Source organism: Gymnodraco acuticeps, unplaced genomic scaffold (assembly GCF_902827175.1).
Source record: "Gymnodraco acuticeps unplaced genomic scaffold, fGymAcu1.1, whole genome shotgun sequence".
Taxonomy (NCBI): Eukaryota; Metazoa; Chordata; class Actinopteri; order Perciformes; family Bathydraconidae; genus Gymnodraco; species Gymnodraco acuticeps.
The window spans coordinates 169,039-378,966 of NW_022990999.1; the positions used below are offsets into that span (position 1 = coordinate 169,039).

Genomic DNA, 209,928 nt, shown 5'->3' on the forward strand with positions numbered 1-209,928 from the left:
GGGGAAGGGGGTAGCAATAAAGATAACACCATTAAACAGTTACACAACATAACAGAAATAATATCGATAGCAGCGTCCCTAGCAACCACCTTGGTAACAATGAAAACGTCGCGATTTCCTGAAGTAATCTTCGTAATAACTAGCAAACTAAAGATCATGTACATCCACTGCACACATAATCTGAAATAACAACTCATATTTCTCGCATCAAATGACATCAAAACGCATTTTAATGGCCAAACTAACTTTAAAATAGGAATTTTCCACCGAGAATAAAACGAAGTTCGGCCATGTTTTCTTTTTCTGCAGGGAGAAATTTGAAGATCACGTGACGTCAAACAGAGCACATGGTGTAGTCCAAACGATAGCTGGGGTTTCTGGGTAGTGTAGTATCTTCTGCCATCCTTTACTCCGAAAAAATATTTGTTTCTCCGAATCGAAGGGGAAAAATACAAAAGCATTGCACACAATTTAAACCAATCAATGTTGTGTAATTAACAAGGATAATCTGGTGTTTTTTAGTCGATGAGTAGTGCAGATATCACTGTAAAATCAATCGACAGTAAGGGGAATACTTACTTCCGGGTGTACAATTCTCCGTTATCCAATGGGAATGGACGCTCACATTGCCTTTAAGGGCAGCCGACACAAACGAATGCCGTGCTTCCATGAGCGTCAAAATCCCGCCGCAGATGGGAATACATTGCAATCAGTTGAAAGCTATTTGCGTCCCTTTATGAAGCTGAAGGAGCCTAGGAGCGTCACAACTGGACGCCACGGACACTGACCAAACGTCGTTATTGGACGCTTAGGGAGTGAGAGTGTGTTGCCCACCAGGGAAGCATGGAGAGACGCAAGGAAACCACGAGAAGCAGGGGTTGCGTTCCGATAATCCAAAAATAAGCTCCTAAATTCTAACCCTATCTCCTATTCCTTGACCTCTGAGTGAAACGTCACGGGGTTAAGGGATAGTGGATAGGAGAATTCAAAAGGACTTAGGAGAAGAGACTGCGGTACTTTAGAGAATCCGAATGCACTTTCACTATCCGACGTGTTTATGATGCGCCAGCGGACGTCATTGTGTGCGTCTGCTGGTGTGGGGAAACTATGGAAACTACAGTTTTCTATACAGTGGACTACAACATGGATGTATAATAAGAACGAGGGACTACTGTAAACTCATCTAGAGACTCTGCACCGTGCTCTGGTGCTGTTGCTTTATGCTTTATGAACGGGGACAACAGAGAAACATATTCTTCATGACCAAAGTTGGAATTGAAATAAAAAAGGAAAGTGATCCCAAATGATCCCAATACATATGATTGTACTATGAAAATATCTTAAAATCAATACAAATGTATTTATTATAAACGTTAGTCCTTAACATCTATCAGTGTGTATATCACCATTCAAACATCTTTTAAAAGTTGAACAAACCCCACACAGCTCAGTAAAGACTGTGAGATGTTGACTTTATTTGATCATTTCAGTAAAAACTAACGTTCATATTTCTCTTTTTGATTATAATACTGACGAACGTTCAACACAAAGCACTTTGGCAACTTACCACATACGTTTTAAAATGCTTAATAAGCACCGTAACTTTCATGATATAATTTCTCCGTCATCATCGGTTGTTTTCGTGAACGGCCGACTGTTGAGTGACGGCAAATGCTGCGACTGCAATGCATTGTGGGGCAGCATTTTCTCCTCTCCTTTCGTCAAGGGAGGTCCAGTGGTTCCTAAGCTAAAGGAGGTTATAAAAGAAGTTTGAAACCTCCTTTCCTTTCATTTAGAGAATTGGAACGGCACTTATCATGGCTGCCACTGACGGACTTCCGGGTCATTTCACTTGGTTAGGAAGGTTCCTAAGCTAAATGGACTATTGGAACGCAACCAGGGAAATTAGTTTTAAGAGCAATGGGACGTCCTTTCCTCCGGAGCGTCACGTGAAGCGACGTCCGTTTGTGATGACGCTGCACAGCTGATCGTCTGACAGCAGCTCTGTTCCCGTTATTTCCACACACACCCCCGCCTCTGTTAGTACACATTTACTGACACAAACATTTGTATCATCTGTTGTAGACCCAAATAAATAAAATAAAATAAGAACTAATTCTCAAAAAAGATAAACGCCTTTCTTAAAATGTATACAATAACAATAGTTTGATTAATATTGATTAAAGTGCACAATAGAAATAAAATAATTGAAAGAAGAAAAAGAGATAGGCCTATGTTATCTATCAAAACCCAGTTAGATTAACATTCATTGGATTGCACACTTTGTTTGTTTGTGTGGATATGTAGCACATTAACATTTTAATAGCACTTAATGACTGACTGAATGGAAATGACAGTAAATGAAAATGTAAAACGAAAAAAGCGATCATGAAAATGTTTCCAAAAAATGAATAAAATGATTTTTGACCACTTTGTTGTTCAGATATATCACATATTTGTAACTAAATGATACATGAATTGAAACAAAACACGGTATAAACTGAGGAGTGACTCTCGTGAGGTTCATGTATTTTCTTCACTCTGCTCTCATGTCAAGAAGCATCAGATCAGTGCATGCACTGCCTCGTCCAATCAGTGAGCGATACACAGTAAGGGGCTGGGCGAGTGTCTGAGGATTTCATCGGAGGATGGTCTGGTGGTTCCTCGATTATCGCTCCTCCATTATCGCTCCTCGCTCCTCGATCCTCGGTCCTCCGGCAAAAATAAGGCCATTGGGACGCTACTCAAGATGGCGCAGACAAATCGACTTCCGGTGAGACCGAGACCGAGGAGCGAGGAAATGAAAAATAAGAGAAGTGAGAAGGGCCCTATGTTGAGAAACACCCAGGGAACCGGTAGTGGTAAAATGCTAACTCACTTCCGGGTTTTAGGACTCGTCACTGCACCACTCTATGCAACAGCGTCCCCCTGTGGAGGAAACGACATCATGTAAGCCGAGTCTTGCCAGAAGTTCTCATGTGGCGTTTGCGTTCTTTTTGTCCTGTGTACCCGGAGTTGGGTCATACAGATGATTACTTCCTTGTGATGGTACTGATAACAATTGCTTCCACCTAATGATAAATGCATCAGGGAAATACGCTCTTAACTACCAGCAATTTCTTTTGGAGTTGTTGGTGATGTATCTCAACAGAACACTACTCAACGTAATATTTTGTCAATATAATTTTTTTTTTACATTGCATGTTTTCGGCTGCAGCTTGAATTTAGTTTTTACAGAGATACATCATTTTAAACCATAGAGGGCTATATCTAAATGTGTTTAATATATTTATATTTGAGTTTATATTTTAATGGCTTTGGCTTGGCTTTTTATTTTATTTTTGGAATACAGGATTGTAAACCTTATACTAGGCTTATATTAAAAATGTGCAGTTTAATACACATTTTCCGGGTTTTGTTTGAACGCCACACGAAAGGAGCAGTTTGTTTTCGTCACATGACAGGAAGTAAGTGTTGGACGTTCATCGGTACATGGGAAGTGTGTCTATATACGACACAACTCTGAAGTCTGGAAATACAACAAACACCACTTGTTTTCGAGGTTAAATGTGTTTCCAGAGAAAACGGGTCGGTGTTGTCTCTGAGTCAGATTAACGCAGCTGCTGGTTTCTGGCTGCTATTTGTCCACCGGGGCGAGCTAGTTTTAGCAAAGTGGCTAGCTAAGTAGATAACAACCTTGCCCTGTCCGTCAACAAGCAGCAGTTTAGCTCTGTATGCTCCTGACAGCTTTTAAACAAACCCGTTGTTATTTTCCCTGTAGCTTAATGTAGTGTCACTGCCTGCAGCCCATGGTGTGCAGTTCACGAAGTTTAACGACAGACTGGAGTCCTGTTCTCAGTGCTTTTGAAGAGCCATGAGCACCTACTGACAGCGGGGTTAGGCTGACATGGACTGAAGCTGGGCGGATGAACACCTGTCGTCTCTGGCGGTAAGAAGTCACTCTGTCTGGTTACTACGTTAACGCTAGTTAAAGTGACGTCCTGTTAAGATTTTGTACTACATTCAATTGAACATTTAAAGTAACTGTTAAACTGCAAACGTGTGATAAGGCATTCTTTGGTGACCATGCTGTTAACTGATATACCCTGTAACTGCTTTCCCTCTATGAAGTCACTGCAGGCACATGAGCTCTGTCATTGACAGTGTTGGGCAAGTTACTTCCAACATGTAATATATTACATATGATTTATTGCTCTCTTTTGAAAGTAATAAGTTACATTACAATATTACTGTCTCTGAAATGTAATGAGTTACACTACTTTAGTTACTTTTTTAGTTACTTTCACCAAAATAACCGCAAAAGAATGGCTAGGTGTTTTAAATGCTGAAATGTAGTTTAGTGCAGCTCATTCTACATCCAGTGAAGGGCGATGTGGTATAGCATAACAACTGTGTAGGCCCTTAAGGCTACTAACAATGTATACACTTATTTAAAGCAGACAAAGGATCAACGTCTGGTCAATTATGGTAGAGATACTGTAAATATTTATAAGGCCTATATTAAATACAATTAGAGCTAGAGCTCACTATAATGAAATCTATAACATTATGAAATGACAAGGTGTGCAATATATTTTTCTTTTTGTTACTTTCTTTTATTTAATTCAAGTTCCAAGCACAAGAAGTTTGAATGTATTGAGTGGACAAAGAAGAAGCTTTATCCAAAATACGAAAAGGATTAGGCCTCAAGGAATAGCTAACGGCTCAGCCATTTTCAGTCCAACACTATTAACATGTAAGCCAAACATTGCTTAAGATTGCTACTAAATGCAACGTAGGCCAAAAATAGGAGCCCTGCTATTTGCCAAACAACGCCTAGAACATAGGCTACCAAACAAAGTCTGGTCAAATCTAAATACAAAAAAAGGGCCTCGTAGGAAATACTTCACAAAGCAAATGAAGCTCCACTATATTTAACACACACATTGGAATATTGAAAAAAATAAAATAAACAGGAAACCTGTTACTGCCAGGGTAGAATACAGCCAATTAAGGCTCGTAAAATACATTTAAGTATGAAAGCCCTTAAAGCCTTGACCTATAGCCTACTTATTGTTCTATGGTGGGGGGCTGGCCTATTCCACTACCGCCTTGACTGAAATGACGGTTGAAGCGCATCAGGAGAAGGCGTTGAAAGCGTCCATCACCGAGACGGTTGCGTTTTGGGGTGAGCACAAGATTTCCAAGACTGAGTGAAAAGTCTTTCTACTGGTGCACTGGATGGCGTTGGGGCATTACAGCGGAGTGTGATTTTTTTAATTCTTGGAAACTGGTGCAGACTTTCCATCGTAGGGGCAGAATTGAAATAAGACATTACCTCTGTTTCCACAGACATGGGCGCATCAGCTGTGGTAACGGGCTGTAAGTCAAAGGCAAAACAAATCCTCCTCGCTGGAGGCAACAGCAGCAGGTTGAGGGACATCGGGCATGAGGGCTGCAGGCTCTTGTGTTGTTAGGGAACGACACTCTGACATGAGGAGTATCTTGATATGGTCTCTTCTGGCTTCTTCTTTTACCCAACGCAGCTTAAACTTGGGCAGTGAGACAGCGGCAAGCAGCGCTTCCTTGGAGTCAATTATTGCGGCAAATCGGGTTTTGATTGCTCCCACAATAACTTCAGGCAGCCCAGTGGTCATTGCTGATAGGCCAGTTTTCATTGCTAAGATTTTTCCCATGAGAACTTCTAGTGTTGGTTGAAGCGTTCCATAAAAACAAGTGTCCTCACCCTGTAAGATGTCCAGTGCAACTGTGAAAGGCTTCATAATGGAACAGTATTCCTTGAGAAACTGGTATTCCCTGTCGTTCATACATTTCATTTGAAATTGTGTGCAGATATTATTGATGTCAGTGAGGGGCATTTCTGTGATCCGAGAATAGGCGTCAAAGTATGAGTTCCACCTTGTTACTGTGGGGACAATCAACTTTCTACCACTGACCTCTTCCAGGAACTCTGATGCGACTGGCCTTCGTCCACAACGCTGAACATTTGGCTGTAGCACTACGATACACAGCCCTAGATTCTACGTTAGATGACAGCCATTTATCAACCTCATTGTTGGCAATTACATTAAGTGTATGGGCTGCGCATCTATGATGGGGAGGCAGTACACATAGCCCGTCCCGGGCATTATCATCTTTGGCGGCGGCAAGCACACTGTGAAGGTCTGCAAAGTCTGCCTCACCATCGCCATCCACCTCATCCTCCTCCTCCTCCTCATCGGACTCCACTTGCCGCTGCTGATGCTCCTTGAACGCCTTCACAAAGTTACTCCCGTTGTCCGTCACACATGCAGTCACTTTATCGTTGGTAAGTCCATATTGAGAGAAAATGTCCTCCAGCTCTGTTGCTATTGCGTCGTACGTGTGTCGACCCCTAAATCTTCTACAAGCGATCGCAGCCTTCTTTCGTTTCAAGGTATCTGCTTCGATCCAATGCACAGTCACCCCCAAGAAACTTTTGTTGTTAGCACTCCATATGTCTGCCGTTGTTGACACATAATCCTGGGCATCGATAGTTTTCCTCAGCTCCTTTTCCATGATAGCATATTCTTTATCCAACTCTTTGGCAAATGTCTTTCTTTCCGGCAACACTTGCTGAAAATTAAGAAGATAGAGATATTAAAGTCATGCTAGATAATAAACTAATGCTCCATTTATAACTGGGCTAAATAATATTTGGATACCGGTAACATTACTGTCATGATAGGTGCTTATGTATAGGCAATACATCTGTTTACCACCAGGCAGCAGTATCACATTTAAGCTAACCATGTACAAAGCGAGTGGAATAAGATACACACACACACACACACACACACACACACACAAAATATAACAACATTACAATTACGTCGCTGGTCGCTAACATGGTAGTACAGCCTCGGCATGGCCCGGTAACCACTGTATTAAAAAGTCTCTATTGCAACGTTAGCTTACCTTGTCATTGGTGGTGTTGACAGGGATTTTGCTGACAAGCTTTCTAAATGCCGGCGACTCCACAGTTGACAGAGATTGCATGTCTTCCACAACATACTCTGCCACCAGTCTCTTAACTTGTCGGGGTTCCAGAATCATAGAAGACCGAGAGAATGTTAACTTGTGTTGCTTCGGCGTGCCCGCACTCACGTCTTCTGTATGTTTTCTTTTCTCCGAGCCGGCAGATCTCTCGACTAACTTAGTGTTAGCGTGGCACCGGTCCAGGTGTTTCTTTAAGTTGCTAGTGCTATTTCTTGATGTAGACAATTCCTTTGCTGCCGACGAACATAGATTGCACTTGACTATTATGTTTTTATCTTTTTCTCTAATGAACTGATAATAATGTGAGAACACCCATCGCTCAAAAGTTCCTCCCGCCATCTTAACCCAATAGTAAACAATGCATCAGGTTTATTAATCTACCCGCACATTTTTTCTCCGGTGTCGGAATGTCTTGCGATATTTGTGAATTCTTAAAAAACAAAACACCATTTAATTTCGGGTTAAAATGTGTTGTAACTGCGTTACTGAGCATTGTAACGGGTAATATATTACCCAAATGTCATTAGTAATGCGTTACATTACTTCGTTACAGCAAAAAGTAATATATTACTGTAACTCCGTTACTTTTGTACCGCGTTACACCCAACACTGGTCATTGATGATACGACGTCAGAAAGCTTGAGTGTGGTGTACTTCCATTTCTTTCACTTTAATTAGCTAGTTAATATAATACAAAAATAAATTCCCGTTGGAGAGTACGTTGTCGCTTTAAATGTCTCTAAAAGGCGTCCCAGAAAATGGCGTGGCCTTGTTGAGCGTTCGGACCTCCCGTCCCTGCTGAGCCCTCAGAGGGTCAGCTTCACAGGAGGAGGGAACAGAGGCAAGCAGGAGGTTTATGGAGCACATGCCTTATGCCTTGTATGATGACATGTATCAAAGTTCAATCATTCTTGTAGTCACACTTGAGTAATTCTATATTTAAAAGTCTGGATTTTAGACATGACTTTGCTGCAGATGCTTGCTCACCCATATAGGAGAAGATTGCCTAATGGAGATACCGTTTTCACTCATGACATTATGAAGCCATCGTATTTCTATATATCAATAAGACATGTTTCCTATGTTTGTTAGACATTGAACTTCAGAGAAGCCTGCAGGATGTTGGAAGGCCTGGTGGCCTGGGTGCTGAACACATACCTGGGGAAATATGTCAGCAACCTGAACACAGACCAGCTCTCCATCGCCCTTCTCAAAGGTAATTACACATGCATTACTTCAGGTTCTAACAGATTATTTTACAAACCATGCTACATTGTTCTATACCAGGATGAACATGAGCATGTTACATTCTGGGCCGATTATCATTGGATAAGCACAAATGTAATCATACAACTCTGTGGACCAGCCTGTAACAAAGACCTCTATCACGAGAAACATAATCATTATTAAATACCTACTGATGATACTGTAAGTGTACGGACTGACCACCAGAGTCAAAACTCTAATTAGTATAATCACCAGTGGATACACAAATCTAATCCTCTGACCCCATCCTGGCGTACCACAGACAGACAGACAGTGTATTTTTCTCTGATGGTTGTCCTCTTAATATGTGACCCCGCCCACCCCAAGCTCAACAAGCAGCTGGTTACTGTGCTGAGTCCAGCTGCAAAAAAGTAAAACAACATCTAGCCATGATAGAATTGAAGCAACACGATGAAGTCATCTGCAAATCAGATGACATTGGTCGATAGCAGTAGCCCATGTTCATCCTTTGTGTCATCTCAATTTAATGATGGCAACTGAGTCTATGCCCTTGTAAGGAACTGTGTTACATTTGTTAAAGTGTGATCCTTTATATTGGAAAATCCCTTGGTCACTGTGTAAATCCCAGTTGGTATTTGAGTGTGTGTGACGGTGTTGCTCCTCAGGGGCCGTGGAGCTGGAGAACCTCCCTCTGAGGAAAGATGCCCTCCGAGAGTTTGACCTTCCATTTGAAGTAAAAGCAGGTGAGCCACACAACGTTTAAACACAACTATCAAAACAATATCCAAAGTGGAATAGGGGAGTGCTCTGAAAGACAAAAGCTTATCCACACATCAACTGTGCATGTGCTTCGATAAATGTGTTTATGTAAGGTAATGATTCTCAGTGCTGAACAACAACTTTACTCAACTGAAAATAACATGGCATGGCATCAGTTTTCAATATGGCTGGTAAATAGCCATCACCCAAAGATCAGTATTTAGTTTAGACCCACTTTTCAGTCAGCCGCAGACATCGCTGGTTTAGCTGGGTCATGTTGATGAAGTTTAACGGCAGCAAGCTTAACGTTCAGGACACATTTACTGGGTCTCATATTGCGCCAGAAATAATAGTGGCCAACATTTGGTGAATAAATGTTTACTTTTAATGGACAAAATCTCAACAATATGTGTACATCAAATGATATTGTCAGATGAATCCTACGGATGGCTAATGTATGAAAAGACGAGTCAACCTGCCTGTACTGAAGAGATGAAGACTTCTTGTATGTGCACTGCAAGTATCTCATAGAGCCTGTCAGTGCCTTCTGTCCATCATAGTAAGCTGAGTCAGGATTCTGATGTCTGCTAACGTGTGCTCTGATGTAATGACGGTGAATGCCTGCTTCTCTTCTCAAATGAGAGGAGTTCAAGGGTATTTTGGGTGGCGCGTCGCAAAGGAAGTCAGGGAGTTAAGGAGCTGAGGTTCAACTTGTAAAACTCACACTCATGCCAGGACGTGTACGTACAGAATAACACATAATGTATGATGCTCAAAATCAAAGACATTCTCTAGTGAGGCGTAAGGGTTCAATGCCTTTTAGAAAAAAAAGAAGAAACCTAAACACTTCCAGCTTCTAGTGAAGGCTGTCTGTTCAACATTGAACGACTGGAGCCTGAGGGCAGCCCAGGCTCAGTGCTCCTCATCAACAGAACACTGATCGTTCAGGTCCTCTGGGGCACTCATATGCTTTTAGACATAAACAAAGTATATAATATAACACAACATCTTTTTGGCACTTCTTCAACTTCAACTAATGACAAAGAGCATAGTTTAACATACTCCACTTGAGCTGTTTAAATGTCAGTCTAACTCTAACAGCACGTGGTTAGAGATGATCCAAAACGTCTGCAGCAGCTTCACAAACACTCATACACCTATACTCGTATGCAGGATGTTTCCTCCAGTGGGATCCATGCATCATGTTGTCTTTCCCCAGGCTTCATTGGAAAGATTACTCTGCAGATCCCTTTCTACCGGCCTCACAGTGACCCATGGGTGATCTCCATGTCCCAGCTCAACCTCATCATTGGCCCCATTCAGCTGCAGGAATACGACGGAGAGAAGGAGAGAGAGGAGGAGAGGGAGCGCAAAACACGCCTCCTCAAAGCCCTGGAGGACAAATTCAAAGTAGGTGGATCTACGTTATACATCATTAAAGGTGCTCTTGTTTTTCTCCCCTAAGTGAAGGTATACAAAAAAAACTTCTAAGGTGTGACCCTACAATAGATTCACTTGTGCAACGTATAACTTTTTTGCGCTGTATGTACGTGTCACTTTACACCAACACATTTTTACCAAAATACCTTTAAAGATGGCGGCAGCGTGAAAAGCTGGGTAGCTCTTCAACCCCACAAGAAGGAAAAGAAGAAGGATATGGTGTTTTAAATATCTCTGTTTGCGCTCACAACTAAACTTTAACAGGGGATGAATTTGCGATCGGGTGTAACGGCGGAAAAAACAACTTTACCAAGCAAGAAACGGACAAACAAACAATTTGCGTCACCCGTCCCCTCCTTATCACCTTTTCCCTGGTTCACAATGTATTAAAATGTAGTATTGGTGAGCGATTAAGATCTGACCATGCCATCGTAACACTGCAAGTTATTACAGCAGAATATCCCAAAGGGCGGGGTGTTGGAAGTTCAACCTATCACTTTGAAATGATACAGATTTTATTGAAAAAACTAAAGAACTAATCAAAGATTTTTTTCAAATGAATAATAATTCATGGGACCCTCACAACGTCTGGGAAGCCTTTAAGTGTGTTTTTAGAGGACACGCTGTTAAGATGGGGTCATGGAAACTAAAACAATATTTGATAAAGGAGGAGAGACTCATAGGAGGTGAATGAATTGACTAAAACGTTGGATGAAAAGCAATTGTTACGTATAGAAACAACTTATTTGATCAAAAATAAACAACTAGAACTGGAACATGTATACTCTGAGCGTGTAAATGGTATCATTTATAGATCCCGTGCCACATGGATGGGAAAAGTGTAAGGCTCACTTTTTAAGAATCAACCAAAGAAATTCTGCCAAAAAACCATGAGCTTGTATACGCCAAATGGTACTTTACTCACATCTCCACAGGAAATATTAGCTGGAGAGGTGGATTATTTTAAAGCTTATATGCTCTGGCTCCAGAGTCTCCTGTAGGATCCAATATTGAGTTATTTGTTCAAAAGAATGATGATCAGATACTGTCAGTAGATCAGAAACTAAGTTGTGAGGCAAACATTTTAGAAGAAGAGTTACTGGATGCTATGAATTCCTTGGCTCCTGGTAAATCACCAGGGATTGACGGTATACCTGTTGAGGTTTATAAAACCTTCTACACAGGAATGAGAGAACCTCTATTGGCATCCTTTAACTACTCCTTTACACAAGGAATATGATCAGATACACGGAAAGAGGGCATCATCACATTGTTGCTGAAGCAAGACCCAGAGGGGCATTACAAGAGTCCTGTTTATATGAAGCTTTGGAGACCAATGACACTACTTTGCTGCGATAAGCGCTGTATTATGACAATAGGAACATTTAAGAGGCACATATTTCAAGCTTTAAAAGCTTTGAACAACGAATGTTTACGTTTAAGCCTGACAAGATGAAAAGGCAATACATATATAATACACTTGAAAATGGTGGACTAAACTTAAAAAATGTTGCAGCAATGAATTCATCCTTCAAAGCATCTTGGATTCATAAGATTTACCATGATAGTCTTTGGAGAACAAGTCAGAACTTATTTTTCGGGGCATTTATATTTTGACTGTAAACTGTTTCCCTTTTCCAATTGAAAACCTCACCACTGTGAATGGTTATTCAAAGGAATACTAGTAGAAAGCTCACCATTTGTTAGAGATGCATTGAAGGCTTGGTTGAGTTTCCAGTATTACCCCAGACACACCAGAAGAAATCCAAAATCAATTCATATGGTTGAACTCAGAAGTTTGAATAGATGGGAAACCACTATTATGGGAAAGTCTCCTGAGAAAAGGAATTATTTGTATGAATGATTAACTAGATAGCTCAGGTAATTTAATTTCATATCAGTGTTTTCGCTGGATGGTCAGATATGTGATTTCCTTCACTTTAACCAGCTGCTTTCAGCTACTCCAACTAACTGGAAACGTACATTAAAAAAAGATGGAAACCGACAACAGGTCTGTACACCTCATACAAGAAGTCAGAAATGGCTATCAAAAATGAAAATAAATAAAATAATGTATAATCACTGTTTACAGAGCACTGCTTTTCCTCACGCGGTCTGTTCTTTCTGGGAAGAAGAATGTAACATTCTGACAACCATCTTTTAGAACCATATACAAAACAACAATTGATTCCTATTCAAGAATCTTCCAACTGAAGATCTTTTACAAGATTACCGCTACAAGAAAACAACTCAACACTTTTAATATCGAACCGTCACCACTTTGTAGATTCTGTGAGGAGGAAGAGGAAGACCAGATGCATTTATTTGTTTATTGTCCATACGTTGCAAGACTGTGGACTGAGATTCAAAATTGGCTTAAGACACTTTATATTGATTTTGCATTTACTCCCTTTGGTGTTTTGTTTGAGCTTTTGGATGAGGACAATACACAGTTGATGAATACTAAATACTTATTTTTAAAACTCAATCAAGGAAACATCTGAATTTAAGGTGTGTGAAAAGTAGATTAAAAACACAATTTATTTTGGAAAGGATGATTGCCACAAAGAATCAAAGGGTGGCTCAACACACCATGACATGGGAAACAACCAGCTCTAGTGAAGAGTGGGATACAAAGGAACAATAAATATAAGTATGCTTGCCATGTTGTGGTATGTGCGTTTGATGATATTGGACTGTCAACCTCTTTTTCTTTTAATGAAATGTGGAAATGACCTACTGACTGTATTTAGTTTTTTTGTCTGAGATAGGAATGTCTCCTATTTTTGTTATCGTTATATCCATGTTTTGTGTCTCTAGCCTGTACAATAAAAAAACAAAACATAACCAAAGTAGTGGACCTAAATTATTATTTCTAAAGTTTAAAAAATCTGAGACAAAGAAAGCACTGGTATCAGATTCCTCTCACTTCTGAAGTGTTAAACAGAGTGCCTTATCTACAGTGAATGGGACGAGGACATGTAATAATGTAGTGTGTTTGCTGCCTCCTTGTATTGTGTCATGCATCTGCTCAGAAACAGGTTTTATTATCTTAACACACACATACAAGGGATTAGTCTTGGTGTTTTTGGTGCATACATTCATCAAAATAAAACGATTTTAAGAAAACTATAATAACATTAAAATATAGCAACATTTACACTGAATATGGATGAAATATAGGTATAACCGTACAAATAATATATAATAAAATAAAATATGTGCAGAATTCTGAGGGTTGTGCAGGAATGACAATCCTGATGTCTACTCACCTCTTTACATGTTGACTTGTAACCCCCTGCAGAGTGAGTGTGAGCAGAGAGGAGAGTCGTACTGGTACTCTGCCACCGCCTCAGCGGTCACCAGGATTGTGGAAAACATTGAGGTAAGCCATTCAACATTACTGTGTGTATCAGAAACAATACGTATCATCTCTGCATGAGCTCAAACCACACCCCAGTCCAGTGCATGACGGTGGTACACTGAATAGTTGTTTGTCAATGGAGTGTTCCAAATGATACACTAAAGAAACTTTGGAATATATGGGGGAGGGGGGGGGGGTCAAAATATGTGGATTTTAGCCCCTATCAGAGGTGGGAGAAGTACTCAGATCTTGTACTTGTAAAAGTAGAAGTACCAGAGTGTAGGAATACTCTGTTACAAGTAAAAGTCCTGCATTCAAATGATTACTCAAGTAAAAGTATTGGCATGTAAATATACCTAAAGTACCAAAAGTAAAAGTACCCCCTATGACGATTGGCCCATCATATGTTGTCATTATAATCTTTGATGTATTAATGTGTTTATCAAGCTTGTAAAGGTGGAACATATTATAATTATTGTATTTACTGCAGGGTAGCTTGTGAATTTACTGTATTTAAGTGTTATTATATTGTTTATCATTAATCTATATCTGAAAATGTACGTAAGGTAAAATATTTACCTCTGAATTGTAGTAGGGTAGAAGTACAACGTAACCTAAAATACTCAAGTAAAGTACAAGTACCTCAAAATTGTACTTAAGTTCAGTACTTGAGTAAATGTACCCCATCACTAACATGGGGAGGGAGGACACTTTTAGGATTGTTACAGTAAGTGCACCCCGGTTCAGGGCTCATTAGGGCAACTTCCAATTGTTTTAAGACTTGTCCTTTAAGCTTGGTGTACCTAAAATACTTACTGCAACTAAAAGAAGTAAGAAGAATACCTGAATACATCATACAATACTTCCACATGTCCATGCTGCCTTCCTGACCTGCAGTGGGTCAAAGTAATCAGGTAGTTGTTACACACTGACCTTTCATTTCTCACTTCTCTTCGTAGCTGAACATCCAAGATGTGCATCTCAGATTTGAGGATGACTTCTCCAACCCAGAGAAACCCTTTGCCTTTGGGGTTTGCATCAACAACGTTTCTGCCCAGAACCCCTCCAAAGAGACGGTGAGTGTTTCCCGGGAGGCCCTCTCTTACGCATACCAAGCTGCTAATTGTGCACAATGTCAGGTAAAGAGAGTTATAAAATCCAGGAGTACATTTTTACTGAAAAATGATCCACAACATTTAAATCTAACCAAATATTGTGCTTCATATTTGTTTGGGTTCTTTCTTTCAGAAACAACATATTTTCCTTCCACATGTTGCCGCATCCACCATTTAAAGATTCAAGTTAGCCCCGCACACACCTAGGAGTCATTAATAAATACAACACGATAAGCCCTGCTCTGTCATTTAGACAATGCACTATATGCCCAGAATGTATTTTATTCTACAACCAGATGTCAGACTGCATTATCATCAGGCTTTTATTGGATGAGATCAAATAAATAAAGGTGCTAGAATTAGTCATAATTTATGTGTAACCAACATCTTAAAAAGGTCAAATATTGCATTCACTAAAGAAGTTTTTCTTGTAGTGATAACTTGGTATCTTCTATTGATGAATTACATGTGTCGTACATATTTTTGTAGTTGATCCTGGTCTACCACATGTGAGCTTTACTGGGGGTTTATTTTCTTTCCAGGTCCAGAAGCAGCTCCGGCAGAAGCAGCTGGAGATACAAGACTTCAGCGTGTACTGGGACACAGAGAGTGAAATGCTGGGGAAGCTGCCCGCAAACCAGATCCAGGTCAGACCCTGGGAACACAGTATCACAGTTCTTTATACAAGGTTCATCCTTACTCATACCTGACCAATCTGAAGTGCACACCGCATAAACACACACAACTCACACACAGCAATAAATGATAGTAATTTACTTTCTTCTTACATTTTGAATCACATAGTCAAATCTGCTTGTTGGAACCCTTGCGCTGTCAGACATCAGAATCAGAATACCTTTATCCGTCCCACAGATTTACAACATGTGTCACCTGCCTGTCACACCACCTCTGTAGGGAGCGGGTTAAGGAGGTGAAGTTTCAGATGTCTGATTGTTTGTGACGGTTTAGGATGCGATGACCCGGTGTATGCAGAGCCGCACGCATCAGTACATCTTTGAACCTGTGTGTGCCTCCGTGCTGCTCAGAAGAAACACTTCCAAGGAGCCTCTGAGGGCCCGACACACGCCACGCATCGAGGGCCTAGTTCAGCTGGAGCCCATGTCCTTGCGCCTGTCACAGGTCTGTGTGAACACCTGACACACTCTCTTATCAACAACATAAGATTACTTTATAGGTATCATTACAGGGCTCTGTTAAATAAGCCATTCGTGTGTGTGTGTGTGTGGTGTGTGTGTGTGTGTGTGTGTGTGTGTGTGTGTGGTGTGTGTGTGTGTGTGTGTGTGTGTGTGTGGTGTGTGTGTGTGTGTGTGTGTGTGGTGTGTGTGGTGTGTGTGTGGTGTGTGTGTGTGTGTTTGTGTGTGTGGTGTGTGTGTTGTGTGTGTGTGTGTGTGTGTGTTGTGTGTGTGTGTTTGTGTGTTTGTGTGTTGTGGTGTGTTTTGTGTGGTGTGTGTGTGTGTGTGGTGTGTGTGTTGTGTTGTGTGTTGTGTGTGTGTGTGTGTGTGTGTGGTGTGTGTGTGTTTGTTGTGTGTGTGTGTGTGTGTGAGTGTGTGGTGTTGTGTGTGTGTTGTGTGTGTGTGTGAATGTGTGTGTGTGTGTGTGCTGTGTGTGTGTTGTGTGTGTGTGTGTGTGTGTGTGTGGTGTGTGTGTGTGTGTGTGGTGTGTGTGTGTTGTGTGTGTGTGTGTGTGTGTGTGTGTGTGTACCGGTCCCAATACCAGCAGATCATTGTCATTCTCTTAAGGAGACTGGAACCGTCGGGAGACAGAGATGCTTACCAAAGTGGAGACCAAGGTGCCCATTTCGGAGAAAGTACGTTCCCAACAATGTTTCTAAATAGGAGCAAACAGTTCAGCAAACAGTTCACTTTGTTCACTTTACATTTGAAACTGTGTGTATGCGGCGTGCACCCCCGTTCGATCCTTTGACCTGGTTTCTCCTGCAGTTGCCGGCAGTGGTGGATGTTTGCCATCCAGGCCAACCTGAGTGAGATACGGGAGCAGCGGCGCAGGGGCAGCTGGGACTTCGCTCTGCGGCGGGCCCGAGACGCTCAGACCTACACAAGCCTGTACTTCAGGAGGCTCAAAGAAGTCCCACTGAGTCCTCCAGAGGAGGTACAACACCTACACATGAACCTGCTGTATCAAAAAACGATGATGTTAATTTATTGCTCATGAATTACGCTTTGATGGCAAATCATCGAACTAATGATGCTGGTGTAAATGCTGAGTGTTTAAAGTGATCAACTCATGTGTAAAATCAATGCTTTGCAATAATGAATTGATATGTAAGAGTACATCATTTTAACTACTCAGTTTTCATGCTCAATCACGCTTCATTCCACATGGTAAAGGCTAGTAATCAAAGAATAGAAGAAGTTAAAAGCTGTGTACTTTGCTTAAAGGTGGGGCATGTCATTTATTTCAGATACACTTTTTGTTATATTCCATGGAATGCTCTTAACATCCCGATAGCAATGGATATATTAAGTGCTTTGACAACAAATCCATAAAAAAAATTTCACCTGTGGAAGACGTGGCGCTGTAAAAAGCACGACCAATCATCTGAGCCGGCCCGGCTAACTGGATGGCCTACCTGCCTGTCAGCCTTCCATCTGGGCACAAACTTATCTCGTGCCCTCATTGGTCATGTGTGCGTTCGTGTGTGTTGGAGGAGGGGCTCTGTGAGGAAGGGGCAGATTTTTTCCGGCGGTGTATTTTCAAATTCTAGCGCAGTCGAGCTGGTCAACTGAAATATCATAAAAAACTATAAAAGTAAAATAAACTATAGTATGTTGTCCGGTGCCTTGCTCAAGGGCACCACGGCTGGGCAGGATGTGAACTGGGACCTCTCCAAGTAGCAGTCCACACTCCATACTTTAAGTCTGTTCCGGGACTTGAACCGGCAACCCTGCAGCTCACGGTCCAAGCCCCTACTGACTGAGACACTGCCGGACTACTGAGCCACTGCTAGAAGATAGCATTGTTTTTAAAGATACAGCACAGACTTAAAAAAGTGTGAAAAGTGAATAATAATTCATATTTAGTTTCAAATCCTTTGCTTGCATAACTGCATCAAGCCTGCGACCCTTTGACATCACCAAACCTTTGCTTTCTTCTTTGTGATGCTCTTCCAGGCTTTCACCGAGTCTCTTTCAGTTGCTGTTTGCTTCGGGGGTTTCTCCCTTCAGTCTCTCGTTAGCAGGTCACATGCACGCTCAACAGGGTTTCAGTCTGGAGATTGACTTGGCCAGACCTTCCACTGCTTTCCCTGATAAACTCCTGGGTGGTTTTGGCAGTGTGTTTTGGTCGTTGTCTGGCTGCACGATGAAGGATCCCCCGATCAGTTTGGTTGCATCTCTCTTTAAATGTGCAGACAAAATGTCTCCGTAGACTTCTGAGTTCATTTAGCTGCTACCATCATGTGTTGCATCATCAATGAAGATCAATGAGCCCGTCCAGAAGAAGCCATGCAAGCCCAAGCCATGACATCACCTCCACCATGTTTCACAGATGAGCTTGTGTGTTGGAATCATGAGCAGATCCGTCCGAGCCGTTGGGTCGCCGGTTCAAGTCCCCGAACAGACCTAAATATGGAGTGTGGCCTGGTACTTGGAGAGGTCCCAGTTCACCTCCTGGGCCCTGCCGTGGTGCCCTTGAGCAAGGCACCGGAAGCATTTTCTCCCATAGGCAGCTCTCTGGTCTTCATGTTGGTTACACCGTTTGAACTATAAAGGCAGTCTGCTCAGGCAAAAGCTCAAACTGAGAGCAGACATGCAGTGCTATTTATTGTTTGAATAATCAAAGTAACAGGACACTCCTCAGTCACATGGTCCTATACTTTTGCTCACTTAGAAAATGGGTGGGTTTAAACAAAAGGTGCTATCTTCTCACTTGTTTAACAGATCTAGATGTAAATACTTGGAATTAAAAGCTGAAATACTGACCATTTGTCTCATATTCATCTTTTGATGTCAAACCCAATTGTTTTATTGTTTTCAGTGTATAGCACAAATAAAGGAATTAGCCTGGCTGTTCTAATAGTTTTGGAGGGGAGTCTATAAATAGGCACACATTCAAATATGTTTTAGTTTTTTTTCACATCCTGTGATGCACAACCAATCAAGTATTTTAAAATGATTATGTCATTTGGAACAAATGATTTGTTCATATGCACTGTTTGTGTTCATCTGAAGAGCGAGCTGCAGCGAGTGGAAGAGGAGCAGACACTAGAGGAGCTGCAGAGTCTCCGAGAAATAGTTCATGACTGGTTTCGAAAGCAGGAAGAAATCGCAGAGGTAGGTTTAGATCATTCTTATACTTATTTATTACTGTATAACAAACACAACAAATTCAAACCCTTTTAAGGGGCTTTTTTTCTAGTAAGACAAATCCCCTTCTGGCTAGTTTATACTGAACTCCCAGAGGACAAGCTCGTGCTCAGAGGGAGGCAGGGTCGGCTCTCTCTGTGTGCTGCTATATTACACACACCTTAACATTGTTGTGAGAAGATTCTGAATCGATAGTTTTTTTATAAATAAATACACAATGTTAGGTTGTAAACAAATGGTTGACTTCCTATAACAGGCACACAGTATAGAATAGTATTTTCTCTGATTCTTTTATGAAGATACAATTACATTTTTGAATAAGGAACATATATCCTAAACTGTATTATTTATAGTTTTTACAAAGAAAATCCAAATCGTGGAAGCCAAGTGAGCAATGAGTCTCTGGACACACACAGCAATCAACCAACAGTCTCTCTCTGATGCCCTAAATATGGTGATGTTCTAGTTTCAGCCTGCTGTATTCTCTTCCAGAATGTGCGCGAGCCCAGCAGTGACCCCACGCTCTGTGAACCCCCCACATCCATCCCCAAGAGTGGGAGCTCAGGAATGATCCAGTACCTGCAGTCATGGTTCCCGGGCTGGGGAGGCTGGTATGGAGAGTACCAGGACCCAGAGAGGCCTGAGGACCTCCAGCCCAGTCCGTCCTCCTGGGACATTCTGGGTGAGACTCCCCCTGTCTGACCAGCTGACTGACAGCATGTAGCGCCTTCTTCAGTCTGTCCATAAGATCTGGAGGAAGTTCAACCACAGGGTTGATTTGACTAGCTTTGTATCTCCAGTTCCATTAGGTTTAGACTTGTGTATGAAGAGTCAGTGTTTGTGTTTTCTATCTTTAGTGGTTCTGTCCGCTGACCCTGATCATATAATAATTCTCCAGCAGAGACAGAAGACCTGTTCAACCCGTTGGAGGACTCTCACACTCTGAACACGTTCACAAGGAGAGATCACCTGTTTGCACGGCTGGAGTTCTTACTGGAGAAAGGCGGAGTCACGCTCTTCCACCAGGACAGGAGGGGGGGCTCTCTGACCGAAAGTGGGGTCATCCAGTTGGAATTTTCAGGTACAGCGGCAGAGTTTAGACACATTTCACTTAAGAGACAATAAAGCTAAAGATTTCTACGGATCAACAATGAAAATCTAGACTTGTATATACTGTGGCAAGAACAATTATGGGAACCCTTTTGAATAACCTGCTTTTATGTATAAATGTGTCCCAAAACATGGTCAGCGGCCTCATTTATAAACGGTGCGTACGCTCAAAAGATGGCGTACGCCAGTTTCTAAGCAATCTTTGCGATTTATAAAATACCAACTTGACGGGAAAACGTGCGGTCCTCCACGCAAACTCTAACCCATGCGTACGCACTAAGCACAACAACGGGAGAGACGAGAAACTGCGACACCGTTGGCAGAAGGAAGAATGGAGAGAAATGTGTGGAAATAATACCATAAACAAAATGTTACCTCTCATTTATCATATATGAAGAATTCATTTTCAAACATTGATTAAAGCCAATCTTAAAATGATGAAACAAACGCCTGTTTGAGACTCCTCAGTGCACACAAAAACATAACTTGGAGAAATAAATAAATACGGATATGTTATTTAAAACCACCTCGAATATGTTGTGTTAATGTTATGAAATGTTTTCTCATAAATGATGCGGGAAGCAGGAGGACAGCATTACGTCTAAACTGAGGCCGTTTTGCATTTCTATAGGTTGTAGATATGAGCATGGTTTTATATACTATCACGTTTAATCATGTTTTATGCCGTTTGCTAAGACTTGATAAGTCGCTCGTAAAACACAGGAGGTATGGAAGCTAAGAACACCATATATTTGGCAGCTGATATAACACAACACATTAGTTTTATTTCATTTAAGTGGTGGATAGAGTTGGATAGAGTTGGTTGAGACACACAGGCTGCAGTAGAGACGCTGCGCACAGCTGATCGACAGCCGGAACACAAACCACCAAATAAAAAAATAAACATGAATTGACTCCACTTACAGTCTCTCATCAAGGGGGGGTCTCCTGTCCCCGGCACAAACACACTGCCTGAGGAAGGCTATGTGTATTGTTTTTGTCATTAACTTTTTTCGGACCACTTATTTATTTATTTTGGTGACGATCCGACCTCCATGCTGCTACTCTGGTTCAAACGGCATCCACCAAACAATGTGATTTGTCTCCACCTCCCCAAAAGAACCAGAATCTGACACGGTGTGAGATGTCTTTTTTAGCTGTTCTGTCGTCATTTCCTGCGATCTTCTTCATGCAGTCAGTCAGAATGAATATTAATACGGGGCGTTTCTTTGACTATTTATAGGCAATATGGGCGTTACGTGAAGCCCGCAAAAGCTGCACCGCATTTCGAGTTGATTGTGAAGGGAAACCGGCGTAGGACGTGCCGTACGCAGTGTTTTATAAATCGGAATATTTGTGTGCGTATTTACTTGCTTGTCCTACGTACGCCACCTTCCCACGTGAATCCTACGCAAAGCTTTATAAATGAGGCCTCTGGTATTCACTTCAATTACAATAATCAACAAACACAATCTGTTTTAACTGATAGCACACAAATTATTATTTTGTTCTTATCCATATTGAAATCATTGTTCAAACATTCACAGTGTAGGATGGAAAAAATATGTGAACCCCAAGACTTTTACAAAAACTAACTGAGTTAGGAGTAATCCAACCTCAATTTAATAATTGAAACGAGATTAGAAGTGTTGTTCAAGCTATTTTGACTTACTTGGGATGACCAATTCATAATTGGTCATTAAGTATCAGCTCCCCTCTTTGAGAGATTAGCATGTGTCCAAAGAGTTCAAAGTGTTTATGTCTTCTAGCGGTTTCAATAGATTCAGATTCCTGTTTACCGCTGCCTTGATTTAACCAACTCTCCACAGGGGTGAAGGTGATCCTGGAGTCCCTCCCTCGCTCTGAGTCTTCCCTGCTGTCTGTGAAGCTGGGGGGGCTTTTCCTGAGAGACCTGACTACTCAGGGCACCATCTTCCCCGTCCTGGTGTCTCCCAAAACGGTAAGCAGCGATGGACACGGATGGGCAGAGAGTTTATAATGTAAAGAAACGTTTGGAAATGTGAATTTCTAGCTTCTCATTTTATGATAAAACTGTTATTTTCTACAATATGTTGTGTGAGGTTCTGATGTTCAAACGTGTCACTCGTTGTAGGACAAAGTTGTTGTTGCCCTTAACCAGCCATCGGGCCAGTCCAGCAGTACCTCTGGTAAGCATTTTCTTTAAAAAGATTATATTTAATCTCATGTTATCAATTCCTAATGACAGATCATACTTTCTCTGAGCTTGTGACATTGGGACAACTTATGATACCTTTAGGGTTGGTTTATCAAAGCTATGTTTAATGTGAACCATACATTATTTAACAGTTTTCTTTCTAAATTCTAGGTAGTTTACTCAACATTCTTTATTTAGGTGCAGGTGATACTTGATTTTTTATCTATGGGTATATTTCATTCTGCTGTTAGGCTTCCGTAAGACGGGGGGAGTAACCCTCTCTGGTAGTGGCAGTGTGGCGTACTCCCAGCAGCTGTTTGTCTTTCAAAAGGATCCAATGTTGGTTTTGTTTGTGTGCCCTCAGGATGCAATGCAGAGTGCTCATCATCACCAGTGTTTGAAATGATTTATGAGCGAAACCCTGTAAGGTGTCAGTTTGAGCGGAGACTGGAAGTGAACACCAGTCCACTGAACATCATCTACAACCCGCAAGCAATCAAAAAAGTGACAGAGTTCTTCTATAAAGGAAGAGTTCATACCTCAGGTAAGTACTGGAACGTGTTGCCCTTTTATGGAGAACATGCATTTTCTTAAGAACATATTTACCAAGACTGGTGCACTTTACATATTTTAGACATAAACTCATGTAGTTTTATAGAAAATACAATTACAAACAAGCATCTTCAACATTTCCATAAACATCTATAGACGTTTTAGATTTTTAACATGCAAATATTCTTTTTATACCCTTCTACTAATCTGTGTCAGAGGTCAAACAACACATTTAAAGAAGGGAAAAGTCAGGGACTGATGAAAATGTAATTAATTATGTCGAATTCAACATGCAATTCTAACAATCAATCAATGTCAGCTGTTGAGCTGAATCAGGCTTGTTACCAGCTCATGAAGTTCTTGATTAGATGATGGTCCAAAAACAGCTGTGTTTTAATATCTTCTGATGTTGGCAGACGAAGCAGGATACCTCATTTATAATCCACACTGGAAATCACTCGGTACAATCAAATGTTACTCTTAGAATACAAACTGTAGATTGATTAAATAGCAAGGGCAGTTATAACCGACTTTATGCTCTTTTAAAGCAAACGGCACATACCAAGATAAGCATTCATTTAAAGCATGTCAAAGATGTTTTAATAGAATATCATCATTACCAAGTACTGTACATCAACTTCTTCACAACCAGAATATTCTTACATTTAAAAATCTCTCTTTGATTCTCAGGTTTTGGCTATCAGTCGGAGTTGGAGCTGAGAGTGGCAGAAGCTGCCAGGAGGCAGTACAACAAGCTGAAAATGCAGACCAAAGCGGAGATTCGACAGACCATTGATCAGCTGCTTGTGGGAGAGTTTATTGTAAGAGTTTCACTGAAGGATGAATTTAAATAATTGGAGGTTGAATAATTTCTAAAAGCCACAGTTTTGCTTTGTAGGAAAATGGCAAGCGTTGGACCATGAAACTGGACATCTGTGCACCCCAGGTGATTTTCCCTGATGACTTCCAGTCAGAGGACCCGATGCTAGTTGTTGTTGATTTAGGCAGGATTCTCCTCACAAACTCTCAAGGTAAAACAAAGCAACCATTTAAGCAAATAGAAAATGAAAATGATATACCTCATTATCTTTATTCTTCTGCCTTAAGAGGTTTCTAACTCAGCTCATACCTTTCGTAATGTTTTTTTTTTAAGATGACACAAAGGCCAGCTTAAAAACGACTCAACCTGAAACGGAAGAAATGAGTGAAGATGAATACCAGACCCCCCTTGCTACCCCACCAGAGTCTCCACCATCTGAACTAGACATGTCTTTGAAAGAACAGCTCAAAAGCCCTGAACTCCCCAGCTTCATATCCCCTGAAGGTACACAGGCCTACAGGAGAAAGCTTTATGAAAAGTACTCCTTGTCCTTTAAGGACCTGCAGATAATGGTTGGTCGCTTCAAGGACAACTGGAAACATCTTCAAGAGAGTGAGGTGGGGCCTACTCACGTGGTGGAGAAGTTTAATGTGCTGCTCCAGCTTGAGCAGAGACTGCGCTATACCTCGGACCCCCAGCTCCCTGGGGCTGTGTTGTCAGGAACTCTACCAGACCTAAAGGTCCATATCAACCTTGAGAAGATGACCGCCCTTAGGAGTTGTCTGGCTAGGCTAAGCAGTGAAGAAGACAAAAGCCAAGAGAAGGGCCCAAATATACATTCCCCTGATCCCCTTACCCTCCGCCATGACAAAATCTTTCAGAGGCAGGACAGCTCCTGGAAGCTTCAAGGGTCAGCCAAGAACCTGACCCAGAGTGTGATGACTTTAGAGCAGCACACACGGGAAGTACTGGTGGAATCCCGTCTACTTTTAGCGGAATTCAACATCAACTACATGCAGCTTGGTGTAGAAAGCGATGGCCGCTACATATCTGTTCTCAAGGTATTTGGCACAAATGCTAAATTTGTCAAGCGGCCTTATGATGCTGAAGTCTCCCTAACTGTCCATGGTCTTCTGCTGGTAGACACCTTACAGACCTATGGCTCAGACTTCGACCTCCTTGTGGCTTCACATAAAAATCTCAGTTTTGACATACCCTCGGGCAGTCTCCGGGAGAGCCAGCCTTCGTCCCCATTGTTGTCTGAAGGCAGGTCTCCCGGGCATCAGTGCCATCATACTGAGTTACCCTCTGGTATGCCTACTGATAGAATCTCCCCCTTCAGTTCCTTTCTCAAAGACCAGGAGGCCCTAATAAAGCTTGAGTACCAGTTTGTGAGCTCAGACTGCCCCTCCATGAACCTGGACAGCTCCCTCCAGGTGACAAGCATGCAGGTCAATAACTTGGACATCATTCTCAACCCTGAGACCATGGTGGAGCTACTCAAGTTCCTCCAGAAGTCTTTTCCTAAGGAAGAAAGCTCCTGGACATCGTCAGCACAGCAACACACAACACAGCCTTGCAGTGAGGAAGAGGAAGGGACATATCAGGCAACATATGACCAGAACAAAGAGCTGACTGTGGAGATCCATCGTCTTAACCTGCTTCTACTCCGGACTGTGTCCACTGGCACTGCCCAGTTTGCTGAGAAGAAAGGGTTGAAGATTGCCACTGCCAGCATCACAGGCACCAAGGTCAATGTGTCCATGGGCAGTCGTTTGGACATTAATGGGTCACTCGGGTCCATGCAGTTGGTGGACCTGACCCAGGAAGGAGGCAGAAGCCAGTTTGTTGTTAGCATTGGTAGTGCTGATAGCTCCTGCAATGTTGGCGGATTAACATTCCTTGCTGACATAGAAGGTTCTTCCTCAGAAGCTTTACATTTCCGCCTAATGGAGAAATCACAAGGGGAGTGTTCCTTGGAACTTCAAATGGCCTCCTTGCACTATAACCACTCAGCCAAGTTCCTAAAGGAGTTGAGTCTGTCTGCCAATGAGGTTGAAGACAATTTCCGCTCCATGCTGAAAAGCGCTGCCACCAAAGTTTCAACAGTTCTAGCCACCAAGACGGCAGAGTACAGCGGTATGGTTTCGCTCTTTGAGACTCCCTCACGGAGAACTCGAACTCAGAGTCAGAGCTGGGCTTATCCATATGAGGAGGAGGAGGATCCTCCCATGGAGGAACCTGAATCCACCTTAGACACATTCTTGGTGAAGCTGACTCTTAATATTAGCATTGAATCACCAGTTGTTTCCATTCCCCGTAAACCTGGACACCCTGAGCTGTTGGTTGGTCATCTGGGAAGCATAACAATTCAGAATTGTGTTACCGGGCAAGACTCTGAAAGTGAGAAGCTACAGGTGTTGGTGAAGGATATCCGACTGTATTCAGTCAACATGAGTCATTTGGTATTGAAGAGGACACACAGAGCTGGCAGCATGTCACCATCCCACAACGGAAGTATGAATCATGATGAGCCACAATTCACACGCCATGACTTCTTTGAATCCCTCAACCGTGGAAAAGGTAAACATTTGACCCATTTCATTCATACGTGTGTTCCGAATGCTATTCTATGTGCTTGGAGATGCAAATAATATAAGCATATATTTTAGATGCAGCTTTTTACACAAGACCACATGTTTGTTTTCTTTACCAGCTTTCCATATATTGAAAGACACCACTATACAGTTCACCGTGGAGAAGGTTCCAGTTGAAGAAGACACCCAGTTCACCTTCCTCACTGCAGAGGAGCCCTGTAAGAGCACAGGGCTTCTCCGAATCGAGGGCAAATTTGTCAACTCTGTTCAGGTATACATCATATTAAAACTGTCCCCAGTTCAAATACTAGCAGAATTTAAATGATGGTCAACTTCAACTATGAAGTACCAGTTCCCTTTTGAAAATAAGAGAGGGGACTTTACCTTTATGCTTGAGTGCAGAGCTGTTAAATAACATGTTTGAAATAGGGTTACTAACTGGTATTCATTTGACCAATGCTTCACTTTCTGGTTATAGGTGTTCCTGTGCAAGCCTGTGTATGAACAAGTACTGCAGACATTGGACAATTTGTCCTTGATTGAGGAGCAACGTGTCACACCCAGCCAACCGCCCACACCACCTCCACCAACGCCTTCTTCCACCAGACCGCACCGGTTTCCTGACCCCCAGGGAGGGCTGTTTGCAAGGGACCCTCCCTATATGAGCTTTTCCCACTCGTCACTTTCCTCTCCTTTGCCTCTCCAGTCTCACAAACCCGCTAATCACTCCTCCTTTACTCAGTTCAAAGTCACCTTACATGTGGCAGAACTGCAGGTGCAGCTCAGTGCTGACCTGACCCAGGGATCCCAGGGCTTGGTCAGCCTGCGCTTCCGAGATCTGGAGGGAGACTTCACCAAAGACCATCCTCATCTACTAACAGTCCAGCTAGCTCTGCGCTCGCTGCTAATGGAGGACCTCCTGGAGCAGAACCCTGAGTCTAAATACAAACATTTGATGGTGTCTCATGGAGCACCCAAGCCCTCCACCTTCAGCCCAAAGGAGTACCTTTCCCAAAGCTGTCCATCAGCATCCAATGCGCTGTACCCAGACATGCCCCGCTCACTGCCTGCACACATGGAGGAGGCCCAGAACGTCTTTCAGCTCTACCAGAGGCATCCCAGCACCCCGTCAGCTGCCCCTCGCAAATCCAAGAGAGACATAGACTGTCCCAACACTCCACCTCCCTCCCCTACCCGTCATACACCATCCCCTCAGCCCCCTCCAGATTTTGATGACTCCCTAGTTCATATCAATGTGCTGCTGGTCGACCAGAACCACCCAGAGTTCAAAACACGCTACGGCAGAGTGGGACGAAGCGTTGATGTGGACTTTAACTGCCTGGACGTTCTGATCACACTGCAGACCTGGGTGGTTATCCTTGACTTCTTTGGTATTGGCTCCACTGCCAATAATCATGCAGTGAAGGTGCCCCCTATGTCCCCCCCCCAAGAGCCAGGACAGCCTCTGTATGAGCCCGACATCGTTGAGGAGGAGACATCCGAGGCTGTCAACACTAAAGTGGACCTTAAGGTAGGTCACTGGACCTGGGGCTGCCCAACCGATGCCTGTCATGTTAGTAGGCTGCATTCTGTTACACAATATATTTAAAAGGTCATTTAAAACATTTGTTTCCCACAGAGAATAGGATGAAAATGTATCTGTCAGTTCCTTGATTCAGCCACCACAGAGGTTTTGGCACTGAAATGTCTCATCAGTTATTGGCTGGATCCTACATACAGACATTTATGGTGTCCAGAAGATGATGGCAACTGCGTTTGTTGATATGCTGTCTTTCTCTTTAGCACCACAGTAAAGTGACATTGTTAGGTCACATTTCAAAAAGAAGTTTGAATATCTTTGTGAAATATAGAACACATTCTCTAGGTGGATATAAAGATGATGACTATATAATCAACAGGTCAGCTCTTAAAATGATTATAAACCAACTCGCAGTATATGACAGTGACTTTAAAATGAAATGTACACACTTTGCAGTTCTTTGTGAAGAATATGTATTTTACAGCTCAGGATTTTGAAATGATATTCCTGATATGTGTAACGGTCCACTGCTGCTACGCTTGACTTTAATAGTGAAAACATGGTATAGCGTGTAATGCAGCTTTGAATGACTGCACCTGCTTTCTTTAACAGGACATGTTCCCATTCTATTTATGAGCTGTTTATTGGATGTACAACTTCTAACTCTTTCTAGTCTCACTTCCAGCCTTTCTTGTTGTGAATTGAAGAGTCAGTTCTGAAGTGAATGCTTTATTAATAAACCTTTTTATGTTTCCATTCTCAGGTTCATTCTTTGTCTCTTGTACTAAACAAGAAAACCAATGAGCTTGCCAGAGCGAGTGTGTCCAAACTGTCTGCTCATCTAGAAATGATGGGTGCGTATGAAATACCATAGATTCACCTTGCCTAGTAAAAGACAACACAACAAAATGGTGTTATAGATCAACTTGTGAGGACAATGTGAAGTTTAATGATGTCATGATGTCTTATCGTTAAGATGGCGACCTGGCATTACAAGGCAGTTTAGGAAGTTTGTCCCTGAGTGACCTTACACCACATGGTGATCTCTACCGAGAGCGCTTCACCACCCGAGGAGGGGAGGCCCTTATTTTCAACATCCATAAGTATGTATTGCTAACCTTTGAGCATAGAATAAGTCTGTATGATACGAAGGGATTTAAAGAATCAGTCTGCTTTTACTCAGCATCGTATTCCCGTCCCTTCAGGTACGGCCAGCCTGATCCTTACCTGGAGCGGGAATGTGACATCAAGGTGTCCCTGCAGATGGCCTCCGTGCAGTACGTCCACACCCAGCGCTTTCAGGCCGAGGTGGTGGCCTTCATCCAACATTTCACCCAGCTACAGGATGTTCTCGGCAGGCAGAGGGCTGCTATGGAGGGCCAGGCTGTGAGTACTTTGTGAAGCACTTTGCTTTAGTTACTGCTCATTTCAGCTTAGCTGAACATTTTACAAACAAGCAACTCCAAGAAATCAAAGTTAATGCAAATTACATTGGTTGGGTATTATTATCTGTCTTTGACAAACATAAGTCTACATTGAATATCAGCTATCCATCATAAGTGTGCATGCATGATGTCCTCTTTTATTTGTATAACTGGTTTGTTTGTGTACATGGAAAACAAACAATATACTATAGGGCGACCAGATGGCATTGTACAGGGCAGGAGCAGCCCAGAGGAATAGGCTGTAACTCAATATATAGAGACACCCATTTGTTTCAATCTTCACAAGAATCACTCAAGTCATTCTGGAGTGGAATCCGAAACAATATTTAACTATATTCTTCATCACTCTGCCGATCATGCATCACTGTGGACATCCACTGAATGGAATGTTCTATTATTTGTTTTCTCTTTTTTAGAGCAAAACTGTCTCAAATATAAATACAACCTTTGGTGTTAATCTTGTTAAAACAGATGATTCTTGACTTCTCAACGGTTGTGTCTGTAATAGTAATGATATCAGAATAAAGTTTTCCCCTGCTTGCTGCTTAACTTATTGTCCATTTATTTTCCTACTCTTTCCTTTACTCTGTTTGATTTCTCTCACCTGGCCCCTTCCTCTCTCCCTCTTCCTGTCCCCTACAGGTGCGCGAACATCCTCAGCGGGCTTCCAGGGTTCTGCTGGATATTGAGGCTGGTGCCCCAGTTATTCTCATCCCAGAGAGCTCATGCTCGCCGAGGGTCATTGTGGCCAACCTCGGCCAGCTGAGGGTGCAGAACAGCTTCCTGCCAGCGGGGGCTCATGGGACTTTCTCCCTCAGAGACAAGGTAGAGAAACTCACCATGGTCCATGCCTTTTTCCCCTCTCTGGTGAGTCACGCTGCCCGTGCATCCACCCCTGCAGCCCCGGCTGACCTTTCTCTCCCTTGCTTTTCTAATGGAACTGTATTCATTTATGCATTGAATGGTATTACCCACAATTTAACATGCAGGGTTACCAATTTATTTTTCGTACCACATACCAGACCCCCTGAAAAGCTCAATGCCCTGCACAGAGAACCTTTTGCCATCTTATCATTTAGTAATGACGTAACTATCTGAATCTGGTCTGCAATGCTCAATGAATACAGCATAGCCTGACTCTTTGCTGTAATGTATGGTCCCATAACTAAACCTTGTCATTGTCTCTAATTGTCTTTGATTGAATTTAACAATTGATGTGTTCATATTTTTCCAAAAAGAGTCCAATATGTTGGCTATCATGTTAGTTTGCATAAAAGGACACTATAAAAGCACATAGCATATAGCACACCAATGGCACGGTTACGAGGAGCCTCCTTTTCAACAGAGGCAGTTCAAGGTTAAGTTCTCCATGTTTCCAATGCAGAATAATTGGCACCCGAGCCCAGCTGGCACAGAGAACTGAGAGCTGCATAGTTTGAAGACTGCTCTCCGTGAAAATTAACCGGACATGCGTGTGACATACTATTTACTATACACCATACTTTCAATGACTACCTGCTGCCATTATACATTTTGAACGGGTGTCAGGTGTAAGTTGTCATATCAGACCATCATAAGATAGATCACAGTGAAAAATATTATAAGCAGCCTACTTACTAATTCAAAGTTTTAAAGGTGAGTAAAAACTATACCATACATATGCTTGATGCTTTTTCAGCAATTTGGAGTTCTATAATGTGAATCGCATTGTTTTCCATTAAACTTCTCAAAGACAATACAATAATAATGTTGGCACACCTCCAACTTAGTGATGTAAACACTGACCCGAAGACCTCGCTGCTACCAGGCTCTAGCCGGTGGAAAAGGAAACTACCCCAACACTAGCTCCAGCACAGCATACTGTGTTATTGGTGGGAGGACACTAAACAAATGTTGTATTGGTCTTTCATGGTCTTTCCATCTTGTGTTTTTTGTGAAGAATGTTATACTGCATGCAAGCTCATACAAGGATCCATTCCATTACAAGGTACCTTGCATGCTTTTGGTTTGGGGTGAAAGGGGTTTTCCAAATAACTTAGTTTGTACCACTTACCAGACACTATCCCAGTACCAAACTTCAGACAGCTGACAGCATATGTTGATAATGACTTTTGGATCAGATTAAACAGTTTACACTGCACACTTCAACTTTGTGGGAGTATTTGGTTTAGAAATATAGTCTTTATTTCTTCTCCTCTGGTGAATCAGTTGCTAATGGTCTGGTGCTGCTTTGGTTGTCAGGGAGTATGGTCCAGCTCTGGTTTGCTGTTTTGATTTTTTGGACATTTTGAGTGCCGCATGAATTGTTTAAAATAATACACCAACTTCCCAAAGGATTTGTTCTTATGAAAGCTTAACATGTGTCTTAAATATTGATGTATTTTTATTAAAAACTCTTGCTTTACTGATATGAAAGTAGGTTGAAAATATATACAGTGGAAGTTTCTGAGCAGTGCACCCTATTAATGCGGTCATAAAACACAAAGTGAGAAAAGAGAGCTCTGCCTGGCTCCCATGGCGCAGCAGCTGTATCAGGATGCTACGCTACAGGAACCTCCAGCATATGCCATGCTGTCTTCACAATACATGGGTGTGAAGTTAACCATTTTTAACAATATAATAATGTGAATGGCAGGCAGCGACTACAAACATATCAAAATCCTAGTACACCACATCCTTCTCTCCTTTTGGACATCCTTGACTCTGCTCGCACAGAGGAGGCAAATCATTTAATGACAATTTAATAGATGTCAGTGAAATATGATGTATTGAACTGCGGCATCAGCTGCCATAGTTTTTAATGCCGCTCTGTCAGAAGAGCATAACAGTGTTTTGTATTTACTTTCAATTCAATTCATTAAACACAAGTAATATTCAGTTGAAATGTCTTCAAAGAATGCAGTTAGAACAGCGCTGCACAAGCGCTCCAGCAACTGAAGCGCAGTTTTATTGTGCAGTTGATCTACTACAGTTTATGAAAAGAAAATGAATAGCTAATGTCCTGACATGGGCTGAAATTCCAGATGTGTCAACATCCCCTGGCAATTACTTTCAGAAGTTGGTGTATTGCTTTGATACTTGCTTTTAAAATGACAATGTCTCATGTTTTTGACTTTGCCCTCATTGAGAATGTCGCAGTGTTTGACTCTCTGGACCATAATGTTAAACATGCAAAATAATAGTTCAAGTAATTCCTTTGTAGAGGTCGTCTCATTTTTAGGTTATAAACAGTGGAAAAGACTAACTGACTTCTGTGTTGAGTTGTATCTTCTGGCTTACAATATATTGGCACAGTGTCCAGTGTTTCCCCTAGGATGGAGTCATAGCAGCGGTGCTAAGGCACGTGGGCCCAGCATAATGTGAGCGCGGAGCGCGTGGAATTTTTTAGTGCGTGCGAAGTGCGCCCCGTCAATTTGTTTCTATGAGTCTGCCAGCACAAGAAAGGCTCTTGAGGCCTAGCACCAGGGCCGGTTCTAGACAATTTGCTGCCCTAGGTGAGATTTTATATGTAAAGAATAAATGAAAAATCTCTACTAAAGACAAATACACTACAAAAACAGAAACTTATTGACATAGGTAATAGACGTCAAAATGGCTTCAAATGTATTCAGTATTGTATGAACATGTTTTAATTGGGGGGTGGACATCACCTCCTCTAAGGGGGTCCGGACCCCCTTAGAGGAGGTGATGTCCACCCCCCAATTAAAACAATTAAAACAAACCAGATTGAAGCATACCCCCGGGGGTATGCTTCAATCTGGTGCGCTTTGAGCGCCCAATTAATAGAGACCTAGAGATCTAGGGGGTACAACTCTAAACACCCATATGAAAAATCGGTTTACATTTTAATAATCAAATAAGTATGTGAACATAACCAATAACCTACCATAGCCAATAACAAATAAATGTAATTTATTTTATTTTTGTTGTTCATTTATATCTTATTTTACCATTTATTTATGCATATTTTTGTATCTCAATACATATATTTTTGGTTTACTATCCTATAGTATACATTGGAATGATTTCAAACCTGTTTTTATTTATCCTAATAATTATAAAGGAGTGCCTTGGAAATATGTGTTTACATAATTTGTAAACACATATTTGTTTGAGACCCACTGAGATAACTTAGACTAAAATGAACTCAGAGAGTCCCTAACCTCACCTGAGCTGTTTATATCTCTCTCTCTCTCTCTCTCTCTCTCTCTCTCTCTCCTCTCTGATACTCTCTCTCTCTCTCTTCTCTCTCTCTCTCTCTCTCTCTCTCTCTTCTCTCTCTCTCCCCTCTCATACTCTCTCTCTCTCTTCTCCTCTCTCTCTCTCTCTCTCTCTCAATTAAATTCAAAGGGGCTTTATTGGCATGAAAGTTAAATTAAACAATGTAGCCAAAGCATCACAATACAACATTTTTAACAACATTAACATACATTTCAAATGTTTACATATTATTGATATATATATATACAGTGATACAATTACGTGTGTGTGTGTGGTGTGTGTGTGTGGTGTGTGTGTGCGGTGTGTGTGTGTGTGGTGTGTGTGTGTGTGTGTGTGTGGTGTGTGTGTCCGTGTGTGTCCGTGTGTGTCCGTGTGTGTGTGTGCGTCCGTCCGTCCGTCCTAGGAGTACTCTCAGTCTTGAGAGGTCATCAACCTCCTTGAAACCTGGGATTACAGAGTTCAACTTGTTCCAGTAAACGCTCCTTACTTCGTTGAATGTTTGGCACTTCAGGAGGAAGTGCATCTCTGTCTCTGTCTCACCTGTCGTACAGTGACCACATATTCTTTTGAGTCTTCCTGTTTCGATTGCCAGTTTGTGGTCACTGAGCCTGTACTTGGTTAGGATCTGTCTCTGCTTTCTGTCTCTGACAGTAGAGAGATATTCTGCCAGCTCTCTGTTTAGAGCCAGGTAACATTCTAATCTACTTTGGCTTTTAGTTTCTTCTTCCCAATGTTGTAAATAGTTGTGTTTGCATTGTGTTATAATGCGTTTGACTGTGATTGGTGTTTGGAGAGCAGTGTTGCTGAGAGACTGGTCAGAGTGGCTCTGAGAGGGGGCAGCTAGCCTCAGCTCCAGCTGACATAGGGGACTCTTCTCTGGGGTTAGCTCTTGGCTTTGGAGGGCTTTGGAGTGGAGGGTGTCTCGGGGGCTGGATCTAAGGTGGTTAAAGAATGTTAGTGCTCTCTTTTGAGTGTTAATGATCAGTGGGTCTCTGCCTAATTCTGATCTACATGCATTTGTTGGTGTTTTTCTCTGAACACGTCAAATGTATCTGCAGAATTCTGCATGTAAAGACTCTGTTGGATATTTGTCCCAGCGGGTATAGCTCTGGTGACTGAGTGGACCCCATACTTCACTACCGTACAGCGCAATGGGCTGGATCACACTATCAAAGATTTTGAGCTAGATTTTAATTGGAATTTGGACATTATAAAATGTTCTCTTAATTGCATTTAGAGCTCTTCTGGCTTTTTCTTTGAGTGCATTCACTGCCATGTTGAAACTTCCCGATGCTGTTATGGTTAAACCGAGGTAGGTATAACTCATACTATGTTCGATGATATGATTGTTTATGGTAAAATGGTATTTGTTCTTCGGACATCTGGGGTGTTTTTGGAAAACCATGACATTAGTTTTGTTCATATTGACTGCCAGGGCCCAGTTCTTACAGTACTGGTCTACTATGTCCAGCTGTTGTTGTAGTCCTTGTTCAGTAGGAGACAGCAGAACAAGGTCATCGGCATAAAGCAGACACTTCACCTCTCTATCTAGGAGGGAGAGGCCAGGAGCAGCACAGTGATCCAACTGAACAGCAAGTTCATTTATATATATATTAAATAAAGTGGGACTTAAATTGCAACCCTGACGAACGCCTCTTCTCTGGGTGAAGAATTCAGTTTGTTTGTCTCCAATTTTAACAGCACACTTATTCCCTAAATACATTGATTTAACCAGATCGTACATTTTGCCCCATATACCACAATGTAGAAGTCTATAATAGAGCCCTTCGTGCCAAATAGAGTCCAAAGCTTTTTTGAAATCAATGAAACAAGTGTATATCTTACCATGTTGTGTTTGGTGTACATGTTTGTTAACTAAAGTGTGAAGGGTATACACATGGTCGGTGGTGCGGTGTTTTGGAAGGAAGCCAATTCGATTTTTACTCAAGATGGATTGTTGGTTAAGGAAATCTTGTATTCTTTTATTTAGAATGCTACAGAATAATGTTCCCAGACAGCTGCTGACACAGATGCCACGGTAGTTCTTAGGGTCTGATTGTCTCCACTCTTATGAATGGGGGAAATGAGCCCTTTGCACCAGATGAAAACATCCTGACTGCAATACGATACTGAACAGCTTTAACACTGTCCCCTGCATCTCTGGGGTGCTGCATCTGAGCATTTCCTTTTTAATGTTGTCTGGGCCACAAGCTTTCCTTGGCCGGAGAGATTGTGTCTGTGTGGTCAACTCTTCCCAAGTCATTGGGAAATCAAGGGGCTTTTGGTTGTCTTTAATAGTTTCTTCTAATGTTTGGAGTTTCTCTTTTGTAATACATTGATTTGAATTCATTAGATTTATTGGTATGTCTTTGTACAAACTTTCTAAATGTTCTCTCCAGATGTCATCGTTTTGGATGGGTAATGCTTGTGGTTGTTTTGTGTTGAAGTTGTTCCACAGATCCCAGAATTGATTTTGATCAATGGCTTTCTCAATATCCTCAAGTTTCATGTGGGTATCATTTAGTTTTTTGTTCCTTATTGTACATTTATATTTGTTTAAAACGTCATTGTATCTAATGCGTAAGGCTGGGTAGTTTGGTTGCCGATGTTTTTCCTTTGCTATTTTTCTCAGGTCTTTTCTGATGGTCTTGCATTCCTGGTCAAACCATTTGTCAGCGTTTTGCCTTTTAACAGGCTTCTGCTTTTGTTTGATTAGGTCAGCTTTAATAGCTGCCTTGTGAAATATCATATTGATATAATCAATGGCCATGTTTACACCATCTTTGGTAGGAACATATTGATTTTGGTCAAATAGTGACATGTCATTCATCAGATCAGGTGAGTTCAAGGCCATGGTGAATTTGTCTCCACTGTCTGGGGCCCACCTGTAAGTAGGATGTAATGCAGCTTACTGGGTTCCCTTGTTGTGTCACTCATTGGACCTGAGAGTTTAAAGAACACATTGATTTGGTTGTGGTCTGAAAAGGGGGATTGCTGTCTGACAGTGAATGCACTGATAGTGGAGGGGTCCATGTCAGTGATTGCATAGTCTACTACACTAGACCCTAGAGCTGAGGAGTATGTGAATCTCCCTAAAGAGTCCCCTCTGAACCTCCCGTTCACTATGTACAGGCCTAAGGCCCGACAGAGATGCACTATCTCTTTGCCATTCTGATTGATTTCAGAGTCGAGGCTGTTCCGATGGCTGACGGTTGGTGTGGTAAACAGGGGGGGTTCACCAAATACATGGTGGCTGCCCTGTGGGTCTATGACATCAGGTTCAATTCCTGTTCGTCCGTTCAGATCTCCAGTTAGAAGCACATTTCCCTGGGCCTGAAAATAGGCTATTTCTGAGTGGAGAGTTTCAAAAATGTCTTCTTGAAAATAAGGAGAATCTACTGGGGGTATATAAATAGCACACACGTATAGATTCCTGTTAGTTATGCCCAGGGTTTGATCTAACCTTAGCCAAATGTGTGATTTACCTTGTTTTACTACTGAGATCTGACGGCAAAGATCTCCTTTATACCACACCAAGATCCCCCCTGATGTTCTGCCCTTGCGTATGTTTTTTGATTTTACAGAGGGCAGCATGACTTCATTATAACCTGGAGGACAGTGAGTGAGCAGATCACCATGTTTCTGTTCATATAGTTGGATCAACATCTTGATAGATTCTAAGAACTCTGGATTCTCACTCTTGACCTCAAAGGTTGAGGAGTGGAGGCCCTGAATATTCCAACAGCTTATATGAAAAGAACGCATCTTTTTTTCAAAAACAATCAAAATGAATCTGTATAGTGAGACAAATATATGAAGAAAAAAAAAATATTATATATTACAATATTACTATTGTACTGATTACTACGATAACATATACATGTAATGTCTTAGCTGGACAGAAGTCGGGTGCACAGGGTGTGCAGCATCATCCTGATGTCTCCCAGTTCAGAGGTAGCAGGGGGAGGGAGGGTGCAGCAGGCTGGGCTACAACTGCAGCATAGCTCCGCTGCTGTAGGCGGGGAGGGAGACGAGGAGCAGCTGGTGCTGCATATCTCTGCTGCTGATGTTGTGCAGGGGGTGAGCTGGGTGAAAGTAGCCTCCTCTGGGTGTGTTGGGGGCGTGAGGAGTGGGAGGTCCAGGCTGAGCTGTTGTGTCTCCTCACAGCAGGGGTGGTGATCCTGGGGTGGTGATGGGGAGGAAGCGGTCTGGGAGGGTCTATAGGGCCTCTAGAGGAGGGGGTGGGAGGACTGCGTCCCAGGGCTGCATCTTTGAGGATCTTTACAAATATCCCCACCCTCTCTCTGTGTAGGTGGAGTCCATCATAGAGGTCCCAGGGGCCAATGGTTGAGTGGAGGGCCAGGTGGACATTTGGTAAGGTGGCACATCCTTTTCTGATCTCCATATTAATGTCATGGATGACATGAGGAGGGGTGTCTGTCCTAGGCAGCAGGGTGGAGACCACAATGCGGGTGTCGGGGAATTCCTTACTGGCCTGCTCCGCCATTTTCCTCACTGCCTCAGCAGTGTCCCTACGGAGGGTGTGCAGGTCATTTGTTCCCGTGTGGATCACCAGGTACTGAGGGCTCCTGAGGGTCTCCTTTTTCAACAGCTTCATGGCCTGGCCTGTGGTGCTGCAGTGTTTAGACAGCACCTTTTCATCAGGAACAAGCTTTCTTGGTTCCAGGAACTTCCCGTTTGAGTCAGCCAGCAGGACCACTTGTGGGTCTTGTTCTTCAGGCTGAGTAGAGGGAGGCTGGGATGGGCAGAGCTGGCTGTGGGCAGCTGGCTGTGTGGGTGTATCAGGAGGGGCCAGGGTGTTGTTAGGCTGGGTGCTGAGCAGAGAGGGTGGGCCAGGGACACTGGCAGGGAGAGTCTGTGTCTCTCTACTCGTCATTGTGAGGACTGATGAGAGTTTCTCTGTCAGGTGCTGGACCTGCCTGGTGAAGCTCTTCTCTCTACACTCAGCATCCTCCCTCACCTTGGCTAACTGAACACAGGAGCACACTGTTCTCCTGTTTGAGTGCCTCTACACTTCCTCTGAGGTCAGATGCCAAGGCCTCGTTGTCGCTCTTGAGCTGCTGGAGGTCCTCTTTAAGCTGCTGCAGAGTGTTGTCTGGGGGACCAGACTGCCTGGCCTGGGTCCGCTCTTTGAATTCTGCAAAGTCCAGCTCCAGCAGGGCCATACTCTCCTTCAGCCGATTGTTGGAGCTGGCCGGTGTGGGAGGGGCAGAGATAGACAAGGTGTTGGGGTTCTCTATTGGGCTCTCATCACCTTCGACATCAGAGGGGACATCAGAGGGGACATCAGAGGGGACATCAGAGGGGACATCAGAGGGGACATCAGAGCGGACATTGATCCTCTTTGTGTCCACCTCAGCTTTCAGCAGGGGGAATGCCTCTTGGAAGGACTCCAGGTTGGCTTCATTCCCTTGGACCATGACCTTTCCTTTAGTGTAGTATGTGATGGTGAGCAGAGGGTCATCTTTGTCAAGGTGTTCATCTTTACAGATTTTTAATCTGCCTCCTGAGCCGATGCCCTCTCTGGATACGTATGCATACTTCCTGCACAGAGTATCTTTCCAGATGTAGATGGAGTCAGTGAAGAATATGAGGTTGTTCTTCTTCCTTCCTTCTTTTTGTTGGGCATAGTCAGTGAACCTCTGGGTTTGCACACAGTGTCTTCTCCTTGTGTTTGTCCTTCGCATTTACACTCTTGCATTTAGCAGGATATTCAATCTCTCTTCCCTCTGCTCTGAGAGCTGAGAAGTTCTTTTTTGCCTGCTGGACAGTTTCCATGGCGACCACTTGTTTTGTTCCAAAGAGAGCCTAGGCTAATTAATTAGCTTTTCTAGCTTACGAATACTTTTCTTTTCCTTTCTTCTTATCTTCATGAAATAATTCACAGTTTATAATGTTCCGCTACCTTCTTTGGTGCAGCTCCTTCCAACAGTGGCAGGTAACAGCTGGCAGCCCACAGCTAAACGGTTGACAGTTGTCAGTTGGTAGTTGAAAGCTAGTTAGTAGTTTCAACTAAAAAATACATCAAAAAATTGCGTTTCTTCCTCTGTTTTCTGTCGATCAATGTCGGTAACTCTTCTTTGGAGTTAATTCTGAAGAATAATTGCAGATTTTCCAACAAAATGTCTCACTTTTTAGGTACAATTTCGATTTTTTTTTGTTCAGGAGCTCATTTCTGATGCAGCTACTCAAAACAAACTCTCTCTCTCTCTCTCCCTCTCCTTACATACACACACCCTCCCGAGCTTGAATGAAACACAGAGACCAATCGAGGGCTTTGATTTATGATCGGTATGGAAGTGGCCATGTCGGCAGGCCACATCACGTAGACCAGGGCTTCTCAAACTCCGGACCACGGTCCGGATCCGGACCGAACTGCAAATCAATCCGGACCGAACCCTGTGTCCCATTATAAAAAATGTAAATTAAAGTGGACCTATCATGCTATTTTGGAAAAATATATTGTAGGGCCATACCTATGCAAAGCATGTCTGTGAAGTTTTTTGCTTAAAATACAAAACAGATCACCCATTGTAGCCATGCCTCATACTGCTCATACCCCTCTTTTGCAGCCCTGTTAGAGAAACGCGGATGTTAGGTCCTTAGCTTTAAAAAAAAAAAAAAGAGGAGGCGGAGCTAATGCCTGATCAGAATTCTACCGGAGATAAAGTTAAATTCTGCTGTGATAAAACGCCATCCTGTTCTAAACCACATCAAAGATTATTTCTGAAACAGTATGGAGCTCAAATGCTTTTTCTCTTGCGGGTTTATCACAAGGTGAGTTCCTTTTTTTATTTCCTGCTTTTTAAACACATGTCCTCTACAGTACAGGTTAGCTCTGAGTGTTAGCGAGGCTTGCTAATGTGAACAAAGACGAGATTACGTCCAAAACACGTAAGGCATTGTTTCTGATAGCAACTTTTTGTGGGTCCGCCGCCGATTTGACGTCAGATCGGCAGCAAATCTGTATCCGCTCGTTATACCCCTGTTTTTAAAATATTTGGGTACGGAGGAAAAGAGAGTTTTTTTTACTTTACTGGCATTGATCCGGACCATTGACCTTGTATAAAATTCACAAGTAGACCTTTAACAAAAAAGTTTGAGTACCCCTGATGTAGACAGACAGTCACCCTGTGTGAGGCAAACCCACATTTGCGCAGCGTTGCGTTCACAATACATAGGCTAAGTTAAAAGAAATCGGCAGGCCACTTAACAGGCCAGGCCATCGGGAAACCTCCCGGTCCTCCCGATGGCCTGCCTATTACATACAGTGGCAATGTCTCAAGATTTAGCAAAATACACCTGAACATACAGTAACACAAATACTACAAATCCACATAACAAACAATCAAAAATCAAAAAGGGTAGGCACTTATTATTATTGATTAAAAAAAAAACATTTTTTTTTTTTTGGTACCTGGCTGGCGCCCCTAGCAGCGGCGCACATATTTCAGCAGCGGCGCAGCGCCGCCACTATTTGTATATAGGGGAAACACTGGTGTCTGTACGTTTTTGTTGTTTTGTTTGAAGGGGAATGCAGTGATTTCTTGACATGATGAACAATGACAGATACACAGATCCGTCACTGTGTTAATACCTTTCAAATGTTTTCAGGTAAAGAGCCATTTGTAATGTCTTTCCAATAATAAAACCAACGTAGAAACCAAAACATTAGTATCTATTTAAAACATGGTAAATGACTGTATTTTATGTTAATTTGTTTTTCTTAGCACCTTTTAAAACAGGATCAGCTGCTTTTGAGTGTACATAATGATCATGATGCTTGGTTTTAAAGTGAAATGTTTGTCATTTCTGTTCTATTCTCTTGAAACAGGAGCGAGTGAGAGCGGCGGGGAGGAATAGTGAGCCGGAAAAGCCCAGGACCCCCCCTTCCAGCTCCAAAGGGTTTACCCTAGGCAGGCCACAGGTCCCAGACACATGGGGGCGGGATGAACCTCACATTTTAGGTTAGCATTGCTGCATATTTATAGCAAAGCATACAGTGAATGTAAAAGCACCTAATGTAAGAAGTGGAACTGAGAGCCTCTGAAAGTCTCTGAAGTATCTGCTGTGTTTCCCCCGTTAGAAGAGCATGTGTGCCTGCTGGACTGCATCGCCCTGGACCTGCAGGAGGTAGATATCTTCGCCGCAGAGCGTCTGCCCTGTGGTAAACCTCCCGAATCCTCAGACCTCATCTTTCCTTCCTACTCTGTCCGTCGCACTGGCGAGAACCTGCTGAAGAACTGCTGCCGACTGGAGCTGAAAGTAGAGCGCAACCTGGACAAGTATGTCCTGCTTATTGTCTTATTGGTGGCAAAAGTTATATATCTTTTACAATGAAATAATTTTGAGGGCTCTGGTTCTGGAAAATAGTCTCGATTATCTGTCCGTTTTATTATTTTTTGACATGGTGTTATCACTGTTTAAAGAAATCCTACCAACAGTATTTTTCACACACCAATTCTAATCTAGAGTTTGAGATTAGCAAAATATAAGGATTTGAATGTAAATAATTGTTTATCATCTCCTCTCCTTTTTTATTAGAAATAATCAGTGAGTGGGAATTTAGGTTTGTGTGCTTGGCTGAAAGAAGAAGACGCTGCACTCTATAACGTTACAAGTAGCGACAGCTCAAATGTAGCATCTTGCACCTGTTATTCCAAAGGTCAAAACAACCTGCGGTTCACTAATCTGTCACGTCTTGCACTATTTTGAATAGTTTCCTTATTCTTTATGCAGCACACATAGACCAATAAGCCTAAGATGGCCTAAGAGTCCTATAACAACTGCGAGACACAAGCCTGTGTTGAGTGGCATTTTTTGTCTCTGGTCTGGAGTCACCCTTACTTCGATTAACTTGAGCGTTTTGCACAGGGCCCGGAGATGGTTTATGTTTCTGTTTTTCTATGAGACATAGCTTTTCTCTGTAAGAAAGCATTAGGTTTGAGTGTACCCAGAGCCTGTATAGGAGGCTTGTTATGTAAACTCCTGCTTGTGTTCCCTTATGTGGTCAGGGAGTTGAGCCATGCAGTTCCTGACATGTCTATCCACGGCTGCCTGTCGTCAGTACACTGCTCTCTGGACCTAGAGCACTACCAGCTGATCCGAGGCCTGCTGGAGAACAACCTGGGAGAGCCTTTCGAGGATTTCCTGCGGCCCTACAACTTACAGGACCCCAGCAGCTATGTGAGAGTGCAGGCAACCACACACACAGCTGACTGCAGTCTGTATAACATGTCCACATCTCTGATGCAAACACTGCCAATCTGAAAACATTGTACAACGGAGCTGATCCAGATTTGCTGAGAACTTGACGTCATTACTAAAATGTGGGCTGGCTTTACATTGAACTCCTGGTAACGTCCCGCAACTTAGAGGGACTTAGAATAAAGTTGTTATATATATATATATATAATACATATAATCACGGCAGCATGTAGCTGAGTTTCTGCTGGTAGACAGCCTTCTCTTCACAGAGCTCACTCCTTGCATGCGGACGATCCAAAGGTGCGTTGCCAGCAGCAGCTCGGTTACATTTAAAGGGCCAGACCCAGAATCAGCACTTTAGTGACAGGGCTGAAATAGACGGGTATGAGGCATGCTACAATGGGTGATCTGTTTGGTATTTTGAGCAGAACACTTCAGAGACATGTTTTGTATAGATATGGCCCTATAATATATTGTTCAAATTTAGCATAAAATGTGAGCTTTAAGGATGGTTTTAACATTCAATTTCTTGACTGATTTGAGTCCTCTAAATGTCGTTGTTGTGGAGCTGACTGTATCTCTCTTTAGACGGTGTTAAGTGGAGATGTCTATACCAGCATGTCTTTCTTGGTTGACATGATGGATGTCAGTTTGGAGCTCTTGGACAGCCCAACACACACAGAAGATGAACGCTCATTAGCAAGGTGGGCCTTTTCCTCTTCTTACAGCCCTGTATCAATTTAGATTTGCATCGTTTCAAGTTAATAAATGGGTATACTTGTGATGTACATTGGAATGAATCTGAGGTCCCATAAAGCCGCTGACTTTCCTCACGTAAATTCACATGCTAGCTTAGCATAGACATTTCTATTTGATACAGATTATGCAAGAATGACTTCAGCCCAACACCATTATAAATTCACGAGGTCATATTGACAGTACCATGGCCCACAGTGTTGGGACGATCTCTGTCTGTGACCAAACATTTCAAAAGTATTTGAAACTCCTACTCGGACTGAGGCTAATGCTAGCTGCTGGTCTTTAGCAAACACAGATACAATTTGAAGATTATCATCTCTCACAGCTTTAAGCTAGAACATCTCAACCCAGTAGACTGAATTTCTGCATCATAGTTGAACGTTTTTAAAAAGGTTTAAAGAGATGCCATCTTAATATTATCTTTGTTTCTCTCTTACAAAGGTTTGACTTCATGAAATCGAAGCTACTCTTTGAGAGTTTCTCCAATGGATCCAAGTCTGTTAACCTGGTGTCTCACTCACTGCTGGCATATGACACTCGCTGTAAAGGGCCCAACAAAAGCCCAGGGCGGGCCGCAGGGGGACGGCACAATGTGTTTGACTGCATCCTGCAGCCCTCCAAAACCGGCACCAATCGGGCCACACTGCAGCTGGAGCTGCATTACAGGTAGGGCTGTGTCAAACTTTTTGAGCTTCGAAGCTTATAGAAATATCAAAAGTATTAAGCCAAATGTGTCTAATGGCGCTTTTCCACTGCAGGACCTAGCACGGCTTAGCACAGCTTAGTTTGGCCTTGGTAGGCCAGGCTCACTTTAAGTTGCGTTTCCATTACAGTTTAGTAACTGGGGTAGTTACTATAGTAACACAGTGAGGCGGGGCGATCGGCTGTTCGGCGGGCGGAGCGACGCTGCGTAAAACTGCCGTGAACCACAAAACCAAAACATCAGCCGTTAGCTGTTAGCACTCAGAGCTCACAGCTCCTCATATCTGTTCAGAAACTAGACAAAAGTTAAACATGTACAAACCACAGACTGTCTGTGTCATGGCGAGTCGCTGGTTTATTTATGTCTGTAGGCCATTGTTGTGAGTGTGGACGGAGCATATACAACGTTAGCTTAGCCTGATCGATCCGATCTCCATTCAGAAAAACACGCATTTTAAAAGATTTTTCGCCTGCAGTCTTGTTTGCAGACCGGTATCAGTATGTTGTTACTTCATACATCAAACGTGTATTACAATTAAATCACGGTAAAATACGTTCATTTTGTTGTAGTTGTAGCCCCCATTGCCAGTGATTCTCTCTGACCATTCAGCAGTCGAGAGTGTTTACCCAACCCAGTCTCACATTGTAATACGTGACACGTGTCACTTGTAATAACTACGTTGGTCCACAACTTGGGACATAGTATTTCTACAAAAACACCTCTGAAATTGTAGGATCCCTACGTCTACGTACCTACGACTATAATCTCAGGGAATAGTAAGGGAGGTGTGTGCTTTATGGTGAACAATAACTGGTGCACAGATGTGGGGATTATTTCTTCGGACTGTTCTCCTCATTTAGAACACCTCATGATCGGATGCCAGCCTTTCCATTTGCCGAGGGAATTTACATCGGTTGTGCTTACAGCAGTGTATGTTCCGCCGAGGCGGCTTTCAGTGTCAAACACATCAGCTGCCCGCGCAGCGGAAATACAGTGGACCATGTTTATTCCCCTTTCTGACATGGATATAAAGCTCAGAATCAAATCAGACTACATCTCACTCCTGCTGCTGCCTGCTTACAGGCAGAAACTGAAACGGGACAGGCCGGTGACATGGAGTATACAGCGCTGGAGTCAGAATCAGCTCTGCAGCACTGCTTGAAACTACGGAGTTGTGTGTGTTTGAGGATGACAACATCAACACACACACGGACGTGGACATCTTCAACAGGTGCAGTCTGTAGTCCCCACATGTTTCAAACACTCCACCATCGTTCCAGTCCCTAAAAAAGTCTAAAACCACCAGCCTCAACGAATACCGCCCAGTGGCACTCACCTCCATCATCATGAAGTGCTTTGAGCGGTTAGTCAAATCATTCATCACCTCCTCCCTGACTCTCTGGACCCCCTGCAGTTTGCCTACAGAGCAAACCGGTCCACAGACGAAGCCATAGCCCTCACCATCCACACTGCCCTCTCACACCTGGAGCAGAGGAACACATATGTATGAATGCTGTTCATTGATTACAGTTCAGCATTCAACACCATTGTGCCCTCCAAGCTGGTCATCAAGCTCAGAGACCTCGGGCTCAACAGTGCCCTCAGTGATTAGATCCTGACCATCCTGACGGGCAGACCCCAGGCAGTGCATCCTCAACACCGGAGCCCCTCAAGGCTGCGTGCTCAGCCCTCTCCTCTACTCCCTGTTCACACACGACTGCGTGGCCACACACAGCTCCAACACCATCGTGAAGTTTGCTGACGACGCAACCGCCATCGGCCTGATCACCGACGGCGACGAGACGGCGTACAGAGAGGAGGTCGAGACCCTGACATCTTGGTGCAAGGATAACAACCTCCATCTCAACGTCAGCAAAACCAAGGAGCTGATTGTGGATTACAGGAAGCAGCAGAGAGAGGGCCAGGCCCTCATCACCATCAATGGGACTGCGGTGGAGAGAATCAGCAGCTTCAGGTTCCTCGGGGTCCACATCACTGAGGACCTGACATGGACTCATCACACTAACACCATCACCAAAACAGCTCGACAGCGGCTCTTCTTCCTCCGCAGGCTGAGGAGGTTCAACATGGACTCCAGGATACTCTGCAACTTCTACAGGTGCACCATAGAGAGCATCCTGACCTTCTACAGGTGCACCATAGAGAGGATCCTGACCTTCTACAAGTGCACCATAGAGAGGATCCTGACCTTCTACAGGTGCTCCATAGAGAGCATCCTGACCTTCTACAGGTGCACCATAGAGAGGATCCTGACCTTCAACAGGTGCACCATAGAGAGCATCCTGACCTTCTACAGGTGCACCATAGAGAGGATCCTGACCTTCAACAGGTACACCATAGAGAGCATCCTGACCTTCTACAGGTGCACCATATAGAGCATCCTGACCTTCTACAGGTGCTCCATAGAGAGCATCCTGACCTACAGGTGCACCATAGAGAGCATCCTGACCTTCTACTGGTGCACCATAGAGAGGATCCTGACCTTCTACAGGTGCACCATAGAGAGCATCCTGACCTTCTACAGGTGCACCATAGAGAGCATCCTGACCTACAGGTGCTCCATAGAGAGGATCCTGACCTTCTACTGGTGCACCATAGAGAGGATCCTGACCTTCTATAGGTGCACCATAGAGAGGATCCTGACCTTCTACTGGTGCACCATAGAGAGCATCCTGACCTACAGGTGCACCATAGAGAGCATCCTGACCTTCTACTGGTGCACCATAGAGAGCATCCTGACCTACAGGTGCACCATAGAGAGCATCCTGACCTTCTACAGGTGCTCCATAGAGAGGATCCTGACCTTCTACAGGTGCACCATAGAGAGCATCCTGACCTTCTACAGGTGCACCATAGAGAGCATCCTGACCCTCTACAGGTGCACCATAGAGAGGATCCTGACCTTCTACAGGTGCACCATAGAGAGCATCCTGACCTTCTACAGGTGCTCCATAGAGAGGATCCTGACCTTCTACAGGTGCTCCATAGAGAGCATCCTGACCTTCTACAGGTGCTCCATAGAGAGGATCCTGACCTTCTACAGGTGCACCATAGAGAGCATCCTGACCTTCTACAGGTGCTCCATAGAGAGGATCCTGACCTTCTACAGGTGCTCCATAGAGAGCATCCTGACCTTCTACAGGTGCTCCATAGAGAGGATCCTGACCTTCTACAGGTGCACCATAGAGAGTATCCTGACCTTCTACAGGTGCACCATAGAGAGCATCCTGACCTTCTACAGGTGCTCCATAGAGAGGATCCTGACCTTCTACAGGTGCACCATAGAGAGTATCCTGACCTTCTACAGGTGCACCATAGAGAGCATCCTGACCTAATACAGGTGCCCAATAGAGAGGATCCTGTCTGGCTGCATCACGACCTGGTACGGCAGCTGCACCGCCCTCAACCGTAAGGCTTTATAGAGGGTGGTGAAAACTGTAGAGAACATCACCAGGACGGAGCTGCCATCCATGGAGGACCTCTAATCTCAGCGGCTCAGGAAGAAAGCCCTCAGGATTATCAAAGACCCCCATCACCCCAGCAGCAAACTGTTCTGTCTGCTGCCGTGTGGCAGTACCGCAGCATCATCCCACAGGCCATAAGACTATTAAACACCTGAACTTTTAAAGAACATCCATAAATATTCATCTGTTTGCATCTTGCAAATTATGTATCTAATATATCATATTCCATTTACTTGTATATAGTCCCCTCTGTCACTATTTCAATTGTATTTGTATTTACTTGCACTATTTTATCTGTTTTATTTGTTCTGTGTCCTATATATATGTTGCACTGTTGGAGGAGCCTGTGAGCTATGTTTTTCATTGCCATATCTACACTGGAGCTAATGTGCACACGACAATAAAGCCTTGAATTGAATTGAATCAGCTGAGCTTTCTATCACCAGCTAACGCCCTGCTGTCGCCACAAAACAAAAAGAAACGGATGCATTCAAAAGCTGATTGGGCAGTCGATCACTATGGCAACAGTTAAAGCTTCAACGCATTGAGGCCTCCCTATGAGATTTTGAAGCCGATTTCAGACGGTGTTAGATGGTTAAACGTTTGTCACAAGTTGTTGGTCCACTTTCCTGCAGATCCACGCGTGACTCCTCCTGCTTCACTGTGGTGCTGAACAACCTGAGAGTGTTTCTCATCTTCGACTGGCTGCAGCTGGTCAGAGACTTCCTGCGGGTGCCGGTGGAGAAGGTGCCAAGAGCTGCTGAGCCTGGTCAGGGCCGGCCCGGTGACGCCAGCACGGACCCGAGCCCCGCCACCATCAGCACCACCGGGGCCGTCATGCCAAAGACGGTGAAGAGCGGTGTGGTCACCAAGAGGTCCACGGTGCCCGTCACTCAGGACCGCTGCCTGGAGGTCAAGATCAACGTCACAGGTCAGAGAAGAATGTCTTCTTATCTGCCCATTTATTATGTTTTAGGTTTATAAATACCAATACAACAGGGTTTTTTTTGTGTGGGGTGTATAATGTTTTTGATAAAAAACAATGTTGAATTTTTAAATTGAACTCAAATTGCACTTTTGTTATTAAATAAGGAGTACAGTACATTCACTACAGTACAGTGGCCACACCTCAGCTACGATAATCAGCAGCACACTGGACCCTCAATGAACATTTCAGAAAGCACTTTGATAGCTAGTGAGCTCAAGCACATTTAAACACTCAGCTTTAGTCTTTTTATTTATCATTTAAATGCCATTTTGAAAAAAATGTATACACATAAGCTTTTTAGTGAGTTACTCAGATGAGTACCAGGAGACGGCGTTTGGTACTCACCCCACACGAAGCGTGGTGTTAATAAGTGCAGTCCTCCTCAGTGTCTCCTTCACTGTCCTCTAGTTCCTCTTCTTGCATGCTAGATGATGAAGATGCTGCAGATGCAGCTCCCTGTCCCTGTTTAAGCCTCCCATTTGCTTTCTCCAAAACGTGTTGCCAAAGCTGTGCATTTCCTGAGGCCAGGTTGGAGGATCAAATACTAAGAAATGAGCACATGACTTGAAGTCATATCAGATGTGGGAAGTAACTAAATACACTTATTCAAGTACTGTACTGAAGTACAATGTTGAGATACTTGTACTTTACTTGAGTATTTCTATGTTTTGCTACTGTGTACTTCTACTCCACTACAGTTCAGACGTACATGGTGTACTTTGACTCCACTACATGTATTTAATACCTTCAGTTACTTCACAGATGATTTACTCCACCTGGAGTAAATCCACCAGCTACCCTGCAGTATACAAAGTCATTCAAACTAGCTGCACCTTCACCAGCTTTGAGAACACTTTCATGATCAATCATTATAAAACATATCATATATATTATTCTGAAATGGACCAATCTGCACAACGACTACTTTTACTGTCGCTACTTTAACTATATTTTGATGAGAATACTTTTCTACTTTTACTTGAGGAACATTTTGAATGCAGGACACAAGAAACATGTGTAAACGAAATATGTTTTGTTTTGATGAGCTATCAGGTACGCAAAGACGCTTAGTGACACAAGTGACGTTACGCAATTCAAATGTTTGCCCCGCATGCTTACCTGCGTACCAGTTATGTGGTGCACCCCTGTATATACAATAAGTTGGTTTCTGAGCTGAATGGGAGCTTCAGTTGACCAGGTGTGTGTTTCTGCAGGCACAGAGTTTGTGGTTGTGGAGGACTCGTCTTGTCTGGATACCAACGCCATCATTCTGAAGGGCACCACCGTCCTCACATACAAACCCCGCCTGCTGGACAGACCCTTCTCTGGCAGCCTCGCAGGAATAGAGGTGATCTCCAACTATCATATTAACCCTTTAAATATTCTAACATCCTGCTGAGAGACGGCTAGTGTTACCTGCTACCAATCATCAAAATATCCCCTACTTAATTAAATAGATGAAGAATTAACTGAAATCTGTGCGGTTATTGATCTGCTAAAATGTACAACTTTAACTTGCCACTTCAAATATTATTATTTCTACACAAGATAAGTCATTTTAAGTATGGATTGTGTTACTGCCGCTACTGCCATACCACTCCCCATGCTACTCCTACCCTTGATTGGGTGAGTTCAGTGCATAGTGGTATTGTGACTTTAGTATGTAATATGGGATAGGTAAACACTTCATTAGGACAATGAGGGCTATTATTACTAACTGACTATTCAGAACCCAAGGTAAAGCTTTGACCTTGAGGAGTCCTGTCCCCCCCCCCAGGTTTTCTCGTGTCGGCTGGGCAGTGAGCAGGAGACAGCGCTGTCCATTATCGACCCAGTCAACATTCAGGTGGAGCTGTGTGGGAGCCCCACATACCAGAGCAGCTCGGGTCTACTGGACGCCTTCAACGTGGAGGACATCCCTCCCCTGCTGGAGGTCAGGATAGCACACAACCACAATTGGCTATACAATGATGTTACTGTTGATGGTGCAATGGTTAATACAACTTCTCCCAGTGTCTGATGGGGATAGGCTCTTACCCTGTAGATAACAGTTCAAACTAAAGGATGGATGCATGGATGGGACATGTAAGCATTTCTGTGGGAAAGTATGGTCACTGAAGACACAAAAGCAAACTCTCCATCTGACACATCCAAAGTGTTCCATCTTTCTACTTGTATGAACAATCCTTACTGTTCCTTTCACAACATGTTTACTCCTAGCTCATTGTAAATGTCTATCAGCTTTATTTGTTAACACCATCTTTTTACCAGTACGTTTTAAATCGTTGCATGGTTTTCAAAGAGTACCCAAGTATGTTAGTATTTTATTTCCATAATGTTCAGGGTTCAGAGTAATATACAGTATATGCTATGTTTTATAATGATTGATCATGAAAGTGTTCTCAAAGCTGGTAAAGGTGCAGCTAGTTTGAATGACTTTGTATACTGCAGGGTAGCTGGTGGATTTACTCCAGGTGGAACTAAAGTCTGATTCAACACTTGATTATATTTCACATCATTCATCCACATCTGTGAAGTAACTAAAGGTATTAATACATGTAGTGGAGTAAAAGTACACCATGTACCTCTGAACTGTAGAGGAGTCGAAGTACACAGTAGCAAAACATTGAAATACTTAAATAAAGTACAAGTATCTCAAAATTGTACCCAAGTATAGTACTTGTTGAGTTTATGAACTTTGTTACTTTACACCAGATGCCATAAAGATAGAAAGACTAAGCCTTGCACAGAGGCATGACAATACATTTTCAAAATGCTCAACAGTGCTGCCAACATTATAAACTGACTGCTACACAATTAAAATAAATGCTTTTATATATTTCTATTAGATGTGACGCTTTAGCGTTTCTGTTATTATTACCTGCTGCTTTAGTTGTTCTGACTGCTAAAATCCTCTGTTATTCCTCATTTTAAAGCCGATATTCCGTGGGGTCGGGGGCTCGGGTCCTTGTCATCTTTTTCATACCTGATGACTTTGCATCCCTGACTACAGTTGCATTAGCCTGTAGAAGCTAGTACAGTAAGCCTACTATTTGATTTGTTTTAGATAGGCACTACATGTTGCAGACCTTATTTTCCTGTTCCATGTTCAAATAAACCATTTTCAGTGGTAATTTTTTTTGGTCATGGAAAATTAGGTAAAGGTCATTGAGAAGTCATGGAAAAGTCATTGAAAATCATTGGTGAAAAAGTGTATGAACCCTGAATGTTGTTATAAATATGTGCCCATTCTACATTTACCATAATGCAACGCAACAGTGTCTTTCATTAGACTATCCCTGCCTGTCAGATTTCCACATGTCTCAAACAGGTGAATCATGTTCTCAGTCTCCACAAAACAAAACACAGAGGATATAAAACAGCTGTTCTGCAGGATGACTTATGCTCCCCATCACTAGTGAAGTGACTTTGTAAAGCGGCTGGATTGCCCCTTAAACAGTTTTTTTGTTTCTGTTGCAGATTCAGTTTCCTACTCTGGACATTCGTCTTTCCTACAACGACATTCAGCTCTTCTTGGCAATCGCCAGGTCCATCCCTACCTCCAGTTCTGCGCTGCCCTCTGACTGTGAAAGCAGCACTGAGCCTGCAGCTACACCCAAGGACCTCTTCAGGCAGAAGACCGAGGCCCTCATAGGTCATGAGTGATTTTCAGTCCCCAAAGGGACCAAGTACTGAGTTATATTGGATTGCATGAAATTGTTAATTTTCATGTAATTTTTGCTTTAAAGTTGGCAATGTTGATGTTTAGTAACAGTGATGTGCACAATGCTTTACTTTCTGAATTTTTGTTTTGTCTACACAGCGGGCCAGCTGACCCATTTACAAGACCTTGGCTTCAGGAAAGAGGATTGCAAAAGAGCCCTGATCCACTGTAAAGGTGGGTCAGACCTTTAACACGTTCCACACAGCTGGTGACCAGACAGAAGATCCTAGTCTCTTCATCATTATTGAATGAGCGCTTTATAAAGACATAATTATTCGTCCCTCAGGCCAGCTGGACCAGGCTGCCACGTGGTTGTTAGAGAATGCTGAGAACATGGCAGGCCATGCCAGAGCCCGGGCCAACTCTGCCTCCAGCAGCCACTCTGCTCCTCTGTCGGGGGTGGAGGTGAAGGCTGAGAGTGTGTGCATCTGCTTCATTGATGACTGCCTGGACTGTGACATACCACTGGCTGAGCTCACCTTCTCCAGTAAGTCACACATCAGGTCTCTACTCTCAGTCAAATAAAAACTGTCTGTGTATGTCAGTGGAGGTAATTATCGTAATAAGACGTAAAGGACTGTACATGTTAGTATTTTAAGCTCACATTTTATGCTAAATTTGAACAATATATTATAGGGCCATATCTATACAAAACATGTCTCTGAATTGTTTTGCTCAAAATACCAAACAGATCACCCATTGTAGCATGCCTCATATCCCTCTATTTCAGCCCTGTTACTAAAGTGCTGAAATAAAAGTGTGCTTGTGTCATTGCTTCTTTACACATATTCTCTCCAGTACAGCATTAGCTCTGAGTGCTAGCGATGCTTGCTAATGTAAACACAGACCATATTACTTCCAAAACACGTCACACATTGTTTCTGAGACAGCACATAGCTTGACATATTCTTTATTCAGTGTTTACTGATAGAGTAAAGTTGTTATATATATATATATTAATAATGCGTTAACGCAAAAAAATTTTAACGCCACTAATTATTTTAACGCGATTAACGCATATGTATTTTTTGTCCTCGGCTGCCCCGTAGTTTCAGAGCGCATCGAGTTTAAAATACCATCTTCAAGCTGATGCTGACAGCCCCGCTCCTGCCGCTCGCTTGTGGCAGACCACACTTCCACGCTCACCGGCAGGCACCGACTGGCTGTTGGGAGGACCGGGAGGGTGTGTGTATGTGTGGCCCGAGCGAGCGAGAGAGAGACCTTACGTGCATTGTTGTTGTTAGCATCTGGTGCTAGCTAGCTGCGCTAACGGATATGGAGCTGTTTAAATGAAAACAGAGGAGCGACATTTCGCCACAACTGCGCCGAGCACTTGACTTCATGCAGGAAGCCAGACAGTGGGACATTGTACGAAAAGTCAGCACACTCAGCACGGATAGTGCAACATGATTGCAGCGTCCAGGCAGCTCCCGTTCGAGCATGCCTTGAGCTGCACATAGATCCAACGATCCATCACACACACACACACACACACACACACACACACACACACACACACACACACACACACACACACACACACACACACACACACACACACACACACACACACACACACATACACACATTCACACACACGCACACACACCATTTTTATTGTATTAGGTTCCAGGTTGAATTGAGGCGAATATTTGTAATGTTCAGAGGTTGTTGTGTTTAATATTCATGAGAATATTTGTCATTGTTCAAATGATAATAAACATTAGCATAAAGCATATTTGTCCACTCATATGTTGATAAGAGTATTAAAAACTTGAAAAATAATCCTCTAAGGTACATTTAGAACAGATCAAAAATGTGCGATTAATTTGCGATTAACTATTTTAATCGACTGACAGCCCTAATATATATATATATAATACATGTAACTGTTCTAAGTCCCTCCTGTAGACATTCTGCTGAATACACAGACACACAGCTGAGGGAGGGGATTCAGCTAGACGACTGTATACTGTATGGGGACGATAGGTTGGGAAGTGGGCGGGACGTTGCCAGGAGTTAAATGTAAAGCCAGCCCACATTTTATTAGCAAATCTGGATCAGCTCCGTTGTACCCCCATTTTTAGAGATGTGGGTAAGGAGGAAAAGAGAGAGGGTTGTATTTTCAGACACTTTGTGAGTCTCCTTACACACCGGGGACACATACTTATGTATAAAAGACATAAAAAAGTGCATTTTGCATGATAGGTGACCTTAGAAACTAGCTAAAAGTCACCACAAGGCACACAACACACTGTGATTGTTATTATCTAAATGACATAATTTAGTAGATAATAAATGATTGTATACATGAAGTTTCGTCTTTCTCTATTGCAGGGCTCTATGTGCTGCAGCGCATTGGTTCCACTCAGGAAGGAAACGCCAGCTTCACTTTGTCAGGAGACTACTTCAACAGAGAATTGTCAGGTAATAACATTTACTTTGCGTTTCTTTTTTTTTGTTTCATGATATGTTTAACATATCTTATAGAGCTCATCTCCTCGTATGTTCAATTATGTCGAACCAAAAAAATGTAGCGTTGACATCCATTTCAATGGCAGTGTATTAAAGTGAGGGATTAAACCAGGTAACAGTATTGTGACATGTATGAGCAATAAGCAAACTGCATTGGATTCATAGATTGGAAATGTTAGAAGTGAATTAGAGAGCATATCTCAGTTCAAAGCTGTAGGGTGGTAACACAAGGTCCACTGATCTCTTTGGAATTCACTGTTAAATCGAATAAACACAACGTTTATATACTTTTACTGCTTTATTGAGCTCGCACATAATTGACCGACATCCTCCACAACTTCCACATACTCCACCATACTGCGCATGCGCCACACAGGTCAAAGGGCAAACTCCTCCCCACAAAGCACATTGTACAGGGGATGAACATGTTAACATTCAGCATGGATTAGATTAGTAATTTGTGTGTGTGTGTGTGTTTTCATTCATGTGTGTCAGGCTGGGAGCCCTTCATCGAGCCCTGGCCCTGCTTCCTCTCCTGGCAGCAGCAGGCCGCTGGCCGTATCCACCCTCCACGTTTTAAGATGGGAATTCGAGCCAAGCAGAGACTGGACGTCAACATCACTTCTGTCCTGTTGGGTGAGTAAAAGCTGAAACATGGTTCTGTACACCTTGCACAGCTGGCTCACAGCCGGCTCACAGCTGGCTCACAGCTGGCTGCACGACTGAGGTTTCTGGGGTTCTGATGATTACGATTGTTTTGTCTTTTCAGAACAATATAACACCACCAAAAGCTCATGGATAGCTGACTACTGTAAGGAGGAGGAACAGACCCCCCAGTCTTCACCCACCCAGCCCTGGATGGGCTCCTCAGTCGACCCACCTAGCTTTATACAGAGTGAGTACTAGCTACACACTGTAGTGCCAAGAAATCACTGCAAATTAAAGAAGCCGATTTCATTGATGGCTATTTATAAAAAACTGTCTCTTTTATAGATATATTATTTATGAAGAGCTACCCTGCCACTCTGACAGGGTAGCAAAGTGGCCTGTGTGTGTATCAAAGCCTGATGTGTGTTCGACTGCTGTGCCATAGATATTTAATATTGTTAAAGTACATCAGTAAGCCACCTGGTGACTGGGGTGTTGAAATTAATCGTTTCTACGATGCATCGCGATGCAGACGTGGATGATTCTGCATCAATGCAGTGACCGAACATAATCGATTATAGCGTAGTAATATATATATATAGCTTCCTGATTTTCCGGCCGCGGCTTTACAATAACGTATTTTTTTCTGTCACTTGAATATCAAATCGGTCGGTGACGCAGAGATCAGGAAACAGACGTGACAGCGGCACAGCAACACCAAACACGGAGCAGTCTGCTTTATCCACCAACACAAGAACACCAGTCCAGAACCAACAGCAGAAGGACCCGCTCTGAATCACTCCGTGTCGCTGCGGCTCAGAGACACAGGGATTTATGTTTTTAAAAAATACTCGCGTTACAATCAATGTCAGGTTTTTGGTGGATTTAATCAAGTCTTGGATTGCAGAGTATGAATGTCCTCTTGCTATTTTTAGAAGATAAATACTCTCCGTTCCTCCAAACCCCGCCCCCTCCCTGAAAACAATGAGTGACAGGATGATAGTGACCTGATAGAAACTTTATTATTCACTTAATCACTGATTGAGATATGATGAAGCTAACTTAGTCTCATACATCCATGGGATTTATGTAACAGTAACACAGAGAATGTAAGTGTGCACCCACATGCAGTATTTTAGTGCATTTATTTGTACTCCTGTTGTTTGCTGTGTTCAGACTTAAGTCATGTGTGTGATGCCACATTCAGGACATTCAGTGTCCTTTCTTTAACAGAAGACCGTTGCTAAGCTGCAGCTAGACTGCAGAAGCATTAGTTTTTTGTTTTTGAGGAAGGAACAATTTCACACACAGATATAGGGAGGCTAGACCTATACAATTCATTAATTATGGTTTATAATTTAATGTCAAGACATTTATGTTATTGATTTCTGAAGCACTTTCTAAATAATAAAAAGGGAGTTCATATTTATCTTACTGCATGTATGCATTGATGAAAAAGAAGCCATGTGCAGTAATGTAGAAAATTGAGGATGCAACGCATTGGTATGAATCGTGATGCATCGGGATATCGAATCGAATCGTGAGACCAGTGAAGATGCACAGCCCTACTGGTGACACATTCCTTCATCACCATAAACACACACTCTACTTTATTTTGACTTAATCCCCCACAAACCACTCTGTTGCCACAAATAATCCTTAGATTTGTAGTTTGAGTAACATTTGTTAAAACAATAACTATTTATTGGTGAGGTGTGTTTAAAGATGTACTTCTTCAGTTGGAGCCCACTTGGATCTGAGCCTCAGAATGAGGATATTTTACAAATCACTCCCCTTTCAAGACCGAAATGTCTACAATAGTGGAGCAGATAACAAGGTCAATCGTTCAAATGATGATACAAGCATGAAACTTGGCAGGAATATTTATTTTATGTCACTTTATGAGAAAAAAGTGCTTGCCACTTGAAATTCCAAGATGGCGGCCATTTTCCAAGATGGCCGCCAGATGACCACCCCATAGGTGACATTTCCTGATAACTTTGGATAGATCTGTCCAATTCAGTAGGTCATGGTGGCGATTTATATGTTTTCAACACTGGCGAAACCGATTATGATATCAAAACACATGTATGATGTGGTATTAACCCCTTACCTGCCATATGTGGCTTTAGGTGCAAAAGTATTACTTTAATATACGAGTTTAGATTCACCCAAATTGTCTTTTTCTGTTTTGTTCAGCACTTCCAGTTATTGATGCTGAATTATCACTTTAAATTTGCCGTTATTATTTTTTTTAATTCTAGTATTTCCTAAAGGCAATTTGATAGGCAAGGGGTATCATGCCATCAACAAAATCTGCACTTCGTTCGTAATGCGCCTTGGGTGAATATAACACGAACCGGTCCCAGTTCTATTGCAATGTTTTTCTGCCCTGCAATGTTCATTGTTCTGACTAGCTAGGTCTGACAAAAACAACTGCATAGTGGAGTACAACTTAGTCCGAAACGGAAGCATTTGCACCTTCCACTACATTGTGTCTTGCATCCACATTTCGTTAACTCCTGGCAGCTTTTAGCTATGGGAGCAAGGGCAGTCCAGAAGAGCTTCCACGAGTCATCTTCTTTGAACCAACCCCACTCGGACGGACACTGAGGCTCTGGCTGGCGGACTATTGCCTGGCTCCAAATGTGTCCTGCTTCATATGCAGCTCGCTTGGCATGTTCCTTGAGTGCTCCTTGTGTTGGTGGAATTAAATCATATGACCTCTGCTTTCGTGCAAAGAGAGCAAGCCTCGCCTCATTCACAGTCCACACCGAGTTGCTCTAATCTCTGCTTGTACAGTGTAGCTAAATCTGCCAGCCTGAATATAACTGGATCTGTTCCCTCGGTGGCAGCTCTGGTGTCAGTGATGTAGATGATAAGTTCTGAAAAAGCAATGGGGTATAACTCTTTACCTGGCTTTTTGCAGCTCTGCTCTTGCATAATCAAATTATGATGGGCTCGTTCTCGATTGTATACAGCTACAAGGCAAGCAGGATGATATTTCAACTCCAGCGCAACAGCATCGCCGGCACTGAGCTTTGCGAGGAGCTTTCCATCATTCAGAGTCCTGGCACACTCATTGAGTCTTTCATTCAATTGCATTGTCATTGCTTGTCGTAAAGTTGATGTTTCGGCCTCTTCTTCACACAAAAAGCATACTGATGACGCTTTTGGTGGATCTGATGTTCTTTGCCTCTTACTGCGGTTCTCTTCTCTGCACTTAGAAGTACTTGCAGTCGCTCTCTTCTGTGTCCTTTGTAGCTTTGTGTTATTGAACAACAATCTACAGCTTTGGTGATATTTTGCTCTGTTTCGCATCAGTGTTTCTTTTATACCACCACCTTCATCTAGTCTGGCTGGGTTAAGTGGAATCGGCATATCATTGATGGCATGAAACAATGGCACATTGTTTGCAATGTTGGTATAACCAGCATAGTCCTGTTCCCTTTGGAATGAACTTAGTGGTGACATTAACTTTTCCTCTGTATCATTCTGACAGAGGCAACATTTCGTCCAGTTTGTTTGTGGTTTTGATTTTGCTTGAGTATCCATAATTTGTGACTAAGAATGGCAAGGTCGAGGGTTCATCCTTTTACCACCTTGCGTTAGTGCAAATTGATGTATGGGATACAGCTAGGTTCATGCACTTGCCCTACACCTAGCCCGATCGTTCATCCAATGTCATTTAAATCCTGTGCGATCTGTACACCATCCGGATAACTACATGTAAAACCCCCGTTATCCTTGGCTCGGCTCTCCCGCGCTGGCACATCCTGTCGGTTCAGGTGCGGCTATCTAACATCTGAAGGGTTCATTAGATAGCATTTTGGATACTAAACCCACGGTTTAGCTGACATTGAACCCCATGCTGAGTTGCACAGCAGTGTATGCCACCAGTGTGCCCTGGTATTGCATGACATACACTCTCTTTTTCTGTGTTTAGTTGATATTGGCTGGTGTCCACCATCATCGCTGGTTACACTGTGATGTCTGGGTCCTATATATCCTTGTGGCTGCATTTCGGTCGCAAGTGGTTTTATTTCGGAGTGTTCCATCTCCTAGATGAATTGCCTTTACCTGGCTAATGAGCTTCATCTGCCCAGAGCTGTCTGGTTTTCAGGCGCCAGAGACTCGCCTTTCGCACCACCACTATTTGTGGAAACACCCCCGCCACGAGAAGGCTAGGGTTGGAGCTTGACTGCCAGAGGCTTTGTTTCGCTTGCCATTTGGGGCATTTAGTAGGCAAAGAGAGCTCATCCTCTTTGCCACCCCGGCATTAGCAGTCCTTTGGAGGGGCAATTCTAACCTTCCCCGTCTATAACGAGAACCAATTTACTTGTATTCGAAGCCTGCACAATAGTTGTCATTTGACTTCTTTATTGTTACACAAGTCCTAAAATTGATTTATTGGTTCAAGAAATCGATCAATACACTCAGGAATCAGCTCTAGCAAGGTCAAAAACCTATAAATCGACACCAAGATGAAATAAATCCGACATCTCTGGCGATTTCTATGGTTAAAAGTTGTTTTTTTCATACCCTGGCGGCCATCTTGGAAAAAATGGCCGCCATGTTGAAAATCCACGTGGCTAGCACTTTTTTCTTGCAGAGTGATCCTAAAGGAACGTTCCTACCAAATGTCATGCTTGTATCACCATTTGAACGATTCTGCCAAAAAATCACACTTATCTGCTCCACTACAAGCATAGCAGAAGATAACATCTTTTTTACATGAATATTCCAGCCAATCTCTGTTTTGAAACCATGAGCTGCAAAATGAGCGCCTTACCCCACTGTACAGGCGAGTTGGGTACTTTTTTAAATATACCTTGGCAGGCTCTGTTTTGCTGGCTGCTCCGCCTCCGTGGGCAAGGCGGAGCAGCCGGGCAATTTTCTGATGTCCATCATTGACTGCTGTGTACAGTAAGCACCTTGCAGATGGCGAACGTGCAGCGGCACAGATCACGCGCACCTGACATAATAACTTTACTTACCGTTTAAATTGACCAAATAAATGCAGCAGACAATGTTATTTAACCACAATTACAATTTATTTTACTTCAACTATATTATTATTATTATTATTATTATTACTACTATTATTATTATTATTGTTATTATATATGTAATATTTTTCACTTTAATTATTATTATTTTTTTTCACTTTTCATTTTTCAAATGAGGGTGCATAACGGCTCAACTGAGGGTGCAATGCACCCTTATGCACCCCCGTAGAAACGGGCCTGAGCAGAAGCTCTGGTAAGGATTCTTATTGTGTGTGTGTGTGAACAAGCAGCGAGGACACACACGGAACAGTTGGTTTAAGTTTCTATTATTCATATCTGAAGTTAACAACCCAATAAATACCACAGAGAAACGGAAACACTGAAAATACAAGCGTAGGCAAAAATCCCTCCGCATTACGCCCTCATCATGAAATGAAAGCGCTATCGTTTTCTGAGATCAGAATGATTATATATTATAGGTCTATATATGTTGATACAAAGCTAGGCTACTGCCTGACTCACTGCTGCTGTTCCTCTGAGTCTGAGAAAGACACGTTGTCGGATAATTAAGCTCCGTGTTTTGATATGAAGCCGGCGTTCAGGATGGTGTGGATAGGGAGGAGAGACTTTTTGCCATCGTAGTTTGCTCGTCCTTTACTCGCTCTGAAGGATCCATACTTTGCATTTCCTGCCCGACCAAATTAACTTAATGACCAGGCTCCGCTCTGAATGAAGTCTGAGGGGGTTTCAGGCTGACGCGTCATAGCACATGCAGCGCGCGGATGAAGCTTCTTTATTTTTTATATTTATATATATTATTTTTTATATTATTATAATTTTTTAGACGAACGAAAAATTGCCCGATTAATACTTTATTAGTCGACTAGTGATTAGTTGACTAATAGGGGGCAGCCCTAAAGCTGAACACACAATTGATAATAGAAAAGAGGTGAAGCATGAATGGCACTATTTTTAAACCTGAACCTTGATTTGCAGCTCCAGAATGGGGATGATGTGTGTGTCCCTGCATGTGTGTGTTGTGCAGTAACTCTCTCTCTCTGCTATCAGGTGCTCCTCTTGCTCACCTTAGAACTAGGAGCACAGCCACCCTGACCTGCCTCGAGCAGCAGATTCTCTCCAGAGGTACAGTTCAGAGTTTAGCATCGGGCAGCAGCACATTCACTGTCAAAGCTCTCATCCAGACATCATCCCCATGGCTGCTGTGACATGAGGCAATACAGATCTGTAGTGTGGATCGATCAAAAGGAGTCACGGGTCAAATGTTTCCTGACAGCAAATGCTGTCGAATGTGAAGACCCTGGGGTTTAGAAGTTAGGACAGGACCATGCACTACAGAAAATTCAGAAATCAGAATTACATTATAAAAAACTATTATAACATTAAAATATAGAGGAATATTTACATGGTATATTGATATACCAAAAAAACCTTGATCATTATAATATGATACAGCTTTCCATTTGGAGTCCCACCTGGACCTGTGTTGCTCTCCTCCCTTGTTTCCCGCCGTCTGAACTGTGGCCATTTATAGGTTTAAAAAAAAAATGGTCCTACAAAGGAAAGTTTTATTATATGTTTCAGCCTCCAAGTGAACACAGGTTAGCGGCAATTTACCAAATGAAAAGATAGAATGAGCGGGAATATTGTCTGTAATTTTGGATTATTTGCTAGTGCCTAAACATATAAATAAACCAGGGCATTATCTTTGCATATGATGCAAATTGTTTTACATCAGTCATCATCATAAAAAGAAATGTAAGTATTTTAAAGCACTCACTTTGAAACAAAGTGTTGGAAACACAAATGCCTCAAATTTAAAGAAAGCAAATTATGATTTAAAATGTGTACCAATGGTTCCATTGAATCAACATGTCAGAACCAGAGGTCGCGTTAACCGAATATTTTCCATCTATGACGGATTTTTTTTAACAACGACGGAAAAATCTGAAAGCAGTCCGTCATTTTGACAGATTAGAACAAACTCGGAACTGCGCCAATGTTTCCCCGCAGCGAGGCTCCGGTGTTATGCCGTGTTATGCATGCCCGCCAAAAAGGAAATGATACCGTTTCCAAACCTAACTTTGCCGTACAAATCATTGAAATGTCTGCGAGTTTTTGCTTTACGCTGTGTGCGCTCCCGCGAGGTGCAGCAGCCATGCATAACACGGCGCTAACAGTTTACAGCGACCCTGGAATTGATTCTATATCTAGCCGAAAACCCCACTACATATTCATATGTCTCACACGTAAGAGAGAGTAACCGCATACGTCACGCTTACGTCGGAGGGGGCGAGATTAACCTGAGCTAACAGTTAAAGGCGAGTAAGGCAAATGAAAGTTGTAACAAGCAGTAGTGCTGAGCAAAGTGACTAGAACGCAACCACACACTTATAAAAAAAAACACTTTATAAAGTCAGGCAACACTAACCAGGTTTAGTGTGATTCTGTTTATTTTTACCTTACTTTGACCATCCATTCGCTGTCATTGATCATTGTGGAGAGCAGACAGACGTTTTGTATTATAGCAGCTATCGGATGGAATCAAAACATGGGCTGCACAGGTTGTCATGTCCGACAATTAGATTAGATTAGAACTACTAAGTAGAATCATAATGAAAAATACGCCGGTAAAATGTGCCTGTAGAAAACGGCTTATGCCACAATAGGATAGCAACAAGTAGTCAAGTTATAGTCAGTTTAGCTTCGGTTGCTATGCTAACATCACCCATTTTATGCCAGAGAAACTTTCATAACAGCGTTGTGATGCCAAACAGCGTCAATTCAGACTGACACACATTCACTTATGGGGAATTGGGGATATGTATCAGCTGCTCGTGTGACAGTCAGAGTCGGCAGTGGCGGTTCTAGACCAATTTGACTGGGGGGGCCAGTTATTTTCTGAGGGGGGCACAATAAATGCAGGACGAAAAAGAGAACTAGACAGTATGAAGTAATTGCGCATAAGAAAACAATGCAATACAGTTATTGGTATTTATTTCAGTACACTTATTTATTTCAGATAGATCTTATAGTTATTACTGTTAGCTTCAGCTTAAGTTATAGTGCAATGTTTGCACTAACACCATATTTATATAAAAATAAAGGCAATGAACAGTTACATCTCTACTTTACATAAGGGTGTCTGCACAATCTCACATTACAGCAACAAAATCCTGCGGTTTTTGGCAAACCGAGTACCAGAAAATATACATTTAAAAAAAACAAAAAAAACTTTTCATTGTTTGGGAATGGCCCCCCCTAGAACCGCCCCTGAGTCAGACAGTGAATACTTTACAGCGGCCGCTGCCGTGTGAGCTAACCCGGAGCTAACGGGAGAATAAACTCCGGTCGACGAGCAGCACTGCAGCGGTCGGTAAATGCCGCAGAAACACATTAATAAACAATGAACCGTGGTTCATTGTTTATTAATGCACTCTGGAGAAAAGTATAAAAAAAGTATAAGGTTGGAGAAGTCGTTATTTAATTTAATCTGGCTTCGTGTGATTAAAAGTAACACGATCATCGACCCGACGCAGTCCCCCATTGTTGTTGTAGTGAACGCCGTTGGGGAGAAAATCAGTGACGTCATGACGCAGCAGCGGCAGCACCAGTCGGGCTCTGGGCGGTGTGAACAAAACGGAGGCTGAAAAGAAAAACTGGTTCCGAACCAGAAAAGCTCTAGCACGGAGCTAGAACCGCGTTGGTGTGAAAGGGGCATGACTCTCTCCCCGCCCCCCCAAGTAGAGGACACTCTATTCAGCAGTGTGTGGCTGCCACTACACATCACAGCTGTTTCACTGTATACTCAGTGGTGCTGATGGTTACGGTAGTAATTACTCATTATTCTAAACAATATTCAAGGATTGAAGGACCATTTATTGTTGTTCTTCAACACAGGGTTGCTAAAGGAGATCCATGAGTAAACCATGGAAAAGCAGAAGAGAACCTAAACAGTAGCATTCCTGAAGCCGATTGTTCCATGAGTTCTCTGGGCAGATCATTCGGCTGGCCTCTTTAAGTGTAAAATCCAACACCAGGGAAACACTGGCCCTCCACTTAAACGTTTGTGATGTACACACAGTGTTCCTCCTGCTGTCTCTCTGGAGCCTTGCTTCTGTCCTGCTCCAACCATCCACAGCAGCCGCTGTGTCGGGAGGCAGGCTGGAACCAGGTCTCAGCAGTGGAGCAATATATATTCTGATTATAGCCTGCCTCATCTCTCTACCTCTTCAGACAATTTATAGGCCTCTGATTTGTGTTTTGCCAGAACAGCTTGTCATTTGCTTTCCGCTGCATGGCCTATGCTTGTGATCCATTTTGAAAATGTACTTTGCATTTGGGCGCATTAGTTTGTTTGATTTCGATAGATTGTTGCATTGTCTATGATGTAGTAGAGAACAATGCTTTGGTACATTTGATTATCGTATTATCTGACGATAGTGGCATTTCTTTCGTGTCGCACATTGTTATGTTACTTTTGATAAATCAATACCTTTTGAAGGATGATGTTTAATCCTTAGTGTAATGCACCCTCAGTTGATCCCTATGTGTAAAATAAGTGGAGAGCCCTTAAAGGGAAGCACTCCAATGCACCTGTGTCTTGTCTGCTTGATCTCACAGTTAAAGAAGAGTAGTGCATGGCTGTTGGCGTCGACCTTACTCTTCTTCAGTCAGCACTGAATCCTGACCCAGGCTGATGGGTTTCTTTTGTCTTTCAGCTGATGTGAAGCTGTCCAAGAGGAGGCAGCCGTTTGTGCCCTACGCTCTGCGAAACCACACGGGATGTACCATGTGGTTCGCCACTCTGACTACCACTCCTACAAGGTATGAGCAGCCATAACCATCTCCACGTGCTAATAACTGGACATGAATGAATGCTCAGCAGATCAGAACAAGTATCCCAGGATCAAACTCAAGGTGCACTCACTTGGACCTGGGTGCTTCTGTCTAGAACAGGTGTGTCAAACAAACGGCCCGCCAGAGGATCCAAACCGGCCTGCGTAATGAATTTTAGGAAACAATTGTAGAGAAGATCTTAACTGCAATTTTCACAAATTGTATGTATTTGTATGTATAAATGTTGTACATTTACGAGGCAGGGGGATAACCTTCTTCTTTAATAGATCCTACTTTAGTTTGTATGGTGTAGCGTTTCAGTTCCGGTGGTTAAGGATTACACAGATGTGAAAATTAATGTTAAATAATTCAATTTGTAAAAAGATAGTTCATTAAATGTGAACATTTCCAGAATGTAATTTTTTGCCTCAAAACAAAGGGAACAATTTGGAGTTGTGGTTATTTTGTTATGATTTTACTGGTCTGGCCCACTTGAGATCAGATTCGACTGTCTGTGGAACCTGCACTCAAATGAGTTTGACACCCCTGATCTAAAATATTCTTATACATGGTGTCCGCAGGGTCTTAAAAAGTATTAAAAGTTGATCAATCAATTTAGCGAAAATGAAGGCTATTAAAAAGTATTAAACGGCATTTTCCAAGGTATTACATTTTGTATGGTATATAAATGGTCCAAAGAGGTTGTATTCTACAGTGTGCCTGAATGTAATCATTGCGTAGGTGTGTAGTGTGATTCTGTGTAGTTTATTGATGGCATCCCGTTGGGTTTGACGTCATCTGAACAGGACGTCGCACGCTCACTGCTTGATAGCGCGGAGGCCCGTTTACGCCGGTTGTTAAACAACATCGTTATGGGGAAATTCAAGTCTTCGTCCAAATGGTTAGAAGATAAGGAGGAAGGACAATCAATACTGTATGTAGTCAATGTGAGGTAAAGTGTGTCGCCAAGGTAACCGGTTAAAACTCCAAGTGGCGATGAGGTCTTAAAATGTATGGAAAGGATCTTCAAAAGGTCTTAAAAGGTCTTACATCTGACTTCAGGATTCCTGCATATACCCTCTTATACCATAAATCACAATTATAAGAAAAGGAAACCCTGTTGATACTAAATGTGCATAGCAAATTTGATAACATAGGAACATTAACATAATGTCACATTTGTGACGATATGAAGCCAAATATGACATCATATTGTTAGGGCAATTATTAATGTTTACATTGTGTAAGTGACAGGGTTCTCCACAGCACACAACTTCAACTTCAGGGTGGATCTCAGAACAATGTCTCCTTGTAAAGCTCTCCACATGTTCTACAGGGTGGCGCTGTCTCACAGCAGCAGTGCAGACTCCATCTCAGACGTTCACGGCCCGGGAACTGATGACACCCACAATGTGAGCCAGTGGAGGGAGGTGCTGCCTGGGGAGGAGGTCCCCTTTGAGTTCGAAGTCCGCGAGAAACTCCGCCACAGGTACACCTCTGATTCACAGTACATTTTATTAAACAAACATGAACTCTTTTATCAAACTGTTGATTGGTTTGGACATTCAACTCAGAACAACTGTCTTGACAGGCTGTCTGAAATGTTGCTATGAATTGATGGTATGCATCAAGAATGTGCATACTGTCACTCTTTGGTATAAAGTTTATTTATGCTTTCAGACTTCTCTTTGAATTTCATGTTATCAAAGTCAATATGACTGCTTAAATTAATCCCAGGTTATGAAAAGAAATGATCTATGTAATGATGTGTGTGTAAGTTGTTATCCTCTGCACATGTGTGTGGATGTTACCTGTTAGAGTAATGACACTTAAACACTGCATAGACCCTGAATGGTGGGTTGATGTTAGGTGTAATTGTTGTTCCGTGCTATGCTGTGCTTTGGCTTGGCTTGCTACCCTTTTCATATAAAACTGTATCTAGTATCAATGAGTGAGTGAAAATGTGATTATGCCCTCTGCAGACAAACTCATGAGCTGAAGCTTCACCAGCTGGTGGTGCGGGTGTGTGGGTGGGAGCAGGTGAAGCCGGTGTCCGTGGACAAAGTGGGCGTGTTCTTCCGTTATGCAGCTCCGGACAGAAACAGCTCCTCCAACACTGTGAGCACCACTCAGAAACAGTTTTTCACCTTTAGCGTTAATGACAAATTGCCGTGGAGTTTGATGTGTTTCTCCTCTACTGTTTCACAGGTTGGCAGTCCTATTAGCAGAACCAACATCATCCACCCGCATGTTTATGTGAGTCACACTACTTTATTTTTATACAAGCACAGTACAATACTATTCGATATACATTACATTACATTACATTGCATTTAGCTGACGCTTTTATCCAAAGTGACTTACAATAAGTGCGTTCGACCAACAAAATACAACCTTGAAGAAAACAGAATCATATAAGTACATCAGGTTTCATAGAGCAAAACATTTCAAGTGCTACTCAACTGGCTTTAGGTAAGCCAGTCCTTTATTAGTATATAAGTGCTTTGTTAGTAGTTCTAACGCTCGAAGTGGAGTCGAAAGAGATGAGTTTTCAGTTTACTTTATTGTTCCCGTAAGGAAATGTGTTCTGGACTCCGTCCTGCAATTCCACATACATGTACATATACAAACATAGTAAACATTAAAATACACACACATATCATCACTCATACACCGTTTGCACAAACACAATACACAGACGCACCTACTGACGCAGGCGACCTATTGCACCCCTCATGGCCAACATGAGTATTACATCACATGTGAGTGTTGAGCAGCTTAATGGACAGAGGCAGGAACGAGTGCTTCTAGAGCTTCAGCCTGCTCTTGGGAACCCTGCATCTTCTACCAGAAGGAAGGAGCTGGAATTCTGGGTGGAGCATGTGGGGGGGATCAGACACGGTTTGTTGTGCCTGTCTAATAATGGACTGCTCATGATACCATATCGTATGGTGCTCTCCAACACTGCATGATAAACCAATAACATGAACTTCTGCTCGACTCCGTAAGCCCTGAGTGTACGCAAAATACAACCGCTGTTGAAGTCTAGAGCACAGACCCTCTACATGGACCCTCCAGCTGAGTGTACTATCTATATGAACACCAAGGTACTCATAGGAGCTGACCTGAGCTATGGGTTCATTGTGGATAACCACCGGCCTAAGTTCACCCACTGCCTTTGGGTCCAACACCACCTCCTCAGTCTTCTTCACATTCAGCACAAGATGGTTAACATCACACCATTGCACAAATCTCTCTATTCAGAGTGGTAAGCCTTTGTGCATTAAGCCAAGGATGGCTGTATCATCGGAGGATTTGATTATATGGTTCTTGGGGTGGATTCTAGTGCAGTCGTTGAGGGGCTCCTGTACTGACTGTCCGGGGCTCTGAGAGAGCATTGTTGACCCTGTCGTGCGGAGTATGTTTGGTTCAAAAAGAAAAATACCATTTACACTAATCTGTAAGCAGCTGTGATGCTCACTTTACACCATCAAACCAAACAACTCCTATAATCTGAATAAAGAAACAAACAGCGAATAAAAAGGCAAGTTTGTTGATCAACAATGTAATGCTTTTTAAAACACTGTTTATAAGACTGTTACTAACACTTATACAGTCAAAAATAACAACAATAACAATGTTATTAAGGAGCTTATTACCTAATACCTGAGCACTTATTACCATCACATTGATATTAGTCAAATGAATGAAAACAGAATGTCCCCAGTAATAATAATAACTCATGCAGACGCCTGGTTGAGTGTAAGATGGCTTCATTAGTTGGATCCCCACTGAAGCTCCATATGAATTGAACCCTGACGGTGACTTTATCTGTGTGACCCCCCATCCCCCAGTTCTCTGCCCTGCCTCCAGTCAGAGTGGTGTTCTCCATCACTATGGAGGGCAGTGCCAGGAAGGTGATCACTGTCCGCTCGTCCCTCATGGTGAAGAACCGGCTGGATGTTCCTATGGAGGTCCGCCTGGACAGCCCCTCTGCTCCTGACAGTAAAACTCTCTCTTTTACCATTCACAACTAGGGCACTTTATTGCACTTTATCACACAGAATTCTTTATTTTCTTTTTTACTTTTTCTTGTTAATCTTGCAAATTCATGTTTTTACCATGTGGGTCACATTAATGCAGCCAGCTGTGTCCCTGTGTTTCCAGAGCCAGTGGTGCTGCCTCCTATCCTCCCCGGCCAGGCATTGGCGGTGCCCCTCCACCTCACGTCCTGGCGTCTGCAGGCCCGGCCCAAAGGCCTGGGCGTGTTCTTCTGTAAGGTTCCCATCCACTGGACCAGCGTGGAGCGGCCCGGGGAGATCAGCAGCAGTAAGAGGGACTGTCAGTCAGCAGACTTTGACGACAGCCTCAAGCGTGACTTCAGGTGTGTACAGTCAGTCACAGATGTTGTTCTCTGGTTTGTCTCCCTTTTAAATGGCACTGTTTGCCTAATTTCTCTGCATCTCGCAGATTTTGTGTGGTCATCAAAAAGGAGAACTATCCGGAGCAGCAGCCGGCCAAGAGGGTTGCTGGCAGTGCAAAGGAGATCTATCGACAGCCAGGCCACACCATCTACCTGCTGCCCACCATGGTGTTGGCCAACCTGTTGCCCTGTGACCTCAACTACTTCATCAAGGGAACATCCATCAGAGGCTCCCTGAAGCCGGGGAAAGAGGCAGTGCTTCACCCTGCCGACACCTCTCAGAACATGGAGCTAGGTCAGCGCCCGCCCTGTCGTCAGTCACTGGCTGTTTTTGCCTCCTTTAGAATCATAATACCTTTATTTGTCACACAGAGGGGAAATTGATATTGTTACAGCAAAAGTGAAGAGCCAAAAATAGCAAAATATTAATTAAGAGGCATGCATAAAATATTAAAGATAGAAATGGAAAAAAATTATAAATTACTATTTACTAAAATACACATCTAGATTTATTTCAGTATTTGAATCGTCTAAGAGTTAGTGGCCAGTAATCTTTTTTATTATAAAGCGGTGTATATATATATATATATTGCAAATATGTGACCCGCTCTATCGAAATCAGTCGGAAGTCGCAACGGCTCATTTCAAAATAAATGTGGATTTGTGTAAAAAAATTGTTTTTCGGGGTTCGGGTGTTTTGTTTGATTTTAAACAAACAAAGTCTTGGCTTTCAGAATATGAAACTTTTATTTCCAAACTCACACAGTTGCAATCTGCTCTTCCACAGCGCAGCTCCCCCTCCCTCCCGCTGACATTATGAATGTAAGAGTATAGTAATCATAGATAACACGGCAGGGTCCGTTACAGTTTGTTTTCATCTGATTTCAATTAAACAAAGTCTTAGCTTTCAGAATATTAAACTTGTTTCGGCAAATTCAGATGATAAATACAACTTTGAAGCTTCGGCATAATTACAAGCAGAGAACGGAGTTGTTAGTCTACTACAAATAAACACGACGTTTATCTTCTGTTAACTTGGTCAATCAACGTGCATAACACCAATACAGAGCCATTAACGAACAGTGGACCTCATGCTCCAGGTCGACACAGACTAACTGCACATGCGTTTCACAGCCTCAAGAGGGCAACCTAGACTACCGTATGGCCAGTAGTATAGGCGCAAAGAGATTACATGTTAACAGGAGTAACTTAACGTCACAGCAGGCATAACAACAGCCGGTGTTTCTCGTGAGGGTTTTCCCCGGGAAACAAACACAATACACACAAACACAAAATTACACAAACACACACACACGTATACACACACACAACACACACTTCCCCCAGACCAGTAATCCAAACGAAAATATCTTCCCTCCGTAGTATTTTGATCATTTGCTCCACTAATAATCAATCAGATCGATGGATTCCAGAGAAGAGAAAACTTTGAAGGCCTTTTTCTCAAAATGATGACTCGGTGAAAGTCATTATATAATGTGACATATTTTGCTTAATATTTGGAGTACAAAAACAATCCTGATATCATTTGAAAGCTAGGAATATCCTCTTTCCAACAGTGTATACAACTCAAAATGTGTCTTCGGGTCAATGCGACTGATTTCGATGGAGCAGGTCACATATACCTTTGCACTCTTTCACTCTGAACACTGCTGTTCATGTCTGTCCTTCAGGAGTCCTGCTGGAGAGCTTCCCTGTGTGCAAAGAGCTGCTCATTCCCCCTGGTACTCAGAACTATGTGGTGCGCATGAGGCTGTATGACACCAACAAACATCTGCTCTGCCTCACCATCCGCATCATCCTGCGAGCACAGGGGGCTCTGAAGATCCTAATCTCTGCCCCCTACTGGCTTATCAACAAGACTGGTAATGTTTCATTAACAATATAAACTACAGTTTTACATTTTACAAAACAAACCAGCCATTGCTTAAAGAACAAGCGTCTCTGTTATCATTCCCTAAAACTGTTTTCCTTCCTTAGGCCTGCCGTTAATTTTCCGTCAGGACAACGGCAAAGCTGATGCTGCAGGCCAGTTTGAGGAGCACGAGCTGGCCCGGAGCCTCAGCCCACTGCTGTTCTGCTACACTGACAAGGAGCAGCCTGCGATGTAAGTGTGTGTCAGAGACAGGGTCTGACCTGCCTGCTGCCTGAGGTAGTGACAGACATCCTTCGGCATGTGCACTGAGAGAGTCCCTAACTTAGTGATAGTTGGATGAGCTGCTCTAAATTCTCCTTACATCCCTACCTTCTGTTTGTACGGTTCAGTGGCCAGAGGCAGTACTGTATGTTTCAGGTTGTCAGGCCCACTTCCTATAAAGGCAATTTCTCAAGGAGCAACATCCAATTTGACTCGAGATGAGTGAGTCATGATTTTCAATGTGACCTCACAAAACATGTGTTTTAACCATAACTCATGAATTCATATTCAAATGATTTACAATTTACACAGATATATTGATAGGATGAAATATGTGATGACAATGGAAGTAAACTGGAGTGACCTGCGGAGACATACATTATAACCACCAGGCAGTAATTCCATTCTCCCCGTCTATCTTCAGGGTTCGTACGGGTGCTTGAAATCCTTGAAAATGCTTGAAATTTGACGTGGTGTTTTCAAGGTTGGGAAAGTGCTTGAATTTTGGGAATGGTGCTTGAAATTGAGATAAAGTGCTTGAAAATGTAAATGCTTTACTTTTACAATAAATTGCTGTCTGACTGAATAGTTCGCTTTTTAGATTAAAAGAAAATAATTGCTTCGCTTCTACATAAAACAGCTCCGCTGCACCTTCCCGCGCTATGCGCGCGACCTGCAAGTGTTTGTGTTACGAGTGATAGATGACTGTGTGCCAGGAGGTTGCAGTTTCAACGAGCGTTGGCTAGCAGAAGACAAATACAAGCCATGGCTAAGACGAGGGTCAAGCCCACGAGTAGCCTCCTGCAAAGTTTGCAACAAATAACGATGCAAGAGTCTGCGCTGACGAGCCATGAAAGGTACGCCGTAGTAGAGCATTTTAGATTAGGCTAACGTTGCATGTTACGTTTGTTGAAGCTAACGTTAGCGAGCTGAATAGCGAACTCGATTGAGGGATAATAATAATTGCAGGGGACAATCATTTCAGAGGAGCGTGTTATGTGCGTTACAGTCGCCATTCTGCGGTGTTCAGAGGATGAAGCACTCACGGCATTTCGTGTTATAGTCACGAAATATAATCTATTGATTCGACAGAGCGATTTTGAAAGCAATGTATTTCTACTGGTAGTATGTTTCGTGCCTAAACCAAATGTAACTTGCTCTATCGAAATCAGTCACATTGACCCGAAGACACATTTTCGTTTGTATTACTGGTCTGGGGGAAGCTCGCGAGTGTGTTTGTGTATTTTTGCGTTTGTGTACCGGGGAAATACTTACAAGAAACACCGGCTGTTGTTATGCTTGCTGTGATGTTACATTAGTCCGTTCTCTGCTTGTAATTATGCCGAAGCTTCAAAGTTGTATTTATCATCTGAATTTGCCGAAACAAGTTTAATATTCTGAAAGCCAATACTTTGTTTATTTGAAAACAGATGAAAACAAACTGTCTTTTATATAAAATGGAAGTATTATACAAGTAAAACTACATGTTGCTTTAATCCCATGTAATTGTAGAATGAACACAGTCTTCCTTTGTATAAGTCAGGTTTTTTGAGTAGTCAGCATCACCTACAAATCATTGTACACATTTGTAAATATTATTTTCTACTTGTTACCATTGTGAGTCTATTTGTATGCAGCTCTGCGTGATTTTGTGGCTACAGTTCAGACTAATACACTACCAGAGGTGGAATAAGTACTCAGATCTTGTACTTGAGTAAAAGTACAAGTACTCAGATCTTGTAGTGAAATTATAAGTACTCAGATCTTGTAGTGAAATTATAAGTACTCAGATCTTGTACTTAGCAAAAGTAGAAGTACCAGAGTGTAGGAATACTCTGTTACAGTAAAAGTCCTGCATTCAAAATGTTCCTCAAGTAAAAGTAGAAAAGTATTCTCATCAAAATCTAGTGAAAGTAGCGACAGTAAAAGTAGTCGTTGTGCAGATTGGTCCATTTCAGAATAATATATATGATGTGTTTTATAATGATTGATCATGAAAGTGTTCTCAAAGCTGGTAAAGGTGCAGCTAGTTTGAATGACTTTGTATACTGCAGGGTAGCTTGTGGATTTACTCCAGGTGGAACTAAAGTCTGATTCAACACTTGGTTATATTTCACACCATCCACATCTGTGAAGTAACTGAAGGGATTAAATACATGTAGTGGAGTAAAGGTACACCATGTACCTCTGAACTGTAGTGGAGTAGAAGTACACCATGTACCTCTGACTTGACTTGACTGCCAGTGCCAACCTAAAAGTACCTCAAAAATAGTAATCAATAATGTATTGAAAAGTTATTTGGCTGATTGTTGTATATTGGCTCAGCCAGGTTATATGGGATGCTCAGTCTACGTACAGATCACTCATTTTGAAATATTAAACTTAGTTTTCTTTTCTTTAATTTGTCATCCTCGTGTAGAAGGCTATCACGAAACACACATTTGTTTGTTTATAGCATAAAGAACATCTGATTTAATGTGAGGTAGGGAAATAATCATTTGAGTATGTGTATATAAATATGTAATTTACAACAGCTGTAAGATGCTTGAAAAGCTGGAAAATGCACCTTGAAAATGCTTGAAAAGTGCTTGAATTTGACTTTGGAAAAGGTGTAAGAACCCTGTATCTTGATCACAGGTGCACAATGCGGATCGGTAAAGGGATCCACCCAGACGGAGTTCCAGGCTGGTGCCAGGGCTTCTCCCTGGACGGAGGCAGTGGAGTCAGGGCAGTAAAGGTCATCCAGCATGGGAACAGGCCTGGCCTCATCTATAACATAGGCAAGTTTGTATATTACCTAATGTCTCAGTTGTCACATGAGCAATACAAATGTCTGTCGGGCATTCAATGTTCCCTGTCTGATCCACTCAGGCATCAGTGTGCGGAAAGGAAAAGGACGCTACAGGGACACACACATAGTGACCTTTGCCCCGCGCTACCTCCTGGATAACCGCTCTACACACAAACTGGCCTTCGCTCAGAGAGAGTTTGCAAGAGGAAAGGTGAGGAATAAATCCAGAAAGAAGGTTCAGGTAGCTTAGTGGCAAATGCTCAAACACTTCACACAGTGAGTGAGAGAGAGTGAGATACACTTCTTGTTGTAAAAATACAAGATGGCCACTGCCAAAATGCAGAAAGTTAAAGAAATCCACAAAGCGATAGATGATGTCATGGTGGCTTCATTCAACTGTTATACACAGCCCATGCCTTCCTCCAGTTTCTCCTACAAGGCGGACAGTAGGTCCAGTATGACAGGAGTCATTGAAGAATACTTTTGTTTTAGGGTGCGGCTAACCCAGAGGGTTACATCTCCACCCTGCCGGGCTCCAGCGTTGTCTTCCACTGGCCACGCAATGACTACGACCAGCTGCTGTGTGTGCGCCTCATGGACACCCCCAACTGCACCTGGTCAGGAGGCTTCGAGGTCAACAAACCAAAGTCCTTTCACGTCAACATGAGGTGAGCTACATTTACACTCTCCAGAACACACAGATTTAATACAAATATATATATATTCCACCATCTCAGGTTGTGTGGAAATTGAAATGAAGAATTTGAAGTGGATGTTGTTTTGAACAGGGACACACTGGGAAGCTGTTTCTTCCTGCGGACAGAGATCACCCTGAAGGGGGCCACGTACCAGATCTCCTTCTCTGACACGGACCAGCTGCCTCCACCTTTCCGCATCGATAACATCTCTGAAGTAAGCCATTGGGCAGGCAGCTTAAGTAGCATGAACTCTACGAGCTCTACTCCTGACCATTTTAAGACCAATTTTTTACGTTTCATTATTAAGTAACAAACAAGGGGCCTCCAGGTTTAGCAGCATCACATGCTTGAGTGTTTTTTTGTCTCCCGCATGCCTTTGGTCCCAAACAAATTGAAACATGATAAACATGGTGTTTATGCAACTTCACACATGCAAAAGTCAGTAGGACATAAAATGAATTGATTGTTAGAGGCATGCGATTCCAGGAATTAAACATCTTGGAAGTGGTTATTGGGTCTATCCCTTTTTTAATAAGTAAATTGAACAGATTTCGTTGTTTCATCCCTTCAGGTTCCAATCCAGTGCTGGCAGCATGGTGTGGCGGACGTCCGCCTGCACACTGAGGTGAAGGCGGACTGCGTGCTGGACTACGCCTGTGACGAGCCCACCCTGCCCCCCTACCTCACTCTGACCGTGAAGGGGGCGGGATCCTCAGAGGTCACTGCAGACATGAACTTCTTCAGAGAGTACAACAAGCTTTACTACGAGAACTTCATCTACATCGCTGCCACGCACACCTTCTCACCGTATGACCTGACTGACTAATGACATCACCATATATCTTTATGTTTCTCTATATTAAAACGTTAAAGGCATCATCTTGTTGTTGCAGGAAAGTGGAGAAGAGGCCTGTTGGGAAGAAGCGTCTGGTGAGCTGTGCTGAACTGGTCCTCGACGTGGACACTAAGACTCAAAGGGTCATCCTGAAAAAGAAGGTACTGTTTTCATGTCAGGTGACCCACACTGCACAGGCTAGGGTCAGGGTGAGGGGAAAAACAGCATGCAAGTTTAGAGGGACAACTAATACAGAGAATCCAAGTGCCGATCAGCAAGGCAGTGACAAAGGAATCATTCACTCACAGCCTAATGTAGTTGTGATCCCAGGTTGATTAGGGTTACACTTTTTTTGTCTGCCATGGATCAGTCCCAATAAACACACAGTGTGTGTATGCTGTGATGTCATAGTGCATGTGCAGCTCTGGGTAAGCCTTAGTGAGAGGAATCCGGTAATCAAGTTCCCCCCCAGTTGCAGCCCATGAAGAAAGTAACACAAAGTAACGATTTGAACAACAAGCACTGTAACTGTAACTGTTGTAACTGTGATGGCTGTGCAGGAGCCAGGGAAGCGCTCTCAGCTGTGGAGGATGACGGGGACCGGCATGCTGTGCCATGAGGGCTCGTCCCCCCCGCAGAGCAAGCCTGCACAGCCACGCCCCCTGGACTCCTCTTTGGTGCTGGACATCGCAGGGCTGGCAGCTGTCAGTGACAACAGGTGTGTACTGTGTGGGATCAGCACAGCAGATGTGACTCTCATTGACCATTCACCATAAACTGTGAGGAAATGTATCAGCGAACACTCCCATCCTGTCTTTTCTCTCCCAGTTTCGAGCCGCTGATGCTGAGGAGGCCAGACTCTCGCCGCAGCACCACCCAGACCTGGTTCTTCAGCTCAGGCATGCTGACCTGTGGCCTTCCCCGGCTGGTGGTGCAGGTGGGGACACCAAGCTGTGTTTATATGTCTTTGGTTTGGAATTTTGATGCATGAAAGAAGAAGAAGAAGAAGATTAAACTTCATTAAACCCCCTATGGTGAAATTCAGTTTTCCACTCTGTTTTATACACGGAGTACAAATACACACATGCAGTTATTTTTTAATACACACACATTACAAATACACACATGCAGTTTTTTTTTAATACACACAGGTATATAGGTGCACACATGCACATGCATCTGGAGAGGAGCACCGAGTGAAGAGGCAGCCAGTCGGTCCAGCGCCAGGTAGCAGTTGGGGGTTTGCAGTTGCTTAGGAGGTGAACTGGCACCTCTCCAGCTATCAGTCCACGCTCGGTTTTTTTTTGTCCGATCGGGACGTGAACAATCGAGCCTTCGGTTCCAAGGCCAAGTCCCTCCAGACTGAGCCCCTCTTTGATTAACGGGTAAAACACCAGGGGCACACTTTCCCACAAAGCAATGTAGGGGCTGCGCAGTCCCCCAAAATGATTGGGCTCACCGCTACATTTATTACGATGTGAACATATGAACATTCCTGAAGTATGTTACTTCTCTAACTCATTGTAAAGCACCTTCACTGTACTGCAATGATAGCTTTAATAAGTACTTAGTTCCCAGTAAAGGCATGAATCACTGAAGAGTCTATGAATTGCTCTCCTCTTTGCACTGGGAGGTTCAGAGTCCTGAGACTGATGTCTGTGATTTTAGTTGATGTTTGATTTGTTCTTCAGGTGAAGTGTGGGCTGTCAGGTTTGTATGATGGAGCAGAGGTAGTGCTGGGACCAGACTCAGGGCTGCAGGCTCCTGGCCCTGAGCAGCAGTTCATCAACCAGAAGATGAGGCCGGGTTCTGGTGTGCTGTCAGTCCAGGTGCTGCCAGACGGACCAACACGTGTCCTACAGGTCAGGATGTTTTATTTTGGCTAATCCCTTCATTCATAAATTCAACTAGCTGACCTTTTTCCTCCACTCTTGTGTTGAGTATTTAAGGGCCAATAGCCGCTTTCACACCAAGTACTTTGCCGTACTTAGTGCCGGCACTAAGTTGGGGACTGGCTTCAGTAGAAGCTGCTGGGACTCCCAGCAGCTTCTACTGAAGCCTTCCGAGTAAATCGCCAGAACGCCGACACCTCCTTTTCTCCACCGCTCCCATGTTTTTGTGTTGCCATAAGTTAGTCTCTCTCCGTTGGTGCGTGGGGCTAATGCTAATGCCAATAATGCTAATGCCAGCAAATACAATGGCGGCTTCAAAAAACTTTTTTTACGGGGCGTGGTTTGCAAATCGCCCAGCCAATCGAAATTGGTACTTTTTTGGTACCACCTCTACAAAGAAACCAAAATCAGAACCATAACTGCTCTATACAAAGTATTGTCCTCAAATAAACATTCAACTAAATATATAAAAGGAAAATGGGAAACAGAATTGAACACAACCATTTCAGATGATGATTGGTAAAACATGTGGAAGATACATCGATCATCCACCAATTCACGGATATGGAGGGAATACAGATTTTTTTATCACACCTAAGATTCAGAGTAAATACTTAAATACAAATCCTCTGTGCCGGAGAGAATGTGGAGAATCAGAGGCCAACCATTGACACATATTTTGGAAATGCCAAAACATACTTAAGTTCTGGGAATCGGTACACAAGGTTTTGCAAAAGATACTGAGATATGAGGTTCCTATGTACTACATGGTACTCTATCTGGGCAATTTTACAGAGGGAAATGTTCACTACATCCTCCTACTGTGGAACAGTGGATGGAGATTGTGGTGGAAATTCATTTAATGGAAAAAATGACATATCGACTGAGACTGCATGAAACACAATATGAAGAGAAATGGTCAATGTTAAAGATTCAAACCAGCGACAAGGAATACTGACTGATTGAGTAAGAGGAACTGTTCTGACAAATGGTCAAATGAGAATGTGACCCTGCTTTCTTATTTTATTTTACATTATTTCTGTATTTGTATCTATAGCTGTATTGCATTGTTTATTTTGTCTGGGTTGTTATGTACGTGCACAGCTGTTGTTGTAATGTTTTTATATAATAAAAACTAAATTGAGAAAAAAAAAAATTCAAACGATCCCAACCCTAAGTATTTAATAACTCCAATGTGAAGGTGATTTGTCACTTTATTATTCATTTTGTTTTGTAAATAAGAAGTTGCAGTTTTCTGAATTGGAATGTTTAAAATAAATTCCAGTGGAGTTTGGAAGCTAAAGAACGTGTGTCGGGGGGGGGGGGGCCCTGCAGAAAACGTTTGGGAACCACTGCACTATACTAGCCGGTCACTGAGTTTCACTAATGAAGTTCACTAAAACATCGCTTTTCTTTGTTACTGTCAATGAGTGCTGTGTCATATTCAGCACGTAGCGAACGCTAATTAGTGTAATGCTGTTAACTGATTGTAGAAGAATGTATTGCTTACCCCTGCTTCTATATATCACAGTTGTTATCTTCCTCAGCTAAAAATGCTCTGTTAACATCTAAGTTTTATTTCCAGTGGTTTGGACCTCTTCACTTCAGTTTCTGTGTCTGTTTGTAGATCAGTGACTTTAACCAGAGGAGAATGATCCGCAGCTCCCCCAGCACAGAGCAGGACCGGGGGAAGGGGGAGGTGAAGAAGAAGGAGCCTGAGCAGGAGCTGGAGGTAACGCTGACCACTGATTGTCCCCGACATCATCACCACATTTCTTATCATGTGTAGACGGGGTCGGACTGGGACAATAAGTCAGGCCGGGAATTATACACCCAGCCATTTTTTGTGCCATTTTGCTGGATTTATTTGTCAATATTTACAGCGTTGCTGCCCATAGTGATAGCCCTATACTTTAAATCTACTACTAGAGACGAGAGCGAGGAGGGTATAGTACGCGGAAGTGTTTTCACTACTCGCTCATCAAAGCTCCGCCCCCAGCTGAACAGCCTCTGCTCACTGCAGCTGTTCTGAATCAAAGCTCTCAAACCGTTTGAGACCCACTCACACTGGCCAACAGGGGCCTGTGCCCCCGTAACACTGACTAGGAACCCCCCTGTAGCGGGTGGAGATTAAACTGTTCATTACCTTATAAAAACAAATACTGTTTATGATTTTTAATTAAATTGTCACTTAAAGTTACTAAAACAAATAATCTAAATAAAATAAAATAAACACCAATTACTGTATTTTATGTTTATTTTAAATGACATTACATTGCATTTAGCTGACGCTTGTATCCAAAGCGACTTACAATAAGTGCGTTTGACCAACAAGATACAAACTTGAAGAAAACAGAATCATATAAGTACATCAGGTTTCATAGAGCCAAACATTTCAAGTGCTACTCAACTGGCTTTAGATAAGCCAGTCCTTTATTAGTATATAAGTGCTTTGTTAGTAATTCTATCGCTCCAAGTGGAATCGAAAGAGATGACTTTTCAGTCTGCGCCGGAAGATGTGCAGGCTTTCTGCTGTCCTGATTTCAATGGGGAGCTCATTCCACCATTTTGGAGCCAGGATAGCAAACCCACGTGTTTTTGCTGATACAGTTTAACCATGTCCTGGATGTAGGAAGGGCCAGATCCATTCACAGCATGGTAAGCTAGTACCAGTGTCTTGAAGTGGATTCTAGCAGTTACCGGAAGCCAGTGAAGGGAGCGGAGGAGCGGCGTGGTGTGGGAGAATTTAGGAAGGTTGAAGACCAGACGAGCCGCTGCATTCTGGATGAGCTGCAGAGGTCGGATGGCACATGCAGGTAGACCAGCCAGGAGGGAGTTGCAGTAGTCTAGGCGTGAGATGACGAGAGACTGGGCCAGAACCTGCGTCGCTTTCTGTGTCAGCTGGGGACGTATCCTCCTGATGTTGTAAAGCGTGTATCTGCAGCAGCGGGTTGTAGCAGCGATGTTTGCTGTGAAGGACAGTTTGTTATCTAGGGTCACACCCAGATTCCTTGCAGTCTGAGTCGGGGAAACAACTGAGGTGCCAATGTTGATTGTCAGGTCAAGAGTGGGACAATCTTTTCCCGGAAGGAAAAGCAGTTCAGTCTTGTCAAGGTTGAGCTTGAGGTGATGATCAGACATCCACTGAGAGATGTCAGCTAGACAAGCAGAGATGCGTGCAACGACCTGGGTCTCTGAGCGGGGAAAGGGCAGAATTAATTGGGTGTCATCAGCGTAGCAGTGGTATCAAAAACCATGCAGGCTAATGACAGATCAGAGCGAGTTTGTGTACAGGGAGAAGAGGAGGGGACCAAGAACAGAGCCCTGAGGGACCCCTGTAGTTAATTGACAAGGGTCGGACTCGGACCCTCTCCAAGTTACCCTGTAGGTACGGTCTTTGAGGTATGAGGTGAGGAGGGAAAGTGCAGAGCCTGAAACTCCAAGTTCTTGGAGAGTGCGAAGGAGGATCTGATGATTCACCGTGTTGAATGCAGCAGACAGGTCCAGAAGGATGATGACAGAGGAGAGGGAGGCTGCTTTAGCAGTGTGCAGTTCCTCAGAGACAGCAAGGAGAGCAGTTTCTGTGGAGTGACCTGCCTTGAAACCAGACTGGTGCGGATCCAGAAGGTTATTCTGATGGAGATAACAGGAGAGTTGTTTAAAGACAGCGCGTTCAAGTGATTTAGACAGGAACGGGAGGAGAGAGACAGGCCTGTAGTTTATAACATCAGACGGGTTGAGAGTGGGTTTCTTTAGGAGAGGGTTTACTCTTGCCTCCTTGAGACTGTTTGGAAAGTGACCAGAAGTTAGAGAAGTGTTGATGAAATGGGAGAGAAACGGTAGAATATCAGGAGCGATAGTCTGAAGGAGGTTTGAAGGGATAGGGTCCAGAGGACAGGTGGTAGGGCGGGCAGAGGTAATGAGGGTAAGAACCTCACTTGGAGAGAGAGGGGAAAAGGAGGTAAGTGTGTTGGTGGAAGGAGGGTCTGGTGACCCAGCGGTGAGTAAAGGCGAGTCAGAAAAAGAAGAGCGAATATCATCAACCTTTTTTTTAAAGTGGTTAACAAAGTCGCTTGGCAGAAGGGAGGAGAGGGAAGGGGCTTTGGGGGGGTCCAAGAGGGTGGAGAAGATGGAAAATAGTTTTTTGGGATTGGAATAGGAATTACACAATTACTTTATACTGTCTTTGTCTTGTTAACCCGCTATTTATTGTGCCCCTCTCATGAAATAACTGGCCCCAGCCTGGCCCCCCCAGTAAAAATGGTCTAGAACCGCCACTGGACACACTGGGACAACTTGGACTAAAGTTAACCATCCAAACACTCAGAGTCCTTTATCTCACCCGAGCTGACGTTATCAGAGCCTCTCAGTCTGACAGCAGAGGACTCTCCCTCCATCTTGTTGTTGAAACAGCTCCTTATATCCGTTAGAGCAGCTAGCTAGCACCAGATGCTAACAACAACAATACAAGTAGGCTTACCGGTGCGCGCTCTCTCTCTCTCGCTCGCTCGCGCCACACATACACACACCCTCCCTCCCGAGTTTGAATGACACACAGAGACCAATCGAGGGCTTTGAAGTACGATCTGTATGACAGTGGCCATGTCGGCAGGCAACATCATGTAGACAGACAGTCCCCCTGTGTGAGGCAGACCCACATTTGCGCAGCGTTGCGTTCACTATACATACAAATAAATCAGGCCTGTGTGTAGATCTTGTTATGATCAGCGCAGACTGTGTGTGAGGTATCAGGTAGCCCTCTTATTGCTCTTCATTCTCAGGTGTTGGTGAACCTGGAGGAGGGTGTAGGGGTATCTCTGGTCAACAAGGTCCCAGAGGAGCTGGTGTTCACCACGCTGTCCGGGATAGATGTCCACTTCACCCGCACTGCAGCTAACGAGGTGTTGGAGCTCAGCATTCAGAACATCCAGGTGACATCCCCGCCCCACAACTGTTGGGACATTTATCCACATGTTCACGCTGAAATCTATTTGTATAACAACATTTCATACAAAAGCATTTACAGGTGCAGCCAGTTCTGAAACAGATGTAAACAGAAGTCCTCTCTGTTCAACAGCAGCTTCACCACCATTAACTACCAACAAGTGTTCACCATCACCATCATCATCTAACAGCACAATATACAAATATTATCCATACAAAAACATAAACCTCTCACTAATGCTCCACCATGGAAAAAACAACAGATGTCCAAACACAGACATACACCTCCTGCTGTCAGTGCCAAACCATTTATATAAAGAAAAAGTCTGAGGAATGTATCTGTCTTACAGTGCGTAGCTTTTCTCCTCCTGTACCATACTTTAGATACAGCAAAACTCTTTAAAACAACAACTATCAGATGTAAGTCAGCAGGAGGAATCTTTATTTAAGAGAAAAACCATAAGATGCATGTCAGCCTGTGGTGAGTGTTGTGTGAACAGTCTGTGTGTGTGTTGTGCTCTTCAGGTGGACAACCAGCTGCTGGGCAGCACGCAGCCTGTGATGCTGTGTGTGACGCCCAGCTGCAGTGACAGCAGTGTGAGCGACAGCGGCCCTGCCCTGCAGGTCAACTCTGTGAAGGTTCCCAGCAGCCTCATGCTCACGGACCTGTTCAAGGTGAGGGCCACATTCCTTTACTGCTGTGTTAGTGTGCTACAGGAAGTTAGACTTGTTTCAGATCCTCAGCAGGTGATAGCTGTTTTTTTTGCATGTGTAGTGTGCCAGTGAGCAGTAGATAGAATCAGGTGACTGATGATGTAAGCGTGATGTGTTCACAGCACCTCATGGTGACGGCCCGCCGCTTCACCGTCATCATTGAGGAGAAGCTGCTGCTCAAGCTGCTCAGCTTCTTTGGATACGGACAGACTGAGGCTGGTGGGTCATTAGTTCATCTTCTTAGTTTCATGCTGTTAGTAACATAGTCACTTTGTTGTAATGATGTTATGTTGCTGTAATGAATGCAGAGCTGGAAACATTTGATGAAAACATCTATGAGAAGCCCAACGAGGAATCAGGACCTCCCAAACGCTACTACTTTGAGAACCTGAAGATCAGCCTCCCCCAGGTCAAACTTAGCGTGTTTACCTCTCACAAGCTGCCTCCAGACCTCAAGGTAACCCAACACACTCATCTCTACTCACAGTACTGTTGAAACGTTAGTGATCATAATGCATTGTGAGTGCAGAAGAATGTATACACATGATATCAATGAACATGTTAAAAGCCATCATTCAGATGTTGTTCCCCATCAGTCTGGAATGTCCAAATATCTACTGACCTTAAAAGGCACATTATATACACAAATATGTCATGATTGTGAAAATAGTAGAACATTATGTATGAGGACTTGCAACATTATGCAGGATGACTAAAGCGTCCAGCTGCACTAAGACAGGACAGGTAATAAACTCTCTGAACATGAGAATCAGCAGCAAGCTTCACCTTTACACAACATTACGATTCTAAACGCACACATGAGCCCAAACTGCCTCCTGTGTCTGACAGGTAGAGCAGTCAGCAGCAGGGGCCCTCAGTGGCAGTGCCCTTCATGTCGGGCACTGCCTGCCTGCAGATAGAGGGGCCGATTGTCCTGACACATCTCTAGGGATTAAACAGCAGTAGACTTATTATTTTAAAACTGCTATAATAGCTTCAACAGATTGATGTCCCTCTGTAACTGTACTTCACTTCTCCTCACATGTTTTGAATAAGGCTGTGTGTGTTCTCTGTAGGCTCTGAAAGGCACCCTGGGCTTTCCTCTGGTCCGCTTTGAAGACGCTGTCATCAACATGTACCCCTTCACCAGAGTGCACCCCTATGAAACCCAGGAGATCCTCATCAACGACATCCTCAAGCACTTCAGAGAGGTATGCTGATTTCAAATGATTAGCCATTAGTCATTATCAGGGAGTCTCACTACACAATTGCACTACAGCAGCTGTGACACTGCTGGGATCCCCCCTCCTGCAGAACTCGATCCAATCCATTGTGAGACTTTGTTGGCCAGCCATTCTCCATGTTTGATAAATAAAGTGAAGATCATTTCTATCAGCTGCTACATGCACTACATGCACAGCAGCTGATAGAAATGGTGGTTTGAGTCAGAGATGACTAGGTTATTATGGTATGCTGAAAATAAATCATTGAGTTTATTGTATTTATATACAGTACCAGTCACAAGTTTGGACACACCTTCTCATTACATTACAGACATTGCATTTAGCTGACGCTTTTATCCAAAGCGACTTACAATAAGTACATTCGACCAGGAAGACACAACCTTGAAGAAAACAGAATCATATAAGTACATCAGGTTTCATAGAGCCAAACATTTCAAGTGCTACTCAACTGGCTTTAGGTAAGCCAGTCCTTTATTAGTATAAAAGTGCTTTGTTAATAGTTCTATCGCTCGAAGTGGAGTCGAAAGAGATGAGTTTTCAGTTTGCGCCGCAAGATGTGTAAGCTTTCTGCCGTCCTGATGTCAATGGGGAGCTCATTCCACCATCCTGGAGCCAGGACAGCAAACCCACGTGTTTTTGCTGATGGGAACTTGGGTCCCCCTCGCAGCGAGGGCGCAACGAGCTGTTTGGCTGATGCAGAGCGGAGTGCATTCAATGGCTTTTGTTTATTTAAATTGTTTTCTACTTTGTTGATTTATACTGAAGACATCAAAACTATGAAAGAACAAATATGGAACTACGTAGTAAACAAAAAAGTGTTAAAAAATCCAGAATATGATTTTTATTTTAGATTCTTCAGAGTTGCCCCCTTTTGACCTGATGACAGCTTTGCTCACTCTTGGCTTCTCTCAGTCAGCTTCATGAGGTCGTCACCTGGAACTCTATTTGACTAAGAAGGAAAGTGATGGAGAGCTGCGTCAGATGACCTTGCCTCCACAATCAACCTCAACCCAATGCGGTGCGGTGGTGGCGAAGTCCATAGGGACTTGGCTTGGGAACCGGAAGGTCACCGGTTCAAGTCCCGGAAAGACAAAGGCCCATTCCCAAACCGCCCCCTACACCCTACCCCTCCGTTTGTGCGTTCACGCGGAGGGTCCGTCATATTAAGGGCTGTTCCAAAGCAACGAGTGTGGAGCGGTGTGGAGGGGGAGTGGCCTATCAAGCCCTCAAACAGCGAGTCTGCATCGGTGCTGACTTGAGACCGGTCTCTACCTGACCGGAGTCACGCTGTGTGTGTCCGTCAGGAAACAAGCTGTTAACAAGTAGTTCCAGCAAACATCCACTGATAAACTGCGATGTTAACAACCTCATGATAACCTCATATGTTTTAAACTGAGGATCATACCTGTGTTTAGTCTAGAAAAAGGTAAATGTGTGCATTTTATTATAAAGTTGTGTATATTTACAGATTGTTGCAAAAACTAAGAAGCTTATAAACATCAGATTTAAAACTAAAAGAGCTTTACAAAAAAGTAACACAATGAAAGATGTTTGGAGTTTTATTTGAGTTATTAATTAACATTTTTTGTCTAAGAGATGCTGATTTGAAACCGTTGTTAGATACAGTTACGGCACTTCCTGTTTCCTTCCGGAGAGAGGGGAGGCCGTCCCAAAGCTTGCTGCTGTATTTACTCCCTCCATCTGACAGGAGGGAGCCTCGTTGAGCTGCGAGTGTGGCTACAGACGGAGTTCACTCCGTCACGGAGGGATAATGTCGAGGGAATGGTTTGGGATTGGGCCTAAGTGCTACCGAGGTGTCCAAGGCACCGTTCCCTACACTGCTCCCTGGGAGCCGTACATAATGGCAGCCCACTGCTCCGTACACTAGGATGGGTCAAATGCAGAATGGACATGTCCCCTCTGTGGGACGATTAAGGGCTCAGCACATCTGGGAAGTCCTTCAAGACTGTTGGAAAACCATTCCAGGTGATGACGTCATGAAGCTGACTGAGAGAAGCCAAGAATGTGCAAAGCTGTTCTCAAGGCTGCTTTGAAGAATCTAAAAATATAAATCATATTCTGGATTGTTTAACACTTTTTTGTTTACTAATAATTAAAATAAATAAAAACCTTTGAATGAGAAGGTGTGTCCAAACTTTTGACTGGTACTGTATATATATATATTGTTTACATTGATATACTCTACTTCCTCTGCATTGCTTGCATACTGGTCTTGTTACATAATCTTGCCCTATTTTATTTCTATTCCGTTTCTTCTTGCACAATTTTTCTTGTTTTATAATTTATTTTATGTGTTATATTATTTTTACGTTGCATTGTTGAAGTAGCCTGGGACTTAAGATGCTCTTTGCCATATCTACACTGTAGTTACTGTGCATGTGACAAGCCTTTGTGAACTGAACACCGTCAAACGCTGAACTAGCACACACACAGTTACAACTTGCAACTGCACTACTTTTTAATAGTTTTACTAATTTATTAACTGATCGACATCAGAGATGCAAAATATCATCCCTGTGTTTTTTATATTGTAAACTGTATTTAAATGATGTGCGGGCATGTATGCATGTTAGTATGGATGTGTGAGCATATGTTTATGTGTATATATGTTTATATAGATATATATTTATTCGTTTTATGTTGAAATGCACTGCGAGGATTGCTTTTTAAAATGTCGTTGTACCTGGTGCGATGACAATAAAGGAATTCTATTCTATTCCTTTGCATCTTTGTGCAGGAGTTGATGAGCCAGGCGGCTCAGATCCTGGGCTCTGTGGACTTCCTGGGAAACCCCATGGGGCTCTTGAACGACGTGACGGAGGGCATGTCTGAGCTCATCAAGTACGGCAACGTGGGGGGGCTCATACGCAATGTGACCCACGGGGTGTCCAACTCTGCTGCCAAGGTAACCTGCTCAGCTGTGGTTCACTCCTTTATATCTGTTCATAATAACAGTGCTACATTTCACATGTTCTGTTCACACTGGTGCAGATCTTCTTTGCTTGGCTCTTCCTTGACATTATCATATTGTACAGGTGTTCCTGTTATGTGTCCAGCTCCTGAATCTACACATCAGCACATGCATTGTACACAAGCGCACACATAAAATCATGTGAAAGTTGTAAAAGCTTTCACCTTTCTTCAGACTATTTTATGAATTGTAAGGTGTCCTTGGGTGCTTTGAAAGGCGCCTCTTGAGTAAATGTATTATTATTATGCATAGTGAGCATGTTCCTGTTCCCTGTGTGTCAGTTTGCAGGGACGTTATCAGACGGGCTGGGAAAGACCATGGACAACCGGCACCAGAGCGAGCGAGAGTACATCCGGTACCACGGGGCCACCAGCGGGGAGCACTTGGTGGCAGGGATCCACGGTCTGGCTCACGGTACACCCCCACTCTGTGTCCACTCTGTGTCCACTCTGTGTCCACTCTGTGTCTGCGCACAACTCGTAGGCTTTAGAATTATTTTCCGTGGGCCCCCTAAACACAAAAAAGCTAAAAATAATCAGGCCCTATTATTTTTTCCACACAGATACTGTCAGTGTATTTCATGTTGAAAGGTGGAGAGCAGCACACATGATGTGGCTGACAGCTGATGCTTCTCATGTTGAAGCTGCTGGCTGGGAGAGACAAAGGAAATCTGTGACCAATGAAATAATAGATGCATGTGCACTTGGCAGGGTGAAAAACAGTGTTTTGTTGTCAAAAACTGTTCAATTGACATGTAATGTTTGGAAAATATTCAGTACTCTAACGGTACGTCCACACGGCGGCGTGCGTTGAAGTTTGCCGGCGGGCGTGTCTGAAACTCGACCAACAACCAATCACATGAATCTCCCGCCCCTGACACACAAGCAGCGGTTTGATTGGCTAGAGCTTGTACTGACATATGATTCGATTGGCTGACGCTTCTGCCGAGGCTTCAAAAGTTGAACATTGCTCAACTTTTGCAGCGAGCCACGCCAGCAACGCTCTGCGTTGCTTCCCGCAATGCAGTTCGGCGAGTGAATGGTGAAGCTTTCAACGCACGCCGCTGTGTGGACGGGCCGTAAAGGCTGTGATAGGAGGCAGTAAAAAGAATGTATCACATTGTTATTCCTGTAATAGAGAGACTTCACCCGTCAGGTGTACAGATCCTCTATCAGTACCCAGCAGCAGAAGGGAGGCTGTGGCTCAGTGGAGTAGTGCACTGATCTTCGGCTCAGGGGAGATCAAGGTCGCGTCCCACTGCACTCAGAATGTGGTTTTGTCCCTTGGCAAGACACCCCAACTGGCTCCTGTGGGGGTTGCCCACAGTACTGAATGTGTGCAGGTCGCTTTGGATAAAACCGTCTAACAGGCGACATGTAATATAGATAAATGGATACTTTATTCATCCCAGATTGGGAAATGACATTGTCACAGCAGCAGTGTTGTCAAGCATTACACACGTTACAAATATTTATAAGATACAATATAATACAAATAAACATAAACATTATCAGCAAATATATACAAATACACAACAGAAAGGACATATATCACTAGAGTATCTGAATGATACACAATATAACGAAAATATTGAATCAATGGAGTACTCTAAAATATACAATCTCACTAAGCTACAGAAAAAGAATACAGACACAGAAGCCATGATGGCTCTGAGTTATTCCCTCCTGCTGCTCTGTGTGCATCCCTGATGGGGCAACTGACCCAATGAATCATGGGAAGTGACTTCAAATCTTTTATAATGTTTTTCTGTTATTGCTCCTTAGCCTAGAGAAGAAATGGACATTATATATATAGGCATTTTATTTATTAGGATAAACCCCTTGAGATGCACCATCTCGTTTTCAAGGGGGTCTACTGTTAGAGCAGTAGACAGTACATGGCAGTTTATATGAGCGCGGCTTCCTCTCAGCACCAGGGATGATATGGTGGAGCTGGCTCTCAGTCTCTCTGCTCTGTGAAGTGACCCTTCTTTGACATATCTCCCTCCCCAGGTATCATTGGAGGCATGACGAGCATCATCACCTCCACGGTGGAGGGCGTGAAGACGGAGGGCGGAGTCAGCGGCTTCTTCTCTGGCCTGGGCAAAGGTCTAGTTGGCACAGTGACCAAACCGGTGGCTGGGGCTCTGGACTTTGCCTCAGAGACGGCTCAGACGGTCCGGGACATGGCTAGTCTCAGTAACCACAGGTGGGCTGAGTCTACTACCTGTACTCTAGTATGTGAGCTTCTGAAAGAATGACTCTCCCCCTCTGTATTATAACGAGTCTGTACACAGATCAGAGAGAGGGGAGTGAGATGAATCTCCTGCAGTACGACAGAACAGAACCTTAAGGAGGAGTCCAGGCTTTGTTCTCACATGCACAACAGCTACAGCGTAGTGGTGGCAATACAAGTCTGAATCCCCAAATTCCTCCAAAAGCACAAAACATACTTAATATAGAACAATAAAACACAAAATAGTGCAAGTGGCACAATAGTGAAGGTAAAATGCAGGGATAGGTAAACTAAGGACATGCCAAACAGAATAACAAACCAATATAAAGGTAAATAAGCTCATATGAAAGGGGCGGAGTTAGCAGTATGCCACCAATAAAAAAAACATGTGGAATGTCATATTTCACAAATAAAGAGTGAACTACAATCAGACAAATATGAAGAAGTTAACACATAATGCAGGATAAAAGCAACACTGTTGCAGCTGCAAATTGCAGGTAGAAAAGCTGGCAAAAATATATATAAAGTTTAAAGCTATCGGGTCATATTATAGGATAAAGGAAATGCAGTTGTAACTGCTGTGTGCAGGGAAGAGGTCCAAAAATCACCGACTGTGTGAACATTAATAGAATATCACCTCCCATCTTCAGAGCAATCTGACTATTATTACATTTGCGAAACTTACTTAAATATCTGCGAAAACATAAGTAACCGCAGGAAATTAACTCAGAGTATTACGTTCAGTCCACGAGACTGTGAGTGCAGATGCTGACGTGTCGCACTTATCATTCATCACATCATATCACACCATCAATCACATCATATCACACCATCAATCACATCATAATATATATTTCCTTATCTGTGTTGGCTTCTCGAGCCATATACACATATACTGTATTCAGAAGTGTTATTTAAAATGTATATTTGTTGTGTTGATCAGCTGTGTGTTGCAGGGTTTCCCACACATAGACTATACTTGGGCGGGCTGCCCAGGTATATTAACGGCCGCCCAAGTATATTTTGCGACCCATTTTATTTACATGTAGGTTTTTTCTTCTTTTTTTTTATTCGTCCGCGTCCACGATGCCATCTGCGATCGATTAACTTGTGGACAATGATCCCTCGCTCTACGCCTCCTGTACCCAGTCCCGGAATGGCCATCGGGAGGACTGGGGGGTTTCCCGATGGCCTGGCCTGTTAAGTGGCCTGCCTCACACAGGGTGACTGGCTGTCTACATGATGTGGTCTGCCTCACACAAGGTGACTGGCTGTCTACATGATGTGGCCTGCCTCACACAGGGTGACTGGCTGTCTACATGATGTGGTCTGCCTCACACAGGGTGACTGGCTGTCTACATGATGTGGTCTGCCTCACACAAGGTGACTGGCTGTCTACATGATGTGGTCTGCCTCACACAAGGTGACTGGCTGTCTACATGATGTGGTCTGCCTCACACAGGGTGACTGGTTGTCTACATGATGTGGTCTGCCTCACACAGGGTGACTGGCTGTCTACATGATGTGGTCTGCCTCACACAGGGTGACTGGCTGTCTACATGATGTGGTCTGCCTCACACAGGGTGACTGGCTGTCTACATGATGTGGTCTGCCTCACACAGGGTGACTGGCTGTCTACATGATGTGGCCTGCCTCACACAGGGTGACTGGCTGTCTACATGATGTGGTCTGCCTCACACAAGGTGACTGGCTGTCTACATGATGTGGTCTGCCTCACACAGTGTGACTGGCTGTCTACATGATGTGGCCTGCCTCACACAGGGTGACTGGCTGTCTACATGATGTGGTCTGCCTCACACAGGGTGACTGGCTGTCTACATGATGTGGTCTGCCTCACACAGGGTGACTGGCTGTCTACATGATGTGGCCTGCCTCACACAGGGTGACTGGCTGTCTACATGATGTGGTCTGCCTCACACAGGGTGACAGGCTGTCTACATGATGTGGTCTGCCTCACACAGGGTGACTGGCTGTCTACATGATGTGGTCTGCCTCACACAGGGTGACTGGCTGTCTACATGATGTGGTCTGCCTCACACAGGGTGACTGGTTGTCTACATGATGTGGTCTGCCTCACACAGGGTGACTGGCTGTCTACATGATGTGGTCTGCCTCACACAGGGTGACTGGCTGTCTACATGATGTGGTCTGCCTCACACAGGGTGACTGGCTGTCTACATGATGTGGTCTGCCTCACACAGGGTGACTGGTTGTCTACATGATGTGGTCTGCCTCACACAGGGTGACTGGCTGTCTACATGATGTGGTCTGCCTCACACAGGGTGACTGGCTGTCTACATGATGTGGCCTGCCTCACACAGGGTGACTGGTTGTCTACATGATGTGGTCTACCTCACACAGGGTGACTGGCTGTCTACATGATGTGGTCTGCCTCACACAAGGTGACTGGCTGTCTACATGAAGTGGTCTGCCTCACACAGGGTGACTGGCTGTCTACATGATGTGGTCTGCCTCACACAGGGTGACTGGCTGTCTACATGATGTGGTCTGCCTCACACAGGGTGACTGGCTGTCTACATGATGTGGTCTGCCTCACACAGGGTGACTGGCTGTCTACATGATGTGGTCTGCCTCACACAGGGTGACTGGTTGTCTACATGATGTGGTCTGCCTCACACAGGGTGACTGGCTGTCTACATGATGTGGTCTGCCTCACACAGGGTGACTGGCTGTCTACATGATGTGGCCTGCCTCACACAGGGTGACTGGCTGTCTACATGATGTGGTCTGCCTCACAGAGGGTGACTGGCTGTCTACATGATGTGGTCTGCCTCACACAGGGTGACTGGCTGTCTACATGATGTGGTCTGCCTCACACAGGGTGACTGGCTGTCTACATGATGTGGTCTGCCTCACACAGAGTGACTGGCTGTCTACATGATGTGGTCTGCCTCACACAGGGTGACTGGCTGTCTACATGATGTGGTCTGCCTCACACAGGGTGACTGGCTGTCTACATGATGTGGTCTGCCTCACACAGAGTGACTGGCTGTCTACATGATGTGGTCTGCCTCACACAGGGTGACTGGCTGTCTACTTGATGTGGCCTGCCTCACACAGGGTGACTGGTTGTCTACATGATGTGGTCTGCCTCACACAAGGTGACTGGCTGTCTACATGATGTGGTCTGCCTCACACAAGGTGACTGGTTGTCTACATGATGTGGTCTGCCTCACACAGGGTGACTGGCTGTCTACATGATGTGGCCTGCCTCACACAGGGTGACTGGTTGTCTACATGATGTGGTCTGCCTCACACAGGGTGACTGGTTGTCTACATGATGTGGTCTGCCTCACACAGGGTGACTGGCTGTCTACATGATGTGGCCTGCCTCACACAGGGTGACTGGCTGTCTACATGATGTGGTCTGCCTCACACAGGGTGACTGGCTGTCTACATGATGTGGCCTGCCTCACACAGGGTGACTGGCTGTCTACATGATGTGGCCTGCCTCACACAGGGTGACTGGCTGTCTACATGATGTGGGTCTGCCTCACACAGGGTGACTGGCTGTCTACATGATGTGGTCTGCCTCACACAGGGTGACTGGCTGTCTACATGATGTGGCCTGCCGACATGGCCACGGATCATAAATCAAAGCCCTTGATTGGTCTCTGTGTGTCATTCAAGCTCGGGATCACCTCAGCTCAGGTGAGGTAAAGGACTCTGAGTATTTAGATAGTTAACATATGGCGCGTTTCCACTGCAGAGGGTAGCTCGCTTTAAGCGTGCCGAGCCGTGCGGGTTCCGTTTTTGGTTGCGTTTCCACTTGGCCTAGTACCGGCTAGCAGGTCCTAATTCACAGTTTTTCTGGCCCCATAAAATCGTGGTTCTAGGGCCAGGAACAACCAGGCTGAGTCGGGCTGAGTATGCTAAACTAGAGAGAGAATCGCTGGCAAGGGGGCTACAACTACAACAAGATGAACATATTTGACCGTGATTTAATTGTAATACACGTTTCAAAATGATGCCGAAGTAACAACATACTGATACCGGTTAGTAAAAACCATGAATTAATGCTTTGACAAGTCTGCAGACAGACGGCATGCGTGTTTTCTAAATGGAGCTTGGCTAAGCTAACGTTATATATGCTCCGACCGTCCACACTCACAACAACGGCCTACAGACATAAATAAACCAGCGACTGTATTCGCCATGACACAGGCAGTCTGTGGTTTGTACTTGTTTAACTTTTGTCTAGTTTCTGAACAGATATGAAGAGCTGTGAGCTCTGAGTGCTAAGAGCTAACGGCTGTGTTGTTTTTCTGGGGCTCTCATTGAAGATGACGTCACGGCTCCGCCTACACTGCGTTACTATAGTAACTACCCCAGTTCCTAAACTGTGACGGCCCGTCCACACAGCGGCGTGCGTTGAAGCTTACAACGCTTCTGCCCATTCACTTTGAATGGGGTGACGTCACTTTTAGCCGAACTGCATTTTGGGAAGCGACGTGGAGCGTTGCTGGCTTCAAAGGTTGAGCAATGTTCAACTTTTGGCGCCTCGGCAGAAGTGTCAGCCAATGAAATCCCGTTTATGCAAATCTGCCAGTACAAGTGCTAGCCAATCAAACCGCGTGTATGCTGGGAGAGACTACGCAGGTCATTTCCTCATATTCAAAAAAATGGAGGGAAAATTCATTATAGCGGTAGTGAATCACCCGGTGCTGTATGATCAGTCTATGTTCATCTACCGCATGGTTTCTCAAACTTTTTCATACCAAGGACCACTTAACCAATAAAAAAACACTCGTGGACCACCTAACTCCACAAATATTAAAAACCACATCGTTTTTCTAGAACAGATTACAAATCGCCTGAAAATGGTACAAACAAGTGGCAACATATGTGATGAAGGCGTTGCGCTGGGCTATATCATGCAATTGAAAGTGAAACTTAACCTCGCTCCGTTGTTGAGATATTCCCGCGAGAGTGCGGAAAACTTAAATGTATTTATTTATTTCAAATGGGAAATGTTACCAATATACTCACGGAACACTAGGGGGCGCTCACGGACCACCAGTAGTCCGTGGACCACACTTTGAGAAGCACTGATCTACCGGGATACAAACCGGAGGAGCGAGGCATGGAGGGAGGTGGCAGAGACAGTGGGTGAAACTGGTAGGTTTTCGCCTGTTTGGGGATTTTATATCCAGTTTACTTCGTTTTAACATTGCTATTGCTTTGTATGTCGGGGGCGGGAGATTCATGTGATTGGTTGTTGGTCGCGTTGCTCGCAAAAAATCCCCAAGCTTCAGACACGCCAAGCGTCAACGCACGCTGCTGTGTGGACGCTCCGTAATGGAAGCGCAGCATTAAAGTGAGCCGGGCCTAATAAGGCCTAACCAAACGGAGCAAGTCTAAGTTCTCAGTGGGTCTCAAACGGTCTGGTCACCATTTATGTAAACACATATTTCCATTTGAGAGGGTAGTGATTAGTAAAATATGCATGAATAAAACGTTTTTTTTAAAGTTAACTAGGTAAGGTAAGATAAAAAAGGTAAGATACACTTTTGAAACTTGTTGAGAGCTAAAACTAGTCTTTGCTGCTGCCTCAAAGAGGAGCAGGGAGGAGAGGAGGGAGGGAGACAGGAGAGGCTGATTCAGGAGCACAGACACACTCACAACTATAAATGAACCAAAAATAAATACATTTCAGTGTTTTTTCATATTGGAAATGGTATGTTATTGGTTATGGGCATGATTTTATGATTATTGAAATGTATACAGTTCTGTTTCATATAGGTGTTCTCATAAATCTAGTCTCTTTATTTCCCCCTCAAAATGCACCAGATTGATGCATTTAACTCCAACATTTAAAAACAAATCTTACCGGGGGATCATGCCCCTGGACCCCCCTAGAGGATTTGAGGTCCACCCCCACTTAAAATCACATGGATAGGTTCCTAAACCCATTTACCAATTTTTTTTAAATAGCAACCCATGTCCATATGTTTATTTGTGGGTAGTAGATTTAAACTATAGGGCTATCACTATGGGCCCTGCCTGTACCTGTTCGCTCTGCCATCGCGTGAAGGGTCTGCTAACAAGCGACCAACAGAAAGGTTCATGTTAATGTAAACGTCACCTCAAACGTCACTACCCCCCCGCCCCAAGTATATTTCAGATCTGTGGGAAACACTGGCCCTTTCTCATTCCGGTAGTGACCCCGAAATCAATTTCAGCGCGCCATGTTGAAGGACATCTCATTTCTCTAAATGCACTTCGAGGATCGAGCGTCGAGGAGGCTCTCTGGAGGAGCTATAACCGAGAATACACTGATGGGTCCTCCGGATCCTTTGCGGATGCATTTCCGGGAACAGATGTTTCAAAGAGTCGTGACGCACGGCCAGACTTATCTCAACCAATGACAGCTCTGCATGCATCCCCTGGATATTATTTTATTAACTGCTCTCATCGCAACCAAATGGACGTAGGGTCCGTGACGTCACCCATAGGATTTTGCAGAGTTGCCGAGAAGCCCTTAGTAGGCGGTGACGTCAGAGTTCAACTCCCGCCTGCTCCAAATAAGGGCAAAGAGGCGGAGCCGAGACGGGACCTCCTGCCACCGAGCTGGAAGTTCCAGAGCTAGCTGAAGCTACCAAGCTAAGCTAATATGCTCCCCATCTGCACACTGCCATCGCATTTTACGTTTGTAAGGTAAGTGGACATGAAACTATTCAGCAAACCTATAAATAATAATCTAAGTTATTGAGTTTTTAGCATAATACTTCAGAATCTTAAAATCCCTTAACGTTTGTATGCACATGTTAATATGTTTGCATGACATTAGTTATTTATATTTTGATATCACTTAATTATACGTTTAATACATTTAAGTCAAGCTAAGGTACATGTGATGGTAGCTAGTTAGTGCTCTTACCTGTGAGGCCTCCTCCAATCAGCATAACAACCAGACTGTATCATTAAAACTAAGTACCAGTTGACTTTGACTTTAGACAAACAATTCAAAAGACAAAATGTATTTAAAGACCAATCTTTATTTGAATGTGCCTCTTAACCTGAGATATTAGTTATACAGTAATAGTATTGACAATCTAAAAAAACTGAGCAACTCAACAGTCAACTTTATATTTCTTATTGTCTAAAGCATTTATTATTTTCATTTTCCCCCTCTCATATTCAGTGTGGACGGATTGAGACAGCATGGTGTCCAGAGAGCTGCAGAGACTTCAGGGAGAAACCTCCGTGTGATGGACGTCCTGTCTGTTGGTTTGGAGAGGACTGAGGGTCTTTCCTCAGCGAGGAGGACCAGGCCTGATGGAGGAGCCCATGCTGGGCATAGCTAATACCAACTGCACAGGCCTAGTCTGTCACTTTATTTGACTAAATGTGTTTGCTTATACATTTAATAGGTTTACACCTTCTGTCCATATGTGCTTTTTATTTAAAACATGTTTGATGAAGTTTTGGTTCACATTTCAATAAATTGTATTTGTATTTGCACTCCTTTCGTCCATTATTCTTACTGAAAATAATAAATAATAATAAATGATTTTTATATAGCGCCTTTCAAGGGACCCAAGGTCGCTGTACATGGTGGACAAACAAAACAAACGGACAATCAAGGGCAAACCAAATAAATAAATAAAGGAAGCCGGGGGACCAGAAAAGGGCTAGGGCCCGAAGGCCAGGGTGAACAGGTGTGTTTTTAGTGATGATTTGAAGATGTCCAGGGAGGCAGCATTACGGATCTCGGCAGGAAGTGCATTCCAGAGGGTGGGGGCCGCAACACTGAATGCCCTGTCACCAACAGTTCGGAGGCGAGAGCGGGGGATGGAGAGCAGGCCCGTGTCTGAGGACCGCAGACTCCGAGAAGGGGTGTAGGGATGGAGGAGGTCCGATAAGTACTGGGGGGCGAGGGAATGGAGGGGAGCTGCAGTCACTGATGGTGACAAAGTTTTTCCTATTAGTCAGGTAGGACTCGAACCAGTTAAATTACACATTCACATCAGACTGAAGATTGGCCCCATTTATTTGTGACGTCGCAAACTCTGCGGTACAAGGCACAAGTGATGTGAAGCTCATAAAGCATGGCAAATAGAAATAATCAGCTGATGGAGTGTCATACTTGCCAACCTTGAGACCTCAGAAATCGGGAGAATTTCAAAACTACCGCGGGGGGGGTGGGGGGTGCTGTGCTAGTGGATCGCCGGAGCTGTAGCCTACTAGATTAACATTAACATGCTTATTGTAGTTGTAAGTGCACTGCCTTGCGGCCTGAAGCACCATCCTTGATGGAACATACAGTATGTGTGGGCTGGACCTGTATTTTACAGGAAAGGAGTGAGCAGAGGGTAGAGTTGTCGATTCTTGTTCTGTTTTCTGTGATATATCTTCCTCACCCTCTCAGACTTTCAGTTGCGCGCGCTACTAAAGAGACGGGGGCAATGAAATCGGGAGTCTCCCGCGAAAATCGGGAGGGTTGGCAAGTGTGTGGAGTGTAGATGTGGAAATAGGTGCATTCGATCAGCTGACTGTGTTTTCACAATAAAAGTAGTTTCTTAGTGAATGTCCTGTACTGGTCTTAAAATCTCATAGCATCAGCTTTTAATGTTCCTCTTGGATGTTCTTCTTGACCCTCAGAGAAGGAGAAAACGTTGTGTCTTTCAGGCATGTCCTTTCCTAACAAAAATGACAGGAAACATATTATTGCAGAACAAGTGTGTTATTTATGAAAGCGGTGTGTTTGTGTGTTTAGGGGCTGTAGATATAATTATTTTGTAATTGTAATGTTTTTTTTATTTCAACAGAGAGCTACAAAGACAATCAGACTATGAATGAACAGTATGAAGTTCATCAACATTGAAATATATTTTATTATCAAAATAATATTTAACTGTTATCAAAACGTAGTGCAACTGTAGAAGCTTGCTCTGTTGTCTCACTGAAAGAATCACTTTTACCACGTTTTTTCAGACAATATTGAGAGGTAAATAGTAGCAGTTCTCACTGTGTTAAATATCTTTGCCTTCAATAAATTAAATTAGAAAGCTGACAAAGTCATATTGCTAAATATCTAAATGTAACTTTTTGCATGGAAAAAACCCTGAACTTAACTGATGTGTAGGTGATCTAGTATTTAGTATTGTTTAATGGAATGTATATCAGTGTATTCAAGTCAATACTTCATTTATTTAAACCAATATATTTCTTGATTCTTTGTACAGTAAGAAAATAGTCTTTGTACCTGTGCTGAAGTTCACTGCTGTGAGGAGTCCAGTTCTGTCTCTCACTCTCTGGTTCAGCCTGTCTGCATCACCTGGACACTTTAAACAAACAGATATGTAAAGTACCATGTGTACAAACAATATAACTGATTCTCTTCTGTTGAACATGTTGGATTGTGTATTGTCCGAGTCAGGGTCCTTTTTATTTTACTGTAACTTTGGAAGTTGTGTTACCAATGCTTACTGTTTATTTGATACCCATTTGGTAATGCAATTAATAAAAACAACAAGGTTTGGGTTCGATCTTCAGATGACTGTGACGTTAACGTGTAAGCTCAATAATGAACTCCAGCTCAACCAACCATATTGTAATATCTAAGTAATCATCTTGAAATATGACATTATTATTTGTAATATACACACATCTTATTGTGAGGTTGATTTCACATACACTACTTCAACATTAGCTTGTCTACATACTTGAGCATAGCCAATTTAAATTAACCTTAGCGATGCATACAGTTCCTACCTACATAATAAAATATCTCTCTAAGTTACAAGGATGACCTTATTTTATCAACCTCAAACAGAAGCCGTTTGTTGTACAGTATTATCCCACTTAACGCTTAACACTTGACTATTTTGTTTTAACCTTTATATATATAGTGATGTCGATTTTAACTTGGAGGCTACTATTAGCATCGTTAGCACCGATGTAGCTACCACTCGCTTACACGCTAACCCAAGCCTTAACATTCATTACGTAGCTGATTAAAATAATTAAGACATAAATAAAGTACTCGAATTTCACTTACCGCAAAACCGCATTCATGCACCGTCTGTTTTAACCGCAGAGCGAGTCACAATAGTCCGATATATAAGCATGAAGAACAAACAACCACGGCCGCTTCAAGTTGTGTTCCCTGGATGAACTGACCAGGCAGAGTCCCTGTAGCTTCACGGAGCTGCTAGCAGAGAGACAAGAAGCTAGCAGCAGCAGTCACTTGACAGAGCTGTCACTCAATGTGACCACGGCCTAATATATGCATAACTTTAAGGCTTAATATGAATTAAACAGATGAGTTGAGAACAAATTCACCCCCCCCAATCCATATTCATAAAGGGGGGATCTAACTATACAGAGAATATGGTTTTTTGAACCACGATGTAAACATGTTTATTTCTGCTGTAAAGTTGGGCATTTTAACATGGGGGTCTATGGAAATTGCTCCCTTCTGCAGACTGCTCCTACTGGCCACTAGATGAACTGCAGTGTGTGGCATTTCCGTATTGGCGTCCCGGTGTTGTCACATTATGCCTCCCCGTCATGAAATGCCCCCCTTGTCACGGGAACGCGCATTTCTAAATGACACGTTTACACCTCTAAATGACACGTTTACACCATAGGTTTACACCTTAAAACGAAGTTTAAAACGAAAAGTAAACGTTCTGGGTTTTTATTAATGGTAATTTTCAGACTGTGAGTTGTTTAGTGGTAGCTCATAGTCTTGATTCTTCTGGTTTAACTTTTCGCTCCGTATTTGAGGTGTCGAAATTCATTCGTCACTTCCTTTTCAGTTTTTGTTTTTTTTAATCTTTTTTTTATCATTATTGTTACGTCCTGTCTGTATAAACGTGCTTTAAAATGTATTGTTTAATTTTACATAGTTGTCATCTAATAATCAAAATATATGTTTACAAATGTTACATAGTCTTTGTCAGCATATTATTATATACGCTATGCGTACAAAATAAAAGTGTGACATTCATGAAACTTGCTCCATTTATTGGTACCAGTCCTAGAACCATACCCTGAAAAATGCTTGAGGGTGGGATTCATAGAAACCTATTTTTTTTTGGGGGGGGGGGCATTTTATGACAGGCCTGTCCATCACAATATGCCCCCCCTTGCTATCTTACAAAATAAAAGTGTGACATTCATGAAACTTGCTCCATTTATTGGTACCAGTCCTAGAACCATACCCTGAAAAATGCTTGACGGTGGGATTCATAGAAACATATTTTGGGGTGCGGTGCATTTTATGAATGTTTTGATATTCCTTCAGTAAATGTTTTCAACATTAACTTGATATACCTTAAGTTATATTGAGACGTGTTTACCAACCATGAAGTGTTCTGGCACCTCGGTTGGATACCGAGCCTCTCGGCCAAACATCAAAAAGTATGGTGAGAACTTAGTTGTCATCTGCTTTTTTGTTCTCAAGCCAAACATGACTGCATCTAGGTACTCATCCCAGTCTTCTGGTTTGTCTGCCACCAGCTTCCTGAGAGCTCTAAAAAACAAAACTGAATTTGTACTGATAATAGTACTGATAATAGGCATTATATATACTGTATATCAGTGACGTGCGGTGAGGTTCATGGCTGGTGAGGCACTGACTCTTTCAGAGTCAGATTTACAAATATTATATTTTGACCTTAATCGAAATGTTCGGTTATTTTCAAAAGCTTTTTTAGTCTGATGCTTCGATTCATTTTAAACAGACCGTTCAACAAAAGGATACCCAAAATCTAAATATTGGATTGTTCTTTCTTAGTAAGATCCCATGTTCATTACCAATGTGGTCTTACCTTGACTTGAAGATGAAGTTCATGCTATCCTTCTGGACAACAATCTCCATTACATTTTTGTAAAAGTCCTCCTTATCTTCCTCTAGTTTCAAAAGTCTAGTTTGTTGTTTGCGTCTACGGTCTCTGCGTAGAATAACAGTAGCAACAAGAACCTGTGGGCTCACGTGCGCCCCCTTCAGTGCGGCAGAGGTTATGGCTGCCTCCCCTGGTGCTTTTTTCATTGCCGTTGTATGATGAGACCAGCGGGCCTAAATATCATATATACGTGAAATAAATTATTTAGAGACTATGGATGGCGAGGATAAATGTAATAAAGGGATCTACAAACATTACATTGGTGACATACAGTGAGATGGTGCAGGCATGCGCTTAGGGTCCGCTTTCCAGCCAGTTTCTGTGAGGTGACGCATTCTGAGGTGAGGCAGAGCTCATCTGTGCCTCACCTTACCCCACAGTAACTGGCTTGAGCGCGCTCACAAAATAAGTGCCCGCGCTACATTAGTGCCCGCGCTCCAGCCAGTTACTGTGGGCTTACGTGAGGCAGAGCTCGTCCCTGCCTCACTCCTCATCGCTCCCATGTAGGAGTTGTAGCGGAGCTCGGCAAATTTGCTGATTTTGACTATAAAAAGCGATTGGAATCAAACAGAAATCACACTTACAACACAGATCACTTATTATTATTACTATTTAGTTTTTCTTTAGTTGTTTTTCCGTTACATTGGAGTATGACAGGTGAGGCTCTGCCTCCCCTGACTGCACGTCGCTGCTGTATATATATATATATGGTCCGACTGGCATTTGCCTCACCTTTGTATGGTGCCGTTCATCCTCTCTACCAGCCCATTGGTTTCAGGGTGATACTTTTATTTTGTAAGATAGCAAGGGGGGGCATATTGTGATGGCCAGGCCTGTCATAAAATTACCCCCCCCCCCCCCCCCCAAAAGAGGTTCTATGAATCCCACCCTCAAGCATTCTAGGACTGGTACCAATAAATGGAGCAAGTTTCATGAATGTCACACTTTTATTTTGTACGCATAGCGTATATAATAATATGCTGACAAAGACTATGTAATATTTGTAAACATATTTTGATTATTAGATGACAACTATGTAAAATTAAACAATACATTTTAAAGCACGTTTATACAGACAGGACGTAACAATAATGATAAAAAAAAGATTAAAAAAAACAAAAACTGAAAAGGAAGTGACGAATGAATTTCGACACCTCAAATACGGAGCGAAAAGTTAAACCAGAAGAATCAAGACTATGAGCTACCACTAAACAACTCACAGTCTGAAAATTACCATTAATAAAAACCCTGAACGTTTACTTTTCGTTTTAAACATCGTTTTAAGGTGTAAACGTGTCATTTAGAAATCAGCGTTCCCGTGACAAGGGGGGGCATTTCATGATGGGGAGGCATAATGTGACACAACACCGGCTCTGCCCCAGAGTTTGCCGCTTGATCGCAAGGCGATGTTTACAGAGAGAACAGCTGTGATGTCCGTGCAGTCCGTGCAGAAAGCAGAGCAGTGTGTATAATATATATCACTCAGTATAACAGGCCTACTCTCTTTATTTGCTTTAGTTTAGTAGATATCTACAAACAAAGAGTCCATATTTTTCTAAGACCATTTAGTGCTTCACATAATAAAATACACAACGGCTGTAGCCTGATTATGCTTTAGGGTGTGTGTGTGTGTGTGTGTGTGTGTGTGTGTGTGTGTGTGTGTGTGTGTGTGTGTGTGTGTGTGTCTGTGTGTGTGTGTGTGTGTGTGGTGTGTGTGTGTGTGTGTGTGTGTGTGTGTGTGTGTGTGTGTGTGTGTGTGTGTGTGTGTGTGTGTGTGTGTGTGTGTGTGTGTGTGTGTGTGTGTGTGTGTGTGTGGTGTGTGTGTGTGTGTGTGTGTGTGTGTGTGTGTGTGTGTGTGTGTGTGGTGTGTGTGTGTGTGTGTGTGTGTGTGTGTGTGTGTGTGTGTGTGTGTGTGTGTGTGTGTGTGTGTGTGTGTGTGTGTGTGTGTGTGTGTGTGTGTGTGTGTGTGTGTGTGTGTGTGGCGGACAGACAGGTCTCAGTTGGTTTGGTGTCCTCTGCTTACTTTCAATACTTGTAAATAAAACTTTTGGCCCGTAATTTATTTTCCTCATTGTAGCGACCAGAGAGGGGGGGGGATATATCCAGTCTCTGATAGTGTTACGTTATTATGAGAGTGCTCTGTTTGATTCTGAAATTGTATATAAATATATACATATATGTGTGTGTATGTCCACATCTGTAGCCTGTTATTGTCTCATTATACCGCACTGTGAATGAATCAAAGTAAATATATAAGTCATCATGAACACATCTGTCCATCAGACAGAGGGCTGCTGTGCCTCCTGTCATCATTAATGGACGTCTCTTTAAAATGACCCGCTCAGAGGAGAGGAGTTCTCATTTCTCTAACCGCCTGCTGCTTCCCCTCCTCTCTCCTCGGCTCCTCGGCTCGAGGATAGGAGTCGAGAAGGGGAGTTAGAGAAATTAGAAAGGGCCACTGTGTTGTGTTGTGTTGCAGGCTGTGTGTTGATCAGCTGTGTGTTGTGTTGCAGGCTGGGGGTACAGCGGGTAAGGAAGCCGCGCTGCTGTAAGGGCCCCCAGGGTCTGCTCCCCCGACACTCTGCCACTCAGGCAGAGGGGCAGGAGCAGCTGTTCCGCCTGACGGACAACATCCACTCTGAGTTGTGAGTCTCCTGTCATTGTGTGTGTCTTCCCCTTGCTGACCTGTTGTTCATCACACTGACTGTTCACTGCCCCCCCCCCCCAGCTTCATCGCTGTGGAGCCCATCGACAGCTACTGCGTCCTCATCTCCTCTAAGGTGGTGTACTTCCTGCGGCCAGGGGAGTACGTGGACCGGGAGGCCATCTTCCTGGAGGTGAAGTATGACGACCTGTACCACTGCCTGGTCTCTAAGGATCATGGGAAGGTGTATGTGCAGCTCACCAAGAAGGCAGAGAGCACCAGCAGCGGGGTGGCCATCCCAGGCCCCTCCCACCAGAAACCTATGGTGAGCTGAAGTCTATGGGTTCACATACTTTTCAAACCTGCACTGTCAATGTTTGAATGATGTTTTCAATCTGGATAAGAACTTACAAATACTTTGTGTGCTATCAGTTAAAACAGATTGTGTTTGTTGAGTGAAGATCAGACTATCATTTAAGACTTTTATACATCAATTCCGGTTTTCCAAAGGGTTCACTTGATCCCAAAGACACTGAACAGTTGAGCCCAGTCAAACCTCCAGACTACAGTAACATAAGATAAGATATACTTGATTGATCCCCAGTGGGGAACGTGTTTTTGTTGCAGCAGTATGTAAAACAAAAGTATTGCACATCAATAGAATTTTTTTTTAAAAAGTGTACTTGTACACAGCGTCAGTGTGCCAGTGCACTCCCTGGTACTTGTAGTCCTCCATAGCAGCCAAATCCTCTCCCAGAATGCACAGGGGCAGAGGAGACGTCCTCTCCACATTCAGAAGCAGATGATTTTCTCCAGTCCACTCTACAAAATCACCCACCATGCTCTGTCCTCCTCCTCCTCCTCCTCCTCCTCCTCCTCCTCCTCCTCCTCCTCCCTCCTCCTCCTCCTCCTCCCGTCCAGCCCTTATGGACCACTGCAGAGTCATCCGAACATCTCTGCAGGTGGCATGACTCTGAGTTGTGTTGAAAGTCTGAGGTGTATAAGGTGAACAGGAAAGGAGACGGCACAGTCCCCTGTGGGGCTCCTGTACCACCAACCACCACATCAGACAGCACACTGCCCAGCCGGGCGCACTGTGGTCTGTCCGTGAGGGAGTTGGTAATCCAGGAGATGGTGCGAGTGAGCACGCTGCAGCAGGTAGATCACAGCATCGTCGTCCCCAGGTGAGGCTGGCAGGCAAACTGTAGAGGGTCTAGGAATGATCTCACCTGCAGTCTGAGATGGGCCAAGTCTCTCCAGCACCTTCATCACATGAGATGTGAGAGCTACTGGGTGATAGATCCCAGAACCACGCAGGACGTCTTCCACAGCCCCCGTTGACTCCTTCATGTGTTGGCTTTAGACTGCTTAAGAGGGAAAGAGTCATATTCCAAAAAAGACTGCATCTCTGAACCTTCTCTTTACATGAAGACCATTGTATGTGAGCTCCTGATAAGTGATGCTGCATACCAGTTGTATGTTTTCACTTCCATTCACTTTACACCCTAAACACCTTTCACTGCGTTAATAGTAACCCTGTACCGATCCTCTCCTCAGGTCCATGTGAAGAGTGAGAGTCTGGCCATCAAAATCTCTCAGGAAATCAACTATGCCAAGAGTCTGTACTACGAGCAGCAGCTGATGCTTCCTGCCAGCGAGAACGAGGACTGCTTACAGCTCGAGTCCTGATCACATCACTGTTTTACAAGCATTGGTCACTTTTCTTAAATCCTGAGACTGTCAGGGCTTTTATTGATTTTTGTAGACCTCAGTGTTTTAAAGAGTTTGACAAACTGCAGCAAAGGGAACAGTCAGACACATGACCTGATGTCTGGCACATGAAATCACAACATATGCAAGCCGCTGTACATTTGATGAAGAAACACTGGCTCCATGTTTATATGTTCTACATGTTTGTGTATAGACAGAAATGTAAATATAGCTACAAACCAATACTACAAACATACTGTACTAATTATGAAGTGTGGAGAATAACAGATCAAGCTGATGTAAAATATACAAACAAACTGCCTTTCCCTCTCTATTTTGTGTATAAGTGACCATTAGTTGGGGGAGGGGGGGTAATAGCACTGACACAGGGAGTGAGGGGACCTGCAGCCCCCCCCCCTGCCTCACACACTGAAGCTGCCTGTCTCCGTCTCTGCCTTTTACAATCACACACCTCCAGGTCGGACATGTGTTTTATTTGAAACCTTTTTTAACAAGATGCTTCCGTCTGCAGAGTTCTGATCCACAGCACGGAGCGCCCCCTCCTGAGTGTTGGTCTTTGGGTTGAGTGTGTTGTCAGAGATATTCCTAAAATGTGTGTTCGAGAAGAGGAGTGCATATGTGCTCTTTACAATAACGTTCATGTGGACACACTTCAAATAAAGCCCCAAGACAGCAGCAGTGTGTGGCCCTCTCATTTCCAGACTGCAGTGCGTGTGCTCGTGTTCAGGGTTTCTCTATTCCATCACCGACAAGGGTGACGCTCATCAGGATTTATACTATAATGAAACATGAACTTCAAAATCACCCTGAGATCCAGGTTATAACTCTTAACATTTGTGCTTATCTGACATGAAGTCAGCCAACACCCACCAAAGGGTTACACCACTTGTTAGGCTGCCTCCTAGCACCTGCCTAAACCACTCCCCTGTCTAATCACTGTTCAAAGAAATAAACCAATACCAACACAGAAGAGCATCTTCATTCAAACATCAGTGTTCAGGACATGAAGGCCTAACGAGACCTTTCACTGCTCCAGAAATATTGACCTTTCCCATATTTGAATGAAGGGAATGTTCAGAATTGACACATTTTCCTTTTTAATATCTCAAACCTGCTATTTGTTTTGTCTTCATACATAACTTGACATCTAAACATAAGATGTGTGCAGCTTCATACAAAAGCGGTGGCTATGCTGGCCGTGTTAACTGGGTGGGTAAACGTAACGCTCAGCAGAGTCTTTCACCTCTCTCTTTTCAACCATTTTAGAGTAATAACACGTGTGTACAGCATGCAAGAAAACAACATGGTTTTTGTCCCAAACTGCATGTGATTATCATAAAGCGAGCATGTCTTTAGAGCAGAGGCTGCTGGGTATCCATAGACCCTGTTACAGCACAGTCAGAAATCTTGAGGTCAGAGGTCAAGGGCCCCCTGTGGTTATAGCCATGCCAGCTCTTCCCTCGCCAACAATGTGCTTAGGAGGTTATTTCCTACAAGCTAGCACCACATGGTTGTACCAATGTATTCCTCAGGTTCTTCTAGTTCCTTATAATACCAGTACTTTGCTTTAGCTTTAAAACGTTGCGATGTGTGTGGTTAAAGGTGTGAGTTCATGTCTAGTGTAAACCCATTTTGATATTTTGAAATGTGTTAAAACAGACACAGTTGGTCACAGGGCTGCCGGACAAATCACCTGCAGGTGAGCCAGGCCTGAGTCCAAAAGCTGATGTTTAGAACATTATTAGTTCAGACAGATCACTGACAGCACAATGGAGGTTTTTGTTTTATTCCACGGGATATATTACATAACAGTCTCTTCACATGGTTTTAGAGAACTAGCATCCTCTAAGCCAGCGGTTTTCAAAGTGTGAGGCGCGCCTCCCTGGGGGGCGCCAGAGAGCTTCAGGGGAGGCGCAGCGTGAGAAAGAAATAACGAGAAAAAGACGAGTAAAGTGTCACTTGCACACTTTTGGCTGTCTGGAGACCGAGTTCCCCCACCTCGCCAAAAAGGCTGTTCTTATGTTCTCTGAGGGGAGGCTCACCTTCCCACACTTTGAAAACCCCTGCTCGACGCTAAGAAAGATTGTTTGTCGTTTTTTTCTCGGAAATTTGTCAACAATAGTTGAATTCTTGAAAGGAGAAACATTAACATGTATATAAATATATATATAAAATATATAGTTTAGACCACTAATACAATTGATGCATGTCCAGTCTAGGGACATGAGTGTCTTTCTGGATCATTAGAGACCGGGTCCTCAAACAGGGGGTCTGCAGACTCTTAGTCTGGCTCCAGCATTACTCTAGTCTACATGGATACAGTCATTTTGAAGCGAATGTTAAAAACAGAAAGCTTGGGATTTAAAATAATTTGGAGCTTTAAATAACTTCAATAACACATTATTGATTCATGTATGCATTAGTTAAACAAGGAAACACTCCGACAGAGGCCTCTACAGTGCAGGGTCACAAAGGGAGGGGGAAATGCTGTTGTTGTTGTTGTTGTTCTTTCAAAGATTACAGAAGCATTGTCAGTAGTATTTGATGTGGTCTTCAGAGACTCCACTGTGGGAGGGGAGCAAAGACGGACCCAGAAATCCCAAACAGCCCGTCTGGAGAAACTGGCCTGGTGTAACCGGTGGTGTCTGCTGTGGGATGGACCTCTGCTCTGTGGGGGGGGCTGCAGTATCTGTCCCACTGCATCTTTAGTGTTCAGCAGATGCCTCAGGTGGGGGGGGTAGAGGAGCAGAAGCCTCGGGTCATGTCAGCCCCCAGGTGGAGCTCAGCAGCAGCAGCAGGGCGGAGGAGGAGGAGCAGAGCCGCAGCGCAGCGGCTGCAGACACACACAGCATGACTCACTACCCTCTACAGTCTACACATGCCAACCAGCAGTGAGTCCATGTCATAACAATAGTAACATTAATATATAAAATCAAAAGTAATTTATGAAAAAAGTGATTTTGGTAACTTTCCTTACAAACGTATCTTTAATTTACTGACTGCTGGTTTTATGATGAGTGAAAAAGATAATGAGCCCCTCCCAGCTGAGACTCTGCAATGATGACTGACTTTATTTGTTAAACATCATTTAAAATGGATTGTTTAATTGTGCATAATTGATGCAATATATATGTTCTTCATGTGAGTATTTTATAACTTGATGGGATGTGACCATAGTGAGCTGAGAGACCTACCAACAACATGTCCTCTTCCTTTCTTCAGTCTTGGGTTGTCTGTAAAATACATCAAATAAGAAAACCATTGAGTTGGAGCTCACCAGACTAAGGCCCGTTCCAAAACCGCCCCATATACCCTAGGGATGCATATCGTTCACTTTTTTACGATACCGATACCACTGAACGATACCAATACATATCGTGATACTTTGAAAATGTATCATCCCATAATTACTCCCATGAAGCACTTTACGATATAGTTAACATGTCAAATTAATATTAAATTCAATTGTGGGACTTCTTGGACCTTTTAGTACTGAACATACAATAAAAAATACATTAAAAATATGAAGAAAACCGATTATGGAATATATTTTATAACACCCGCCATCAGGTGTGCCGCGTGTGAGATTCGACTAGAGAACAAATACATAATAGAATAATGGTCATGAGATCTCGGCATTGCACAAACAAACAAATCTCATCTTTAAAATCAACATGTACCTTCACTGGTGAGAGAAAACAAATCCCATCACAGTTCATTTGTGGGACTTTTACCTTTCTAGTGTTGAACAAACAATGAAAAATACATAAAATATGAAGAAAAACGATTATGCAATCTAATTTATAAAACCCGCCATCACGGGCCACGGACTCACTTTTAAAATTAATTAAAAAAAACCAATATTTTTTCTTTTCTTTTTTAAAAGTATCGAAACCGGATTTGAGTTATTAATTTACATTTGTTGTCTAAGAGATGCTGATTTGAAACCGTTGTTACATACAGTTACGGCATTTCCTGTTTCTGCCGGAGAGAGGGGAGGCCGTCCCAAAGCTTGCTGCTGTATTTACTCCCTCCATCTGACAGGAGGGAGCCTCGTTGAGCTGCGAGTGTGGCTACAGACGGAGTTCACTCCGTCACGGAGGGGTAGGGTCGAGGGAGTGGTTTGGGATTGGACCTAAGAACGTGTCACCTCACACACACTCACCAAACACGATAAGGCGGGTGTGTGTGTCTGTGGAGCCCAGAGGATTCTGGACCGTGCAGCGGAACATGGAGCCATTGAGCTCAGCAGGGACTCTGTCCAGGACCAGCTCTCTGCCTGCATGGTACTCCCTGCCATCCAGCAGGAGCCCCCCTACTCGGGTCCAGGTGTACATGGGCTCCGGAAAAACCTCGCTCTGTGGACACACACACACACACACACACACACACACACACACACACACACACACACACACACACACACACGATCTGTTACCTGAAGCATCTGTTGAGGAAAGTCTTCAGTTGCTTTGTCAAAATGAATCAGCACCTTTGCTCTTTAATCTGCAGATAAAGGTCAGAAGTATGTTTGGTGTTTAAGACGCTTTCTTCTTTCCTGATCCTCTCTCTCTCTCCTGTTCCTCAGGTCCCTTCATGGCACTTCTCTGATCCTCCACCAGATGCAATCGGCTTTCTTTCCTTTTCCCACCTGAATAGTGAACGAGCCGGCTCTTTTAAGTTTCTTTTTTCTTTCTTTGTTTTATTAAGTAATACAAGACAGAATGATATGATGATCTCCGTGCTACGGGTGCTCCGTGCCTGCATGCAGTGACATGTAATAAGGATTAGAGACTGTTGGATGCTGCTGTTTTGAGAATTGCAATATATTTATTTGCATTATGTTATTTATTTATGATTATTTTTAGGCTCAGCAAAGATTTGTTGTCAGTTTGTATAGGTGTTGCTATCTGCTTTTTTTTAGTGTGGTTCTACAATCAGAGTTACAAGGGTCTGTAAATGCAATGATTTAAGTGATATGTGTACACAAATAAATCATTAGTCAAAACAGGGCTAAAAAACGGCTCATTTGAACGGCTCTCGCAAAGGAACGGAGCCATAAGATCCGGCTCGAGCTGAAGATTTTGGACTAAAATCTGTATCATGGTCAGTAGCGTCTGGAGTACGAACGCAACCCTGTGATCCGCCATTGTTGTTGTGGTTATTGGCGAAATGCATCAGCAATAGAGTTGTGCAGTAATGCGTTCTAAAACCCGGAAGTAAGCTTCTTCCGGTTCCTTCGACAAAAAACCAATGCAATGTCTCCATAGGATTTTAGAAAATAGCTCGAAATAAGGTCTGTGGTTGACACAAATTTAAGAGACGGATCATGCTTTGTTCAGTCGGATAATATCCACATGTCTACCCTACTTTTATAATTTTGACTGCACCACTCTATGACGCGGGGTGAGCAGGAGAGGTGGGGAGAGGCGGGGCTATGGCGTCATCGTTTCAGGAAATTATCGTATAGGGCGTACGTACACACGGAGCCACAAGCGCTTCGTCTCCAGACTTACCCACTTTGGGAGCCGTTATCAAAGTGTATCGGATTCGGGATATATTTTATTGATTTATTGATTATCAGTTTGAAAGACATTTAATTTTTTGCGTGCCGTGAGTTATTACAGTGATACCTTTCTCTGAACCAGCCCAAATCATGGAAAACCGCCCATCTGGCAACACTGAGCGCGAGAGCAGTCTGGACCCTGCAACGTCATAACGCTGTGATTTTCGTTTGGATTACTGGTCTGGGGGAAGCTTGCGAATGTGTGTGTGTGTGTGTGTGTGTTTGTGTATTTTTGTGTTTGTGTGTATTGTGTTTGTTTCCCGGGGAAAACACCAGAGGTGGGGACTCGAGTCGCATATTTTTGGACTTGAGACTTGCTTGACTAACATTGATAACATACTTGACTTGACTTTGACTTGGTATTCATGACTTGAGACTTGACTTAAGCTTGAGATAGATGACTTGAAAGGACTTGACTTTTTAAAATTAAATATTTGCGTTTGTTTTTGTATTGAAATATTATATTTCGTTTTTTCGAAATGTGATTGGGTGATTATAGCGCCATGCGCGCAAACCTGGCAACCCACTAGAAGGCAGGAGTGTCAGTTAACATGGCAGCGGCTAGCGTTACTCCACAAATAGTCAAGTTTGGATTCAAGGATTATGTTGTCGATGACGGTAATGACAAGAGAACAGCGGTATGCAGGGTCTGCAGCATAAAGATCAGTGACACGACCACCCCAACATCACGAGAGAGCGAGAGAGAGAGAGCGCTCAGGGACTCTCAGTTAATTTTAGTCTAAGTTATCAGCTGCTGAGTCTGACGGAGACACGTAGCTCTGCATTATCACCTGATGCTCCGCCCTCTATTTAGCGAGCTGACCGGACTGCGCAAAATGCGTACATGAAGCGCTACGTCATGAACGCGAGAAATCTACCCTCGTGGGGGCGTGCTCATGTGATTGGCTTTGAATTGAGGAGACATCGGAGTGGCTTTAGATAGAAAAAATTACAAGTACGAATCGGCTGACCCACACACGAATGCACAGCGATCCGTGCACAGAAAGCAGTTTGTGTTTGCAGGTTCAGGGGATTTAAACGGAAAACAAATATGTGAGGATCAAAAATACATATGTAAAACTTTGTTCTGTATTTGGATTGTATTTACATGTATATGAAACGGAACACATTTGTGTGTGCATTGAAAAACACAAGTGTAGATCCGGAAATACAAGTGTGAATCCTTCTGTGTGCATGTGTGTATTATGAGACTGTTCTGAGCCCATATAGATTGGACTGGCTTGTTGCAGAGACACAAGCTCAGGGCTCCCACTAATTCAGCGTAATGGTGAGTTGTATTTGTATGCACTTTATATTAGTTTTTATGCCGGTGTTCAACTGGTTAACGTGTTAACTGGTTAGATCTGCTTACGCATTTACTTTGATTACCTCCTTCTTTTGCAGTGCGAGAGACTTTGAGACAGCAAACTGTGTTGAGTCAGTGTTTGAACGGGCAGATTGTCTGTAAACTGCAGCATATAAATGAAGCCTGCAATAAATAAATAAAATCGATTTAACTATAGCCGAGGCAATTAAGGTCTGAACCCATGCTTTGAAAAACGCTACTTTACTTGCATTTTATCTAATCGTCTGTGCCGCAGACACTTTTTTTTGTTGCAATTACATGCCTTTGTGGTGTGTTTGATGCAACATTCAACCCAATGGAAAATAGCTAACCAGTTAACACAATAAGCAGTTAAACAGGAACACAGGTCGAAAATATTTTCTTACATGAAACCGGTCCGTGGCGCAAAAAAGGTTGGGGACCGCTGGTCTATACGATAGAGAACGTTAGCGGATACAACTGATATCGTCTCCGTGTGGATGGGGCCTCAGTTAGGAACCTAAGCAAAAAAGCCTATTTGTCCGCAACTCATATCTTTTATCATGGCCCTCTGGAGACTTTTTATGAACTTGAGTGATCCCTGTTCAAATAGCCCCCCCGTGTAGGAAACTCACGGCAGGAGGTCCCAGCCTGAAGCCCTGGACAGTGATCCGCACGGTGTCCCCCACCCTGGCCTTACTGGGGCTCATGGACAGCTTGGGTCCTCTGGGAGTAGCTGATAGAAAAGTCAAACAGCATGTATGACTGATGATGTTCAGTGAGACATGCTTCACATTTCATTTGTGGGAATACAGGTAATTGTGAATTGTACATGTTATCTAAAAAAAGTTGTCTACCCACATTATAAGGATGTACCACCCTGCTGAGATGAGATTGGAGATGTCTCCCTCCTGTCATGTAACTTTGGTTCATCCAGTGAAGTAAAGCCGTACTAACTTTGCTCAAGGCTTGGTCTGACCCACTTACTGTTCATTGTTCTCACTTTCCTTTGAGTTCATGGATTCATTACCCAGGTTAGTTCTTTGTAGCTCTGGATTTGATCTCCAAAAAGTGTTGCGTTTGCTGTAGCTCTGGGTATCCATCTCATTATTTCTCTTGAAACGGCACATCATCAGTGTCTGGACTGCCGGGGTTTCGTCTGACATGTCAGTACACTCTGCATATTTATTCTAACTATAACTAGTTTACCTTTCCATCAATGCTCTACTACTGTGGAACTCTTTCCTGACTGAAACAGCTCACTAAATAGAACCTTGTCAATCGGCATCATCTTTGTTTTACTACCACCCTCAGGAGTATTGTGTATAAAATGTCTTCAGCCAAACTTCTCGGAATACCTGCACTTCCTGAAGGTGACATGACTATGTAAGGCCTGTCACTCATAATTCCAAACCCCTCTAAGCTAAGGCTTAAACAGGAAACATTTTGTAAAAAAACTAAGTATATTAAGTCAACTAAGTAGAGGGTCGCTGTGTTCAGAGCTACGTCATGAGTACCAGGTCTGCTCTCATGCAAATGAATGCATTTAAAAATGATCAATAAAATGATGTTTTTGTTATATAGTTGATATCATGGGTCCCTTTTGCTTTAAAAGCTGACTGTATAACGGTTGATGTGAGGCGGTGTGTGTGTGTGCAGGACTCACACAGTGTGACCTCGGCCTGCATGGGCATGGACAGAGCCGGGTGGTGCACCTCACAGCTGAACAGAGCCTCATTGTCCAGCTGGGGGTTGAGGCTCCAGGTCAGCATGGCCCTCACCTCCATGGTGCCGTCCCCTGCCGCCTGCTGCCGCTGCTGGAAGTGGTAGAGTGGGTCGCTGCTCTGGACCCAGTGGGGAAACTCCCGGCTCACCACTGTCTCAGGGATCGCCTCTGTGGTTGTCTCGGGGTCTGATTCGGATTCCTGCTCTTGGCCCTTGTCTGAGCCCTGGGGGCCGTCCTGGCCCAGCCGAGCCAGCTTCCCTTCTAGTTCCAGCAGGGACAGGGACTTCTGGACTTTGGTGTCATCTAGGTCTCTACCGGTGAGAGCCCGGGAGCTCCAGCTCTTTTCCAGCCTTGGGCCATTTCTTTTGTCTTCCACTGAGGAGGAAACCTGGACAGTTGGCACCACATCAATCAGCTCCCCATCTCGCTTGAAGTACACCTGAAGGACAGGACAATGGAGGCAGGAATAAGTACAGCTGGTGGAAGGAGATGCTAAGGAGTCAACAGTGGTGTTCCATAGTGTGTGGTTGTTCACAGTGCAGGGAAAAGTGAGGAGGAGGAAAGTGTGAACGTTTAAACAGGATTAACCAGAGGCCTGCACACGACTGATGGCTATGTGTCACTGTTTCTCCTAAAAATACTAAACCATTTATCATATCATCAGAGATTCAGGAAAAATTTGCAAATTAACTATCCAGTATACTTCTATTAAGTATTTAATCAATGTGATCTTCAGAGGAACTGTTTCAATGCCATGGAAACCAAATGATAACATGTCATGTTTAAAATCATTGATATGTAGCGAGTTCATTTACCCTTGGCCCTATTGTTACCTTGAGCACATGCCTTTTTATCAGGGACTGTGTATCTCTATTATTGATTTTACATTAGCGTTTCAGAGGTTAGTGCACAATGCAACACTTCTTCATCATCATGTGCAAAGGCTGAAGCTGCGCCTACGAAGGCTAAAGATGTTTAGATAACAGGCCAGAAAAGTATCTGTCCTGGAAAGCTAGCTTCTGCAATGCCAGAGGGCTTGAACTTGAAACCTGAGCCGTTTCTCAAAGTCGAGGACGCTTCCTTGGTCGGACATGTCCTTCCGAGTCAGGTCCTTCAGATGCTAGGCAAGAATCCTTCCTAGCATTCGGAGAACGAAGAATGGAACAGGCTAGCAAGTGTGCAGGTGTGCATAATTAGCCTACATCACGATGTACCTAGCTAATTATGAACTTGCTTTACTTTCATGGAACACATTTATGGTGATAACAAATTTAACAAAGTAACATATTTACCAACACATTTACTACGCCACTGAACATACTTACATTTAAATGTGTACTGCACGGATTCAGTCATTTTCCATCAAAGATTTGGGAAATTGATCCGTGCGCAAAGAATTGTGGGTCATTTAAGACCACCGAGGATACACATAAGCAGCCTTGACATTTTCTGCAACGAAGGATTCAGTCCTCGGTAGATTTCCAAGGATCCTGTACATTGGAACAGTCCTTCGGCGGGATTCGATGACGTAGCATCCTTGAAATAGAGGCTCTGAAGGATCCTTCCTTGACATTGAGAAGCAGCTCTAGTGTGGAGCTAGGCTTGCTCACAAAGTGGCTCGACAGGGAGTCACTGCAGCTTGTTAAAAGAATGTGTGCTGTCAACATCAACTATCCTATGACTGGTCTTAACATGGTGCGGCAACGGTTAGATACAAACAGTGGCTAACCGTGTCTATCACAACTGGACCTTCTGTAGACACACACACACCCCTCCGCCGCAAAATCATAAATAATGACTTTCAGTGGCTGCAGGAACTTGCAGATCTGCTCCTTGAAGTTGAACCTGCTAAATAAAAGGTTACCTACCAGGCCTAAGCTTCCGTGACACATCTAGAGGTCCCACCAAGCTAAAGACTGTAATGCTGACATCAACGGCTTAGAGTGCGACAGTAATCGTCACATCTCAGCTCTTCATGCTGGTCCACCCAACTGGGCAGCATCTGGTCCCAGCACATCTCCCGCAAAGCATGGCTTTCCAGGACCAACTTTCTAATCCTGCTCCAAAATAACTTTGGTCAACATCTATCCTAAACAGTGTTGGGTGTAATGCGTTACAGCAAAAAGTAATGTAACGCATTACTAATGAAATTTGGGTAATATAATACCTGTTACAATTCTCTGTAAACACACAACACATTTCAACCCGAAATTAAGTGGTGTTTTGCTTTTAAAGAGTTCACCAACATCGCAAGACATTCCGACACCAGAGAAAATGTGTGCGGGTAGATTAGTAAGCCTGTTGTTTACTATTGGTCAAGATGGCGGCAGGAACAGATTCCACTTTTGAGCGATGGGTGTTCTCATATTATTTTCAGTTCATTCGAGAAAAACATAATAGTCAAGTGCAATCTATGTTCGACAGCAAAGGAATTGTCTACATCAAGAAATAGCACTAGCAACATAAAGAAACACCTGGACCGGTGCTAGTTAGTCGAGAGATCTGCCGGCTCGAAGTAAAGAAAACACACAGAAGACACGAGTGCGGGCAAGCCGAAGCAACAAAAGTTAAAACTTCTCTGATTGTGGAACCCCGAAAAGTTAAGAGACTCGTGGCAGAGTATGTTGTAGAAGACATGCAGCCTCTGTCAACTGTGGAGTCACCGGCATTTAGAAAGCTTGTCAGCCAAATCCCTGTCAACCCCACCAATGACAAGGTAAGCTAACATTGCAATAGAGACTTTTTCATATACAGTAGGTTACTAGGCCATGCCGAGGCTGTACTACCATGTTGTTCACTAATTCTTGAGATAAGGGACAAAACAGGTCCTACATCCCTTGGTGACTCGGACTTGGACTCGAAGAGTGGTGACTCAAGAGTGACTTGGACTCGTGAATTGGTGACTTGACTACAACACTGCTCTGAGCCATGGAGAACCACAGGGCACAGTGGCTGTTGCGCCGGCTGGCGAACAGGTCCACTTCTGCTCTCCCGAACTGGGCCCAGACCTGCTTCACCACCTCCGGGTGAAGCGCCCACTCGCCTGGCAGGGGGCCGCCCCTCGACATGAGGTCGCTCCCCCTGTTCTACAGTCCCGGGATGTGGACGGCTCTCAGAGACAACACCACCTCTGAAGCCCATAACCACAGTTGCTCCGCTGTGGTCAACAAGGTGGCGGAGCGGACTCCGCCCTGTCTGTGCCACTGTGATGCTGATGTCGCTCCTGACCAGTACATGTCTCCCCTGAATTAAGGGTTTGAAATGCTGGAGGACCAACACTACTGCCCGTAGCTCTAGGAGCATGCTGTGCCGTGTTACTGTTAGAGACCAGCGCGGAGTGTGTTCCCTGACAGTAATATGCCGGCCATAATGCCCCTGTACCTGCAATGCCCCTGTACCTGCATAGCGCCTTGATAGCACAAGTGTAGAATTGTGGAAAAAAATTACACTTAGACTTGTTGATATGTAGTCTCCCTTAGTCTTAGTCCCGTAGTCTCGCCATCGCGCTGCGCTCCCTCGCCTGCAGGGAAGCCTGTGGAGGAGGGCGCTTGAGGAAGAGCCAGCGGTAGCATGCGGCTAAGCTGCACCCTCACCTCCTCTAGGCGGCTGAAGCCCGAAGAGCCCCTCCGTGGACACGGGGGCTCCAAGGAGATCCTCTCGGTCCTTCTTGGATAGGGCGGTGAGTCCTAACCACACGTGACGCAACGCCACCGTGGCCAAGGACATCACCTGCCACGCTGCGGTGGCCACCCCATGGATCAGATTGTTCATCTGACCAATGCAGCGGTCCGAATAATCGCTCCCGTCCTGAGGCGGGAGGCCGGGGTGTCCGTCTGAGGAGTAATCAGGGAGACACCCAACACGCCGTGATGATTTGCCGTAGCCGCCATCTGTGCCCCGAGCCTGAATATTTTCTCCAAATATTCGAAGGTGTCTCGGTCCCGCGACAGCGGGGGCAGAAGTTTATTTCCCTCCGCCCAACCATCTGCCTGCGGAAGCAGGGGGGGCACACCGGGACACACCGGGACACGCCGTGTCCGAGCGGCCCTGCACCCTGATGATACCTGCCATGGTTGCTATTTGGGCCTTCGTCCTCAATGGCTGCCGCCACGTCGTCTCCACACACTGCCAGATATCTGGCAACGGGGGCGAGACGAAGACCGGCTGCGCCGGATGCACCGGGCCGTAAAACCCCTGTCGAAGGCGGATTACTGGCCTCGGTGGCAGCGGTGGGGGGAGCGGTAGGCCCACACGCTCCACCGCCAGGGTCATCACCGCCGGGAAGTCCAGACGCGCAGACCTGTGTGCTGGACCCTCCTGGCCGCCGGACCCGAAAGTAGGGGGTACAACTCTAAAACACCCATATGAAATATTTGATGAAAACATTTAAATATTAAGAGTAGCCTACATACAAAATAAGGGGAAAGTAGAAGGTCAATGATAGAAATATAGAATAGAAAAGATCAAGAAGATACTGTAGTGATCTCTACAATAAAACAGTTTAAAAATAAAACCGGCTCTGGACAATTTGCAGCCCCAGGCAAGATTTTAGCTGGCGCCCCAGCCAGAGAATCGTACAATTTAAAATACAAAGATCAATAGAGTATCCAAGGAATACACAATAGAATGGGGGGTGGATGTCACATCCTCTAGGGGGGTCTGGGGGTATGCCCCCCCGGGAAGATTTGTTTGAGCATTTTAAAGTAAAATGCTTCAATCTGGTGCACTTTGAGCAGAATTACTAGAGACTATCTAGGGGGTACAACTCTAAAACACCCATATGAAAGAGATCGGTTTACATTTTAATAATTAAATAAGTATGTGAACATAACCAATAACCTACCATAGCCAATAACAAATACATGTAACTTATTTTATTTTTGTTGTTCATTCATATCTTATTTGACCTATTAACATTTCTTTATTCATGCGTGTTTTTTTATCTCTCCAGTTTTAAACGATATGTCTGGTTTACTGTCCTATAGTATACATTGGAATGATTTCAAACCTGTTTTATCCCAATAATTATAAAGGAGTGCCTTGGAAATATGTGTTTACATAAATTGTGATCAAAACGTTTGAGACCCACTGAGATAACTTAGACTAAAGTGAACTATCTAAACACTCAGAGTCCTTTACCTCACTGAGCTGTAGTTATCAGCCTCTCAGTCTGACTGGCGAGGACTCTCCCTCCACATTATTGTAGAAACATCTATTTCTTATATCCGTTAGAGCAGCTAGCACCAGATGCTAATAACAACAGCACCGGTACCGGTGCGCCCTTCTCTCTCTCCCTTGCTCGCTCACTTGCACTTTGGCTGTGAGCTGCGGGTGCCTGATAAGCCAACATCCCCCATTTTATATTTATATTGATATTATATGAATGAATCCGTTTTTTACCGATGCAAAGACTCTACAATCGATGCATCACGAGTTCAACCCAAAATGTAGCCGATGTGCACTCTTTCAACCGGTGCACTCGCATCTTGAATGTTTATGCCGGTGCACCGATGCGAATCAGTGAATCTTAACATCCCTAGTGTGGACAGAAGAGCATAGCTGTCGCCATTTGCAATTTCATTGTATCATCTTATCATTGTTTTATTAAACGCTGTAAACTTGTAAATAAGCTTCAGAGCTAAAACAAAATACACTGCACAGCCACATATCTACAGGTGTGGTGAGGGCAGAAGAACTACACATTCTAATTATAATGTATAATTGTAATGTTATACAATAAACTTGTTTCCAATATATATAATGGCTTAAGGTTTCTTTCCTAGCACACAAACCAGTGAAGCAAGTTGGATGATGGAGTCCTTCAAGAGAGCTAAAGTGTGAACCTGCTCCGTCTCACCGTTGGAACAGGCTTTGCTCCCGTCACGATGCAGACCAGAGTGAAGTTCTGCGCCTCGTAGCGGCTGAAAGGAGCTGGGCTGTTGGCTGCCACCACAGATATAGACTTGGGAGGTACTGCAGATAAAACCATAAAAGAAAACCAAAATAAACATACATTATAAGTTATTATAAGTATTCATCAAGTAATGAAGAAATCAGGGTTCAGAGTCAGTGACGACTCTGAGCTGAGGAAGCTGCAGCAGTTTTTGGAAGTGGACATTTTTGTCCCGAATGACTAATGTGTGAGTTTTTTTGTTTAATCTGATTTTGTGCAAAAACTAATAATCAACCAAAATCAATGTTGTTGCTAATCTTTGACATATCCAAGACTGTGATAAAAAAAAAGCCGACCCCCCCAACATTTATTATATGGAAAATAACTGCCTTTTTGTGCATGTTTTTCATAGAAAACGCTAATTCATGTTTTCAAACTGGCAGTTCAAGGGTTAAAATCCTGAACATAATTTAACAATTTATATTTTTGATCAGGACTGAAGTTGATTGAAAGATTTAACCCCAAAAAGTTTAAAAAAAGATTAATCTGTTGTCATTTTAGAGCAGTTTTTGGAAGTGGACATTTTTGTCCCAAATGACTAATTTGTAACTTTTTTGTTCATTCTGATTTTGTGCAAAAAGTAATAATGCAAAAAAATCAATTTTGTTGCTAATCTTTGACATATCCAAGACTGTTATAAAAACAAGAGCCAGTCCCCAGATATGTATTTTTTGGAAAATAACTAATTTTCTCTGTTTTCATCATGATAAAAAACAGCGGTTTCATGTATTCAAAATGGCATTTAAAGGGTTAAAATCCTGAAAATGATTACATTTTTGGTATTTTCTATTAGGGCGGAAGTTGCTTTAAAGATTGAACCCAAAGAAGTTGTGAAAAAAACCTTTTAATATAATGTTTTTATCAAAGTCTTTTGCAGTGGACATTTTTGTCTCGAATGACTAATTTGCGTAGTCCAATCGAATGATACCCTAGGGCTAGATCTGGTTGGTTGAACCTTTCCTTAAACTGGACATCTACACTATCTAGCATTTTGTAGAACTCTGTTCTGTAATTCTCCACAGGTGTCTTGGGAGTGTAATGGCTCCCCCCACCAGTGTATCGTTTTGGTAGCTGTCTTTGGTGAGGAATCTGAATGGGCTCAATCCCAAGAAAAAAAAAATTGAACTGTCTCTTCAATTCCGCTTGTGCTCCTGGATGTCTTCCTGACATATTGGCAGCACCATCACATGTCTGACGCCTTAAACCAGACAAGGGAATATTTAGCCTTAAGAGGGCATCCACAGCCACTCTAGCAATCTCCTCTCCAGTGGTCCGTGAGACCTCATATAAACCATAAACCTCCTGTGGTACCAGGTCATGGTCCACATATCTCAAACAAAAAGACTCTTGCTCTATTCCTGAGACATCTTGAGTGCCATCTATGATTGAGTACTGCAAAACTGGTAGAGACTCGATGGATAGTGCAATACTTCTGACAATACATATTCCAAACAATCGCAAAATCTCATTTTGCACTGGAGGAGAGGTATAGTCATGACAGCGGGATAGCCAACTAGAGAGACAGGCGTCATCCTTGGCTTTGAATTTCAAAAGCTGAAATAGATTTCCATTTTGTGTCTCATGGCCTTGCAGTGCCACACCCTGCCTAGCCAGGTACTGTATTGAACCTACAATATTTAGCAGGCAGTGCCTAGCATCTTCTTGTTGTTTTGCCCAGGCACTTGAGAGTTGTGTATCTATTGGGGTTGCTTCTTGAGCACTAACTGTGACCGCATGATGGTGGGATTTACTATTCTGGTGGCGTTCAAAGCTAACAAGAGCATTCTTCCAGTTATTGTATCCTTTTGAGGAGAATGCAGGGTCTGCCTTTGTGGACAGTGCACTTTTCTATATAGTGTATGTTTTCAAACAATGAAAACAGAGAATTCCCTTCACGTTGGAGTTATAATCAAGCCATGGATACTGCTTGTACCAACTGTCCTGAAAATGGAGGACCCTATTTGACAGCTTTTGAACTGCAATGTATTTGGGGTGAGGTTGGTTTGGCCTGACTTCAATGTCCAGAATATCTCCAGTTGACAAATAAAGAACCTTGAACCTTGAGTTCTCGTCACTCTCATTGCTACTCTCCCTGTCTACAGCTGGATCCGTTTCCTTAGAAATACACCACAGTATACAATTAGCCACTCTGTATCAACTGCTGCATGTGAACATACATCTACACTGAGCCTAGTCACCACTTATTTGAAATACATAGTATAGTATTCATGTTATGTTATTATGTATGATTGTTTGCTTAATAGACCTTTTAGTATACCAGTGCAACCTCAATGTAATACAAAACAAATATCTACATTTACTCTTATAACCACGTTGTTACAAGCTTATAGTCCTCACCTGCGACCCTGCCTCTCCTCCTCTGTCTGAACTACACGGTTGGGTTGCTTCTTCTGTCACCTAACAAATTAACACATTGATGCATGCCATATGAACCGTGAGCATGCAAAAACATTTATGGCCTAGTTGAGTATTATTATGACCATTATTGTTGACTCTACACATTAGTGTGTGCACACAACAGATACTGGATGGCGTCTTTCCTCCATGCAAAGAGATGTGGCGCTTCTGACAACCAGCTGTACAGCCTCTCACACATTAGCAAGAGACGGCAGAGCCAATCCTGTTGGTGATATTGAGTTAGGGAGGCGGGACTCGTAATACGAGATCTGTTAACCGTTTGTGTACCAAATGTACTTGTAAATCACTTTGGATAAAAGTGTCTGCTAAAATGTGCTAAATGTAAATAGCCTACGTTGACTAGAGACTGACGGTCCGTTAGATTTAAAAAATGTTATCAAAATTATTGGTAGGGACGATTCAGTAGTCGCTGGATATTGGGAGGGACATGTCCCTACCATCCCTACCCAATTATACGCCCTTGGAACACACAGTAATAACTGTTACATGTCTAATACAGATGTAGCACCTCATTTTGCACGTCCCTACCTCAGTGGGGCCGTGACCGGCACAGCGTCGGCCCTCGATGAAAGGAAAACCCCTAGTGTGACGTAGTGGACACGGCTCAGACTTGTTACTCCCCCTTGATAAATGATAATGGTAACCAGCTGCAATGGATCATGGATCCACCAGGGGGAGCAGTGATGGACGCTGCCACAATGGAACTCATATGAAATAAACAGCTGATTCCTCACACACACAGAAGCTTGTTGTTTCTATGCATAAAATAGTGAGAAAACATGCCTCTGGTTAATAATTATATAACTTATTTTCTCCATAAAAGCTGGTGGGTTGAAAGCAATACGGGAGGTGAAAATAACTATACTGTGTAGCAGTATTGTCACGATACCAACATTTTGGTTTCGATACCGATACCAAGTCAAGAATTGCGATTCCGATTATTTTTCGATACTTTTCTTAAAAAAAGGGAAACAGTCTTAAATGTAATTATTGTGCTTTATTTCACACCAGAACCATAACCATAACACAAACTTTTAAACAATGACAACAATAAATAAAATAAATGACTAGAATTTGTATTAAATACAATTAAGCATCATCTATAAACAACTTTTTTGTTTTTCGCTTCTGGCGTCTTTTTTGTCAACAAGCCGAGGCGCAGCGGCAGTTGCACTCCCACTTGCAGCCATGCTTCTCGCTTTCTCACATGCTCTGGCAGCTAGCGCGTGCACGAGAGAGGGGAGGGACTTAGAGCGTGCTTGAGAGGGGAGGGACTGCAGGCACGGCTGCAGTGCAGGGAGTGGAAGCAGAGCGCTGAACACACACGGCTCTTATTAAAACAGCGCTTTCTCACCGGATTACTTTTCCCCATCATTCTTAAAGTACCAAGTAAAGTAACAAGTTTAAATAAAAGGCTGGAGTGTTTCTTGCTCTGCCAGGTACAACAAGTTGGATTTATCTATGATTACTATAGCGCAGTGACCATCAACTGGCGGCCCGTGGGCCACATCCGGCCCGCCAGACTATCTCATCTGGCCTGCACGGCGGGGGTGACTGTGGCGTTGGCGGAGTGGCTATTGCGTTCGCCCCCCACTCATTTTCTTTTACAACGTCTCGTGAAAAATGTGCAGTACCGGACTCCAACAGAGAGGCAGCAGCTGCGGGACAGTAGCCTGCGTACTGCGTAGCCTTCCCTGCCCTGAAGAAGAAGTGATCCTTCGTTAGCGTGAAGAGTCTGCTAAGCTTTATGTGCTCCGCAGTACCTGACAGTGCTCCACTAGCACCCCCCGGTCAACAACTTCAAAATTCTGGGCTATATAAAAATGTCTGGCCTGCCAAAGTGTCTATTGGATACATTTTGGCCCTTGGGGTTTCCGTCCTAATGCCGTCTTCACACGGAAGGTGAAATGCATTAATCAGAGCTATTAAACTAGGCGATGTGTGTTTACAACACGTTGTGTGTACAACACGCCGGCCATAATGTCCCTGCACCCACATAGCGCTTTGACAGCACTTCCTGCGGTTTATCGGTTTATCACACTCACATGCCCACTGGCTGCCTCCTTTACTGGAGTTACAACTGGGGCGGCGAGTGGGGAATCGTGTCTCATAATGGGTGCCCGTTAACATCGTATGAAACGGATCTTGCCGATCTCAACGAGACATTATGGGGAAATGTGGAATTGTGGAGAGAGATGACTCTACTCTGAAATTATAGTAAAGACCGCATTCATTTTGCCTTTTTCCTGCAATACCCGGCATTTCAGTTGATCCCACTAGATGGCGCACTCTAGACACAATTGACCTTTGCTGGAGTCTGGTCTATTCTCTCAGCTGGCCCCACTCCGTAACCCGGCAAGATCCAAGAACCAAATATTTCACGCTTACATTGGAGGGGGCGAGATTAAACTGAGCAATAACAGTTCATGGCGAGTACGGCGAATACAAGTTGTAACAAGCAGTAGCGCTGAGCAAAGTGACTAGAACGCGACCACACACTTATAAAGTCAGGCAACACTAACCAGGCTTAGTGTGATTCTGTTTACTTTAATAACCATCCGTTCACTGTTATTGACCATTGTGAAGAGGCAGACGTTGTCCTGTTGTTTTGTATTATTGCAGCTATCGGATGGAATCTATACATGGGCTATATGTGGCCATCACAAGTAAAATCATAACGAACACTACGCCGGTAAAATATGCGTGTAGAAAACGGCTTATGCCACAATATGATAGCAACAAGTAGTCAAGATAGTCTGATTAACTAACATCACCTGTAGAATGCCAGAGAAACGTTCATAACAGCGTTGTGATGCCAAACAGCTTTCAGACTAAAACACATTCACTTATGGGGATGGGGGATATTTATCAGCTGCTTGTGTGACAGTCAGACAATGAAAACTTTACAGCGGCCTCTGCCGCGAGCTAACGGGAGAATACACTCCGGTAGACGAGCATCACTGCAGCAGGCGCTAATGCAGCTGAACCACATTAATAAACAATGCACCACGGCACTCTGTAGAAAGGTATAAGGTTGGAGAAGTAGTTCTTTAATTTAATCTGGCTTCGTATAATGAAAAACTAACAGACGCAGTCCTCTATTGATGTTGTTGTGAGCGGTGTTGCGGAGAAAATCAGCGACGTAAAACGTTGTGTGGGTCATAAGAAGGCACGTAAACGGTTACGCAAAAAATGACGTAAACGATGACGTAATGACGCAATAATTCACCTCTGAACCTGCATCTGTAACAATGAGTGGACCAAAGAAGTCAACATTGAGTGCCGAGTGTATAATGAGGAGTGGACAGCTAAATATTTTTTCACCGATCTGCTACTGGCCCGGCCCGTCTGTCAAATTTTAAAACTCATAGTGGCCCGAGCCAAAAAGTTTGCCCACCCCTGCTCTAGAACTAGGGTTACAATACGTAACCCACCGTTCTTGCAACAGGGCCTGAATTTCTGTTGAAAGGAAACTCCTCCTGGGATGATAGATTTGCCTCTCTTACCCCCCTGAATGGAGGAGGGAAGCTGCAGAACCGGAGTGAGTAACCCAGTCGCAGTATCCTGTCCACCCATTCTGTCAGTACACAGCTGAGCTTCCATTCCCCATAAAACGGTGTTTTAGGGGACATGCAAGGAGCCGCAGCTAAGAAGCTGTGGTACTCTCTGGTGGCCCCCTCCTCCGCCAAACCAGGGTGAATGGCAGAATGGGGTTGGCTGGGGCGAGAACCGGGGCCTCACTCAAGGCACGCCGAAGGCTGTCAAACACTGCTTGACATTGCTCAGTCCAAACAAAATCACTGTCCTCCCCTGGCTGTGCTGTCGGGCTCCTTCCTCGGATGTCTGTGTTTGTGGCAATAAGGCTGTGGTTTGATTGGGGGGTTTTGGGGCCTGGCTCCGCATCTTCCCCTTTATGCGGGCCCCGAGTCGTTTACCTGGGCCCGGTGTGCCTTGTCCTGGCTGACCACACCCCCAGCAGACCCTGGTACTTGGCCTGCGTGTTGGCTGCAGAGACACAGCCCTTTTCAGTTCAGTCATTTCAGGCTTCTCCTCCTCTCTGCAGCTCCTCACAGCCAGTGGAGCCGCCCCTTCGCTGTTCCTAGCAGCTACACTCCACACATTCTCTCTTTCCACAGCCATCTCCAAGGCCGCCTGCAAGACCTGTGGATGCTGCAGCTGTACCTCGACCCTAAAGTCAGCAGGGAGGAGGGCCCTGATGAATTGGTCCTGCGCCAGCTCACTCTGCACTCCGGGTGGCATGTCGCCCGCCGCGTCAGGCTTTCCACGTCGTTAGCCAACGCCCGCAGCGACTCCCCAGACTTCCTACAGCGGTTACTTAAAGGGGACTGTTGACAGTTATGCTGTTTAAGTGGCTGTGACCTGACCTTTACCTCACCTACCTCTATTAAATGTACCATTGATAACAAATTCTAAATTGGCTGTAAATGGAAAGGATGCATGTTTCCATAATGTCTTTTCAGACATGTGAAACCAGATAGAACATCCTGAACTTTTGACCTATGCACACTATGCATTCTAGAAGGTGCAATAAAAGCGTAAAAGTTCCAACCACAATTCTGAGTAGGCGTTGTGGTTTTTGACACCTTGACAACGGTTACAACGGTTACGAAGACAATGAGTCAGGATGCAGACAGACTACGTAAAATACTTGAACCAACTTCCTGGGCCAGCGAATCTTAGAGACAAGCTGTCCTTATTGTCTCTGTTAATAAATGAAGTCTCTGTTCATAAATTAAAGTATAAAGTTTGCATATTTGAAATAAAATGTTTAAAGAAAAAACGTGATTCTAAACATGACATTGACAATGTGTTCTGCTTTCATGAAAATTGTTCATATTCCCTCTAAAATTGCATTTTATTACTATAAGTCTTTATTTGTATTAATTTTTACTTTACATTTGTAATTGTTCATTAAGTAAAAGTTGAACATATGTGACCTCCTTCTCCCTCAAAGATAGAAAAGGGGAAACCACCTGATGCAGAGAGGGAGGAGGCAAGAGAGAGACTATAAAAGATGATGTGTAAAAAAAGATTGGAGGCTTTTCAAGTCAAATCAAATCAAGTTTTATTTATAAAGCACATTTATAAACGATTTTTGGTGGAGCCAAAGTGCTGTACATATAATAAAAATAGCCTACAGTAGAGACACTTTACAGCAAATACAACAGCACAGATTGTTCAGAATATCAGTATGAGAAAAACGACACCCTTAGACCCTCACATCGTACAAGGAAACACTTCCAGAGAAAACCCACAGTTTAAAGGGAACATGGGAGAAACCTCAGGGAGAGCAACAGAGGAGGGATCCCTCTCCCAGGACGGACAGACGTGCAATAGATGCTGTGTGTAAATCGAAGAGATAATACATTTTACAGCATATAGACCGAATGTTAGGAAATGCATGTGTCTGTAATAAGAAGATGAATCCACGATTCTTTTTTGAGAGGCTTGAGAGCTTGGGGGAACCTTTCTGAGGCCCAAGCCCTGGGCCTGGGCTCTTTTAGACTGCTTTAGGACATTTGACTTGTGAACCTGGTGCTTTTGTACTTTGACCTTGTGTCTTTGTAAACCTTTTGCATCATTCTTTTTTTATTTTTTGGATTCTTGTAAATCCTCTATTTCTGTTAAAAACGTAATAAAACCGGTTTGTACATTGTACATTTCGACCCAACTCCTGGTCTCTCTGGTGGTATCTGAAGATATCAGCTTGGTCTTAGAGTGAGGTAAGAACACCCTTCCTTGGAAAAGGCTGACATTAGTTGATCATTTGGATTTGAAATTGTTTAAGGGGAATATAAACCCTGCTAAACTATAGAGTCATATTGGTTACTGTGGTTGATGTGGTTTTGATTGATGCTGAAATATGACATATGCTCTGCTGATGTGGTAATGTCACTGCTGTGATATTAATGTTTGACTCTGGCTGTGTTTGATATTACATTTGCATTGTTTTAATTGGTATAACTGGGGATCAAAAGTGGGGGTTAGGGATTGTGGGTCCTGAAGCTGCCCTACCAGGGAGTCTCCCAACAACACAGGGTTTCTCCTCCAGTTTGCTCTGGGGTTTGTAAGAAATTAAAATCAATGTTGATATGGGGTAATTTAAATGAAATATAGGGTTTTAATTTAAAGCAGTTTTATTCTGAAAAAAAACGGAAGTTCACACTAACTATTAACTTAACATTTTTATTCAGAAAATTCTGCATTTCCGGTTAGCATTAGCATGTGGCTAACGTTTTGAAACTGTGAATTGAAGGTGAAATGACATGTGATGTTGTACCCTAAACACACAGGGTTTAACACTCATTTATTGAAGCTGAAATAACGTTTATCAGGGAATGTTTAAATAACCACAGACACCAGAATGGTGTAATTTAGCAACAGAAAAAGGCAGGAATTCCGTCGACGACGGCCAATAGGAGAAGACCTCAGATGACAACAGGAAGAGCGAGCCAATAATCGATCTATTTTCCCTGACCTCGGCTGACCGGACGCATGGGGGGAGAGCCTCCACTCGCACATTTCATTTGTACACCACCGCATCTTTTGTGTAATTAAATGCCGTTAACTTTTATAAGCTTCCCTTGACTCTCTTCAGTCTGTCCTGCTCTCAGGGTTCAATAATTACTAACAGGTTCTACCAGCCCACCAACACCTACTACACTACACACTCAGTTTTGCTATCCTGGTTTTCGGACATCCGATGCTTTAGTGCCTGAAATAAGTTATACGACGGACAGCTGGTGTTAGAGGCCACGCGGTAAGTGCCCCCCTAAGCAGATTACGGTGATCTTGCGTGTAATTTCTGGGGGGTTTAGTCCTATAAGGTAGGACGGCCGTTTTCCGGAGCCTTATCAGCACCGGAGCTCGGTATCAGAGACGACCTATATTAACGTTGGTTGTATCGAAGTTAGATTCCTTTTCAGGACCTACAGATGTAGCGCTTCATTTCAGACAGTTTGAAACGCGAGGGCCGTGATTGGTACGTGATCTGCCCTCGCTCAAGGGAAAACCTCCAGCTTGACTTGAGACCTCCCCCGTGATAAATAAATGTAATTATTATGAAGCCAGCTGCAATGGATCATTGATCCACCAGGGGGTGCAGTGGGGTTCCACACTGGAGCTCATGTGAAATAAAGTCAGATACAGTACGCTGGATGTACAGCGGAACTTTGTTAAGATCCATATGTCACGGATATCATACTCTGTGCTAAATAAGAGACATGTAATCATTTACAAAACATCACCATGTTGTTATTTAACAAAATAATGTTGTTTAGTCGAAAAAAACGAACGGGAGGAAATGCAGCCCGGCTCTCGATTTTAAATCCTAATTTAATCATCATCTTCACCACGATCATTTATGTTTATGTTCGCCGAATTGACATGAAATCACTGACAAATATGAATATACTGTATTCAACTTCATTAAAACGTTATTAACGTGCCTAAACTCAGTAAGTCACTAAACATATTTATATTTTAATGGAGCCTCGTCGGCAGATCAGGATCCCAACGAGTAGCGGAGGGATCTTGAGCTGCATGAAGGGTGTTATTTTCCCCATAAGGAACAAGTCGCTGCAAATTATCCCGCTTATTACATGGCCACATTCTCAACAAAGTAACGACATTGTTATGTTTTGCATGGGGCTTTTGTTGTTTTTGTGTTTTACTTGTTGTGTGCTCCTTTTACCCCTCACTACTCTGTCTTTCTGTCTCTGCAGGGCTGGTGTGTGACAGGGGGGCGTGGCTGGTTACTCCTGGCTGCAGATGAGGCACACCTGTCCCCACTCACTTGATTACCAGCTCTTTAAGAGCCTGGCCCTCACCTCACTTCTCTGCCAGAGTATTTTTCATGCTGTCCCGCGGTCCGGAGTGCCTTTCTGCAGCCTGGAGTCTTTTGCAGTTGTTTAAGGAGTTCTTTTTGAGTTTTGATCGGGAACGTTTTCCCGCAGCTTTGTTTTGAGTTACTATGGCCAGCCAAGCTCCCTGTCGTCAGTACCTGCCTTGGATTACTTTGTGAAATAAACTCTTTGAAACTTTATTTTTGTTCAGTCTCTGTTTTGGGGTCCCAGTAGTATCTAACCGTCACAGATTACTCTGGCCAATATGGACCCCGCAGAGAATGAGAGACTCAGGGAAGCGCTTGCTGCTCAAGGGGCAATGATAGGGCAACATGACAGAGCTCTGCAGAAAGTTATGGAAGCGATTCGGGATTTAACCGCCGGTGTGACCAACATCGGAGGCCGTATGGAACAGGTCGCAGCACATCTCTCTACACTCCCGCTGACTGCCGATGCTCAAGCTACAGACCCTGCTCCTCCACCTCAAGCTGATCCGGAACGACAGCCCGGCAATCCTCGTGAGCCCTTTATCCCCACACCCGTCAGGTATTCAGGAGATTTAGGGTCTTGTAGTCAGTTCTTACACCAGTTTAGTCTTGTGTTTGAGCAACAGCCTTTCACTTATGCCACTGATAGAACTAGGGTTGCTTTCATCATGAGCCTACTGAGTGAGAAAGCAGCAGCATGGGCCCTTGCCATATCTAACAGCAACTCGCCTATTAGTCAGTCTCTGTCGTCTTTTACTGCAGAGATGCGTAAGGTTTTTGATCATCCAGTGAGGGGGAAGGAGGCTGGTAAAAGACTCCTTTCACTCCACCAGGGTTCAGGCTCAGTTGCTGATTTTGCTATTGATTTCCGCATTCTTGCAGCTGAGAGCGGTTGGGGAGACATGGCTTTGCTGGGAATTTTTTATAAGGGGCTTAATGATGAGTTAAAGGATGAACTAGCTGCTAGGGATGAAACCTCCTCCTTAGAGGAGTTGATTTCTCTAGCGATACGACTAGATAACCGCCTCCGCGAGAGGCGTAGGGAGAGATCAGGAAAGCATAGTTCCACCTCCTTTCCCCCTCTGTCCAAGTTTCCTAGTCGGCCGGCATTCTCTGGACCTTTTCGCCATCCTCCTGACTCCGGGCCTCCCAGACCTTCTCCAGCTACCCAGGTCTCTCCCTTCTTTATGGAGGAGCCCATGCAGCTGGGAAGGATGACGCTTACTCCATCAGAACGTCAAAGCCGTCTTCGTCAGAGACTCTGCTTCTACTGTGGCCAGGCTGGTCACGTCAGCGCCGGTTGTCCCTCTCTGCCAAAAGACATGGCTCATCAGCGACAGGGGGAGCACTGATGAGCCACACTTCTATCAACTCAGCCTCCTCCAACCGCATCCCAGTCAAAGGTACTATTTCCTGGTCTCAGAACTCTGTTCCGCTGCAGGTCTTGATTGATTCTGGTGCGGATGACAATTTCATTGACTCTGACTTTGTGATGCAGTCTAAAATCCCTTTTGAGCCTCTTCCAGAACCTAAGGATGTGTTTGCCTTAGATGGGAGACTCCTAGCCCAAGTCACTCACCGTACTGCTCCAGTTTCCCTCAAGATTTCTGGCAACCATCACGAGATAATCTCCCTGTACCTTATCCCCTCACCCATGTCGCCACTCGTTTGAGGTTTTCCGTGGTTGAAGCTCCATAACCCCCACATAGATTGGGCCAACTCGTCTATCATTAACTGGAGTTTATTCTGTCACTCTCATTGCTTACACTCTGCTGTACCCCCCACAGTTACTAGAGCACCAGACCCCCTCAAACCCATTGATCTCGCCTCTATACCCCCTGAATATCACAGTGTCAAGGAGGTTTTCAGCAAGGACCACGCACTATCCTTGCCGCCTCACCGGCCCTACGATTGTGCCATAGATTTGCTCCCTGGCACCCCCTTTCCGTCTAGTAAACTGTACAATATCTCTAGTTCAGAGAAGGAGGCCATGGAGAGTTACATCTCTGACTCACTCGCTGCTGGGCTTATTCGCCCCTCTTCATCGCCTATGGGCGCAGGTTTCTTTTTTGTGGACAAGAAGGATAAGACCCTACGCCCTTGCATAGACTACAGAGGGCTTAATGAGATCACAGTCAAGAACAAGTACCCCCTTCCACTCATAGACTCAGCCTTTGTTCCCCTTCATGAAGCCATCATCTTCACTAAGTTGGATCTTCGCAATGCGTACCACTTGGTGAGAATAAGGGAGGGGGATGAGTGGAAGACTGCATTCAATACTCCCAGGGGACATTTTGAGTATTTAGTAATGCCTTTTGGGTTAACGAACGCACCTGGGGTTTTTCAAGCTATGATTAATGATGTATTGCGTGACATGTTAAACAGGTTTGTTTTTGTGTACCTTGATGACATCCTTATCTTCTCTCGCACTCTTCAGGAGCATGTCCAGCATGTTAGGCTGATACTGCAGAGACTTCTTGAGAACAGACTGTACGTTAAGGCTGAGAAGTGCGAGTTTCATGCCTCTTCTGTGAGTTTCCTGGGTTTTATCGTCGACAAGGGACAATTAAGGACTGACCCCGCCAAGGTCCAAGCAGTGACCGAGTGGCCCACTCCCTCTAACAGGAAGCAGTTGCAAAGGTTTCTGGGCTTTGCAAACTTTTATAGAAGGTTTATTCGGGACTATAGTAGGGTAGCAGTGCCTCTGACTAAACTCACCTCTGTCAAGTTGCCTTTTGAGTGGTCTCCTGCAGCTGAGGCAGCTTTTGTAAGACTGAAATGTTTGTTTTCCACTGCTCCTTTGCTCTCTCATTCTGATCCAGGGGTCCAGTTTGTGGTGGAGGTGGATGCCTCTGATTCTGGAGTGGGGGCAGTTTTATCCCAGCGTTCCCCCGCAGACCAGAAGCTCCACCCTTGTGCGTTCTTCTCTCGTCGGCTGACCCCTGCTGAGAGGAATTACGACGTTGGTAATCGGGAGTTGCTGGCAGTGGTTCTGGCCCTTCAAGAATGGAGGCTGGCTGGAGGGAGCCAACCATCCTTTTATAGTATGGACGGACCATAAGAATTTGTCTTACCTTCGCTCTGCACGCAGGCTCAACTCACGCCAGGCTCGGTGGGCTCTCTTCCTGGGACGGTTCAACTTCACCTTGACCTACCGGCCTGGCTCCAGGAATGTGAAGGCCGACGCCTTGTCCCGGCAGTTCGCTTCCCCAGTGGAGGACTCAAGAGATGCAACCATTCTGCCATCTTCCTGTGTCGTGAGAGCAGCTAGATGGGAGATTGAAAGGGTGGTCCAGGAGGCCCAGGAGGACCATCCAGCGGCTCAGGATTGTCCACCAGACCGGTTGTTCGTTTCCCCCGATGTTAGATCTCCAGTGCTCCAGTGGGGACAAACGTCCAAAGTTGCCTGCAGGTTTTCATCGGACCCTGGCCCTTTTCGACAACGCTTCTGGTGGCCCACTATGTCCGCAGACACAAAGGAGTATGTCTCAGCTTGTTCCGTCTGTGCCCGCAGCAAGGCCTCACATCAGGCCCCCGCTGGCCTTCTTCGCCCACTTCCCATTCCCCACCGGCCCTGGTCCCACATTGCGGTGGATTTTGTGACTGGTCTCCCACCATCAGATGGGAACGACACTATTCTGACCATCGTTGACCGTTTCTCTAAGACTGTGCACTTCGTCCCCCTGCCTAAACTACCTTCTGCCCTCGAGACTGCCACTCTTCTCACCCAGCATGTTTTTAGGCTGCATGGTATCCCTCAGGATATTGTTTCAGACAGGGGTCCGCAGTTTTCCTCCCAAGTTTGGAAGGCCTTTTGTCGGGCATTGGGGGCGTCGGCCAGTTTGTCCTCTGGGTACCATCCCCAGACCAATGGCCAGACGGAGCGGGCAAATCAGGATCTAGGAACGGCTCTTCGTTGTGTTGCCTCTCGAAACCCAGCCTCATGGTCTCTTCATCTGCCATGGGTTGAGTACGCCCACAACTCCCTGGTGTGCTCTGCCACGGGTATGTCACCCTTTATGGCTTCCAACGGCTTCCAACCTCCCCTTTTCCCGGTTCAAGAGAGAGAGGTGGCAGTTCCCTCGGTACAGGGGCATCTTCGGCGAGCCCGCAGAGTCTGGCGTGAAGCCCGGGCAGCTCTTACCCGCACCTCCGCCCGGAACCAGAGGATGGCGGATCGTCATCGACGACCAGCTCCGGATTACCAACCGGGCCAGAAGGTTTGGCTTTCCTCCCGTGACATCCCTCTTCAAACGGATTCTCGGAAACTCACTCCCATACATTGGACCTTATGAGATAGAACGGGTCATCAATCCTAGTGTGGTTAGGCTTAAGTTGCCTCTTGCCTTGAAGGTGCACCCCACTTTTCATGTGTCACTCCTTAAGAGAGTTTCCTGCAGCCCTCTTTGCCCTCCGACCAAAGCCCCTTCACCCCCCCGGCTCATCGACAACCACCCGGCCTTCACTGTACGGAGGTTGTTGAAGGTTCGTAAGTGGGGCCGTGGATACCAGTATTTAGTGGATTGGGTGGGGTATGGGCCAGAGGAGCGACAATGGGTTTCTCGCTCGCTCATTTTGGACCCAAAACTCTTGAGAGACTTTTATGTCCGTTTCCCGGATAGTCCTGGTAGGCGTCCGTTGAGGGGGGGGTAATGTTATGTTTTGCATGGGGCTTTTGTTGTTTTTGTGTTTTACTTGTTGTGTGCTCCTTTTACCCCTCACTACTCTGTCTTTCTGTCTCTGCAGGGCTGGTGTGTGACAGGGGGGCGTGGCTGGTTACTCCTGGCTGCAGATGAGGCACACCTGTCCCCACTCACTTGATTACCTGCTCTTTAAGAGACTGGCCCTCACCTCACTTCTCTGCCAGAGTATTTTTCATGCTGTCCCGCGGTCCGGAGTGCCTGGAGTCTTTTGCAGTTGTTTAAGGAGTTCTTTTTGAGTTTTGATCGGGAACGTTTTCCCGCAGCTTTGTTTTGAGTTACTACGGCCAGCCAAGCTCCCTGTCGTCAGGACCTGCCTTGGATTACTTTGTGAAATAAACTCTTTGAAACTTTATTTTTGTTCAGTCTCTGTTTTGGGGTCCCAGTAGTATCTAACCGTCACAGACATGACTCCCAATATTAATTGAAATGCTTTTATGGATTTAAAAAATAGTTGTATGCATGCCCGGCGCTGTGGGAGGGCCCTCCCATTTGACATTCTTGCCCTCCCCAAATAAACACGATTTTTATTATTTATAAAAAATGTTTTTAAAAAATTACATTTTTTGTTGTTATAAATAAACTGTGAACTTTTATGCTACGATGTATGTGATGTCAGATAGTAACTAAAACAAAAAAATCGCAGGCTACGTCAAATACATTCATGTGTCTGTTGTGATTTGTGATTCGTCCACATTTAGACCAATCACAGCGTCACACTCTGCCACCTATTCTGGATTTGTTTATTGTTTATTGTGCATTCTGTAGACTCCTATTTATGTTTGAATTACACAATGAACATCAGAAATTGGCTCAAAAGGTCTAAGGATTTATTAAAACAAAATAGCGATGAAAGAACTGCAGCCGATGGTAATGCTGGCGACCCTGCACCTGCCGTTGCAGCAGCACGCCTTAATGTCACAAGCTTGACCTCGGCAAACCCCGGGGCTGAGTTAGCGAGCCCAATCCATGACTCAACAAGGCGGCCGCCACCAACGCTGTCCTCCGAGGCACAGCTCCTTGTGCCCCTACCATCACCACCTGCGTTACCACACCCGCCAGCATCCTCCTCCTGCTCCGTGCCGGAGCCTCCACTACAGACGCTACCTTGCAGCACATCAACAGGTACTATTGGGCCAGTAACTGCTCAAAGACCAACAGCCCCAGATGATCTTGGGGTTAATAAACCCAACCAGGTGAAACTGGATCGTTATCCAGGGAGATTGTTTTCAGGAAGAGAAGCGCACTTTTGCCGCTGCATGGTACAACAACAGACCATGGCTTGAAGATTCGTTAAAAGCAGACGCAGCCTTTTGTTTCCACTGTAGACACTTTAAAGTAAATATGTCTTCATCTGATGCGGCTTTTACTGTCAAAGGTTTTTGCGACTGGAAACACTCATTACAGACTGATAAAGGACTGCTAAGGCATGCCGCATCAAAAGAACACATTTCATGTGAGAGTTTGTGGAGAGGGAGACAGATACGCGAGGAAATAAATAAGGAAAGTAGTACTTTGGTGCAGATCAGCTGGCACGGAACCGTTATTACGTGTCAGCTGTCGCTGATATTATAGATGTTTTAGCTGTCAACCAACTCCCTCTCAGAGGTGACCACGATTCACTCCACAGCATGTCCGAGTCAGGCAGTGGGCTCTTCCTATCGCTGTTTGAGTATACGCTGCAGTACAAAGATGCAGAGTTGGCCAATATAATGGACAGCATTCCCCACACAGCAACATACACCTCTCACGACATGCACAATGCCATAATAGAACTAACAGCAGTTCATCGTCTCCCTCTCTACTATTTCTCTCCGAGTGCAACGATGAGGAAGCTGCCATCCTTAACCAGTGTGCCTTGCTCGTGATTTACCAGTGTTTGTGCTGCCACGCACACAATGTTTCAAAAGTGGTTTCTATGTTGCCCTTTACTTGTGTATGTATTTGTGATAAGTGTGCGTCTTTGCGCAATGCTGTTGGCCTTGCTGTTTGATATATCAACACACTCTCACTCCATAATCGTCCAGGAGCGACGTTTGGTCAGGGTCCCGTGGCGTGCAGTTGTGACGCTCCTAGGCTCCTTCAGCTTCATAAAGGGACGCAAATAGCTTTCAACTGATTGCAATGTATTCTCATCTGCGGCGGGATTTGACGCTCATGGAAGCACGGCATTCGTTTGTGTCGGCTGCCCTTAAAGGCAATGTGAGCGTCCATTCCCATTGGATAACGGAGAATTGTACACCCGGAAGTAAGTATTCCCCTTACTGTCGATTGATTTTACCTGATATCTGCACTACTCATCGACTAAAAAACACCAGATTATCCTTGTTAATTACACAACATTGATTGGTTTAAATTGTGTGCAATACTTTTGTATTTTTCCCCTTCGATTCGGAGAAACAAATATTTTTTCGGAGTAAAGGATGGCAGAAGATACTACACTACCCAGAATCCCCAGCTATCGTTTAGGACTACACCATGTGCTCTGTTTGACAAGCCCCGTGATTAGTTCTCAAGCTCTGTGATTGGTTGACCTCCAACTGCATTCCATATGAAAAAAAACATTTCGTTAAAGATAAAATTATACTTTATTCAGCAGTGCTTGCTTTACTCTTTGAAAGTCATCACATGAATGCATTGTAATAAATGGTTCGGCTGCATTACATATATTACACATCTGTCGTAGTTGTTTAGTTTTTATTTATCTACAGAGATCGGGCTCAGAATAGACCGGAAACTATTCTTTTACCGTTCAGTTTGAATTTCACAATAAAGTTAATAATGTTTTGTTTTGATATTATTGTTTTTTATTAACTACTAGACTGCTGGGTCATGTTAAGACTATCTTTTCTGTGTTGCTGTGGGTTTTTTCCATCGCTTTTGTGTTACAAATATCAAAACAATAACTAAATATATCCGTTGTAAACTAAACTAGAAACAGCAGTATATTTTATTTTGTTAACACTGTAAACTTGACAGCTTTTTAACCCAAACCACCTACTGGTTAAAGCACGTTATTACACGTTTAGAGTAATGCAATGCAGGTAGATTGTGTTGCTTTTTAATGACTCTTTAAAATGCCTTTTTCTTAATGTCTTTTATTATTATTAACTACTTGTTACTTGTTGCTAGGGACGCTGCTATCGATATTATTTCTGTTATGTTGTGTAACTGTTTAATGGTGTTATCTTTATTGATACCCCCTTCCCCGTCAATGTATAGTGTTGGTCCACAGCGCAAACGTATTAGTTTAACAAAATCCGTGTAGCAAGTGTATTAGCTGTAATTAAATGATTGATATTCAGAAGAACTAGGAACGACTATGGAGCTCAATGTGTGTGAAAAATACAAACTGAAACCAAGTATGCGTTACAAAATAGTTGTATTCAAGATATCAACAAGTTCATTCAAATTCACATGATTATTTTCAGGTGCCCAGTAAAGGCAAAAGACAACAAAAGAAAAGCTTCCGGGGTAAAGTTCATTAATTTCCGTTTAATCCTACTTCACCATGTGGCAGGTAGGATAGGTTTAGAATCTTAGCTCGCCATCAAGGTCCATGAAAGGTCATCAGGTGCAGCAAGCACCTGGCAAAAAAAAAAAAATATCCAAACAAAAAACCTGATCTGTAAAAGGTCACAAGGAATAATTAGTTTCTTCCCCTTTAAGCATTTAAATAAAAATAAATATCTTAAATAAAATAAATAAATCACTGGTTTAATAAATCTCTTAAATAAAATAAATACATTTCCGGTTGTACAACATTTCTATATCCATTTCTATACAAAACATTAATCTGTTTAAATTCAGCCAGTAAACAGCAAAGCAATACCTCAGGGCTGATAGCCAAAAGCCCACAAGGTTACACTTAAAGTAATTGGGATCAGTGAAGAACCATCTTAACCATGCATAAGATATTTCTACTAGCAATACTATTAGCATGCTAACAACTAGCTTAGCAGCTAACGGGAGCTATCTCAATGTAGATTTCCTATTGAAAATGCTAACCGCTAGCCGCTAAGCTAGCGGGCACATTCCGTGCATTTTTCAATAACATTACACATTTTAAATACATTCTACCAATACAAGACTCACCGCTGATTGCAGCAATTGTTAACAAAACGTTAATCTGTTTAGGAATCGTGGAGGAATCCCTGTGTGTAGCATGTAGCATCAAAGTAGCAACCAGCATCACAAACGACCAGCCAATGAAACGGAAGTGACCTGGCTGCCGTTTATACTGAGCTACGGGAATCTGCTAGGATTGAAGGTTTTTAACCTGGGTTACATCCGCATCTAAAATGGTGGCATAGATAGCCTACGTTATTTTCCCCTGTGCAATTCTCCATTTACTCAACAATAACGCATAATTATTAGGGCCGGGACTCGATTAAAAAAATTAATCTAATTAATTAGAGGTTTTGTAATTAATTAATCGAAATTAATCGCATTTTTAATCGCATATAAATATTTGACCTGAGAACAGTGAGAAGCAATTTTTTTCACATGGATTTTAGTATACCATTAGGCGCATTCACACCGCAGTACTTTTCCCACAAAGGTTCATGAGAACTTAGTTCATGAGAACTCTTTGAACCTGGGGGAGGATTAGGCAAATGAAGCCGCTGACGTCACTTCTTCTTCTTCTGCTTTGGGTTTACTGGCAGGCCGCAAACCACTTCACGGCGTATACTGCCGCCCAAAGTCCCCGGCCGGAAGTCCCCGGAGTTGGGGACTGGCTTCAGTAGAAGCTGCTGGGAGTCCCAGCAGCTTCTACTGAAGCCTTCCGAGTAAATCGCCAGAACGCCGACACCTCCTCATCTCCACCGCTCCCATGTTTTATTTTGTGTTGCCATAAGTTAGTCTCTCTGCGTTTCTGCGCTGGGCTAATGCTAATGCTAATAATGCTAATGCGAGGATAATAAAATGGCGGCTTCACCAAACTTTTTGGGAGTTTTACGGGGCGTGGTTTGCAATCCGCCCAGCCAATCAGAAATATAGCTCTTTTCTCACAAGAGAGCCGTACGAAAGTCCCTGCTCTCTAGCAGCTCTCTGCTCTCTAGCAGGGACTTTCGTGGGGGTAAAAAGGTTCTCATGAACTAATTTTAGTACCGGCTCTTTTTGGTGTGAACCATAGACTGTATGGTGTGAACGCGATAAAAGAGGCTAACGTCCACGCTAGCTGCTATATGTTTTGCATTGAGGTGATACTTGAGGCTTGATGTGCTGCGGTGATATGCGAATTCCTTTTTGCATAATTTGCACACAACCGTGCTCTTATCGACGCTTCCATCCGTCCGTTTTTTAAAACAACATTTCCCACTGTTGTTCACTGTGGTTTGTTGTTGTCTGAAGTCATGAACGTTAGTTGGTGCTCCAGTATAATCGGTACGCCTGAAACTCATCCAGTGTGAAACGTTCCGCGGTGCAAAAATAAGTGCGATTAAAATGCGTTAATTTTTTTAACGCGTTAATTTTTGTGTAATTAATTAATCTTAATTAACGCGTTAAAGTCCCGGCCCTAATAATTATCCTTGTGTTTATTTATTTGTTTGATTAATAAACACAAGTTGGAGTCCGTCAGGACCGAGGTTGGAGCAGCTCATTTGCTTTAGAGAATATTACACCTGGAAGTAAGTATTCTCTCCGCTTCGCTTGACAAACCCCGTGATAGTCAGCTCTGTGATTGGAGAGTGTGCTCCGAGGGTTACGCCGAGCGTCGAACAGCACTTGAAATGGGATGGAACCACGGCAGACTGTCAAAAACTGGATTTGAACGGGTCCACCGCGTCCCCCCCTATAACATTTAATTAATAAATGGGTGAAAATCATAGGCGGCGCGTGAGGCTCAGGTTTGGGAAGGCGAAATAACTTTTTTTTCATCTTACGCTGCCCGCCTCCGGCGTCTATAGAAAAGAGATCAACTCAGTGAAAGCACTGCCTGCTGACCGATCAGAGCTCAGTGTGCAGAGTTTAAATCTATCAAGTCATATTACAGGAAAAAGGAAATGCAGTTTGAACTGCCGTATGCAGAGAAGACGCCGACGTGTCGCACTTATCATTCATATCACACTGACATCACATCATCTATCAGATCATCGATCTCACAATATTTCCTTATCTGAGTCAGCTTCTCGAGCCGTATCTGGCCGTGCAACACTTAGTTACATTGTCACATATACTGTATGTAGACGTATTATTTTAAGCAACACATTAAGTTGACGAAACACTCAACTCAAATGTAATAAAGTCAGATCCACTCGTGTCTAGATGGGGCAGTGATATCATAAAACTGTTGTACGCTTTCAAACACTCGGTAGTTTATTTTTTAACGAGTTGTTCTGTATTCTCCTTGCAGGTGCAACTATGTGGCTTGTATCCTGGAATATATGTTTAAGTCATCATGGATGTTTAAAGTTCATATTTGTCTAACATTAGTTTACTTTTCATTAATGAAGTATGATGTTGCGCTGTCAGTACACTTGTCCCTGTTTGTGATTGGTCAAATGTAGCTAACCCCGCCCCTTTCACGTGAACGCGTTCTCAGCTGGAGAGAGAAACCCTGGCTTGATTTACCGAGTTGATAACCAGCGTCGTAGGACCGCTTAGCGAGATCTCGTTTGTTTGGGTTAGTTAAGATAACTCAAACGTATCCAGGGTCTGTTGAACTGGCTTCGTACAGGGCACAGGTGGCTGCATAGCAGCGCTAATGTGAAAGACACACACATTAGACATTATATTTTTATTTTACCAGGATGCAGTTACAAAAATATTTGGGAAGGCTTAGCCTTCCCTAGCCTACAGCACCCGCCGCCCCTGGTGAAAATTGCTTGTGCCCATAATAGCCAGCATTAATATATATACCCACATGCCAGCTAAGGTCAGAAGAGCTTTATTTAACAGCTGGTCTTATGTTTGTGACCCTTCCTGTTGTTAATTGATAACATTACATCACATTACATTAATTGATAAGCCAGAAACATGCACTTGTCAAGGTTCAGAGGCAAATTTTGCAAATATGGCAGTAGCCATCGATCATCTTAAGATAAGATATATTTTATTGATCCCAAGTTGGAAACATTTGCGTTACATCAGCATGTGTAACAGTTGTAAATATGCAGTGGTGTTTATTTGTAAATCATTTAGTATAATCACACAAATTCTGTGTTTTATATTTAACAATTCTGTGTTCTTTATTTATTGATTGTTCAATACCTGACAAGGTCGGAGATTAAATATCTACATACATCTTATAAGAGTATAATACATATGTATAATATCAGTTAAAATAAGTGCTTCAACATAGTTAACATTGCTGGAGGTATGCACAAATATTGATAGATGTCTTGTTATGCACTATTGAGGAACCTGCGACCCAAGTTTTTCATTCAATGCATAACTACACCGTTTGTGAATATGATATGTCAATAAACCTTAGAAAATCTTGAAATCTTGAAAGGGATGTGCAAAATAGTCATTATATACAGTATTTAATTAACTATTAGCAGAGAATAACGAGTAATGAATATACTTTATAGGGATCCTATTAATATCTATTAATAAAAATAATGAAATTCAATAACATGCTTTAACCACTAGGTGTCCCTTTATATCAGCTGTGCACCTTTATGGTGTAAATACAGCCTATCTACCAATTGGATCAAATATAAAAGTCATAAAAGTATAGTGTTGATACTGCAAGGAGACGTATTGTGTGAAAAGAAATGTAAGATGTTGTTTAATTGCTGATATATTTATGATCCACGTCACGTTTTCAGTTCCTCATGTTTGTCTAGAAGTCTTCTCATCAGGGCTCTATAAATACAGAACTACGGCAGATATGTAATATTTAATGCAGCCGAACCGTGTATTACAATGCCGTTATGTGATGACTTTCAAAGAGAAAAGCAAGCACACTCGGAATAAAGTATTATTATTTTTTTTTAAAAATGTTTTCGGTCTGTTTCCGGTATTTGTTAATGACGATGTGCTGTGAGATGTGAGACTGGAATTGCACAGGGGAAAATAACGTATCTTTAGATGCGGATTTTGTTAAACTAATACGTTTGCGCTGTGGACCAACAATATACATTGACGGGGAAGGGGGTAGCAATAAAGATAACACCATTAAACAGTTACACAACATAACAGAAATAATATCGATAGCTGCGTCCCTAGCAACCACCTTGGTAACAATGAAAACGTTCTATGGACGCAATTTCCTGAAGTAATCTTCGTAATAACTAGCAAACTAAAGATCATGTACATCCACTGCACACATAATCTGAAATAACAACTCATATTTCTCGCATCAAATGACATCAAAACGCATTTTAATGGCCAAACTAACTTTAAAATAGGCATTTTCCACCGAGAATAAAACGAAGTTCGGCCATGTTTTTTTTTTCTGCAGGGAGAAATTTGAAGATCATGTGACATAGACGCCAGCCATTGGAATGAATGGTGAAAAAAAACGGGGTTTGTCAAACAGAGCACATGGTGAAGTCCTAAACGATAGCTGGGGATTCTGGGTAGTGTAGTGTCTTCTCTTTAATGATAAAAACCTAGAGGACATTATTCAACTTCTGAAATCCTCCTCTTGCTGCCTTGATATTATTCCAACAGGATTTTTCAAAGATGTTTTGCCTTGCATGGCCTCAGATCTACTTCATATAGTAAACAAATCTCTTCACTCAGGTATTTTTGCACAGGCCCTGAAAACTGCAGTCATTAAACCGCTCTTAAAAAATAATAATCTAGATGCTTCAGTAATGAACAATTACAGGCCCATATCAAACCTCCCATTTCTAGGTAAAATCATTGAAAAAGTTGTTTTTCAACAGTTGAGTAATTTCTTGCATTTAAATAACTGTTTTGATGTGTTCCAGTCAGGCTTTCGTCCAAACCACAGCACTGAGACTGCTCTTGTAAAGGTCTTTAATGACATCCACTTAAACACAGACAGTGGCAGAACTTCAGTGTTAGTATTATTAGATCTCAGTGCTGCGTTTGACACTGTTGACCACAGCATATTACTAGACCGACTGGAGAACTGGGTGGGACTTTCGGAAACAGTTCTGAATTGGTTTGAATCCTACTTAAAGGACAGAAACAACTTTGTTTCTATAGGTAAATACACATCTGAGTTGACAAATATGACATGTGGGGTTCCTCAAGGCTCCATCTTGGGGCCTCTTCTCTTTAACATCTACATGCTACCACTGGCTCAGATAATGAAAAACAACAAAATAAGTTACCATAGCTATGCAGATGACACACAAATTTACGTAACAATTTCACCAGGAGACTATGCTCCAATTCAAACACTGAGTAAGTGCATTGAACAAATCAATGACTGGATGTGTCAGAACTTTCTCCAATTAAACAAAGATAAAACTGAGGTAATGGTTTTTGGAGCCAAGGCAGAACGTATAAAAGTTAGCGCTGAGCTTCATTGTGCAATGTTCAAAACAACAGATAAAGCCAGAAATCTAGGTGTAGTCATGGACTCTGACCTGAGTTTCAACAGTCACATTAAAACAGTTACTAAATCAGCCTACTATCACCTAAAGAATATATCTAGGATTAAAAGACTAATGTCACAGCAGGATTTGGAAAAACTTGTCCATGCTTTTATCTTCAGTAGACTCGACTACTGCAATGGTGTCTTCACAGGTCTCACTAAAAAATCTATTAGGAAGCTGCAGCTAATTCAGAACGCTGCTGCTCGAGTCCTCACTAACACTAAGAAAGTGGATCACATCACTCCAGTTCTGAAGTCTTTACACTGGCTTCCTGTGTGTCAAAGAATAGATTTCAAAATACTGCTGCTGGTTTATAAAGCACTGAATGGTTTAGGCCCAAAATACATTTCTGACCTCCTGCTAAATTATGAACCATCCAGATCTCTCAGGTCTTCAGGGACTGGTCAGCTTTCTGTCCCCAGAGTCAGAACTAAACATGGTAAAGCAGCGTTCAGTTATTATGCTCCAAATATCTGGAACAAACTCCCAGAAACCTGCAGGTCCGCTGCAACTCTGACTACTTTTAAATCCAGGCTGAAGACTTTTCTTTTTGTCGCTGCTTTTAATTGAACTATTCATATCTTAGACTGCACTGTAACTTTTATCCATGTACTTTTTTCTTTTAATGTTTAATTGCACTGTAACTTTTATCCATGTATTTTTTTTTAATGTTTATTTTATTAGCTTTTCTTTTTAATGACTGATTTTAAATGCCATTTTCTTAATCTCTTTCATTTTTTGTAAAGCACTTTGAATTGCCTTGTGTTGAAAAGTGCTATATAAATAAACTTGCCTTGCCTTGCCTTGCCATCCTTTACTCTGAAAAAATATTTGTTTCTCCGACTCGAAGGGGAAAAATTGCACACAATTTAAACCAATCAATGTTGTGTAATTAACTGGTGTTTTTTAGTCGATGAGTAGTGCAGATATCACTGTAAAATCAATCGACAGTAAGGGGAATACTTACTTCCGGGTGTACAATTCTCCGTTATCCAATGGGAATCAGACCTGTTTTTTAAATGAAATCTGACGGCAGGCAGTTAGCTCTGATCACCTAATGATAAATGTGCCACACCTAATCGCTGGCCATTCAGCCACAGAGCTCCCTCTATACAAATCAAACTGTAGACGGTGTGAAAGCACCTATTGTTTTAAATAATGGTCGGAATGTGACCTGTGAGCCTTCTGAATTACCGTTGGACAGCACATTCTAAACTAAAATGTTCAATCAATAAAGTAACATCTTATCTTAATAATATCTTCATATTAATAATAATAATAAATCATACAGTATGTGTCCGAAAGGGAGCAGGAGGAAGCAAACACAAAAATATACAAAAAATATACTGCATATTAAAGCAAACGATTGTAAAGGTAAAAGTATGAGCATAACAAATAAAGAAATGTAATGTAAACATTTACATTATTATTATGATTATTTAATATATAAAGACTATATATTATTGAATTACAAGATTAGATATACTTTAGTTGATCTAAAATATTGATGTGTTCAAATGCTCTTCAAAACACAACTGCAAGTCCATGAAACTTGTCTTTCTGTATTTATGAATGAAGCGCCATCTCCTGGTTAAAACCGGAAATTGAAAATCTGGCAACGCCCTCTTGGAAAATAGTGGGAGGGCTTAACATTCCTCGATACTGGTCTTAGGCAGATCGTAGGCAGGAGCAGGAAGCTGTAAACTGGAGTCTGAAATTAGGTGCTACATCTGTATCATGCAAAATGCACTTTGTGATGTCTTTTATACATAAATGTGTGTCCGCGGTGCGTCGGGGAACTCACGCAGCGTCAGAAAATAAAACCCTTTCTATTTTCCTCCGTACCCAAATCTTTTAAAAACGGCGGTACAACGAGCGGATACAGATTTGCTGCCGATATGACGTGAAATCGGCAGCGGACCCACAGAAAGTTGCTATCAGAAACAATGCCTGACGTGTTTTGGACGTAATCTCGTCTTTGTTTACATTAGCAAGTCTCGCTAACACTCAGAGCTAACCTGTACTGTAGAGCAGTGAGCGCCCCCTAGTGGTCCGTGAGTATATTGGTAACATTTCACATTTTAAATAAATAAATAAATGTAAGTCTTCCACACTCTCGCGGGAATATCTCCGCAATGGAGCGAGCTTAAGTTTCATATTTAATGAAAAAAAAACAGCGATTTGTAATCTGTTCTAGAAAAACGATGTGTTTTTGGATATTTGTGGAGTTAGGTGGTCCGTGAGTGTTTTTTATTTATTGGTTAAGTGGTCCTTGGTATGAAAAAGTTTGAGAAACACTGCTGTAGAGCACATGTGTTTAAAAAGCAGGAAATACTCACCTTGTGATAAACCCGCAAGAGAAAAAGCATTTGAGCTCCCTACTGTTTCAGAAATAATCCTTGATGTGGTTTAGAACAGGATGGTGTTTTATCACAGCAGAATTTAACTTTATCCCCGGTATAATTCTGATCAGGCATTAGCTCCGCCTCCTCTTTTTTTTTAACCTAAGGACCCAAAATCCGCGTTTCTCTAACAGGGCTGTAATAGAGGGGTATGAGCAGTATGAGGCATGGCTACAATGGGTGAACGGTTTGGTATTTGAAGCAAAAAACTTCACAGACATGTTTTGTATAGGTATGGCCCTACAATACAGAAGCATGTTGCCCATAAACTATATGTCCCACAATGCATCTCATTTTGTGACATGCGTCCTAGACTTCTGCTTTCAGACGTAGTTAATTATGAAGTTATTACCCTATCAGATAATAATCCAATGCAGAGGCAATATTGTAATATAATACATTATTTCATATATATTATGTATTTATATATGTATATAGTTACAACCGGCCCCAACCATAATGCTAATGTGGACCACGATGAAATTGAGTTTGACACCTCTGGTTTAGATAGTTCACTTTAGTCTAAGTTATGTCAGTGGGTCTCAAACGTTTTGATCACAATTTATGTAAACAAATATTTCCAAGGCACTCCTTTATAATTATTAGGATAAATAAAAACAGGTTTGAAATCATTCCAATGTATACTATAGGACAGTAAACAAAAAATATCGTTTAAAACTGGAGAGATAAAAAAATATGCATAAATAAATGTTAACTGGTAAAATATAATATAACAATGAACCACAAAAATAAAATAAGTTAGCCTACATTTATTTGTTATTGGCTATGGTAGGTTATTGGAAATGTTCACATACTTATTTGATTAATAAAATGCAAACCGATCTTTTTCATATGGGTGTTTAGAGTTGTACCCCCTAGATCTGTCTCTAGTAATTGGGCGCTCAAAGTGCACCAGATTGAAGCATTTTACTTTAAAATGAGATGTGACGACCACCCCCCAATTAAAACATGTTCATACAATACTAAATACATTTGAAGCCTTTTTATATGAGCTGTACACCATGTCAATACGTTTCTCTTTTTGTAGAGGTTCTTCATTGCCAGCTAAAATCTTGCCTAGGGCAGCAAATTGGTCAGAACCGGCCCTGGTGTCATCCCACAGCACCCCCCATTTGAAACATGTTCCCACGGCTATGATCATAAAGCCTTAATGCAATCAAATGTAAAACAAAAAAGTTATGATTGTGTCTAGCTAAAAAGACACCAGAGACTGCTTTGGATATTGTTACTATGCAAGGACAAGTAGTTGAAGTGGTTACCTGTTATAAATACCTTGGTATCTGGCTTGATGATTGTCTTACTTTTAAACTTCATGTCAATAACCTGCTTAAAAAGCTTTTTCAGAAACAAGTCCTGTTTCTCATTTGAAGCCAGGAAAAGGCTAGTCACTGTGACCTTTTTTTACCTGTGCTGGACTATGGTGATTTGTTGTATATTATTACTGTAATAATATTACGTATGCCGGTAACAGAGTAGTGTAACGCGTTACTTTTATAATTTAGTAATCACACTACAGTTACTAACATTGCCCCGACACGCGTTACTTCGTTACTTTTATAAAATAATCACACTCACTGACAGACTAGAGGGGTTTCCGCCGCAGGTTTATATACATGTAGGCCTATGTAATCTGCGCGACTTGCGAGACCACATCTCCACGTGCAGTGCTGCATAAACATGGCTGAGTCTTTTCATCTGTAAACTCCCTCAACGGGGCCGCTCGCTCTCTTTTGTTGATCGCCCTCTCACGGGTGAACAGTTCAATGTCCCGCTTCATTGTAGGAATTATGCCATGTCTCTACCACTTTAGTTTGACCATCTCTGTTACTAAGTTATGGAATACTAAATAAATAAGTAATTAGATACCTTACCGTTATGCGCTCATAAAGAATGATAAGAATAATGCGTCTTGAACTGGTTTCATTAATTAGTGTCTTGACGTTTCACAGACTGTTAGCTTGTTGTGTGGCTGGTAGCCTATTTTAGAGCATATCAAAATAAATACTTGTGTTATGTCTTCCTTAATGCAATAGTAATTTTGGGTGCAAGTGGAGTCTCGCAGAGGCAAAACTGTGGCGCGCTTACACTGTAGGTGCGCCGCAGTCTGCGTGATCTGCCTGTAGGGGCGGGCAGGCCCTGCGAGTAAAGTAACGAGTTACTTTATCTAGAGAGTAACGAAGTAGTGTAATATATTACTTTTTTTAAAGTAATATGTAATATGTAGTGCTGTCAAAATTATCGCGTTAACGGCGGTAATTAATTTTGTGAATTAATTGCGTTAAAATATTTAACGCATTTAACGCATGTGCAGAATGGCCCGCCCCATACGTGCCACCAGTGGCAGCGCCAGGGTATGGCTGGGGTAGGCTACACCCATACCAAGAAATGGCTTAGCCCCACCTTGAAAAAGGATGTTAAAGTAAGCAAAATAAAGTCTGCCAACTCGCGCGGAGTAAATTGCACAGACAGCAGTTAGTAAGATTGATTTCAGTAGCCACGGTTTTGAAAACTTTTGTCACGTAGTGATCGTCTTCTCAATAGAACATCTTTGATAACGGCGTGGTGTTGTTGCAGGAAGTCCCGACGGAGAATACTTTTGCTGTAGTACAGGGGTGCACATAACTGGTAAGCAGGTTATGTGCGTAATCTGAAATGCGTACCGTCACTTGTGTCACAAAGCGCATTTGTGTACCGACGTACTTGTGAAGCTTTTCCAGAAGGCGGTTAGATCACCGGACGACAGAGTCGGTCTCCGTGTGCACAGACAGAGCTGCTGTTAACGTCGGTCTGTACAACGGAATTGTGCCAAAACTACGCCAACCGGCTGCGGAGGGAAACTCCCCCCCCCCCCCTTCACTGGAGAACTGCGCTAAAACAGCTGATCACAACGTTCACACTCTGTGGTCAAGAAGTACTCTACGAGCCGCCGCCGCCCCCCCCCCTCTGTCGACTTTCCTGAAGTACTCCCCCGTTGATAGAAATCAACACGTAATGAATTAAGACCCCACGGTTTGATGATTGATAGGTGTGTGGGTTGTCTTTCATTTTGACACACAGAAAATGTTATAATAAACATAGATACTGTATGTTAAATGGATATATCCGCCTTCTTTCCATTCCCACAACAATATACATAAATAAATGGCATATTTTGGAAAATAGTTCGAATGGTGATTAATCATGATTAATTAATTTTTAAGCTGTGATTAATCTGATTAAAAATTGTAATCGTTTGACAGCCCTAGTAATATGTAATATATTACTTTTTTTTAGTAACGACCCCATCTCTGTATATGAATGCACCTGCCTATTGCCTGAACAAGTTAGATGCCGCCTATCACAGCGCACTGAGATTTGTCACAAATTGTAAAGCACTTACTCATCACTGTACCCTGTATGCCAAGGCAGGTTTGCCATCACTTACTGTACGGAGGCTCAGTCATTGGTACACGTTTATTTATAAAGCTTTGTTGGGTAAACTCCCGTATTATATCTGCTCTCTGATAACACAGAGAGTTGCAATCAGCTATTGTCTGAGATCGCATGATGTAGTATTGTTAGATGTGCCAAGAGCAAGGACTGTCTTAGGTAAGACAGCTTTTTTAAGGTTTGAAATGAAATGAAATGATTGATGAAAGTAGTAAATCGGTCAGATTTGACCCAAAGACAACAGGAGGGTTAAACTTCATGATACTACCTACCAGAAGTGAATACAGTACATACCTATGACAGTGAGGGTGATGCTGCTGGAGGCTAGAATCACTCTGCCTTTGGAGCTCCGGTCATAGATCCCCACATGGCACTCATACAGGCCGTCATCCTCCATCTGGACCTCAGGAAGCCTGTTCACGTACACACAATTACACACATCATAGAGGGTCTTTATCATTTCCCCTTACAATTTCATCATCTCAGATGTTGAAGTGAGATTAGATCATTTTCTGGAGATTAGTTTCCCCCTAAAGCTCTGTCTTTAAAAACATATGTGTTAATATAACACAGCTTGGCTTGTCTCACCGCACAGTGGACTGGTAGACCAGATCCTCAGGTCTGCGGTAGTCCTCCATGTTGGAGTAGTTGGTGTTGTACATGGCATCATAGGTGAATATCTTCTGCTTTGCACTTCCTCCTTCAGTCACCTGAGAGGAAAACCAACATTTATTACCCTCACTGACTCTGAATACAGCAGACCATGTAGACATGAAGTCCAATATTGTGTCTGTGTCGTGGAGCAGTGCAGCAAAATGTTCTGTGAGGTCATTCTGGAGGACTATCTTTATCTCAGCCTTCCATCAACTGATTTATGGGCATTTCACTACTCTAGATAAACCAACCAGCAAATCATGGCAGTGCTGTTAAAATATTTAAAGTTTTTCCTCTCTGCTTTCAGATTTCATTTTAGGTGACTGGTCCCTGCCAGGGTGTTCTCAGTCAGAATTTGTGAAAAGTATGTTCAACTATGTCTCTTCAAACAGGTATGTGGGGACAACATTTGAACCTGTTAAGCACTGAGCCTGTTTTTCAGGTCTCAGGCTCAAAAATGACATTCCCAGAACACCTGACCATATCTTCCCTTCTAAAAGGGTTAAATTAATAATCTTTGTTCTCAAAGTAATGATAAACCTGTGAGTTGGATGTAGAAAATTCAGAATCAATATAAATGTTTTTTATTTTAAAGAAAATTCAGATTGAACATAGTAAAAAACTGTAAATTATAGTGTCCGTCCAAAAATTATTGTTTACTTTACTTATATGATGGTAAGGTAGACTAAAAGCTTTAGGAATCCAAAGTAAAACATATAATAAGTACCCTGTATCAAGATTGCTGCAAAACAAGTGACATTTGACCTTTTTAGAGAGGTTTAGCAAAAAAGAAACACTTCTGGGGTCATTTGTGTGGATTTTCTATATCTCTGGGCCATTGGTCGATTTTGCTGATTGACATCTCTTTCTAACCGTCAGAGCCAATGGAATCGAGGGAAAGTTCCCCATACACACACAGCTTACCAAATAAGGAGTGAGAGAGACGTGTAGAAAAACCGGAAGCTGCGCTAACCTCTGGTGGCTCCCATTAGCAGCTAATTTTTCTTCTCCGATTTTTGCATAAAAATGTAATTATGGATTATCAATACTTTTTTCAAAGTGACAGACACATTGCTGTAACCTATGGATTAACCTTCAGCAGCGTTTTTTCTCGTTTTAATGCCATTGAACACAACTCGTGTGTTGTCTGTATTTGCTTTGTCACGAGTTCAGATCGCTCAGTGATGATCCTTATATTTCTATAATCTGTGGACTCTCAAGATGTTATCTAAGCTTGTTTGTGCAGATCCAATAAGTATATCGATCAGTGTAGCCATGGCCGTATCTACCATTGAGGTCACCGAGGTCCGGACCTCGGTAATATTTTCCGAGCTGTGTATCTAACAAAACTTGTGAAATAATTGCACTAAACAGGGTTCTTTGTAGTACTTCCATTTACTGACCATGGGGGCGCTGCATAACTACGTAGCCTCGATTAAAGCAAACAGAAGAAGACGACATGTATCAACAAACCACCGCAGCCCGGACTTGTATCGGAGCAGCGGAGGAGTGATGAGGTATCTAGAGATCTGAGTCCAGCGGGCTGCTTGTGTTTCTGCTCATCAGGACATCATATGACCAGCAGATCCTGTGTGAACGCACTATGTTGGTCAGTGGACGTCCGACAACATGCACACTAACTGATATTGCAGCTATAGCAGGGGCGGATCTACGGGGGGCAAGGGGGGCAGCTGCCCCCCCACTGTAGAGCCTTGCCCCCCCAGCTGCCCCCCTTTTGTTTCCCTAAAACTGTACTAAAACAGACCTACACTATTTCCACAAGCTTCTCAAGCAACGAAACAAGCATTACATTAGTTAAAAGTGAATCATTTTAAATATCATTTTAGGCCCGTTAAAAACGCAGCTACGGCCCTGCATTAAACTGCGGAGCGGCGTTCACACAGACCGCGGCTCACAGAGCTGCAGAGAGGGAGCGAGCTGTCCCAGCGCCGATGGGTCAGCTTCCCCTGGGAGCATTTCCCTTTCCACTAGTTTTGTTTTTACTAAGGACGAGAGCTTGAAACTAAATATTAATAAAACGCTGCCGTTTGAATCGATAGCGTTTAACAGATGGCCGCTGTTTGGGGCGTTACGTTACAAAATACTACGCAGACAGCGTTAGCTGGGAGATCGATCACTTTGCTAAACTATGTGGTAGCCTACTATTAAATCCACGTAAACTACACATCACAGCAATGAGGCCAGATCAATGAAACCAGGATACATCCTTTACTGTAAAAACTGGATCCAAAACAGCTGCCTGTGTGCGTTTGATAAATACTTTCTGATGATATGCTACTTATTAGCTAGGCTACATGGCCCCAGTAGCGTGGGGTGGGGAAAAATGTAGGGGAAGCCAATGTTTTTGGGTCGGGGGGGGGGGGGGGGGGGGGGGGTGGTCAATAACGTAACCAGATGAGTGATTACAGCGCCCGGTAACATTTTACACACATTTGTATCATACAGATGCAGGACTTACACACGCCTGTTATCTAAGCGACAGGTCCGCATGCACTCTCCAGCTGAAACTCTCTCGTCTTATTAATTTAAGCATTTTCTTATTAATTTAAGCATTTTCTTATTAATTTATGCCAACCTCCACCCACCAATGCAATACCAGCCGCTCAATGCGCAGTGCAGATTCGGTAATTAATAAATAAGAAGCATTCATTCACAAACTAAATCAGGAGACCTTTAAAGTTTTACGTTCACATCAAAGTATCAGTATGCGTTGTGTTGATAATGGACGAGACCCGCCGAGTCAGCGTAAAGTTGAGACGATCTCTGTTTAATGTCTGAATCTGATAACAGATAAAATGATCAGTTTTACATACATTTCCCTCAGTGACTCCTCTCATTGCTTGGAACGTTTACAAAAAGGGAAGAGGAAACGTGAGGGACACAATATATACAAAAAGTAAAATCACAAAGAAAGGAAATTAAAGTCCTCACAACAATAAACTCCTGAGCACAGCTCTCCGACCTTGCCAGGTATTTAACATTCAATAAAATGAAGAACACAGAATACAATAATATAAAACACAGAATGTGTGTGATTATACAAAATTAAATTAAATAAACCCCACTGCATATTTACATCTGTTACACTAACACACACTGCAAGTGCAGCAACAGTCCTCGTCTCTGTAATTAGTTCAGTCCGTAGTCCAAAAGTAACACAAAAATATAAACAATCTCATCTATTCAGGTGATCGGGCCCTATATGGCATGCTATCTGCGGTGCTGATTTTCGGATAGCAGCACCCTGTGCTAATTAAACAACTGCAATAAAACAACTACTTCAGACTGAACACCTGCAGCTAAATCCAGGCAAGCAATGCACAATAACCAACAGAACCACATCAGAAATTGCACACATAGCTACACGGGCAGTTCAGGCAACAGGTATGCACAGAGAGAAAGGGGTGTGCATTTCACTCACCCTATTTGAAGAGGAAGGCCATTCTCCTGTCTTTCATGGTAACGAAGTGGTCAATAACAATGTCATAGAACTTCCCAGCGGCCTTTAGGTCCTCCACAACAACAGAGTCAATGGATATTGTGGCTAGGTTGACAAGTCTGTCCTGTCCACACGTGTTCCTCAGATACGTTTTGATCCTTTTTAGACAGGAAAAGGAGCGCTCTGCTGATGTGCTGGTGGCTGGTATCGTGAGCATGAGCTGGAGCAGCTTGTAGACCTCGGAGAGTGTGCCCTGTAGGTCATCCTCAATAAGAAGCTGTATCAGCTCTCCTGGTGGCTTGTGAAACAACCTGTTGTTGTACAGCGTGTGCAGCTCATTCCTTAACTTCTGCTCATCAAAGAATGGATACGTGTTGATCAGCTGAGCCAGCTCACTGCTGGGAAATGCATCAGGGTTGCAGAACGATGTGAATGATGTGTGTTCCAGTATCCGAAAAAAGTGCAGGTGCTCCATATCTGCAAATCTTTGGGTCATGTGCAACACTATGCCGTCAACAATCTGGAAGTAAAGACGCCGGAAAGACACAACCGTTTCCTCGTCTCCTTCTTGGTGCTGGTTAAACCCTTGCTCCAGGTCGTCCCAGCCGCGGCGACGTCGTTTACGTCGGGGCACAGGATCGCCGACTGCTTTGACCGTGTCATCGTAAATGCGACTGAATGTCTCATCTGTTCTTGTGGCTTTGAGAGCGCTGAGAGTGCTCATGATCCGATCCTGGCATTTTTTTATGTCCGCCGTCTTGCTTTGCAGAACCTGGAAGAGTGGTTCTGTGAGGCCGAAAATGGACTGAAAGACCCCGAGCAGGAAGGTGAAGTCAAAATCCTCAAGTTTTTGCTTCAAGGAAGCACTCTGTGCAATGGTCTCTTTGTCCCATCCCGGCTCTGTCATTATCCTGTCAAAAGCGATACAGAGCGACCCGCGTCCTTCATGGATGGCGTGTACTGCGCGGCTTTTAAAATTCCACCTCACAGCAGAACCCCCTGGTACACGCACAGCTCGATCAACTTCAGACAGTAGTGCTGATCTCTTACATGAACGTGAGAAAAAATTGTGGAAGGCATCGAGATTGGCAAAAAACAGTTTGGCTGCTTGGATGTTGTTTGTGCCTTGTGCTAAAACCAAATTTAATTTGTGAGCATAGCAGTGGATGAATAGCGCATTGGGGCAGTGTGCTTTCACTAAAGCCTGAACGCCACCGTGCTGTCCACTCATGCAGCTTGCTCCGTCATAAGTCTGACAAATCAGTTTGTTTGTTGGGCTGTAGTTCCCGATGGCTCTCATGACAACTGATGTTACAGCTTTTGCATCTCTTTCTAAACTGACATCAAAAAAGCCGAGGAAACGTTCACACACACTGCCTTTTTCATTCACATATCTGATTATGATAGTGAGTTGGCACTTATTGGAGATGTCTGATGTGTCATCCACTTGTACAGCAATGAAAGGAGAAATGTGTATTTCTTTATCAGTCTCATCCTGGATACAATGAGCTATGCTCTCAATTATGTCATTTTGTATGGTGTTTGACATACCGCTGAAGACTGTTGACGATCCCAAGTGCTCCGCGAGTGCAGTGTCAAACTCTGCAAATGCACGTACCAGCTCTACAAAATTGCCCCTGTTAGAGCTGCCAGCGGCCTCATTGTGTCCCCTGAATGCTTGCTCTTGACGTGCAAGGTACAGGGCAGCAATGATGAGTTTCCTCAGAATATCCCGGTTCTTTTTTACTTGTTCGTTGTGCTTCTTTGTGCTAATGGTTCTTGCTACATCCAGAGCCTCGTCAATCCTGACGCGTCCAAAAAGCTTTAATTTCACAGCACAATCTATATGATTTTTAGATTTACCGTGCCTCTCAATTGCCCGTGACAGGTTGGCAAGGTCGATGAATCCTGAAGTTGCCCAAGGATTGTTCAGGGAGCACGAACCCTTGTCAAAAAGAAGACATGGCCAGCAAAATAGACGCTGAAGTTTAGCGCTTCCAGTTAGCCACTCCGTGCGGACATAATTGTCCTCATTGAACGTCCGATTAGATCCCTTATTCCTCTGTGTACACAGCTCGAGTGTGGGCGTTGTCCTGCCATCTGCTTTAATTTTTAGTTGCTGCTGTAGCGGAAGTTTAGTGAAGTTATGCTTAATTAAGTACGCCAAATCTCCTCCCTCCATAATGCTTCATTTGCTTGATCATTTCTAACGGCGGTGATGACAGTTACAGTATTCAAATTGATGTTGATGTGATTGGATGGCAGTGTCCAATCAAATCGCCAGCCGCCAGCCGCCCCTGAAGGGAAGCTAGAGGCGGCTGGCTTCCCCTGGCATGGCCCTGACCAATCACAGGTTGGCAGGGGCATCACGTGGGCCTCATCTGATTGGTTAATCCCTCAATTTTTTTTCACCAAGGGAAGCTAGATTCTGCTGGCCTCCTCTCGCAACAGTGAATGCAATCTACTGTTTCACCATGACATCTAGAGGGGCGCTGTTTCACTCTTTGTAAAATACTCAATGAGAATGGGGGAGAGACGGAGAGACGGTCCGGCAGGAACACACAGGAAAGTAGAATTACAGAAACAAAACAAAGTGTTTTTATTTATTTATTTAAGTTATAACTACAATCCGAAAAAACAGGGGAAGCCTGGCTTCCCTTGGCCTCCGGGAGAAAACGCCACTGCATGGCCCTAACGTGTAAAGTTATACAAGCATTTGTACCAGTGCTTTTCACAAGTAGACTCTTGCAGGCCAGAGTATAGGAGTGATTCAACAACAACAAAAAGACATATCTGAGAAGAGATCAGGACGAACAGAAAGAGGAAAAGGAAAAGAGAGTTCACTGAAGAGACCAGGAGGGTCAGAGCAGGAGGAAGAGGAGGAGATGAAGACATTAGTGAAGAAGAAGAAATATATGTGAGGAATAAAGATGAAGTATCAGAAAGAGGGCCAGAGGCAGGGATCAGGAGGCAGATGAAACTCCAGCTGGACCACATGGTATGTTCTTCTTACCTAACTGACCTCCTCCACAGACACACTCCCACTCACTCCCTCCGCTCTGCTACTGCCAACCTCCTGTCCCTCCCCACCCGGACCAACCTCAAGTCCTGGTGCGGCAGAGCCTTCTCCGTTGCTGCACCCACCCTCTGGAACTCACTACCCCAATCCATCAGAGATTCTTCCTCCCTCACAGCATTCAAAGCATCACTCAAAACCCACCTGTTCAACACTGCATTCAACCACTGACCCCCCCCCCCCCCCCCCTATTTTGTTTATCTCTTTTTGTATTTTGTATTTTTTTAATTGTCTGTCAAAGCGTCTTTGAGTTTCCTGAAAAGCGCTATACAAGTCTCATGTATTATTATTATTATTATTATTATTCTCCTTACATATTCCATTACAGCAGCACAATCTAGCAGCTCTTAGTATTGACAATTATTGATTGAAATGTGTTGCTGCACAGGTCACCTTTAGCTCTCTGAAGAGATGGGTCATGTCATTTGTGTACTTAATTATAACTAAGTACTTACAGTATGCAGAATTAGAGTATTCTCTGAATTGGGTGCCTTTTGGATCTTTATATCTTTGAAAAATGAAACCAAAATGTTTGGTCATAACATCTGGTAGTGGACTACTTACATTTTCCCACCTCAGGCACAACATATAAATAATTACTAGGAATTTACTTGAAAAAATGTAACAGGGTTGAAGTTTTTGACAAAAAGTAGCCATGATACCTTGTTTAGCTAAGATATGGCACCACATGGCAGAGATGTTCACAAGTCTTTTTTTGCAAGTCTCAAGTCTTTGGTCACGAGTCCAAGTCAAGTCTCAAGTCTTTGTGGGGTGAGACTTGATCAAGTCTCAAGTCTTTGGTCACGAGTCCAAGTCAAGTCTCAAGTCTCAAGTCTCTAAAAAATAAAAGTCTCATGTCTCTTCTGGTTGTAATAAGCCTTCTATTGTCTGCTGCTATCCAGTCTGTTAAGAATACTGCACAGCTATATCTAAGAAATTCAAAGCATTTACTGTATTATTATCACTCCTATATCTATTAACATACAGTATCAGTACTGATTAGTTGTTTGTTATATGATCACTTTAAACAGGCTATTGCAATGCAATATGAGGAAAAACATCACACTTTAGCTAAATGCAAACAACTTATAAGCAAAACACTTCAGAATCAGAAATCAGTATCAAAAATACTTTATTAATCCCCCGCAGGGAAACTGTGTTAAAAGTACTTAAAAGTAAACATTTGTTCTATGCCATTTGCAACTAAAAAACTATTGCTGCAATATTATCTGAAATATACTGAACTGGTGATATTAAAACATGACCTGTTCCAAAAGAGAGATCTACCATTAACACCATTTACCAGCCAAATGCTGGTAAATCATGCAAGTGGCTGGTACTGTATGTTGCACGCACCAGCCAAAAATAACAATGGCAATCTATTGAGTGGCTGGTAACATTTCAACATTCACTAGGCTAGTCATTTGGCCAGTGGACAAAAATGTTAAAATTTGACCTCTGCGACCGTATTGTTTAATTATACTGGGTCTCTAATTACATCTTTTAAGTCTACTATAAATAAACATATTCCTCTATCCTCTCACTCAAACCCAGTGTAATGGTAACCTGATACACCTGTAACATTAACGTTACGTGGTCAACAATAAACCTGTAACCTGCCTATAAACCGACAGATGTATTTATGTATGTAACTATGTATTTTTCTACGTTTAACGTTAGCCAGTAGATGGTGGCAGCGGAACGTAATGATTAACGTTACCGACCTTTTTTATGTCATGTCAAGAGTTGGATGTCAACGCCACTCAACGCAAACAAGTGTGACAAGCAAACATTCACTCATCTTTTCAAATATTCAGTTACAAAGCTAGTAGCAAGCTAAGTTAACATTACATAGCTGATGCTGAGCTAAACATGTTTGCTAACCGTCCATATGCGTTAATGTGACTCTCCGGGTGAGTTTTCAAGTGCTTGATGAAATGTGACGTTGTTGCACCAGCATCCTTGATTTAAATATTGCAGACTTTGCAGTGTGCGCTCCTTTTGTTGGTGCCGCCGGCGTTTTGTTCGAAGTTTTTATAGTTGAACCTAATTACAAGCGGTACAGCTGCAGGTGTGCCGCCGGTTGCCATGGTGTTACCATGATGTTAATGTTAATATTAAAGGTGGTGTAGGTACGTTTGAGAAACCGGCTCGAGATACACTTTTTGTTATATTCCATGGAATGCTCTTAACATCCCGATAGCCGGCCCGGCTAAAGTAACTGGATGGCATACCTGCCTGTCAGCCTCCCATCGGGGCACAAACGTATCTCGTGCCCTCATTGGTCATGTGCGCGTTCGTGTGTGTTGGAGGAGGGGCTCTGTGAGGAAGTGGCAGATTTTCTCCGGTTGTGTATTTTCAAATTCTAGCGATCTCGAGCCGGTTTCTCAAACTTACCTACCCCACCTTTAATACGCCAAAAATAGAAAACACAATGATTGTTCACGAGTCCCAAAACACGAGTCCAAGTCGAATCCGAAGTCTTTTGAGCAGGAGTCCAAGTCAAGTCTGAAGTCTCTGTGTGTGCGACTTAAGTGCGACTCGAGTCCGAGTCACAAACTCGAGTCCCCATCTCTGCCACATGGAAATCAAGGACATTCCAAAATTGTAATATTTTGCAAAACTATTGTTTATTTTGTAATAAACAATTATTTACTATTATTAATTCATATAACAGAGTTGAAATGTTGAGCATGTCAATCTTAATCTGAAAATACAAAAACTGAAATATAGGTAAGAGAAGAAACTGACACTTTTGTGATGTAATTCCCTCAATGCAGATCACACATGGACTGATCCATTATTTTAATAGGAGGGTAAATGGTATGGCGTGACAGGGTTGAAACAAATTGAGGGACGTGTGTCAATATTGCAATTTCATAGATAATTCAAGTATTTTTTCAGAATTGATTTTTGATCAGTTAAAGTTGACAAGCATATGATTATATTAGCAGCAACATTTTTGGAATAATTGGCCATTTTGATTTGTTTAATATTAAATTAATATGTAATAATGCTTAGTGAGCACATGCAAATATGTCTGTCTAATACTAAGACAACACATTTTTTGTAATGCAAAACAACCTGTTCCATTAATTAATTGCTTTAAAATACATTTTGTAGTTTCCTTTCATTTAAAATGGTTGAGGTAAGCTTGGGGGACTCAAAGGGCACCCGATTGTTTGTCTGAACACCTTGTTTCTCTTGTGCATTAAGAACACTTGTGTTAGGGCATGAATTAACAATAAATAGGTTATATACAGTGTAAAATACCACGTACTGTCCGCCCTCCCATGCCACCCTGGCATGACCTCTTGCCCCCCCTTTGCCACCCCATGTAAAATGTTCTAGAACCGCCACTGAGCTATAGGCTATACTTTGGTTTAAATTGCGTGAATAAACTAGCTAGAGAGCTAAAGTTAATTACATTCATCCAATGTCAGAAGGATTACCTTTTAACAAACGTTGTAATGCTTTTCTTTCATTTCAATTTGAGTAAAACATTGAAGATATAACATTGTATTGCTTTCTTTTTACACTGACTCAGATATAATGAAAAGACTACGTCAGTCGAAGCTCAGCTTTAGTAAGGAAGAGACAGGAGAGGCAGAGGGAAAGAGAGAGAGAGAAAGTGACGGAAGTCAGGGAGGAACTGCAGGTACAGTCACACAGAAGAATGTAGGCTTAATAACCCCATCTATTTATTTATCTATCTATTTATCTATCTATGTATCTATAACAATAGTCTTCATTTACAATAGGCATAATTTTAAAACATACATCTATTGCAGTTATGATGTCATAATAATCAAACATAACAGATTTAAATAAAAAAAAGAATGCAAACAAACAAGTGAAATGAACTAAATTGCTGAATTGCTTTTAATTCACTGGCAGGAGCGACAAGTGAGGAGGAGCAAAAAGTGAACAACGAGGGAGAGATTGAACAAAGAGAAAGAGTAGAGGACAGAGAGAGTAAAGAACAGGAAGAAGACAGAGAGACTAAAGAAGATGGAAGAGAGGCTGCAGGTTATGGAAAGGAGAGAGACATGGAAAATGAATGTTGACAATGTTTTGTGATCATTTTAGCCTCTTCTGCATGTCCAGATCATTAATAGTAACAATCAACTGATTCTTATGTATTACACTTTCAAAAATAATGGATGCTGCAGCCCACTGACATGGTTTAAAATCAATATATTATCCAATGTGTGACCCCCCACAGGACTTAAAAAGCACCTAACTAGATCATGAAAATCCCCCCCTAGCATATTTGGACCTCGGTATTTAGGAAATCCTGGATACGGCCCTGAGTGTAGCTTAGTGTTGCACGGTGTACCGATACTTGAAAGGTACCGCAATACCCTGCCGTTAAAAACTTTACGATTCCTCCGTTTCATTAGTATCGGTACTTTAAGAATGACGGGGAAAAGTACTCCGGTGAGAAAGTGCCGTTTTAATAAGAGCTGTGTGTGTTCAGCGCTCTGCTTCCACTCCCTGCACTGCAGCCGTGCCTGAAGTCCCTCCCCTCTCAAGCACGCTCTAAGTGCCTCCCCTCTCTCGTGCACGCGCTAGCTGCCAGAGCATGTGAGAAAACGAGAAGCATGGCTGCAAGTGGGAGTGCAACTGCGCCTCGGCTTGTTGACAAAAAAGACGCCAGAAGCGAAATTTGGAAGTATTTGAGCTATATCTCTGACAGTGAGGGCAAGCCTACGGACACCACGCGGCCTGTCTGTGAGACATGTTTTAGATCCCTGCAAACCAAGGGAGCCAACACATCAAACTTGGCTAAGCACCTCGCCAACCAGCATCCAGACAGGTTAGCGAATGTGATAGATAACATAATTACATCATGCTTAAGCCCATGCCCTCAAATATAAGTCAAACCAGTGTAATTTATTTTGAAAAAAAAAAATTAACGTTTTCGTAGTTTGCAGAGGCAATTAATGGCAATGATAACTGTCTAATATGGCTATATTTGTAGCTAACTTACCAATGTGGTTATGGTTCTGGTGTGAAATATAAAGCACAATAATTACATTTAAGACTGTTTCCCTTTTTTTAAGAAAAGTATCGAAAAATAATCGGAATCGCAATTCTTGACTTGGTATCGGTATCGAAACCAAAATGTTGGTATCGTGACAACACTAGTGTAGCTAGAGTTCTGTGCTAACGGCCTTAAGATTGTTTTCGCTCGTAGCTAATTCAGAGGCTCGGCCAAGATTAAGAGTCTTTGAGTCATATGAGTCACCAAGAGCGTAGAAATCTTACCGGTGAAACAGGAGCACATAGTCTCCAACTTCAAATCAATTCAAATTTTAGAGCTACTAGTGAGGGCGGCAGTCCACTGTTTGTGTATTTGTAATTTGTCACTTGAGATTTACATTTCACGAGCATATTAAACTAACGTTACATTAACCTCTGCTACACAAACATGATCTAACAACGTTTGTGTGTTAATGCTTGATTATTGCAGTATTTGGCTTCTTACACTTGACTGGGTGAAGTCGTCAAATTATCTGTGCACAGTATGCATCTACGTTATCACAAACAGAGCTGACACTCACTGAGTCTGAAAACTATGACGAGTCCGAAACCGTTTGCTGTTTCGAGCTTTGTGGAGTAATCCACTAATTCAGTCAGCTCTCCGAATCTAAGTCTGCTGTTGACGTGTCGTGCATGATGAGTCTGGATCTCTGGATCTGCTACGGTTACGGCTCCGAGTCCGCACGAGTCTGCTATGTTTTGCACAGTGAGGGAAGTTCCTTTGATTCAGTCAGTCAGGATTTGCGAATCTGAGTCTGCTGTTGACTTGTGCATGATGAGTCTGGATCTCTGGATCTCTGGATCTGCTACGGTTAAGGCTCCTCTGAGTCCTCACGAGTCTGCAGGAAGTTTCACTGATCCGCGTCCCCTGAGCCAAACGATAACTTCTGGCAGCTATCCTACTTGCTAAAGGCTAGGCAGACAGACTGGGGTATGTTGTAATGTGATTTTACATGTTATAAGGAGAGTAGCGAGTGAAGCAATTTATAGTTTTAATTTGTACGTCACCAGGTGTAGGACTCAAAAGACTCGGGTTAATGGAGAGGAGAGACTCGTCACTCCCAGGTCATTACTAGGATCCGGGTTAATGATCCGGATGAATTAGGACTCACCCATCTCTACTTGTTACATTTGCGATTCCTGTTCTTTATAACAACAGGAGGCATATATGTTTACATTTTTTTATTTTGGAGCATATATAAGTCATTCGTGCACACACATTATTTGAAATCACCTGTGTGCTCACCCGAAACCACACAATCTCTCTGAGGTTGCCGTCTGTTTGGAAGTTGCACTTTAGTGTGACTGTGTCTCCGATTACCACAGGAGGAAGTGGTGCAATGGAAACATTTAAATAACCTGAAAAGAGAACAAAGAGCATTATTTATTGTTATTATCACATCATGATCATCTGGTAATGAACCTATTATGATGAAGCTTTTTATAAAACACTGAACGGCTTGTTGTTTTTGATGCATAAAATAGTGAGACGGCTAAAGGAAACAATTTCAGTTACTGGCTATAGCGTTTATTCTGTCCAGGAAAGACCTAAAGGGTGTGTTACTCAACAAAATTACATACAAATAGGATAAATGTGTGAGGCAAATGAACAATATAGATTGCAGTAGGAAGAAACTGGGCTGATCTCAGTTGTATCTCAGTAGTATCACAGTAGCTACAGTAGAAATGGCAATGAAAATCTTAGGTCTCTAATGGCGCATTTCCACTGCAGGGCCTCACGCTGCTTAGTACGGTATAGTTAGGCCTTGGTAGGCCAGGCTCACTTTATGCTGCGTTTCCATTACAGTTTAAGAACTGGGGTAGTAACTATAGTAACGCAGTGTAGGCAGAGCCGTGACGTCATCTTCAATGCGAAACACAAAACCAACATCAGCCGTTAGCTGTTAGCCCTCAGAGCTCACAGCTCCTCATATCTGTTCAGAAACTAGACAAAAGTTAAACAAGTACAAACCACAGACTGCCTGTGTCATGGTGAATACAGTCGCTGGTTTATTTATGTCTGTAGGCCGTTGTTGTGAGTGTGGACGGTCGGAGCATATACTGCGTTAGCTTAGCCGATTTCCATTCAGAAAACACGCATTTTAAAAGGTTTTTCACCTGCCGTCTGTCTGCAGACTTGTCAAAGCATTAATTCATGGTTTTTACTAACCGATATCAGTATGTTGTTACTTCGGCATCATTTTGAAACGTGTATTACAATTAAATCACGGTAAAATATGTTCATTTTGTTGTAGTTGCCAGCGATTCTCTCACTAGTTTAGCATACTCAGCCCGGTTGTTGGCCCGGAAATAACCTGTGTGTAAAGGATGCTTGCCTTGTATGCTTTTAGGAGGATACTGTATTGCATTTTCTAGACAACATTTTGTTAAGGTTTACCCTAACTACAAGCCATGATTTTCCAAGCAAGTCCAAAATGACTGTAGAAAAATAAAAAGGCATAAAGTTGAAGAATGATCTTGCAGCTGGGATCAAGAGATTTAAGAGAAACAAGATGTTAAATAAGGAAATGCAACGCAGGAAAAGACCAGCAGCCCACTGCATGTATGTGAAATGTGTGTGTACATAAACTCAGAAATAGTCTCTTGTCACCACAGTTATTAACTGCTCTCTGTCCACTGGCCTCGTCCCCCCGCTCTGAAACTTGCTGCTGTCACTCCCGTACTAAAAAAACCTGGCTCCTTCAATAACTACCGGCCCATCTCTAACCTCTACAATCTGGTTTCCGCACTCGCCACATCACAGAATCTGCCCTACTGGTTCCCTCTCAATCCTCATTGTCCTTGACCTAACCGCCGTAGTTGACACGATCAACCATTCCATCCTCATCACCCGCCTCCAGTCTTTCATTGGCATAACCGGCACTGCCCTCTCCTGGTTTAAATCCTATCTCTCTGACAGACATCAATTAATCTCCATCAACAACTCCTAATCCCCAACAGCCCCCGTCAATCATGGTGTTCCTCAGGGTTCTGTACTTGGGCCCCTTCTGTTCATCATCTACATCCTCCCAATTTGACAAATCCTCTGTCAACACCAACTCCAGTTCCACTGTTATGCTGATGACACACAGCTCTACCTATCAACAAAATCTATTTCTCCAACCGTTCACTCCCAGCTCACCACTGACATCAACATTTGGATGCAAAACTATTTTCTAAAACTCAACTGTTACAAAGCGCAACTCATAATCATCGGCCCAAACTCACTTACCTGCTCAACCCAGGATTTTTCACTTACCATTGACGGCTCCATTGTCAACCAGGCCCGGACTGGCCATCGGGAAGACTGGGAGGTTTCCCGATGGCCTGGCCTGTTAAGTGGCCTGCTGGCCTGGCGATTATTTTTGTTTGTTTTATGAATTGTGAACGCAACGCTGCGCAAATGTGGGTTTGCCTCACACAGGGTGACTGTCTGTCTACATGATGTGGCCTGCCAACATGGCCACTTCCATACCGATCATAAATCAAAGCCCTCGATTGGTCTCTGTGTGTCATTCAAGCTCGGGAGTGTGTGAGTGTGTGGCACGAACGAGCGAGAGAGAGAGCGCACACCGGTTACTTGTATTTTTGTTGTTAGCATCTGGTTAGCTAGCTGCTCTAAAAGATATAAGGAGCTGTTTCAACAACAAGGTGGAGGGAGAGTTGGGGCGGTTTTGGCGCAGTTGGTCATCAGATCAAGGGGCGTTGGTGAACTCCAGTTCGAATCCCGCCTCGGCCACCACTGCGTCAGGCCGTTGTGTCCTTGGGCAAGACACTTTACCCGCATTTGCTCCTGTGGGTAATGTCCGCAGTAATGACTCTTACATGTCTAATATGTGTAATGTGTACTTGTAAAGCGCTTTGAGCACCTGTAAAAGCGCTCTAATAAAAAATGTAATGCATTATTATTATTAGAGTCCTCTCCTGTCAGACTGAGAGAGATAACTACAGCTCAGGTGAGGTAAAGGACTCTCTGAGTGTTTAGATAGTTAACTTAGTCTAAGTTATCTCAGTGGGTCTCAAACTGTTTGGTCACATATTTCCATATGAGGGGGGACTGATTAGTAAAATGTGACCTGCTCCATCGAAATCAGTCGCATTGACCCGAAGACACATTTTGAGTTGTATACACTGTTGGAAAGAGTAGATTCCTAGCTTTCTAATGATATCAGGATTGTTTTTGTACTCCAAATATTAAGCAAAATATGTCACATTATATAATGACTGTCACAGAGTCATCATTTTGAGAAAAAGGCCTTCAAAGTTTCCTCTTCTCTGGAATCCATCGATCTGATTGATTAGCGGAGCAAATGATCAAAATACTACGGAGGGAAGATATTTTCGTTTGGATTACTGGTCTGGGGGAAGTGTGTGTTGTGTGTGTGTATACGTGTGTGTGTTTGTGTAATTTTGCATTTGTGCGTATTGTGTTTGTTTCCCGGGGAAAACACTCACGAGAAACACCGGCTGTTGTTATGCCTGCTGTCACGTTAAATTACTCCGTTCTCCGCTTGTAATTATGCCGAAGCTTCAAAGTTGTATTTATCATCTGAATTTGCCGAAACAAGTTTAATATTCTGAAAGCCAAGACTTTGTTTAATTGAAATCAGATGAAAACAAACTGTAAAGGACCCTGCCGTGTTATCTATGATTACTATACTCTTACATTCATAATGTCAGCCGGAGGGAGGGGGAGCTGCGCTGAGGAACAGCAGAGTGGCAAGTGAGAGCTGTCATCTGCCCTTTACAAGCTTCAAAAATGTATTTATCGTTTCATTTTGGAAATAAAAGTTTCATATTCTGAAAGCCAAGACTTTGTTTATTTAAAATCAAACAAAACACCCGAACCCCGAAAAACTATTTTTTTTACGCAAATCCACGTTTATTTTGAAATGAGCTGCTGCGACTTCCGACTGATTTCGATAGAGCGGGTCAAAAATATGCATGAATAAAAACAAAACAAAAATTAAATAGGTGAAAGATAAACTTTAAAAACTTGTCGAGAGCTAAAACTAATCTTTGCTGCTGCCAAGAGGAGAAGGGGGGAGAGGAGGGTGAGAGGCTGGTTCAGGAGCCCAGACACACTCACAACTATAAATGAACCAAAAATAAATAAATAAACAACTTTCAATTTTTCTTTTTATATTGGATACGGTATGTATTGGTTATGGCCATGTTCTTATGATTTTATGATTATTTAAATGTATACAGTTCTGTTTCATATGGGTGTTTCCATAGATCTCTCTTTATTTTCCCCTCAAAGTGCACCAGATTGATGCTTTGAACTCCAAAATTTAAAAATAAAATCTTACCGGGGGAGCATGCCCCCGGACCCCCCTAGAGGATTTGAGGTCCACCTCCAAAATATGTTCACATGGATAGGTTCCCAAATACATTTGCACATTTTTTTAAAATAGTAACCCCTGTCCATATGTTTATTATTGGGTAGTAGATTTAAACTATAGGGCTATCACTATGGGCAGCAACGCTGTAAATATTCACAAATAAATCCAGCAAAATGGGACAAAAAAAACAACTGGTAGTGGCCTGGCTGGGTGTATAATTCCCGGCCTAACTTATTGTCCCAGTCCGGCCGTGTTGTCAACCCATTGTCAACTGTAACCTTGGCATCATCCTCAACCCCACCCTCACTTTCCTCCCTCATGTTAACCAGGTCACAAAAAACGCCTTCTTCCAATAAAGAACATCGCCCGCATCAGACCCTCCCTCTCATCACAGACCCTCCCTCTCATCCACCGCTGCTGAAACTCTGATCCATGCCTTCATGTATGATGGCGCCCTACGTGGCTGACGTCTTTGCGTGGTCCTCCCGACAGCAACGTTGTTTGTTGTTTATTATGGTCGTAATGTGTGTCATTAATGCTAAGTTTTCGCACGCAACAGTGAGATACAATAGAGATGCACTTCTGGCAGAGCTCACCATGAGCTCACTTATAGCTTATCGGACTTCGACTTCCTACTACGTTGGGACCCGCAAACTTCAGCCGGGAAGGCCCAACAGCACCGATCACGGGTGAGCAGTTGGGGTTTACCCCAAAGAGATACTGAACTACAGGACGATTTGGAAATCACCAGTTCTCCCCCAGCTGGCAAGCTCTACCCCTCGGATAACCGGCCCATGTGGATTGCCTCTTTCTGGCTCTTGCATTACGGACGTTGCGGCCCTGCAGGGCTTCCTCCGCAACCACCCGGACCGCAGGAAGCTAAAGGATGCCTTGGCTATTGCTAACCTTCCCCTAGCCATCAGGCTAGCCCTTCTGCCAACGGGATTATTTGGATGGCCTCTTTTCTGGCTTTTGGCTCATTGTGAGTACCCTCTAGCGAAGTGTTTGCACGGACATCACGGACCCACTCTAAACTAGGGCTGGGCGATATGGTCTCTAAATGATATAGTATATTTACTGACTATATCGCGATACACAATATATATCGCGATATTCTGAAATTTCCTCTAAAACACATACATTTCTTTTATTTAACGCCTTGATGTTTACAGTCACGCCAGTATGATGATTCTACTGTAGTAGTCCATGCAACATATGTCTGCATTAAACCATTGTTATTTATACTGTCTTCATTAGTGGTTTCTATTAAAACGATTTTAACCAACACACAAAAAATATATACTTAGAAAAAAGGGAATGTAAAATAATGAGACAAATGTGCGGTAAATCATAAAGTTGAGTTGAACTAAATAGTATTTATTCAATACATATTAAAATAAATGTAGGCCTACCTACATACATACTGTTGCTTATTTCTATGGATAAAAACAGAGCTCAATGAAAAACCGCAGAAACCCATATCAAAACATATTGAAAGTGCAATAATAAAATAATAAATTAAAGTGCACTCTTTGTGCATGTCACTGGACATTTTAATGTAACATAAATAAAAGGACTTTTTAGACATTTTAAATCAAAGTGCATCTTTTCTTTTAAATCAACAAACCAGTGCATGATGTCAAACTGGTTTGGTCAAAAACTATATACAAAAAAATAGCTGCATTTTGTGCAAGATTGTGTCATTTTTTTTTGTACCAAAAACACAAGTCTATCAACTGTGTCGGGTTTAAGAGACGCTCGATGGCATGTAACTATATTCCCACAGGTACTGAATAATCGTTCCGATGGAGAACTGGTGGCGGGCATACACATATACTTTTTTGCCACTTTTTTCAAGTTTGGGAACATTTCCTCATGGGTCTTCCACCACTGCAGGGGATCTGATTCACTGTCAGCTAGGGTTGGGTACCGAGAACCGGTTCCGGTTCGGAACCGGTTCCAACATTTCGATTCCAACGGCATCATGTGACATGTGAATTTCGGTTCCGCTTTTCGATGCCTGAGGAAATGTTTCTCGTCGCTCTCCGTAGCCTACTGTATGACTGCGGCGGGGCGGGAAATGTAGCGTTGTACCTACACTTCCTACAGCGTAACCTGAGACCAGGGCCGGCCCTTATAATACATCAATGGGGCCAGCCCGTTGCACTGGCGTTCGTCCGTTGGTGCTCATCCTAATTTTCGGCCTTGATGTAACAACATTCATAATTAAGTAAATGTAACACCCTTTTCATCCCGGTTACACTTTTAATTTGCCCTGTACGATGGGCGCTGTAAGTGATGAAAATGGGGGATGTTGGCTTATCTGGCACCCGCAGCTCACAGCCAAAGTGCGAGTGAGCGTGGGAGCGAGCGAGGGAGAAAGGGAGGGCGCTGTTGTTATTAGCATCTGGTGCTAGCTGCTCTAACGGAAGAAGATGTTTCTACAATGATGTGGAGAGAGAGTCCTCTCCAGTCCAGTCAGACTGAGAGGCTGATAACTACAGCTCAGTGAGGTAAAGGACTCTGAGTGTTTAGATAGTTCACTTTTGTCTAAGTTGTCTCAGTGGGTCTCAAACGTTTTGATCACAATTTATGTAAACACATATTTCCAAGGCACTCCTTTATAATTATTGGGATAAAACAGGGTTGAAATAATTCCAATGTATACTATAGGACAGTAAACCAGACATATCGTTTTAAACTGGAGAAAATATACATAAATAAAATAGTAAAATAAGATCTGAATGAACAACAAAAATAAAATACATTACATGTATTTGTTATTGGCTATGGTAGGTTACTGGTTATGCTCACATACTTATTTGATTATTAAAATGTAAACCGATCTTTTTCATATGGGTGTTTAGAGTTGTACCCCCTAGATCTAGTCTCTAGTAATTCTGCTTAAAGTGCACCAGATTGAAGCATTTTACTTTCAAATGTTCAAACATTTCTTCCCGGTATCCCTGAGAAGGCAGATATGCTTGTTTTTCTCAACAAGAACTGTTTTTAAATGGGGGGGGGGAGTTTCCTTTAAAAGTTGGACTGTTGCACTGTTGTAGCTTCAGTGGTTCTCAGTTTACAGTTACATAGCAGTGAATATAAACAGACTGGTGAATATTACTGTAAACTAACCTGTGTAAAAGTTTCTCGAATAAATGTGTTTTTTTTGGTGGAAGAAGCATGTATCATTTTTTTACCCTGCCCCTCAAAGAATCGGAATTGAGAACCGGAATCGAAAAGTAGAATCGGAATCGGAATCAGAATCGTGGAAATTCAAACGATACCCAACCCTACTGTCAGCATCGACAGATTGCAAGTAGGCAGACAACTCTGTTTCAATCCGCTCTCTATGTGATGAGGCAGAGGATGTTGTTGCCCTTTTGAAGAAGCTTCCAAGGGTTTTCTTTTTTGGTGGCTCTGATACTGCTGGTGCTTGATGTTGTGAAGCAGATGACTCAGCTGTACCCTGTTCAGACTCAGACAGCATTGCCTCCATCTCTGATATGGCTTTGCACTTGGTTTCCTCTAGCTTGTTTTCCGCTATGTATCTTATTTTGCACCTGGGGTCCACTAAGTCAGCCATATCCAGCAGGTCGTTGGTGGCAGGGTCATCACATTTCTCCCTCAGATAATCCAGGATGGAGACTTTGATGGACTGAGTAAGTGCGGTGTCGTCGTCCTGAATTGCCAAGATGCTGGAGTGGAAGAGATGAAGCACAGGCTTTACATAAGACACTGTAACATAGTCTTCCCCTGATAACGCGTCAGTGAATTCCAGGAGGGGTTTCAGGGCCTTGAGCACTGACTCAAGGGCTTCCAGGTCTTGCCAGGTCAGAACCAGATGCCTTGTTTTTTTGTCTGCGGCCAAGACTTGTGAGATAGCTCACTCCTGCTCCAGCACTCGCTCAATCATTTTGGCTCGGGAGCCCCACCTGGTAGGAGACTCACTGATCAGCTCGTGTGTGCTGTGACAAGATCTCTCCGCTTTTTCCAGCTGAATGAGAAACTGCTCACTACCTTCTTACAAACACCAACAGCACGATCGATGCGCGAGTCTTTCATGCTTCTCTCGGACAATATAGAAAAAGAAACAGACAGTCAATCAGCGTGGAGTTGGCACCCATAATATTTGTGGCAAATATGTTTTAAATACAGCACAGTGCAAAAGTCATAGGCACATGTAATAACAAAAAAGTTAACTGAGAATTCTTAAAATTATTATTAAATGAATGGTTACAAAATACCAAAAATAATTACCATGACTGAGTAGGTTAATCTACTGAAACTAATACAGAAAGAACATTGGCCATTCAAAACCACCGCGGGATTCACATCAACATGCTTATTTTAGTGGTAAGTGCACTGCCTTGCGGCCTGTAGCACCATCCTTGATGGAGCATATGTATATTTTACTCACCCTCAGTTGTGCGCTACAAAAGAGACGCGCTACCATGGGAACCAAACAATGGTGTAGCTGTATTAAAGTCAGAGTGGAAACAGTACTGAGTAAATCTGATTATGTCAGAAATGCGGGAGAAATATGACCCCGGGAGGAAACCGGGAGAGGGCAATGAAATCGGGAGTCTCCCGCGAAAATCGGGAGGGTTGACAAGTATGGTTGTAACATCGCTGATATTCAAAAAATAAAACAGGCAGACAGATAGCCTACTCACCAATTGCGAGGTGCAGCCGGTGGCCAAAACATTGCAGTCATTTCCATTTATTGAGGCTCACAGCTTTGACGATGTTACTCCCGTTATCTGTGGTGATACACACCTGACGAGCCTCTGGTAAGTTCCATGACAGGAGAGCCTCTTGTAAACCTTGCGCTATTATCTCGCCTGTGTGATCCTCCGGGAAAAAGGACGTTTGGAGGCATGCACTCTTCAACTCCCAGTTGTCGACGTAATGAACGGTCAAGCTGAGATATGGCTCACAGGTTCTACTGGACCTCAAATCTGTAGTCGTAGAGAAGTGGGTCACATTTGTAAACTGGTTTGTCACTTTTTCTCTCACTTCAACGTACAAGGCTGGCAGAGCTTTCTCCGCTAAATATTTTCGACCAGGCAAGTTATACTTTGGGTCAAGTGTCTTCACGAGTTTTTGAAAACCCGGCTTTTCTACCACACTGACTGGGGTCATGTCTTTGGCAATGTATTGAATCACTGCAGCCGTGATTTCTATCCATTTTGAACTTTTTTTGTCATACAGGACTGATTTCGAAAAAGAAGAAGCCAGAGTAATTTGTATCTTGGCTGGTTGCTTAGGCGTTTGTGTGGAACCAGATATTGACATTCTGAGTTTAACACACTCTTCATTTTGTAGTGGATGATGGATTTTTAAGATGTTGGAACAAATTTGAGGTACTACTACCTTTGGCGGCAACGGATTTGCTGCCTATTTTACAGATTACCGTTGTTTGAGAAACGTCATCCTTATGGTAACCAAACCACCACCATATTACGTACCCAGTGCTGTTCTTTTTTGGAACAAGTTTGTCAGCCTCGGCACCTCTATCTTCCATAGTCGTTCCTTCTTTAAATTAATATGTTGTGCTAAGGTTTAAACTAGCTAACCTTTCTTCCTCAAAACAAATGCCTCTCTGTCACTGTGCGTGTGTGTAATGTTTGTGTGCAAGTTTGGCGGGGCCTGCGTGTGTGCCTGCGTGTGTGACTGTGTCTATGAGGGAGAAAGGAATGCTCATTTTGGCCGCGGCAGGAAACTGATTTGACAACATATTACTCGATGTTCACGATGTGGTCATTTACGAAATCGCATGTAGTGCAATCCACGATGTATCGTGTAAACTCGATATATCGCCCAGCCCTACTCTAAACGCCATACCATTTTAACAAGGTCTTTGAAATTGTTTGTTTTTATACTGTGTTTATTGTGCCTGTCTTCTTTTAACTGTTTTCCTTTTCTTTAAAAATACATATATTACTGTAAGCCTCTACGGTGGTACATCCTTGCACCTTAGTATATTTCACCTCGACGAGGCAGCTCGCCGGGGATCTCCACCCTCCGGTATGGGCAGGAAAGTACAGATTGTAACCTCCTTCATCAAACCAGCAGCCCCCAACAGTAACATTTTAAACCTGGTGGAAGAAAACACAAAAATGTGGATGCAGCGTAATTTGGATATCCTTAGGACTCATTACACTGACCTCCTCAAGGACCTCAGTTCGAGCCTGGTCCCTTTTTAAGAGGGATGCTTTTAACAGGGCCATTAATTAGGCTCGTAAACGATACCATAAGAAGCTCACCCCCTCATCCATTTCTGCCTGGCACTCCCTGTTAAACCCCTCAGACCCCACCTACCCCTCCTCTTGACATCACCAACCCTACCTCTTTTCCACCCCTACCACTGCCACAGAGACCTCAAACCTCTCGACGACTTCGCTCCACCCCCCCTAGTCTTCCCAATACCCTTACTTTACCTTCACACACAACCACTATCCCCTCTCTTCCTCCTTTAACACTCCCTCCCCGGCCCACTAACCTTAACCCTAGCCCCCTTCATGGGACACGAACCCCCCCGCCAATCTTGGTACTTACCTGCCCCCTCTTAGTTGCATCTATCCCCCTAACACGGGCCCCTCCACCAATCAGTGGAGCGACCCCCCCACTTTCAGTTACACCCACCCCTCCAACAACTATTGGATCTGAGTGCCCCCCTTTAACTGTACCTGTCCCCCGCCTTAGCCAACGCCATCCTACCCCGGCAGGACCTAATAAACGTGGTAGAGTCACGAGCCTAGCCATTAGCCACACTTCTATCTACAGCTGCTCCTCCCCCTCCAACTGGACCCCAGAATCCCTCTATTCCCCTGATTTGTTTGGGCTCTCCCCAGTTAAATCTCCCCCATCACAATTCCCCAGGTTCCCCCCAGCCTATCCGGCCACCATTAGTTGTTATCTCACTGGTCCCCCTCCCTAGCCCATTATATTCCACCCCGGCAAGACCCACAACATTTCTCAGAGTTAATTTAAAGCCACTAGCTTTCGACTCCGACGGGAATCCCATCACCCCAGGACCTACAGACCACCCGCAACCCATTAGTGCAGTGGTTCTCAAATGGGGGTACGCGGACCCCTAGGGGTACGTTGGAGTACTGCAGGGGGTACGTGAGATTTATTTTATGTTAATGAAAAAAATACGTAATTAATGCATTTAAACAAACTACTAATAGTAGATGAACTACTTCATTCAAAAGTTTACAGTAATTCTGGATAATAAAATGGGAACAATAAACGGGGTGCTCTCTTTTCCTCTCCCTCTCCTGACAGCTCGTCAGGCTCGTGCAGCTCGCTGAACCTGTAATAAGTGACCCGACGGCCGACAGTAAAGAATACATATATGTATAACTAGTTTAGCTAGTTCCAGAGTAGATTAAATAGCTAAGTGTGTTAGGTCTAACTCTTAGTGTATTTTGGTCCGCTCACCGGTCCGTCACAGCGGACGGAGCTGTGATCATGCAGAGCTGCGTGTTCTCCGTCAGCAGCAGCAGCTGATCTGATCTGATCTCTGATCTCTCTCTCGCGTCCGGTTAGACTTCCCTCGGTTTATGTCCAAATCTATCAGATCTAGCTAGTTCTAGTTAATGATATGACTGCCTGCTTATCAAAGGACCTAAACAATAAGCGTTGCTTGGCAACGGTGTGTGGCCGCAAAGTATAGCATTATGCATATGTTTATATGAGGAGTCAAAATCCCATGCTCATAAAATGCTCATATATCTTTTTCTCTTCATTCCCCACGCCCCAAAATAAATAAATATACTAATCTTAGGAAAAGTATAAGGAAGTTTGAGCAGTGTGGGTTTTATATTAACAGAGTTTCACATATTTCAAAACGCGAAGTGTAATAACTGCAGTTTGCCTCCCTGTCAGAATGACAAAGATCCTGAAGCACAAGCCCATGTTTTTCACTACATTGAAAGTACAACTTATTAAAAAGATCAGTTCAATGCAACTAATGTCATCTTAGTGTTATTGCATGATGTTAAAATTGGTTTGCCATGAATTTAGTGATGGATTGTAAACATTTGAAATGTAGCATTTAAGTGTTTCTCAGTTACAATGTTGTTGTTTTAATAAATCAGACACTGATGGTACAAGGCTGTACTCTACCTCTTTATATAGGCATTTGTTCCCTAACAATTTTTTTGCGCTGATCAGGGGGTACTTGGCTGAATTCTTTTTTTCAAAGGGGGTACATGATTGAAAAAAGTTTGAGAACCACTGCATTAGTGGACCTGCCCGCCCCCCCCCCCTCCTCCCAACTACCTAGGAGGAACAAATTAGTTTGTCTCTAACCTTTCCTTCCCCTCTCACCTAACCCTATACTTTCCTAATTTCAAATCCCTCCAATTTAACCCATCCCTTTTCCCTATCCTAAACCTAACCACCTCCACATTCTTACCTAATCCTAACCTTTTGTTCCTCCCCAACCTAAAAACCTCTCCTCCAAACTATAAGCTGTTCCCTTCCCATATATCCTTCACTTTTCCCTCCCTTCAGGCTAACCCTGCTCTTCCTCCCATCCTAACCCTAACACCTCCCTACCTTTTTACCTAAACCTAATCTCTCTTCCTCCCCCCCGAACCTAAACCCGGAAACCGTTCCCCATTACCCCAACAAGGGAAAAGACTATCAGCATTGGTTTTATTAAACTAACCAGATATGAAACATGTGCCCGTGCCTCTCCCCTGTCACCACAAGATGGTGACATGGGACCTCTAATTTATTACCTAACCCGTAGTGCAGCTGTTGTCATGTTCTTCACAGATCCCTCAAACATGAATTGAGCAAGTCACTAGGCTTGTTTGAGACAAGCAAGACCTGCACAGACCTGCGCAGTTGCGATCAACGTCTTGCTAGTGCGTTGCATGAAGGTTAGTCATTTTGTCCGACTTGCTCTGGAGGCCCGCCCACATGAGACTTTGAAATTTCGCAGGACAAAGATGCCCGCAGCCTTGAGAGCGAGGCGAGGCGGCGCAGTTGCTCTCCACGGGCTGCGGAAGCGAAATGCTTGATGGGAAACGACTCGCTGGTATCTCGAGCTGAGCGCTCATTGGTGGTTTTTACCACGTGCTGCTGATGAAACTCTCCAATTGGCTGGCAAAAGTTTGTTGTTGTTTTGTGTCAGTTTTACGTCGCCACATCCATTCCCATTTTTCATCATTGTTCCACAATGTTTATCATCATGAAATTAATATCTATATATTTATACTATACTGCTTACCGTTTTCATACTTTATATATCTTAGCATATTCATACACACTGTTCATACTGCTCACAGGCTGATATCTAGTGTATTCATACCCCACTGTTTATTCATCATTCAATTCATTCTATATGTTATTCTGTAGATTGTGTACATTACTTTCCACTTCACTGCTTGTTGCACCTGGTTAGAAGCTAAACTGCATTTCGTTGTCTCAGTACCTGTAATATGTGCAATAACAATAATGTTTCTCTTTAAGTTAAACCAAATCATTAAAATAAAATCTATTGTAATGTAATGATTTGGTTTAACCTTATTTATTGAATACATCATTTAAAATGGCAAGATTAAATCAAATTACATCCATGTTGTACACATCATAAAGCTTAAAGTGGCAGCTAAAGAATTAACACAGCAGCAGGTCTGTTCAATTCATGCTCATTAAGCTTCATGTGTGCGGATCTGAAGGGACTGATCATTTGTAGCCTGTCCACCTATCAGTTTTGCAAACATTAAGAGGGAGGAGCATTTCTAATTATGGAACCCAGTCACTGGTGTGGTTCATCATCATGACTGAATTAACAAACCTATATAAAGCAATGGAGATCACCTTTGTCTACAGTGGGTAAATGGAATTTGTGGTGCTTACACTGTGTGACGAACAGGGAGACATCACTGTAAGAGTCTCACAAGACATTTCCCAAAGACTACAAAATGGTGAGTAAACAACTAAATTGCATTCCAACAATCTGGATATGATTTTAAATGATGTAAATTATTTTTCAGATAACAGTTTAGCAGCTGCACTTATGCAGCAAGCAAGGGCTGCAACAAATGCACAAGGTAATCTATCATTTAAATCAAAAATGGTGTTGTCTTTTAATGCAAATCAAACAAATGACATATTCATGTTTATTGTAAACAAATATTTAATTTTCTCTCAATCACAGTCCCTTTAGATCTGTCTTCAGATGCTAGGCCTGCTCCTGAAAGGCCTGCTCCTGATGAAAGACCTGCTCCTGACGAAAGGCCTGCTCCTGATGAAAGACCTGCTCCTGACGAAAGGCCTGCTCCTGATGAAAGACCTGCTCCTGACGAAAGGCCTGCTCCTGACGAAAAGGCCTGCTCCTGATGAAAGACCTGCTCCTGATGAAAGACCTGCTCCTGACGAAAGGCCTGCTCCTGATGAAAGGCCTGCTCCTGTAAGGCCTGCTCTTGTAAGGCCTGCTAGATCCCAAGCTGGCACTCCTCACCTGGCATCCCCCTCCAGCCGGTCAGAACACCTTGAGGCAACACAAGGTACAGTAACTAAAATGCGGATCTAAACAGCAAATGCTATTTGTTTGAGTTACTAACACTTGTGTCTTAACAGATTTCACACACAACACCATACTGCTGCTTTTGGACCTGACAAAAACACACCAACAGGTGTACTATCACTCCAAACCCGGTTATAACAAAATTCTACAACGGCAGTTCAGCAAGGAGGGATACAGTTTCTCCTCAGACAAAATCCGGAAAAAACTCAACAACCTTTTGACCACCTACAAAAGGGCCAAGGACCGTTGTACCTCAACAGGAGAGGGGAACATAACGTGGGAATATTATGGGGTAAGAAGTTTGTTCTTGCACATCTAGTTGGTAAAAGCAACATTTCCATTTGAACAATTCTGCAATTCCACAGATAATGGACAACCTGTTTGGGAGGTGCGGTGTTGGGAGCGCACCTCCAGGCACTCTTGTTTCCACCCCTCTATTACCCACTGCCTCACAACCATCCACCACACTGCCGTGTGCCTCTGAGGCCCAGCCTGGTCCCTCCATGACCCTGCCCACCACACTGCCGTGTGCCTCTGAGGGCCAGCCTGGTCCCTCCATGACCCTGCCCACCACACTGCCGTGTGCCTCTGAGGCCCAGCCTGGTCTCTCCATGACCCTGCCCACCACACTGCCGTGTGCCTCTGAGGGCCAGCCTGGTCCCTCCATGACCCTGCCCACCACACTGCCGTGTGCCTCTGAGGGCCAGCCTGGTCCCTCCATGACCCTGCCCACCACACTGCCGTGTGCCTCTGAGGCCCAGCCTGGTCTCTCCATGACCCTGCCCACCACACTGCCGTGTGCCTCTGAGGGCCAGCCTGGTCCCTCCATGACCCTGCCCACCACTCAGCCGAGATCAATCCGGTCTCGAGTCTCCCATCCCTCCTTCTACGACCTGTATGAGGCCCACTCGGAGAGGAGGACCAGTGCACTGGAGACACTGGTGCGGCCAGAACAGGAGCGCCGGAGAAGGCTGAAGGAGATAAATAGGAGGAGGTTTGAAGCTAAAATGTTGACTGCGATGGGAGAAGTTGTTTCCCAGTTAAAGTCCATTGGGAGCCAACAAGAGCGCATCATTGAGCTTTTGCAGGACAAGCCCAAAATGCCATAATTTCCCCCACACTGGGTATTCCCTGAATTAATTTGTTTATAAAGAACACCACCTCAGTTTGTTTATGGAAGTAATATTGTTTAGATTAGTTATTTATTTTCCTCGTTATGCAGTTGAGTTATTATTTCATCCCTGGCAATTGCCTTTGTATACACTAAGTGTTCACAATGTTTATATGCAATTATTATTTATTTGCCAAGTACATGTGTACATATGTATATATAGTTATTTCATTTTCAAAGAAGATAGTCAACTGCTATTGACATGTGCAGAAAATGACCATATCTAGTTTTCATATATATGCATTTATTTTTTACTTGCCCAATCATTTTGGATGACATTACATGTTACTTGTTAGGCGCTTTAATCCAAAGCGACTTACATACTCAATACTGTGGGCATAAAAGGAAAGGAAATAAAAAAACAAATGTCTTCCACAAAGAATATGACAGTGGTTATTTGTGGGGGGGGGGGTGTGTGTGTGTGTGAGCTCTTTAAAAAAGGTCACAAATCTGATTTCTGTGCAACACTGCATCTTGGTTCTGGGGATGCGGTGCCCTGTTATCTGCTGCTTCAACCTGCTCATCAACTTCAATTGCTTCCCCTTCCTCCAAGCACATGTTGTGAAGTATGCAACAGGCAGTGACTGCTGTGCTAATGTTTGCAATGTTTTTCATGTACAAACATTTGAGCCTCCTGAACTTCGTTTTCAGTAGGCCAAAGGTATGCTCAATGACCACGCGTGCAACATTTAATTTTTGATTGAAACGACGCTGCCGAGCAGTTAAATGGCCATTGTCCCTGTATGGCCTCATAAGCTGAGGCAATAGTGGGTAGGCAGAGTCCCCAATGATGTGCATTCCCTCAGGCACCAGGGACTGGGGATCTTCATCAAGCAGCCTTCCAACAGCAGACAACCGGAATGCCCGTGCATCATGCCAGCTACCAGGGTGGCCCACATTAACATGACAGAATCTCTGTTTACTGTCACAGAACCCAGTAAGCACAACAGAATAAAACTGTTTTCTGTTGATGTATGCTATTGGGTTCTCACAGTGTGGTTTCACAATAGGAATGTGGCATCCATCTACCGCACAGACAGTGTTGGGAAATCCTGCTGCACGAAATCCTAACTCAGAATTATGTAGGGCTTGCCCTGTGGGCCAGGAAATGTGGTGAGACAAATATGTGGTGACAAGACTACAGAATTCACGGAGATGCAGGCAGACAGTGGATTTGGTGATATTGAAACGATCAGCAAACCCCCTATAGGACTCCTGGTTTGATAGAGTCCACAGACAGGCAAGAACATTGTTCCAGTAGAACGGGCCAATAGTCGTCATCACATCCTGTTTGGTAGAAAGGAATAAATGGCTTTTAATATCACCAGTCCAGATAATACATATTTGATGATATATATATATATATATATATATATATATATATATATATATATATATATATATATATATATATATATATATATATATATATATACACACACACACATACTTCCACATGTCCCCTGGACAATCGGAAATGACTTTTGAAGTCTGAAGGACTGTACTGTGGGACCACTTCTTCCACAAATTGTTGGACCTTTGGAACGGATCTAAGGAAGGCAGACACAGGAGCAAATGATGACCATAAATCATTAGACCTATTCAACATTCTTTATATATATATAACTGCTGCTGCTGCTGTAGGCCTATATTATCTTCACTTGATTTCAGTTGTATTCTTGTTTATTTATTGTATCTTTGTACTACTATCTTGCTTGCTTTCTATATCTTTAGTAAAGTAGCTTTTATCTTATCCCATTGGACTAAAAAAGACTAATAGTGTCATAATTTTGCACAATTTGTGATCTGTAGAGTAAAGTAATCAGTCCGGATAATCGATCATACTTTTTAATTTAGACTGATGCAACAATATATTTTGTCTTTTTACTTGTGTATTGTATTGTGTATCTGTTTTTGTTACCTGCCTAGGTAGCCTACTACGGATGTAAATTAGCACGTTTGCTCAAACACATTTATACTTCTTGTATTTTATACTGATGTTCATTAACATGCTCTGTCCCTATCAAATAAAAAAATAAAAAGATACGTAATTACCTCCGCAGACGGTGTTCATCATGCCATTCTCCATACAATACATGTGGGATTTCTATTGCATCCACTTCATCTGCAACGAAAAACGCCAACGCAATTTCCGCCATTGCAAACCCAGCCAGTCAAGCCGACTCCGACTCCGAGCTGTCCGACTTAAGACGAGCTTTTTGACACCTCCCCCGGCTGCGATCGGCTACTCTCGTCTACTTTCGAGGCGAGCCGCAATGTGTCTCAAACAAGCCTACTAGTTTCTTGGTCATCCGTTGTCTCCTTTTTAAATGTGGGTTGTCTTGACCTTTGTGCTGATCCCCACCATGTATGAAGGTAGATATGGTGCAAAATGTGAGAGCGTGTAAAACCTGATGTGAGCACTTTCAGAAAAAAAATCTGAGCTTGTGTGCATACATTTACACTTGTATAAAATATCCACGTAACTGTGAACCAAATTTACACTTGTATAAAATATCCACGTAACTGTGAACCAAATGTACACTTGTATAAAATATCCACGTAACTGAACCAAATTTGAAGTCACAGAAGAAAAAAAAAAGTTTTGTAGCTTGTAGAAAAAAAATGAACTTAGTGATGAAATGTTCACTTGCAGAAAAATACATATTTTTAAAATATATTTTCCATTACAACCTCTCAAATCAGTCATTACAACTTGACGAATCTGCTCTGTGGCAGTATAAATCGACGAATCTGCAGTCTTGACTTTTGCTACACTTCTTGCAATGAATGTGTCGCTAAAGTAATTTTCACCTGTAGATGTGGGGGAGGGAGGGGGGTTGGAGCGAAGGGGCGGAGCTATCAGAACGACGAGGCTCGGGTCAGTCACACAGTCACAGCCACAGTCAGGTCGTACCGGATGACTGCGGGGCTAACGGTCCGTGTCGCTACCATGGTCAATCAACGGTAAGTTTTGCCCATTACTTGCCCAGTATTACTTTGAATATTATTATTGTGATTGAGGATTAAATCCGTTTTGAAGACCACCGTTTTATATCGTGTAATTAGATATTAATTTATTAATGCTGTAAATTACCTTTAATATGTCTAACTATATTTAAAATGTGTTACCTTTTTATAGAAGTGATTATATTTGTATGCCAATATTTTTCTATGGTAAAATTTCGTTTTGCACTTTTATTTTGGTAGTAATAAGATCGGGACTCTTATTTTGAAGGAACTTTACCGGAAGTGAATAGACAACGAAGCAGAATGTACATATATATTTCGCCTCCCAAGGCTTTACCCATTTCCTCTTTGCTTTTCGTTCTGGTTCACCTTGCGCTTTATCAGTTGAATCACTTTGAACATTCGTTTGAGATGTTGACGGGTTGGCCGAACTTTTTACCCCACAGTCAAACAACTTAATTTGCTTCGCCATTTTTTGTAAAACAAACACACGGCGCACCGCGCACGCGATTAAACGTGCATCGCTTTCTGGCTCCGTAATCACACCAATGCACATGCAACTTAAGTATCAGGTTCCGACTGGTCACAACAATAATTAAATATCACTCTTAATACAACAAATAATTAACATGTATCTCTTTTGGGGTGCACATTTTGCTGTTTGCTGTCCTTGTTACTTTATGTTAAAAACTGGTTGCCACTGATGGCCAAGAAGTGGTTGAAATTTTTTCTGAATGGTTGCCAATGGCAACCTGGCAACTGTTACTGTCGAGCCCTGCTAGCATACAGTCAATTTGTACTAACCTCGTCAAGCTGGAACCTCTTAGCTTGCTACTTCCGGTTTCCGGATAAGGTGTTACCAAAATAAGAGTACTGCGTGTAGCAGTATAATTAAACATTACAGGTTGTGAGTTACATTAGTTATCATATTTATATAAGTTTAGTAGGTTGTGGAAGTGCGCTCCAAAATATGTGTTGATCTTCTTTATTGATATTATTTATTTAAATGTATAATTAATTTTTTTATTGGTTTTTCAGTTGAATTATACTTAAAGTTCAGGGTAATCAACTGTTTTTTAAAAAATTTTAATTTAAATAAATGGATGTTTTCAAAGTCAATGAATAATCGTATTTAATAATCGTGATATCAATATTGGCCAAAATAATCGTGATTATGATTTTTGCCATAATCGAGCAGCCCTACCGTGTGTGCATAACTAATAAAGACCCAAGAGGCAGCGTATGTTCACGTGTGTATTTACTTCAGACTCTGGTGTAACATCCCAAACGGTCCGTGTAGCAACAACCTATAAACAGTAGTGTTACGGTGTGTGCAGGAAGCAGGACCCAAATGCAGATTAAAGTGTCAAAAATATCTCCTTTATTTCAAGGCTATACTATAAACAAAGACAGAACAGAACACTCACCGAAGACCAGGTCATAACACAAGACGAACCGACCAAGACAGACAGAAAAACCAGAACTTAAATACACACAAGACTAATTATACAAACAAGACACAGGTGAGGAGGGAGGAGAAAACACAGGGACACCAGGTGCACACAATCGGGTAATAAGACACACCAGGGAAACTAACGACAGGGAACCACAGACAGATGATCTAAAGACAAAACACAACGCAGACAGAAAACCAAAGACAGATCTAGACAAGACAAAACACAACACAGACAGAAACAGGCAAGACAGGAGGTGAAGACCTTTCAAAATAAAACATGAAACAAAAGACAGAAAAAGACAAGACAAAATACAACACAGACAGATCTTGACAAGTAGTTCCTTTTACAGAACACCTCCCCTCTTAAGTAAGAACCGCTTTCTTTAGCACAACAAACATACTCTTATAGGCATGTTCATATTAAACAGAACATTTCACAACAGAACATCATGGACTGCATTATTATTGTTATTAAAAGTCTCTCATAGATTTAAACACTCTGGGGGGCGTGAAACCCTTCCTGAGGTTGTCACATATGGCGTGTCATTTGTGACTGTATGCCTGCGACTCTCTTCATGACAGGCTTAATCTCATACATTCATGGGATTTATGCAACAGTAAGACAGAGAATGTAAGTGTGCACCCACATGCAGTATTTTAGTTGTTATATGCTGTTGTAAAAACTCCTGTTGTCTGCTGTGTTCAGACTCAAGTCCTGTGTGTGATGGACACTTCAGGACATTCAGTGTCCTTTTTTTAACAGAAGACCGTTGCTAGAAGCTGCAGCTAGACTGCAGAAGCATTAGTTTTTTGTTTTTGAGGATGGAACACACACAGATATAGGGAGGCTAGACATATACAATTCATTTATTTTGGTTTATAAATTAATGTCAAGACATTTATGTTATTGATTTCTGAAGCACTTTCTAAATAATAAAAAGAGAGTTCATATGTATTTACTGCATGTATGCATTGATGAAAAATAAGCCATGTGCAGTAATATAGAAAATTGAGGATGCAACGCATTGGTATGAATCGTGATGCATCGGGATATCGAATTGAATCGAATCGTTGACAGGATAATCGTAATCGAATCGAATCGTGAGACCAGTGAAGATGCACAGCCCTACCGGATATACTAACTCCCCCTCGATTCTATTGGCTCTAAAGTTTCAAAAAAGGTGTCAACCCCCAAAATCGACCAATGGGTTCCAGAGATAGGATCCTGCGTAGTATAAATAATGCCAGCAGCGGCAGCTTTACGCACATAACGCAGCAGAAGAACCACAGCTGCACCTCCACCGCATAGCAGCAAAACACCGACAACACAGCGACGAACACAGCGAACAGAGAACACAGAGACAACAGCAGGCAACAGAACATAATATTACAAGGACAAGGACAATGATTTATTTGCTTTTAGGACTTATTCAAGCAAATAATGGCACCCAGAAAGAGGCTGTATAAGCTTGAAGACGCCGTGGAAATGGTGTTCGCTGACTCTCCGTCAGAAGATGAGGATCTACTTCGGCCACAATCAGACCCTGATTATGAACTTCAGGAAAGGTATGTACTCTCTCTGTTTGTATCTATTAGTTGTGTATTTGGTGTAATCTATAGTAATTCCACACTCGCAATATACAAAATGGACGCCGCTTTGTTGTTGTAGCGTTATCGTTCTATCGAAACTAAAACAATGGGAACATCGTGTTGGTGAACACTTATCAATAGATTAATTGTATTTTGTGACTATAACACGGCAGTATATAAATAAAGCTGTATTGTATATCAACCCAGTCTCTCTCTCTCTCTATATATATATATATATATATATATAGGCTATATATATATATATAGGCTATATATATATACTGTTATTCCACACACGCCAAATGGATGCTGTTTTGTAGTTCTACAGACATTGTTCTGTGAGAAACGAAAACAATGGGAACATCGTGTTGGTGAACACGTATCAATAGATTAATTGTATTTCGTGACTATAACACGGTAGTATATAAATAAAGCTGTATTGTATATCAACCCTGTCTATATGTATATATATGTGTGTGTATACTAGGGTTGCCAACTTCCAGAAATGGAGAAACGGGACATATGCATGTGTCCGCCAGAAACCCGAAAATCTTCGCGCGCGGATTTAGTTACTTTTTTTTGTTACTTTATTTTGGGTTAGGGTTATGTTATTTAATTATTTTGGGGGAGCCAGCCCCTAGGGTTCGAAAATGTTTTTGGGGGTCAAAACCCACAAAATGCATAGAAAACTATGCATACCTATAACACAATACAAACACAATGGTCTTACACCTGCATTAGGCTACTACATCACATTGTACATCAGCATGTTCAAATCGGATAGGTGGGCACTAGGGACATCTGGGCACCTCGATGTACAATTGGCTATTTTATCCAAAATGTTAAAAAATAAATATTTGAAAAATGGTATTAAGTAATGCAAAGTATACATGATGTGAACATGCATGGTACATCATTATTAGACTTAATGTTATCCTTCAACCAACCATTTTCCCAGCATTTTCCCATCAATCAGCTGACTGACTCTCTCACACACGCAGAAGACCCGAGACAGATCTCCACTCACGGGCTTTACCCAACTGTGTTCTTCTTCCCACTGTTTGTTGTAAGACACAAGTCTTTTCTTTTTACAAGGGCCAGGGCCCAGAACCACATCCTCTCTCTCTTCTCCTCTTTCATTATCACCTTCTCCACCGGCAGCGCTCATTTTCCCACACGACTGAACAGGCTGACATGCCACACAAACAATGATGCCGCGGTCCTAGCGCCCTTCGCATACAGCACACAAACACACAGGCACGCAGCCAGACACACTGCATTGTGCGCAAACAGAAAAATATGTTTTATGTTTCCCTTTACACGGGAGTCCGGGACAAACAAAGTCCCGTACGGGACACGCCCCTTTTGGCTCAAATACGGGGCGTCCCGGCTAATACGGGACGGTTGGCAACCCTAGTGTATACTGTTATTTCACACACGCTAAATGGAGGAATTATTTCTGATTTGAGTTACATTTTTGAAAGAATAAGCCAGTGAAGCAATTGATGATGTTTTTTCCACATTTGTTTTCAAATGGCTTCTGGATCACAGCCATCAACATCTGCCTCATCCGAGCTACGACGTGCATCAGATCAGCATACAGTTGCCCCAGAGCCATCAACATCCAAGCTACGCCGCCGGACGTCTGCACCAGTACTAACTCAGCCTCCCTCTGCATCTTCTGATTCAGTGGACAGACTGTCAGGAGGAAAGTGAAACGGGCTGGTGTGTGGCACACTAAGATTGTTACCGTTCCTGACGCTGTGGTGGACTACAACAGAAGCATGGGCGGCGTGGATGTGTCCGATCCTTTTATTGGATACTACAGCGTTCACCACAAAACCATGAACTGGTACAAGACTTGTTCCATTTTCTGGCCATTGCAGTGGTGAACAGCTTCCTTCTCTACAAGGGGCTGCACAAGATGAGGGGTGACCCAGGACGAAGCCACACACCCAGAAGTCCTTCAGGGAGCAGCTTGCTGCAGACATGAGGGGTGAAGTCTCTTGGTCTGTGCCTCTTAACACTGGCTGCTGCTTTTTCACTGCTGCACTCTGTCTCATAGCTTTTTCTAGAGTTAAATCAGCATCCAATTGCAAGCTTTCTGATAGCTTAGCATCCCTTATGCCAACTACAATTCGGTCCCTTATTAGCTGCTCTTTGAGGGCCCCAAACTCACAATGCTCAGCCAGTCTATGCACTGCTGTTATAAAGGACTCGACAGTCTCACCAGGTTCTTGATTGTGTCTGTTGAAGCACGCTCTTTCAAAGATAAGGTTCCGCTTACTCACACAATGTCCCGTGAAAGCCTCTGCGACGTCATCGTAGGACTTTTTCTGAACCTAATACCTTCAGAATATCCTCAGCGTCACCACCCGCTGCATACATGTAGGCATTCACTTGGAACTCTGCTGACTGCTTGTCCAGTCCTGAAGCTATTCTGTAGCGTTCAAACCGCTTTTCCATCTCGGCCATTCGTTAGCATTGGAAAAGTATAACTTGCCTGGCGGCGCTAGCTGTGGAGCTAACCTTGGAGCTACCTGTTGCGCCGGTATACCTCCGTCCATTTTCTTCTTTCCTTTTTTTTCTTCACAGGGATGCAAACTCATCAGGTATGAAAAAGGTGACCAGGATCCGAGCGCCCCCACCCCACGGAATATCGGCTTTAAAATTAGAAATAACAGAGGATTTTAGCAGTCAGAACAACTAAAGCAGCAGTGCCAATAATAACAGAAACGCCAAAGAGTCACATCTAATAGAAATATATAAAAGCATTTATTTTAATTGTGTAGCAGTCCGTTTATAATTTTGGCAGCACTGTTGAGCATTTTGAAAATGCATTGTCATGCCTCTGTGCAAGGCTTAGTCTTTCTATCTGTATAACCACTGGTGTAAAGTAACCAAGTTCATAAACTCAACAAGTACTATACTTGGGTAAAATGTTGAGATACTTGTATTTCAATGTTTTGCTACTTTGTTCTTCTTCTCCTCTACAGTTCAGAGGTAAATGGTGTACTTTTACTCCACTACATTTATTTAATACCTTTAGTTACTTCACAGATCTGGATGAATGATGTGAAATATAATCAAGTGTTAAATCAGACTTTAGTTCCACCTGGAGTAAATCCACAAGCTACCCTGCAGTATACAAAGTCATTCAGACTAGCTGCTCCTTTGCCAGCTTTGAGAACACTTTCATGATCAATCATTATAAAACACATCATATATATTATTCCTAAATGGACCAATCTGCACAATGACTACTTTTACTATCGCTACTTTCACTATATTTTGATGATAATACTTTTCTACTTTCACTTGAGGAACATTTTGAATGCAGGACTTTTACTGTAACAGAGTATTCCTACACTCTGGTACTTCTACTTTTACTCAAGTACAAGACCTGAGTACTTCTACTTTTACTCAAGTACAAGATCTGAGTACTTCTACTTTTACTCAAGTACAAGATCTGAGTACTTCTACTTTTACTCTAGTACAAGATCTGAGTACTTCTACTTTTAATCAAGTACAATATCTGAGTACTTCTAATTTTACTCTAGTACAATATCTGAGTACTTCTACTTTTAATCAAGTACAATATCTGAGTACTTCTACTTTTACTCAAGTACAAGATATATATGTACTAAGTAAATACATGTGTTCCTGCTCAAGATTAGATTAAACTTTATTGTTATTGCACATATTACAGGTACTGAGACAACGAAATGCAGTTTAGCTTCTAACCAGGAGTGCAAAAAGCAGTAAAGTAAAAAGTAATGTACACAATCTACAGAATAAAATATAGAATGAATTGAATGATGAATAAACAGTGAGGGGTATGAATACACTAGATATAATAATAATACATTTATTTTGGGGGGCGCCTTTCATAACACCCAAGGACACCTTACAGGGCATAGGGGCAATAGAGAGGGGGTGTACTCCTGAAGGAGGTCGGTGATGTAGATGGGGGGCAAGGTTATGGACAGCTTTGTATATGAGTAGAATGTTTTTGTAGTCAATACGGTAGCGTACAGGAAGCCAGTGTAGCTGAGTGAGAATGGGGGTGATGTGGTCGGATGAGTTGGTGCGGGTGATGATCCGGGCAGCAGAGTTCTGGATTATTTGCAGTCTATTGAGGAGCTTGACGGGAAGGCCAGTCAGAAGTGCATTGCAGTAATCAATCCGGGATGTGACGAATGAGTTGACCAGGATTTCAGTGCTGGGTTGGGACAGAGATGAGCGGAGTCTGGAGATGTTCTGAAGATGAAAGAAGGCGGTACGGGTGATGTTTTTTTATGTGTGGTGCGAATGAGAGGGAGCCGTCCAGAATGACACCGAGGCTTTTCACTTGGGCAGCGAATGGTATGGGGAAGCCGTCGATGATGATGTTTGGTGCTGGGGTGTTATGTGACTTGGTGAGGGTGGATTTGGAGCCGATGAGCAGGGCCTCAGTTTTGCTACTGTTAAGCTTCAGGAGGTTCCTGCTCATCCAGCTCCTGTTGTCCTCAAGGCAGGTGGTGAGGGAGGTTTGGGGCAGGGCAGTGGTGGGTTTGGAGGAAATGTAGACCTGTGTGTCGTCGGCGTAGCAGTGAAAATTAACCTCATGGTGACGGAGGATTTTGCCCAGGGGGAGGAGATATATGATGAATAGGAGTGGACCCAGTACTGACCCCTGGGGGACACCCAGTGAAATAGCACTTTCTTGTGACTTGTGATTACAGAGTTGTACAAACTGTTGTCTGTCAGTGAGGTATGATGAGAACCAGGAGAGTGCAACACCAGTGATCCCAATGCCAGCCAGGCGGTCCAGGAGTAGTGGGTGAGAGATGGTATCGAATGCAGCGCTGAGGTCAAGGAGGATGAGGATGGTGAGAAGTCCGGAGTCAGCTGCACGGAGGAGGTCGTTGGTGATTTTAACCAGGGCTGTTTCAGAACTGTGTTTTTGGCGGAAACCAGATTGGAAGGGTTCATGGAGGTTGTTTGTGTCAAGATGGGACTGAAGCTGTGCGGCAACCACCCTCTCAAGGGTCTTGGAAATGAAGGGTAGGTTGGAGATGGGCCTGTAGTGGTTTAGATCGGCTGGGTCAGTACCGGGTTTTTTGAGGATGGGAGTGATTGCAGCCAGTTTGAGGGAAGTGGGTACAATTCCAGATGTGAGGGAGGAGTTAATTATGTCAGTGATCATGGGTGATATGGCTGGTAGGCAATCCTTGACCAGGGTGGTGGGAAGAGGATCAAGCTGACAGGTGGTGGTTTTAGCTTTAAGCATGAGCTCTGAGATGGTGTATTCCGATGCTGGGGTGAAGATGGAGAGGGAGCTGATGAGTGATGGACCAGTGGTAGCCATCCAGGGTGGATCAGTTAAGGAGGTGCATGCTGAGGCCAGCTCTAGGTGAATGGTGTTAATTTTGGAGTGAAAAAATTGCAGAAAGTCAGTACATTGGTCAATGGAGATATCTGGAGGGAGGGTTTGAGGAGGCTGAAGTAGGTGACTGACTGTGGAGAAAATAACTCTGTTGTTACCAGTGCTGATGAGGTTGGAGTAATATGAGGACTTGGCATTGGAAAGTGCGTTCTTGTAGAGGTGAAGGTGATCCGAGTACATTTGCGTGTGAACTGAGAGTCCGGTGCTCTTGCACAGCCGCTCCAGTCGGCGGCCAGTTGTTTTGAGATACACAGCAGCCTGTGAGCAGTATGAACAGTGTGTATGAATATGCTAAGATATATAAAGCATGAAAACGGTAAGCAGTGCAAGTATAGTTTAAAATTAGGGCTGTCAGTCGATTAAAATATTTAATCGCGATTAATCGCATGATTGTCCATAGTTAATCGCGATTAATCGCACATTTTTTATCTGTTCTAAATGTACCTTAGAGGAATATTGTTCAAGTTTGTAATACTCTTATCAACATATGAGTGGACAAATATGTTTTATGCTAATGTTTATTATCATTTGATAACACAACAACCTCTGAACATTAAAATTATTCGCCTCAATTCAACCTGGAACCTCTCTCATTCAATAATACAATACAACTTGTGTGTGTGTGTGTGTGTGTGTGTGTGTGTGTGTGTGTGTGTGTGTGTGTGTGTGTGTGTGTGTGTGTGTGTGTGTGTGTGTGTGTGTGTGTGTGTGTGTGTGTGTGTGTGTGTGTGTGTGTGTGTGTGTGTGTGTGTGTGTGTGTGTGTGTGTGTGTGTGTGTGTGTGTGTGTGTGTGTGTGTGTCTCAAGGCATATGCTCGAACGGGAGCTGCCTGGATGCTGCAATCATGTTGCGCGCACTATCCGTGCTGAGTGTGCTGACTTTTCGTACAATGTCCCACTGTCTGGCTTCCTGCATAAAGTCAAGTGCTCGGCGCAGTTGTGGCGAAATGTCGCTCCTCTGTTTTCATTTAAACAGCTCCATATCCGTTAGCGCAGCTAGCTAGCACCAGATGCTAACAACAACAATGCACGTAAGGTCTCTCTCTCGCTCGCTCGAGCCACACATACACACACACCCTCCCGGTCCTCCCAATAGCCAGTCGGTGCCTGCCGGTGAGCGTGGAAGTGTGGTCTGCCACAAGCGGGCGGCAGGAGCGGGGCTGTCAGCATCAGCTTGAAGATGGTATTTTAAACTCGATGCGCTCTGAAACTACGGGGCGGCCGAGGACAAAAAATACACATGCGTTAATCGCGTTAAAATAATTAGTGGCGTTAATTTTTTTTTGCGTTAACGCGTTATTAACGCGTTAACTTGACAGCCCTATTTAAAATATATAGATATTAATTTCATGATGATAAACAATGTGGAACAATGATGAAAAATGTGAATGGAAGTGTCGACGTAAAACTGACACAAAACAACAACAAACTTTTGCCAAGCCAATCGGAGAGTTTCATCAGCAGCATGGGGTAAAAACCACCAAACGACTCAAGATACCAGCGAGTCGTTTCCCATCAAGCATTTAGCTTCCGCAGCCCGTGGAGAGGAACGCGCCTCGCTCTCAAGTCTGCGGGCGTCTTTGTCCCGCGAGATTTCAACGGCTCATGGAGGCGAGCCTCCAGAGCAAGTCGGACAAAATGACTAACCATCATGCAACGCACTAGCAAGACGTTGATCGCAATTGCGCAGGTCTACGCAGGTCTCACTTGTCTCAAACAAGCCTAATAACAGTAACATGTTGCAGCCCCTCCTCCAGCACCCAGCACCCGCGGCTATTGTGCACGAGTCAACAGCAGACTCACTGTGCAAAACATAGCAGACTCGTGCGGACTCAGAGCCGTAACCGTATAGCAGCAGATCCAGAGATCCAGCAGACTTGTCGTCATGCACGAGTCAACAGCAGACTCAGATTTGCCAAATCGCAAAATAACCCTTTTTTTTGGTGATCAACATTTTTTATTAAAGCAAAAGACACTGTGTAGCGGAGGTTAATATAACATCAGTTTAATATGCTCGTGAAATGCAACAAGTTTTCGGTTTCACCGGTAGGATTTCTACGGTCTTGGTGATGCTGACTCATATGACTCAAATGACTCATATGATCCGGATCTCTTCAATGACTGACTCAGAAGACCCTGAGTCTGTAAAAGGATCCGGATTTGCCATCTCTAATAACTAATAAAGAACCAAGAGGCAGCGTATGTTCACGTCTGTATTTACTTGAGACTCTGGTGTAACACCCCAAGCGGTCCGTGTAGCAACAACCTTTAAACAGTAGTTCCTTTTACAGAACAACCCCTATCCTCCACCACCTCCACTGGCTCCCAACCAATGGATTGACTTCAAAATATTACTTCTCACCTACAAAACCCATCAACAACCTTGCTCCGCCCCACGTCTGTGACCTCATCCAACCACACACCCCTACCCCTCGCCTCAGGTTTGATGACGCTTACCTATTGCAGCCCATCAGAACCAAGCTCCGGACCTTCGCAGATCAGCTATTTTAGAGGAAACAAATAGGAATACTGGATTTTACAGGATAATGTTTTATTCAATGTTATGATTTGACTGAATATTTGTACTAAGATTAAATGAGCCAAACCTTAGAAAAATAAAAAGGTTTGTTGAATTCCCAGCTGCAGTATTTGGAACACACTTTTCAGTGAAGTTCTCTACACTATTTTTACTGACATAAATATGTAATAGAGACTTTAGCTTGGAGAGCTGCTGACACTGCCGCTTTCTTTATGTGTGTTAGATTAGCAGCTCAGCTTCAGTTGGTGCTGTTAATGCAGCAAAGCGTGTTAATGATTCCATGTAAAGGCCAGCTGCCCAGCAAGTGTACTCAACAGTGAAGCAAAGGCTGACCCTGACCTCTGGCAGACTAATCACACAGCTCACACACTCAGTACACAGTTTATATGCACTAATCCCCAGGAGCACCATATCTACACCAGGCCCCCCATGTGTGCTCTGACCAGTGGGATTAAATGACTTAACACAATTTCCAAGTCTTTAACTACATACATGTAACGGATGACATTCCCTTACAAAAAAGGATATGCGAAACAAATTCAAAGTATATGTAAATATGTATTTCACATATGGACATGTATATTACATGCAAATTGGTATATAGCATTGCTTTAAGTGGATGTGTAAAATGCAAAACTATAAATAAACATCGTAAATAACAATGTACCATATTATATCACATGGAATGAAACATTTCACATTTGCCAAATTTACGTTATTGGCACATGCACACAATTAGAAACTGTATGTAAACCTAATTTCAAAAATAAATAATGTGATCCAGGCACAGGAGACTTTTTCAATACTCCACATATGAAAAGCCTTGTGTGCCTCACATGATGAAACTCAAGCTGCCACATTTTTATATGTAGACACCAGCGGTTTCACATATCTAACATCTTTTCATGTAAAAGTGTCCAACCTGAAGTGTGTGTGTGTGTGTGTGTGTGTGTGTGTGTGTGTGTGTGTGTGTGTGTGTGTGTGTGTGTGTGTGTGTGTGTGTGTGTGTGTGTGTGTGTGTGTGTGTGTGTGTGTGTGTGTGTGTGTGTGTGTGTGTGTGTGTGTGTGTGTGTGTGTGTGTTGCCCTCTGACACTGGGACTAGAACCAAAGGCACCTTGCAGAGCTGCACTGTGCGGTGCTGAATGGTTCTGGGGGGGCTCTGATGTCACACAGGGATCCTCACCTCCACAGCGCTGGCCTGCTGCATGACGTCAGCCTGCCTACAGATTATTTCCCCCATGTTTTTCCTTTTAATCCTCCATCCAGCTTTTCATCCAGAGAGCGAGCAATTTGCAAAGCTCTCTCCGCACACACAAACAATGTGGCAAAGAGATTAACATATATCAGCAATAAAAGGATGGAAGAAAATAAATAACAGCACTTGCACATGACAACAGTTTCATAATGTCCTCGATGAACAACAGAAATCTATCATTTAACTGAGGGAGAACATCATTTGGAATGAGATTATGGTTAGTGAAATGAGATATTGAGGAGTGATATGCCTGTTCCACAGCTGAGCTCTGCATGTGAACCAGACTGCTCTGCTTTTCTAAAATGTGACAATATGGAAAGGAAAATTAAACAGCTTAGCCTATAGAAAACTGTGAACTGCTGTGTTGTCTTTGCTGGATGAGATAAAGCTGTCTTTTGCAGCCAAGTCCCTTTGTGTTGTACAATTCTAGTCTGCCCTGCTGTTAGATATGATAATCCGAACTCAAATGTATCAGCGGCAAATTGAAAGACTACAAGAAAATGGTCCACTGGTGCTGCTACAGTGTGCATGGATGTGGGACTTTTGAGAAAAAGCTGCTTTAATGTTAACATCTTTCTGTGATAACAGAGCTGTGCTCTATATCCATGGAAACGACACATGTGATCTGGCCAACAACACCTGAAAGTGGACTGGCATATAACATTTCTCTTACAGCAGTAATATAAACATTGTGTTTGATGGTGAGTGATCTGTCGCCATGGCAACGGCATTTGAAAACACCCCATAATATGCTTAGATGTGTTGAGGGCAGCATCGTTATCAAACCTGTGAAGTTTTGGGCCGTTTGGAGCATGTTCAATGGAGTTATGAGAAAAACGTGTTTTATGGCGACCATTGTGTTACCATGGCAACGGCATTTGACGAAATCTCAAAACTGACACATATATGTCTTTATATGGAAGCAAACAAGAGACAGAAGTATTTGAATTTTATCAGACACCAAATTTATACCATTTCAAAATAATTACTTTGAAAATAATGTAGGCCTATCTGAATTTTTTTTGCTCCGAGTTTACCTATGTGAAATAAAAATGTAAAAATTCAAGTTAAAACAATTCGAATGTCCAAATTCAGATCCCAAAAATTCAAGTGAAAAAAATTCGACGTCAAATATTTCGGTGTTTAAAATTCAATGTCAAAAAATTCGGTGTATAAAATTCGACCTCAAAAATTGCGATGCAGCATCATCCGGGCTACTCAAACAGGATAAGCAATCGAGCCCGAATGCAATCACACCGACTTCTGGCCTATCAGAGCCAAGCGGCGAACCCCGGGACAGTGCGGTGAAGCCCAATGCTGCAAACTAGTGATGGCGAGATGAAGCCTTATGAAGCTTTGAAGCTTTCCAGCCAATTGGTTCGCAAAAGGGTTCATCTCATGAGGCTTCATTACATCATGGGCTTCATTTGAACACAAACCCCCCTGTTGGTCAAAGTGTGTAAAACAGGCAGATTGGACATCTCAACAGTGTGCTCTATCTCATACTGAGTTCCCATTGAGTAAAGCCTTAGAATACATCTAAACAACGAACATAAAATCATATTTTCATGTTAACAATATTGTATTTATTCCAGTTTAATGATTGTGATTGAAAAGCCTAAGGAGGCTGGTAAACATTGCAAAGAGGGATTTGTATTCCTTAATAATATTCATAAACTTAACCATGTTGTAGCCTGAGAAAGGCTAAACCATATCAAAGAATACATTTATTAACTACATTATCTCATTTAGCTGTAGCTTTTATAAACAACAAAAAATACTTATTGTTCAGTCGTTGAACCAGGGAACCATGAGTCAACTGCTTTCCAGCTGAGCCACAGCACACACACTAAAGCTCCCTGAAAACACTGCAACATATGTATTCCTGTATTTATTGATGTTTTTATTCCTACATTTATTTATGCTTGTATCTATTTATACTTATGACATGTTCCGACCTCTATAAGTGAGGGTCTGAGCTCTCTTGATTCTATCGTGTCCAGGGGCGGTTCTAGGGGGGGGGGGGGGGCAGGGGGAGCCAGTGCCCCCTAACACTGACCTCTGACCCCCCTGTGGCCCCCCTGACAATGAAAAGTTTATTTAATTATTTTTTTTAAATGTATATTTTCTGGTACTCGGTTTGCCAAAAAACGCAGGATTTTGTTGCTGTAATGTGAGATTGTGCAGACACCCTTATGTAAAGTAGAGATGTAACTGTTCATTACCTTTATTTGTATATAAATATGGTGTTAGTGCAAACATTGCACTATAACTTAAGCTGAAGCTAACAGTAATAACTATAAGATCTATCTGAAATAAATAAGTGTACTGAAACAAATACCAATAACTGTATTGCATTGTTTTCTTATGCGCAATTACTTCATACTGTCTAGTTCTCTTTTTCGTCCTGCATTTATTGTGCCCCCCTCAGAAAATAACTGGCCCCCCAGTGGCCCCCCCAGTCAAATTGGTCTAGAACCGCCACTGATCGTGTCACCGGGCCCGGGTACAGGAGGGGTAATATGGTTCTTATTATACATCCATGGGTATTATGAGCGTTGTGGTTCAACGGTTCAACCGATCTGAATCGCTTCGTGAAGCAGTCATGTGGTATCGACAGGCAGCGAGGCTTCGTTTGTCATCGATGACGTCACTGGCCCAAAACGATACAAGCCTCGATACAGGCTTCACAAAAAGCTTCGGGGATTACTCGACACACGCTCCGAAGCCTCGGCGCAATACGTAACATCACTACTGCAAACTGTAGGCGATGGATGCAGATGGGAGCAATTCCCGTAGACCCTATGTTAAAATGTCCAACTTAACATCAGAAAATGAACATGTTTCTAGCCTGGATCCACAAAAACATATTCTGTATATAGTTAGATTCCCCCTTCATGACAACGGGACTGCTGCTCCTAGCTCCTCTGTCTCACTGCTAGCTCCGTTAGCTCCATTGGCTCCGTGATGCTACAGCGACTCAGCTCATGAGGAGAACACTACTTGAACTCGGTCGTGTTTGTTGTGTTGGTTCCTGGTGGACTATTCGTCATGCAAATAGGATTTATCTGCGGTTAAAACAGACCGTCCATGAATGCCGTTTCTTCGGTAAGTCAACCCTGCGTACTTTATGTTATGTTACTGGTGTTTTTATTAAGCTAACTTTAATTAATGTTTAGAGTTGGGTTAGCATTTGAGCAATCGTAGCTCCATCTGTGCTAACGATGCTATGCGTAGCATCCAAGAGTGTAAAACATTAATACCTCATTCACACCAACGGTGTTTCAGGGCCGGTTCGGAGCTGGAGCTTGAAAAGCACCGAGTTTTCCTCTTCACACCGCAGCAGAGCAGCCTCTTAGCTCCGGAATCCGGTTCGTTTCAAGCACCAAAAAATTGTCCGGCCAGAGCAAAAGCACCACATACGTCACGCTTACGTCGAGGCGGGGGCAGAGACAGATCAACTCCTGAACAACAACAAAAAGCCCGCGTTTTATCCAGTTTGTACAACGATGGAGAAACTTAACAAGAGTTTCAGAGTTTCTGCCATAGACTGTATATATAAAGGTTTCTGCTCATGGTGAAGCAACGTGTCTGCGTGTTAAGGTGGAACCTGAGCATTCACGTTGATCACCTCTCATTATAAATCTATAAAACTATAAATATTAAACTTTACTTCACGTGTTCATTTGAGAACAGCTGTTACATACCTGGGTGAAGGTTACAGTTAATTTAAATGAAAGACACAACGTTACTCCACACTCATGGTTCAGTCCACCTTAAGAAATAAGACAGACCTCGGAAGCAGTTGTGTTTATTGACACGAGTACACATTTTTATAAGAATATAACTAAACCACAGAAATGACTCCGGAAAAGCTGCAGATAGAGCCATAAGAAATGAATGCAACTGATTTCATCCGCGCGGTTTGGCTTTATGAAGCAGGCACGCAAACGGTTACGTCATGACGCAAACGATGACACAACGACGCATTGCCAGTCGGACTCTGGGCGGTGTGAAAAGAGCCAGAGCTAAACCGAATAACTGGTTCTGAACCTGAAAAGCTCTAGCACAGAGCGTTGGTGTGAATGAGGTATAAGTGGGATGCTACTGTATACCAAAAGGCTGTGCGAGGTTGCTAAAATAAGGTCATCCTTATACGTTAGATATTTAGTTTGCTAGTTAGGTTACTGTATGCATTGTTAAGGTTCGTTTAAATTCACTATGCTCTACTATAGCATAACATAGACTAGCTAACTTCAACGTATTGTTGAAGAGAGGCTTAGTGTATATTAAATCAATCTCACAATGAAATGTGTGTATCTTTAAAATTAGTTATTTATTGCAGCTAACCGCCTATCCGACGAACGACCCAAAAATAGTTGTTTTTAATATTAATACCAATGCCTCTTTTAATTGTATTATCATCACACTTGAGAAACAGCCTTATCGTGGCTGTAGAACGGAACATGTAACTTAATGCCTGCATTTAAGGACGATGAATAGCGTAGTAGTCAATGCTTTAGTGACAAGGAAATGATTTGTTTAAATATTAGATATGACGTTATCTGTGACTTCAGTGAAAATTAAGCTTATCCATTGCATTGCATTTGTTCAATAGGTTTGTGTCTTACCCTTACGTGTGTGATACATATGAATATGGCATATGAAAACAAATGAACTTGACTGACTCATGAAAACCTCATCCAAAGTAACAGTAAAATAAAAAGGACCTACACAATAATACTCAAACTCATACAGTATAAGGACTGTGATATCCAGCAATTTCTTAAGTATAACAATAAGATTATGACCTGTTTTTAAAAGAAGATAAAAAGTTGTTTGCATGTAAAGAAGTCTGTAACCCACGCATGTAACTTTACATCTGTTTGTTTAAAGTGTCCTTAAGGTGATCCAGACAGGCTGGACCAGAGGAGGAGAGACATATCTGGACTCCTAACAGCAGAGAACTTCAGCACGGATTCCAAGGTACACCTTTTTCATGCTTTACAAAGAATGCATAAAGTAATGACTCTAATTAGAACCTCCAGAAAAACGCGGGCAAAAATCCTTGATTATGCGGGCTAAAATCCTTGATTATGCGATCAAACATGCGGGGTTTTATGTGATTTTATGCGGTGAAATTGCGGGAAGTTGTGAAATATGCGGAAAGTTGCGAAATATGCGGAAAAAATAAATATTGGGATGTCTTATTTATTTATTCTCTCTCACACACAACCTGCCACTAACGTTAAACCCCTTTACTATTCAATTAAACACATTCAATGTTTATTTATTGTAAAAGCAATTGGGCTATTTTAACCAGCTTCAATCTTGTAGGCTTCTCACCTCGTTTCTTGTAGCCCTTGAAGGGTTTAGGACATGGGTCGGCAACAGGCGGCCCGCGGGCCATTATTGGCCCGCCAGCAATAATATTTGGCCCGTAATTTTGAGAATCAAAAATAAAATATTATTTTGATTTTTAAAAAAAAAAATTTTTACAACATAGGACCGACAGTCGCATATCAGGGTTTCCGTTAGCCGCCGATCGATCGGCCGCCGGTCATTATCGGCCGATATTCACTCTTAATAGTTTGATCCGTGCTCTCTATAAAGGCCGATCAGGAGAGCTGGATCTGATCGATATGGTCATAAACGCGAGTGAAGTGTAACCGGACCCGAGAGAGAGATCAGATCAGCTGCTGAGTCTGATGGAGACACGCAGCTCTGCATGATCACCTGAAGCCCCGCCCACTGTTTAGCGAGCTGCATGAGAAACTGACGGGCTGTCAGGAGAGAGAGGGAGGGAGAGGGGAAAAGAGAGCATTCGTTTCTCCTGTGGTATTATTCAAAGTTAATGTAAACTTTTGAAAAATGTACTTCATCTACTACAAGTAGTTTGTTTGAATGTAATAATTATCTTGTTTGTGGAATCATTTATTGAAAAATGAATCTGAATTTTTTGATCTGTAACGATTATAAACTGAAGAAATATAAAATGAGCCCCATTAACTGAGTTTTAAACATCAGCATATCCGGTCATAGTCCGGTGATTACCTGCTAACGGAAACTCTGCTACACAATTCTTATTATTATTATTGAAACAAGAGATTTTGTTTTAGTAACATTTAAAAAAAAACTATCTCTTTTCCACTACACTATCTTGAATATTTTAGTTTTTACATCACTACATTTATCTAACAGCTGTAACATTGTAAAGGTGTCACTTCGGACTCTGGGTAATTATGACAGCATGTCCTACTATTTTGAGAGTTTGAACAAACCAGACCTGCATCTATTAATGGAGAAAATAGTCAGCACATTAAACCATTATGAAAGTAATCATTAGTTAGCTCTTTGTTCAAAATTAGCTCCAACTACACACAGTTAAGTCAACTCTTGCATCGGTAATAACAATAAAACAAATGATATAATATAATATAACTTGTGTCTACTTGAAATACTTTAACAACACTTTCCTAATTATACTAGCATACTTTTACTAAAGTAACATTAACATGTTTAAATGCAGGGCTTTTGTAAGAGAGTATTTGTATAGTGTAGCATGGTCTACTTGACTTATCTAACCGAAGTGATCGTTACGTTACTTTGCAAACCGTCACCACCCCCCCCCCCCCCCCCCCCCCACACACACACAAAAGGACACGGTAACGTTGTGATTCACTTCAATTAATGATAACTACGGAGCTTGCTAACAGCAAGGCACAAGGCTACTTTCACTCATTTAGCTAGCTAATGCTATGCTATACAAATGCTGTTGAGCCCTCACTGCTTGTAAAATAAAGAGCACAAACTGACTACTTACCCGAGCGGCGAGCCCCACTGTTCTCCGTCATTTTTCTCCCGGGTTGTTGTGATCACATGACTGACAAAGCCGTGCTCTGATAGGCCAGAAGTCGGTTTGATTGCATTAGGGCTCGATTGCTTATCCTGTCTGAGTAGCCCGGATGATGCTGCATCGCAATTTCGGACATCGAATTTTATACACCGAATTTTTTGACGTCGAATTTTTTTCCCTTGAATTTTTGGGATCTGAATTTGAACATTCAAATTTTTTTCACTTGAATTTTTACATTTTTATTTCACATAGGTAAATTCGGAGCAAAAACATTCAGATACATGATTTTCAAAGTAATTATTTTCAATGCTATAAATTCGTTGTCTAATACAATTCAAATACTTCTGTCTCTTGTTTGCTTCCATCATTTTCAAAGTAATTATTTTCAATGCTATAAATTCGGTGTCTAATACAATTCAAATACTTCTGTCTCTTGTTTGCTTCCATAGCTGTACCGTTAGCACACATGTGAAGTTTGAACACTTTTTAACCTCCACATTATGTAACATCAGATTTGACCTAGAGCTGTTCAGGGCAGCAGTGTTAACCATCACGTGATGTTTGGTGGCGTTATGAGCATGTCATTTGGAGTTATGACATCATCATGTTCCATGGCGAAGGAACTTTGGCGCCAAATCAGTGACAGTGGCTGCTCCCACGTTGCTGGGCTCATGCGGACTATCTGCCTGCCAATTTCTGAACCTTTTCTGTGCCGGTAACTGGCTCTGTTTGAATGTGTCAGTGGAAGGCTCCTTGCTGCCTCAGCTCTGTGGTGGAAGAAGTCTATCTGCATAATCCACAACCTAGACCAGGGGTACTCAAACTTTTTTGCTAAAGGTCCACTTGTGAATTTGATACAAGGTCACTGGTCCGGATCAATGCCAGTAAAGTCCCGGATTGATTTGCAGTTTGGTCCGGAGTTTGAGAAGCCCTGACCTAGACATTCTCCCAAGATCACAGACAGTAGATCTGTGAATTATGCTTTGGGATTAAAATCCATGCACTTTGTGGTTTGAATAGCCAAGAGCATTTAATCATCTCAAAGTACAGATTACCTTGAGCAATATGGGTCAGAGTCAGACAATGGGTTTTTTTATCCCTGAGGGGAAAAATCTCCAAACAGCATTAGGTAACTAATCTGACCTCTTTCTGCACCAGGCTGCATGAACATATGAGTTCTCTTTGACACAAAATATTTTGTAATGTCCTTTAGATTCCTACTCATTACTACATTTAATTGTTGGGTTTATTTTGGGACGATTTGAATATCCACAGAGTGTAAACAAAACTGGATAGCGAATATGGAGAAGGAACATTTAATCACTTAAAGAAACATCCTTTGAGAGGAGGACACTGGAGGGAAATCTGAAAGTGAAAGAGCTCGGACCGGATCAGCCGGACATAGGCAGGAGTCAAGGACAGAGGAAGGCAGTATACGTGATCTTTTTCAAGGAGCTGCTATAGCAAGAAGGCTAACTACCTGTAGCAACACCAGTGCTATATTTAGCTTCCCCTGCCTCCCTTTTCAAACATCAGGATCAGACCGGTCTATGTACCAGACCCAGCATGGATCCAGACAGATGTGAGTGAGCACATGTCAGAAAAAACAAAAAAGCATGAACAAACTAGAGTCCACATGGATGATGCTATGCGACTAGCCATGTGTAGGAAAGTAAACAGCTGTCCAATGAGGGTACAGGAGAGGGATCAGTAAGCATAATAAGGAGGTTGACAAAAACAGGCACTAAAATAATAGACTGTATCAAGTGCTGTGTGCCTTTGAGCTAGCCCTGCGTTATAATATGACATGTTTTGGGTTTGTGTATAAGTTTGCTTAAATTCTGGTAGAGCCCCCCTGAAAAAAAATGCACCAGCCGCCAGCTATAAAGTGAATTCATTGCATGCCATTTTACCTCCCAATAAAATTGCTTGAATTAATTGCATAGAGCTTTCTACAGCCTTTAAAGATACGGATACAAAACTTGTATCTGCCCTCTTAACCTCATCAAAGAGGACGTAATGTGGACTCACCGTCTATGAGGCTGAGAGTGTGAGCGCAAAGGAGGAGGCAGCAGAGCGCGAGCGGCCGGGTCATCCTGCTGGAGGCTGCTCACAACCGAGGATCCGCCATCTGTCATCAGAGCGCAGGACGGCGGTTCATCTCCCATCCTCACACTGAGGCTGCTCGCTCTGTGCTCTGGTTTATAGTCAGAGGATTACATCTGCTCTCTCTCTGCGCCTTGACAGCACGACTATCCCTCTCTCTTTAGATTGGGCTCTAGTGATTTATTTTTTACACAATGTTTTAATACATCTAGCTTAGCACATGTCTCATCTGGGTTTCGGTACCCTGCTCTTTAAAGATAATACAATTAAATGTTGGGTAAAACACACAACTGGTCGGGAATTAAATATATAATTTATTTGAGGAGAAAAGGCCCAAATGGCCTAAAGAAATTACGTTTTTGCTTGCAAGTTGTTGAGGACCAACAGCTACTGGAATGAACTTATACAAAACCTGGACCAAATGACAAAAGAAATCCTCCGAAAACGTTTAAGCAATAGCTCACGACAGGCCGTGGTATATGCTCATTATATCACAGCTAAGGGGCGTGTTTCGGCCCGACGCAAAGCGTCTGCCCCGTTACTTGTCTCTGCCCCGTTACTTCTCTGCTGCTTTCTTGTTCCAGTTTGAAAAGCAAACTGCAGGCAGTTTTTTTTAGATGTTATTAATAACTATGGGATTAGTTTTGTATCATAAAGATAAAGCAACACTTTCTCAGAATAAAGCAAAACTATGAGTTTAAAAGAAAAAAAAACTGAGTCAAGCAAAATAAAATAAATTTCAAAAATAAAACTATAAGTTGCAAACAAATCATTTGTGTAATCATGTAAACTATAAGTCTTTTTTCTTTGTTTTAACATAGGTTTTTGTTTGCAGTTCTTGTTTCTTGTTTCTCAATGATCAGACTTTTGCTCTCGCTGCAGCACTCTCATTTCTCATTTCTCCTTCACTTTTTGTTTGAGATTCTGACACAAACCTCCCAGGTGGGCGGGACTTTCAGGGGTGCGTCCCCATTAGGTACTCAGTTTTTGAGTGACAGCCCAGTCCTCCAGCGATTGTACAGTGCAGGCAGCTGCGGTGCGGTCAATTAACTACAGGGGTCCCTCAGGGCTCTGTTCTTGGTCCCCTCCTCTTCTCCTTGTACACAAACTCGCTCGGATCTGTCATTAGCCCGCATGGTTTTTCTTACCACTGCTAGGCTGATGACACCCAATTAATTCTGTCCTTTCCCCGCTCAGAGACCCAGGTCGTCGCACGCATCTCTGCTTGTCTAGCTGACATCTCTCAGTGGATGTCTGCTCATCACCTCAAGCTCAACCTTGACAAGACTGAACTGCTTTTCCTTCCGGGAAAAGAGTGTCCCACTCTTGACCTAACAATCAACATCGGCACCTCTGTTGTTTCCCCGACTCAGACTGCAAGGAATCTGGGTGTGATCCTAGATAACAAACTGTCCTTCACTGCAAACATCGCTGCTACAACCCGCTGCTGCAGATACACGCTTTACAACATCAGGAGGACACGTCCCCACCTGACCCAGAAAGCGACGCAGGTTCTGGTCCAGACTCTCGTCATCTCACGCCTAGACTACTGCAACTCCCTCCTGGCTGGTCTACCTGCATGTGCCATCCGACCTCTGCAGCTCATCCAGAATGCAGCGGCTCGTCTGGTCTTCAACCTTCCTAAATTCTCCCACACCACGCCGCTCCTCCGCTCCCTTCACTGGCTTCCGATAACTGCTAGAATCCACTTCAATACAATGGTACTTGCGTACCATGCTGCGAATGGATCTGGCCCTTCCTACATCCAGGACATGGTTAAACCGTACACCCCAGCACATGCACTCCGCTCTGCATCAACCAAACAGCTCGCTGCACCCTCGCTGCGAAGGGGACCCAAGTTCCCATCAGCAAAAACACGTGGGTTTGCTATCCTGGCTCCAAAATGGTGGAATGAGCTCCCCATTGACATCAGGACAGCAGAAAGCTTACACACCTTCCGGCGCAGACTGAAAACGTATCTCTTTCGACTCCACTTCGAGCAATAGAACTATTAACAAAGCACTTATATACTAATAAAGGACTGGCTTACCTAAAGCCAGTTGAGTAGCACTTGAAATGTTTTTGCTCTATGAAACCTAATGTACTTATATGATTCTGTTTTCTTCAAGTTTGTATTTTGTTGGTCGAACGCACTTATTGTAAGTCGCTTTGGATAAAAGCGTCAGCTAATTGCAATGTAATGTAAAGAGAGACTAGCACCATCTTCATCCACGCTGGGCGTGTCATTTCATTTGACCAAATGTCTTTACATATACATTTAATACATTTTATTATTATCCACCTTTTTGTTGTATGTCCTTTTATTTAAAACATTCTTTGAGACTTCATCTTCTGGTTCAAATTTCAATAAATGTAATTTGTATAATCACTCTTTTGTCTTTATTCTACATAAAAATGTTAGAGATTCCATTCAAATCTGTTGATTATTCGTATCTTCCTCAGGCTAGGAATAGTATGTTGAGTTTTTAATGCTCAATCATTTTCTCACAGGATATAGAATGAAACAACACAGTTGTTATCCATTGTGTATGAATGCTTCAGCTCTTCAGACCAACATAGTAAGATGTGAGCATGTTCCTAATTGTGTTGGTATGCAACCTAGGTCTGGTCTGTTTAATAAAGCAAATCTGCCACTTTTATAGAGTAGAATTTGTTAAATTAAAGCAGTATTTAATTGTTTGTCCTAAACATAGCAATATATGCTTTTGAAATGTAACATGTCTTTGAAAAAATAATAGTATACAGTTTATATTGTGTATCACCTTTAGCTTGAAAATACACAGATGTGTTTTTTTATCTATAAAATAAATAAATAGACAGACAGACAGACACTTTATCAATCCCAAATTGGGAAATGATTGAACAGCATTAGTGTGTTCAGGTATTAAAATATTTAAAGTTGGAATAAAGTATAAACTACACAACACAAGTGTAATGCACAGCAATCCATAAGATAAGTCCGATATGTTCATGAAACTCCCCAGGAGACACCGACACTAATGGCGCATTTCCACTGTAGCGGGTAGCCCCGTTTAAGCGTCCTTAACTGTCCTCAAGCGGCCAGGCCAGTTTTTGGTGGCCTTTCCATATAGCGTAGCACCGGCTAGCGGGTACTTTTTCCCTCTTTTTCCGGCCCCATAAAATCGTGGTTCTATCAGGCTCCTTCTTGCTGTGATAACAAGCCACACACCAAGAAACAAGTAAACGATCGCTTCCACATCTTCCATTGTTGTGTGTGTTTTGTGAGTTGTGTCGCATTGAAGATGACGCCACTGCAGTTTTACACAGCGTCGCTCCGCCAAAAAGCCGATCGCCCCGCCTACACTGCGTTGCAACCCCAGGTCCTAAACTGTAATGGAATTCGCCACGGCCTCGGACGGCCAGCGAGGCAGCCTGAGCAAGGACGCTTAGGGACGCTTAAACGGGGCTACCCCGCTGCAGTGAAAATGCGCCATAACATGGCCGAGTGGACTCCGGAGTTTGCTGCATGAGTTGCACTGTAGTGGGCTGTCACTCAAAAACTGAGTAGCCAATGGGGACGCACCCCTGAAAGTCCCGCCCACCTGGGACGTTTGTGTCAAAATCTCAAACAAAAAATGAGGGAGCGTAAACAAGAAAAGCTGCAGCGAGAGCAAAAGTCTGATCATTGAGAAAGAAGAAACAAGAACTGCAAACAAAAACCTATGTTAAAACAAAGAAAAAAGACTTATAGTTTACATGATTACACAAATGATTTGTTTGCAACTTATAGTTTTATTTTTGAAATTTATTTAATTTTGCTTGACTCCGTTTTTTTTTCTTTTAAACTCATAGTTTTGCTTTATTCTGAGAAAGTGTTGCTTTATCTTTATGATACAAAACTAATCCCATAAATAACTGCATATCTATCAATCTATGTGTCCTTTGATGCCAATCTTTTAATAATTTATTTATTAATATTTTGTTTTTTTGTTTTTAAATCACACGACCGCCCTTCAAGCCAATCAGAATCGAGCTGCCACTACTGTGAGTGAAACTGAGCTCAGCTTTTGGAGCAAGTGAGAGCTAGTGAATATTTCGCTCTGCAGCTGGATGAGAGCACGGATGTAGCAAATATTGTTGTTTATATATATGAATATAAATATGTTTATTGTTAATATTACTGTTGAATATTATATATAATATTATTAAGGCATAAGTAGCTTTCAAAAATGCTAAAAATATATGTTAATTGTTCATATTACTGTTCAAAATTATATAATATTATAAAGACAGAAATCACTTTAAAAATATGTTTACTGTTGATATTACTGTTTAATATTGTGTTAAGAATGTTTATAACAGAAGACACAATCAATGTAATGAATGACAAACAAAAGATAAATACAAAAAATGTTTAGAAGAATAACTAATTATTAATTATTAATACAAATATATATTAAGAAAATGTATTAAGCTGTATGATTAATTTGTCATATTTTCCATCATAATGTACTCATCCTTTAAAAAAAAATTGCAGTGGGGTCCCCACCAGACGATAATGCTATATGGGGTCCTTGGCATGGCAAAGTTTGGGAACCCCTGGACTAGTCGGCTAGTTGTTACGTCATAATAAAGACACACAAAGGTGGTGTAACTGACGATATGAACAATTTTTTCCGAAACAA

General features: G+C 43.0%; 4 protein-coding genes and 1 long non-coding RNA gene across 7 annotated transcripts; 2 read left to right on the plus strand and 3 right to left on the minus strand.

Annotated features, from left to right (window-relative positions):
* The first annotated feature begins 3,466 nt into the window (after positions 1–3,466).
* On the plus strand, positions 3,467–107,496 carry vps13d (vacuolar protein sorting 13 homolog D). Its single transcript, XM_034235920.1, has 70 exons — positions 3,467–3,949; positions 8,131–8,254; positions 8,931–9,008; positions 10,244–10,434; positions 13,769–13,849; positions 14,788–14,904; positions 15,486–15,590; positions 15,913–16,085; positions 16,671–16,820; positions 16,905–17,073; positions 19,155–19,256; positions 19,782–19,971; positions 20,188–20,370; positions 22,229–22,359; positions 22,513–22,567; positions 22,940–23,119; positions 23,818–23,948; positions 24,026–24,158; positions 24,281–26,530; positions 26,664–26,815; positions 27,023–28,075; positions 28,848–28,938; positions 29,061–29,187; positions 29,290–29,470; positions 30,172–30,354; positions 41,606–41,738; positions 41,858–42,056; positions 42,786–42,957; positions 43,567–43,682; positions 44,179–44,403; positions 48,561–48,856; positions 50,128–50,261; positions 50,691–50,846; positions 52,394–52,568; positions 52,737–52,811; positions 52,924–53,124; positions 54,975–55,064; positions 55,608–55,748; positions 55,882–56,007; positions 61,838–61,912; positions 65,509–65,614; positions 66,963–67,115; positions 67,609–67,744; positions 67,835–67,882; positions 69,481–69,631; positions 69,794–70,010; positions 70,097–70,344; positions 71,741–71,932; positions 72,048–72,174; positions 74,842–74,984; positions 75,076–75,206; positions 75,488–75,663; positions 75,784–75,907; positions 76,265–76,500; positions 76,587–76,689; positions 77,089–77,246; positions 77,357–77,465; positions 78,220–78,390; positions 80,048–80,152; positions 83,202–83,351; positions 83,890–84,039; positions 84,201–84,297; positions 84,387–84,535; positions 85,155–85,289; positions 88,081–88,248; positions 88,596–88,728; positions 90,327–90,522; positions 104,960–105,091; positions 105,175–105,415; positions 106,648–107,496. The coding sequence occupies exons 2-70, from the start codon at positions 8,158–8,160 to the stop codon at positions 106,777–106,779; spliced, it is 13,134 nt and encodes a 4,377-aa protein (XP_034091811.1). The 5' UTR covers positions 3,467–3,949; positions 8,131–8,157; the 3' UTR covers positions 106,780–107,496.
* Positions 107,497–108,602: 1,106 nt separating this feature from the next.
* On the minus strand, positions 108,603–152,473 carry LOC117559265 (immunoglobulin superfamily member 21-like). The gene is made up of 8 exons (XM_034235949.1): positions 152,346–152,473; positions 152,052–152,170; positions 121,295–121,410; positions 115,378–115,876; positions 114,347–114,447; positions 110,987–111,179; positions 110,016–110,054; positions 108,603–109,654 (listed from the first exon to the last, which is right to left on the minus strand). Exons 1-8 carry the CDS (start codon positions 152,417–152,419, stop codon positions 109,581–109,583), a joined length of 1,215 nt encoding a protein of 404 aa, XP_034091840.1. The 5' UTR covers positions 152,420–152,473; the 3' UTR covers positions 108,603–109,580.
* LOC117559266 lies at positions 139,747–140,583 on the minus strand. The gene is made up of 2 exons (XR_004570952.1): positions 140,477–140,583; positions 139,747–140,007 (listed from the first exon to the last, which is right to left on the minus strand). It is a non-coding gene; the product is annotated as an uncharacterized LOC117559266 (long non-coding RNA).
* A 26,729-nt stretch (positions 152,474–179,202) lies between the features above and the next one.
* LOC117559251 lies at positions 179,203–181,009 on the plus strand. 2 transcript variants are annotated; one of them, XM_034235927.1, is made up of 5 exons: positions 179,266–179,288; positions 179,358–179,414; positions 179,522–179,870; positions 179,944–180,182; positions 180,256–181,009. In XM_034235927.1, exons 3-5 carry the CDS (start codon positions 179,543–179,545, stop codon positions 180,997–180,999), a joined length of 1,311 nt encoding a protein of 436 aa, XP_034091818.1. In that variant the 5' UTR covers positions 179,266–179,288; positions 179,358–179,414; positions 179,522–179,542; the 3' UTR covers positions 181,000–181,009. The 2 variants fall into 2 exon arrangements, with proteins under 2 accessions (XP_034091817.1, XP_034091818.1); XM_034235926.1 differs by having other exon boundaries at positions 179,203–179,414.
* Positions 179,483–183,373, minus strand: LOC117559252. Of its 2 annotated transcripts, none has more exons than XR_004570947.1 (4): positions 183,117–183,373; positions 182,512–182,611; positions 180,678–182,348; positions 179,483–179,854 (listed from the first exon to the last, which is right to left on the minus strand). XR_004570947.1 is itself a non-coding variant. In XM_034235928.1 (4 exons), exons 1-4 carry the CDS (start codon positions 183,218–183,220, stop codon positions 179,821–179,823), a joined length of 324 nt encoding a protein of 107 aa, XP_034091819.1. In that variant the 5' UTR covers positions 183,221–183,373; the 3' UTR covers positions 179,483–179,820. The 2 variants fall into 2 exon arrangements, 1 of the variants encoding a protein (XP_034091819.1); XM_034235928.1 differs by having other exon boundaries at positions 182,263–182,348.
* Between the last annotated feature and the right edge of the window lie 26,555 nt (positions 183,374–209,928).

Coding starts and splice junctions, on each gene's coding strand:
- vps13d (XM_034235920.1), top strand. CDS start 8,158: ATGTTGGAAGGCCTGGTGGCCTGGGTGCTGAACACATACCTGGGGAAA. Junction 26,816..27,022: donor AATTTGTCAACTCTGTTCAG/GTATACATCATA, acceptor TTCTGGTTATAG/GTGTTCCTGTGCAAGCCTGT. Junction 75,664..75,783: donor TCCTTTCACGTCAACATGAG/GTGAGCTACATT, acceptor TGTTTTGAACAG/GGACACACTGGGAAGCTGTT.
- LOC117559265 (XM_034235949.1), bottom strand. CDS start 152,419: ATGTACAACACCAACTACTCCAACATGGAGGACTACCGCAGACCTGAG. Junction 114,448..115,377: donor GCAGGCCGAGGTCACACTGT/GTGAGTCCTGCA, acceptor CTTTTCTATCAG/CTACTCCCAGAGGACCCAAG. Junction 109,655..110,015: donor AGGAAGAGGACATGTTGTTG/GTAGGTCTCTCA, acceptor GTGTGTCTGCAG/CCGCTGCGCTGCGGCTCTGC.
- LOC117559251 (XM_034235926.1), top strand. CDS start 179,543: ATGCTAGGCCTGCTCCTGAAAGGCCTGCTCCTGATGAAAGACCTGCTC. Junction 179,871..179,943: donor ACACCTTGAGGCAACACAAG/GTACAGTAACTA, acceptor GTGTCTTAACAG/ATTTCACACACAACACCATA. Junction 180,183..180,255: donor TAACGTGGGAATATTATGGG/GTAAGAAGTTTG, acceptor GCAATTCCACAG/ATAATGGACAACCTGTTTGG.
- LOC117559252 (XM_034235928.1), bottom strand. CDS start 183,220: ATGGCGGAAATTGCGTTGGCGTTTTTCGTTGCAGATGAAGTGGATGCA. Junction 182,612..183,116: donor GATGAACACCGTCTGCGGAG/GTAATTACGTAT, acceptor TGCCTTCCTTAG/ATCCGTTCCAAAGGTCCAAC. Junction 179,855..182,262: donor AACCAGGAGTCCTATAGGGG/GTTTGCTGATCG, acceptor TGTTGCCTCAAG/GTGTTCTGACCGGCTGGAGG.